Source organism: Puma concolor, chromosome A1 (assembly GCF_028749965.1).
Source record: "Puma concolor isolate L17-30 chromosome A1, mPumCon1.1.hap2, whole genome shotgun sequence".
Taxonomy (NCBI): domain Eukaryota; kingdom Metazoa; phylum Chordata; class Mammalia; order Carnivora; family Felidae; genus Puma; species Puma concolor.
The window spans coordinates 97154498-97442855 of record NC_141667.1 but is presented as its reverse complement, the minus strand read 5'-3'; the positions used below and the strand labels follow the sequence as shown (position 1 = coordinate 97442855).

General features: G+C 38.2%; 2 protein-coding genes and 1 long non-coding RNA gene across 5 annotated transcripts; 2 read left to right on the top strand and 1 right to left on the bottom strand.

The window, feature by feature from the left end:
- The first annotated feature begins 7191 nt into the window (after positions 1–7191).
- Positions 7192–8522, top strand: LOC147584318 (uncharacterized). The gene is made up of 2 exons (XR_015248376.1): positions 7192–7475; positions 8317–8522. It is a non-coding gene; the product is annotated as an uncharacterized LOC147584318 (long non-coding RNA).
- A 1532-nt stretch (positions 8523–10054) lies between these two features.
- Positions 10055–111366, top strand: JMY (junction mediating and regulatory protein, p53 cofactor). The gene is made up of 11 exons (XM_086698055.1): positions 10055–11657; positions 50248–50421; positions 64033–64183; positions 72281–72450; positions 87471–87636; positions 88357–88544; positions 91521–91607; positions 97278–97373; positions 98732–99329; positions 101229–101548; positions 105981–111366. Exons 1-10 carry the CDS (start codon positions 10629–10631, stop codon positions 101534–101536), a joined length of 2967 nt encoding a protein of 988 aa, XP_086554181.1. The 5' UTR covers positions 10055–10628; the 3' UTR covers positions 101537–101548; positions 105981–111366.
- Positions 111367–141351: 29985 nt separating this feature from the next.
- On the bottom strand, positions 141352–284953 carry HOMER1 (homer scaffold protein 1). 3 transcript variants are annotated; one of them, XM_086698046.1, is made up of 9 exons: positions 284856–284953; positions 230305–230461; positions 226182–226313; positions 222596–222688; positions 212208–212347; positions 164603–164759; positions 159946–160056; positions 159241–159321; positions 141352–144453 (listed from the first exon to the last, which is right to left on the bottom strand). In XM_086698046.1, exons 3-9 carry the CDS (start codon positions 226281–226283, stop codon positions 144265–144267), a joined length of 873 nt encoding a protein of 290 aa, XP_086554172.1. In that variant the 5' UTR covers positions 226284–226313; positions 230305–230461; positions 284856–284953; the 3' UTR covers positions 141352–144264. The 3 variants fall into 3 exon arrangements, with proteins under 3 accessions (XP_086554172.1, XP_025779634.2, XP_086554168.1); XM_025923849.2 differs by lacking the exon at positions 284856–284953 and adding an exon at positions 278576–278715; XM_086698042.1 differs by lacking the exons at positions 212208–212347; positions 284856–284953 and adding exons at positions 172951–173000; positions 278576–278715.
- Between the last annotated feature and the right edge of the window lie 3405 nt (positions 284954–288358).

Below are 288358 nucleotides of genomic sequence, written 5' to 3'. Positions count from 1 at the left end.
TGACAGACAGAGACAGAACATGAGGAGGGGAAGAGCAGAGAGAGAGGGAGACACAGAAACCGACAAACCCACAAACGCTCAAACCCACAAACTGTGAGATCATGACCTGAGCTGAAGTTGGATGCTTAACCGACTGAGCCACCCAGGTGCCCAGGGGTGGAGGTTTAGAGGGCACTTTCACTTGCTTCATTTTACTTTTTCCATAATGAGAGAGTATTACTCTTAATTTTTGTTTTTACTCTTAATTTTTAAAAAAAATTTTTTAATGTTTATTTTTGAGACAGAGAGAGACAGAGCATGAACAGGGGAGGGGCAGAGAGCGAGGGAGTCACAGAATGGGAAGCAGGCTCCAGGTTCTGAGCTCTCAGCACAGAGCCCGACATGGGGCTGGAACTCATCAACTGCAAGATCATGACCTGAGCTGGAGTCAGACTCTCAACCGAATGAGCCACCCCGTTGCCCTGAGAAAGTATTACTCTTAATAGGCCAAAAAAAATTTTTTTTAAAGCATCTGAAGGAATTTTTAATTAGGTGACTTTTAACAATCATTATATTGTTATAACTAAATTTTAAAAAATATATTAAAATGTATAAATCCAATATTGTTGGGCCTACAGTAAGTTGATATAATAATGGCATATGAACTCAGGGTTGTAAAACTATTCACACCCTTTGGCCTAACTCCACTTTAAAATTATACCTCAAGGAAATGGCCAGAAAGGAAAAAAAGTACAAAGATGGTCACAGAAACAATACTTATAAGACTGGGAAGTTGGAAAACTCTCAAAAATTCAACAATAGCGTTAAGGTTGAATAAATTGAAGTACATTATCAAGCTGGAAAACTACAGAAGACTGACTAGGTGAATGCACACAAATGTTAACTGAAATTAAATAAAAAGATAAAAAGACAACAACAAAATCCCTATGGAGGGATTGGTACCTATGCAAAACAGAGATCTGTGAATTAATAAAGATCAGAGAGTAAGTAATAGGAAGGGAAGTAAAGAGCTATGACTTAATATTCCTTTTCCATAAAATCTTTTAAAAATATGCATTTTTAGTGGGGTAGGGGGGCACAATCTATAGCAGAATTAACTACCACCATGTTTATTCTTTAATTTTCCGTGGCTGACTACTCCAGTGTTTCTCTCCCACTGAAGCAATGTGAGTTAGCACCCACAAAAATCACTGGGCATATAAGCATTGGGGAGTATTTTTAATTAGTGATGTCATGCCAGTGTTTTGAAAAATGGGTGCAGCAAAGGATATATTGGAGAAGAAATGGCAAGTATAGATTTATAAAAGACATTTTTTTACTTTCCTTTTCATACCAACCAAGCAATGGTATATTCTTATGTGGTCACTTTCATCAGAACCAAAGGAAAGGGGCGCCTGGGTGGCTTAGACGGGTAAGCATGTGACTTCGGCTCTTGATCTTCCAGTTTGTGAGTTTGAGCCCCATGTCAGGCTCTGTGCTGACAGCACAGAGACTGGAGCCTGCTTTGGATTCCGTGTCTCCCCCCTCTCTCTGCCCCTCCCATGCTCATGCTCTCTGACTCTCTCTGTCTCTCAATAATAAACAGACGTTAAAAAAAAAAAAAAAAAAAGAACCAAAGGAAAGACCCGTTGGAATGGAATGTTTACATTCTTTCAAAATATGAAGTATCTCAAACATATCAAGAAGTACCGAGTGTAATATAATAAACACCCATGTACTCCATACCCAGATTTAGCCAATGTGAATATCTGGAAATCCTCTTTGTATCCCTCCCCAATCTTATTCATCTCCTCTCTCCTCTAAGGAAAAACTATTTGAATCTTGGTGTGTGTCCTGCCCTTGCATTTTAAAATATTTTTACCACCTAACTATAGATCTGTAAATAATATAGAATGTCACTTTGCTTATTTAAAAAACTGAAATGGCATCAGGACATATAGAGCTGACTGCAATTTCTTTTTTTTCATTTAATGTTGCTTTTGAAATATATCCATGTTAATATGTGTAGCTGTAATTAATTTTGTTTTAATGACTGGTATTTTTTAATTATTAATTTTATTATGAATTATTTTTTTTTTATATTTTTTTTTTTTTTAAACGTTTATTTATTTTTGGGACAGAGAGAGACAGAGCATGAACGGGCGAGGGGCAGAGAGAGAGGGAGACACAGAATCGGAAACAGGCTCCAGGCTCTGAGCCATCAGCCCAGAGCCCGACGCGGGGCTCGAACTCACGGACCGCGAGATCGTGACCTGGCTGAAGTCGGACGCTTAACCGACTGCGCCACCCAGGCGCCCCATTATGAATTATTTTTAAAATACAGAAAAAATAAAGTAATATAGTAAACAGTCATGTACTTAAGACCCAATTTCATCATATATTAGCATTGTGCCAAAATGCCATACTAATCCAGACCTTTTTTTTTTTTTTTTTTTTCAACGTTTATTTATTTTTGGGACAGAGAGAGACAGAGCATGAAGGGGGGAGGGGCAGAGAGAGAGGGAGTCACAGAATCGGAAGCAGGCTCCAGGCTCTGAGCCATCAGCCCAGAGCCTGACGCGGGGCTCGAACTCACGGACTGCGAGATCGTGACCTGGCTGAAGTCGGACGCTTAACTGACTGCGCCACCCAGGCGCCCCTAATCCAGACCTTTTTTTTTTTTTAATTTTTTTTTTTCAACGTTTATTTATTTTTGGGACAGAGAGAGACAGAGCATGAACGGGGGAGGGGCAGAGAGAGAGGGAGACACAGAATCGGAAACAGGCTCCAGGCTCTGAGCCATCAGCCCAGAGCCCGAGGCGGGGCTCGAACTCACGGACCGCGAGATGTGACCTGGCTGAAGTCGGACGCTTAACCGACTGCGCCACCCAGGCGCCCCTAATCCAGACCTTTTTTAAAGGAAGAACATTTTTAGGTACAGTTGTATAGCTTCCTGGGTGAAGTGAGGAAGAACCCAAACCCCATTTAGTATTTAGCTTAGAACTTACTTTAGAATGTCAAATCATTTCAAACAAAATAATGAAGCCATACCCTGAAGATCTGCCTCAGGAGATTCTCAAAATATGTCTATTTCTATTCCTAATTTCTGAAAATTATTCATGATAGTCCACTCAAACTGAAGCCAATTGCTAGAATGTGAGCACTACATCATACACATATTTGTGCCCTAGATGTGTCATGAATCAGTGAATAAATAGTTCCAAGTTTTTTTAAAGCACAGATGGTGTTTGTGGCAGCCATAAGAATGCGTCTCTCGGATCTCCAAGCATAATACTGATGGCCTGGGCTGCTATGTTGTGAATCTACTACACTTCTCATAGGCTGCTCCCAGCTAAGGACTGAGTGAGGCAGGGAGAGAGGAAACTCCCCTGACCGATGACCTTGGCTTGAGGACTCCCCATTGGCCTTGTAAAAACTTTCTTCAACTACTTTGTACTCTAAGATGCTTTCTGTGGAGACTTCCTTTCTTCCCTCTCTCCATCATAATCTACCAGCTCTCCCCCTGGCTCTGGCTGCCTATCTATTTTCCCTCACAGGTGTTTCCCTCCAAAATCTTTCCCACATCTAATCTTGGAATCTGCTTGGAGGATCTTCAGTAACACAGTGGTTAAATGTATGGGTTTCAAAGGATTCTCTAGATAGGTCATTAAGAATAAAAAGAAATAATTATGTGCTCAAAGATTTAGGATACCAATATTTAGGATTAGGATTTAGCTCAAGGATGTAAGTGATGACAACTTAAAGGTTACATGAGGCCAGGAGAAGGATTATGTTTCCCAGGAAGGTCCAAAGGATTTGCCATTCATCAAGAGTGTTAGAAATGAGCTAGTACATGGTGCCCCAGCATCACTATGAAGTGTAGTGTGGCTCTCTTCTGAGGCCAGGGCTAATGGCAGGAGAAGCAGTTACAGAACTTAACTCACTGATAGCAGTGAGGATGAAAAGGCCCTGGAGTAAGAAAGGCTGGTGGTAGTATTTCACCACCAGAAGCCAGAGGGTCACAGTGTCCACAGTTATGGGAGGGTTAAGAGAACACAGCGTCTTGAAGGATAAAATAATTGCACAGCCAAAATGCACTGCTTCATATACATAGTCAAAACAGAGCAAGAGTGGATGAGTAGGAGGTTGAACGAAGTTACCCCAAAAGAGTCCTTTGCCCCGTCTCTGGACCCGAACCATTTTTCAGTTTTCAGACCTGGTGCCCAATGACTGAAGAGATGATTGGGTCTCAGGGGGAAGGACTCTGTAATACATAAAGATTTCCCCAGTGCTTCTCCAAAGGGATCTAGGCCACGTATGGCGTGAGTGTTCACTGCAGAAAGGGAAACTTTCAGACATTTCAAGTACTGTTGGACACAGGGTCCAAGTTGGTACTGATATTCAAAGACCCAAAACTTTGTCCCAGGCTCTGTATTATAGTGAGGACACACACACAAGGGCCAGGTGATAAATAGAGTCTTACCCAAAGTCTGGGTCCACTCGGTCTCTGAACTCACCTGGTACTCATTTCCCAAGCCCTCCAATATATAATTGGGATTGATATATGTGGTGATTGGAGTCACCCACACATTGGGCCTGTTGGTGAGAGCTCTGATAGTGGGGAAGGCCAAGCAGAACCCTCTGAGACTGCCTAACTCCCAGCAAGATAGTGTTACATCACAAACAGTGTAACCCTGGAGAGGGATGGCAGAGATTAGTGCCACCCTTAAAGATGCAGGCATGCTGGTCCCCCGCATATCTCTGTTTAATTTGCTGGTTTGGTCCTTGCAGAAACCAAATGTATCTTGCAGACTCCTGCTAGCTCAACCAAGAAAGAGCCCTGATCGCAGTCATCCAGCCAGATGTAGTTTCTTTGCGAGGACAGATAATATGGTATGCAGTATGCAGCCACTGGTTTGGTGAGTGTATATTCTTCTAAACCAGTCAGGAAAGATGATCAGAAATGGTTTGCTCCAGCGCTGTGTTAACTCTCCCACCATTTGTCATCGTGTAGCCTGAAGACATCTGGACCATCTGGACATATCACAGAACATCATATTGATTCATTACACTGATGACATGATGACAGTCTGGCAGATGAGTAAGTAAGAGGGTACTAGAGTGCTAGAGAATTGGTAAGACACATGTACTCCAGACGGAGAGAGACACACTCTACAAAAATTCAGGTACTTGGCAACTCAGTAAAGTTTCTGCACATCCCACAGTCAGGAACATGCCAAGACATTCCCTTCAAAGTAAAGGGAAATTGCTGCATCATGCATCCACTGTTACAAGAAGGAAATACAATGACTGTGAAGCCTTCTTGGACTTTAGAGGTAACGGTCCTAACTGTAGAGCAAGTAGCCCTGCTGTTTAGAACAATGATTTCAGCACACTCTATGGTATTTGAGATGTCAGTAGTACAAAAAGATACGACAAGAAGTTAATGACAAGTCCCAAAGGAACAACCACAACTCAGGCTCGTGGGGTTATGGAACAAGGTCACCCCATCTGCAGCAGAGAGTTATGCCCCTTTTGTAAAATAGCTCCTAGCATGCTAACGGGCCCTGATAGAGCTGAAATGCTGGACTTTGGGATGCCAAGCAACCACAGTCTGGAACTGCCCATTATCAGTTAGGAACAAGTCATAAAGTAAGCAATCCATCAAAAGATGGATATGGTACATTTGAGACTAAGTATGAGCAGGAAAAAATGACGCTGCCAGGGGCATGAACAGTGGATCCAGGACCTCATGGCATCCACTATGTAGGAGTGTCCTTTCTGAGTTCACACCAGTGGCCACATGGATCTCCTATTCAATCAACTGAAGAAGGAGGAGTCCCCCTCCCCCATTTGGTTTATGGATGGGTGATTCAGCATTAGGCAAACACCCAAAGTGGATGCTGCCTGCATTATATAACTTATTCAAGGTGGCTGTGAAAAATGGTGATGAGACTCTTTGTGAAAGAAACATCTTCCCAATGGGCAGAACTTCAGATGTACCTGGTCATCCACTTTGTGTGAAAGGGAAACTGGCCTAGAGTCAAAACATAGATGGGCTCTGGCCAATGGGGAACGGTCAGAAGCCTGGAAGGAGAAAAATACAAATATCAGAGATAAGGAGGTCTGAAAAAGAGACATGTAGACAGACATTTGAGAGTGGGAACAAGGTGTGAAGATTTTTATATTGTATTTTAATACCCATTAGAAAGCACCCACAGGGTCTGAGACCCAAATGACCAAGCAAAGTAACGTGACTAGCTGACATTCACTGGCATGATAGGCAAACAGATGACATGATCACAGTGAAAGAGATAGACGCTTTGCATGGGTCAAAAAACATGACTTCCACTTATGAAGGTCAATCTAGTGATTGTATGCTTTGAATCAATCTGCCAGCAACAGACACCAATGTGGAGACTAACTGGCCACTTGGTAGCAAATGGTCTACAGGGGACCATTTTCATCCTGGAAGAGGCAGTGGTTTTTCCCACAGGACTAGAAACTTAATCTGGGTACGGGTTTGCCTTTCCTGTGCACTATCAAGCCACTTATAGAATGCCTGATCTACAGACATGAAACAACATAAGATCCAATCAGGGAACTCATTTTACAGGTCCAGTGATCATGTCATATACTGTGTCATCTAGAAGCTACTGGCTAAATAGAGTATTGGTGTGGCATCTTGAAAGTACAGCTGTAGCATCAGCTCAGTGGCAACACCCCAAAAGGATGGGGGTACCATCCTCCAAGACATATATAAACATTGAATTACAGAACTTTATATAGCACTATGTCCCCAAGAGGAAGAATACATGGGTCCATGAACCAAAGGATGGAAGCAGGAGTGGCCTCCCCGTCACTTTGTGTGACCAACTGAAGGCCCCACAGCTCTGAATTCTGCAAGGTTAGAGATCCTGATGTTCAAAATACATATGCTCTTGTCACAAGATAGCCAAGACCTTATTGAACGATAAGCTACAGCTGCCACTTGAACACTTTGGGCTCTGTGTGGCCAGAAACTAGCAGGCAAGAATAGGAATCACCATCTTGTTAGGGGTAATTAACACAGCAGAAGGAGGCAGGGCTTGTGTTACTTGATGGGAGAGGGGAGGAACATGCATGGAACTCAGGTGGCGACTGGGTGCATCTTGGTACGTACTTGCCTAATTGTGACAAATGTAATGATGTGGTAATGGAGGTAAGGTCAGGTAAACGCAGGTAAGGTCACCAGGAGCTCAGACCCCTCAAGAATGAGCGTTTGGGAAACACCACCACGTAAACCACTGAAACCAACAGAGTGAGGGATTTTAGAGCAGGCAGTGGAGAAGGGACTTAATGAGTACCAGTTTTGGCTGTGAGACCAACCACAGCTGTGGAGGCTATAGTCTCTTTACTTCCTTCTTCTAACTTTCCCCTCAGGAAGAGGAGCCAACCAGAGCCCTGACGGGGCAGCTCCCCACATATGTTATGAAGTAGATCCACGGACACACAAGGTAAACTGGCAGATGTGGGGATGTGTCAATCAGATCGTCTTTTAAGAAAGGACTCACCCTGCAGCTGCAAGGAATGTGGTTAGCTGGCTGACAGTCTCTCCAGCTGTTTGTGTCTTCAATTTCTGGTTACCATCCTATGCTTTTCTCAGGGTTGTCCCCAGTTAATGACTGAGCAAGGCCTAATCATTTCTACTCAATGGGGGAAGTTTAAAGAATAACGTTTGTTCTGGAGCTCCCTGTTGGAGTAGCCTGCCCAGTCCTGCTTCTGCCCCTTTTCTTTTACAGGTGTTACTGCCCGCCCCCTCCCCAGCCCCCCATAAACTTTTGCATCTGCTTCTGAGAGAATCTAATAGAGACAGATGCATCCATTAGGCCTCTGAACTCAAGTCATTCCCTGTTTCCAGTCCTGGGATGTGTGACCCAAGTAATAGAACTGCTGTTTTCTCACATGTTAAACTAAAGACTTGTTCCTTTCAAAAGTACATTACATGATTGATGTGAGGATAAAATGAAAATGTGCAGGAAAATGCTATGTAATTTGAATATTGCTATGTAAATGATTACAGTCTTTATTAAAAGGCCTACAGAGTTAAATCATTTTGCAGATTACCTAACAGTCCTCAATAGTTAAAAAAAAATTCACACAGATAATTGTTTTCAAGGCCTTTCAAAGCTGGTAAGGTGATATAGTTTCCTATGGCGTTACTAACTCCTAGGGAGTAATTTATATACTCAAATATCTTGCTTGACTGACAATCAGATGCATACCTAAATAAAGAATTGTTGAGTAGTATACAGTAAGCTGCCATGGGAATTTTGGTTTCTTTCTTTTCATTTCTAGGATAACAATTACTTAGAGGAAATGAGAAACATCGAAACAACCCTTTTGATCAAACACAGTGACCAGAGTATTTGGGGAAAATGCTTAATACCTGTGTGACCACCAAACAATGTTCTCCTGCACTATTGTGATCAGACACAATTTAATATCTGTGGATAAATATTGCAATTTTAATAAACATAATAAAAATATTTCCTATGAACATATCCTTTTAATGCTCATTCTTGGTATTCATAGTTATCTGTAATGTACTATGACAGCTAGTGATCATGTCATCACTTTTTATCAGAAAAACTTTTAGTGGTACATTTTTAGCAGAAGACAGGAAAATAATGTTTGCTTACCTGGTGATACAGATTTGCGATGGGTTTTCTGTCTCTCTTTCTTCCTGCCTTTTGAAAGTTAGATCTCTGATTTATTTGCACTAGAGAGTTAGCACAAGTTCAGTTACAAGACTTGAAAATTTGTGGTTCCACATAAAGAATAGTAAAAAAAAGAGTTAAAAAATCTGTCCTTTCCCCTTTTTGCTCATCCTGCCCCAATTTTTTTTTTTTTTTTTCGGTACAAGTAGATCTACAGTTCTACAATGTCCTCCTGAGTGATAGGGTTAAAACTTTTGGCTGTTTATTCAGATGTCAGTATACTGAAGTAAACCTAGATAATGGTTTTAATCCAAATGGTTTTGCATAAATGGGGCGCCTGGGTGGCTTAGTCCGTTAAGCCTCCAACTCTTGGTTTGGGCTCAGTACAGGAGCTGGAGCTTGGAGTCGGGTTCTGAGCTGACAGCACAGAGCCTGTTTAGATCCTCTGTCTCCCTCTCTCTCTCAAAACAAATAAACTTAAAAAAATGAAATATGGACAAAAGTAAAAGAATAATTCCCATGGTACTTTACTGTGGATGCAGAATACCTGCACTATGAATGGAGTGCTAATGCGAAAGAGAATGCCAATAATATAAACTAGATAAGATCCACCAGGCAATTTTAAAAATGTGTTTCATCATCGTTCAGCATAAAGAGAATTCTTCAGATTTACATGATTTTTTTTTGTATGTGCATTCTGTGATCTCTGATAATTGAATTCAACTTCAAAAGGGTTTAAGCCAGTGACTTCAAAACGAGGTTCACAGAACAGTACACAATGATGAAATCAGAAGCAATAAAACACGGCTGAACTGGAACGTAAACATTCATACTATTAGAACAAGACTGAATTTTCATTTAATTTAATTTAGTTTTGGAGTTCTCTTGGGTTGTCTTCAGACAATTCTCTTTCATATCTTAAACGGTGTCTCAAGAGTGTTAGGGAGAATCCAACAATCTGGGGTATCCTAGTAAAGTTTAGCACATAGCTCCTGTGATGTTACCTAGTATTTTCTGAATATAGGAGTTATCGATACCGACTTCCACCAGAGCGAAAGCAAACACATTTACATTTCAAGGTGCCTTTGAATGACGGGGCTTCGAAAAATCTCAGTTCCTCCACCTTTGTTCCTTCCTTCTCGAGACTCAGAGGCACCTGTACCGCAAGGCACACCTGGCACTCCGACCGTCTCCAGAGCCAGCAGACTGACTGCTGCCAACTGCCGGCTCCAGTCTTGAGAGAAGGAGGCTGCGCGGAAAGATGGACAGAGTCCTGCGCGCGGCCGCTTGCAGGCGAGGGCTGGGGACGCCGAGGGGCGGAGCCGGCGCGCGCGCACGGGGTGTGCGCGCCGCCGCCGCGTCACCAGCGTGCGGCACGTGCCCGTGTTTACGTCCCTCGTGGAGCAGCCTACGTCAGCAGCCAAATGGCAACATTGTGGCGATTCTGAAGCTCAGAGTTTAGGAGACGCGTCTCTCCGTCAGGCCGGCTCCGGGCGGTCGGGAAGAAGAGAAGAAGGAGGAGGGGCGGGGAGATCCGCTTGGACGAGCGGCCGGTCTTGACCGCCTACCGGCCTGCCTGGCCCCGCGGAACCCGCGCCTCACCTTCAGAGAGCCGAAGACGCAGCACCGCGGCCTCGCGCTGGGGGCGGCCGGGTCGGACGCGAGGCGCCGCCGCAGCGCGGGGCTTGTAAACAGATCCAGCCGCACGTGACCATGTGAACTACCTGCTCCGGGGACGCGTATTGTCTTTCCCGCGAGCCCCGCCACAAAGAAGCGCGGCGGGTTCGAGTGCTGAGGGCCGGGCGAGCAAGCGGGGAGAGCCGGCTGGCGCGCTAAGATGGCCGAAGGCGCCCAGCGAGGGTGAGCAGGGGGCGCGGTGCAGCCAGCCGGTGAGTCTTCGGGCGGGCAGGGCCCTCGGCGCCTCCCCCGCGGCCTGGCTCCGGAGCCACCATGTCTTTCGCGCTGGAGGAGACGCTCGAGTCGGACTGGGTGGCCGTGCGGCCCCATGTGTTCGACGAGCGCGAGAAGCACAAGTTTGTCTTCATTGTGGCCTGGAACGAGATTGAGGGCAAGTTTGCCATAACCTGCCACAACCGGACGGCCCAGAGGCAGAGGAGCGGCTCCCGGGAGCAGGCGGGGGCGCGAGGGGGCGCGGAGCCCGGAGCATCCACGTCGGACGGGACCCGCGGGCCGGGCAGTCCAGCTGGCAAGGGCCGGCCCGAGGCCACGGCCTCTGCGATTCTGGGCAGGAGCCCGGGACCCCGGAGGAGTCCGGCCTGGGCGGAGGGCGGCTCTCCGCGGAGTGCGCGCAGCCTTCGAGGGGACCCGCTGCTGCGGAGTCCGGCCGGCAAAGGGGCGGAGAGCCCTCTCAGAAGCCCAGTGCGGGCCCAGACTAGCCCGGTTCGAAGGGGATCGGAAGGCAGAGATGTGGCGGGGGCCGCCTCTTCGGCGCCTCCGGAGGCCCCGGTGTCCTCGGTGCGAGTAGTGAGCGCCTGCGGGGCGGTCTCCGAGGAGATCGAGGTGCTGGAAATGGTGAGGGAGGACGAGGTGGCCCCGGGAGCCCTGGCGCTCTCGGACGCGGAGCAGCCGCCGCCTACCGCCGAGCTGGAGTCTCCGGCAGAGGAGTGTAGCTGGGCTGGGCTCTTCTCCTTCCAGGATCTGCGTGCTGTGCACCAGCAGCTGTGTTCTGTGAACTCGCAGCTGGAGCAGTGCCTACCCGTGTTCCCTGAGGAGCCCTCTGGCATGTGGACCGTGCTGTTTGGGGGGGCCCCAGAGATGACCGAGCAGGAGATCGACACTTTATGTTACCAGCTCCAGGTCTACCTGGGCCATGGCTTGGACACCTGCGGCTGGAAGATCCTGTCCCAGGTACTTTTCACTGAGACCGACGACCCTGAGGAGTATTACGAAAGCCTTAGCGAGCTGCGGCAGAAGGGCTACGAAGAAGTGCTTCAGCGGGCCAGGAAGCGCATCCAGGAGGTAAGAACCTAGTCTGGGCTGCAGCAGTCCTTGCTTTTGGTTGCTCACTGACGGGGGTTGAAACCTCAGTCTGGACTGTGCGCATTTGGGAAACTTGTTTTTCTGGACAAGAGAACAGGAAGAAGATGGGTTCCTTACCATTCTCCCCCTTAATTCCTTTCAGTGGTAGGAAAACCGTGCTTTACCTTTATTGGCCCTCTGAAGGAACTTTGATATAAGTCTTTAGATTTTTTTCTTCCATTTATCAAATAGGTTCTATATAATAAGAGTTCGGTTTACTCCTCCGTGCTGGAAATAAAATTAGAGCCACTGAGGCCAAAGGCGTCAGGTAAATGGACACCGTGTGTTCATTTCTCTCTTGCCTCTCTTTCCAGCAATAACTGCCCAGATGTTAACCCTACTTTTCTGGTCCTGTTCATTTACTCATAATAGTTTGTCTTTGGGAATACACTTGGTCTTTTTTTTTTTTATCTTCATATGTAGTTTGGCAACTTCGGCAAATTTTAAATTCGTTTTCCTCCAAGTGAGTGGCCTGTCTAAATGAAAAGGCACCACTCTCCATTGGATGCAAATGTATTTTTAAAGGTTTATAACTACTCTCAGAATCTCTCAAGTCTTGATAACTGGCTCATGTTTCATTCTTGTTTTAGGGAGGGAAAAGAAGGTCCTGGGCAGGAATGTTTATTATACTTTGTGTCCTTCTAAGAGTAAAAGTAGTACCAAACCTTTTCAAACTTTCTTAGGCTTAAAATTACATGAAATAATGGAAAAAGTCTGCATGGGTATGCATGCGGAGCTCTACAAGCAAGATAAGATATGCATAATTTGAGGTCCTGCCTACAGAACAGCTTCTGCTGAAGGAACTTTACTAAAAGAGTATTCCAAAATATATTTTAGTTTTCAGGTGGTCTGTATAGAGTGTGCAACTACTGATCTCCTGGTTGAGTTGGAGCCCCAAGTTGAGTGTAGAGATTACTTGAAAATAAAACATCTTGGGGAAAAAAAGATACACTTTAGTTTTTACCAATGGACACTAACAGATATTTCCTCAAAGCTACTATTTTTAGTATTACTATTAATTGAGGTTAGAGGTGGGGTGGGGAAATGCTCCTTTTTATGGTGTTTATATTCCTGACATTGTGTTGTCATCTGTTAACCATGCCTGTGTTTACGTAATACTTGAATCCTGCTATTAAGGCTAGGATGCTCATCTCCTGGTTTCTTCATAGAATAGTATGGTATTTTTCATTGCTAGACTTGGAGACTTAGGAAATAACTTTTTGTTTCCCTAATCCCACAGTGCTCTCTTAAAATTTACTGAATTCAGGTTTTCATTCCTTCCTGTTATTTAGTGCTAAGCGTCACCCACCTGGTAATGTGATCCTAGAGTCCCAGTGATCTGTTTTTATTTTCCACCTTATCTTCTGGCATCTGTGTTCTCCCTTAAATTCTTTTTGGAAGGAAGTGACAAATTTTAAATGGTCACATATATTTTCTTTAGAGTTTTGTTAAAACTGACCTGTATTTTTTTTTTTAAACTGGAAGGACAAATTAGTGCTTCTTTCTCTTATACTTTTTGTTACATTTTGCAATTCTTACATTTCTAAAGATGTAGGCAGGTTTAGTTTTAGTTTTGTTGATATTCAGAAAAAGTAATTTTGTCTGGTTTAATTCAAATAGGGTCAAAAATGAGGATTGCCAAAAAATTTAGTTAATTAATTACAGTTATCTGGAACTCTTCCATGGGGGTGGAGTGTTACATTTTTTTAAAAGAATATCTTTTCCTAATTAAGGTTATATTGACCATAATAAATTCTCCTTAACGGAGAGAGGTTTAAAGTTTTAAAGAGTATTTTGTGTTCTGGAAAACAACTCAGATGAAGTTTATTGTAAATTCGTTGGACATTAAATACGTACATACATTTTTGGTGCTTCATTTAGTTGGCTTGAACAGTATTTGAAAAATAACAATAACAACAAATTCACTTATAGTGCTCACCCTGATAGCTACTGGAACTTTATTTTGAAAGAAATGAGGCTTAGTGGGGAAAAAAGGGTGGTGTGATTTAATTAGTGACGTCTGCTCTGGGCTTGGTAATGGGAGTTTAAGAGCACACCAGCCTTGTTTTTGTTGTTGTTCCCTAACTGCTTAAGTTTTTTACTATTTTAATAGTTTGCAATAACTTTTTTAAAGTAAAATATTTATGAATATTTTGTCAGTTGAGTACTAATGATTCTGTTAAGTTTAGTTATTACCTCTCATTGAATGGTTTTTTGTTCCCAATTTTGAAGTTGACTTAATTTGTGGCAGTGGCTATAGGTGTTCAAGCCAGGTGTACCTGGTAAATTAAACACATTTTTAGATACATGTTACTAGAAAATTTAGTCTTTGGTTATGGTTTTCCCTCTTTTTAATTTCTCTGGGTCTATTCTGCTTTTTTTTCCTCCATAATATTCCTTTTCCTATCTATTTAAAGGCTTCAGCTTAAAAACCACACCTGTTTTTGTTCAAAATACTCAGTAAATTGTTGAAAGGAGTTGTTTTTTTTTGTTTTTTATTTTTTATTTTTTTTGTTTTTTGAGTAGAACAGACTGTACTGCTAGATTGTAAACTTTTCAAGGTCACTGGCCTTGACAGTATCTTGGAATTCTCTTTGCCATCCCTGGTTCAGGGCCACACATCTTGTGAACACTCAATATTTGTGGACCAAGAACATGAGAGGTGCTTGTTTTTTTTGCTTGTTTTTGTTTTTTTAGTATTATGAGAATTTAAAGGATTTGGAAGAATCTTTTTGATTTATAGTTGTAGGTAAATAAAATTTTAAAAAATGATAAATGTAAATTCCTTAAGGGACTGTACAATTTGAGAAGTAGGAGTAAAATGTTTTAAAACTGTAAAGAACTTTCTAAATAAGAGGTTGTTATCTGGCATTGATGAATTCCCTATAAATTGAGGGGAGCCATAGATGGACTTTAATGGGGTCCTTTAAGGTAGTGAGCCAAGTTTTATATGCACAGACATATTTGGATTTTTGGAGAGAAAGACTTTTATCAGATTCTTCAAGGTGTTCCTCAGAAAGGGCTTTAAATCTGTACTGGTAATTCATTTGCTTTGTAAACTTTGGGCATAACTCTTGGAGTTTAAGTATTGGAATACACTTATGATTTAATATGGGTTATAAGAAATACTCCTACAGCTTTGTTTTGTGAAATAGTGAAGAATGAAAATCTTAGGTTTTCTGCTAAAAGTTTTATTAGTGATTCACAAGTTGGGTCGACTAGAAATACTCTGAGGAGCTGCAGTTGACACAATATTAATGAAAAAATTTTAGATGACATAAGAATTGTAAGTAGAGCTTTAATCTTGAAATTTATTACAGGGTAGATTAGATTTGTCTTGGACTTTAGAAGGGTTTAGTGAAGTACTGCTATTTGTATAGCAGGCACTCAATCCCTGAACCCAGTGCCACCAGGGCCTCTTGGAATGGTTGCAGCAGTAGTGTTGGTTGTAGGTCAGAGCTGAGGATCATATTATAGTGTATGTGCTTGGGTGGCCCATACTATGGCTTACTTACCTGTGATGACCTGAATTTTGTAAATAATTTCTGTGTAAGGACAACTATTGTTGAAATGGTTGTGGTCCTTTAGATAGTAAACTTTATGATAGTAGGCTTGATTAAGATCTAATAATCATTGTTCTCTTTGAAATTTATTATGTTTATAAAATTGCTCAGGTAACTTCTTCCCAGTGATTTTATTTCCAGTAAGAAAACAAAACACTGAGAGCTGCATGTGTTTTCATAAGTAGCCATGTAAGGCATGCTGTAGACAGAGTCTACCTAGTGTTTGGAGTCACAAAGACATGGCTTCCAAATAGGACTCACCACTTCTCTGACCTGCTTAGTTATTTAACCTTTTTAAAACAGGGAAAAGGGGAAGATATTTAAAGGATATCTTGAGATTTAAGTAAGATACTATGAAAAAGTGCTTAACAGTGTGTCTGGCACGTATAAAGGAGGCTTCAGGAAATGTTCATTTTTGGGTTTATTTTGGTTTTTTTTGTTTGTTTGTTTGTTCTGTAATAAGGATTCTGCAGAGTTTTCACCTCAACATTTATTGCAGGGAATGTAACTAGTTTTTATTGGAACTACTTAGGTATTGGAGTTTCTTATTTACTATCTCTTCATCATCCCGAGCCTCTTTTTTGATAAGTGGTATTTTATACCCATTTTACTGGGGCTGAAGTTGAGACTTGAAGATGTTGGATTTGGCCAATCTTAAACAGCTAAGTTGTGATCAAACTCAAATTCAAATTTAGATTTGTCTTAATCCAAACGTATTTTTTCTGCAGTGCCTTGTTGAAGACAATAAAAGGGATGTCAGTCTCCTGAGAATGAGAGAATGGTACTATTTAAAAATATTAGTTCAATAATGTGTTTTAAATTAAATAACTCATTTGTTTAATTTCAGTTTCTTTTTGATAGGTATGTGTGGGTCAGAGTCTCCATGTTGTGTTACAGAAGAAAGAGGTTCCCTAGGGGTGTAAGGGTGGGTTTATGTTAGATAAGAGTGCCTAATTGCTGTTTTCCTTTCTATCTTAAAATGACTCAGCTATAGATGACTCCTGACTTGAGAGATTATTTAATGTAAAGGGCCAGGAGCTCTAGGAAGAATGCTTACCATCACTTCTCCCAATTAGGACTTAATTTTTGTGAAAAACTAAGATTACAAAACTCTAGAGCCACATTGAAATCTAAACTATATATAGAGTAGATAAGTCACAGTCTTTTTAGAGCCTTAGGGTACTGGCCTTTCATTGGGCCGGTGTGCCTTGACCCATGATTAGGTACAAATAATAGAAGCAGGCTCAGAAAGGATGTAATATAGTTGCAGTGGGGAGAGCTGTTGTGCTTGTATATTCCCATAAAAACAGTGTAAACACAGTTGAGGAATAATGAAGCCAAGTGAATTTTGTGTGATTCTTGAAAGTTGATGAAAGACTTGAACGGTAGAGGCTATGAAAACAATGACTTAGATACTAATCATTTTCTTCAATCATGTGCCGAAATAAACTTGGCCATTTTTCACATCACTGAAGAAAAAGTATAGAAAAGAGATGAATATATGCTTTTAGGTTAGTGTATCTGTAATGCAGAAACATGGAGGCTGGTGGCAGGATAGCAGCAGCCTTCATGATAACCGGTTCATGTTCACTTCATTTCTCTACTTGCTGTTAACATCACATGATGCCCAGTCCACCACATATTTCACAGGCATGAAATCAGGCATGTTTCCTCTTTGATAAAACAAGGCCAACTTTGACAAGCACTTGAGCAATGTGAGTTCAAGGGGTTTTTTGGGGGAGGGGGGCAGGGAGATAGAAGGGAGAAGGAAGGTGAGTGGGAGGTTTGGTTTGTTAAACACAATTGTTAGGTTTTTTTTTTTTAATTTTTTTTTTCAATGTTTATTTATTTTTGGGACAGAGAGAGACAGAGCATGAACGGGGGAAGGGCAGAGAGAGAGGGAGACACAGAATCGGAAACAGGCTCCAGGCTCTGAGCCATCAGCCCAGAGCCCGACGCGGGGCTCGAACTCACGGACCGCGAGATCGTGACCTGGCTGAAGTCGGACGCTTAACCGACTGCGCCACCCAGGCGCCCCTACAATTGTTAGGTTTGAATTAGCAATCTTCACTCCTGAAATCTTCACATGTAACTTTAATCAGTCTCAGTGTTCTCCATTGCTGCTTTATTTGAACTTTGTGGAATATTGTGAGAAGTGGGAATTGAAAGCAAAAGGTGGTCTTCCATTGATGCTTAAAAGTCTGTGTGCTTACTTTTTTTTGTAATGGAAAGTTTCTCATGGCTCTTTTCACTCTTTAATAGGCCAGGATCAGCTCCCTTTAAATCTGTCCAGTTCCCTCAGTGATTGATGGGAGAAAATTTAAGTTGCAAGGGTAAGAAAACACAATGAAGACTAAACTATAGTTCTTGATGCTGTTTAGTTTTTGGTAGAGGTGGTGAAGTACATTTGGCCTTTCAGGCTTCTTGTAGAGGACTGTTATTTCTCAGTAGCCTTAATGCAGTAAGTTGTTAAAGCTCCACAAGGGCAGAGAAGGATTCATCCAGCAAAAACCTAGAAAATTTCGTGAGTTTTCTTAAGTGTAGAAAATTGCCTTTGTACGTTTGTCCTTGAATGTTAAATTTTATATGCTTATAATTATATATGATAGACTCTTTTCACTCTGTGTTGAAGGTTTTATACTATAGGCTGTGAAATGAAAGTAGGCCTGATGGGCTAGAGGAGAATGGTCTTAAGGATAAATATACGAAGTTCCTTTATTTAAAAAAAATTGTTTTTAAATGTTTATTTGGAGACAGAGAAAGAAAGCGAGCAGAGGAGGTACCGGGGGGGGGGGGGGGGGGGGGATGGGGGAGAGAGAGAGAGAGAGAGGGAATCCCAAGTAGGCTTCACATGATCTCACGAACCATAAGGTCTCATGTAAAACCAAGAGCTGGACGGCTAACTGAGCCACCCAAGCGTCCCCAAAGTTACTTCATTAACATGGGGTTTTATTTGTAACTTCAGTGTTTGAAAGTGATGGCTAGAGGCTTAGTTTATATAATGAATATTAATGCATTTAGGTAACATAAACATAGGGAGAATACAGTGATAAAAATATGTCATTTTCTTCAGAAGAAATTTTGAATATGGTTCATCACCAGATTGGCCTGCTGCTAGGAATTAGTTGAGGCAGGTTTTTTTTTTTTTTTAATGTTTATCGATTTGGTTTTTAGAATGTTTGTTTATTTTTGGCGGGTGGGGAGACTGAGACATCCCAAGCAAGCTCAACACTGTAAGTGCAGAGCCTGATGTGGGGGCTTGAACTAATGAACTGTGAGATCATGATCTGAGCAGAAATCAAGAGTTGGATGCCCAACTGACTGAGCCACGCAGGCACCCCATTGTTTTTATTTTCATCTTATTTTTTACGGCAGGGTATTTTTTACAGAGGCTCTCACTACACTGCCTTTAATTAGTGTTTAGGGGAAAGAAAACTTAACATGGCTCAGGAAAATGTGTATTTTTCTCCTAATTCTGATACTAGTGGCTTGACCTTAGGGCTGTCACTTACCCTCCTTTGTCTTAATGTCTGAGGTGAGACTGAGGTTAGAGATAAAGGATCTGGGTGATTTACAGTCCCCGTGTAGCAAGTGTTGGGACCTGATCCATTTGTTTTATGTGCTTGTATCCAGGTGTAGGTCTCCCTGCTGTAAGGTAACTGTTTAACTCACAGCATTTTTCATTTTACTACATTTTTTTAGGCTCCGAAAAAAGCCCTGATTCATTTTTGGGTGCAGAGAGCGTTAGAAGAGGGCAGAAGTGTTTCTTCCTGTTCTTGGGTTTGTGTTCTTGGGCTCCCTTTGTTCATTACCTGTTGTTGAAGGTGCTTTGTTTTCTTTTGTTTTGTTTTCCTTTGGTGCATTTCCCTGTGGTTTCTAGTATTAAAACTGCTTTTCCCAGTTTTAGATAAGTTGAAGTTACATTTGTAAAATAAATGTCTAGGGGCGCCTGAGTGGCTCAGTCTGTTGGGCATCTGACCTCAGCTCAGGTCATGATATCACGGTCCGTGAGTTCGAGCCCTGCGTGGGGCTCTGTGCTGACAGCTCAGAGCCTGGAGCCTGCTTCAGATTCTATGTCTCCCTCTCTTTCTGCCGGTCGTCCCCCATTAACGCTCTGTCTCTCTCAAATAAATAAATGTTAAAAAAATGAAACAAATGTTTAGTTACTAAACATTTAATAACTAAAGTTATTTCTTTAAGCTTTTCTTCCTCTTCACCTTCCTATCTAGGTGAGTCTCTTTCCTCTTTACTGACACCAGTGGGGCCATGACTGGAGTGACCTGTGTGAAGTGATGTATGTGAGATTTTAATTTCAGTCATCAAAGTAACCTTTATTGAATGCTCCCTGCTTTCTGTTGCTCAAGCACTGTGCTGAAGTATTTAAATACATTATCTAAATTAGCATGTAGATAGGAGTTGAGAGGTAGGATTTGAGTTTTTTTGAGTCTTTGCTCTACTTAATAGCTTTGTGAATATAGGCCTTACTAATTCTTACTTCCTTGGTTGCTGCTTCTGTAAAGTCAGGGAGTACTGCTGTTGTAAACGGAATATGGCTCTCCTCATCTGTAAAGTGAGGAGAATACTGCTGCCTTTAAAAATAGATCTAATGTAGGGACACCTGGGTGACCCAGGTGGTTAAGCATCCCACCTAGGCTCAGTAAGCATCCGACTTTGGCTCAGGTCATGATTTCACAGTTAGTTCCGACCCTGCATTGGGGCTGTGCTGTTAGCACAGAACCTGTTTCTGATCCCCTGTCTGTCTCTGTCTCTCGCCCCCCGCACCCCCCCCCCCCCCCCCCCCCCGTGCCCTGCGCACACGCACGCTCTCTCTCTCAAAAATAAATGAACATAGGGGCGCCTGGGTGGCTCAGTCGGTTAAGCGTCTGACTTCAACTCAGGTCATGATCTTGGGGTTCGTGAGTTCAAGCCCCGCGTTGGGCTCTGTGCTGACAACTCAGAGCCTGGAGCCTGTTTTGGATTCTGTGTCTCCCTTTCTCTCTGACCCTCCCCCGTTCATGCTCTGTCTCTCTCTGTCTCAAAAATAAACATTAAAAAAATTTTTTTTTAAAAATGAACATAAAATAAGAAAAAGTGTACATTAAAAAAAATTATTCAAGTACTTAGAACAGTGCTGTATGCCCAGCAAAACACTTGGTAAATGTTAACCCTTAATATTAATCTTCATATCATACTAAGATGTAGGGATTTTACAGTAGAGGAAACAAATTCAAAGAGAGTAGATAAATTTGTCCAAGGTAACATCTGGCATGTAAGTGGACCAGATTCAAATTCAAGCCTGATTGATTCTATACTGCTTTCTTAACCATAGGCCCATCCTCTTTCCTGTAGAAACGGAGTGAGGCTAGCTGATAAACATTGTCAAATTGAAACACACGGTCAATGTCTCATCCCTGGGTGAAAACATTAACAGTGTTTGGCTACTGAGTGTTTTTGGAAAACTGATTATATAGGAGGCTAATTTAAGTTTGTGCCTGCATTTATGGTACATGAAGCTCATTTGTGAGATAGGATGCATATGTCCGTCTTAAAAGAATCATTTATAAAAATAATAATTTTGGGTGGAGCCTGGGTTGTTCATTCAGCTAAAATGTCTGACATACGCTCAGGTCATGATCTCAGGGTTCTATTTGTGGGTTCAAGCCCTGCATTGGACTCTGCTGTCAACACAGAGCTCACTTCAGATGCTCTCCTTCCCTCTCTCACTGCCCCCTCCCACTTGTGCTTTCTCTCAAAAATAAACATTAAATACAATTTTTTATAACCACAGGAAGAAAAAATGTACTGATATTTAAATATTCTGTTGTAAATTCTTCTGCGTATATAAGGTTGCTAAGGGTGAGTTGGTTTAGACAGTGTGATGATTTTCCTTTTCACAAGTGTATTTTACTTTAAAGATGATTTATTTTCTCTCCAAAATATTTTCTAATGCTTTTTTCTCCCCATGGTAGAGCTAGAGAATTTGATATAATCTGAGTTAAGACCTGAAATCTACCTACCTATTCTGCTGTTTATTCTCATTTAAAGAATTAGTCCATAACATTTAATAGTGAATATTTCACTCCCTTTCCTTTAATTACTTATTCCACTTAATTATCTTATTGGCTAATTTTTTTCTGGCTAGACAGGGGAAGAGGGCAGTTAAGTGTGTTAACTTCTCTTTATTTTTTTAATTGGAAATCCTACCCCTTTTTTCTCTTGTATTAGGTGATGTGAATTTTGGTAGTGGGGTTGCTAAATGAAAAGGTTATGAAAGGTAGGGTTAAAGAAATGAAGGATTAAGAGAGAAAGGGGTAAAGAATTAACTTCAGCAGTATTTAAACTTGAAAAATTAGTGGGAATGGATATCTTTATTTTAGGAAATTACATGCCAGCCCACAGTTTGAAGCCTTTGTGGGTGCTTGTTGGAGGGCCTTGAAGTTGGCTTTTTATTTTTATTTATTTTTTAACATTTATTTGTTATTGAGAGATAGAGGCAGAATGTGAGCAGGGGACGGGCAGAGAGAGAGACAGAGACACAGAATCCGAAGCAGCTCCAGGCCCTGAGCTGTCAGCACAGCGTCCGACACAGGGCCCGAACTCAAAAACCGCGAGATCAGGACCTGAGCTGAAGTTGGTCGCTTAACCGACTGAGCCACTCTGGCGCCCCTTGAAGTTGGCTTTTGAATTGGTTTTATATTACACATTGCACCTTTCAAATTTCAAATAAGACTATTTTATGTATCTTGGTGGAAATTATATAAATGAATGTCAAAATGGTAATAAAAGTGTGACAGTTTGTTTTTAACTCTTACTGTATCCCCAGTAGAAACTCCTAATCCCTGGTTCCCAAACTCCTTGTTGCTGGCTCATGTGAATATTAATATTTTGGTCGACTTTGCAGGATAGGATGGTCTTTTTAAAAGTCAGCCTTTTCTATAGCTCTTCCTTTTTTTTTTTTTTTTTTAATATTCTCCATCCCTTTTGTTTATAAGTATCCCAGACAACCCTGATCACAATTGATTTCTAGATACTCTAACTGAAATAATTATTTAAGAAAATAGTAAGGATTGGGGTGCCTGGGTGGCTAAGTTGGTAAAGCCTCCGACTTCAGCTCAGGTCGTGATCTTATGGTTCTTGAGCTGCAGTCCCACTTCAGGTAAGCTTGAGGCCTGCTTCCAGATCTGTGGTGACAGTACGGGGCCTGGGTGGGATTCTCTCTCCCCCCTTCTCTCTGCCCCTCTCTCATTCATGCTCTGTTTCTCAAAAATAAATAAGTAATATTTTTAAAAGAAGATAGTAAGGATTAACTTCTGGAAGTCCATACAGTCCTTAAATCTCCTCATTGGTCATCTATTTAGCATATCCTTTTGTGCCAGGTGCTAGGTGTGCCATAGAAAACAAAGACACAGCCCTTTTCTTTAAGCTTCACTACAATTTTTTTTTAAGTTTATTTATTTTGTGAGAAGAGAGAGAGTTGGTGACGAGCAGAGGGAGGAAGAGAATCCCAAGCAGCTCTGTGCTGTCATTGCAGAGCCCCACACAGGGCTTGATTGCACGAACCTAGAGATCATGACCTGAGCCAAATTCAAGAGTGGCCTCTTAACTGATTGAGCCACCCAGGCGCCCCCAAATACTGTCATTCTAATTGAACTTAATTTATGTTTTTGTTTGTTTTAGTCTTTATTTTTGAGAGAGAGACAACATGAGCAGGGGAGGAATGGAGAGAGAGGGAGACACAGAATCAGAAGCAGGTGTCAGGCTCTGAGTTGTCAGCACAGAGCCTGGCTGGGGCTTGAACCCATGAACTGCGAGATTATGACCAGAGAAGTTGGATGCTTAACCCACTGAGCCACCCAGGCGCCCCTATTTTTTATTTTTAAAAATGTTTATATATTTATTTTTGAGAGAGAGCACAGTTGGGGGTGGGAAAGAGAGATAGAAGGAGACAAAGAATCTGAATTAGGCTCCAAGCTCTGAGCTGTCAGTGCAGAGCCCAATGCAGGGTCTGAACCTACGAACTATGAGGTCATGACATGAGCTGAAGTTGGATGCTTAAGTGACTGTCCCACTCAGGTGCCCTGACTTTTTTTTTTTTTTTTTTTAAACAAGTCAAATTTGAGAATTGCCATATTTTTTTTTTGGTTGAAGAGGAGTGGATAATTAATGTGCTCTAGGACAATTGGGTATACCTCTGGTTTTTTTCCTTTACTATAAATAACATATTTTCTTCTACAGATAAAATAGCATTTGTAATTGTTATTACAGGGAAGGTAAAGCATTTGGGATACAGAATCTAGATGGTAATACAGATTTTGCTTCATCTCACCCTTGAATTTTGTATATGTAAGCTACCTAATTGTACCAGTCTCATAATGTTCACTTTTTGAAATGTGAAGCCATTGTAGAAAATAATGTGCCAAGCTTAACCCCAGTCATTACACTAGAACAGTACTATTAGTGCAATTTTTTTTTTTTTTTTTCTGGAAATAGTCCTAAACCTCTTTTCTAGCTTAATGACATGAAAAGTGCAGCAGGGCTGGTATACTGCAATAATACCTTTAGAATCAAGTAGCCATTTTGGAAAGTGTAATGGAATAAATTGGTAGAGGGAGGATTACAGCACATCACTTGTGCTACAGGTCAAGGTTTTTGGAGATAAAGTTTTTGAGTTTTCGTAATTTTTAAAATTTTGTCATTTTCTCATGTAGTGTGTGAATAGGTTGTTTTTAAAACTGGTGTTTGATGTCTATGTTTGCATGTGTGCTCCTGGAGTCTTAAGATAAGTTGAGTTTTATTCTCCTTCTACCCTGTGGTCATCTCTCATCCTAGAATAGTATGTATGTATGTATGTATGTATGTATGCATGCATGTATTTATTCTAGGGAGAGGGCAAGAGGGGGGTGTGAGGGGCAGAGGGAGAGAGAGACAGAGACAGAGAGAGAGAATGAATATCTTAAGCAGGCTCCATGCCCAGTGCAAAACCCAGTACAGGGCTTGATGCCATAACCCTGGGATCATGACCTAAGCTGAATTCAAGAGTCTGATGTTCAATTTATTCAACCACCCAGGTACCTCTCTCGTCCTAGAGTTCTAAGTCTAACATTTCCAACTTTCCCTTGATCTGGGTGCTCTATTGAGCTTCATTTCATTCCATTTATCCAGAGCACATCCTCCACCTGCCATCCCTGAGTTGGTCTGTGGATCTCTATGGAGCAGCACCTTTAATCTGAGTCTTTGCTATTTCTGTGGAAATGCCTTACTCCCCTCAATTCCCAGAACTATTACTCAGTTCTTCCAAATCTGGTGTTGGTTTTAAGAAGCTATCGATTATGACATATGTTTGATTTTATGACAGATTTTCTTCAGTGTGAGGAAAAAAAACACTTTTATGTACACATTGATTTGTAAATACATTTGATTCAGAAATAATGTGAATTTTAGTAGTAAAGAATAAAATACACAGGGGTGCCTGGGCGGCTCGGTTGAGCGTTGGACTCTGGATTCCTGCTCAGGTCATGATCTTGTCGTGGGATTGAGCCTCCTCTGTCTCTGCTGAGCATGGAGCCCATTTGAGATTCTCTCTCTCTCCCCTTGTTTCTCTGCCCCTCCCCTGCTCACGCTCTCTCTAAAAACAAAACCACACAGAGAACAAACTGCACTCTTCCCATTGCTTACCTCTGCCCTTGTAGACAGAGCCCAGATTCCTGACATTCTGAGACATCCATGTTTTGGTTAGCCTGTTACCCCTAATGTCTTCCTTTTTTGGTCTAAATTCTACCCTTCTTTCCAGGGCCAGATGAAGTGCCCCCTCATAGCAAGTCATTTCTGACCACTGTCAGGAATTTCTGTCAGAAATTCAGAGATCATAGAGGCCTTATGTTACATATGATAATTGCTGTCCTGTGTTTTTCTCTATTTGAGCCACTCCTGCCCTTTAAAGTGCATTATATGCCCCTAAGAGACAAAGATGAATTTTCTTGTTACTGTTTTCTAATGCCTCAAATTCCCCAATGTCTCTGTATACAGGAGGTACTCAGTTAATGTTCTTTAATCTTCAAAAAATTGGCTTCTCTACATGACATGTGTATGTAGCTAACATTTTGATTAAAGGTATGTGTTTCTCCAGGAGTAAAATCAAATTTACCGCTTCTGTGGAATAAAGAGGCTGTAAATCAATGTTTGAAATACCAGAATGAGTAATTACTGTCAGCAGCCCTTATACTTGATAAAACTGGGTTTCAGCTTTAATAGTTATTAATAGATAATCAGTGATTAACATACAAAATAACATAAAAATGATTCAGCAGTTTTACAGAACAAGAACAGAGTTGAGCAATGTGCTTTGTGAATGTGGAAAATGTTTGGCTTTAGTCCTTACTTTTCACTTGAAGAAACAGATTTAATAGACCTAAGGGGAGTTCCAAGGGCCACACATCAAGTTTCATTACTGGGTTAGGACTCTCCTATCTGAGGACCCTAGTGCTAGTCCAGAGTCCCTCCTTTTTACCAGCTGGTAATTATTTGCATGTCTTAGCAATAATTTAAAAGTGAAGATATTTGTAGATTTCATTATGTTGCTTCTTAAACATCTTTCTAATTAAAAAAATATAAGAAGGCACTCAGCCTTGGGGTTTGACACAGAGTAGGAAGCAAAGTTATGAAACTACACAGGAGAGTTTAGCTTCTAAATTTTATGTCTAGAACTTCAATAATTATTTCATGGTCTTCAAGGATAGTAGCAGTCCTCTAATCCTGAAGTTAGAGAAATAATGCTTGAATGAAGTCAGTTTGGGAAGGTACAGAATGGGGACTCCATACATAGTTAGACAAACAGGAGATGTCTTCTCCCTCTCTCCTCCTCTACTGGTATTGATCATTGGCAAAGAAACCAAGTTGAATAAGACTGGGGAGAGGAGTGGTGCACGGTTATTTGCAGTGATTATAGGGAGGCTCTAAGTTTTTTTTAACTGTTGTCACGGACTCCTTTAAGAACCTTTGCCCTAGAAAAATTTTGCGGAGAGCAGAAGAGTTTTATTTCAAATACTGGATAATTGAGACCTCATAGGTTAAGAGCCTAGTTCTTATCAGGATTAGATCAGAGGAGGCAAAAATAAAGTATCCATTAGGGAAACAAGAAAGAAGGGAAAGATAAAAATGTTCTTCGGAGGCTAATATGTTTGTTTAATTAATGCTTTATGCAATTGTGATTCATTTTTTTTAAGTGTATCAATAGAGCAAAGTAACTTTCTAGAATTGCATGAAATGTGCCAGGTCTTGAAACAGAAATTAACTCAAGTTGGTATTTCTGTGCCCCTGTTCCCTGCTGTTTCTTCTTTCCTCTGCATCCTACTACTATGAGCATCTGCGTATTGTGTTGGCTGCCCTTGGCCCATTCATTCTTGTGTCAGGCATGTTATGATTCTCATTCAGATCAGTCTACATGCTGACTCAGTTTGTGTCCATCAGTGAATATTTCCAAATTTAGCAAACCTGCATTTTCTGTATTTTAACTTCAGGCCTTTCCTATACATGGCAAACATCCTTAATCCTAAACAGTCCAACTCTAATCAATTTCTTTGTACTTTTTTTTTATTTATAGTATCTTGCACATTTCTCAGTTTGTAACCTGCTAATGTCTGCAGCACAGTTTATTTATTCCCAGGGTTTTGTGAGTTTTGGTTATCAAAATAAAAAAATAGTTATTATAATAGGTTAGTGATTATATTCTTTGATCAGTTAAATTTTTTTATCATAGGTTATAGGAAAGGTTTAGACTAAAGTCTAATGCTTACTAAATTGCATCTTTTGAAGTTCTTTAAAAAAATTTTTTTTTCCAATGTTTATATTTGAGACGGGGGAGACAGAGGGTGAGTGGGGGAGGGGCAGGGAGAGAGGGAGACACAGAATCTAAAACAGGCTCCAGGCTCCGAGCTGTCAGCACACAGCCGGTTGCGGGGCTCGAACCTACCAACTGTGAGATCATGACCTGAGCTGAAGTTGGATGCTTAACCGACTGAGCCACCAGGCACCTTGCATCTTTTGAAGTTCTAAAATGCATAGACTTTGAGTATTTTCTCTATTTTTTCTCTATATTTAATCTATTTAGATTAAAATAGATTACTAATTGGAGCTATAATTGGTTTTAAGGTAATCTAATGTGGAATAACATGAAACTTTATAGCAGAGAGAACAAATTAATAAATTAGCAGTGTTAGGTGAGATGCCTTGGGCTTCTCTGCAAGAGTATTAAGTTTAGTTGCTGCATAATAGCCTTCTAAAGTACTTTTCTGTTTCAGAATAAAACCATGTTGCAAATAATACGTAAATATATTAACATTTGGATGCAGTAACTGATTTTTGTCTTGTCAATTACACATCCACGTAGAGTGGTAATGTGATTTAATTAATAAGTGTATAGTGACTTAACGTTTTGTGTTGGCAGAAAATAGTGTCTGTTTAGTGTATTACATTTACTTTAGTGTCTCTGTAAGAAGAGCTCAAAGAAGCCTAGTGTCTGAGGATTGTCTTACTGTTAAATGGTAGCATTTGATCACTGGTAAATGACTCCAGAAACTTTATTATTGAGAGATGTTCTATAGTTTTGTTTTCTCGTTCTTTTAATAGTTTAACTTTCCTAAAACTTGGGTAGAAAATCATTATCTCAAAGAAAGTCATCCACTTTTAAGTGGAATAAAAGATAGAGGGTTGTGAATATACGTTTTCTGGCAAGAAGGAAATTACTACCTTTACTATAAAAGGATAGTTTCTAATTTATTGTAAAAATTCATTTTAATCCATTCTTTGGTTGCTATTACACATTCACTTTTACCCCTAGTTTTCTTACTCTTCCTTAATCTAGTTACATTTTTGATATGCCACAGCCTTGAGATGGTAAGCCATGGTGGAGGTGAGCACCTTTGCCACCAGTTAGAACTGATTTTCTGGGACTGTGCTGTGATTAGAAATTGATCAGATGCAGAGCGCCTGGGTGGCTCAGTCGGTTAAGCGACCGACTTTGAGTAAGGTCATGATCTCATGGTTTGTGGGTTCAAGCCCTGCATCAGGCTCTGCTGATAGCTTGGAGTCTGCTTCAGATTCTGTGTCTCCGTCTCTCTCTGCCCCTCCCCCCTCATACTCTGTCTCTCAAAAATAAACATTTACAAAATTAAAAAAAAAATTGATCAGCTGCTGTTACTTTCATAACTCTACTTTTTAATTGTAGCTAAAAATAGATGATTCAACACATGACTTAGCTACTTTTTGAATAGTGGGTGGGCACAGGAAGAGAAACGTATCATTTTCATATTTCTCATACCTCATCCTTTGGAAAAGTTTAGGTAGTTTTGGATGTTGTGGCAGAGGAGAAAATTTAATTTTCCTATTTTTGATGTGTAAGCCAGAATACCTTAGAGTTAGGGACATAGAGAAGGAATAGAGGGGGCGCCTGGGTGGCGCAGTCGGTTGAGCATCCGACTTCAGCCAGGTCACGATCTCGCGGTCCGTGAGTTCGAGCCCCGCGTCGGGCTCTGGGCTGACGGCTCAGAGCCTGGAGCCTGTTTCCGATTCTGTGTCTCCCTCTCTCTCTGCCCCTCCCCCGTTCATGCTCTGTCTCTCTCTGTCCCAAAAAGAAATAAACGTTGAAAAAAAAAAATTTTTTAAAAAAAGAGAAGGAATAGAGTACAAACACTTCCTTAAAAAAAAAAAAGTACAGGGGTCCCTGGGTGGCCCATTAAACATCTGGCTCTTGATTTTGGTTCGGGTCACAATCTCAGGGTTTATGGGTTCCTGCGGAGCCTGCTTGGAATTCTGTCTCTCTCTCTCTGTCCCTCCCTGACCGTGTGCGCGTGTGCTCGCTCTCTCTCAGTTTCTCTCAAAAAAACAAAACAACAACAAAAAACCTTTAAAAAAAAAAGTATGTATTTACTTGATCATGACTGAAAAAAGTATAAATGTAAATCTCCTCCCCAGTCACCTCCATTTCCCTGTCTGTGGTTCCCATTCTCAGAGGCAATCAAATTTCTAGTGTGTGTTTCAGATTTAGTCCTATATACAAAGATACATAGGACATACATAACTTCCCATCTTTTTAACATTCAAATGGTAGCATTCTACATACTGTTATATTTGTTTTGTTTTGTTTTGTGTTCTCTTAACAGGCTGCATTTTATTTTATTTGTTTAATTTTTTTTAATGTTTTTTATTTTTTAGACCGAGGGAGACAGAGCGTGAGTGGGGGAGGGACATAGAGAGAGGGAGACACAGAATCTGAAACAGGCTCTGGGCTCTGAGCTGTTAGCACCGAGCCCAATACGGGGCTCGAACCTACGAACCGTTAGATCATGACCTGAGTGGAAGTCAGACACTTAACCGACTGAGCCACCCAGCTGCCCCAGGCTGCATTTTTTTTTTTAATGGCTAAATAGTATTCTGCTGAATGTATATTTTTTTTGATAGGTTTTTTGGTTGTTTTTTTTTTTTTTTGCTGTTGCTGTTAAAATAGCGTATCTTTTCCCACATGTACTAGTATATCTGTGAGCTAAGGTAGATTTCTATAAGGGGAATTTCTGGGTCAAAGAATGCATTTTGATTAAAATTGTTTTCTGTAGAGGTACACCAGTTTACTCCCTCTCAAACAAAAGGAGGGTGCCTTTTGTTTCTACATCCTTTTCAACACTAAAGTGTATTTTCATTTTTTAAAAATATTTTTAAATGTTTATGAGAGAAAGCACGTGTGCACGTGCACTGAAGGTGGGGAGGTGGGGGGGTGGAGAGGTGGGAGGGTGAGGGGTGGGGGGGCGGGGGGAGAGGGAGACAGAATCCCAAGCAGGCTGAGCACTGTCAGCACAGAGCCCAATGTGGGGCTCAAACTCTTGAACTGTGAGATCATGACCTTAACCAAAAATAGAGTCAAATGCTTAACCTACTGAGCCACCCAGTCACACCAAGAGTATGTTTTCAAAAACTTTTTGGTCTTACTGGTGACAAGTTTTAGTTTGTAATTTATTTTGCAATTCTCTTATGAGTAAGTTTTCATTTGTTTGGGAGTCATTTCTTTGAATCCATTACATTCTTTACCTATATTTGTATTGTTTGTGGAAATTGTCTATGTGTTGAAAGTATTTTTCCTTTAATAATTTGCCTCTTGGGGTACCTGGGTGGCTGTCGGGTAAGCATCCAACTTTGGCTCAGGTTGTGATCTCCCCGTTTGTGAGTTCAAGCCCTGCATCAGACTCTGTGCTGACAGCTTGGAGCCTGGAGCCTGCTTTGGATTCTGTGTCTCCCTTTCTGCTCATGCTCTGTCTCACTCTCTCTCAAAAATAAATGTTAAAAAAATTTTAAAAAATAATTTGCCTCTTGATTTTATTTTGTATGCCTTTGTAGCCAGATGAAAATTTTTGCAGCAAAATTTATTAGTCTGTTTTGATAGTTTCTGGATTTTGAGTCATGCTTTAAAGCCTCTCATGATGAGATTATTTAAAGCAAGAACAAATAAAACCCTACATGTCTTCTCCTAGTTTTATGATTTTGTTATTTGCATTTACATTCTTGATCTAGCTGAGATTTATTTTGGTGTAGGGAATAAGATGCAGATCCATCTTACTGTATTTCCTGATAAATGAGAGTTACCACACAATTTCTTGAATGATCATATTTATTGTGCACTAAACTTTGATATAGCTGAACTTCATTGTATTTGTATTTGATGCTTTTATCAAATAATATCAATAGTAATAATACAAATAATAAGGCCATTGCCCCCTCCACAGTTATTCTTCATAATTAAAAAAAATTTTTTTTTCAATTTTTTTGAATGCTTATTTTTGAGAGAGAGACAGCATGTGAACGGGGAAGGGGCAGAGAGAGAGGGAGATTCAGAACTGAAAGCAGGCTCGAGGCTCTGAGCCGTCAGCACAGAGCCCAATGTAGGGCTTGAACTCAGCACCTGTGAGATCATGACCTGAGCCCAAGTTGGAAGCTCAACCGACTGAGCCATGCAGGTGCCCCAAATTTTTTTTTAACTTTAAAATTGGCCTCTTCTTATGCAATAAAAAAGTCAAGTTATTTTTTTACCATGTGAAATTTATAGATTAATTTAGTAAGAATTGATAGTTTTGTTATTAGTCTTAAATTTATATCATCTTTTGGTACCTTTAAACATTTTATGTGTTTATATAAACCTCTTAAGAGGTTTAAGTTTATTACTATTTTTCTGTTTTTGTTGCTGTTTTGTCGTAAATGGAATCCTTGCTAGCTGTTTTTACTATAATAGGGTTGTTGGTTTCTGCATACAAATTATAACTAAGCTTATTGAATGCTTTTTCTGTTCCAATTTTTCAGTTTATTCTAAATTGCATTCTTAAATTGCCAGTTTTTATTTTTTAATATTTTTAGAAGTTTATTGAGAAGAGAGAGTGGAGGAGGGGCAGAGAGCAAGAATACCACCAAGCAGGCCTCCTGCTGTCAGAACAGAGTGTGATGCAGGGCTCAAACTCTCAAACCATGAGATCATGACCTGAGCTGAAATCAAGAGTGGGTAGGTTGCTTAACTGATTGAGCCTGCCACGTGCCCCAGAACTAGAATATCTTTATGATCATTTTACTGTTTGTTTGTAGGAGTAAAAAGCTAATAATAATAAAAAAAGCAAGCATGTCATCAGAAGGAAGAGAGTCAATTTGATGATCTCAAATCAGTGGCCATTGCCTTTAAACTTCAACCTTCACTGAATACGTGAAGGCTTACGGACTGGAGGTAAGATCCTGGCCAGTGCTAAAGAAAAGACCAGACTTATTTGTCACCCTTTACCTGTCTTAATGATTTTTCTGTGATTAGCTTCAGTCATAACTTTTTTTTTTTTTAAGAATAGCTAAAAATGCCTTTTTATCCCCCCTCCCATGTAAAAATGCATCAGTAGAGAACTGAGCCATGAGAAATGGGAGTTGGGGCTAAATTTTAGTTTAAACCTGAGCATTCCTTACAGATACTGTGGTTTTGGTTCTAGACCACCACAATAAAACAAGTTAAATGAATATTTTGGTTGTCCAGTGCATATAAACATTTCCACTATACTGTAGTCTGTTGAGTGTTTGGTAGCATTACATTGAAAACAAAAACAATGTATGTACCTTAATTTGAAAATACTTCATTGCTGAAAAATGGTAATCATTTTCTGAGCTTTCAGAAGCGAGTTGTAGTCTTTTTGCTGATAGAGGGTCTTGCTTTAGTATATATTTTTTTAAGTTTATTTTGAAGGGGAGTGAGAGCACGTGAGTGTGCCCAGTTGGGTCGGAGAGAAAGGGAGAGGGAGAGACAGAATCTCAAGCAGGCTCCACACTATCCGTACTGAACCCAACATAGGTCTCGAACTCATGAACCGTGAGATCATGACCTAAACTGAAATCAAGAGTCAGATGCTTAATTGTCTGGGCCACCCAGGCACCTTGGGTCTTGCCTTAGTATTGTGATTGTTGACTGATGAGGGTGGTGGTTGCTGAAGGTTAGGGTGGCTGTGGCTATTTCTTAAAATGACACAAGGGAAGTATTCTGCATCAATTGACTCTTCCTTTTGTGAACAATTTCTCTTAGTTTCTGTTACTGACTGATAACATTTTACCCATATTAGAACTTCTTGCATAATTGGAGTCACTTCTCTCAAACACTGTTTTTGCTTCATTACCTAAGAGTAAGTAATATACTAAATCTTGTGTTGTCATTTCAGCAGTCATTATAGCATCTTCTGTCTCAAGGAACCACTTTCTTTACTAATCCATAAGAAGCAGCTCCTCATCTGTTTTATCACGAAATTGTAGCAATTCAATCACGTCTTTAGGCTGCACTTTTTTTTTTTAATTTTTAAAAAATGTTTATTTATTTTTGACAGACAGAGCATGAACAGGGGAGGGGCAGAGAGAGAGGGAGACACAGAATGGGAAGCAGGCTCCAGGCCCCGAGCTGTCCGCACAGAGCCTGAGTCGGGGCTCAAACTCACAGACCGGGAGATCATGACCTGAGCTGAAGTCGGACGTTCAACCCACTGAGCCACCCAGGTGCCCCAGGCTGCACTTGTAATTCTAGTTCTCTTACTGTTTCCATCACATCTGCGGTTACTTCCTCCACCAAAGTCTTGAACCTCTCAAAATTATTCATGAGATTGGAATCAACTTCTTCCAAACTCCTGTGCATGTTGATATTTTGACCTCTTTCCATGAATTGTGAATGTTCTTCACGCTGTCTGGAATGGTGAATCCTTTCCAGAGGTTTTCACTTGACTTTGCCTAGATCCATAGAGGAATCACTATCTTTTGCCACTATAGTCTTGTGAAACGTAGTTCTTAAAGAATAAGACTTGAAAGTCAAAATTACTCCTTAATTCATGGGCTGCAGAATGGATGTAGTGTTAGCAGGCATGAAAAGTATATTAATCTTACTGTTCATCTCCATGAGAACTCATAGGTGACAGGTGCATTGTCCATGTGCAATGTTGTGAAAGGAATTGTTTTTTCTGAGCAGAAGATATTTTAAGCAGTGAGGTTAAAGTACTCAGTAAACGATATTGTCAATAGATGTGTTGTCATCCAGGCTACACTTTGGCATTTGCACAGAGTAGATCTACCATAATTCTTAAGGGCCCTAGTATTTTGGGAATGGTAAGTGAAGTGAGCATTGGCTTCAACCAGCTGCATTAACTGTTAACAAGAAAGTCAGTCTGTCTATCCATTGAAACTTTGAAGCCAGGCACTAAGTTCTCTTCCCTAGCTATGAAAGTCCCAGAAGGCATCTTCTTCTAATGTAACAATCTAAGACTGTTTGTCTGTATTGGGACTCTTGTTTAATGTAGCCACCTTCATGATTTACTTTATTTAGCTGGATCTTCTGGACAACTTACTGTAACTTCTATGTGCATACTTTCTGCTTCACCTTGAACCTTTATATTATGAGGGAGACTGCTTCTCTTCTTAAACCTTATGAAAATCAACCTCTGCTAGCTTCAGACTGCTCTCCTGCAGCTTCCTTATGTCTCTCAGCCTTCAAAAAATTAAAAAGAGTTAGGGCTTTTTCTGGATTTAGGCTTTGGCTTAAGTGAATGTTGTGACTGGTTTGATCTACTCAGGCCACTAAAAGTTTTCTGTATATCAGTAAGGCTGTTTTGCTTATCATTGGTGTGTTCACTGGAATAGTGCTTTTAATTTCCTTTATTAAGTCTTTCTTTACATTCACAAGTTGGCTAACTGTGAGAGGTCACTCTTGGTGTTCAACATGCCTTCTTGATTAAGCTTAATCATTTCTTGCATTTGATTTAAAGTGCGAGACATGTGACTGTGTTCATTTGAACACCCTGAAGCCATTGTAGGGCTATTAATTAGGCTAATTTCTGTATTGATGTGTCTGAGAATAGGGAGGCCTGAGGAGAGGCAGAAAGTTGGGGGATTGGCCAGTTGGTAGAGCACTCAGAACATACAACATTTATCAGTTCAGTTCACCATCTTGTGTGGGTGTGGTTCATGGTGCCCCAAAACAATTACAGTAACAACATCCAAAAGTGCTGATCACAGATCACCTAACAAAGATAATAATAATGAAAAACCTTGAAATAATGTGATAATTACCAAAATATGACCGACATGAAGTACATGCTGTTGTAAAAATGGCACTGATAGACTTGAATGATACAGGAGTGCCACAAACCTTGAATTTGTTAAAAGCAAAAATACCTGAAGTATAGTGAAGGGAAGCACAATAAATAAAAGAGGTATGCCTATAGTGCTAATTGATCTAATAGTAAATGAGAGGGAAAATTTTTGATTAAAGAAAATTTAGGGGCGTGGGGGTGGCTCACTTGGTTGAGTGTCTGATTTCGGCTTTGGTCATGATACCCTGTTCGTGGGTTTGAGTCCCATGTCAGGCCATGTGGTGACAGCTCAGAGTCTGGAGCCTGCTTCAGATTCTGTGTCTCCTTCTCTCTCTGCCCCTCCCCTGCTCATGATCTGTCTCTCAAAAAATAAAATAAAACCTTAAAAAAAAAATAGATCTGCCATTGTCTGTATAACTACAGAGACTTTTAGCCTCATGTTATTGTTCATTTTTTCTTGTGTCTCGGTTTTAATGTTGTGTACGTGAACACAAGCAAGATGCTGCCTCTCTGTTTTCATGAATGGCACAATAGACGACAGATAACCAAGTTTACATTCCATCATCAAGTGTGATTCTCCCATTAGTTCATTATTTGTTTATTTATATTATTTTTTAAATTTTACATCCAAATTAGTTAGCATATAGTGCAACAATGATTTCAGGAGTAGATTCCTTAATGCCCCTTACCCATTTAGCCCATGCCCCCTCCCACACCCTCTCCAGTAACCCTGTGTTCTCCATATTTATGAGTCTCTTATACTTTGTCCCCCTCCCTGTTTTTATATTACTTTTGCTTCCCTTCCCTTAGGTTCATCTGTTTTGTCTCTTAAAGTCCTCATATGAGTGAAGTCCTATGTTATTTGTCTTTCTCTGACTAATTTCACTTAGCATAATGTCCTCCAGTTCCATCCACGTAGTTGCAAATGGCAAGATTTCATTCTTTTTGATTGCCGAGTACTACTCCATTGTATGTATGTGTGTGTGTGTGTGTATGTGTGTGTGTATGTATATATATATATATATATATATATATATATATATATATATATATATATATATATATACCACATCTTTTTTATCCATTCATCCATTGATGGACATTTGGGCTCTTTCCATACTTCGGCTATTGTTTTTTTTTTTTTTTTTTCAACGTTTTTATTTATTTTTGGGACAGAGAGAGACAGAGCATGAACGGGGGAGGGGCAGAGAGAGAGGGAGACACAGAATCGGAAACAGGCTCCAAGCTCTGAGCCATCAGCCCAGAGCCCGACGCGGGGCTCGAACTCATGGACCGCGAGATCGTGACCTGGCTGAAGTCGGACGCTTAACCGACTGCGCCACCCAGGCGCCCCAACTTTGGCTATTGTTGATAGTGCTGCTATAAACATGGGGGTGCATGTGTCCCTTCGAAACAGCACACCTGTATCCCTTGGATAAATGCCTAGTAGTGCAATTGCTGGGTCATAGGGTAGTTCTCTTTTTAGTTTTTTGAGGAACCTCCATACTGTTTTCCAGAGTGGCTGCACCAGCTTGCATTGCCACCAACAATGCAAAAGAGATCCTCTTTCTCCGCATCCTTGCCAACATCTGTTGTTGCCTGAGTTGTTAATGTTAGCCATTAGTTAGCTTTCTGATGGGTCATTAATATCTTCAAATCCAGTAGTCTCATCATTACCCCTCAAAATCGTCAGTGAAAGGTTTGATCTTAAATGGAAGAGGCTGAATCCACTATCCTGCCTTGAATTCCATTTGTAATTATGGTGGAGCAAATAGATCCCACATGTTTCTGAGTTTGGGAAATTCATTTTATCTTGGTTGAACTGGAGATTTTATTCTGGTAATTCAAGAGGATAACTGGGCAAAAGTTTGTTTTTCTCACAAGGAAGATCTTTTTGAAGAAGATCATGACTTTCTGAAGGTCCACTTGTGGAAAGTTGAGTTACTGGAATACTCTTTAGCTGAGATCTAAATTCCTCTGGCATTCACCTTCAACTTGCTCTGTGAACAGCCTCTCAGCCTTGTTACCATCAGCCAGCCCTGCCGCTCACTTATGCTTCTGCCTCATGTTGTTAATATGGGTATATTAAGGTGTTAAGGAAGCAGAGTTTCTCAAACTTTGGTGTGCATGCTCAACACATGACAATCTTAACTAAAATGTAGATTCTGATTCTGTGGATCTGGAGTAGCCCCTGGGGTTCTGTATTCCTAAAAAGTTTGCACATGATGCTGGTGTTGCTAGTCACAGAGCATATTTTGAGTACCAAGTTACTAAATGACCATCATTTAAATATGATTATTTAGCTAAGTTGAACTCTGCCAACTAAAAATTAAAGAGAGCGAATTGACCACAGACAACATTCTTTATTCCTATTCCATAGATGGTTTCACTGCTCATTGGAATGTGTTGCATTTACAGACTCAGTGTGATGCTCTTTTCCCTCATGTGTACTTTCTAGGTAGACTTCAGGGAACATAACCCTTGGTTACCTCATTCATCCTACCCAGAATTCTCATCTGAGATGCTTTTATTCACATGATTTCTCAAGTCTCGGCTGCTCTCCTTCACCTACCCAGCACTTCTCATCCTTCAAGACCCAGTTCAAATCCTAGCTTTAGAACACCTTTTCCAACTGCTCTAGCCTCCTCTATCTAATCCATCTTTTCTCTAAAATTTTACTGTCTTTAATAATCAGTATTTTACTTTTATATCTGTTGCTTTGCTTCCCTATTTAGATTTTAGACTTAAAATTTTTTTAATGTTTATTTTTGAGAGAGACAGCACGAGCAGGGGAGGGGCACAAAGAGGGACACAGAATCCTTGGCAGGCTTCAGGCTCTGAGCTGTCAGCACAGAGTCCAATGCCAGGCTTGAACCCATGAACTGTGAGATGATGACCTGAGCCAAAGTCGGACGCTCAACCGACTGAGCCATTCAGGCGCTCCTAGATTTTAGACCTCTTAAAGATAGTTTATCTTGGATGTTGTACATCCCCTATATGACCTTTCCTCTTGCATATCTAAAACAATTTGGATATAGTGTCTCTGAATCTGTTAATCATTGCCTCTAAAAACTTGTCTCTCTTCCTTTGTTTGTCTCAATTAGTGTCAGAAGCCTAGTAGTCTTTGCCCAAGTACTGTTGATTTTTATCTCCAAAGCATTTCTTGAATCTTGTTTTTCTCTACCCCAAAATGTAAGCTTCCACCAACTTTTCATGGACTCATCTAGGAGCCTGTGAACTGATCCCTCTGCATGCACACTGGTGCCCCCTTCCAATATTTTCTCACTGTCGTTGTATAACTCAAGGCAGGCCGGGTCTGTTAGTGTCTCCAGAATTCTTCCATTGTGTTCTCCCCTTCTATTCTCCAGTTTGTTAACCATGTTTTATGGTCTCCATGGACGTTCCTCTCTGTCTTTCTGACCCAGTCTTCCCTTCCCACTTTGTCTAGTTTGTCTTTTCATCATTCAGAGCGCAGATAAAGTTCTTTTACTTGGGAAAGTATTCCCTGATATTTTCTTGTAACCAGAGAGGTCTTGAGAGGGAAAAATAAAACAAAAAACCTTTAATGATAGCTCTTCGCTTTCAGCATAAAGCAAGATCCCACTTGGCCTGGCTTCTTTCCACATCTTTAAATCATTTATATATTATCAGTTTAATTTTTTAAATGTTTGTTTACTTTTGAGGTGGGGAGGGGCGGATAGAGAGGGAGATACAGAATCTGAAACAAGTTCCAGGCTTGCTGTCAGCACAAAGCCTGACGCTGGGCTCAAACTTGGGAACCACAGATTATGACCTGAGCCAAAATTGAATGCTTAAGTTACTCAGCCACCTAGGTGCCCCATATATGTTACCGGTTTAGTCACTGATATCTGAGTTGATTCTTTTTGTTCTAGTTGACTTATATTAAAACAAACTAACAAAACCAAACAAGTAAAAACTACTTGTTAACAAAGCAGAAAAAGACATTGATCTGATCACCTTATGAAATAATAGGACTTAGCAGAGATGAAAATCAGTGTTAATAGGTTATTATGAATTTATTTTTAAATCTTTTTTTTTTTTGTTGTTTTACCTTAAAAATAAGCACACATACGGTGAAATACAAAATTGTCTTTAGGGGGTATTTTCGTGGCTCAGTTGGTTGAGTATCCAACTTGATTTTGGCTTTCTGTCTCAAAAAAAAAAAGGTTTGTATCAGTTAAAAATTAATAGGCTTTGCTTTATATCAATTTTAGGTTTACTGAAAAATTGAGCAGAAAATAGCGTTCTCATTTATTCCCCTCCTGTCCACAGTCTCCCCTGTTATTAAAGTGCATAGTTTACATTAGAGTTCATTCTTTGTGTTATGCAATTCTGATAAGTGCAGAATGTCTGTATCTACCATTACAATATTATACAGAAAGAACAGTTTCGCTGCTCTGAAAATACCATGTTTCCCTTATTCATTCATTGGGGTGTGCCACATCTCCAACTCCTGGCAAGTAGTGATGATGATGATGATGATGATGATGATGATTATTATTGTTATTACTATTTTTTACTGTCTCCATGTTTTGCTTTTTCCAGAATGTCATGTAATTGGAATCAGACAATATGTAGCCTTTTCAGATTGACTTGTTGTCACTTACCAGTATGTATCTAAGGTTCCTCCCTGTCTTTGTAGTTTGACAGCTCATTTTTTTAAATTGTTGAATGAGTATTCCAGTATATGGATGTATCGCAGTTTGTTTATCCATTTACTTATTGGAAGATACCTCTTCCAAGTTTCCATTTATGAATAAAGCTCCTGTAATATTTATGTGCAGGTTTTGTTTGGATTTAGGTTTTCATCTCATTTTGGTAAATATCAAGGAGCAGGATTGCTGGATTATATGGTGAGAATATATTTAGTGTTCTAAGAAAGAAATACCATGCTACCACTTACCAAAGGAAAGCTAAAGTAGCTATATTAATGTGAAGTAGGTATATTAATTTGAGACAAAGCAGACTTTGGAGCAAGGAAAATTATGAAGGATCAAGAGAATTACATAATAATGAAAGGGTTAATTCTCTAAGAAGATCTAATAATCCTTGATGTGCACATGCCTAAAAACAGATGATAAGAATACATTACCACCAGCAGTGAGTGGGAATTCTGATTGCTCCACCTCCTTGCCAGTATTTGGTGTTGTCAGATCTGTAGTGGCATCTCACTGGTCTAATTTGTAGATCCCAAATGATAGTATGATATTGAACATCTCCTCTGCTTACCTGACATCTGTATATCTTATTTGATGAGATATCTTCAGATCTTTTTTTTTTTAAGATTTTTTTATTTTTTAATTTGGAAGTTCTTTTTTAGTTTATTTATTTTGAGAGAGACAGAGACAATGTGAGTAGGGCAGAGAGAGGGAGACAGAGAATCCCAAGCAGGCTCTGTAGCGTCAGCATAGAGCCCAAAATGGGTCTTGAACCCACAAACTGAGATCATGACCTGAGCTGAAACCAAGAGCCAGACACTTAACCACCTCAGCCACCCAGGTGCCCTGAGATGTTTTCAAATCTTTTGCTCATTTTTAAATTGGGTTGCCTTTTTTTTTTTTTTTTTTTTTTTAAGTTTGGGGTATGACCTTTATTGAGCTTATCCACTGGAGTGGAAATAATGTCTGTACGAAACCAAATGTTTGTTACTATAACTTCTGCATCACAATTAAAATCCAAACAGGTTTTTAAAAACAGTCAACTCAATCAAAACCCACTACTTCAGAATCAGTAGCTTCTTTGAAACCCCAGTGACACTTAAATATGGATGGTTAAGACTCGAATGCAGAAATTTGGTTGGTTGGAAAGCTAATTAAACTTCCAACTTGCTCAATACAAAAAGGCAAAATTGTGTTTTCACAGAGATACAGTCCACTGGAATCACCAACACTGGACAGCTATTAAGAGTATTTAGAGTCCTCAGATAAGAATATTTAGAATCCTGAGATAATAAGGAATCCAGGCATCCTTGAAACAGTCTTCTGTTGTCCTTTCTTCCCAATCAGAGATATGTGGATGTGTGGAATGACACCACCAACAGCAATTGTAGCTTTGATGAGAGAATTCCTCATCTCCACGAATAACAAATTGCAAGTGATGAGGGGTAATACGCTTTACCTTCAAGTCTTTTGATGCATTTCCTGCCAATTCAGGTACCACCTTTGTCTTGGCCTTTCTGGAATCCTTCCCAGCCTTACCATCTCAAATTCTGCTCAAGCTCAAACAAGGCAGAGAAAAGACTAGTCAGATAGCCGGGGAGATCCCACCTTCTACTTAATCGCACCACTATTCAAACTGCTGGGTTGCTTTCTTAATGTTGAGTTTGGGAGGTTTTTTTTGTATATTTTGCTTAACAGTGTTTTATCAGAAATGTATTCTGCAAGCATTTTCTCCCAGTCTGTAGCTTGTGTTTTCATTCTTTTGTATGTCTTTTGTAGAAGTTACTAGTTTTAGCAAAGTCTAGCTTAATAATTATTTTCTTCATGGATTATGCTTTTAGTGTTATGGCTAAAACATCGGTCAAACCCAAGGTCACCAAGATTTTCTCCTATTTTCTAGGAGTTTTATAGTTTTGCATGGTCCATTTTGCATTAATTTTTGTGCAAGGTATAAGGTCCCCCCCCCCCTTTTTGCATGTACATGCCCATTTGTTTCTGTACCATTTGTTGAAAAGACTCTTCTTCATTGAATTGCCTTTGCTCCTTTGTCAAAAGTTTACTGGACTGTGGGTTTGTTTTCGACTCTCCTCTGTTGATGTGTTTTCATTACCACACTGTCTTGATTACTGTAGCTTTTTAGTGACTAATGAAGTTGTATAGTGTCAATTCTCTGACTTTGTTTTTTAATATTGGGTTGGCTGTTCTGGGTCTTTTGCCTTTCTGTATAAACTATAGGATTGGCGTATTAATGTCCGCAAAATAACTTGATGATACTTTGATTGGCATTGCATTTAGTCTATAGATCAAGATGGAGAGAACTGACATCTTGACAACAGTAATCTTCCAATCCATATATGTGGAATATTTTTCCATTTGTCTTGATCTTTGATTTCCTGAATCAAAGTTGTGTAACTTTGCTCATACAGATCTTGTGCATTGATTGATATGTATTTCATTTTTTTTATTGCTAATGTAAATGATATGTGGAAGGTTTTGTGTTCTGTGGAATTTTTTGGTTTTGTTTTTGTTTAGTCTCGTCCTTTGGATTTTCTACACAGCAATGTCATCCACATAAAGACAGTTGTTTCTTCCTAATCTGTATGCCTTTTATTTCTTTCCTTAATTGCATTAGCTAGGACTGCCAGTACAATGTTAAATAGGAATGATGCGCGGGGACATCCTTGCCTTGTGCCTTATGGGAAAGCGTCTAGTTTGTCACAGTTAAAAAGGTTAGCTCTAGGTTTTTTGTTGTTCTTTATCAAATTAAGGAAGTTTCCCTATATTCCTAGTATGCTAGTGGTGTTTTTCATGAATGGTGTTGGGTTTTTTCCACTACTTTTCCTGCATCTATTGATGTCATATGATTTTTTTTTTCCTTTAGACTGTAATGTGATGGGTTACATTGATTTGTTTTTTTTAAATGTTGAACTTTGGGGCGCCTGGGTGGCTCAGTCAGTTAAGCGGCCGACTTCAGCTCAGGTCATGATCTCGCAGTCCGTGAGTTCGAGCCCCGCGTCGGGCTCTGTGCTGACAGCTCAGAGCCTGGAGCCTGTTTCGGATTCTGTGTCTCCCTCTCTCTGACCCTCCCCCATTCATGCTCTGTCTCTCTCTGTCTCAAAAATAAAATAAACGTTAAAAAAAAAATTAAAAAAAAAATGTTGAACCAGTCTTGCATACCTGTAATAAATCACATTTGGTTGTAATATATAATCTTCTTATAGAGTGTTGGATATACCTCCCTAATACTTTGTTGAGGATTTTTGCATCTACATTCATAAGCGGTGTTGATCTATAGTTTTCTCGTAATGTTTTGGTTGGGAGAATTTACCAGTGAACCTGTCTGGACTTGGTATTTTCTAATTTGGAAGGTTACTGATTATAAATTCAACTTCTAGTGTACGTAATAGGCCTATTCTGATTATCTGTTGTTGGGTGTGAGTTTTATTAGACTGTATCTTTTAAGGAATTCATCCATTTCACCTAGGTTGTTGAATTTGTGGGCATAGAGATCTTCTTAATATTCCTTTTAAAGTTCATGGCAGCAGTAGTTATGTCCCTTTTTCTACTGTTTTCTTTTTCTTTGCTAACCTTGATAAAGGTTTATCAACTTTATTGATGTTTTCAAAGAACCAGAGTTTTTTTGTTCATTGTTCTCTATTGATTTCCCCGTTTTAATTTCACTGATTTAAACTCTAAATTTTATTCTTTTGTACTCTTGAAATTATAATTTGCTTTTTTGGTTTTCTAGGGTGAAGGCTTAGATTATTGGATTTAGGCTTTTGTAATATATGCATTCGGTGCTATAAACTTTCCTCTAAGCATCTTTAATGCATCCCAGAATTTTTGATAAATTGTTTTCATTTAGTTAAAAATATTTTAAAATTTCTCTTGACTTTCTTTGATCCAGCTACTGTTTAAAATTATGTTCTTTAATTTACACGTATTTTAGGGATTTCCAGCAATATTTCTGTTAGTGATTTCTAGTTTAATTTCATTTTAGTCTGAGAGCATACTTCATGTGACTTCTTTCAAATTTGTTACGGTGTGTTTTAGGCCCAGAATGTGATCTGTCTTGATGAATGTTCCATGTGAGCTCAAGAAGAATATGTTGGATGAAGTAGTTAATAGATGTCAATTATGTCCAGTTGATTCATGGTGCTGTTGAGTTCACCTATATCCTTACTGATTTTCTGACTGTTGGCTCTGTCCATTATTGATAAAGGGGTCTTGAAGTCTCCAAGTATCATAGCCTGGTAGTTCTATCCGATCTCCTTTTTCTGATAATTTTCCTTGCTCCAAGGTCTGCTTTGTCGAAAGTAATATAACTACTGCAACTTTCTTTTGATTAGTGTTAGCATGGTATGTTTTTATCACCTTAACCTATCTGTGTGTGTATTTAAAGTGAGTTTCTTCTGGGGCGCCTGGGTGGCGCAGTCGGTTAAGCGTCCGACTTCAGCCAGGTCACGATCTCGCGGTCCGTGAGTTCGAGCCCCGCGTCAGGCTCCGGGCTGATGGCTCGGAGCCTGGAGCCTGTTTCCGATTCTGTGTCTCCCTCTCTCTCTGCCCCTCCCCCGTTCATGCTCTGTCTCTCTCTGTCCCAAAAATAAATAAAAAACGTTGAAAAAAAAATTTTAAAAAAAAGTGAGTTTCTTCTATACAATATATAGTTGGATCTTGTTTTTATAATCACCTGACAGTGTCTTTTAATTGGTGTATTTTAAACATCGATGTTTAAAATGATTATTGATACAGTTGGAGTAATATCTATCCTGTTACTATTTTCTGTTTATTGCCATGTTGTTTTTTTCTTTTATCCATCTTCCACTCTTTGAGCATTCTGGTATTAATTAAGCATTTTATATTCTGGTTTTTTATCAATTAGTATATCCTCAATTTAACATATCTGTGATACTTTTTTAAACTTTTTTTAGTGCTTGCATTCAATTTTGGGATATACATTTGCAATACTAACCAAGCTTTCTTTCAAATAGTGCTGTTGCACTTCATATTGTAGCACAGGTTCCTGGTAACAAGGTGTTCCCAGTTCTTCCCTCCTGTCCCTTTTAACATTTCTGTCAGTTTTTTTTTTTTTTATCTTATTAATGCATAAGATGTAATTGCTGGATATATTATGGCTACTATTTTGAGCAAACTATTATCTGTTAGTTGCCTGGAGCCTGCTTTGGATTCTGTGTGTGTGTCTCTCTCTGTCCTTCTGCTCACACTCTCTCTCTCAAAATAAATAAAAATTAAAAAAAAAAAGAGTTGGATGCTTAACCAACTGAGCTACCTAGGTACCACAAAGGTATTTTTTCATTTTATTTCCTTTTGATTCTTAGTATTTCCAACTCTCTGCTTACATTTCATATGTTCATTCTTGCATGTTGTCTGCCTTTCCATTAGTTCCCTTAGCATATAAGTTATAGTTTCAATTCCCAGTCTGATAGTTCCCATATTCCTGCTATACGTGCATATGGTCTTGATGCTTGCTTTATCTCTTCAAACTGTACTTCTAATATGCCCTGTAATTTTGTTTTTCTAAATTTTTTAAATGTTTGTTAATTTTTGAGAGAGAGAGAGTCAGGTGAGGAGCAGAGAGATGGGGAGAGACCATCTGAAGCAGGCTCCACATTCTGAGCTGTTTGCACAGAGCCCGACGCGGGGCTTGAACCCACAAACCGTGAGATTGTGATCTGAGCCAAAGTCAGACACTTAATTAGTTCTTAAATAAAAACCTAAGGTATGAAATTTTTTTGGTTTTATTCTCCTTTTACACGGGAGGTCTGCTGATGCAATGTTAAGGAATTAGGGGAAGTGCTAATCACAGACTTATGAATACTTTTTAACCTGTCTGTACCCTGGGACTATTACTTTCACAAGTGCTCCTCAGTATCCCACTTCTCAACCCCCACTCCTTAGTGAGACAGGAGTTGAGCATTTCTCTTCCCTAGGTCATTTAGGGTCTGGTGAAACCCTAGTACATAAGGCTATGGTAAAATAGTTTTTCTTGAGGACAGGCCTTGTTAAGATGGAATGATCCCTGAGCATATTGCAGAATGGCCACACTACTCATTCTCTGCCAGACACAAGGGTTTTGGCCAGTCTTCATTTAGAATCTGGTAGAACTCAGGGAGATAAAACAAAGAAAGTGTAGGGGCATCTGGGTGGTTCAGTCAGTTAAGTAACCAACTTCAGCTCAGGTCATGATCTCCCCATTCCCAAGTTAAGCCCCCTTCTCCCTGCCCCCCCCCCCCCCCATCTGAGTCTACTTCGGGTTCTGTGTCTTCGTCTGTCTGTGCCCCTCCCCTGCTCATGCTCAGTCTCTGTCTCTCTCAAAATTAAAATAAACATTTAAAAAAATTAAAGTTTATGTTTTTTTGTTTTTTTGTTTTTTTTTTTAAGTAATCTCTACACCTAACATGGGGCTCAAATCCATAACCCTGAGATCAGGAGTCACACGCTCCTCCAATGAGTCAGCCAGATGCCTCCAAACCTAACTTTAGTTCTTGTAGTAACTTTAGTTACTGTGCTAAGTGATGCCAAGAAGGCCCAGGCAGATAAAGGGAATGAAGAAGAGGAAGGGCAAAACAGGCACAATGGAGAATGAGAGAGGGCCTGTGCTAGTCCTGGAAATTGAAGTTAGGATTTTCTTCTGCTGTCCATTACCGGTGTAACTCTGCACAGTAGTCAGTCTTTGTGGAGTGAGTAGTCTAGAAAGCTGTGTAGCCTGAGGCTCTGCAGTTGTAAATGGGATCAGTTCCTTGATTGCTCTTTCTCCTTCATCATTGTTTAGATATACAACCAGTTTCTGTACACTGATTTTATATCCTGCGACTTTGCTGAATTCATGTATTGGTTCTCGCAGGTTTTGGGTGGACTCTTCTGGGTTTTCCACATAGAGTATCATGTCTTCTGCGAAGTGTGAAAGTTTGACTTCCTCCTTGATGATTTGGATGCCTTTTATTTCTTTGTGTTGCCTGATTGCTGAGACTAAGACTTCCAATACTATGTTGAATAACAGTGGCGAGTGTGGACATCCCTGTGGTGTAGCTGACCTTAGGGGAAAGTTCTGTTTTTCCCCCATTGAGTATGATACTAGTGGTGGGTCTTTTGTATATGGCTTTTATGATCTGGAGGTATGATCCTTCTCTCCCTACTTTATCAGCAGTTTTTGTCAGGAAAGCTTGCTGGGTTTTATCAAATGCTCACTCTCTATTGAGAGGATCATATGGTTCTTAACCTTTTTTAAAATTAATGTGGTGTATCACATTGATGTGCAGATACTGAACCAGCCCTGCATTCCAGGAATAGATCCCACTTGATTGTGGTGAATAATTCTTTTAGTGTATTATTGGATCCGTTTTGCTAGTATCTTGTTGAGAATTTTTGCATCCATGTTCATCAGGGAAGTTAGTCTGTATTTCCCCTTTTTAGTGAGGTCTTGGTCTGCATTTGAAATCAGGGTAATGCTGGCCTCGTAGAAAGGAGTTTGGAAGCTTTCCTTCCATTTCTGTTTTTTTTGGAACAGCTTCAAAAGAATAGGTGTTAATTCCTCTTTAAATTTTTGGTAGAATTCCCCTGGGAAGCCATCTGGCCCTGAACTCTTGTTTGGAGATTTACTGATTCAGTTTCTTTACTGGTTATGGGTCTGTTCAAATTTTGTTTCTTCCTGTTTCAGTTTTGGTAGTTCATATGTTTCTAGGAATTTGTCCATTTCTTCTAGATTGTCCAATTTTTTGGCATATAATTGCTCATGATATTCTCTTACTATCATTTGTATTTCTGCATTGTTGTTTGTGATCTCTCCTCTTTCATTCGTGATTTTATTTATTGAGGTCCTTTCCTTTTTCTGTTGGATCAAACTGGGTAGGGTTTTATCAATTTTGTTAATTCTTTCAAAGAATCAGCTCCTGGTTTCATTGATGTGTTCTACTGGTTTTTGTTTGTTTTTGTTTTTGATATTGTTGATTTCTGCTCTAATCTTTATTACTTCTCTTTCTCTGCTCGTTTTTTGGCTTTATTTGCTCTTCTTTTTCCATTTTTTTTTTTCTTTACGTGTAAGGTTAGTTTGTGTATTTGAGACCTTTATTTCTTCTTTAGGAAGGCCTGGATTGCTATATACTTCCCTCTTAATGCCCACCTTTGCTGCATCCAAGAGGTTTTGGGCTGTCATGTTTTCATTTTCATTGGCTTCCATGTACTTTTTAATTTGCACTTTAATTTATTGGGTAACCCATTCATTCTTTAGTAGGATGTTCTTTAATCTTCAAGTATTCGTGGTTTTCCCAAATTTTTTCTAGTGGTTAATTTCGAGTATCACAGCGTTGTGGTCTGAAAACATGTAAGGTATGATCTCGATTTTTTTGTACTTGTTGAGGCTGATTTGTGTACCAGTATGTGATCTATTCTGGAGAATGTTCCATGTGTACTCAAAAAATGTGTATTCTGCTTTAGGATGAGATGCTCTGAATATATCTCTTAAGTCCATCTGGTCTCATGTGTCATTCAAAGCCATTGTTTCTTTGTTGATTTTTTGCTTAGATGATATGTCCATTGTTGTAAGTGGAGTGTTGAAGTCCCCTATTGTTATTGTATTATTATCAATGAGTTTCTTTATTTTTATTTTATTAAAAAAAATTTTTTTTAATGTTTGTTATTGAGAGACAAAGAGACACAGAGCGTGAGCAGGGAAGGGGAGAGAGAGGGGGAGACACAGAATCTGTAGCAGGCTCCAGGTTCTCAGCTGTCAGCACAGAGCCCGACGCGGGGCTCGAACTCATGATCTGTAACATTATGACCCGAGCTGAAGTCAGTTGCCCAACGAACTGAGCCATCCAGGCGCCCCACAATGAGTTTCTTTATGTTTGTGATTAATTGATTTATATATTTGGGTGCTTCGGCGTTGGGGGCATAAATATTTACAATTATTAGATATTTTTGGTGGATAGGCCCCTTATGATATAATGCCCTTCTTAATCTCTTGTTACAGACTTTATTTAAAAATCTAGTTTGTCTGATGTAAATATGTCTATACCAGCTTTCTTTTGACAACCATTAGCATGATAGCTGGGTCTCTATGCACTTACTTTTAATCTACACGTCTAAAATGAGTCTCTTTTAAACAGCTTGTTTTGTTATCCATTTTGATACCCTGTGTCTCTTAAGTGGAGCATTTATTTAGTCCATTGACATTTAGGGTGAGTACTGAAAGATACGAATTTAGCACCATTGTGTTGCCTGTTGAGTTGGTGTTTCTGATGATGATCTCTGGTGCTTTCTAGTCTTTGTTGCTTTTGGTCTTTTTTGTTTTGTCTTTTTTCGACTCAAAGCGTCCCCCTTAAAATTTCTTCTAGAGCTGGTTTAGTGGTCACAAACTCCTTTAGTTTTCATTTGGGAAACTTTTGCTCTCTCTGTTTTGAATGACAGTCTTGCTGGATTAAGAATTCTTGGCTGCGTATTTTTCCGATTCAGCACGTTGAATACATCCTGCCACTCCTGTTTTTGTCCTGCCAAGTTTCTGTGGATAGGTCTGCTGTGAACCTGATTTGTCTTCTTTATAGTGTAAGGACTTTTTTTTCCCTTGCTGCTTTCAAAATTCTTTCTTTGTCTGTGTATTTTGAAAAGTTGACTATGATATGCCTTGTTGATTGTCATTTTTTGTTGAATCTAGTGGGAGTTCTATGTACTTCTTGGATTTTGACATCTGTGTCCTTCTCCAGATTAGGAAAGTTTTCCGGTATAATTTGCTCACATAAACCTTCTGCCCCTTTTTCTCTCTCTTCATCTTCTGGGACCCCTATGGTTCAGATGTTACTCCTTTTTAATGAGTCACTGAGTTCTCTAATTCTTACATTGTGCTATCAAAAGTTAATTTGGGAATGTTCCAAACTGGGAGGAGGAGCAGAGTGGCAAGGAGATTTGGGGAAATTAGTAAATAATATTGCCAGGGGTTGATAACTAACTACTGTGTATATTAACAATGAAAAACATTTTTTTAATTTATTTTTGAGCGAGAGAGAGCGAGCAAGTGGGAGATGGACAGAAAGAGCATGAGGCAGAAGATTCCAAGCAGGCTCTGTGCTGACCGCAGAGTGTGATTCAGGGCTCAAACTCACTAACTGCAAAATCAGGAAGGACCTGAGCCAAAATTGGACGCTTAACTGACTGAGCCATCCATGTGACTCCCCCAACTCCCATTTTTTTTTTTTTTTTTCATATAAAAACAGAGAAAGCTATGACATAGGTGGGGAAAAATTTTGTAAGGATATAAGCCTGGGTGGATAAATAGTATGGAGTCCCAGGAAATACAACAGGAATAATACTGAGAGCAGTATTGAAAAGCTGATTGAGGCCATGGTCTTGAGTAGTAACACATCTTGGGGCATGGAGATGAGTTATGAAAAGCTGAGAGCTTTTTTCAGAGAGTTTTTTTCAGTTATGAAAAACTGAGAGCAGTTTGAAAAGCTGATTGAGGCCATGGTCTTGAGTAGTAACACATCTTGGGGCATGGAGATGAGTTACGAAAAGCATTTAGTCCCTTTCGTTCCATCTGTGTTTCAATGATCCAGGGTTGTAAGATGATAAGAGAGGGAGTTAAAAGCAAATGTTTATAGGCTATTATAATCAGATTTCTTTATAATAAAACTTTCTTGTTCCACAGCTGTTGGATAAGCACAAGAATACAGAAAGCATGGTTGAGCTTCTGGACTTGTATCAAATGGAGGATGAAGCGTATAGCAGCCTTGCAGAAGCCACAACTGAACTATATCAGTATTTACTACAGCCGTTCCGAGACATGAGAGAACTTGCCATGCTACGGAGACAGCAGATAAAGGTATTTTTTTTTTTTTTTTTTTTTTTTTTTAACCTACACAGTAGCCTGCCTGTTTTTTGTTTTTTTTTTTTTTTTAAATTTTTTTTTTTCAACATTTATTTATTTTGGGGACAGAGAGAGACAGAGCATGAACGGGGGAGGGGCAGAGAGAGAGGGAGACACAGGATCAGAAACAAGCTCCAGGCTCCGAGCCATCAGCCCAGAGCCTGACGCGGGGCTCGAACTCACGGACCGCGAGATCGTGACCTGGCTGAAGTCGGACGCTTAACCGACTGCGCCACCCAGGCGCCCCAAGCCTGCCTGTTTTATAGTCTCAGCCTGGCTGGCTATCCATCTTAATTATAAGAGGAGCTTTTTAAAAGTGCTGATAGGTGGTCCTTTCTCCCCAGAGATTCTATTTTGCTAGATTGAGGTTCTATACAGCCTGAGCACCTCATTTTAAACAGTCTCCGAGGCAATTCTGTTAAGTACCCGGGGATGAGAAGAGTCTAGAAAGTAAAGTTGTAGATACATTGAGAAATCCCCATCTTCCCCATTTTCTTGTACTTTTCTTCTCCCTCTATTCCTCCTGTTTAATGCTTGGGGAACTGTGTAGCCTTAAGCTTCCTTACCAGAAGTTTTGGGAACAGTTTTTCTGGGAAGATGTTAGTTAGGTAGTTTAGTTAGTTACTTACTTACTTTTTACTTATTTTGAGAGAGAAGATGCTTGAACTCACGAGCCATGAGATCATGACCTGAGCCGAAGTCAGACGCTTAACCAACTGCACCACTTAGCGCCCCTAATTTCTTTAAAAAAAAAATTTTTTTTAAATATGTATTTATTTTGAGAGAGACAGAATGAGTGGGGGAGAGGGAGAGAGAGAATCCAAGCAGGCTCTGCACTGCCAGCATGGAGCCCGATGGTAGGGTTTGAACTCATGAACTGCGAGATCATTACCTGAGCCAAAACCAAGAATTGGATGCTTAACCCACTGAGCCACCTAGGGACCTCTGTTACCTGATTTCAAAGGTTAGTAAAAAGCTAGAGAATTCCAAATTTTAAAAAATTGTTTTTAAAAATTAAAAAGCTAGAGAATTCCAGACATTGTAGTATTGGCTTAGGATAGAAATGTAAATCAAATGAATAGACTAGAACCCAGAAATAGATGCATGGTTATATAGTAAGTTAGTTTTCCATCAGGTTAAGAAAGCAATTTGGGAGTAACCATTTCCAACAAATGGTTACTAGAAGAACTGTATACCCCTATATAGAAATCGATCTCAATCTTTATATCCTATACAAAAATTAATTTGAAAGCCATCTTAGACCTAAGCATAAAATCTCATGTTCTAAAACTTATATAAGAAAACAGAAGAAAGTTTTCACAATTTGGAGGAAGGAAAGGTAAAAGTTCATGTAGACGGGATGTAGAAACCTTGAACCATAAACTAAAAATTGATAGGTTGGAATTCACCAAAATTAAAGACTTCTAGTTTTTGAAAGATTGTTAAGAAAATGAAAAAACAAGCCACAGACTGGGAGAAATATTTAAAGAACACTTAAAGACAGCACCTGCATGGCTCAGTCAGTTAAGTGTCTGACTCTGATTTTGGCTCAGGGTCATGATCTCCCAGGTTCCTGAGTTCCATCTCCTCATCAGGCTCTCTACTGTAAGTGCAGAGCCTGCTTGGGAGTGTCTCTCTCCCCACCCTCCTATCCCTCCTCCACTTGTGCTGTGTTTCTCTCTCAAAATAAATAGACTTAAAGACTTGATTTACTTATCTAGTTACTTATTGAAAGCCATAATGAGATACACACCTATTAGAATAAATACAGTTAAAAATTCTGGGGTGTCTGGATGACTGAGTGATTTTGGCTCAGGTCATGGTCTCACAGTTCATGATATTGAGCCCCGTGTTGGGCTCTGCTGTCAGTACAGAGCCGGCTTGGAATTTTCTCTTGGCTCTATGTGCCCTACCCCCTGCAGGGGGCGGAGGGGGGCGCGCGCTTGCTCTCTCTCTCTCTCTCTCTCTCTCTCAATAAACATTTTATTTTATTTTATTTATTTTTTTTTTTCAACGTTTATTTATTTTTTGTGACAGAGAGAGACAGAGCATGAACGGGGGAGGGGCAGAGAGAGAGGGAGACAGAGAATCGGAAACAGGCTGCAGGCTCTGAGCCGTCAGCCCAGAGCCTGACGCGGGGCTTGAACTCCCGGACCGCGAGATCGTGACCTGGCTGAAGTCGGACGCTTCACCGACTGCGCCACCCAGGCGCCCCTCTCAATAAACATTTTAATAAGCTCTGGCACTTGAAAGGGCTGGTGAGAATGTAGAGTAACTGGAATTCTTAGATTGCTAGCACATTTTATATTGGTAAAATTACTTTGGAAAACAGTTTGGCTGTTTCTTCAAAAGTTAAATGTATACATACCTTACGACTCAGCTGTTCAAATCCTAGTTATTTATACAAGAGAAATGAAAACCTCTGTTCACAAAAAAGGCCTATACACTAATACTCATGCCACCTTCACAGCCTCTAAGGAACAAGTCCGGATAACCATCAACAGGTGAATGGATAAGCAAAATGTGGTATTTCCATATGAGAGAATAATACTCAGCAACGCAAAGGAATTAACTATCGATAGGCACAACAACATGGATAAACCTCACATCTTGCTAAGTCAAAGAAGCCAAATACAAAGGAGTATATACTTGTGTGAAGGGATGGATTGCAAAGGGGCGTGGGCAATCTTTTGGAGGTGATAGAAATGTTCTTTATCTCGATTGTGGTGGTTGTTTCTTGGGTGTACAGAGAATGCATAAAATAGTTGACAAAATGATAATGAACAAAAGACACAGTGTGAACTGTATGAATCTATTTACATGAAATTCTGGAGATGATAGTTCTGATCTACATCAACAGAAAGCTTAACATTTGTTGCCTGGGAGTGGAGCGGTGGAGATTGACTGAGAGGGAACAGGTATAACAGCATCCTTAGGGTGATTGATAGGTCTAAATTTTGATTGTAGTGTTTCCATGGATATTTAAACTTTTGAAAATTCATCAAAATTTATACTTGAAAATCGGGAACATTTTGTTATACGTAAATTATAACTTAAGGTGATTTTTTTCTTTTAAATAGAAAAATGAGCACCGTGTAAAAGTTGATGTAGAGGCACACAAACTGGAGTGATCAAAACTACCTGAAGATATAATGAAAGATTATATAGAGAACTTAACCCCTGAAGATTAAATAAGAATTCAGCAGGAAGGGGGTATATATATATATATATATATATATATATATATATATATATATATATATATATATATATATATATATATATATATGTATGCAGTGGAGATTGGAATAGAGATTATTCCAGATAAAGATAAAAACAGAAATGGTACAGTGAATTGGCATGTGTTTATGGTTTTAGTCGAAATGAATTATTGAGCAAATTACCAAGGCTTCACTACCACCTGGCATCATTGGTGGATGCCAGTAAATAGCGTGGCTGAGATTGAAACACGTGTGTTTGACTGCAAAGCTTGCTGTTTTAGTTACACCACAGGGTGTAAATTGTTTGCTATGTCGTGGGTCTAAGGGTTTGCAGGAAGTTAGAGGAAAGTTGGTCAGGAGCTAGAACACTAAAGGATCCTGTGGAGTTTGACCTTTGCTCTCTAGATTATTTATTAATATTTTTTAAATAAATATTTCTGAGAGCGTGCACAAACAGGAGAAGGGCAGAGAGAAGAGGACACAGGATCCAAATTGGCTCTGTGCTGACAGCAGAGATCTCGGTGTGAGACTTGAACTCACAAACCGTGAGATCACCACCTGAGCTGAAGTCACTTGCTTAACTTGACTGACCCACCCAGGTGCCCCCCTAGATTCTTTAGAAAGAAGGTAATTTCCACTGCTTTCATTGACTTACATATTAAAGTGTGATAGAAAAGTTAACTTGGCACCCTGAGTGTATAATGCGTTTATATGTTTTATGTTTAAAATTATAATAATGTATTAAATATACTGTAATATAGTTTTAGTTGTATTTACATAAATGGCAATTAATATAGATTTTTCAGTAATTCTCTTACGCCACAAAGCATCTAGAACATATTCATGAAGCATACTCTATAAATAGGATTTGGGGTGCCAGTGTGGCTCAGTTGGTTAAGCGTCCGACTTTGGTTCCGGTCATAATCTCACAGTTCAAGAGTGTGAGCCCCACATCGCGCTCTGTGCTGAAAGTGCAGTGCCTGCTTGGAATTCCCATTCTGTCTCTCTTCTCCTTTCTGCCCTTTCCTAGCTCTCTCCCTCTTTCTCTTTCAAAATGGATAAACTTAAAAACATTGGTTCTGAAAACTACAACCCCAGACTAGTTGCATCAGTATCACCTGGAACCTTGTTTACAAATACAGATTTCTGTCCTTAGGTCAGATCTCTACTGAAACTCCGCTGAGGGGCTCAGCAGTCTTTAACAAGCCTTCCAGGTGTTTATGATACGTACTGAAGTTTGAGAACCATAAGTTTAAAAGAACTTTAAACAGCTAAGGGAAGGAACACACTGAACTCAAAGTTAAAATCTCTCTGGGCCTTAGTTTTTCTGCATCTGCAGAGTGAGATTCAATCTAGATGATTCTATATAGATGTTTAAACCATGCATAATAATGAGTCAGGGTCAGTTACTGAGTTGGCCTATTGTCTTTGTGAGTTAGCTAAAAGCACTTCAAACACATTGGCCAACTTTTATTTTTATATAATTTTTAATGTTTATATTTGACAGCACCAGTGCACATGAGCAGGGGTGGGGGAGGGGCAGAGAGACACAGACTCTGAAGCAGGCTCCAGGCTCCTAGCTGTGAGCTGTCAGCACAGAGCCTGATGGCAGGGCTTGAACTCATGAGTAGTAAGATCATGACTTGAGCTAAAGTCAAATGCTCAACCAACTGAGCCACCCAGGTGCCCCTTGGCCAACTTACTTTTAATACTTGCTGAAAGTAAATAAACTAGGATCTTGAAGGCATCCTCCATGCTTCTCTCCCCTTTGTAGCCAGGCACTTTGTTTTGCCAGTTGTCTCCTATGTGTATCTTAAATGTGCTCTTCCTCCCTTTCCTTTCCCTCAGGACCAAGCAAATCTGTAGGTGTCTTCATGTAAAATAGATACACATTCCCCAGCCCATACTCTAGCAGACAAGTTAGAAGAGGGCCCTTTTCTGGGCATATGCAGCAGTATATGGCTTGGCAAAAAGATGCACTAAATTTGAGTCACCACTCTGTGCCCCCTTGACTGGGTGCTTTGCTCAGGGTTCAGTTTTTATACTATTGGACAGCTATATACTGTAAGCATGCCAGCTGTGAACTATATAGTGCCATCAATGTGCATTAGGGTACTTATCTCTTACCTGAGCTACTTTTTCTTTCTCTTCTTTGCTTTTAATTTTCTCACCTTAAAACTATCATTTCATAGGGGCGCCTGGGTGGCTCAGTCAGTTAAGCAGCCGACTTCGGCCCAGGTCATGATCTCGCGGTCTGTGAGTTCAAGCCCCGCGTCGGGCTCTGTGCTGACAGCTCAGAGCCTGGAGCCTGTTTCAGATTCTGTGTCTCCCTCTCTCTGACCCTCCCCCGTTCATGCTTTGTCTCTCTCTGTCTCAAAAATAAATAAACGCTAAAAAAAAAAAAAAAAAAAACTATCATTTCATGCTTGTCCCTGAGAATGTTACATTTAGTATTTACTTTGTATATAAAAATACGTGAGCAGATGCTTCCAAATCTAATCTCATTTAAAAAGTTTTTTTTTAATTAAAAAAAATTTTTTTTAGTGCTTTTTTATTTTTGAGAAAGAAAGAGAGGAAGAGCAGGGGAGGGGCAGAGAGAAATGGAACCATAGAATCTGAAGCAGGCTCCGAGCTGTCAGCTCGGAGCCTGATGTGGGGCTCGAGCCATGAACCATGAGATCATGCTCTGAGCTGAGGTCGGACCCTTAACCGACTGAGCCACCCAGGTTCCCCTCATTTTGTTAATCTTAGTCACATTCACATGATTCCTGGGCCTGGAAAATTTGTGTGAAAGGTACTACTGCATCAGTATTTATACAGGTTGATCTTGGCATCTGTTTCACCTGAGAATTGGAGATTTTGTTTTCTTTTCCCCCTCTTGTTGAGTCACTAATCCAGCAGTGGACAAGAATACCACTTAAGTTTCTCATATAAAACCCAGTATCCAAGGAAATGATGCCCTTCATAATAAGTAATTGATACCAAGAAATTTGTATTTATAAATTAGTCTCACTATAGCTACCTAAACTGACGCATACTTTTTTTCCATTTTAAAAACAGGCACTGTTTTCTTTCTAGCTCTGAAATTGAAAATAGAGAGGTCATTGTTTTTAGCACATGATTCAGCTGACCAATGCCGTACATTTTCAAACTTGCCAAGTTAGGAAAAGAACTTAGTATCCTGGCTTAATGTCTTCAGTACAATAAACTATAATAATACTTTTAAAAAGTCTGCAGCATTAACTACTGAGTTTCAGAAGTCCTTTAAACAGCATTAAAGAAGCATAGTGAACGTGTTTGTGTTGTGTATATTTGAATATACCTGTACAGTGAAGGTAAAGATAACAAAGTACAAGTTGTCTTCAAATAATTACCACCAGATTTTTAAATTTTTTTTCTCTTTAAAAAGCTGTAATGCAAATTTCCTCACTTCTGTATGGTATTTAGCAATGCAAGTGAAAAGGATTTCTGTTTAATCTGAGATTTTTAAAGTTTGAACACTGTTCTATTTATTAAATTTCTATCCCATAGCTGTGTCTTTAGGGGTTTGATTGTAAAAGTATGCCAGTTATTTCAGCAGAGGGAACTTAATATGAATAATTGTTAACTTGGTATAAAGTTGTTACCCAGATAGTTAAGAATATAACTCTAAAATATGAGAGCTAACAGTTGCAAAAACAGCCACTACTCGTGGCTTCGGCACACAGGAAAGAGATGGTAGTTTTAACTTTAGCACGGAGAATGGACTGTGTGGAGTTGAAGTCTGGGGTAGGCAGCATTGCTTGTCAAGTGCTCATGTGTCTGAGCTCAGTGGAGAGACCCATATTTCTAAGAATAGGGTAGGCTGGTGCTGGATGGCCTTAGGGGCCACAAAGTGAGGCTAGTTCTACTAAGGGTGAGAAACTATAAACTGGATTCTGTTAACTGCTTCAGGAAGTAATTGCAGATGCTGGAATGAAGATGTGAGTCAGTGGTGATACTCAGGGGAGTAGCAAACAAGAAAGTCAAGTGATACATGTAGGAAGAAGCATATGTCTTCTCCCTCCTTAAACCCTTTGTATTGACAAAGGCTTAAATGTGGGTTACAGAGCCCTAACCCCAGCATCAAAAGGCATAAGGATGAACTTGGGAACTGATAGACAAGAATTTACATTCATCTTCAAACTTTTAAGTTAGAAAAAAAAAAAAACCTAGTAACCTAGCAATGGCCTTAGGTACAATAAACCAAGTCCTTTAAAGGGCACAAAGTTTAATCATGTCTTTGAAAAGAATTTCTAGGGGAGCCTGGGTGGCTCAGTTGGTTAATCATCCAACTTCAGCTCAGGCCATGATCTCACAGGTTTGTGAGTTTGAGCCCCATGTCAGGCTCTGTGCTGACAGCTCAAATCCTGGAGCCTTTCGGATTCTGTGTTTCCCTCTCTCTCTACCCTCCCCTGATTGCGCTTGCTCTCTCTCCTTCAAAAATAAACATTAAAATAAACTAAAAAAAAAAAAAAAGAGAGAGAGAGAGAAAAGGACTTCCAACGTAATGTACTGAGTAAACATTAAAATTTGGCTGCAGTATTCAACATATTAAATCTCTATTCCAATCTTGTGAATGTAAATCTTAAGCCTTTTAATTTGAGTGTTTTAAAATCAGAGGTAATTGTAACAAAGCACAAACCTTGATGGTTTTGTTGGATATATAACAAGTCTTCTGGTTCCCCCCCTTAAGTTAATTATTTAAATTATTTTTGAGGGAGAGTGTGTGCCTCCATGCCAACGGGGGGGGGGGGGGCAGGGAGGGCAGAGAGAATCTCAAACAGACTCTGTGCTATCAGCTGTGAACCCAATGTAGGGCTTGATCCCATGAACTGTGAGATCATGACCTGAGCCAAAATCCAGAGTTGGGTGCTTAACCTACTGAGCTACCCAGGTGCCCCTTTTGGGGGCCTTTTATGTGAGCTAATGTCTAAATATACCACTTACTGCTAAGAATCCCACAGTGGTTTCCTTTAGCCTGTCAAACCACCTATAAACTCCTTTGCCTGACATTTAAATTTAAAGACCCCCTAATAGTGATCACAACTTCCTTCACTATTCTTATCTCCCATTATTTTTATCTATTTTACCTAAACTGCAACCATGCTGGACTGTCTGTGACCATACACTGAACTTAAACCGCCTCTAGGCTTCTGCTGAGATTAATTCTTGCCTCCATTAGGCCTTTTGGGTGGTTCTCTTTCTGTATATATATTCCATATGTATCTCTCAAAATCATACCCCTCTTTCAAAAAGCCCTCTGTAGTTTTGAACCTCAGTAAAGTATATCCTGATCTAAACAGCTAAATGAGTTCTCTCCCTCCAAACCTTTGATTTTTCTTAAAGGTCTTAAATACCTTTATTCTTTTTCAGAGACATCCTTCATCATTTTTAATACTTGGATAAAATTCTACTTATTTGTTAAGAATTTACTTATAATTCCCTTTAGAAATTTTGTTCCCAGACTCAGTACTGCACCCTGCACAGCTGGTGCTTGCCATGGTATCTTAGGTATACTTGATCATGATATTTTTTCATACTCTGTTGTAATTCTTTATTGCGGTTCCTCTGTCTTCAACTAGGCTGAATACATATTGCTGTCCCTAGTGTCTGGTACGATGCTGGCACTGGGAAAACAGCATGTCATCATTTTGAATGAATAATTGAATGTTAAGTGATTTTGTCTAAGGTCTCCCACTTAATAGCAGACCCAGGTCTGCTAATTTGAAGACAGATATCTACATCACAGATATCTTTGCTTACCCCACCCTCCAATTAGATTGTTCAGTTTCTTAGGAGGAGATTGTGTGCCTCACAGTATTTCCCCTGAAGCACCCAGTACAGTGGGTTCTTTATTCAAGTTAGATAATTGAATGAATCCAAATATTAGCCATAGTAAAGTCTAAAAAAAAAACAAAACAAAACAACCATATCCAGTAGTATCATATGTTTAACTTTAGCAGTATGTGATTGGAGATAGAGTAATTGTTTTCTGCCAGTTTAAAAAATCGAGTCCAGGTGAGTAGGGAATCCAGTATCAAGAATCTAAACTTTTGCTACTGAGTTAATTGTCTTTACTTGGCACTATTTTTGTAGTTCCAGAAATGGAGCTCACAAAATTCTGTTTTCCAACTATTAAGGAAGACATTTAGGTTCTGATCATATCTCCACTTCCCCTCCCTCCTACACACACTGGACAAAAGAGGTAAGTCTTAGAATTTTGCCTCTTGCTGGTCCTCATATATGAAAACAGGAGCTCATTGTTTGCTTGGCCAGAAGTAGGAAACCTCTGGGATACAAACCTTCAGCTTGTCTAGTTGGTATGGTTTTGAACCCAAGAAGAGATAAAGCATTTTTTTAGTTTATGATTGTAAAAGCAACACAGATACAATAAATATTTGGAAAGTAAAAATTCTAAACAGGAAGAAAAATAGTCACCCATAATCAGACAAAAGATATCAGTAATACATTCTACATATTTTCTCTTTTTTTTCTGGATTATTTTATGTAGTTGAAATTATGTCTGATTTGATTTGTCTTAATATTAAAACATTCATTTTCCTTTATTAAAAACTTCATAAGCATTTTTGTACATAATTGTGTTTTATAGGTGTATCATAAGTAACATTCTCTATTATTAGATATTTGGAACACATTTTTTATTTTGAACAGCACTGCAATTAACATTTTTGGTTATTATTCTTTGAAGACATTTTCTTAAATAGGTAAGAAAATGGTATTTTAAAAAATACTGTCCATGAGTATGGTATCATAAAACACTTCCCAGAAAAGTTTTTCATGAGCTTATAGTTCTACTAGCAGTATGTGAGTTTCTACCTGTTTCACCATGACCACACTAACCCTGGCTACTTTTTAAAAAATATTTACTTACTGAGTCTTTCTAAATCCTACTATCTAAAAGCAGCCAAGTTGTATCTTTTCTCCTCCCCTCTCCTGTACCAACCTATTTTCTGGATTCTTTCTTTACAGGGGAAAATTGAGGTGATCAAACAGGAATTCCTCCTCATCCTTCTACCAAATCCAAAACCCGCCTTCCTTTATGTCCATGGAGGAACTACCCCTACATTTACCAAGAGCAAATCACTACACCAGTACTTGGAATCCTGTCCTTTCCCATGTTCTATAATTAGCCCCATTTCCCCCCTGGTATCTTTGTTTTTCCTCTGCTGGATATTTCTTGTCACTACTCATCTGTGATCTCTCATTAGAGAAAACAAAAAGCAAAGGGTCTACCCTTAAGCTTTGTCTTCTTCTAGCACCACCCTTTTTTCTGTTTACTCAGACAAATCAGTCAAAGGAGTATTTATTTATACACACTTCTACATCTCTCTCCTCATCAAAAACAGGTGTAGAGTGAATTTTAATTTACTCATCCATTTGATTGCCTGGATTGTGCCTGGCATTGTGCTAGTGAAAAGCAAAAAAATAAAAAAAACCTAATCCCCCCCCCCCCCCCCCAAAATGTATTCTCTGCCCTCATGGAACTTTGAAAGGGGGAAGCAGTTAATATTTAAAGTTCACAGGAGGTGCCTGGGTGGCTCAGTCAGTCAAGCGCCCGACTTCGGCTCAGGTCATGATCTCGCAGATGTGAGTTCGAGCCTCGCCTTGGGCTCTGTGCTGACAGCTCAGAGGCTGGAGCTTTCTTTAGATTCTGTGTCTCCCTCTCTCTCCGACCCTCCCTGCCTTGTGCTGTGTCTCTCTTTCTCTCAAAGGTAAATAAACATTAAAAAAAATAATAAAAAACAATATTTAAAGCTCACGAAATCATATAAAGTATGATTATGGTAAATGCTATGAAAGAAAGAAAGTTAAATGTGTTGCACTGAAAAGGTTATAATGGGGGGAGTCAGGGAAGAGTTCATGAACTAGTAACTTTATGTCCAGAACTGAGATCTGAGGATGTGATGGGAGTTAATAGGCAAAGGATGTTTGTCTATACTTCAGAACCGATGTTGCTAAGTTCAGTGATCTTAATGTTGTTAGATCTGGGATACTAGTTGTCACCCTACTTGACCCCCAAGCGGTGCTGCACAAGGTTAATTTCTGTTATGTGAGTCCATACTTTTCCAGGTGTCCCCACTCCCTCTGGCTTGGTTTCTGTATGTTGTTCCCCAGTTTCACAATGTTGGAATTCCTTAGGGCTCCATCATGAGCCTTTTTTTTTCTGACATCATTAGATAACCTCATTCACTCTCATGGCTATAAATATCATCTGTCAAATTTATATTTCTAGCCATGACCTTTGCAAAATCAAACTTAACATATGTAAAATCAAATGCTTGATCTGCTCTCCTTTGAAACCAGCCAGTCCTCCATTGTTCACTTTTTGAGGAAGTGGCAGTTCCACATGAAAATTTTTTTCCCTAGTCATTCTTGATCCCTCCTTGTGGCTTGCCATTGTCCATTCATAACACTGCTAATACATTACTCAGTGTGTGCTGGGCTCTATATTATGTGCTCTTTCATATATTTCCGCCTCTATTCAAGAGTAAAACCAAATGTTAGCCTTCCTGTAGGTTAAATTTCCTGGTGATTAAAATTTTATTTTGGCTTTAGGCTATTCTTTTAATTTGTTTATTGCACCATTTAGAGAATATGGCTTGTATTATTCTACTTCTGAATTTTTTAAACAAATTTTTTGGTGGCTCATGATAGTTGATTAGTTTTTCAGAATTGTGCCAGGGGTGAGTTTATATCTTTGTCTGTTTTTTTCATCATCCTAGTAAGGTGTTGATTTTTCATTTAATTTTTTTAAGTTTATTTTGAAAGGGGGTGGTGCAGGGAGAGAAAGAGAGTCCCAAGCAGAATCCGCTCGGTCAGCACAGAGCCCACTGTGAGGCTGGAACCCACAAACTGTGAGATAGGACCTGAGCCAAAGTTGGACGCTTAACCAACGGAGCTACCGAGATGACCCTCACCGCCCCCCCCCCATTTAATTTTTTAAACTGTCTTTTTTCACTGTATGATAAAGCATGATGGAGAGCACTGTCACTTGTGTGATTTTACTTTAGTGCTCATCTGGTACCTCCCTGTCCATAATTCGATTTTCAACTCTTCTTTGTCTTTTTGTTTTAGTTGTAACTCTTGCAAGCAGTAGTGAATTTTTGTCTATTGCTTCTGACCAGAGATTGTTAGTAGATAGATGGACTGATTTTTTATTTATTATCAGTCTTAACAAGTTGAGTTTTGAATTATTTTATTTATTTATGTCAGTTATAAGTATTTTGGTGGCACAAATAATTCTTTAAAATTTTTTAGCATTTATTCACCTTTGAGAGAGAGAGAGAAAGAGAGAGAGACTATGAATGGGGCAGGGGCAGAGAGAGAGAGAGAGAGAGAGAGAGAGAGAGAGAGAGAGAGAGAGAGAGGCACCCACAGAATCCAAAGCAGGCTCCAGTCTCTGAGCTGTCATCACAGAGCCCGACACAGGGCTTGAACCCATGAACTGTGAGATCATGACCTGAGCTGAAGTTGGCCGCTTAACGGACTGAGCCACCCAGGCACCCCTAGAGGCACAAATAATTCTTAACCTGAAAATGCAACTATCATAAAGGAGGTAATACATTTCTTGTTATCTCAGCACCCAAAAATAACATCTTAACATTTGCTGTATGTCCTTTGCTTATATTTGGAGGAGGGGAAGGATGAAAAAGAAGATAAAGAGGAATGGGAAACAAATTTCTGTATTAAATATCTTTAGGGGCACCTGGGTGGGTCAGTCTGTTAAGCATCCGACTCTTGGTTTCAGCTCAGGTCATGATCTCGTGGTTTGTGGGTTCAAGCTCTGCACCAGGCTCTGTGGTGACAGTGCAGAGCCTGCTTGGGATTCTTTCTCTGCTCCTCCCCTGCTCTCACTCTCTCTCAAAATAAATAAACATTTAAAAAAATATGTCTTGGGGCGCCTGGGTGGCGCAGTCGGTTAAGCGTCCGACTTCAGCCAGGTCACGATCTCGCAGTCCGTGAGTTCGAGCCCCGCGTCAGGCTCTGGGCTGATGGCTCGGAGCCTGGAGCCTGTTTCCGATTCTGTGTCTCCCTCTCTCTCTGCCCCTCCCCCGTTCATGCTCTGTCTCTCTCTGTCCCAAAAATAAATAAAAACGTTGAAAAAAAAATAATTTAAAAAAATATGTCTTTAACATAATGGGTTAATTGTTTTGTAAATTAATAGCTTATACTCTAGAGCAAGAAAATACAAGCATTCTTTGTTTTGGCACCAGGCACAATGCCTGATGTCTAAATATTCAGTAAATGTTTAAGGAGTGAATAAAGAAATAGACTTCTTAATTTTTCTTTTTTTCCTCTAAAGATTTCTATGGAGAATGACTATCTGGGTCCCCGAAGAATTGAAAGTCTACAAAAAGAAGATGCTGATTGGCAGCGAAAAGCTCATATGGCTGTTTTGTCTATTCAGGATCTTACTGTCAAATATTTTGAAATAACAGCTAAAGCACAAAAAGGTGAGCTTCCTAGTAAAGTTATCCTTGTTAGATATTTTTGGAAAGGAGTGGTTTAAATATTTTATGTTTGCAGCAGGTTTGTAGAAAAGTGTATAAAGACCATTCATAGTCTTGCCATTGAAAAAGATTACTATCAAGAAATTAAGGTATATGTTTTCATTCTTTTTGGGGCATGTGTTTACATATACTCCACCTGAAAAAATAGTAATGGGGTATTATTATAGCATAATTCAATTTTGACTAACAAATTACAGACCCCACAGCTTAAAGGCAGAGTTCCCAACAAGACTGCCCCCATTGAAGATACAACTTGGAATTTTAGAGGATTCCCAGGTCATCTGCACTTCTCACCAATTGCTACAAATTTGGGGGTTCATACAGCCTTTTTAGGTTTGATAATTTGTTACAATGACTCACAGAACTCAGGAAAGCACAAACAATTACTATTTTAAAAGGATACAAATCAAGACAAGCCAAATGAAGAGATACATAGGGCAAGGTCTGTCAAGGTCCATTTCTTCCCGCTTCCTTCCACGGGACCACAGAAATCCTTCAATAGCTGTTTAAAACCCCTGCTATTTGCTGTTTTAATTTTTTACCTGACGTTAACACAGTTTAGCTTTTAGGTTATTCCTTCAGCAAATCCACACTTGCTTAAAAGGTTTATTTGAAGCAGTTTATTCCTTCAGAATGCCACTGTGCCAAAGGAGAATGCTTTCCTTGGTTTTTCAGAATCATTTGACATTGTCACTAACACACATACACAAAATAGTTTGCTAGGTGAAAAATAGTATTGTGTTTTTAAATTTTGCATTTCTTTGATTATTATTAAGTTGATCTTTTTTGTTTTCATGTAATAAATGGTATTTTCATATCCTTTATTTCCAATTAGTCATACATTTGCTTATTTAACTCTTTGTATACAAATTATATTTGTAAACACCACCAGCTTTTATTTTATTTATTTTATTTATAATTATTTTTAACATTCATTTATTTTTGAGAGACAGGGCATGAGTGGGGGATGGGCAGAAAGAGAGGGAGACACGTAATCTGAAGCAGGCTCTAGGCTCTGAACTGTCAGCACAGAGCCTGATGCGGGGCTGGAAACCACGAACTGTGAGATCATGACCTGAGCCAAAGTAGGATCTTTAACTGACTGAACCACCCAGGTGCCCCTATTTTATTTTTTTAATGTTTTTTAAATTTATTTTGAGAGAGAGATTGAGAGAGTACACATGAGTAGAGGAGAGTCAGAGAGAGAGGGAGAGAGAATTCCAAGCTGGCTCTGCGAAGGGCTCCATCTCACAAACCATGAGATCATGGCCTGAACCGAAATCAAGGCTTGGATGCTTAACTGACTGAGCCACCCAGGCACTCCAAAATCAATGTAATTCTATTAAGAACTGTAATATTGTAGAATTTGACAAGAGGATTTTAATATTAATGAGAAGAGTAAATGCTTTATTTTTATGTTAATATGATTGAAAGAAATCGTATAGTTTGTATATCTTGCCATTTTATTTACATCTTTTCTTCGGGAGAGTTTCATATATATTTTTTTTTAATTTAGATTCTACACAATTCTCAGTTCACTTCTGGGTGTTTTATTGAAAAATTTTTTTTAATGTTAATTTTTGAGAGAGCAAAAGGGAGAAGGGCAGAGAGAGAGAGAGAGAGAAGGGCACAGAATTTGAAGCAGACTCCAGGCTCTGAGTGAGACACAGGGCTCAAACTCAAAAACCGCAAGATCATGACCTGAGCCCAAGTCGGGTGTTCAACCAACTAAGCCACCCAGGCAGGTGCTCCTTGCCCAAAAAGATAATAAGGGAATATTGCCGACAACTCTGTGCATTCAAATCCAGCAAACCTGATTCAATGCAACAATTTCTTCTTCTTTTTTTTAATGTTCATTTATTTTTGAGAGACAGAGTGCCAGCAGGGGAGGGACAGAAAGAGAGGGAGACACAGAATCCGAAGCAGGCTCCAGACTCTGAGCTGTCAGCACAGAGCCCAACACAGGGCTTGAACCCACCAACTGTGAGATGCTTAACTGACTGAACCACACAGGACCCGCCCCCCACCGTCCAATGCAACAATTTTTTGTAGGAAGATAAAATTATCAATTCAAGATGAAATCAATAACCTGAATATCCCTATAACTATTAAAGAAATCGGATTTGTAATTAAAACTTTTAGAAAAAGAATTCTCTAGGCCTGAAGAGGTACACTGGCAAATTTTTACCACATTTGAATAGTAGGACCAGCTTCACACAATATCTTCCAAAAATACAGAAGAGGAAGGAATACTTCGAATTTATATGACTGAGATCAGCAATATCCTAAATCCTAAACTACATAAAGACAGTATTAAAAAACCCTACAGATCAGCATCCTGCACATATTGGCAAACTTAAAGTATTGTACAAATTTTTTAAGAAATTAACCTTTGTGACCAAGTAGGATTTTTCTTGATTCACTATTTGAACATCAATCAATGTAATCCACCAAATTGAAGGTTAAAGCTGTGGTTTTTAACTAGAGATAAATGTATCACAAAAGGACATTTAGCAGTCTCTGGAGACCTTTTTGGTTGTCATAGCTACACAGGGTGTTAACTAGTATCTAGCAGAGGCCATAGATTATGTTAAACATCCTATGTTATGCAGGATGGCCCAAAGAATTTTGTGGAACACAATGTCACAAGTGTTGAGGTTGAGAGGCTTTAGTCTTTTCAGAAAACTTGCATGGTCAGTCATATCAGTAGATGCCGAAAAAGCATTTGACAAAATAGAACATCCTGTATGTTGAAAACACTCAGCAAACTAGGAATAGAAAAGGAACTTCCATAACTCGATAAAAGGCATCTGCAAAAACCCTGTAGCCAACATCACATTTAATGAAGGGCCGAATTGTTTCCCCCATTTTAAAATAGGTACAAAGTCAAGGATGTTTACTCTTAACACCACCCCTGTTCAACATAATATAATATTAGTTGTAATATGGCAAGAAAAATAAAATTGTCCCCATTTTAGTTAATATTGTTTATGTCGAAAACTGTATGGAATCTATTTTTTAAAACTCTTTAAACAAGTGACTTTCTACCAAAACATGTACAGAATTTGAATGCTTACAATTACGTAACAGGTCTTTGATTTCTTTATCATAAGTAAATGGATAGACATGTTGTGTTCACATATTGGAATATCCAACATAGTAATGATCTCCGTTCTCCCCAAAGTGATGTATAGACACCTATAGTACCTATGGAAATACCAGCAGGACTTTTTCTTATAAACATAAACCAGCTAATTGTAATGTACATGAAAGGGCATAGAGGAACTAAAATACATAAAGCAGTTTAGGAAAAAAGAAAACCACAAGCAAAATCACATTACCTGACTTAACAAATTATAGAGCTACTGTGGTATGGTATTAATGGAAGAGATAGACATGTATATCAATGGAATAGAATGGAGAATAAGAAATAAATGCACAACACATGGACATTTACTCTTTGATAAAACAATTCAGTGGGAAACAATAAGTGGTATTGGAACACTTGGCCGTCCACTTGTAGAAACATGAACCTTGACCAAAACCTCACACCTTGTACAAAAATGAACTCAAAATAGATCTAAATGAAAACTGTGAAACTTCCAGAAGAAAACTAAGAGAAAAATCTTAGTAACCTAGAGAGTTAGGCAGAGTTTGTAGCAGTGGCACTACAAATACAAACTGTTAAAGTAATTGAGGAGTATGAACCATAAAAGAAAAAATTGATAAAATGGATTTCACCAAAGTTAGAAACTTTTACTCTGGCAGGTACTACCAAGAGAATGAAAAGATAGTGTTCGAGAGAAAATATTTGCAAATAACATTTGACAAAGGACTTGTATCCAGACTATATAAAGAACTCTTAAAACTAAACAATAAGAAAACAGTTCAGTTAATAACTGTGGAAAGGACTTGAACAGAGGATAAAGATGGCAAAGAAGCACTTAAAATATGTCCAAGACTATTAGTCATTAGTATAATGCAAATTAAAACCACAATGAGATACCAATACACACCTATTAGAATGTCTAAAATAAAAAATACAATACCAAAAGCAGAAAAGGATGCAGAGTAACAAGAACCCTTCCTTTATTGCTGGTGGTAATGCAAAATTGTACAGGCAATCTGCAAAGTGAATGCAGTTTCTTATATAAGTTAAAGATATGCTTACCATATAACCCAGCAGTCCCACTCCTGAGTATTTAACTTAGAGCATTAAGATAATTATAAAAACTAAAATTTTAATTTTACAAAATTAAGAGAACAATACATTAAAACGTTAATGGTAGTTCCTTTAAATGTTTAAAGATGTCATTTTCTACTGTAAACTATATGAAATAGTTGTATGTATACTATTTGGTTTAGAGTCTGCTTTCTAGATGCACTTTTTAATATTTAAAAAAAGTTTGCATTATGCTAAAAATATATAATCATTACAGAAAATTTAGAATATTAGAGGGGAACCCCCCCCCCCCACACACACATCTGTAATCCTACTACCTCTGCAGCCACTTTGTGTGCCTATCAGTTTTTTAATACATGGTTTGTTACATAATTGCAATGATTATATGTTCTCATATATGGCCTATAGTTTGTTGGTTCTGGTTCTTTACAGTTTTGATGATTGTTCTTTATACTGTGCTTCTCCAGTTTTAATCAGAACATTTTTTACATATGATTAACATCATTCTAGGATTTCAAATAATTCATCAGAGTCACTGTAGCCTTCTTTATACCTCAATTCTGGTGACTTTATCCTAGCAGGAAGCCCTTAAACCTAAACACATATTTGCTTGGACTTTTAATTTTCCTTTCATGTGTGTGTTTCCTTTCCCCTGTTAGAGAAACGAAGTGAAGATCTCTCTTCGGCTTTATGCTGCTGAGAGTAAAAGTCCTCCTTTGTTTCCAAAAAGAAAGTTAACTTTCTAATTTCTCTTTTTAGAGGAAGAGTAAAACAGCCCCTTCTTTTCTTTCTTATACAGAGCCACATGTAACCTAATTTTGATATATTCTTGCTTAGCTTTTTTTTAGTTTAGTTTTTTTTTTTACATTTGTTTATTTTTTTTTTATTTTTTATTTTTTTTAATTTTTTTTTCAACGTTTATTTATTTTTGGGACAGAGAGAGACAGAGCATGAACGGGCAAGGGGCAGAGAGAGAGGGAGACACAGAATCGGAAACAGGCTCCAGGCTCTGAGCCATCAGCCCAGAGCCCGACGCGGGGCTCGAACTCACGGACCGTGAGATCGTGACCTGGTTGAAGTCGGACGCTTAACCGACTGCGCCACCCAGGTGCCCCACATTTGTTTATTTTTGAGAGAGTGAGACAGTGCACGACTGGGGGAGGGGTAGAGAGAGAAGGAGACCGAATCCGAAGCAGGTTCCAGGCTCTGTGCTGTCATCACGGAGTCCGACGCAGGGCTCGAACCTGTGAACTGAGAGATCATGACCTGAGCTGAAGTCGGACGTTCAATTGACTGAGCCACCCAGGCGCCCCAAGCTTTTTGTTTAATGTTTATTTTTCTGAGAGACAGATAGTGCAGAAGTAGGGGAGGGGCAGAGGGAGAGGGAGACACAGAATCCGAAACAGGCTCCAGGCTCTGAGCTGTCTGCACAGAGCCTGATGGTGGGGCTTGAACTCATGAACGGTGAGATCATGACCTGAGCCAAAGTCGGATGCTTAACTGACTGAGCCACCCAGGCACCCCAATTTCTGCTCAGCTTTTAAAAACATCTTAAATTGGCTCATTTCTGACAAGTATACATGTTAGCACATTAAACTTTTTTTTCTTACAGATTTAACATGATACTTTGTGAATACCAGAACTTCATTGCCTTCAGAGCCTTTTTTTTTTTTTACATTGACTGATCTTCGTAGACCATTATAATAGAGTTGTTATTCTGATAATTTAAATGGTATCCTTAGCAAGAATCTTTATTCTTGCCATCATAGGGAGAGAAGAATCTGTTGTAGAGATATCCTATACTGTTCTAGGGGTATTGCAAACATCGTACACTCAACAATTTTCTTTATTACTGTCATATTTCTGAGCTGTTGGAGAATAATTCTAAATGAAGTGAGTTAACAGTGAGATGTAAGACTATGTTCTAGTCAAGGTATTAGAAGACTAAGTTATTGACTAGCTGTTGTGGTAGGTAAAACATGAGACTGAATTAGGACAGGGAGCTACCCCTCAGACTAAAGTAGAGAGGAAGTGATGGTGCCATGTGAAGTGGAAGAGACATTTAAGTAACTGTCATTCTCTCAATTCCCACAAAGGCTTTTAGACTTAGGTACGATATTTCCTTTTCTAACTCAATGGAATTGAACCCAAGAACAATTAAGTTTCTTGCCAAAAGTTATGTGTCAATTATAGGTAGAATTGGGAATTTAACTCAAAATTATTTCACTTCAAATCCTTTTTCCTCCCTACATTGTACTACTGTATTGATCTTATGGTTGCAGAAATTTAAAATTGCAGAATCATTTGTTCAGCCAACATGAATAGATTTTACTTGTTTGCCTAAAACTGAGATTCAGAGCAAAGTTATGCACTAAAAAATTAACCCTTTTGTGTTAGCACTCGAAGGCCACAGGAAAACAGAAATCAAAATAATTGATTTAACTATATTCAGAGGAGATTATAAGTCAGCAAAATTTCTTATCTAATAGGAATTCAAAAGATAGTTTTTAATTGTAAATTGATAAAGAGCAGTATTTTTTTTTTTTTATTGAAATAACCACCAGAAACAATTAAAAGCATTGGGCATTGAGACTAGGGGGTAGGGAAGAGCTGAGCCTGAGAAACTGCTCTTGTTAGTTATAACCCTGCCTGTACAGTTTTAAGTTTTACGTATGTACTTGTGTTACTGGAAAAAAATTTTTTTTAAGATTTCATAAAACTCTGAGGCAAAGATTACTGAGATACACTTCCTTGCACAAGATGGTTAGGACACAGTGGTAGTACAAAATTAATTATCATTTACCTCTGGGCATATAAAAGATACTACTAATCAGTGTGTACTGACTTAAAGATGATGTTCAGTACTAATCACATCTCCTACCTCTTTTATAACGAGTGTATCTCTGACCTGTTAAAGTGGGTGGGCATAAGGATGGTTTTATTGCGTAAGGACCCAGGATAAGCCACTACTGTACTATATTATTAGTGATAAACTTCTTTAACTAGAAGATACTAGCTGTTTGATGTCAAGAAGTATCTCTTGACATAGGGCTCTGTTGTTGTAAATAAAAAATTCTTTTTTCTTTTTGGGGGAGGTGGAAGATGAAACTAGATGTTTTCTTTGAGTCTTGATTGTGCCGTTCCAGCTCTAACCTCTGAGTAAGCTCCATGATAACATCTAGGATCTGTTTTTTGCTCCATCAGATCATTGTATTTTTGGAGGACTCAGAATGATCAAATTTAACACATGGATTTAAATAAATAATCTTAAATAGTTATGACTGATTTCAATTAGCATACCCAGGAAAAAGTATAAACCTTTGTAGAATAAAGTATAAAAACTTAGAATTTAATGACACTAAACATATGGAAGAATATTCTTAAAAGTTTGAAAATCATGGTCCCCGAGTGGCACATTGGGTTAAGCGTCTGACTCTTGATTTCCGCTCAGGTCATTATCTCAACAGTACATGGGATTGAGCCCCATACCCAGCTCCCTGCTGACAGTGCAGCACCTGCTTGGGATTAATATTCTCTCCTCTTCTCTCCCCCCCCACTTTCCCCTGCTTTTGTGTGCTTACTCTCTCTCAAAATACATATTTTTAAACAAAAGTCTTAAAATCTGACAAATCAGTTTTATCTTCAGAAATTTCTGAGGATGATTATTTAGATTTCTTAGTGATGATTGGAGAATCTAAGATACAGTTGAGTTGTGTTTTAGAGCCGCTATATAGGAAACCTAAGGGAGTAGGATTTGTATGTTTAAGTGTGTGGTTAGTGAAATCTGAAACTTTCAAATTGTGTAGTATCAAGTTGTCTTACGTCTTAATGTCTCTTTAAAAAATTATTATTAATAGCTGTGTACGATCGAATGCGAGCAGATCAGAAGAAATTTGGTAAAGCATCGTGGGCAGCAGCTGCAGAACGAATGGAAAAGCTCCAGTATGCTGTTTCTAAGGAGACTTTGCAGATGATGAGAGCAAAAGAGATCTGTTTGGAACAGAGGAAACATGCACTAAAAGAAGAGGTAACAAAAACCATCAGAAAAATGTATAATATTTGAAGATAAGATTTGCTATTTCATTTTTGTATTTGTACAGGACTGGCATTTTCTGACTCTCTAGGCAGTTAATTTTGCAGTGTTTCCATGAGATGATACTCAAGATGGGGGCCTCTGATTTGAGTTGGTCACTAGTAAGAGACATATAAGGTATTCTCATAAGCGTCGCGATGTGACTGTAGGCAGCAGTACACTATTTAAAAAAGTTGACATTAGAATTTCATTGTTGTCTTTTAAATGTTTTGTACTGTAAGGTTCAAAGGTCTGACAGTTATTTTTTAAAATCTTTTAAAAAGGTTTGTTTGTTTAGAGAGACAGAGACCTTGCAACTGGGGTAGGAGAGAGATGGAGACGATCCCAAGCAGGCTTGGTGCTGCCAACACACAGCCTGACATGGGGGGTTGAACTCGTGAAACCGTGAGATTGTGACCTGAGGTAAAACCAAGAGTCGGATGCTTAACCGCCACCAGACACCCCTTAAAGCTCTGACAATTATTTAAAAAGTTGCACTGCCCAGAGCAATAAAGAAAAATCCTAATTCAGAACCATTACCTTTTGGAGTTTCCCATTTTATTACTGAACACAAAACAGGTTCAACAGAGGTCCATTTTCTTGACTGTACTTAATTTAAGACCTCGTCATGAACCCTCCCCCCCCCCCAAAAAAGACTAGTTTTACAAATCCTTGAAAAGGTTGCTGATAGACATATTTAAAATTTATCTAAATGATCTTTTAAAATTTACTTTTTCATCATCGTCCTGTTCATCAGTGGTTTTAGTATCCTCATACTGTCCAGTGCAATGTGGAATAACCCCCCCCCGTCTTGCTTGACAATATTGAAACCATTAATTATACTATTTTTTATTACCTCTGAGGCCATTCTCTTTAAACACTGTTAAACACTTCATTATTAAATTTGACCAGAACAGATGGCCTTTTTAAAAATTTATTTTTTAATTTACATCCAAGTTAGCATATAGTGCAATAATGATTTCCAGAACAGATTCCTTAATGCCCCTTACCCATTTAGCCCATACCCCCTCCCACAATCCCCCCAACAACCTTCTGTTCTCCATATTTAAGAGTCTCTTATGTTTTGTCCCCCTCCCTGTTTTTATATTACTTTTGCTTCCCTTCCCTTATGTTCATCTGTTTTGTCTCTTAAAGTCCTCATATAAGTGTAGTCATATGATATTTGTCTTTCTCTGACTAATTTCACTTAGCATAATACCCTCCAGTTCCATCCACGTAGTTGCAAATGGCAAGATTTCATTCTTTATGATTGCCGAGTAATACTCCGTTGTATATGTATACCACATCTTCTTTATCCATTCATCCATCGATGGACATTTGGGCTCTTTCCATACTTTGGCTCTTGTCGATAGTGCTGCTATAAAACATTGGGGTGCATGTGTCCCTTCGAAACAGCATACCTGTATCCCTTGGATAAATACTTAGTGCAATTGCTGGGTTGTAGGGTAGTTCTATTTTTAGTCTTTTGGGGGAACCTGCATACTCTTTTTTTTTTTTTTTATTTTTTTTTTTTTCAACGTTTATTTTTGGGACAGAGAGAGACAGAGCATGAACGGGGGAGGGGCAGAGAGAGAGGGAGACACAGAATCGGAAACAGGCTCCAGGCTCTGAGCCATCAACCCAGAGCCCGACGCGGGGCTCGAACTCACGGACCGTGAGATCGTGACCTGGCTGAAGTCGGACGCTTAACCGACTGCGCCACCCAGGCGCCCCGGAACCTGCATACTCTTTTCCAGAGTGGCTGCACCAGCTTGCATTCCCACCAGCAGTGCAAAAAGAGATCCTTAATCCGCATCCTCACCAACATGTGTTGTTGCTTGAGTTGTTAATGTTAGCCAATCTGACAGGTGTGAGGAAGTATCTCATTGTGGTTTTGGTTTGTAATTACCTGATGATGAGTGATGTTGAGCGTTTTTTCATGTGTTGGTTGGCCATCTGGATGTCTTCTTTGGAGAAGTGTCTATTCATGTCTTTTGCTCATTTCCTCATGGATTATTTGTTTTTTGGGTGTTGAGTTTGGTAAGTTCTTTATAGGTTTTGGATGCTAACCCTTTATGTGATATGTCATTTGCAAATATCTTCTCCCATTCTGTCGGTTGCCTTTTAGTTTTGCTGTTTGTTTCCTTTGCTGTTGAGAATCTTTTTTATTTTGATGAGGTCCCAGTAGTTCATTTTTGCTTTCATTTCCCTTGCCTCTGGAGACATGTTGAGTAAGAAGTTGCTGCAGCCAAGGTCAGAGGTTTTTACCTGCTCTCTCCTCAAGGATTTTGATGGCTTCCTGTCTTACATTTAGGTTTTTCATCCATGTTGAGTTTATTTTTGTGTACAGTGTAAGAAAGTCCAGGTTCATTCTTCTAAATGTCGCTGTCCAGTTTTCCCAGGACCACTTGCTGAAGAGACTGTCTTTATTCCATTGGATGTTCTTTCCTGCTTGGTCAAAGATTAGTTGGCCATATGTTTGTGGGTCCATTTCTGGGTTCTCTATTCTGTTCCACTGATCTGAGCGTTTGTTCTTTGCCACTACCATACTGTCTTGATGATTACAGCTTTGTAGTATAGCTTGAAGTCAGAGATTGTGATGCCTCCTGCTTTGGTTTTCTTTTTCAAGATTGCTTTGGCTATTCGGGGTCTTTTCTGGTTCCTTACAAATTTTAGGATTATTTGTACAAATCTTAGGATTATTTGTTCTAGCTCTGTGAAGAATGCTGGTGTTATTTTGATAGGTACTGGCATTGAATATGTAGATTGCTTTGGGTAGTATTGACATTTTAACAGTGTTCTGGATAGGAGCATGGAATATTTTTGCATTTTTTTGTGTGTGTCTTCTTCAATTTCTTTCATAAGCTTTCTTTCATAAGTTTTCAGTGTAAAGATTTTTTACCTCTTTGCTTAGATTTATTCCTAGGTATTTTATGGGTTTTGGTACAATTTTAAATGGGATTAATGCCTTGATTTCTCTTTCTGTTGCTTCATTGTTGGTGTATAGGAATGCAGCCAATTTCTGTGCATTGATTTTATGTCCTGTCACTTTGCTAAATTCATGGATCAGTTCTAGCAGTTTTTTGGTGGAATATTTTGGGTTTTCCATATAGAGTATTAGGTCATCTGCGAAGAGTGAAGTGTGACCTCCTCCTGGCGGATTTGGATGCCTTTTATTTCTTTGTGTTGTCTGATTGCTGAGGCTAATACACTCAATACTATGTTGAATAACAGTGGTGAGAGTGAAGATCCATGTCTTGTTCCTGGTCTTAGGGGGAAAACTCAGTTTTTCCCCATTATAGATGATATTAGCGGTGGGTCTTATTATTCATACACGGTTTTTATGGTCTCGAGGTATGCTCCTTCTATCCCTTCTTTCTTGAGGGTTTTTATCAAGAAAGGATACTGTATTTTGTTAAATGGTTTCTCTGCATCTATTGAGAGGATCATGTGGTTCTTGCTCTTTCTTTTATTGATGTGAATTAATCACATTGATTGTTTTGCTGATACTAAACCAGCCCTGCTGCCCAGGTATAAATCCCACTTGGTTGCGGTTAATATTTTTTTTTTTTAGGGGCGCCTGGGTGGCGCAGTCGGTTAAGCGTCCGACTTCAGCCAGGTCACGATCTCGCGGTCCGTGAGTTCGAGCCCCGCGTCGGGCTCTGGGCTGATGGCTCAGAGCCTGGAGCCTGTTTCCGATTCTGTGTCTCCCTCTCTCTCTGCCCCTCCCCCGTTCATGCTCTGTCTCTCTCTGTCCCAAAAATAAATAAATGTTGAAAAAAAAAATTTAATATATTTTTTTTAATGTATTGTTGGATCTGGTTGGCTAATATCTTGTTGAGGATTTTTGCATCTGTGTTCATCAGGGACAGATGGCTTCTTATGAAAGGGTATTCAACATGGTCATTTGCTGATAGTTTTCCTATTAGAAGAAGCAAATCTCCTTGTTGTTCATGTGTCACCTGTAGTTTTAAAAATGAATGAAGATTAAAGCTTGTGTTAGGGATAAACCTAAGATGGTGTCCTATGTGGTATAGGCACAGCTGTTCAGTTGGTGCTCTTTTTCTTAATGTTTATTTTGAGAGAGAGCTCAAGCAGGGGAGGGGCAGAGAGAGGAGAGAGAGAGAATCCCACGTGGGCTCTGCACTGTCAGCAATGTATTGTATCATACATTATGTCATTAAGTCATTTTTGGAAAAACATGAAGTCAGTTTCTTTTCACCAGTAGGCCATATGTAAAATATATATATATATATACACACACACACACATATATGTGTATATATATATATATATATATATATATATATATGTTTTTTAACTTTTTTAATTTACTTTTGAGAGAAAGAGTACGTGAGTGGGTGAGCAGCAGAGAGAGAGGGGTGGGAGGGAACAGAAGATCCCAGGCGGGCTCTGCATTGATAGCAGAGAGCCCCCATGCAGGGCTCAAACTTACGAACTGTGAGATTGTGACCTGAATCGAAGTCCGACACTCAACTGATTGAGCCACTGCATTCATTCTTTAGTAATTCTTTAGTAGTATGTTCTTTAACTTCCACGTTATTTGTGGTCTTTCCAAATTTTTTCTTCTGGTTGACTTCAAGTTCATATCATTGTGGTCTGAAAATATGTGTGGTATTGTCTCAGTCTTTTTGTACTTGTTGAGGGCTTGTTACCCAGTAGGAGATCTTAAAGGATGTTCTTTGTGCCCTCAAAAAGAACATGTATTCTGCTGCTTTAGAATGAAATGTTCTGAATATATGTTAACTCCATCTGGTCCAGTGTGTTACTCAAAGCCATGGTTTCAGGGCCCCTGGGTGGCTCGCTCAGTTAAGCATCCAGCTTTGTCTCAGGTCATGATCTCTTGGTTTGTGAGTTTGAGCCCCCCATCGGTCTGTCTGCTGTCAGCACTGAGCCCATTTTGGATCCTCTTTCCTGTTTTCTCTGTCCCTCCCCCACTCATTCATATTCATTCATTCTCCCCCCTCTCTCCCTCCCTCCCTCCCTCTGCCCCCACCCCCCCCAAATAAATAAATAAATCAACTAAAAAAAAAAAGGCAATTACTTTCATGTTGATTTTCTGCTTAGGTGAACTATCCATTTTTGTACATGGTGTGTTAAAGTCCCATACTGCTTTTGTATTATTATCAATGAATTTCTTTGTTTATTATTAATTTATTTATGTATTTAGGTGCTTTCACATTGGGGGCATAAATAGTTACAATCGTTAGATCTTCTTCTTGGATAGACCCCTTAATTAGGATGTACTGCCTCTTTTTCATCTCTTTTAACAGGGTTTGGTTTAAAATCTAGTTTGTCTGATAATAAGTATGGCTACTCTGGCTTTTTATGTGCATTAGCATGCTAGATAGTTCTCTCTCCCTTCACTTTCAATCTTCTGGTGTCTTTAGGTCTAAAATGAGTCTCTTACAGGCAGCATATAGATGTGTCTTGTTTTTATTTATCCATTCTGATACCCTGTGTCTTTTGATTGAAGCATGTAGTCCATTTACATTTGGAGTGACTATTGATAGATACGAATTCAGAGTCTTTGTGTTATGTGTAAAGTTGGTGTTTCTGTTCCTTTCTAGTCTTTGTTGCCACTCTCCCCCAACACACCCACAGTCCCCTTTTAATATTTCTTCCAGGGTTGGCTTAGTGTGGTCAACAACTGCTTTAGTTTTTGTTTGGGAAACCATGCATGCTTAATTTAGTTTTTTGATAGAATGATCTTTATATGGTTAATACCACATTTTGTGCATTCATCAGTTGATAAACATTTGGACTCTTTCTGCTTTTGGAGCTATTATGAACCATGCTGCTGTGAACCCTGTCATGTATAGGGTTTTTATTTATCTTGGTATGTCCCTAGGAGAAAACTGTTTAACTTTTTGAGGAACTGTCAGACTGTTTTCCTAAGCAGCTGTTCCCAACAGCAGTGTACAACAGTTAGAATTTCTACACATCTTGTTCTACACAATCATTAGCACTTAAAATGTGTCTTTTTTATTATGGCATCTTGGTTGAGTGTGAAGTGGTATTTCATTGTGTTTTTATTTAAAAAAAAAATTTTTTTTTTAACATTTATTTATTTTTGAGACAGAGAGAGACAGAGCATGAACGGGGGAGGGTCAGAGAGAGAGGGAGACACAGAATCTGAAACAGGCTCCAGGCTCTGAGCAGTCAGCACAGAGCCCGACGCGGGGCTCGAACCCACGGACAGTGAGATCGTGACCTGAGCCGAAGTCGGACGCTTAACCGACTGAGCCACCCAGGTGCCCCTCATTGTGTTTTTAGATGCATTTCCCTCATGGTATTTATATTGAGTATCTCTTCATTTGCTTATTTCCTACTTATTTATCTTCTTTGGAGAAACATCTGTTCATACCTTTTACATTTTAAAATTGTGGTTTTCTTTATTACTAAGTTGAAAGACTTCTTTATATATTCTATATACAAGTTTTTTATAAGATACATAATTTGAAAATATTTGCTCCCATTCTATGGATTGACTGTATTGGTTGTTAGAACACTGGCTATATGTGGCAGTAGTATATTTTAGTCTCTAAGGAAAAACAAAATGTCTCCGCTTTTATTAGTACAGCTGTATGAAATTTTTTTGGCTTAGTTGGTCCCTATTGACATTTTAAAAGTGCATATGCTTATCTACTCTTGTTAAAAAGTAGTGAGATAGCTTATAATGTATAATGACTATGATCTAGAAAGAAATCTTTTTGTTAATGACTTTAAATTGTGATTTTTTTTTTCCCCTTATATTTTATTTACTACTAGTGTTAAAGGCAAAATTGTAACTTGTCTTGTCCTGGAACTTTTTCACCCTGTATTCAGAATCTCTTTGCAAGGATTTCAGTCCTACTCATGTTCTCCTGAAGCATTTCTATTGCAATCTCCTTTTCCTAGTAAGCTTTCTCATTTATGTCACAAGCTGTCTGAAATACTAAGTTCCAGAACTTTTAAAACGTAAAATCCTAGGTTTTGGTTTTTGGTTTTTGGTGTGTGTGTGTGTGTGTGTGTGTGTGTGTGTGTGTGTGTGTGTGTGTTTTAATCCTAGCATTTTATTGCCTGGGAAGTTGAGTACCATTCTTTGTCTTTATCACATGTGCTAGCTTTGTTGTTCTAACCAGGCTGACAGTGAATTATAGAGTGCCTAAAAGAACTGCTTAGGGTACGATTTCTGACTGTTTGCTATTGTAAGAACATTGTTCTTACTGGAGTTGGTCTAGGGTTGTAGAGGAAGGGCTGGGCTACAATGGGCCCCAGGAGTCTAGGATGATTACCTGTGGGGTCATTTTCCCTGGGGCCACCCCATTACCTTAATGGTCTCCTTCTTAATGTTCTGGATTGTGTTTAAATTCTTCAAAGGGTTTGGTTAACATACCAGTCATTCTTGCCAGGTTTATGCTTGAGTGTATATAATGTACATATTGTGTTTTTTATGTATATCTATGATGTACTACACCAGTTTTATTAGCATTAATTTAAGGTGACCACATTACTCATGAGAAACAGAGCAAATATGAATTAAGTCCATCCCAAACAGATGATTTTCCATTGAACACTTGATAATACAGTACTGCTCTGTTATTTAAATTATGGGGAGACTTTTGTTCTTTAAAAAAAAATACATTATATTGTGTCTGGTTTTTTTTGTTTTTGTTTTTAAAGAGAAAACTTCTTCCTGATGTGACAACATAAAATACTTTAAAAATTAAAATCAGAGGAGTGCCTGGGTGGCTCAGTCAGTTAAGTGTACGACTTTGGCTCAGGTCATGATCTCACAGTTCATGAGTTCGAGCCCTGCATCGGTTCGAGCCCCGCATCGGGCTCTGTGCTGACAGCTTAGAGCCTGGAGCCTGTTACAGATTCCGTGTCTCCCTCTCTCGCTGCCCCTCCCCCACTCACGCTCTGTCTCCCTCTGTCTCAAAAATAAACATTAAGAAAATTTTTTTTAGTTAAAATCAGAAATTTAAAAAAAATCAGAAATTAAAAAATATTTACTAATAATTGATATGAGTGTAGTGCTAAACTTGTAAATTCTTAAGTACTAAATTATACCTACATAAGCAAAACTATATTTGACATTTAAATTCTTTAACTCCTTTAAATATGCTTTAGGAGTACATACCATTTCTTTTAATCTGTCTCCTTTATAAATGTTTCTGGATCTTGATTGTAGTCATTCTTACCCTTTTGAGGTCCAGACTCCTGCACTATTAAGAATTTGAAAGCTGGCATGGTGTGTGTGGGGGTGGGTAGGGGTGGGGCGAGCATGCCCGGGTGGCTCAGTTGGTTGAGCATCTCACTGTTGACCTTGGCTCGGGTCATGATCACAGGGTAATGGGATCGAGCCCCTTGTTGGGCTCTGCTCTGAGCATGGAGCCCAGCTTGCAATTCTCTCTCTGTGTCCCTTTTCCCCACCCTCCCACTTGCATATGTCTGTGCTCTCTTGCTTGCTCGCTCTCTATAAAAAAGAATTTGAAACCTAGGAACTCTCTGCTGAGAGAAATATGCATATACTCACAGTTCTGCAGACAAATTTAACAGGTTTGCAAATCATCTGTACCTGAACCTTTGATCCCAGATTGCCACTGGTGTTCAAATTTTCCCATCAAAAACTCCTGAAAACATTGATGTCTCTTTGGCTCAATACCTTTGAAAGAACCCAGGGTTCTTAGGAATAGTATATGTGTAAAAAGTATTATTAAAATAAGGATTATTAATGAAATAAGGGGATTCTGTTTGTAGTTATTAATTGAAATAGGAGATGCCAAGATTGAGATGCTGGGATGAAACATCAGAAAATACAATCACATCTCATTTAGCATGTTCTCTGCTTAACAGAGAATTAACCAGAAAACTTTTTGGATGACAGTCCTTCCTTGTTGAACGTTCTAAGAAAGATACCAATGTGCTTTCTTTTCTCGGCAGAGAATGAAGCCATACATTTTTTAGAAACTTTGATTCCTTGAGTTCCTCTCTATGTACATATATCTACTGCTAGAATATTGAGCTAAATACATACCAATCCTGAGGCTACATCCTCACTATCCATAATTTTGTTATTCTTCTAAAATCATACAGCTAAAGTGTTTTTAAGGTTATATTCCCCCATGTCATTTCTCTTTAAATCATTAAGTATTTATGGAGCATTTACAGTATACCCTAGGGGACCTAAGCTTAGGGTCTAGACAGTGCTATTCAGTAGAACTTCCTACAACAATGGATGTGTTTTATATTTGCACTTTTCAGTAGTGTACCTACTACTCAGATATCTATTGAGCTCTTGAAAAGTGATTTATGTGACAGAGGAACAGAATTTTAATTTAATTTATATTTAAATAGCCACATGTAACTTTAGGCTACCATATTTGGACAGAATAATGTAGATCCTGATTCTGCAAACTTACTACTTACATAACCTTGGGTAAATTACTTAACCTCTCTATAAAATAAGATCAATAGATACCTTTTAGGAAAGTGATGATTTCATTGGTTAATGTATATAAAGTATTTAGCATAATGCCTGGCACATAGAGTAAGAACTCCATAAATCTTAGACACGATTACTCTAATCTGTGTTACATATTACGCAAGTATCAAGGAAGGGAATAGAAAGATGGGAAAAATACAATTCCCATGCTTCAGACAGTTGTATTTCAAATGGACCTTGCCAAGAAGTTTCAACAGCAGGGAGCTTTGGTGTGATGGACACAGTCTGAACAGAGGTAGGGCAGCTAGGGTGCTAGTCCAGGTAGTGACTCTCTTTTTTTGTTTTTAATTTATTAACAAACATGTAGATAGCCTGTTCTGTATCTATACATTAGAAATTTCAAAGTCTTTAAGTAGAAAAACCTAGGTAATACTGTAAAAGTTTTTATATTACTTACGAAATTCTCTTTTAGTCATCTTAATATATTTTGATATTGATTACAAAAAAATAAATAGAAAAGTATAAAAATGTTTCTGGCCCTATCTTTAGTGTTTTATGTATATTATCTCTTAAATCTAAAACATAACCCTTTATACTACAAGCCTATAAGCCATTGTTTCAAATCTCTGAGGCCAGATATGTTTTATTAGAGTTCTAAGTTTTCCAAATTTTAGACAGATTAGGACATATAACTTCAGACAAGTGTTGTTTTTCCATTAATGAAACATACTTTCATTAAATGGAATAAATAGGGATTCACATCATTTCTGGATAGCTTCCTACAAATGGATTACGAGATTAGGTTTTGACATCAAAGAAATTATGGCTGTTTTTAGTTTTCAAAGAGTTCTGAAATGTGGAATTCTAGATAATTCCTTGTGTTTATATGTATTCTCCATATTTGTGAAGCTGTTACTGGTAGAACCTCATATACTCAGGTTTGTTTGTACCAATCCTCATGTACTTTCCATCCTTGCCACATAGTAAAAGGGCTAGTCTTGACTGACAGCTTGCTTAGCTTGCCTTTAATGTTATGTCTCTTGTGCGGTACGTGGTTTTCATGATGACTGAACCCTCATTTCATTTATTGCTAACTGCTATACTTTCCATAACTCAGACAGCCAGCAGGTGCCCAGGGAGAATTTATTGAATGCATGACTCCACCCACAGATACTCTGAAAGTTCTAATTTTTGTAGCTCCTCACATGTCATGGAGTTTTTCGATCATAGTAGAGTGAAAGGCAAGATAGGGGCATCATTAGTTTGTATAAATTGCTTCATGTCTTGTTTCATGGTATAGTATAGTCAAAATAGGAAACAAGAACACCACTGTTATTGTGCATAGTGGGAATGATTATCAGTGGGGTTAGTAATGTACGATGTCCTTATGTGGATGTTGGATGTTGATTGGTACTTCATTTCCTTGCTAGATTTACTGTAAAAACATTTTTCTTTTTTTTCTTTTCCATATTTATTAGAATGGTGCTCCCTACTTATGTCTAGTGGAAAGGCCATTCTTCTAGGAATTGGGAGGATTGGGTCAGGTACAATGTTGCTGGTATTACCTGCATTACACTGGGAAGGCAGTTTGTTTTGGGGGTCTTGATATCCTGATACCAGAAGTTTGTTCAGAAGGTAAAAGTTGAGCTGAATAAAATTTCAAGATAGCAAAGTGTGAAAACTTGGCAATTTGATTGTCTCTTTTGAGCACTTACCTTACTTTCTAGGCTTCTTTATTGCCCAGGGAAGCAGTGACCCTAGGCATAACAAAGGTGCCCCAACTATGGCATCTACCTTCTCTGCATTGTTCCATTGTCCAGAATTAGTGTTGCTTGTACTCTTGATTCCCATTCCCTTAGTTCTGTGCCTGTCCCCTGAATTAGATACCAGGAGAAAAATCAGTTTGGAAATTAAGATATTTTAGGGAAGGGATTTGGAGCAGCATACACTTAATATAACTCTGCATGTCTTTCACTGCCTCCATGTCAAAGTTTAAATAAACCTTAGAGCACAATTTTACCCTCCCAAATTTCCCTTGTCTCTTATCTCTCTCTCCTTAGTTTATCCCATAAAAAAATCCTCTCTACTGCAGTCCCTACAACCCTTTTACTTGTCATGATGCCCACCCCTGCTTTATTGTTTGTTCTTTCAGAGGTTGGGATTCAATAGATCCTCTGCCTGCACTTCTGCGTCTGAGGTTTTTTCATTTTTGTACCTTGCGATAGCAGATCTACCTCTTGACTTCCTTGCTTTGAATGGAACTCAGTAAACCAGAAAGTTGGCGATGAGGTCACTTCTTGTAAGAATACACCCCTTCCTTTCTCAGTTTGATATTTGATATTGGCTGACATTGTAAAAGTATGCCAATAAGGGGCTTTCAGCTTTCTTTTCCTTAAGCAAAGTATTGGACAAGAGTCAAACTTATAGAGTATAGGGGAAGCCCTAGCACAGTGATATGAACACGGCAGACAAATGGTTGCTTTCAGCTTGAGAGAACTAGAGATAGTGAAGGTGGAACTAATAGTTCCAGACCTTGATCTGAACAGTGTCACTGTTCATGAAGGTTTTAGACTGATACACACTAAGGTTTTATCTTAACTGATTATAATTTTCCAGAGAATAAAGCCTTTAACATTATGTATTTTATTTTTTTTTTAAAGCTTAATCTTCTCACTAGTTTTTTTTTTTTTTAATTTATTTATTTTTCAGACTGAGTGTGTGAGCAGAGGAAGGACAGAGAAGAAGAGAGAGAATCCCAAGCAGGCTCCGCGCTGTCAGTGCATAGCCTGATGTGGGACTTGATCTCACAAACTGTGAGATCATGAGCTGAGTCAAAACCCAAGAGTTGGATGCTTAACCAACTGAGCCACCCAGGCACCCCAACATTATGTATTTCACATGTTTGTATGCTGTGCTCACAGAAAGTATGGGTGCTAATAACAGAGGAATATGCATTCTGGAGCTGTGGTCTCCAGAGCTAGATAAGAAGCCCAAGGTTGTATGCAAAGGGATGTTTGTAATTTATAGTGAGACTGAAAGTCTCAGACAAGAAATGACATGTTCATATTTTATGACTTAGGACCAAAACACCAGGATTTCATTTTGTCAGTATTCTCCTCCATGAGACACTGTAATGGAATCTTGTGGTTTGTTCCATATTTACTGTTTGTCACTCATAAAATATTTCCTAATGCAGCAGGATCATTGGCCTACAATTCATTAAATATTCAGTGTAAAAATTTTATAACATTTATGAAAGAGCACTGTACTTAATTAACCTGATTATTATTAAATGTATACCGTTAAGTGTATACCATTGCACATTTAGATTACAGGCTAAGTGTTGCTTTGCAGTTTACAAGGAACTTGAGGGACATCTGGGTACCTTAGTTGGTTAAGCATCCAACTCTTGATTTCAACTCTGGTCATGATCTTACAGTTCGTAGGATCGGTTTGTGGGATTGAGCCCTGTGCCAGGCTGTGCACTGACAACACGGAACCTGCTTGGGATTCCCTCCCTCTCCATCCCTCTCCATCCCTCTCCCTCCCTCTCCATCCCTCTCCCTCCCTCCCTCCCCCTCCTTCCCTCCCTCTCTCTCTCTTTCTCTCTCTCTCTCTCTTTCAAAATAAATGAACCTTAAAAAAAAAAAAGGACCTTGAAATTATATGCTAAAAAATATTCTAGTCTTCAGGTAAGACTGTGTTGGATATCTAGAATTTAAAGGAAAGGCTGGACTCTTGTTTAGTCTTTTTTTTTTTTTTTTAAGTTTATTATTTTGAGAGAGAGAGAGCGAGCAGGGGAGGGTCAGAGAGAGAGGGAACAGGGGCTCCACACTGACAGCAGAGAGCCCGACACAGGGCTCGAACTCATGAACCATGAGATCATGACCTTAGCCAAAGGCAGACACTTGACTGAGCCACCCAGGTGCCCCAGGCTGGACTCTTGTTTAAACATACTCTCATTATGTGCTAACACGATTCTCCAACCTCATCAGACAGAAGGGATCATTTTGCAGCCATAAGAATTCACTGTCTTTGCTGCCAAGCCTGTCCCGAGGGTACCAGCCAAGTATCTCCTTGGTATTCTGGGAGCCCCAGGTTACCCCTCAGAGGAGCTCACAAACATTTCCCTCCTTTTCCTCTGTTTATCCTCCACCCCGTTTGGTAGTCATCCCCTGGGATGCCACTTGAGGCCAGGGCCTCCTCACAAGTGTTGCTTGTTCTTCCAGGGCACACTGATACCTGTGACCGTGTCCTGCAGTTTCTAAGCATGAACATTTATTTATTTATTTATTTATTTATTTTTTAATATTTTTTTCAACGTTTATTTATTTTTGGGACAGAGAGAGACAGAGCATGAACGGGGGAGGGGCAGAGAGAGAGGGAGACACAGAATCGGAAACAGGCTCCAGGCTCTGAGCCATCAGCCCAGAGCCCGACGCGGGGCTCGAACTCACGGACCGCGAGATCGTGACCTGGCTGAAGTCGGACGCTTAACCGACTGCGCCACCCAGGCGCCCCTCTAAGCATGAACATTTAATATGCTAAAGTGGTAGTACTATATTCTTAGATGTTTTGAGAGGAATGCTTTACTCTCTCACATGCCTGTCCTTCAATGACTCCTGAAAAGCCATCCTGTCAGCTCCTCCATAGAGCCATCTTTCTTCACAGATCCAAGTAGGAATCCATGGAAATAGTGGGGCTGGGGACTAGTATCTGAAGCATACTTTGTTCATAGTAATTTCCTTCGGTTGCTTGGCAAAATCTCTTCTCCCTCTCCTTTCTGGACCAAAAACTAATCAACCGACCAACCAAGCAAACTTCATACGAGAACACCCACCACTTCATGAGACCTGTCTAGAAACCGTTCAGTCTCACCTTAGGTTGGATGTAGGATCCTAACTGCATTTATGTAAAGATACTAATAGTTATCATTGTTAGTAGATTGCAGGGGTTTTCCTACAGTCATTTCTGCCCTGCTATTCACCTTGCTCCCCCAGTGACCAGCTCCTAGAAGCTAATGAAGCTGTGACCATGGAGCAAAACACAGCTCACAGCTCTGGATGTGTAGGGTGACCAGACTTCTACCCCCTGGTTATAACTATCTGAGTATGGATGAATCTTATTTACATATCTTACTCATTCATACATAATTTCATTCATATATGGAAGGAATAACTGCATAGGTTAGTACATCCACTTTTGAGAGGAAAGAACACTATTAATATTTATGTCAGAATAATTAGAATAATATAGTATCCTAAATATGACCTGTGATATGAGTAAACTTAAAAACGTTATTTTTACCATGTATGTCTAGTTATTTCCAAAACTATATGTTTGGATTATTGCTGTTTTTCTGTCTTTTAAAAAAAATCTTTACTTCTTGTTTATAAGGTTCTTTCTTGGCACAGTTGCTTCATGGATTTATGCTGTATGATTAGTTTTCATTTCTAATCCCAACCTGATTTGTTTTCCTTGTCCCATCCAATTAGAAATGTTCTTATTTTTATTTTCAATGCAGATGCAGAGTTTGCAGGGTGGTACAGAGGCCATAGCCCGGCTGGATCAGTTAGAAGCTGATTATTATGACCTACAACTTCAGTTGTATGAAGTACAGTTTGAAATCCTGAAGTGTGAAGAGTTACTATTGACCGCACAACTGGAAAGCATCAAAAGACTTATATCAGGTATGGTGTGCATTCAACCACATAAATCCAGGAAAAAAATTAATACATATGGGAAATACACATAGTCGTCAGCTGGTTCTTCTGTTGAGACTAAGAATGTCTTAACATAAAGCCTTTTATTTTTTAATTTATTTTTTAATTTTTTTAATGTTTATTTTTGGGAGAGGGAGAAGAGGGAGGGGCCGGGGGGGGGGGGGGTAAGGCAGAGAGAGCGGGAGACACAGAATCTGAATCAGGCTCCAGGCTGTGAGCTGTCTGCACAGAGCCTGATGCAGGGCTGGAACTCAAGAGCTGTGCGATCATGACCTGAGCTGAAGTCAGACACTGAACCGACTGAGCCATCCAGGCGCTCCAACGTAAAACCTTTTAAAGGAGCTCTGAAACTCAAGTTATTTAGTAGACTCAGCAATGCAACTATGCTATTACCTTTGTAAAATACTCACTTTGTAAGGTTGTTTCAGCCAGAAAAATTTTGAATTTGAGGGATGATGATACTTAACATTTATCGAGCATTTAACTGTGCCACACACTGCTGAGCGTTTTGTATACACACTCACCCTAGCAGGTATATTTCCTAACAATTGCTATTTTACAAAGAAGCTCAAGAGGTAACGGCTTTGCCTGAGGTTACAGAGTTAATAAGTAGCTTGGAACTCTGTTCTTTCTGGCTCCATGAGCTCCTGCTCTTAACCACTACCCCTTGTTGCTGTTTTGTTACAGAAAAGAGAGATGAGGTAGTATATTACGACACTTACGAAAGCATGGAGGCCATGCTGGAGAAGGAAGAGATGGCAGTGTCTGTGCACTTACAGAGAGAAGAGCTACAGAAACTTCAGCAGAAAGCACGCCAGCTGGAAGCAAGGCGTGGACGAGTTTCAGCCAAGAAAGCCTACCTCAGAAATAAAAAGGTATAATAGCTTAGGTTATTTATCAAATATATAGCCTTAGTTTTAAGACTTTTTGTTAGTCATTACTTAATCCTTGACCCATATCTAATAATTGTAACCTGATTTGTCACTAGCAGTTACATGTTTTAAAACTAAGTGAGAGTTACCTCTTCTCAATACTCAAGCCATTATGTTAACATTATAGAGTTTTCTGAGAACTGCCTTGTTAAACACATTAGAACAGCCAGTGATGATGTGCTATTTACCTCCAACACCCCGTAAGTGGCTCTGGTAAAGGACAGGGTTGCAGGATGCCATGTAATGCAGTTCTCTGCTCCTGATTATTTAAGGAGGCCAGTCCTGTTGTATAATCATGTCTTGATTCTGATCTCAATCTTTAAGGAATTCTATATATAAAAAAATTAATCCATATTCTTTACTCTTAACTCTTATTAATCTAAATCTGAGGTAGGGAAGTTCACTCCTGGAGAATCTGCCCGTTTAGACTAGCAGCCTCAGACCTCCTGCAACCCATCATATCACACAGAGTCAGGGGCTCTAAATGGTCTTGCCCTCCGCCATGCCTACCCCCAGCCCTCACTTACCACCTGAGGTGGGAGAACTACAGGGGGTAAAAGGAGTGATAAAAGATGGCTGAGAAGACAGGAAACTAGAAACACTAAGTCCTAGAAAGAAAGATAATGAGAAGGTCACCTCTATGATACAAAAAATGAAAGTATGCCTTTCTGTGTAACATCGTCCTATATTCCTTGTCTACATGTCAACATGTTCACTGTCACAGGGTGTTTGGTCTATCCAGCATCCTTGGTAGGATTTCATACCCAGGGGAGTACTTGTGACTTTAAGTCATGCCCTGCCTTTCCTTTTGAAAAAATGATGGTCTCTGGCTATGCCATGACGACTTAAAGTCTGTACTTTGTGATTAGATTTTTCTTTTCTTTTTTTTTAAAAGAGAGAGTGAGCAGGGGAGTTGCAGAGGGAGAGAGAGATTCTTAAGAAGGCTCCATGCCCAGTGCAGAGCCAGACTCGGGGCTCAGTCTCAAAACTGTGAGATCATGACCTGAGCCAAATCAAGAGTTGGATGTTTAACTGACTGAGCCACCCAGGTGCCACTGTGAATACACTTGTAAAGATGAATATTCTTTATGCATTTTTATTTTCTTTAATGATATTGATAGTCAAATGAGATAATATTCTTTTGCCTAAAGTTGAGAAAGCTCCACAGATCAAAAACATTCTCATACTTGATGTGGTGACAAACCCAGAGCTGAGAGGAAGCTGTCCATTTGAGAGTCTCTCTTACTTTGACTATTCATATGTTTCACTGCAACACTGTTAGTTTTAGTCTTATAGGGTGCTACTTCAGATCTTGCTGGAGTTACTAGATACTATATATGTAACATACCATCTTTCTGAAGTCTGAAAATAAGGGATTATGGACCTATATCCTCATTTTATAATCAAGGGAATCAAGGCTACTGGTAGTTAAACAGATCACCCAAGGAAAAACAGCTAATATGGGGCAAAGGTAGAATTCTATCTTAGGTCTGAGTGACATAGAAGCCTGAGTCATTGTATCACTATATCCTGTTACTTATATACAATACTACCTTTGTTATCCCCTGGAGACTGTCCCAAACAGGTTAATTTCTTCATTCATACTGGTTAGGCCTTAGAGTCAACCCAATGTGGGTGAAAAATATGATACAAATGCTTTAAACTCTGGTTCACCAGCTTAAAAGATCATTTATCATATCACTTTCTCTGGTTAAAAGTTTGTGTAGTTTTGAGAGTGTTGTAAACTAATGGCCACCTTTTTACCTGGAATACTTCTCCAGGAAGACCCAGGGAAAATGAAGACTTAGCATGGTGCTACTGTAAAGTTTCCAGATAATACTGCATTATTTTGTAAAGAGGCACATAGTTCCTAGTTTATTATCATGTTTTTATTTATTTTGAGAGAGAGAGAGTGCTAACAGGGGAGGAATGGAGAGAGAAGGAGAGAGAATCCAAATATGTGAGGCTCAATCTCAAGAACCGTGAGAGATCATGTCCTGAGCCGAAATCAGGAGTCGGATGCTTAACTGACTGAACCACCAGGCTCCCCTCTTTCTTTTTTTCAAATCTTTATTTACTTTGAGAGAGAGCATGTGCAGGGGAGGCGTTGAGAGGGAGAGAGAATCCCAAGCAGGCTCTGTTCCATCAGCACAGAGCCTGATGCAGGGCTTGATCCCACCTACCATGAGATCATGACCTAAGCCAAAATGATGATTCAGATGCTTAACTGACTGAGCCGCCCAGGTGCCTCTGGACAGTCTCTTTTCCTTCTGAATGCTCTAACCATAAGATACAGATTTCATGTTATTATTTAAAGCCCTCCAGGCAACGTCATGTTTTTTAACCCATCAAAGTTTAAGAACACAGACTTTAAGCCAAAAGTTGTAAATCCTTTTGTTTTTTGCCCAGCATAGTTTAAAGACTACAATAAGGGGCCTCGCTGGCTCGGTGGGTAGAGCGTGTGACTCTTGATATTGGGGTTGTGAGTTTGAGCCCCACATTGGGTGTAGAGATTACCTAAAAAAGATAAAGACTACAATAAGACTTAGAATCTTTTGGCCACAGACTTCAGAACTAAAAGAGACCTGTGAGATTACCTAAGGACACCCTCTTCGACTCTGTCTTGTCCCATCCCTCCCCATCAAAGAGAGAGAGAAGTGAGTTCTAGAGAAGTTGAGATATATATATATATATATATATATATATTTTTTTTTTTTTTTTTTTTTTTTTTAAAGATCTTGATGATTTGGCTCATGCTGCTTCAGTACTCCAGTTGAGCAATCCAGGTGGCTTATTGTTTGGTGTTTTCCTGTAGGTACATGTTAAGATGAAAGTTAAACCCAATAAAATAGGCCCCGGTGTGGTGGTTTGAGTCTTTCAGGTTTCAGTTATATTAAAACACATTTTATGTATTTATAGGAAATTTGTATTGCAAAACACAATGAAAAGTTCCAACAACGCCTTCGGAGTGAAGATGAATACAGAGCCCATCACACAGTACAACTAGTAAGTTTGGACTCAGAGAATTAGAACAAAACTGGTTTTTTACCTGTCTCAAAGTGGATAAAATTTATAGAGAATAAGAAAATGTAAACAACTAGATATTAGCATTAATTCCATATATATGTATGTTTGCAGTTCAATACGTATGCATATACACACACATTAAGAGCAGTTTGAGACATACTGAGCAGAAGATAATAGACAGTTCCCATATACCTCCACACACTCACAGCTTCCCCTACCAAGCAAAGAGTAGTACATTTGTTACAGTCAGTGGACCAACACTGATACATCATTATCACCTAACGTCCATAGTTTACATTAGAGTTCATTCTTGGTGCTATTGTTGTTTTTGACCAACGTATAACGATATGAATCCACCATCATAATATCATACAAAATATTTTTTACTGCCCTCAAAATGTCCTGTGTTCCATCTATTCATCTCCCTTTCTCTTCAAACCCCTGGCAACCGCCGATCTTTTTTACTGTTTCCACAGTTTTGCCTTCTCCAGAATGTTTAATTGGAATCCTACAATATGTAGCCTTTTTAGATTTGTTTACCTTAGTACTGTGCTTTTAAGATTCCTCCATGCATTTTCATAGCTTGATAGCTCATTTCTTCTTAGCACCGAATAGTAACCCATTGTCTGGATAACCACACTTTATTTTTAAAATTTGTCTTATGTAGGCTCCACACTCAGTGTGGAGCTTGAACTCAAAACCTCGAGATGAAGAGGCGCAGGCTCTATTAACTGAACCAACCAGGTGCCCCGGTACCATAGTTTATCAATTGACCTACTGAGACATGTTGGTTGTTCCCAAGGTTTGGCAGTGATGAATAAAGTTGCTGTAAACATTGATACAGGTTTTTGTGTGCACATAAGTTTTCATCTCTTGGGTAAATCCTGAGGAGCAGTACTTGCTGGATCATAATGTAAGAGTTTATTTAATTTTGTGGGAAACTGCCGAACTGTCTTGCAGAGTGGCTGTACTGTTTTGCATTGCCACCAGCAGTGGACGAGAGGGTTCCTGTTGCTCCACATCCCTACCAGCATTTGGTGTTGTCAGTGTTTTGTATTTTAGCCCTTAATAGGCATGTGGTACGTGATGGTTATTTTAGTTTGCAATTTCCTAGTGGCATGTGATAATGAGTATCTTTTCATAATGCTTTTTTTGTCATCCATCTGCTTTGCTGAGGTTATGTCCAGATCTTTTGCTCAATTTTTAATTAGGTTGTTTTCTTATTACTGAGTTTTAAGAATTCTTTGTGTATTCTGGACTTTGCAAGTATTTTTTCCCCTATTTCTGGCTTGTGTTTTCATTCCCTTGAAAACATATCTTGCAGAATAGAACTTTTTAATTTTAACGTTAATGAAGTCCAACTTGTCAGTTATTTCTTTCATGAGTTGTACTTTTGGCGCTGTATCTAAAAACTCCTCACCAAAACCAAGGTCATTTATATTTTCTCCTGGGTTATGTTGCTGGAGCTTTATAGTTCTGCATTTTACATTCAGGTCTGTGATCTGTTTTGAGTTAATGTACATGAAGAGTGTAAGGTCTGTGGCTAATTTTTTTTTTTTTTTTTTGTGGATGTCTAGTAGTTCCAACACCATTTGTTTAAAAAGCTGTTACTTCTCTTCATTGGATTGCCTTTGCTCCTTTGTTAAAGATCAGTTGATTGAATGTGTTTGGATCTCTTGTGCTCTGTGTTCTCTCATCTAAGTCTTTTGCCTCTCCAAAGAAACCTTACAATCAGCTTGTCAGTCTCCACAAAATAAGCGACTGAGATTTTGATTAGGATTATGTCAGATCTGTAGGTCAAGTTTGGGAATAATTGACACCTTAACAATATTGAGTCTTCCTATGTGTAAACAAGGAATAGCTCCCCATTTATTATATTTTACTAGATTTATACCTAAACTATTAGATTTATGCCTAAATCTTTTTTTTATGGTAATACAAATAGTTTTTAATATCAAACTCTAGTAGATGTTCCTTGCTAGTATATTAGAAAGCAGCTGACTTTTATATGGCGGGGGGGGGGGGGGGTAGGAATCCCAAGCAGGCTCTGAACGACAGCGTAGAGCCCGATGTGGGTCTTGAACTCACGAACCATCAGATCATGACCTGAACCAAAGTTGGATGCTCAACCGACTGAGCCACCAAGGCGCCCCAGGGTATTTCTATTTTTAGTTTCTTGAGGAATCTCCTTATTATTTTCCATAGTGGCTCTACCATTTTACATTCCCACTAACAGTGTATGAGGGTTCCTTTTATCCACATCCTTGCCACCACTTGTTACTTCTTTTTGATTCTAGCCATTCTGACAGGTGTGAGGTGATATGTCATTTTGGTACTCATTTGTATTTCCTTGATGATTAGTGATAATTACTGACATTGAGCATGTTTTCATGTGTCTTTTGGCCGTTTGCATGTCCTCTGCCCATTTTTAAAGCAGATTATTATTTTCCTTGCTATTCTTTATATAGTTTGGACATTAACTCCTTATTGGACATATCATTTGCAAATATATTCTTCGATTCAATAGGATGCCTCTTTGTTCTGTTGATGGTTTTGCCAGAACTTTTTATATTGGTGTAGCCCCAATAGTTGATTTTTGCTTTTGTTTCCTTTGCCTTAGGAGACCTATCTAGAAAATGTTGCTAAGACCAATGTTTAAGAGATTACTGCTTGTGCTTTCTTCTAGGAACTATCCTCCTTTTCACCACCTCCTCCTCCAGTAGGGTCAGTTTCTTCCTTGGTGCTTGACAGCTAACCCTCTCTGCTTAACATGCCTGCCACTTACCTCACCACCACTTACTCATTCCTGCTTCTCTCCTAGGGCTTAATATAGGGCCTGGCTGACACGTAATTGGTAAGCATTTCATGGAAGAATGGCATTTCCTTATCTTAAGCAGCTTTTCCCCTACCATTTTACTCTCTTGGGTGGTATATTTTTAAATATTTATTTTGAGAGAGAGAGTGTAAGTAGGGGAGGGGCTGAGAGAGAGGGAGAGAGAATCCCAAGGAGGTTTGCACTGTCAACACAGAGCCCGGCCGGGTACAGGGCTTGATCCCACGAACCATGAGTTCATGGCCTGAGCCAAAATCAAGAGTTGTACACTTAACTGACGGAGGGACCCAGGTGCCCCTCTCTTAGATGGTATTTTACATGCTATCTTTTTTACTCTGTGAATTGATAAAGTTTTCTTGCTTTTTAGTTAATATTTTGTAATACTGTCCTATTATCTAAGCAAGGTGAATTTTTTCCTGAGTAATTATCTTGCTGTGTGTATGTGTGTATGTGTGTGTGTGTGTGTGTGTGTGTGTGTGTGTGTGTGTGTGTGTGTGTATATGTATGTGTATATATATATATATATATGTAAACATTCTAAATTTCTTGACTCTTTAAAAATCCTTCTATTATGAGTAGTTTTAATTACTGGCTTGCAAAAGTGCTTCTCTACCATTCCTATACGTTTTTAAAAAGAAACCTCATTGTGTTTATAAAGAGATATGCATCATCATTATAAAAGATTAAAGCAATACAGGAAAATGTGAAAAAAAATCAATACCAAAATAGATTATCACAACTTTTCTATTCCTGACTTTATTTTGATTTTTCTTGGAGTTAGTTAACGTTCATGAAGGTACTACTTCCGGAACGTTTCATGGTCCTCATACTGTGTTTTGGCATATTTTGGGAATGCTTGTCCATTTCCTTTCTAAGTCAGAAACAGTTTGTCTAGGTCACAGTGCCATATTTTCTGTCAAACTTCTGGAGACATTGAATGTTGTTGCTGTCGAGAGGCGTGAGGTCTCCCTTCCCTCAACCCATTTTCTGCCTGAATATTCAGTCTTTGTTTATTGTGAAAGTCCAGTGACTTTACCAGGTGATGAGTGTGCAACAGAGTTTTCTGAAACAGGATGTTCACTTTGTGCCTGAAGATTCAAGTCACCCTGTAGATTCCGATGTGGTCATCCACGACAAATGAAGCAGTAACTCTGACTAGAGGAGCTGGTGGGGAAGAAGAGAGGTAGTAATGTAAGGGAATAATGGAAGATTGAATTTGAACAGGATGAATGGAAGAGAGACAAGTTAATGACACACTGGAGACCACTGTCCTGTGCACACAACATTAACTGGTCTTGTAGGAGGTATCTCTAAGTTTTTAAAACAAAGTAGGAATGAAAGCCATAACCTATCTGCATAGCTCGATAGCCTTTTAATATTCTGCAAAATGAGATGTAATTAGATATCTTTTCATTGTTTGAACAGTATAGAGAATTTTTTTTTATTCCAGTATAGTTAATATACACCGTTCTATTTGTTTCCGGTGTACAGTATAGTGATTCACCAATTCTTTACGTTACTCACTGCTCGTCGTGATAAATGAAATGTACTCTTAATCCCCTTCACCTATTTCATCTGCTCCCCCCACCTGCTCTGATAACCATCTGTTTGTTCTCTGTAGTTAAGAGTCTGTTTCTTGATTTGTGTTTTTTCCTTTGCTCATTTTTTAAATTCCTTCAACTCCACAGATGAGTGAAATCATATGATACTTGTCTTTTTGTGATTTTTTTTCACTTTGTATTATACTCTGTAGCTTCATCCATGTTGCTGCAGATGGCAAATTTTCATTATTTTTGTGGCTGAGTAACATTCCATTCCATGTATATATACCACACCTTCTTTATCCATTAATGGACACTTGGGCTGCTTCCATAATGTGGCCATTGTAAATAATGGTGCAATAAATATAGGGGTGTGTATCTCTTTTTGAGTTAGTGTTTTTGTATTCTTTGGTTAAATACCCAGCAGTGGAATTACTTACTAGACAATACAGTAGTTCTATTTTTATTAATTTTTTTTTCTTTTTTTTTTTTTTTTTAGAAAGAGAAAATGCACAAGTGGTGTAGAGGAGCAGAGGGAGGGACACAGAATCTTAAGCAGGCTCCACTCTCAGTGTGGAACTCAATGCAGGGCTTGATCCCACAACTCTGGGATCATGATCTGAACTGAAACTGAGTCGGGTGGCTCCCTGGACTGAGCCACTCAGGAGTCTCTGCTTTTAATTTTTTGAGGTGCCTCCATACTGTTTTCCACAGTTGCTGCACTGGTTAGCATTAACATGGGAAAAAATTTTACATTTCTGTGCTGATAACTCCCAACTTTAAGGGGTGATATTGAGCCAAATGATTCATGTAAAATGCAAGAAATACTTTTTCTAGCTGCTGGTTATGTTGGTTGAACTAAGGTGCAGTGTCTAAATTACTGGCCAGGTGGTTGCTGATTTTGTTTTTAAGGTCAACTATTTAATTTAGCAGAATATAGCAGCTACAGGTATTTTACACTTAAGCTGTTGAAGCCACAACCCTACAGGAACATTTTTTAGTTCAGAGAAAATTTGACTTTATTTCAGCGCAAACATCTTTAATTGTGGGTAAATGCAAAAATGAAACAGTATTGTTTTTGTCAGCGTATCATTCTGGATTTTAAAATCATGATTTCTATTTAAAACTGGTAGTTTCATGCCATAAACACTGTTTAATGAATCATTCATTGGAGTTACCCATTTTACTTAACTGGGAGGGCTCTCTTTTTTTCCCTATTAATAATAAAAATGAATGGGACACATCATAATGGAATTACTATTAATTTTTTATCAGAAGAGAGAAAAATTACATGATGAAGAAGAAAGAAAAAGTGCCTGGGTTAGCCAAGAGAGACAAAGAACTTTGGACAGACTTCGAACTTTTAAACAGGTAATAAAAGTATGGCCCATCTGTTGTTTTTCATTGCTTTTTAAGCAGAGCTGCATACACACTCGTGTTACAAGATTATGATAAAAACTTGGTTTTCCCTTTTATTATTTAGAAAATAAAATTTTAAATTAACGTTTGATTACAGGGCTACCCTTCTTCCAGTTGTATCTGGAATTAATATTCTTGTGCTGTTGGCCTTCCACTTTAGTAGTGTAAGAGGAGTGGTCAGGGCCTCTGGCAAACCTGAATTCTTCTTGAGTTTTATAAAATTAACAGGCTCACAAGTGACTGTCCATTTTAGGCATGAACTTGTCACCAGAACACATTCAGTAACCTTACGGTGGTAATCTGTGGGAGGGACCAGTGGCAGAATTAGAGAATGGATCAGCTTACGTCAGAAATGGTTTGGCAGTTGTCATAAGTGCTCAGGAATCTACTTCCATTGTCTGTGCCGAGGGATCACCTTATAGGTGCAGGAAGCTTTTGATGAAATTCTCTTAGTATTATAGTGAAGAGAGTATATGGTGGTTGTGGACCACCCTGTGTTGAGTAAATGTTGTTCACCAAATCCATTAATGCTAGGTTTTATTATAATAAAAGAATGAGATTTATGTATGTCAGTACTTGAAAAATTTTATTCCCTCTCCTTCCATCATAAAATGTACATACTGTTTTGAGAGTTTTTTTAAATGCCAAGAAACTTTTTAAAAAGATTAATGTTTTAATCTGTAAGCATTTGAAAATACATGTAAGAAACTAATAGTTCCATAGCTTAGTATATACCAATGGCATGTATTAAAACCATTTTTTTAATGTTTAATGTTGAGTGAGAGTGCAGATGGGGGAGGGAAAGAGAGAGAGAGGGAGACACACAATCAAAGCAGACTTCAGGCCCTGAGCTGTCAGCACAGAGCCTGGCATGGGGCTGAAACTCACAGACCACGAGATCATGGCCTGAGCCAAAGTTGGACGCTTAACCAACTGGGCCACCCAGGCGCCCCAATAGCATTGATGTTTGATATTTTATATTGCTATTATTTTTCCACTTAAGCTAGTAATTTCAGTAATTAAAGATCTTTTTTAAATCCTGTGGTAATTTTGAATAGTTGACTTCTTAAGTGGATAAGAGGGAATAGGGCCTTGATAAAAGATTTGATAAGCAAATAGAGTTGGATGACGGCTGTTGAAAGGGATTATGCTTTGGTATTCTGGTCTTCCGTATAACTGTATCAAAGAATTTCCCCCTGAAATCACAACAGCTCCGAAACAACATCTCGGACCTGAAGGAGAAAATAGCCATCAGTTCATAGATTGTTGTAAACTAATTTGACCAGTTACAATCACTTCTACTTTTTTAGAGGTACCCTGGCCAAGTCATACTTAAATCAACCAGATTGCGACTGGCTCATGCAAGAAGAAGAAGCACAGCCAGTCCTGTGCCCTGTGAGGACCAGTGTGACTCTCTGCCAGGAGCACTACAGGTAGAAGAGAAAAGTGCAAAGGCAGAGGAAGGAATAGGCGAGCTTGGGTCATCACACAAAACAGAAGACCAAAGCCTCGCACACCTTGAAGATACTTCGCTAGCACAACTTGAAGCCGCTTCATTACCTCTCAGTGGTGTTACCTCTGAACTGCCGCCCACTGTTTCTCTTCCACTTTTGAATAATACTGACCTCGAACCAGGTTCCGTTACCATAGATCCACTCCCCCCACCTCTTCCTCCAACACCACCTCCCCCGCCACCGCCTCCTCCCCCTCCCCCACCACCACCTCTGCCTGTTGCTAAAGACACCTCCCCAGAGACACTGGAGAAAGGTCTGCCTAGAACAGAGGCGAACGAGAAGAGGATCCCCAAGTCTGCGAGTGCCCCCTCAGCACATCTCTTTGACAGTAGTCAGCTGGTCAGTGCCAGGAAGAAGCTCAAAAAGACTGCTGAAGGTTTGCAGAGGAGGAGAGGTAAGTTAGAAACACATTTTTAATCTGTTGAGTAAAGTGAGTCATAATCAAAGGCCCTTTTATTTCATAGGACCCAACAAAGCTTAAAACATTATTTTATTTTGGGCATTATTTGATTGCAAATAGGTTTCAAAGTCACAGCCTGGCAGAATTCTACCAACCCACATCAACAAATGAGCCTAGACACAAATGTGTACCTTCTTGAGCTCTTAGGGATGTTTTAAAAATTATATATTCTGAGGTAGTACTTAATCTAACTGGTAATAATAGTAAGTGGCTCCTTTTGTGTTAAGAAGAAAATCTGACTTCATTTTTATCATTTTTTAAATGTATTTTTGAGAGAGTGCACATGTGCACAAGCAGGGGAGGGGCAGAGAGAAAGGGAAAGAGAAAATCCCAAGTGGGCTCTTTGCTGTGAACATAGAGCCTAATGCAGGGCTCAGTGTCACCAACCATAAGATCATGACTTGAGTCAAAATCAAGACTTGGATGTTTTTTTTTTTTTTTTAATTTTTTTAATGCTTATTTATTTTTGAGAGAGAGATTGACAGAATATGAGCGGGGGAGGGGCAGAAAGAGAGGGAGACACAGAATCTGAAGCAGGCTCCAGGCTCTGAGCCATCAGCACAGAGCCTGACACGGGGCTCGAACTCACGAACCCCTGAGATCATGACCTGAAGTCGGACGCTCAACCGACTGAGCCACCCAGGCACCCCAAGAGTTGGATGCTTAACCAACTGAATCACCCAGGTGCCCCAAAAATCTGATTTTAAACCTAGGAAATACAAGCACAGTATTCACAGAAAAAGTAAGACAGTTGGGAAGGGCTGTCAACACTAAGATGGCTTTGGCAGGACCATGCAACATTTGGTTACATATTTATTGAGGGCCTTGATACACTCTTTGTATTAAAAAAAAAAAAAAACAAGGAAAGATAGGGAGTAATAATAGACAATTTATTGTGTGTCCGATATGCCTTAATAAAGCTCTTTTTGAAAAGAACAGAGAATAATCCCTGTCTGTAGCTTTCATTGGGAGAACATTATATAAAACAATTTGCATATTACATTTTAATCTGAGAGACCGTTTAGTAAAATATTTCTTACCATAACTGGAGAATTTCATATGTAAAACAACTAAATGGTAAAACAGAACAATCATCGTAGTAGGGGCACCTGGCTGGCTCCGTCAGTAGAGCATGTGACTCTTGATCTCAGTGTTGTGCATTTGAGCCCCACATCAGGGGTAGAGTTTACTTAAAAAACAGACAAACAAAAACAAAAAAAAAAAAACTCTTAAAAAAAAACAACATACTGGATCAAAACTTAGTTCTTTAAAATTACATTTGTAACTCAAATTGCTCTCTGAATTTAGATTGTGCTGGTGCCTTTGGGAGTCTCAGCTATGAAATTCCTAAAGACTACCTCCCAGCTCCCAGTCTGCTTAGGTGTCTTAAGGGGAAATTATGAAAATACTAATTTCGAAGTTGAGTCTGGCTTTTTTCCTTTAGGTTTTATTTTTGAGAGAGAGAAAGAGAGCGGGGGAGGGGCAGAGAGAGAGGAAGACACAGAATCCAAAGCAGGCTCCATGTTCTGAACTGTCAGCACAGAGCCTGACTTGGGACTCGGACTCAGGAACTGTGACATCATGACCTGAATTGAAGTTGGAGGCTTAACCGACTGAGCCATCCAGGAGTGCCCCTGCTTTTTTTTTTCTTTTTCTTTTTTTTTTTTTAAACAAGTACAATTGGTATTTCATGTGTTTTTGGCACACCTGTCCATGGTTCATGGTTCATTTTGTTTTCAGTGTCCTTGGCTATCACAGTCCTAAAGTCTAGAGGTTATCAGTTTGACTCTAATTGGGATCCTAACTGTAATTCTTCTCTTTCATTTTATAAAGTGAGCTCACCCATGGATGAGGTGCTAGCTTCCTTGAAGCGTGGTAGTTTTCATCTGAAAAAGGTTGAACAGCGAACTCTGCCTCCTTTTCCTGATGAAGATGATAGTAATAATATCTTGGCACAAATACGGAAAGGGGTGAAATTGAAGAAGGTACAGAAGGAAGTTTTGAGAGAATCCTTCACACTTCTGCCTGACACAGATCCTCTAACACGGAGCATCCATGAAGCTCTTAGAAGAATCAAAGAAGCGTCCCCTGAGTCAGAGGATGAAGAGGAGGCTTTACCCTGCACAGATTGGGAAAACTAACAAGTAAATGGTCTTAATTTCTTTAGTAGCATTCACTAATAGCGGATGATGAGGTCTGTTATATTTTATTGATGAGGTTTATTGTTATATAGCTCAGCTATAGAATCGACCATAGATCTGTAAACTTCAGGTTTTGTGTAGTTTCTAGAAACCTAACAAACAGTAAAGCACTTTTCAAAGATATTGTTATATAAATGCCAGGTTTATACCTGCTCATTAAAAATTTCTACAGTATAGCCCAAATAAAGAGGATAGACTGATTCCAGTAAGGTGGCAGTCTTATTCTTACTTTAAAACCCAAAAGCTCTTTCCTCACCAAAGTATTTCAGGTACAAACTGTTATATATATTGAATTTTGATTTTTTTTTTTTTTAATGTTCATTTTGAGAGAGGGAGGAAGAGGGAGGAAGAGGGAATGAGTGGGGGAGGGGCAGAGAGAGGAAGAGACACAGAATCTGAAGGAGGCTCTAGGCTCTGAGCTGTCATCAAGGAGCCCTATGTGGGGCTCAGACTCAGGAACCGTGAGATCATGATCTGAGTCGAAGTAGGACCCCAACCAACTGATCCACTCAGGTGCTTCCTCCCTTGAATTGTGATATCTGCTTAGCTGCCCAGAAAGGAATTGTCTGAGATCAATCCAGAAAAATTACTGCATTGTTTGGTTATTTAGCTTTCTAAGCCTTTAAAATTAAGGTTAAAATTATCATTTTAAGGTTTATCATAGTTACTGCATAATCCAGATAAAATTGCAGCTAAAATAACAAACATGTAATAAGTGTATGCATACCTTATTGGGTATGCCCATGGTATTGGTTACACATTGGACATTTTCCTAAAGTAATAGAGTTGTTACTCTACCACATTTTAGGAAGCTAATTACATAGTACTATGGCACAAATTCTGCTAAATATAGAGTCAGTAAAGATAACATGCTACATATAGTATATAGAGAACTGATACTAGTCATAACTGAAATTATATAATTTGTGCAAACTGTAATGCAACTATGCAGATATATTCTATTAAGCATCTTAATTGCTCTCTTGATGGACTGCTTCTGTGGGCTTCACAATATTCACCAAACTGGGGAAGACTCATAGTTCTGGAAGGGGAATAGATATAGGAATAATAAACTTACTTATTAGCCAGTGTTTTTTATGCATGCCTGATCGTAAGAATTCCCTGAGAAATTACTAAAAATGCAGATTCCTGGCTTTCACTCCCATGAATTCTGAGTAGATCTGAGGTATATGCGGGCGTACATGTGGATTTTGAAAACTCCATACAGAAAAGGTAAAGTATGTCATTAATTTTTTTATACTGATTACATGCTAAAAGATAGTTTTGGATATATCAAATAAAATACTACTAAAAGCAGTTTTTACTTGTTCCTTTTGGGCATGGGGCCATCAGGAAAATTTAGATGTTCCTGTATTATACTCTCATCTGTACCACTTCCCTTCAGCATCTGCTGTCAGTAGCTTTAACAAAATGGGGGTGAAAAATCTCAATAAGTGGTGATGCTCCAGACAACATTTGATAGCACCAGTGTTATGCCATGGGTATTGGGCTGTTGGTATCTTTTTTCCCCCTGTTATTTATAGAGGCCCTAATTATCATGCTGTATGATTCAGTGTTTTTGAATCCCAAAATAATTTCAGACCATTTGTGCTTAACATATGTACACTATGCTTTGTAGAAGATAGCAAATATATTATTGTGTATACTCAGTGCTAGAGACTTAGGGTGCCTGACTGGGAATCTTTTTCAATCTTGTAGATTGTCTCCCACTTTACAGTGCTTGTTACCTGTCGTCTTGTCTCCTGCTTGAAGCTTCTCAGTGAGCTGCTAAGCCTATGCCTAAAACTGCCATCTTAGCACAGATTGGGCCTTCATATAAGCGAGTGTTTAGTCCTTTTGATACAGCTGCCCACAGTAGCCCAGTTGGGGTATGTGACCCACCTGCTGTTGCTCAGGCCAGCCCATCATTTCTGTTTTCTGCCTTCTCACCGGATCCTGCCCAAGACATAGACATTGCAGCAGCATTTTGTATGTTCAAGTGCCTCCATGGTTATTTATAGCTTTGGGCTGCTAATTTACCCTTACAGCAGATGTTAAGAATATGCCCAGAATATGAATATCACTTTGAAAGTTGCCTAAAAACTCTTTTTTTGGCCGATTATTTATGACTGTTGTATGTGTTAGAATGTTGAAACAATGAAATGGTCCCAGAAAAATTGTATGAGCTCAGATATCTGCAAAGTCACTTAAAAACAAAACAAAACAAAAAACAATGCATCCTACACCAGAAACAAACCATAGACTAGTTGTGATCCCCACCAATTTGAGCAGGCAGTGATAAAGGAGCTATTCTCACTGCCTTGTCTTGTGGTCTTGGGAAATCATTAAAAAAAAAAAATTTTTTTTTTTTTTAATGTTTGTTTATTTTTGAGAGGGAGACAGAGGCCAAGCAAGAGAGGGGCAGAGAGAGGAGGAGACACCGAATCCGAAGCAGGCTCCAGGATCTGAGCTGTCAGCACAGAGCCCATTGTGGGGCTTGAACCCACGAACTGTGAGATCATGGCCTAAGCCGGAGTCAGACACTTAACCAACTGAGCCACTCAGGTGCCCCTTGGGAAATCATTTTTAAAGACTGAACTTTTAGATGGCTTCTCTACAGATGGCTAAACAGGCTATAATTTGTATTTCCTATAAGTCAGCTTTTTGTAGATTTTAAATATTTTTTTTGTTTCTTTTTCAGAGAGAGAGAGAGAGAGCAGGGGGGAGGGGCAGAGGGAGAGGGAGATTGAGAATCAATCCTGAGCAGGCTCCACACTGCCAACGCAGAGCCCAATGGCAGGGCTAGAACTCATGAACTGTAAGATTATGATCTGAGCTGAAATCAAGAGTTGCACACTTAACTGGTCAAGTCACCCAGGCACCCCTAGTTTAAGATTTTAAACCATTAGCTCTTCAAAGAAGATAATTTCTCGGGGTCCCTGGGTAGCTCAGTTGCTTGAGTGTCCCAACTTCAGCGCAGGTCATGATCTCACATACATGGGTTCAAGCCCCACGACGGACTCTGTGCTGACAGCTCGGAGCCTGGAGCCTGCTTCAGATTCTCTCTCTCTCTCTCTCTCTCTCTCTCTCTCTGCCTCTCCCCTGCTCACACCCTGTCTCTTGTTAAATAAATAAATAAATAAATAAATAAATAAATAAATAAATAAATAAATAAAATTTCTCAAAACTTCATGAAGTAGAAAGTGAAGATATCCTGTTTTGCTTTGTCTTTCTTGAAAACTCTTCTTGGGACAGCCATAGGTAATAGTGTCCTTGAAGGAAATTTCTAAACGGAATGAAATACATATATAAGCTTTTTATTTTCTATTTTGTTTTCTGTGGGTTCCTTCATAAAGTTATGAAGTAACTATGACAATACTGTCTGTTAGAAATACAGTTTGAGGGATGGATGGAATTTAAACAGTTCAAGTCACATTAAAAAGGTAAAAAGAAACATGTGAAATTGATTTCATTAATACTTATTTTATATGATGTATCCAAAATCGTATGTTTCAACATGTTATCGCTATAAAAAAATTCACGAGGTATTTCACATTTGTTTTGTACCTGGGTCTTCAAAATCCAGTGTGTATTTTAGCTAGTAGCACATCTCAGTGTTGATGCTAAGTATTCAGTGGTTAAATGTGAAATGTCTTAACCAAAACAATAAAATTATATTTAATGAACAAATATTTTATGCTGCTTCAGATTTCAATTTAAATCACATTAAAAATCCATTTTCTCAGACTAGCCACATTTCAAGTGCTCAAAAGCCACATGTAGCTATAGTATTAAATAACGCAGAACTAATAATGCATGTCTGTTTTTATCTGCCAAGTAGGTCTTTCAAAGAATTATTCCTATGCCATATGTAAGCCATGGATCTCAAACATAACTATTCTGAAACTTAAAAAGCCCTACCACAAGGATCCCTTTAAAGACCAGTACTAATCCTATCCTCTAAATAGCAATATAACAAAAACTCACAGTCTAGTGAATTTTTAAAATATCATTTAACAATTCTTACTACACTGGCAGTTTGACGCCAATATTTTAGACTGTTTTTTCCTTTTTACCGTATAGTTTTGACATAAAATGTTAGTAGAAGAAATAAAAGTGAATCTACCCTACAACCTTATGTGATCAAAATCCATATTCAGATTATTTTGTTTTCATTTTTACTGTTTTATGAATAGAAATGTATCCTTTTTTTAAAAAAGTGTCTCCTGTATGCTATGTCTACAAATGGGTATTTCTAAGCTATTGATCAGTGTTCATCTGGGTATTACAGAAGTTGTGTGGGAACATATATATACACACTGACCTTAATAAGCCATCATTTTGTAATACATTGTATTATTTTTTTCTAAACAGGTGACTCAACGGAAAGAAAAAAATACAGTTGAAGATCAGTTCTTACTGTTTTGGAAAACAAAATTTTAAACATGCGATTTCCCAATTGGATTCCATTAGATGCAAAGTGTATTGGCACAGTGGTGTGAAAAAACAGAGGCACAGTTGGCAAGTTATCGCTTTTCCAGTCATTCCAGTAGTTGGTGGTTAACAGGAGTTTTAGATGTGCAGTGCTCCTGATGCAGTGAAGAAAAGGCCTTCTGGACATGCCTGGTTTTTTTAAGCACCTTCCCCTCCTGTCCACCCAGTTACATCCTTGTAGTGGCCAGTAAAGCTAGGGGTTGCTCTGAGTTGGAAGAACACTGGGTTGACAGAGATCTACTGTGAGCTGTATTGAGTCTGCTTTGAAATCCATCTTTAAGTGCACTGAATAGTCCTCTGCTTGAAAAGACAGCACCTCTTCCATACCAGCTTATATAAATAGTGCAGCACTCTGAAAAAGAAGTGTATCATGATAGCTATAGGACAGGAATTGGAAAGAATCAGGTGGAAATGCACTGAAAATGTTCACATTTTAAAGATGTTCAACATCTGAAAAGATAACATAACCACAGAGATGCATTTAATGTGTTTACCACAACATGATAGATTTACCATGGCATATTTTTAAAAGACCACACACTCTTACACTTTGTAAGGTTTTGAAGTAAAAATTTCCATGCTTTTAAATAGCTCTTCATAATTGTGAATTTATAATAGTTTGAATTTCATGTGCAACTTTGTGTATGAAAAGCAATACTTTGTAACTTGATAATATTTCAAATTATTTTTAGTCTTTTTGTTTGAACGATTGCTTGATTAGTGTAATGCAACATGACTTTCCTATTGAGAATCAAAAAAGAGGATTCAATAATAGGGATGCTGATCTTAAATCTTTGTAACGGGCACATTTAAGTTTCCCTTTGTTATGCTCCGCAGTGAAATGTGCTCTACAAATAATGCAGAAACTAGACAGGCAGAAAAGCCTTCTGGGCTGGCATTTTACTATCCTCACATGTTTTGAGTGGGATTTTGGGAGAGAGCCTTTGTTACTGTCAGGAGACTTTTTAAAACATAGGTATAAAGTTCTAGGTGCTGATTTTGCTGTATTGGAGTCCTGAAAGATGCATTTATGTGAAAGGAGCCATTATGAATTCTCAGCAGGACTGCTGGGGGCTTGACCGAAGGTAGATCTGTTGGACCCAGTCTATAGTATTCTGTAGAGTGTAATTCTGTATAAGACACATGTTGGCCTTTATATGAAGGGAGTTAAGGACTGAGGAACCAAAAAGAACTTTTATTTTTTCTGAGGCATTTCTCTGGCCTAGACCCAGAAAAGCAGTCCTAGAGTAAAAGTCCTTGAATGTGTATAAAGTGGTTTTCATGGAGAGAAAAAAAAAATGCTCACAGATTTGTCCCTTTAAGATGTTACTTCCTTTAAAATAATTGAGAAAACTTCCTGCTTACTGATGAGTAGGAGCTTTTGCACAGCATTTTCACATGTTTCATATTTTATTCATGTTTTATTCCCACTTCTTATCTTGGAAGATTACATCTGTACACGAGATATATATTTTAATGTTCATCTCACAGCGGGGAGGTGTGTGTGGACCCTCCCCTCCCGTTTCCTTCAGTACAGAACTGAAGCATTCTTTTCAACCAAAGACTGATTGGTTTCATTTTTTTTTTTAAGCAAGTTTGCAAACCTTTAAAAAATCACGTATCAGTTTCAAACTTCTGGATGCTTATGGATCAGTTCGTTTTTTCATCCATTGACATTCTGAAAAATACAGGAGAACCTAATATTAAACGTACAGCAAAAGCACTGGGATTTTTCTATGCCAGGAATTGCTCCCCATTTAGTGTTAGAGCTGGGATTCCATCAAAAGACAGGTTCTCTTAGAAATGGGTCTTGTGACTTGTCCTTCACAGCCATGTTCTAGTAAGTCTCTGGCAAATACTGGAGGGGTACAGACCCCTGTGAATCCTTTGGAGGTGCATCCATACCTCTGAGCACATCCCACTGTGGCACTCCATGAAGGGCATCTCACTTGATGATGAGCAGGTTAAAGTGCGGTCTTGTTAGCAACCAGCTGTGCTTATTCTCTGCTGAGTAACTTTTCCAGTACACGTATCTTCTGTCCTTAAGATTCCGATTCCTCCTTCCACAGAAGTACAAGTTAGTGCAGATCACCATCCTTTGGAGCTCGTAAATACTAAAATTTCAAATAACTCCAGTCCATTTGTCCAAGATGACATTACCAGTTGAATCCTCGTGTAAATTTTATTTTCTCCCCCCAACCTGTTAATTTTAAAGAGGTTTTGGAACTCAACAAAATTATGTAAGCATGGTTAAATTCCCCTTTTCTCCACCTGCCCTTAAAAAAAAAAAAATGAGCATTTTTGTGCTTTACATTAAGGTTTTATATATTTAGTTAGGATGACATTTACAGGTGATCATGTTTCAAGTACTGGACTTGCCTGTACTATTTATATGGTTTAAAATATTTGATAGTTTTATCTCCGTGTATCATTTGTCATAAGAATACACAAACAGCTGCTTGCTTATGCCGAATCAGTTTAGGAGTTGATTTATCAGTCTAGACTCGACTGCAGTATATTTTAAGTGGGGAAACAAATAGATAACTTGGGGGTATTGTAAGGCTAATGTTACTGCCCACTTGAGTGCCACTTAATACTCAAACTGTTGTGTATATAACCAATGTGGCACACAGAAAACGTATTCCTACCCATCTCCAATATGGGGGGTACTGTGGGGTAGCAGTATGACAAAAGGCTTGGCTAAAGAGATTTTTAAAAGATGAGCAGTTGTCTTGTTTGCTGTATGTTTTATAGGTTTTGAGTTGGTGAGTAGTATTGAAAACAATCATTCCCTAGTTCTCATTGCAGAACTGAAAGATTTCTTAATGTGTATTTTTAAAACAACTAGGCACAGCTCTAAGAGTGGATCAGGTGTAGGATTTCCACAGCGGGAATGTGGGTTTTTTCTCATTATGTGAAACCATAGAAAATCTTCAGCACTTTCATTTACTCTGTATAATGGGGGGGGGGGGGGGTGGAAATCCTGGTTTCTACGAAGCTGAACTGTGTACCAATATTAGGTAACATGGCACGACCACTTTGCGATAAAAGTGTTAAATTGTAAAGCATACTTAGATCATAGCAGGCACCAAGAATTAAAACTCATATATCAGTGGAACAAAAATGAACGGGCAGCATCCTCTGTTTGGAATGGGACCAGGATACAATTAACACAATTTTATACATTCCCTAAGATGCCATTTTTTAATTGCATTCATTGAGTTTGTGTATAAATGTGAATCCGTGCTTTTAGCCTAAGGAAAGTTTTTCTTTCACTAAGTACAGGTTTAAAAAGAAAAACTTATACGTATCATGAGATAGCAATCTGTAAAGCACTAATGGGTCCATGACGGCCTTATCAGGGAGTTGAAATTTCATATGCTTTACCAGGTTTATTTTAAGAAATCTTCTTGAACAGCTGTAAAACATTTAAAAATCGTGGCAGATGCATTGTTAACATGCAACCATTTGATAAGGAGAACAGAAACCCTAATAAGTTGTCCCTAACTCTTGCACTGAATTTAAATGATAATGTAAAGTTAAATGTGCATTATAAACAGATTTTATTTCACCTTTATTGCTTAGAAGAGCTATGCTTAGTGCTAGAGGATGGGCCAGCACGATTGATTTCAGAGGGAAGAGGTAAAAAAAGAAGCACCTTACTTACTGTTGGAGCGTGTTGCATTGATTTAGTGCTGCTGAACAATTCAGTAGTTACTTCTGAACTTTGCTACAAAGTGCTCTTTAGTTAAAGCACATGAGGAGGAACCTCTGCTTAAATTGCTTTGTAAAATAAAGCAATGGTATTTTTTATCCTATAAATAATCTAATTTAAAAGCTTTTCTTAAAAAATGAGTTTATATTGCTGCCTAAACTATCATGTATGTAAACAGAGGTTTTTTTTTTTTTACGGTGAGAGGGAATTTGATGAGTGTGTGTGTGTGTGTGTGTGTGTGAGAGAGAGAGAGAGAGAGAGAGAGAGAGAGAGAGAGAGAGAGAGAGAAATGTCTGCCCATTGGGTTACTTTGAAGATGTGTTCATTCTAAAATGTTTTGCCCACAGTAAATGTACAGCTTGGTATTTGAGGAATTTGAGAATCTAAATTTCTAAATGTTTCTCCCCTTCCCTCTATAATTATGCCACTAAGGTGCATGTACAGAAAATACCTCTGAGGTTGACATGTTAAATATTGTATCAATGCTCTTTCACACTGAATCTCAAAGCAATCATTTGTTTTGAGAGGTAAGGGAAAGTTTTTCTGTTTTTTTGTTTTGTTTGTTTTTTTAAAGTCAGTTATAAGAGTGCCTCAATTTGGGGGAATTAAGGGTGGATAGGAAAGGCTGTGCAAAGTGATTTTTAGATGTATACAGAAAGGTATAGGTGTTGGTTGTAGAGCTGAATTTTAACAAGGGAAGTTTGGGTTTTTTTTGTTTTTTTTTTTTTAACTTGCATGTTCTATGGTTAACTATCAAAGAGTGTAACAAGTTATAGCTTTTCCCAATACTAATTACATTGGTTTTAAGAAGTCTTCATGATCACAAGATGGCATTTTCCCTTCAATTGTGAACCAAGAGGGGTAGACGATACAACCCAGACAGTGACTTCTGACTTCTTCGACTCGGACAGAATCAACACTGTCTCATTGAGTTTCTTACTGTACTGTATGTCTTGCCAAGTGTGAAACCATAATATATATATTGTTTGTGAAAATTCGAAGGCTACAGATCATTTTGCATGATGAAAGCCCATAAGGGCTAATGAAACTGACATGTTTTTTAGCCTTTCTGGTTCAATGAAAATTACAATGGCAGACCAATTCACTATTTACTAGCTTTGTGCAATATTATAATGGTAGAAGCAAAACACTAGCACATTGTGCTTGGCTTTTAAAGATGGCTTTAACACCGTACATTAGATGGAAGTATGCACAGTGTATTGTAAATGCCACTCTTGCAAATTTACAATACTTATATGCTCCATTAATAATATTTTAAAGTATTAAAAGTACAAAGAAAAAACTAAGCAGGCATTTATAGCAATACTCTGAAATCTCCAATAATTGTTTTGACTGTTGCCTTTTGCTCTTTAGTGCAACTTTTCTGCATTGTAATTACTGCTTTGTATTTCCTGTTTTTTACACTTACGACTTCAGAGTTAAGTACTTGTACAGCAAGTATTGCAGTCACCTTCTCTTGTACATGCAATGTAACAACATACAGTTTTGGTGCTTAACAATATTCCTCTTTTTCTTTAATAAAAGATATTTATTGAGTTAACTTCATTTTGTTTGTTTAAAACAACATTGGTGGGGTGCCTGGGTGGCTCTGTCAGTTGAGCGCCTGACTCTTGATTTTGGTGCAGGTCATGATCTTACCATCTGTGGGTTCGAGCCCTCCTCCCCAGTGCGGAGCCGACTTGGGATTCTCTCTCCCTCTCTCAAAATAAATAAACTTAAAAAGAAAAAAATGCATTGGTGGTGTGCTTTTGCTATAAGATGATAAACGGGCTTCAGAGATGGTGTACCCCTGTACCAGTGCCTCTTCCTATTTGTAATGAAGCGTTTTAACGGTAGCTGAATTTGTGGTAATAACAGCCTTATTTATGTGATCTAGAAAGCTGTCCACATCGTTGGGCAATGTTGGCTTTCAACGTTGGAAGGTCTTTAAATACCTTTCATTTTAGCAAGCAATTTTTGACCATTTAAATGGGATTATTGGTTTTACACTTAAACATGGGACTGACCTAAATGGAACCCAGCAGATACCCTTATCCAGTGCTGACCTGATGTGGCCCCTGACATACACAAGGCACACATTTCAGGGCAGGTGTCCTTAAAGGGACTTAGATCCCAGATGGTACCCTGGTCCCTGAATAAGGGCTCCAGTTCCATCTCTCCCTGTGCAGTTGAAATCAGTTTTGCCCCCTTAGAGGATTTTTGTTGCTGATTTTTTATTACTAGGGCTATCTATGTGAAAAGGTTCACAGGCTGGTATTAAGTGATTTATTTGTTCCTTCCCCAAACTACTATTTTTAAAATGACAGGCTGAACACAGTAGAACTTGGTACTTCTTCCAGCTTCGGAATTTTGTATTGAGAAATTTCTCTGAAGGAAGGGGCCTTAATTCCATGTGTTCTGTCTGCACATACATCAGAAACTAGCCCGAAGGGTTTGATTACTAGAGGATGTCTAGCCAAACTGACAAGTTATCACCTCTGCCTCTTGAATTAAACTCTTAACACTTCAGAAGAATCCTAGTATCTAGTTCATCCTTAGGAAAGTCATGGTGTGGTGGCTTAAGGGTAGCCTCAGTGGGTGACCCCTCTGTTGGACCAGCCACCTTTACTACGACAGGTAAAAAAACACAAAACGTGGAAATCTCGGCCCAATAGAATTCCTCAGTCCTTTGCAACTGTCCCACATCCTGACCTTGCTGAATTCCATAAGCCGGTTGAAAACCTTGTCAATTCTTTGCTCAAGTAAGCTGTTTGGGAGAGGTTTGAGATTCTTTGGTGCAAAAATAGCAACATTCCATCACATGCTAACAGTTACTGATGGATAATCAAGTTTGATCATATTTCCCAAGCTGTCTGTCCCTCTGTCACGTTACTACATGGATACCCTTTGCACAGAGACAAGATACCACAACTCTGTTGCTAACCAGAAAACATCCTCTTGCGTGAGCTCAGGCCCCACTCCAGGCTCTGCGCTCCCTCTCTCCCTCTCTCTCGGCCCCTCGCTTGGGCGCACACTCTCAAAAATCAGTGTGAGTTCACGTGGGTCTCTCCAAATCACAGCTACCTCTCTTCCTCTTGCCTCCTCCATCTGCTCTTGGCAGTTGCTATGAATGACTCCATATACTCAGGGCATTAAGCGTCTTTCTGATCTCACATTCATCCCTAATTCCAATGGCCAGGTTTGCAGGGCAGTCAGTACAGTCCTACACTTCCTGCCTCTGGCCAGTAAAACATGCGCCAATATACAAGGCTTTCAGTGGGCAGACTTTGGTCTCCTTTCCAAGCCTTTAGCCCTGTTTCCATTTTAGATGCTCATCTCCTGCCTTTCTACCTGTACGTGTCTGCCTAAAATGTTTCTCTTACATCGACACCATCTAAATTCCATCCATTGTTAATTCGGAAAGCATGTAGGCAACTATGACTATCCCTATGTGTCAACATTCTTAGAACATTGGAAGTAGGGGAATAAGAAAGTTAAGCTGTGGAGCACCTGGGTGGCTCAATCGGTTAAGCATGCAACTTTGGCTCAGGTCAGTCTCACAGTTGGTGTCTGAGCCCCTGCGCTCCTTGCTGTCAGTGTAGAATCACTTCATATTCTCTCTCTCTGCCCCTCCCCCGCTCACCTGTACACTCTCTTAAAATATATTTTTTAAAAAGGTGTAAGAGGAAGAATTAAAGAAGCCAATATAATCCTTACAATTCTACAAATGTTACTCCTCATTTGAAGCACAGAAAAGGAATAAAAAGGTTTAGATGTTCACAGTGACGGCTACTAAGTGGCAGCTTTGATTTAACCCCTCCATTATTCCCCACAGCAACTTCCAATTTCACTGTTAACCCTATAAGGCTCAACTAGTGTTCAGCTTTAGTTTTAGACTGTTGTGAAAAGAGCTCATTCTAAGCTAATACTAGACTTGAGTCTCCTGTTTTGAGATGTGCTAGAGAAAACCAATGAAAATTTTCAAGAGGCAGAAAAAAGTCAAAGGCATCAAAATGTGACTTCAAATAAAGTCAGTCACAGACTCTAATTATGGTTAGTCATAGGGCTAATAGTGTAGATGCAGGAAACTTGTTCCCCACAACACAGTTTCTACAAGGGGAGTCACAGGAGCATCTGTATCCCCACATACATATATGCCTACACAGTTCTCTGTCTCACTTCCATCCAGTTAGGTCTCTAAACTGCAGATGCTGACACTTTTAGTCTCGGCAATTTCTTTCTGTCCACATGATTCTAGAGCTACAACATCCCCACTGACTGGGGCCAACTTGAGCTCTTTCAACTCTCACTAAATTCCTCGCATATTCTCTCTCTCTCTGATCTGGAGACCCTTTATGTTGAAATAATCTTAATGCTTTAATCAAGTCATTGCAAGACTGTGGATATGATGGTTTTTGAAGAAAAGCCTTACATCAGTTAAACCTGCTAGTTGATTTCTGTTGGAATAGTTTACTACCACGAACAATTAGTTATTTATCCCTAAGGGCACTGAACTCCATCAACAGAGGTTTTCTGTAACCAATGATGATGAGAAATTGGAAAAGTGCAAGAAACCTTTATGTTGTTTGTGACCATTTTTTTTTAATGGAAAGAAAACGAAGTCTGGCAGGAATCAATCCTATATTCTTAAAACTTCTTATGAAAGATTTAGAATAAGCCCTACTCTGAATTTTTAAATTTTCGTGTATGTGGTACAGTGTGTAAATATATACTTAAGCTAGAAGAATAAATTAACACCATTAAGTGACTTGGGAGAAGAATAACAAGATGGGAAGAAACTCACCACACGTAGCCGTCAAGAGCATATCGTGACATCATCTTTTTCAAAATTACATTATGCGGGGCACCTGGTGGGTAAGTTAAGCTTCCAACTCTGGATTTCGGCTCAGGTCATGATCTCACGGTTCATGAAGCTGCCCCCCGCATCGGGCTCCGTGCTGACATAGAACTTGCTTGGGATTCTCTCTCCCCCTCACTCTGCTCCTCTCCCACGTGAGCATGCACACATGCATGCGTGTGCTGTCTCTCAAAGATAAACCTCACACACACACAAAATTCCATTGTGCAAAAGCCATACTATGGTTCTATGGTCGAAGTAGTCCCGTTGGCACCAACATCCCAGCCATGTTGTAGGCCAAAATGATCGTTTTCATGCTTAAAGAAAAACCAAAACCTGTGGGATCTTCTCTGAGTAAATGTTCAAGTGTTTCAGTGGTTCAGATCCACCTTTAAAAATTACTTTTCAAAATTACTTTTTAAAACTATCTCTGTGACCCACCTCTGGGCAGATATATGGGTCAGTTCCACACTATTTGAAATGTTAACTCTGTTGCCTGACAACCATCATAAAGTGCAACCGTAAGTCTACTGTGACCCAGCACTTGCTGGAAGGTTTTCTAATGTCAACTATAAATCTCTCTCGTGTTATCTCAGCTGTGGTATCACATTATGTTGAGTCCTCAGGAGGCGGGTTACTAGACCTATTACCTCACCAACCCCAGCATTAGGGGTTCAGTGAGTCACTGCATTAGATACAAGTACAATGACTTTATACCTTGACTTTCATGGATGGTTGATAAGAAGACAGACCTATTTCTAAATGTTCATAGATGTTCTTCATAACTGTTTTCCTAGTTAGCCGTGCTCTTTCCCATGGCTCTAAATGACATGTATCTTGATGATTCCCAGTTTTGTTTTTGTTTTTCTTTTTTCTGATCTATACCTCTTCTCAGAACACCAGATCTGTATGTATTCAGCTGCCTAACGGTCTGTTCATTTGGATGCCCCATGCATATCTCAAATATAACATGTCCAGAATGGTGCCCTTGACCCCCATCTCGTCGAAACTTGAGCCCAACCTTTCCCAGGTTGCCCATCTTCCACACTTCATCCAGTTCTGCAATTAGGAAACTGCAAATTCTCCTTGCTGTCTTTCTTACCCTCACCCTCCACATCCAATTCTCCAACAAGTCCTATGAAGCCTAGCTCCAAATTATATCTGACCTCCCTCCATTGCTTTCTCTGTCCCTTACCACCCTCATCTGTCATCACTCTCTGTCCAGACCACCTTCATCTCTCAACTAAACTACTCCACTGGCCTCCTAACTGATCCTTCCATTGCCACTCTTGTCACCTTCCAATATTCTCCACCCATAAAGTGGTTAGATCACATCTCTCTCCACAGAGACCTCCAATTACTTTCTACTGCACTTAGAATAAAATTGCAAGTCTTCCTATGGACTGCCAACGAGGCTGGCTGTGATTTGACCCTTCCTACCAGCCCCATGGCTTGCTGAGTTCTAGCCACATGAATAATCTGTTTCTTATCTTAGGCCCTAGGCAAACTGTCCTCTTCCTAGAATTGTTCCCTCTCTCTTTTAGTATGACCAAGTTATCTGTCTCCTCAGAGTACATATGTTGAAGGCCTAACCCTCAGAAGGTGGAGATAGGGTATTTACAGCAGCAGTCAAGTTAAAGTGGGCCCCAGTCCACTAGGGTATCTGTGTAAGTGGGGAAATTTATGAACATGCATAGGGGGACGATGATGTGGAGAGACATCACAGGAAAGATGGCCATGTACAAGGCGAGGAGAGAGGCCTGGACAGATCCTTCCCTCACAGTCCTCAGAATGAACTACCCCTGCTGACACCTTGATTTTGGACTTCTAACATCTAAAGACCACAGGTGAGACAATAAATTTCTCTTGGTTAAGACACCCTGTCTGTGGTACTTTAATACAGCAGTCCTAGGAAATGAAGACATCATCCTTCTGGTTTCCATGTACATATCATCTCATGAGGATGTCCCACCCATCCTTGAGTAGGTCCCCCCTTATCCTCTGTCACAGTTCTGCTAACCAGGTAATCTACAGGTTCTCCCTACATTTGCTAGCACCCGTGCAGTTAGGAGAGCTACATAACTGGTCCTACCTGTCCAATGAAATAAAGAAGCAGTAATAAGCATCACTTTCAGCCCGAAGCAGTGAAGAGTCCATAAACATTGCTCTAATATTTCTCTTTCCTAGTGACAAACAGGGCTCATGCACTACCAGACAATGGAGCCTCCTTTTCAGATTGGGAAGAAGACAAGGGTGGCCTCTGTCACTGCTTCCTTTCACCACCCTATCAGGGGAACTAACATTGCAGTCGGGCAAGAAAAAGAAAAGGTGAAGGATCAGAAAGAAAATGACAGTGTTGGGCACATTTATGGTTATGTATGTAGAAAATCAAAAAAATATCTGTTAAGAGTTTTAGTAAGAATTACTTGATAAGATTTAGTATTTGGGTATCAACAATTTCTATATACTGGTATCAGGTAAAAATTAAACTTGTAACAGCTATCACTGTTTAAAAACTGATAAGGAAAAGAAGACAATGTGGTAGAAACCTGGGCATGAAGCTTGAGTGGGCAGTGAATTCATAGAAGAGATTCAAAAGGTGAGCACACAAAAAAGGCTACGTCACAAGTAATAAGGAGAACACTAAGATACCATTACACCCTCAAGAATGGTTAAAATGCAAAAGACTGAATTTCAAGTGTTCTCAAGAATTTAGAAAACTTTCAGGGGGCACTTGGGTGGCTCAGTTGGTTAAGCGTTCGACTTCGGCTCAGGTCACGATCTCATAGCTTGTGAGTTCAAGCCCCACGTCGCTCTCTGTGCTGATAGCTCCGAGCCTGGAGCCTGCTTCGGATTCTTTGTCTCCCTCTCTCTCTCTGCCCCTAACCTACTCACATCCTGTCTCTGTCTCTCTCAAAAATAAATAAACATTAAATAAAATTAAAAAAAAAAAAGAATTTAGAAGACTTTCATACATTACTAGCAGTGGTTTAAATGGTACAACCATTTGGGAAGACTACTAGGCATCCTCTACAAAAACATCCTCTATGTTCGCCTTGTGACCCGGCTGATATATGCACACACTTCAGTCAGGAGATACACATGAGAGTGCTCACAGCAGCATTCTCCATAGTAGCCAACAACCCAAATAACCCAAATGTCCACCAGCTAATGAGTAGCCAAATTGTGGGAGAGTCCTAAATGTCGTCCAGCCAAGTACAGTCAAGTACCACAGTGCGATAAAAATGAACGTAGCTACACAGACCAGTTTGGATGAATCTCACGGACATAAAGTTGAACAACAGAAGCCAAAAAGAATGATGTGTGATTCTAATCATATCAAAATAAAAAAAAAAACAAACAGGCAAAAATACAGTGTGTGTGCTATTTAGGTAGTATAACTGTAAAAAAAAAAATAAGCAAAGAGATGATTGTCATAAAAATTATGATAATGGTCATGTTTGTGGGCAAGGAGAGCTTCTTTGGGGCCGTGAAGCTTCTATTTCTTGACCAGGGCGGGGGGAGGTGGTGTCTCTCTTTCCAGCAATTCAGTCAGCTGTACATTTATGTCAATGTATTTTTCTGAGTATTACGTTTCACAATAAAAAAGATTTTTAAAAACCTTAATATAGAATTCTTTTATTAGAATTCTAGAAATTGCTTCTAGAATTCAGTTGCCAAAAACTTTTCTCTGCAAAATAATTTGCATGCTTGCTCTACAAAACAATGAGAACCATATAATCTAACATTTCACTTTTGTTTTCATTAGTTGCCAGGAAATCAGAACACATTTTGTGCTCCAATGGGGGGAAAAAAAACTCATCTCAAACTTCTGGTCTACACAGTTCTCTGTTCCTTTTAATTCACGCTGTGTGTGTGTGTGTGTGTGTGTGTGTGTGTGTGTGTGTGTGTGGATGTGTGTGTGTGTGGAGAGAGAGAGGGAGAGACAGGAACTCCTCTGTGTTTTAATATCATGAGTTTCCTCTGAAGTAGGTGGACAGGTCTTTAACAAGTTCGTGACATACAAAGATGTTGCAATTGGCATATGGCACAGTGGTCAACAGCTGCAACTCAGGACACCTAGTTGAGCTGTGTGGATTTGGGCAGATTACTTCTCCATGCTTCAATCTGTTCATCTGTAAAATGGAGACTGTAATATCTACTTCATTCGGTGGCTACATGGATTAAATAGAAGAGTGCCTTGCACATACGTAAATGTTAGCTATATACTCCTGAAAATAGGATACCAAAATTTCCCACAAAGAACCTCAAAGATTTGAGGAATCTAGCAGCAAGAACATCTGAGATTAGAAGTAGATTGCTCCTGGACAATCTGAAAGGCAGCAATAATCCTGTATGTTTCCTTCTTTAAGGGAACGTAATTTCATTCACATGTCACAAAAGGAATATTACGCAAGAGGCAACATTTTATATTAACAGTAAAACAAAAACAAAAACAAAAACAAACCCTTACTTTCATGCTTTACTTTTTGTAGAGCGAATTGGGTGTCACTGAAAAATGCAGAATTTCTATTTTCTGATGTTCTGTGGGAATACAATCCTAAAGAATCAAAACATCCAAAAATATAAAGAATGACAAAGAACTTCTGGTTAAATATGATGGACTGAAACATGCTTTTACTGACACTCCTTCCTAAATCCCTACCATGACAGTGAAGCAATCAAGAAGAGCAAAAGAGAAAATTAGGGACAAGGAAGGTCAGTGTCTGCAAGAAGCAGGGTGAGTAATGACTCAGCCGGGGAGGGAGCTGCCGGAGAGTCTGCGGGGAGTACTGGCAAGTGTTCGGAGAGCTGAGGGGCCTGGCGTGTGGAGATACCGCCTCCCCTGCAAGGTGGGGATGAAGGAGGAGGCTGCAAAGGAGAGCCGCGAAACGTCTCAAACAGGCGCGACAGATTCCCCCCCCCACCGCCCCCCATTTCTCCCGCCCCCTGTCCAGCCAAGAACCTAGAGGTTCATTGTCTGGAATAAACAAGTCAGAGAGGGTCTGGAATCTAAGCGCAAGTACAAGAGGAGGGCAAGGGTGACGCCGAACGCTGGAGGATTAAGTTACAATCTACCTCCAGAACCAGGCGGCCCCTGGCTGCTTTCTCCTGCCTGGTTCGGAGATGGGCCTCAGCTGGCCATCTATAGCCCCCAGAGGCATCTGAAGATCCCTCTCTAGAGGAACTAAAAGGCTGCAGAGAAAAGACCACCCCATGTTGATATCTGTATGTGGGGATGGGAGGAGGGTCACCAGATGACAAAGCTGGCCTCCGACCGGTCAATGTCCCCCCAAAGCCACCAGCCAGCCTGCTCCACCCCACATCCCTCACCCCAGCGCCCCAGGGTTTCACTGTAGAATGTGAACACACTGCTTAGAATTGGAGACACAGTTTCAGAACATCTCCACACAATGGAGAGAGACCAAAACAAACTAAGGAAAGTAACTCTTGGAAAATAGACAATTCAGAGACTAGGGGGAAAAAGTTACTTCTATCGGGAAAAGGTGAAATACTACACCCATGAAATAAGAATGTGTTGCAATAAAAAGGAATATTCTGAGAACAACGAACGACACAAACAAAAACCGTGACAGGTGAGATGACAAATTCAATGCAAGGTTTAAAAGCTAGAGGCCAGGAACTCGTTGAGCCAAATAAACAGCTAAAGAGACGAACAACAGAAAACATAGTTAGGGTTAATTCAGCTAATCCGATATCTGACTGACGTTGGGGAGTAGAAAAAAGCAGAGAGGAGAAAATTATTTAAAAAACAGTACAAGAGGGGAGGCTGGGTGGCTCAGTTGGTTAAACATCCGACTCTCGATTTTAGCTCAGGTCATGATCTCACGGTACTTGAATTTGAGCTCCGCGTTGGGCTCTGCGCTGGCAGCTTGGAGCCTGGAGCCTGCTTGGGATTCTCTCTCTCCCTCTCTCTCTCTCTGCCTGTCTTCTGCTCATGCTTTCTCTCTGTCTCAAAATAAATAACCATGAAAAAAAAATAGTCTTTTAAAAATGAAAAATAGTACAAGAAACTTACTCTTCTCGCTATAATCGGTTGGATTTTCTTTCATGTACAAGAGAAGGATGCTTAGCTGGTCCCGTGAGGAGCGTGCCAGTAAGAAGAGGCAGAAATGCCCCCCGGTGTGGCAAGCTGGAGGTTCCTGGTTAGCTTGGAGAGAGCGATTTTGGTGGAGCAGGAAAGGCAGAAGCCACAAGGGAGGAATCTGAAGAGCAAGTGCAAAGTTAGGAAGTGGAGCTAATTCACGAAGACACCATTTTTTTCAGAGTTTTTCAGTGAAAAAGAAGAAATCAACTGATAGGTCTGAGGATTAAAGGTAAACTTTAAAGTAAGAGACACGACAGTGTACTTGTACGCTAATTAAAAAAAAAACAGTACGAGAGGGGCACATGGGTGGCTCATTCAGTTGAGCATCAGACTCGTGATTTCGGCTCGGGTCGTGATCTCACAGTTGGTAGGATCAAGCCCCACATCGGGCTCTGTGCTGACAACATGGAGCCTGCTTGGGATTCTCTCTCTGCCTCTCTGCCTCTCTCTCGCACTCAAAATTAATAAAGTTTAAAAAATAGTAAAAATTAAGATGATTTGAAATAGCTGTCCTATCCCTGGTTCTTAGGTAAGCAAAAGACCACATTTATAATTAATAAAGAGAAAATGGAGGAGAAAATAAATTAGCCAGTTCAGGTGCCCCAAATACCTGTGGCCCCAATGACGGTAATGATTTCAAATCACAGGATTAGAGGAGGTGAAGTGAAAAGTACCCACCTCAATTCTCCATGGTTGTTATCTAATGCACATGAAAAAAGCCAGAGATCTATTCTGGTCATTAATGGATTTTCTAGAAGAAGTTTCAGTTCTTCTCCCACAGCATCTTCCGTGATTTCTTGTATCACTAGTACACTTATCTGATTAGTCCACATTTAAGGTCAGAAACTTTCATCATCTGCTTGCTCAACATGTCACTTTGTCTGTCATTCAGCAAGATTTACTACACGCTGATGGTATGTCCTTGTGGGTATACAGGTATCCTCAACTTGAGGGGGTAGAGATAGGTTGCAAAGAAGACCAAGTCTCTGCCCTCACAGTGCTCAGTGGTGGGAGGTGTTGGGCACCAGTGTGACTTGTCCACGCTGCCCATCATGTCTGACACACAAAAGGTTTTCGCTGCAGCCACAACACAGCGTGACCACCAGGGCAAGACAAAGTGGCACAGAAAACAGTCTCTCTGGAAGTCACCACTGCCGACACCTCTAGGAGGTGCTATTGGGTGGCAATCTGGGAGTCCCCAGGTGGAAGCAGGGCGTGCGGATGCTTCTTCTTCAGCTTAGGGGGTGGGGGAGCTTCTCTCTAACAACCCGAAGTCTTCTTCCTGAAGTGTCCACCCTAATCATTCTGCCAAATTCTGCAACTTCTATTCTGGGGAATCTGCATGAAGAACAAAACATGTCACCAGTACAGCAAGCAATGCAAATGTCCAAGACCACTGGTAACTACACGGCTGTCATCTCTGCGCACCCCCCCCCCCCCCAAGCCAACACCAGCATTGAGGGTGCTGCTGGGATACCGCTGGGAAAGAGCAGCATGATCCCCAAGGAACCCTCAGCCGCCTGTACCCCAGCTCCTGCCCAGGCACCGATGGGCCAGATGCGAGAGGAGAGGGTTGAGGACACGGAGACCTGGGCCTGCCAAACTCTAGTTTAAAACCAGAGCCGTGTGGGACTGTTAGTGGAGCTTCCAGAAAGGTCTCATTTACTTTCTGGCAGTGGCTACTTCACTGGAAGAATCAGATTCAACTTCAAGAATCCGCCATGATGAATGTTCTCTCTGTTTAAAATATCTGCTATTTCAATAGCCATCAAGGAAAAATATATGAAGAGTGAAAAGAGCAATAATGACCAAGAGGCATTTCCCAATCACAAAGATTGTTCCTATCCCAGAAATACTTTTATTTTACTTTTATAAATGCAAATAAGAACGGAAATTTAACACGGTCGCTTCCACCATGGAACAGGCTTTTGTAATTGCTGCCAAGTTCTACGATAATCATAAATGCCTCTCATTCATTCCCAAGCTGAGGTCTGATCCTTATGTTTCCTCATAGGAGGTCAGAACTCTCTGCTGCCTTTCTTCCAGCTAGAATCCAACCATTTTGCAACTTTCATTCTTTTTTTTTTAAATTTTTTTTTAACGTTTATTTATTTTTGAGACAGAGAGAGACAGAGCATGAATGGGGGAGGGGCAGAGAGAGGGAGACACAGAATCTGAAGCAGGCTCCAGGCTCCGAGCTGTCAGCACAGAGCCCGACGCGGGACTCGAACACACGGACTGCGAGATGGTGACCTGAGCCAAAGTCGGCCGCTTAACCGACTGAGCCACCCAGGCACCCCAGCAACTTTCATTCTTAAAAAAAGTACCGCACGCTGAAGTCGATCTTGGGTTTTGGACCTAGTTTTTGACAGCCAGGGATCTTGGGCTGCAGTTTCTCAGCAGGTCAGAGCCAACATAAGGAAGCAGAGAGACCTGGGAAGACAGTAATTGATAGTCCTGCCCTGGCTGTGTGAGCCTATGCCAGTCACTAACCTTCTCTGGACTTCCGTTTCCTCCTTTGGGATGTTGGCCAGGACGATCTCTCAAGTTCTTTCTAACATCCTGTGATTTCTCACATCCTGTGATTCTGTAAGTGGAGCCAACTAAAATAGGTCGCTCCAGGTGGCCTGTAAAGGAAGAATGTGGCCTACAGCTTTCTAGTTTCAAAAAAGTGGAACGGAATCTCCCCAGGTGGACACATACCACCTCAGGCGGAGGGAAGGAAAATCAGTATTAAGAAGCCTGACATGCTAAAAAGACAGGAGACCTGGCCTTTGTTTGCTGAGCCAGCTGGCTCTCAGGAATCTGCACGAGGCTGGAGAAAGAGCAGGCTGGCTCATCCAGCCCAGGGCCCTGCTAAGTCCTCAAGGCAGTCCTTTGTCTGAGGCTTACCGGAAACCAGAAGGTAAAATTTTTGCACGACAAATTCATATGTGCTGCCCAGAAATTAAAGGGCTTTCCGGAATGTTTAAGATTATTAACCCTTTTGTGATGTCATAGCCCCACAAAACTTCTCCGTTGCCCAGTAAGTATTCTCTTCAAGCCTCAGATTGAACAGTCAAGAGCTTACAAAAATTTTTCCTCAGTACCCTCGAGAAATGGTTTACATATAAGTTCTGTCCGTTTAAAGTGTGCAATTTGATGAATGTTGGCAGTTGTGGATACCCATGAAACTACCATCCTAGTCACAGCACAGAACATTTCGTTCACCACCAAAAGAGCCCTTGTCTTCTGCAGGCCACAGGCAGCAAGTGAAATGCTTTTTGTCACTATAATAGTTTGCATTCTCTAGAATTTTACATAAATGGACTCATACAGCCTGTATCCTTGTGTCTGGCTTCTTTCATTCAGTAGAATGAGATTCATTCATGTTGCATGTATTAGTAGTTTGTTCCTTTTTATTGCGAAATAGTAGTATATTGTATGGATACACTACATTTTGTTTATTCATTCATCTGTTAATGGGCATTTAGGTTGTTTCCAGTTTGGGGCTATTGTGAGTAAATATTCATGCGTAAGTTCAGCGAAGGAAACCATCAACAAAATGAAAAGATAACATACTGAATGGGAGAAAATATTCGCAAATGACATATCTGATAAAGAATTAACATCCAAAATAATTAAAGAACTTACACAACTCAACACTAACCCCCCTGCCCCAAATAATTCAATTTAAAATGGGCAAAGGACCTGAATACACATTTTTCTAAAGAAGATATACAGATGGCCAACAGACACATGAAAAACATGTCCAACATCAGTACTTATCAAGGAAATACAAACGAAAACTCTAATACGTTATCACTTCACACTTTCAGAATGGCTAAAATCAAAAACACAAGAAACAAGTGTTGGCAAGAAAGAGGAGGAAAAGGAACCCCTGTGCACTGTTGGTGGGAATGTAAGTTGGTGCAGCCACTGTGGAAGACGGTATGGAGGTTCCTCCAGAAATTAAAAATGGAAATACCCATGATCCAGTAATTCCACTGAGGTATTTACCCAAAGACTACAATAACACTAATCTGAAAAGATATATGCACCCCATCATTGCAACATTTACTATATCCAAGACATGGAAGCAACCCAAGTGTCCACCAATAGATGAATGGGTAAAGATATAGCACACATACACACACACACACACACACACACACACACTCATTCACATACACGCAATAGAATATTATGCAACCATAACAAAGGATGAGATCTTGCCATTTGAGACAACATGGACGGACCTCAGGGGTATTATACTAAATGAAATAAATCAAAGAAAAATACCGTATGATTTCACTTATATATGGACTCTAAAACACAAATGAACAAAAAGCAGAAACAAACCCATAAAAACAGAGAATAAACTGAGTGGTAGCCAGAAGGTGAGGGTGAGGGATGAAGAAAATGGATGAAGGCAAGTGGGAGATACAGGCTTCCAGCTATGAAGTAAGTCACGAGAGCAAATGGCACAGCATAGGGAATATAGTCGATCATACTGTATTGGCGTGGTGACAGATGCTGGATACACTTGGGGTGAGCACAGCACTGACGTACAGACTTGTTGAATCACTGTTGTACAACTGAAAGTAATATAGTTGTGTTAACTGTACTTCAATAAAAAAGTGAATAGATAATATTAACATAAAGATTCATATGTAAGTCTTTGGATATGTTTTTATTTCTCTGGAGTCAATAGCTAGAAGAAAGGCTAGAACATAAGTGTATGTTTAAGGAAAGTTCACAAAATTTTGAGACAACAATAAGTGATTGCCAAGTGCCCCTTAGCCCTCAGATGAGAGAAACTTCCCAGTTTCTTTAAAGGCATTGGTTCTTAACTCAGTCCTTCTCTTAATGTATTGAATATTCTAGAGATGGAAGAAGAGGTTGGAACAGGTCATAGATCCTATCCCTCATTTGCAGAGGAGGACCTTGAGGCCTGAGGAGATAAAGGCACCCACCAAAAACAGAGCTGCAAGGTAGGGTAAAGATTCTGGCAAGTCACAAGTGTCAAGAACACTACAGGGCAAACACGAGAACACAGGGTTCTTCACGGAAGGAAATGTCGAGAAGAGCTGCACAGCTGGGAGCTGGCTCACAATGTTAGGCTTGTGGACTGTCAGTTAGAAATGATCTATGGGGTGCCTGGGTGGCTCAGTCGGTTTAAGTATCTGACTTTGGCTCAGATCATGACCTTACGGTTCGTGGGTTCGAGCCCTGTGACGGGCTCTGTGCCAACAGCTCGGAGCCTGGAGCCTGCTTCATATTCTGTGTCTCCCTCTCTCTGCTCCTCTACAACTCATGTTCTCTCTCTTTCAAAAATAAATATTTTTAAAAATTTTTCAGAAATGACCTAGTCGTCTACACTGGATGACATAGTTTCTCTACCTAGAATCTGGTGGGAAAAAATAGTGTTTAGCATAAGCTTCTGATAAAACCCCTCAAGTCCCTGGGACTTAACAGACATGTGCAGACACTCCCCCTGAGGCCAGCACTGCACATTTAAAGGGCTGGTCCTTCTGGAGGAGGAGCAAATCAGCACCTCTGTGGGTGCAATCTCACACCTTTACCAAATGCAAAGCTACTTGGCAGTTTTTCATTTTGATGAAACTTTGCTTGAATTCATTCAAGAAGAATCCAGTGTGGAAATACTTGTTCCCTTTCTCAGTCTTGTTTGCAATAAAACAATAGAATAGAATCATTAACTGACCACATCTCTTTCTTAATCCAAAACATACGCAAAACAAAATTCTAATTAAAATATCAATTCATGGGGGCACTTGGGGGGCTCAGTTCAGGGAGAATGCAACTCCCAATCTTGGGGTTATGAATTCAAGGTCCACACTGGATGTAGAGGTTACTTAAATCAATAAAATTTTAAAAAATCAATTCATGTTTGCTTTCCATTGTCAATATTATCATGCATGACTCTTTTTATCTATAGTACTCTTTTAAAAATTTTTAATTTTATGTTTTTAAATTTACATCCAAATTAGTTAGCATAAAGTGCAACAATGATTTCAGGAATAGATTCCTTAGTGCCCCTTACCCATTTAGCCCATCCCCCCCACAATCCCTCCCATAACCCTGTTTGTTCTCCATATTTATGAGTCTCTTCTGTTCTGTCCCCCTCCCTGTTTTTATATTATTTTTGTTTCCCTTCCCTTATGTTCAGCTGTTTTGTCTCTTAAAGTCCTCATATGAGTGAAGTCATATGATATTTGTCTTTCTCTAATTTCACTTAGCATAATACCCTCCAGTTCCATCCACGTAGTTGCAAATGGCAAGATTTCATTCTTTTTGATTGCCAAATAATACTCCATTATATATATATACACATTATATATATACATGTGTATATATATATAATGTGTATATATATACACATTTTATACACACACACACACACACACCACATTTTCTTTCTCCATTCATCCATCGATGGACATTTGGGTCTTTCCATACTTTGGCTATTGTTGATAGTGCTGCTATAAACATGGGGGTGCACGTGTCCCTTCGAAACAGTACACCTGTATGCCTTGGATAAATGCCTGGCAGTGCAATTGCTGGGTCATAGGGTAGTTCTAGTTTTAGTTTTTTTTGTTTTTTTTCTATTTTTAGTTTTTTGAGGAACCTCCATGTTTTCCAGAGTGGCTGCACCAGCTTGCATTCCCATATGCACGACTCTTAGAAGGATATTTATCAGATCTTCTTTAGCAGTAACAGCAAAGCTTATTTTAGATGGGACACTACTGACACTAAGTGTTGCAATCAACACTGCAATCAGGTAAGTCAAAAAGTGTACTTAAAGGAAAAATGTTATTAGAAGGAACTCAAATAACCCAACGGCAAATAAAATTATTTTTATTTCTCTCAGAAAAAAAACTTTGAGAAGAGAATTTGTTATACAAAAAGAATATACTGGTCAAGTGTTTCTTGGTGTGACCATTTTTCACAAAGTGAAAATAATTGGAATGGAATTTTAGGATCCTTTGTACCACATAATGAAGAGGAAGAAATAAAAGCTTATTGAAAATGTTATCTTTACCACATTTACAAATTTGTCAGTTTTCTCAAAGGAATCCCGGGCTACTCAGAGAAGACAAAAGCCCTCATCATTATTGCAGTGGGTTTTACAGCTTGAAGATTAAATTGAATTTCAGAAGTGGTTCTGTGGCTTCCCTATTTGTTCCATGCTGCTTGTCTTTAAGGAACCCAACATCTTGTGGCCCCAAAATCACATTGCCTGCTTTCGGTCTGCAACAAAAACTATCTCAGTATTGAGGTAGGGATGGAACCAAAATCTCCATTTTGAAATCTGTGGATTCTAGCAAGGCCGAGGTGGAAGGGAGTTCTTTGCTGGAGAATGTATATGGGGAAGGCTAAGAAGGTTCTGTAGGTAGAGGAATGGGGGTATGTCATCAGCTTCATCTTTACTGACTCCTTCTTTATTTGATCCAATTCCAACAAACCTTGGGTCTCTTTCCAGACAGACAGGCACAGGAGGACTCCATATGGGGAGCACCAAGCACTATCATTACTGTCAGCACTTTGAACTTCCTGAACCCCAGGTTTTGGTTTTCTAAACCTTATCCTCGAGGTTCTTGAGCGCACATGAATTAGCCTACCTTGGCACAATGGCAGATTGTACTTTGAATGTAGTTCGGTCATTGCACACAACTTTCTTGTAGGTGTTTTCCCCATTATGCATGAAGTAGGCATCTTGGGAATCAAGACATTAGATGGGAGCATTGCGTACGACAGAGATTCTTAGCCTTTTTTTTATTCACCCCCAAAATTATAGCACAGTCTCGGGACCAGGCAAAAATAAGCCAGGCAAAAATAAGCCAGGCAAAAGAAAGGAATGAATGAATCATGGTCAGCAATTCAGGAATTTTTCCAAGGACACTGCCCTACGACTCCAACAGGCCCCTGGCTCCAATCTTGTTACAGCCTCCTCAGGAAGCAGTCAACTCCGTGATTTCCATTATCTTTCTGTGTTTCAGTGCTGAGGTTGGCCCAGAAAAATATGCCTCTTGGAAAAAATTGGAGCCCACTGGAGTTCAAACTGGATTCCATCCTTTGTCAGTTATATGGTACCGGGTGACCCCTGGTTTCCTGGAGTCTCCGGGTGCTCATCCACTCATTTTTCTAGGGTTGTTGTAAGGACCCGCTCTGGATCTTGTACATGCTGTGCCCAATACATGCTCTGTGGTTAATAAAAGTTCCTGTTCTCCTCCTCTGTAGCGCTTGCTCTTTCAAGTAGAATGAACTCAACCTAGAAACCAATTAAGACTAGAATTATAGGTTTGAGACATTTTGGCTTGACGAAAAAATCATCAGACAAAAGGACAGTTTGGACCTTTTCTTTTTGTTGGAACCTGAGCTAGAATTTAGCAGACATTGGCTGAAGACCAAGGCTACATTAAGTCTTGCAATGAGTTTTATTTAAAGGACAGTTTCCTCCAACTTTCAAATCAGGTGGCTCAGGGCCATCTAAAGTGGGAGAATTAAAGCAATGGTGACTGGTAACTCCATTCTAACCTGGTAAACGTGGCTCTGTGATTAATTTTGACACCAGTTGAGGAAAAGAAAGATCACATGGTATGTGCTTCACTCTCTGAAGGAGGATGTATCTGGCCCAGGGGGCAAGCTCTGGCAGAGTCTTGGGGGAAATATTTGGTCTTAACCAAGTGCCATTCAACAGTTCACTCTTCACTTAGGAGGGATGTGTTGTATCTTCCTGGCTGGTGATGGTAAATGTAGATCCTGGCACCTTAAAAAGATCTGATAGTCCCAAAGATGTGGCAAGTGAAACCATGTCCAAGGTTATAAACCAAGCACAGTAGAGGGAAACACATTATTATTTATTTTTGAGTTCTTGCCCACGATACTTCAACAGAGCAAGAAGCTTGTTATCAGCTCTCACATGGGATTTGGAGAAGGCAAATTTTATACAAATGACTTTTAAGATGACTGGCCACATTTCTAAATAACACGGCCAAGATAGGTAAGCCGGGTTAAGAGATGAAAGAGGAAAGATGTCTGGTGTCACTTCACTGGGGTTACCTTGTTTCCTTAAATGACTTCTATCATCAAGCAATCAAATGTTTCATTTTTGCTACTGCCGTTGATAAACAGTTTGACTATGGGGTGTGCAGTGGGGGAAGTTTCTCTGAATTATTCATCAGAATGAATTTTGTAACTAAAATGAAGACCGTGGTTACTACCATAGACCAAAGGTCTCAAAGGTCAGCCTTAGAGATACAGGTTAAAAAAGAAACTGCAAAATTATGACATGTCCTTTATTTTTAAATTAGCTATTCTGTTTCTTGCAAACTCATAAAAGATTTGAGGTAGATTATAAAAATATAGGTACTACCAGATAGTACAAGACCAAACGACCGATCAAAAACTAGGAACAGGAAAAAATAAAGAAGGTCCAAAAAGAAGAAAAAAAAGCCCCAAATTCTAAGAGAACTCCTACCTGAGGAACACGACAGCAATTAAGCCTAAAACCTGGTTTTCAGCTTCCTGGTAGCCAGGGTGATACGGAAATGATGGATTTATGTAGTTTTCATTACCCAGAAATAAGAAACATAGGCTCCCCCCAAATTTGCTTCGTCTTATTCTCAGAAAACAAGTTGTGATGGAGATTTTTTCTTGAAAGGGGAACTGGGTTATACAGCCAAACATAAAAAAAAAAAAAAAAAAAAATCCCGGCAGCATATTGACGTAATGTACATGAACTTCAATCTCTCCTGCAGGAACACTAGGGAGGTAAGATTGCACTGTATCAACCCAAATTAGGCTCCAGTAGTCAGAATCCCAGAATCCTCAAGCAACCAGAACATGGTCTCAAGTTGGAAAATGAGGCAGATAATTTCCTGGTCAATAAGGAGAGATGTCACAAAGAATTTTAGTTTAGGGGCACTGGGGTGGCTCAGTCAGTTAAGTGTTCGACTTTAGCTCAGGTCATGATCTCGTGGTTCATGGATTCGAGCTCCATGTCAGGCTCTGTGCTGACAGCTTGGAGCCTGGAGCCTACTTTCAGGTGTCTCCCTCTCTCTCTCTGCCCCTCCCCCGCTCATGCTGTGTCTCTCTCTCAAAAATAAACGTTAAAAAAATTTTTTTTAGGGTCGCCTGGGTGGCTCAGTCGGTTAAGTGGCCGACTTTGGCTCAGGACATGATCTCGCAGCCTGTGAGTTCGAGCCCCGCGTCGGGCTCTGTGCTGACAGCTCGGAGCCTGGAGCCTGTTTCAGATTCTGTCTCCCTTTCTCTGACCCTCCCCAGTTCATGCTCTGTCTCTCTCTGTCTCAAAAAAAAAAATAAAGGTTAAAAAAAAAAATTTAAAAAAAAACTTTTTTTAAATAGTAGCCTTTACAAAAAAAGCAAACACATAAAATTTTAGTTTATAACCATGAACTCTTTTGGGGCTGGATCCCATTCACTATAAAATTAGATAGCTATCAATTTGATTACCTGGTGTCACCTGCTCGTTCTTCTCTAGGTTACTTGGACCTTTATTCACAGGGTTTTCCTAATTCCATTTTCTCTCCATGCCCCTGTAAATGACAGGGCTTCCTATGGCTCTGGGCCTTTTTTTTTTTTTTTTTTTAAGACAAGAGAGACAGAACCCAAGTAGGCTCCATGCTGCCAGCTCAGAGCCCTACGCGGGGCTTGCACTCACGAATCCTGAGATCATGACCTGAGCTGAAATCAAGAGTCAGATGTTCCACCTACTGAGCCACCCAGGCGCCCCTCTGGGCCTGTCTTTTTCACCATCTATTTGAGTTCATCTGCCTATGGCTTCATCATCAGCCTGTTTTCTGGTAACTTCAAAATTTATTTCTCTAGCCTCCATGCTGGAGAAGTACCTCCAACTCAACATGTCCAAAACAGAACTTATCTTTCTTCACACCAAATCTGGAAACCTAGAAATCCTCCCAACAGTTACCACGTCCTGCAAAATCTACTGGTAACGAGTACATGTTCACAGGCCATGAGCAGGATATGCAAATAATTTTGTTATCAATTTTATTCTAAATGGTATTCTGCCCAGCAGCAGAAACATTGCTTTTGTCAACTCAAGATAAAATCAGCCAGTTAAGGTTTCCCTTCCTACCACTTCCTTCCTAGGGATCCAAGTGAGTTCCATAAAGTGTCAAAGTACTCAAGGGGCTAGGAAAGTGGCAGGTTCTGGTTCTCGATCCACTTCTATCGATGCTGGCATTTGTTTTGAGAGCCTTCTGCACCAGAATCCACGGAGATGTCCATCTGATCTTTGGTGCCAGATCCACACAGGTGACCCTTTCTCCCAATTCACCGGCTTCTTCCTCAGTTGCTTCTTCACGTGCTGAAATTGGGGCAGGGAGGCTTTTCAGGCACTTTCTTTGAGCTCCAACAAACTTGTTGGGGACTCTCTTAGTGGACACACCACATCATTTCTCCTCAGCAGCTGCTCCATCATCCTGGCCCAGGGGAATTCTTCTGTAGGCAAACCTGGAAACTGAGGCATGGGTCTCCAATCCTCCATCCTGTTGGGGGGTCATTTTTTTACCCTCCAACCTCTGATCTAAGGCTGGTGTGTTGAAGGGAAGGAGCAGTGTCCAGGGCCCCTTCTTAGGGGTACTTGCTACCTTCTCATTATCTTGTTCCCTTCAATTCCACTTCCCTGTCCCATAAGAACCTCATGTGAGTGCAGAAATTCAAAAGAAGAGAAATGACTGTCATTGGGGCACCGCGGTGGCTCAGTTAAGTGTCCGACTTTGGCTCAGGTCATGATCTCGTGGTTCCTGAGTTTGAGCCCCGCGTTGGGCTCTGTGCTGACAGCTTGGAGCTCGGAACCTGGAGCCTGCTTCGGATTCTGTGTCTCCCTCTCTCTCTCTGCCCTCCCCTGCTTGTGCTCTGTCTCTCTCAAAAATAAATAAACATTAAAAAAAATTTTTTAAATAAGAAAGAAATGATTGTCATTACTGCAGTAACAACCCAATCCTGAGGGCCAGGGAATAGAAGGCATTTGTTTGCCTGAATTGGGGGGTGGGAGGAAGGGAAACGAAGCAATAAATGCCACAAAAACAGAAATTTAGAATTTCAAAATATCTTCCCATCAGATACCTCTTGAGTCTCTCTCATATTCAGTTCCTCTTCTGGCATCATTTCCAGTTTTTGTTTGCTCTTACCTGGATTGCCACAATTAAAAAAAAAAACAAGTCATCCTGAATTCTCAATCTGGTCTTGCAGAACCTTTAATCCATTTTCCCCAGCTTTATTGAAATATCTTTTACATATAACATTGTGTAAGTTTAAGGTGTGCAATGTGATGATTTGATATACGTATTTATTGTGAAGTGATTACCACAATAAAGTTAACACCTCCTTCATCTCACGTAGTCTTAAATTTATTCTTGATACTGTGGCCAGAGTGATTTACTTTCTCTAAAATGTGAATCTAGTCATCATGTTACTTTCCTCATCCAAGGTTTCAGTGCCATCCACTCCCTTTAGGAGAAGTCAGAACTGCTGAGAACCCAAGACAAGGTTGCGGTCTGGAATGTGCCCACCTCATCTGCTCTGGATTCCTAGTTAAGCCACTGATGGGTCCGCCAGGGTGTTAGGCTAAATTGGTGTGTGTGGCTCTTTGTGATGTGCCCTTTCCCCTAGGCTCCTCATACATCCAAAGATCCATCTGAATCTTTGTCAAAGTGGACATGTATTCATCTTTATCTCAGCTCAAATGCCACCGCCTCAGTGACAATGCCCAACTTCTCCTGTCTATTCACCAGAAGCTATGACTCCGTTCAGTCTTACTAGCTCATTGTACCTATCAATTAACACGTCTGCTTCCTCCGTCTTGAGGGTAAGGACTGTGAATTATCACCTTTCTGTTCCTTGTGCTTAGTACAGTGCCCTGTGGCACTGTAGGTACTCACAAAAAGTTTGAATCAACAGCCAACAGGCAGCATCTTCTGCAAAGCCACCATCAAGGTGACAAAAGGCTCTTGGCCTAAGGGGGAGGCATTGCCTGGAAATAACCAGTTTTGTTTTTTTTTTAATAATTTTTTTTTTAATGTTTACTTATTTTTGAGAGAGACAGAGACAGGATGCCAGTGGGTTGGGCAGACGAGAGGGAGGCACAGAATCTGAAGCAGGCTCCAGGCTCTTCTGAGCTGTCGGCACAGAGCCTGACATGGGGCTCGAACTCACGAGCTATGAGATCATGACCTGAGCCGAAGTCAGACGCTCAACCGACTGAGCCACCCAGGAGCCCCGTGGAAATACCAGTTTAAGTATCTCTGTATTTCTCCTTTCCTTTTTAGTCCTGTCCCCTTCTTCTCTACTTTGAGGACTACAGAGCACAGCAGCTTGCATTTTAAACTGCCCTATACACCCCTGATGGTCCTCCAGGCACCCCAGATGGGGACACTGTGTACAAGAGCTAGTGGACCAAGTCACTAAGCAAAGGTTAGTTTCTGTTAGGTGTCCCCTCTTTTCTAAGACAGTAAGTGTGTTTAGTCATTCCACACGCTTATCAAGTGACTGCTATGTTCTAAGCACGTTGCTAGGTGTTGCTTATAGTGTAATTTAGAAATAATTTTATCAAGACCAGTTAAGTCTTTTTTTTTTTTTTTTTTGAGTTTTCGTTTTTAGGAAAATTTATTCACTTGAAGTTCATTTTGACTGGTGCTATAGAAGGAATTATGGGACATTTGGTAACTGAGCACTAACCAATCTTTAATACCCCTAATACTGTGCTTAATAAAGTAGCCTCCAGGTCAAGAACAAGAGGGTAGCATGAAAAAGGAAAGAAAAAAAATGGAAATGCTTAAACTGTAATATATCCATAAAATGGAACACTCTGAAGAAGTTAAAAACCATATGTACTTGGATGGAGCTTCCAAAGAGATTAAAAAAACCCCAGCAAATTATAGAGCAAGATGCACTGTAATAGAATTTATGTGCCCCCTACCCCCCAATTAGATATTTCTATAAGCACATAAATATCATATATAAAGGCATATAAATATGCTAAAAGGACATAATTTCTAGGGAAGGAATTGACAGATCAAGGGTGATTTTTGTTTTACTCTTATTAAGAATGTTACATCCGTTCTTTTTCTTTTTCTACTGTACTATTAAAAATGTTTGCAAAACGAAAGCATATATGAACGAGTAGAATAATTAAAGTTTTTTTTCTACAAAAGGAGAAAGCAGAGACATAAATATTCAGAGACATTATACCATTGTTAAACAGAAAATGAACGATTTTTCTCATTAAGTGACAGGTTGTTAAATACCAGGAATTGATAAACTTTTGTACCTGTCGTTTTAAAAAAGGTCTGCAGTTCATAGTTTGGGCGTGATGGAGTGGGATGGGTACAGGGTTAGCAGGTACAGGGCCTGTATTCTACTCCTTGGTGGCCTCTGGACTTGGCCAATCACTTAATGTTGCGGAATCTCAGGCTCTGTAAAATCTACAAAGCGGGGAGAACAGTAACATTTAGGTCATGACATTGTTGTGAAAATTTGTCGTTGACTGTTGTGAGGTGGCCATGTGCCACAGATCATGAAGTTCTATGCTTTATACTTTGAAATATACCATGGGATTTCAATGCAGAGTATACTCTAAAATAAGCGTTCTGCTAAAGGGGACCAAGATTAATCAGTAAATAGAAAAATATGAACAAAAAATGGTTTAAAAGTTAGAATTTATTTCACAATGCACAAATGATTTGCAAATGTTATGGATCACTTGGAGCCGTATGTGAAAAACAGGAGCTCCTCTTTTCTTCCTGGAATGTCTAACATGCTCATTTGCTGCCCAGGTAGTGCAAGCTGTGTCTAGTCAAGGAATTCAAGCTAATTTTAACTTAAACTAGAAATAAAAGTCAAACACCATACCACAGTCTGAAACCAAATACACAGAGTGTTGTTGTTTTCATTGTTTAAGATCGTGTCTACCAGAAATAATTTGTATACAGTTACTTACGAATCAGTATGAAGAAAAAGAATAAAGGTCATTTAAGATAACATAAGTATTAACTCTCTAAACTTCCCAAAGCAATGTAAACACAAAATCACCTGTTCCTAGTAATGAGTTAAGCATCCAAATAATACGTTAAACAAGATGCAGGAAATACATTTCAGCCCCTAGAACTTGACTTTGAGGAGAGGCAAGGGAGTCACAGAAAAATAAGCCAAGTTCTAGTAGGAAAGTGTCTACTTCCTTTTATCTGTGGCCCTCTATCGCAACCACCTTTTGGAAACGACAGCTACATGGAAAACCAACACAATAACAGAAAAGGTGCTGCATGACATTTAATTTAATCAATAAGTCAGTAAGAAAAGTGAAATTATTTTCATAAACAACAAGCATTTGAGACTGGGTTTATGGAACAGTGACGTGAGCTTAGTAGACCCTATTTCTGTATTTGTTTCAGTTGCAAAGTATCAAAAAAGTCCTAATTCACACTAGGAAATGGAGTTATTTAATAACTCACCTTGAAATATAAAGATGCTCTTCAATGTATCGAGACGGCCTTACTGTGGCCTCTGCACAAAAACAGTTAACCTGGTACTGACGTCTGCTGGATTTCCATGTTTTAACATGTTATAAGCGACATATTTGAGTTGGTCGGTTTTTACTTTTTTTCAGTTAAAATATATTTAAAAGTTAAATGTTAACAAAGGGTTTCAACACAGTTTGAATATCAATGCCTTAAGACATGAGTTGCTTTGTTTTTGTGTGAAATCTGACTTTTTGAAACTCTCCTCTAGGCTTCCATGAGTCCCTACTCTTTGTGTATCCACTCACCCCTCCTGGCCATTGCTTGTCTCTTTCCCAAGCTTTTGTGCTGCACCTGCCCCGAAGTGACACTTCTATCTTGTGTTCTCATTTCTCACGCCCTCAGTTACCATTACGTATGCTGACAGCTCCCAAGCATCGATCTCCAGTTCATATATTTCTTCTAAGCTCCATCCAGACTCACATCTCCATCTGGCTAGTCCATTGGCACCTTAAACTCAAAACAAAATTAACTCATCATTCATCTTGCTTTGTCTTGCCTCCTTGCCTCCACCCAAACTAAACCCCTCCACATCTTGAATTTACTCTCAGTAAATGAGGCTGGTCAACTCAAGAGATCTAGCAATCATCCTGCATTCTTTGCTTTTCCTTGCCATCTACATTAGGCAAGAAGTCCTACTGATTCTACCTCCTAAATGCCCTCTGAATCCATTCCATCTTCTCCATTTCCATTGTCACTGCCATACTGCAGCCTTTCAAGAGAGAATGCTGGGATTTGCCTAACTGCCTAGACTTACAGAACATATATAAATGTTAAATATGTATATATATATGTATATATATACTTAATGTTTATTTATTTGAGAGAGAGAACACACACACGAGTGGGGGAAGGGATAGAGAGGGAGAGAGAATCTCAAGCAGTCCCCAAGCTCTCAGCAGAGAGCCTGATGTGAGGCTCGATCTCACCAACGGTGAGATCATGACCTGAGCCAAAATCAAGAGTTGGACGCTTAACTGAGTGAACCACCCAGGTACCCTCAGAACATTATTTTTTATTACATCACTTCGTTACAAAAAAATCCTTCACTATCTCTGTATTACTTTCAGAATAAAACCCGAATCTTCCATATGACTTACAAAGACTTTACTGATCTACCCTTTGTCGCCTCCTCTACCACCATCTTGCTATATCTCCTTCCCTAACATCCTGTATTTCAGTTCACTAACCCATTCTAATTTTCTCAATGTCTCAATGCTTTCATCTCTCTGGGCCTTTACACATGACATACTCTGAAATTCTCTGAAATTTTACCCCTTCTTCAACCAGCTAGCTCCTACTCCTTCTTCAAGATTCAGTCAGGAATCTTCAGTCTTTTGGGAAAGACTTCACAATTCCTCTTCTCTCTGGGCTCCCTCATAATAGCGCTCTCCTTTTTGTTTTGTTTTTTAATGTTTATTTATTCTTGAGAGAGACACAGAGCATGAGTGGGGGAGGGGTAGAGACAGAGACATAATCTGAAGCAGGCTCCAGGCTCTGAGCTGTCAGCACAGACCCCGATGCAGGGCTTGAACTCACAAGCCGTGAGATCATGACCTGAGCTGAAGTCAGATGCTCAACCAACTGAGCCACTCAGGCGCCCCAATAGTGCTCTCCTTTATGACAGCACTTGCATACTGTGAAGTAACTGTCTGTATCCTACACTGGATTAGGAGACTCTCTCTCTGGTCTCTATTCCAAAATGGGGCATAGGACATAGTCTGTACTCAATAATATTCTAGGTTAGAGAGTAAAAGGCCTAAGTGAGATATCGAGGGGTCACTTATAGGTCTGTTAACAAACATTGACCCCACAGCTTGATTTCCAGTGAGATGGCATTTTACTCTGAGTCTTTGAAATTAACGCAACTGAAACCCAATCCTACCTCAAAGAGTTAAACGTAAAATTACCATATTGTCCAGCAATTCCATTCCTATACATATACCCAAATAAATGAAAGCGGGGACCCAAACAATTTGTAAATGAAGGTTCACTGAAGAATCATTCACAACAGCCAAAAGGTAGAAATGACCCAAGAGTCTATCAACAGATGAATGGAAACAAAATGTGGTATATCCATACAATGGGGTGAAATTCTGATATATGCCACAATATGGGTAAACCTTGAAAAGTTTATGCTAAGTGAAATAAATAAGCCAGACACAAAAAAGACAAATATCATATGATTCCATCGGTATCACCTAAAATCTAGGCCATGAGATACTTCTGCAGCTGATCTAATGATGTGATCAACCTGGAGCGGCCTTGACTTCTGTGCAACCAGAATTGACCACAAAGTCACCTAACTAACACTGACTGCAAAACCCACATCCTGCTGAACTAGTGTTTACTCTTGGGGGATGAGTTTTACAGGTTTACATCTTATTTCACTAAGGAATTTAAGAGACAAATGGTCCTCCCAAGGTCTTTATAGTTATAAATAGTTCCTACTTAAATTTTATTGACTGGAACTCTGCATAACAAGTGCACTGTCCTTGGATTATCTGAAGTTTTTAAGTTAAAAAAAATTGGAACCAAAACACACTGCATAAATATGATCTGCAAACAAAGTACCATTTGCAACCAAGTGATAGCAAGCACTGTAAACACCAACGGAGGCTGAAGGACAAAGTTCAAAAGGAGGAAATATAAAATATACAGTTAAGAAGTACCCTAGCAGATATTCTAGAAACAAGGCAGTCAAGCTAGAGGGAAAAACTGTACCAGAAACATGAACAAGATCTCCACCTTCTGACTGGTGTACTGGACGACCAGACTGATGTCTGTAGCAACCCAGCAGGTGAAATCATCTGAGCCTCTTCCCTTTCTTTCCCTCATCCCCCTCGCAAAGGAACACCCCTGCAAGGGCCCCTATACATAGAAATGAAATGTCAAACAGTTAGTACAGTGTCCGTCACATGGCACAGATTCAACAAACACTCCTTTCTGTTCCACTTCACACTGAGGTTGTTGAGAAATCATTTACTTCAAGAGCACCTGCTTTCTGGCCATGTTTTATGAAACAGTCATTCCATTTAAGGTGTAACAATCAAATAAGTCCTACACACAAGTCATGTAGATAAGAACTTACTATATAGTTATAAAACACAGATAACAAGATAAAACCTTGACTTTTGGTGGAAAAAATACTCACAAAAGACATTTTCCTGTGGTACAGAAATGGGCTTAACTTTGCATCTATTAGGTACTCATTATCATCTTAATTTGGTGTTACTAGGAGAAAGCAGAGTACTATTTCTATCCCTGGGTAGATCTGATGTGAAAAGAATTAAAAAAAAATTTTTTTAATGTTTTATTTATTTTTAAGACAGAGAGAGACAAAGCATGAGTGGGGATGGGGCAGAGAGAGAGGGAGACACAGAATCTGAAGCAGGCTCCAGGCTCTGAGCTGTCAGCACAGAGCCCGACGCAGGGCTCGAACTCACGAACTGTGAGATCATGACCTGGGCCGAAGTCGGACACTCAACCGACTGAGCCACCCAGGCGCCCCTGATGTGAAAAGAATTGGCAAAAGTTGGTCAGAATTCACAGAATGGTGAGTTCTGAATGAGAGGTGTCTTCTGTTAGGTTATAAATGCTGACAATACAAATGACAGGATCTTCTGAAAGCCCTTAAAATTCATTAAGGCAACCCCAACTTGTTTAGTGAAAAACGACAATGTCTCTGGCTAGCCTGACCTGCCTTAGATAGATAAAGACTGAGGGCAGCGCGCTCCCACTCTTTGCTGGCCCTGCTTTCTCAAAAAATATCCTCTCCTCCTCCAGATAAGCTCCTGCCACCTGCTGGAATGTGTTCTTTCATCCAAAGGATAGAAGGGACCTTAATGAGATCAGAGAATTGACCAGAAATAAACTGGGAGCTTGTGGCCTTTTCCCTATTCTAGTACAGATGCAATTTCTCTACCTGGGTCACCTGTTTTGGGTAAAAATAACTTCAAATGTTTCTTTTCTATCTAGTGAAGCAGAAATCACTAGGCAGTGCAGTGCTGATTTGAGTTTTGAGGTTTTTTTCTTGGATAAAATTGTTAGCTATTTTACTAGGTAATATATGAACAACAAACCATTTCTTTAATTCAATAATGATGCTTACATTTCTGTGACATGTACATATCAATTTCCCATAAAGAAAAACTGTTGTCAAAATGTAAGGTCCAATTTTAGGTTGGAAAAAATGTATTTCACAATCTAAAGTAGGGTGAATGATTCACCTGCTTCCATTCTAAAATTATCCTTTTCTAGTAGTTTAAAAAATATTCTCTCATTTGAAAATTATCTTTTTAACCAATCCTTACTATAGTACAGCATCCTACTTGAGAAAAAAAAAATTTTTAAACATGTCATTCTGAACTACTTCTTACCTGAAAGCTTCCTCAAGATTTTATATAAATTAATTTACCTTATGAATGATAAGGAAACAGAGCTAAACATGAAGAAGACAAAAATTCAATGAAGACTATTCCAGGACTTCACGCACAGCTTATCGGGAAGGGTAAAATCATTTGATACCCAATAAACGACACAATTTCTTAAAAAACAAAACACTGCCACCAAACAAGTTTTGTCTCTGGCCAGTGTCCCTTCCAGAACAGACAGAAAACCAGGTCTGCAGGGAGAGAGCAGCTGAGATGCTCACTCCACAGTTAAACACAAACATGGAAGGCCAGAGCACACATGTGAGAGAATACATTTAATTTTAACAGGGCAGAAAAGGAGCTTTAAAAGGTGGTAGTTTAATTTCGAGTGTCCCTTTTATTTCCACTTGAAAAAAAACCTGCAAGCTTTTCCTCTAATTGCTTCCCAGCAGTTAAATGAGAGCAAAACATGAAATCCATGACAGGGCTGAAGCTCTTCTGTGAGGACAAGGACGGATGTAACTTCATGAACTTTTTTTAATCTGCAGAAAGAAAGGGAGAGAAGAGCGCGAGAGAAGGAGCGAGAGACAAAGAGGGAGAGAAGGAGAGAGAGGAGAAACAAAAACTAATTTTCCAGGCAGGGAGATACTCATAAAACCGTTTATGTCAAAGTTAGGATTTCACAACATAACACACTAAATGTGAAATCCAGTAGCACCTGTAGGAGTTGAGCAAATGCTGCCATCACTTAAATGCCTTTTAAAAAGTATCTGTAAAAGACTGAAGGAAAAAGAAGATAAAGTACATTCTCCAGAGAACAACAAATGTATTTCAAAATAAAAACTGTATTTTTGTTTTTCCTTTTTTTCAGTTGTTTTTTGTACAAGAATTCATAATTATCATATAGTAACTTATACACAATGGGATCGATCTCTGCTCTCCTTTTCTGTGTCACTTCAAGTCCATGTTCAGGCTACAGTCCCCAGCATCATTTTCTGATAAATATATTACCACAGTTTGATCTAAATATAGATACATCATATAATACTTGTCTCTGGGAAAAATCAAATTTTAATATGCAAACTTTTATTTCTATAATACAGAAATGGAGAAAACTACAGTAGGCACACAACCTAATTATGACTTGTAGATGACGATTTCTAGATACTCTCCTACTGTAAATGAATACTGAAAACAGTCTTACTAAGAAGATTTTATTTATATGTGCACTTGTGTCCACCTTATCCCATATACTGTACACGTCTAAAGACATTCTGGGAATTTAAAGGTGCAGCCCTCAAGTTGTTAAATCCCTAAAAAAAGAAAAAAAAAATTAGGCCTCATTGGACAAGGAAAAAACTCACAAAATTTCCAATTTTAAATTTCTTATCAGTAGGAAAATATTAAAAATAATTTTCTGTATATACATATGGGTATATGTATATATTGAATTACACACATGTCTCACATATCAGTACAATTCAAGTGGAGACATTTTGGTGAGTTATTTTCCCATTAAATGACAACTATGTCAAAATTTAAAAATATCTTATTACATCATTAAAATAATTCACTTACCATTTCAATAGCTTATACTGTTTTTTTTTTTAATTTTTAACTCTTCATAACTAAATTCCCTGATCCCTAGTGTTAAATCCCCTATTTAAATTAAAATCTGGTGCTCTTTATTACTCAGAAACTGATGGATAAAATCACATCTACTTCAAAATTCCATCAATCAAATAATTTTATTACCTGATTTATCAGAGAAATATCTCAGCTCTGAGCTTGTGTACCTAAATCATCCTCCCTATAATAAACAGGTGAGGAAAATATCCTAAAATAGATGGAGGTAACTTACATGATGTTATAGCACATATAATACATGATGATTAAGTGTCTGATATAAACTGTTCAGAGACACCTGAAAACTCACTTTAGAAACTAACTTTAGAAACAAACCATTTATTTTTCACTCTAATATAAATTAATATGTATGTATTTACATACATACACATACATATATAAAACAAAATTGTCTAGTGTTGCGTTGCTGCTTGTGAGTGAAAAAATGGTTACAAATCGATTAATTAGCTTAATTTTGTACTTAACAATTCAATTGTTTTGGGGTACAAACAAAGTCAGTGCATTCGTAGACTCCACAGAGTCAGATACTCAAGCATACACTTTAAAAAAGAACCCTCCTCAACATCACAGGCATTGTACAGCAAAGATATATGGACTCTGATGCATTCCTAATTCCATAAGCAGACTAGACAGCACTTGGCTCACTTTTAAAATAGCTTCTTCAAAGAAATATAGAAAGAAATGCATGTTTGCTAAAAGTCTTTTAAAATTACATCAAAACAACATTAAAACTTGTTCATTGAGAAGAGCCTGTTGAATTCTTGTTTTGAAATGCCTAGTTAACAGTTCAGAATATTGCCTTGTGAGGTTTGACTAGAGATGTGGTTGATGTGAAGACCCAGACAGAGTACACGGCTCCAACCCCCACAGTCCTCTGATTGGCTGTTTGATGGAAATGGATCCCCTTTAAAATTGCTATACACTTTAAATTATCTATAATAAACAGTTCCCCAGTAACCATTATTATTTGTAAATTGAAATGCATTGATCATTCAGAAAAGATTTCTTGCAAAATATATAAATAAATGTAACTGCATATTCTGTAAATATACTTAACATTGCTAGACCAGACCGTCAATGACGGGCTGCTGTATTTCAGTACTGTGTGTCAAATTTATTAGAAATTTAAAAAGAAAAATTTCTGAGGGACTCAGCTGCCTTCGTTAGTTGGCTTTAAAATGTGTAATAAAATGGGAGACAATATCTTCTCATAAATACATGGAATCAATGTGGAAAAGTAAACTATACAGCAGACAAGATTAAAGAACACCAGAGTGTACCAGAGTGGTCACCGAGTGAAATATCTTCCAGTATAAAAAAAGGGAAGAACTCTATACACCCAGTTCTAGTTAAGTATGTTTCAATTAAAGATACAGCTCTCTCTCACTCCTGGCAAGAATTAATTGGTAATGGCACTGCTTCTTAGCAGTGCAAAAATATCCTGAGAAATTATTCAGATTACAACAGAAGACAGGGCTTTCATCACTAAATTTTTGCACAAAACACAGCTTTAGATATCATAAATAAATTAATTTAAGAAGCAGATAACCTTCACTGTGTTGAACACAAAAAGGGGATGTGACCCAGACATTGTTAATTCTCCCATTGGCTAATATCAGAAAAAAAAGATTGCATTAAGTGTCTATTTATAACTTTCTAGTTAACTATGGCCAATAATATACATGGAGGTAATTTGTAGTTCAAGTTTTCATCTCTTTTTTTTTCCCCAACTAGCTACAAGCTGAATTCTAAAATTTACACTGAAATATACAATTCCAATTTTCAAAAGATCATCCTCCTGGAGGAGGAATGATATTCAATTTTTTTGTGCGATCTTGATGCAGAGCCCAAACAGTCCTATGAAGAGAGACAGTGTATTTTTTAATCAATTGGCACTGAAATTTAACTTTTCTTAGCTGCATTCTAGTAGCTTGGCCAAGTTATCTCGTAACTCTGTTAGTTCAAATATTTTTCCATCAAGAATTTCTAAGAGTGTCTTCAGGTTATTGCGAAAAGCTTCTTGTTCATTCTGACTTTTCTCCAGACGTTGCTCTAAGTCAGACAGCTGTCCCTCCAGGTCTTTGTTCCGAATTTCTACTTCCTTTAGAAACAAAAGTGTGATATATATACACAGGTCAGTTCATGACTTAGAAAGCAATATAACTTTTGTTATTACTAATATTCTGGCAGTTAATGCACGTGGACGAGTAGGAGGATGAGTTTCTGAATCTCAAGGTAGTACCATTTAAAGAGATTTTTAGAATTTTGCCATCTGAGAAATCCATGCGTTTTATGGACAGGCTTGTTCATGAATCCATCCAACCATCCACCCGACAAAAACTTGCTGATTGCTTACTTTGTGCTAGGCAACCCTTCAGGCACTTCAAATACTTAGATAGGATTAAAGACCCATTTTGTGGATTAGCTACATCTCATGTCAATTTCTGCCTGCCCATTCTTCTTATTGCACAATTGCGAACACACTCAGGTAAAAGCAAACAGAGAAAAAGACAAATTTTTTTCTCCTCATTGGCAATTCCTGAGAAAGATTGTGGGAAGACAACAACTTTCTAAAATGTGGTGTTAGGAACCTTTGAGCATGTTCATTATTCTTTGTTTTGCCTATCAAAATGGATCGAGGTGGCAGAGCAAACAGCTCAAGGGCTAAAAACTATAGTCAAGACGTGTAATAAGTATACATACGAGGGAATTAGAAAGCTGACATTCCAATATACTGCAAATCATGGAAAGAAGAGAAAACGACAAAAGGGAAGTAAAGGTACATGACAAAATTTTTTTTAAAAAACAGAATGAAGTCCAGCATACTTAAAAATTAGAAGTTATTACTGCTCTAAAAATGTTCCTAAGCATAACAAATATAATAAGTGACTCTAAAAAACAAAAGGATATAGTGAGCTAGAGACTTAAATTTGGTTAAAAATTCTAAATGAGAAAAACGGCAGAAAACAGACTATTACACTTTAAATAAGCTATTCAGATAAGCAATTCATAGAAAGTTATATATTCTTTCTGGAAAGCTCATTTTTTTTTTTTTTTTTTTAAAGTAGGTTCCACACTCAGCATGATGTCCAACACAGGGCTTCAATTCACAACCCAGAGATCAAGAGTTGGAAAGCTTAACTGACTAAGCCACCTAGGTACCCCAGGAAACCTTACTTTTTAAATTTTTCAAATGTAATTTATTTTTGAGAAAGAGAACACAAGCAGGGGAGAGAGAGAGAGAGAGAGAGAGAGAGAGAGAGAGAGAGAGAAAGGGGGGAGGGAGAGAAAGACACAGAATCCAAAGCAAGCTCCAGTCTGTGAGCTGTCAGCACAGAGCAGGGCTTGAATCCATGGACTGTGAGATCGTGACCTGAGCCAAAGTCGAACACTTAACCAAGTGAGCCACCCAGGCGCCCCTTAAATTTTTTAAAAGTTTATTTATTTTTGAGAGACAGAGACAGAGCATAAGCAGGAGAGGGAGAGAGAGAGAGGGAGATACAGAATCTGAAGCAAGCTCCAGGCTCTGAGCTTTCAGCACAGAGCCCAACACAGGGCTCGATTCCACAAACTATGGGATCACTACCTGAGCTGAAGTCTGACGCTTAACCAACTGAGCCACCCAGGCGCCCCCAGGAAAGCTCACTTTTACATCTGAGAGGAATTAAGTGATTGACACAAATTATATTTACATATATAAATTATATGGAACAAAGACAAAATTTTGGTGTTAATAATACAATATGAATCAGCCCGAGAAAACATTATGTTTCAAGTGTTAATGCATCATTTAAGTGTAAATCTCTAAAAAAATTACAGCAAGTCTAAAGGGTGGTAGAACACTTTTTTTTTTAATTCTTGAAAGAATCCGGTAAATGTTAAATGAAAAAAACAATACCAAGCAGCAGAGTGCAAATAGACAAAAATTGGTATGCATGAGGACAAGCACTGGAAATTACTGTACATAATAGGAAATGGTTGCAGTTGTTAGGATTATGGGTATTTTTACTTTTTATATTTACTTCTCTTAAAATACCTGTAAAAATTCAACTTTTGAGAAAAATAACTGGGAATTTGGCTTGAATACACAGAAGAAAGTAATCCTGATCTAGGATTCTGAACATAAATGTTCACTTGCTCTGACAGAAATAACTAAGAGAAAGGCCTAAGCAAGAATGTCACAGAGGAGCTGCAAGAACCTGGGAAAATATAATAAACTAATACGGCAGCTCAAATGAGTTATAAATGAAGAATTTAAGAAACCCCAATCTAATATTAAAGCATTTACTGATGAGCGGCACCTGGGTGGCTCAGTTGGTTAAGTGTCCGACTTTGGCTCAGGTCATGATCTCACGGTTTGTGGTTGGAGCCCGACGTTGGGCTCTGTGCCGACAGCTCAGAGCCTGAGTCTGCTTCAGATTCTGTGTCTCCCTGTCTCTCTGCCCCTCCCCTGCTCATGCTCTGTCTCTCTCTCAAAAATAAACAAACATTAAAAAAAAAAGTTAAAAAAAAAAAGCATTTACTGTTAGGTATTTCCCAGTATGTTTCTAATCTTTTTCCTTTGAATAATCCACAAAGAGAAGATAAGTAAACTGAGAGCAGGATCTGAAACCAATAAAATACTTATAAATTCATAGGCACATTCATGGAGGCTCCAAACTATGAGGGAGAAAAAAGAGCCTGGGATCAAATGTAAAAATTCCACTCATGATTGCACAGTATGCTCTCTTGCTTGCTTAAACAATAAGCTTAAGAGTAGAATGTTTCCAACTATAAAAATAGACCAAATGTCATTCACTAGAAAACACCCACTTCACCAGGCACCACCCATTATGCCCTCTAAAGCCTTCCTTAAAATGAAAGCCTTCTTTGTTCTCCTTGCCAATCAATGAAACATCCAAACATTTTCAATGGAAGCATGCAAAACACCAAATTTCCTCAGCTATTAAAATTGCATTGTTCTCTCTAGACAGAGTTTCATACTCTCAACCATTTCTCTGATTGGAGGAATTTTAGTAGGCAGGTAACAAAAGGGATCCAATACAGTGCTGACAGTGCTGGTCTATTCTGAAGCAGAGAATATAATCCTAGAGCAAGAATGGCCAACGCTGTGCACATGGGCCAACACAAGGCAACTGGAGCCCTGGTTTGTGGGCACTTCCCAGTAGTCCACCTTATGTCCATGTTTTCCAAGCCTCTTCTTGCCGTTTATTCTCACTCCTAACTTATTCTTCTACTTATAACCACTTGTGTGCTACTAATTTCCTCTTCTCCTTCCCTGACAGGTAACCATGTGCCAGGGGCATCCAGACCTGGTTCGGTCCTGATAAAGCCATGGAGGCCCTTCGAATGTTTTAAAGGGCAATAATTCAAAGTATAAAGGGGTGTCTGGGTGGCTCAGATGGTTAAGCATCCGGTCCTTGATTTCAGCTCAGGTTATGATCTCATGGTTGGTGAGTTTGAACCCCATGTTGGGTTCGGTGCTGACAGTGCTTGAGGTTCTCTCTCTCCCTCTTTCTCTCTCCCTTAGCAATAAATAAATATTAAAAAAAAAAAAGTATAAAATCTTAATGGGTAGAAGGTCACTCTCTGTGTTAGATATAGAGCCTAAACACTAGCGTGATTAAAAAAATTTTTTTACAGAGGCTCCTGGATGACACAGTCGGTTAGGCATCTGACTTGCATCTCAGGTCATGATCTCACAGCTCATGGGTTCAAGCCCCACGCTGGGCTCTGTGCTGACAGCTCAGAGCCTGGAGCCTGCTCCAGATTATGTGTCTCCCTCTCTCTCTCTGCCCCTCCCCTGCTCACACTCTTTCTCTCCCTCTCTCTCAAAAATAAATAAACATTAAAAAAAATTATACAATTATTACCATCATAAATGGGACCAGATCAGGTTCATTTTCTAACAGTTTAAATCCTGCATTTTTAATCTAAATAAAAGTTACAGGAAAATTGTCTTGGATATCTGATTCACATCTTAAGCTGATATAAGTAAGATATACTGCCCTATTAGATCATCAACCTTCATATGTAACAAGACATATATAAATCATCAAAACAAGAACTAGTATTTCAACAGAAAAAAAGGGGCAACAGACACACACACACACACAAATTTTGAAGAAGAGCTATTTAACAATTATTTACTAAGCATCTTCTATGTACTAGAAATAGAGATAAAGCAGAGAATAAACAAAGATGGTTCTTGTTTGAATGCAGCATGCAATCTAGATTGAGGATACTCGCAACAAAAAGCAAACAAAACAGACTTCCGGGAAGCTGAGGTAATGGTGACTGCATACAGTGAAATCTCCTAACCATCCTCCCTAACTAAATAAATCAATGACAAGAATAAAACCACACAAACTTCACAACTTCAAAGTTACTAGAAGAAATAGAACAATACAAACTTCAATTTCCAGCAAAGACATTTCCTAAGCTTCTCTCTTACCTGTCTCCCAAAAAGTGAGTGGTTTTTAACTAAGAATTTGTAAACTACCCAAAACTGCCACTCAGTCCACCAAATACAAAGATGTGACATATCTTCATCTACGGAAACTATAGTAAGATGAAAACAGAAAATGAAACTCTAGACACTTCACTGAATGAAAATACAAGTCCCCACAAAAAACCAACTATGAAGTACAAGAAAACAGAAGACTCCACTGGAAATTAAATATCATCAAACAGGGCACCTGGCTGGCTCAGTCAGAAGAACATGGGACTCTTGGGCACAAAGGTAGCTCAGTCAGTTAAGTGTCCAACTCTTGATTTCGGCTCAGGTCATGATCTCATGCTTTGTGAGTTTGAGGCCTAAGTTGGGCCCTGCGCCAACAGCGTTGAGCCTCTTTGGGATTCTCTCTCCCTCTCTCTGCCTCTTCCTGGCTTGTGCTTGTTCTCTTCCTCTCTCTCTCTCAAAATAAGTAAATAAACTTGAAAAAATATTTTTTTTAAAAGGGAAAGAGCATGGGATTCTTGATCTTAGGGTCATGAGTTTGAGCTTCATGTTGGGTGTAGACATTACACCCAAAATAAACTTTAAATACTGTCAAGCATTCAAAATAGAGCCTGAGTCAGATATTAAACATGAAAAACAGAAATGGGCCAAAAAAACAAAAAACAAAAAAAAATGAGGAGTGATTAAAGCTTGATAGAAACAGAAGAAAAAGGCAAAATCACATCAGAAATAAAGACTGAATTATAAAATAAAAAATACATCTGCAAAAAAAATAGTTTATTCAATTATTATTTTTCAACACTCAAGGGAATGTGGGGTGGCTGGGTGGCTCAAGTCAGTTAAGTGTCCGACTTCAGCTCAGGTCATGATCTCACAGTTCATGAGCTCAAGCTCCAAGATTGGGATTTCCACTGTCAGCTTGGAGCCTGGAGCCTGCTTCATATCCTCTCTCTCCCTCTCTCTCTGTCTGTCCCTTGCCCGTATTCTCTCTCTCTCTCTCAATTAAATAAACATTTATATAAAAAAAATCAGAGAGAAAGTGGTTGAAACAGAAGACAAAAAAATCCAATCCAGTTACGTATCACTGGAGCTCCTGAAGAAGAAAACACCCCAATAAGACAAAGTTAATATTTAAAACTTTTACACAAGAAAACTTCCTGGAAATAAAGGCAGACCTGAATCTACAAATTAAAAGGGCCCACCAAGTACCTGAGAAAACTGACCCTCAACAATCAATTCTCAGAATTATCTTAGTAAAACTATTAGATTTTAAATATAAAGGAAAAATCCTCAGGGCATACAAACAGAATGGGTTCTAAACTTCCAAGGCCAGGCATCTAGACTGGAATAGATTTCTCAAAAGAGACATAAAAACAAGGTAATAATGGAGCGGCATTTTCAAGAAACTCAAAGAAAGAAAATTACAAACCAAGGATTTTATATCTACCTGTCACCCAAGTACTAAGTCTTTTAAAAAAACAGCTTAAAACCATAAGCTCTTCGGGAACCATCCACTAAAGATAAGCTTCATCCAACCAACAGATTATTGTGGAAACTTCAAAGAAAGGACCATGTACTATATGTAATATATATCAAAGAATAAAACAAGGACAGATGATGGTTAAAAAATAATATAAAAAATAATAAAATAATATATATCAAAGAATAAAACAAGGATGGATGATGGTTACTAGGGGTGCCTGGGTGGCCCAGTTGGTTGGGTGTCCAACTCATGATTTAGGCTCAAGCCATGATCTTTCTTTTATTTATTTTTTATTTTTTTAAAGTTTATTTATTTATTTGGGGGGAGGGGAGGGGCAGAGAGAATCCCAAGCAGGCTCTACACAAAGCCCAACATGGGGTTCAAACTCATTAACTATGAGATCATGACCTGAGCTGAAATCAAGAGTTGGACACTTAACCGACAGAATTTATCCTGCCCTTTATTTTTTGTAATGTTTATTTATTCTGAGAGAGAGAGAGAGAAAGTGTGCACAACTGAGCACACAAGTGAGTGGTGGGCGGTGGGATGGGTGCGCAGAGAGAGGAGGGAGAGAATCCCAAGCAGGCTCTGCACTTTCAGAGCAGAGCCTAATGCAGGGCTCGAACTCAAAAACTGTGAGATCTTGATCTGAGCTGAAATCAAGAGTCAGACAGTCACCTGAAAGAACCACCCAGGCATCCCTTTATTTTTTGTAATGCTCATTTATTTATCCTGAGAGAGAGACAGAGAAAGCAAGCAAGCGAGCATGAGCTGGGGATAGGTACAGAGTGAGGAGGGAGAGAATCCCCAATCCCTGAAGTGGGGCTTGAACTCACAAACTGTGAGATCATGACCTGAGCCAAAATCAAGAGTCAGAATGCTTAACTAACTGAGTCACCCAGGCACCCCTAAAGCACCTTCTTTTAAACACCTCTTGCATGCAAGGTAAATAAAACCAAAATTACAGAATTTCAGGAAATAATGATAATGAAAATACTAAATACCAGAATCTATGGAATACACTTTAGAGCAACAGAGGAAAATCTATAGCCTTACACATGTATAAATAAAAGTGAAAGAATAAAAATAAAGGAATTAAATTCTCTTCTTAAAATGCTAGAAAAAGAATAAAAAAGTCAACCAAAATAAAGCATGAAGCAGGAATAGTAAAGCTAAAAGGAGAAATTCGTAAGGTAGAGGATAGAAAGCCAGTGACACTGATGAACCAAACCAAGTATTTTTAAAATAATTTAACAAAATAGGGGTGCCTGTTAGCTCAGTCAGTTAAGCATGTGACTTCAGCTCAGGTCATGATCTCACAGTTTGTGAGTTCAAGCCCCGCACTGGGCTCTGTGCTGACAGCTCAGAGCCTGGAGCCTGCTTTAGATTCTGTGTCTCCTCTTTCTGACCCTTCCTTACTAGCACTTTATCTCTCTCTCTCTCTCTCTCTCTCTCTCTCAAAAATAAACATTAAAAAACATTTTTTTTAGGGATGCCTGGGTGGCTCAGTTGGTTAAGCATCTGACTTCGGCTCAGGTCATGATCTCACAGTTTGTGAATTCGAGCCCCACGTCAGGCTCTGTGCTGACGGCTTAGAGTCTGGAGCCTGTTTCAGATTCTGTGTCTCCCTCTCTTTCTGCCGTTCCCCTGCTCATACTCTGTCTGTCTCTCTCAAAAGCAAATAAACGTTAAAAAAAATTTTTTTTTAATTTAACGAAATGGACATACCATTGCTTAACTTTAATCAAGAAGAAAAGGATAATGAACAACTATATAAAATAGGAGTTCTTGCTGAATATATGAAAGCTAGAAGGAAAACTTAAACAGTCCAATAGCTACAGAAGACAGAATAATCCAGGAACTACACAAAAAATGCACCAGGCCCCGATGGTGTCAAAGGAGAGCTTTATTAAATGCTCAAAGATCAGATAGCTGCAATATGACATCCATGACGCCATAGCACAGGAAATGAAGAAAGTATATGAAGTATAACTGAAGTATAACTTTAAAAAATTTTTCTTTAAAAATTTTTTTTAATGTTTTATTTATTTTTGAGAGAGGGAGAGACAGAGTGCAAGCTGGGGAGGGACAGAGAGAGAGAGGGTGACACAGAATCCGAAGCAGGTTCCAGGCTCCGAGCTGTCCTCAGAGAGCCCGATGCGGGGCTCAAACTCACGAACTGTGAGATTATGACCTGAGCTGAAGTCAGGACGCTCAAAAGACTGAGCCACCCAGGCATCCCCCCCAAAAAATTGTTTTTTAAGGGGCACCTGGGTGGCTCAGTCGGTTGAGCATCTGAACATGGGATTGTGACCTGAGCTGAAATCAAGAATCAGATGCTCAACCGAGCCACCCAGGCACTCCTGAAGTATAACTTTGTATGAAGTATAACCTTGATACCTAAATCTTATAAATACAGCTTCCCCACAAAGGAAGAAAATTACAGACCAATATTACAAATGAGTATCATGTAAAAATTATAAATAATAAAAGATGAAAATCTAAAACCACATTAAGAGAATAATATATCATAGATAACGGTACTTATTCCAGTAATGCAAGGGTGGTTTGGTATTAGAAAATCTATTAATAAAACAAAACATATTAATAGATCTAGGGAGGGAATTATGGCTATCTCCAAAGATACTTAAAAAAAGCCATTAACAAAATTTTTGGTGAAAACAGGAAAGACAGTCTCATAATATGATAAAATATATTTTAGTGTTAAATCCAGCATTTTAATTAATGGAAAAATAATAGAGGCATTTTCACTAAGATAAGGGACAAAATAAGCCCTTAACTCCACTACTGTTTAACACTATACCATTGTTTTGTTTTTAATGGTTATTTATTTATTTTGAGAGAGAGAGCACATGTGCAAGCATGTGAGTGGGGAAGGGGCAGAGAGAATCGTAACCAGGCTCTGTGCTGACAGCACAGACGTGGGGCTCAATCTCATGACCCTGAGATCATGACCCCAGCCCATATCAAGAGTTGGACACTCAATCGACTGAATCTCAGAGGTGCCCCTTTACTACTGTTTTTAAGGTGTAATTCGACAAGAAAAATCAAGAGAGGCATAAGAATTGGAGAAATAAATAAAATTACCTCTATTTGCAAATTATGTGTTACCGTACCAAAAAAATCTTACTGAATCAGTGCAATAAATGACAAAACAGCCTCAAGTAATAAAATAGTCAGGTAGCAGCATATAAAATAAGCATACAGAATTCAACATATACACACAATAATCAAATACAATGATAGAAAAAATCCCATTTGAAACAAAGACAAAATATGGATAAACAAGAAATATGCAAAAACACACAAAAACCTTGAAACACTCCTAAGTAAATTTTAAGCAATCCCAATAAAAGTTTTTTATAGAGCTACATTTTTAGTTGACACAAAAACTGGTATTGAAGTTAATACTGAAGTTCATATGATAAAATAAATATGTAAGAATATTTAGAAAAGCAATGAAGAAGAAACGCTGTGAAGATTAACTGGCCTTCCCAGACATTAAAGCTTCTACAATTAATGCAGTGTGGGACTGACACATGAATAGAGTGACCAATGGGGTGGAACAGGAAGTCCAGCAATAGATCAAAATACACATAGAAATCAAGTATCTCCAATCTCTGGAAAAAAGAATGATGTTTTAAATAAATGGTAATGAGATAACTGGACAGGCATTTAGAAAAAGATGGAATTGGATACCCATCTCATACCATACACAAAAAAATAAACCCCAAGTACTCGAAGATCTAAAAGTAAAAAACGAAACCTTGTAAGTGCTAGAGGGAAATATGGATAAATTCCTATATTATCTCAGTTTAGAAGAGTTAACTAACTCTATTATTCACAAGCCACAAGCAAGTAAAGAAAGGAATCAATCTGACTACTACATAAAGCAACACTATCTTGGAAAAAGTAAAAAAAACAACAAATTGGGAGAAAATATTTGTAACATGTAATCAGATATATAAAGAACTCCTGAATACAAAGAACTCTTGAAAAAGGACCAAAAAACCTATCGAGAAAAGGCAAAAGACATGAACACCCAATCCACACATATACAAAAAGATACTGAAAAGATCTTTAAGCTTATGAAAGAAGTTCATGTGACTCATAATAATACGAGATACACAAGAGATACCATTTTTCACCTATCACACAATTAAGAAGTATGACAACACATTTTGTTGGTGAGGCTATGGAGACACATGCACTCATGCTGGTGGTATGAGTGAGCACTGCCATAACTCATTATGGAGGGAAACTGGACAATATTTAACAAAACTACTTATATGTTTATCTTCTCACTAAGAAATCTTGCTTCTAAGAATCTTTCCTGCGGGTGGCTCAGTCAGAATACCATGAGATTCTTTTTTGTTTTTTTAGTGTTTACTTATTTTTGAGAGAGAGAGAGAGAGAGAGAGAGAGGGAGACAGAGAGAGAGAGAGAGAGAGAGTGCGTGTAGGGGAGGGGCAGAGAGAGAGAGAGAGAGAGAGAGAGAGAGAGAGAGAGACAGACAGACACAGGATCCAAAGCAGGCTCCAGGCTCTGAGCTGTCAGCACAGAGCCTGATGTGGGACTCGAGCTCACAAACCACAGGATCATGACCTGAGCTGAAGTTGGATACTTAACTGACTGAGCCACTCAGGTGCCCAACCATGAGACTCTTGATCTTGGGGTCAAAATGAGCTCAAGCCCCATGTTGAGTGTACAGATTACTAAAAAAAAAAAAAAAATCTATCCTGAATACACACCTCCAATGATAACAAAATACCTATGCACAATATTACTTGTAGTATTGTTGCAGAACACTGGAAATAGCCTAAATACCCATACAAAGGAGTGGCTAAATAAACTATCAACATAGAAATGAAGTACTATACAACTGTAACAAACATGAACAAGATCTGTATGAACTGACAGAGTGATCTCTACAATATGTTTCATGTTAAAGAAGCAAAGTGCAAAAGAATAATCTAGTGGATGTAATCATTTAAAAAAAGGGAGGAGAGGGTAAACAAATAGATCTGTTCATTTGTGTAAAAAGAAACAGAGAAAGGATCAACCAGAAACTAATGTGACTGGTTACCGACGGGTGGCAGATGGATACGGGGGGTGGGAAGAACGGGACAGAAACTAGGGTAGTCTGGACTGAAGGGGCTCATACTTCTCTAAAGACATCTTTCTGAATAGTTCTGATTTTTGGAACCACACTAATGTTTCATATACTCATTAAATGCATGCTATAAAATGAAGAAGAATGGAAAATAAAATACATTTAAAATGGAATATGACACAAATAAACATAAATGTGTTTCAAATGAAGAACCTAGCCAATTGCAGAGGAGTGGAAGAACTCACCCAATAAACTTTGGATACAGGCTAAGGACAAAAAGAATTATACTGATCTCTAGTTGGTAAGGGTTTGTTTGTATTTTCTTGCAGTGGTTTTATTTAGTAATTCAACAACTATTTTCTGTGCTTTCTGAGATTAAAAAAGTAAGTAAATATACTGTGGGTAATAAGAATCAGGTTTCTCAGTATTTTTTAAAATTAATTTATTTATTTTGAGAGACAGAGAGAGAGTGTGAGCAGGGGAGGGGCAGAAATAAAGGGAGAGAGAGAGAGAATCCCAAGCAGGCTCCACAATGTCAACGTGGAGTCCGACATGGGGCTCGAACTTAAGAACTGTGGGATCATGACCTAAGCCAAAATCAAGAGCCAGGTGCTTAACTGAGTGAGCCACCCAGGTGCCTCCAGGTTTCTTGGTGTTGGGTAAACAAGTTACAGATATGAATAAGGAAAAGGCTAAAATGAACTTCATAGTATTAGACTACAGTGGGAGGTATGGGTAAGAATTCAGTTTAAAAGACATATATACGTACCTGAAATGGACATAATGTGGTATGCGTGTACTTCTAGCTCTGTTTATTAAGATGGAAAAGAAACAATGCCAACTTAATAACAAGAAGCTTATCTAGTACTCAGGTTTTGGCTTCTAAATATCAATCTTTGCTAAAAGAAATTTCTCCTTGAAGAAATAGCTAATTCCAAGGCTAAAGTTGAAAAAATACAAGATGAGCCTGGATTATGTTGTACTAAAACATAAAGAAATTCTTTAAAGAATTAGAGTGTCATATCAAAAGGAACCAGAAGCTGGAAGGGGTTTCAACTGGCCAAATGCGGGACAATTCAAACATCAAAATAAATATACATGACAACTAAATGCAGTATGTGATTCTGGAATAAATCCTGGACCAGAAAAACAATTTTTAAATTTTGCTATAAAGGAGATTATTAAGACAATTATGGGAATTTGAGTAAGGTCTGTAGATAGATCATTTTTGATGGTTATAGAAGAAAATGTCCTTACTCTTATAAAATACACACTGAAGTGTTTAGAGGTAAAGAGATACTGTATCTTGGGGCGCCTGGGTGGCACAGTCGGTTCAGCATCCTACTTTGGCTCAGGTCATGATCCCACGGTCTGTGAGTTTGAGCCCCGCGTCGGGCTCTGTGCTGACAGTCGGAGCCTGGAGCCTGCTTTGGATTCTGTGTCTCCCTCTCTCTCTGCCCCTAACCCACTCACATTCTGTCTCTGTCTCTCTCAAAAATAAATAAAGCATTAAAAAAAAAAAAAAAAGAGAGATACTGTATCTTAAACGTATTTTCAAAGATTTCAGGAAAAAGATATATGTGTGTGTGTGTATATATATATATATATATATACACATAAAAGTGTATATATGTATGTATGTATACACACATATGTATGTATGTATGTGTGTACGTATATATATACATACACAGATAGAGTTCCAGAATGGTAAAACAAATACGGCAAAAAATGTTAACATTTGGGAAATGTGGGTGAAAGGTATATGAAAAACATTTTTGTATTATTCTTGCAAGTTTTTCTGATCTGAAATCATTCCAAAATAAATTTTGAAAATAAATAAAATCATTTCAGATACTGACAATGGCTACTAGGAAAATAAAACATGGTAATATTACAAAGAGTAACTGGGGTGGGGGGAGTAGGGGGCTGGGAGGACCTTGCAGAGCAGTGCTTAAATTGAGAAGTTGGAGAAATTAACACGTGAGCCAAGACTGAAAACAAATAGGGACCAGTGCATCTGAAGGTCTGAAAGCTTCCCTGCCCTGTTCCATGTAGGTTGTTTTGATAAGCATTTTTGATACTTGGTGAAAGAAAAGGTAAGCACTGATATTCACTATTCCAGGAGCCAGCTTTAAAATTCAATTACTGCTCAGTCAATGATGAAATACATTTAGAAGTCTGATATGAAAAATCACCTGTTGGTTTCTCTGGGACAATGTAAATGTGTATGTAACTGGAAAAATGTTTTTAAAGAACTGTCAGGAATGTCTTGGCCACTTGACTGCCTGGAGCAGTGTGGTGCTAATACAGAAAGAACAGAGACTTTGGAATCAAAACAAATTTAGGCCTTACTACTTTCTAGCTCAGTGTCTTGTAAACTTGTTAACACCTCCGAACTGCTGCCTTCTCTTTGAAAATGGGGTTACCACATTTGTTAGTGTGAGAATTAGTTGAGAATTAGAGCGATGGTATACAAGTGCTTAGCAAAATGCCTGAAGCATAGCAAGTACTCAGACAATGACAGCCCGAAACAAACGAACAAATGGCAAAGCCACACTGATTTCTTCCACCTCCTCTAGCCCTGATTACATGCGTCATCTTTTAGTTCTACACCAGGCTTTCTCAACCTTGACACTATTGACATTTTGGGCCAGATAATTGGATGTTTAGCAGCATCCTTGACTTCCACCTACTAGATGTCAATAGTACAGTCCTAGTTGTGAAAATCAAAACTGTCTCCATACATTGTTAAACGTCCCCTGCGGCACAAAACTGCCCCCAGTTGACAACCACTAATTTACACAGATCATTAAAATGTAGGAACAACATTTAATAGGGCTAACCAAAACAAACCACCTCCTTTTTCTCAGACTGCTGAAAGTCAAATGACGGGAGAGAGAGAGGGAAATAGTTGATGCTCTATAAAGAACCCATTTCCACTGTCAAAGAACTTTGCCTACTTAAAGAGAGATTGGACAAGTTAACCTATACAAGCCTCAGTTTCCTCCTATGACTGTTGCATGGAATAAATGCACAATATAAGTAAAGTGCTTAACACAGTGTCTGGTGCAAGTGAGCACTCAATTAATGCTGGACATTCTCATTATAATTATGGTACTCCTTTTAATACTGGGCTTTCAGGTCCTACTCATCATCACTCAGCCCAAATTCCTCACTCCATACATACATTTATTTCTACTCCCAACTCTAAAGTGGCCCTAACCTCTCTTTATAGAGGCAGCTAACCACTGGGGTGTAAAAGTAGCTGAGGTGCCAGGGCACTTTGATAACGAATTCTAAAATTCTTCCCTAACCACTGACACAGGATATACGTATGTAAATGAGAGCCAAGAAACATATTACTTATGCAAAAAAAGTGAGTAAAATTAATTCGTATAAAGGAAGAAAAACAGTACTAACTTGATTTCCATTAGGGCACAACTACTTTTGTAATTCATGCTAAGTAGTTCAGTGTTAAAAAAAAATGAGAACTCCTCAAGTGAATGAAATCCATTTGAGAAATTCTCTTTAAATTCAGGGTATTTTTTATGTTACAAAGTAGAAATTTCTAAAATAATTTACTGAAGACAATTTATAAATGACCATCTATGATGATCATATGCTACCTAGATAAAGGTATCAGGTAATTTTTGACAAATCAAAGATTAGGCCCGAATGAGAAGTCCTGGAAAAGAAAAAGGACTGAGAACCTACGAAATGAAATTTCAGAGAAAAAAGTCATTACTATGTGAAATAATGAGTGATGCCTTCCTGTGCAGAAATGAATCAAAACGTCATTACAGCTCACCTGGAGTTTCTGAGTCAAAGAGTCTCTCTGTTCTTGTAATTCTCTGGCATTATCAATTTCTTGTTTTAATCTTTCTATTTCCTAGAAAAAGTACAGCAAGGTCTTTAGCAACAATATTTAAACTAAATCAAGGAAAGAGAAAGTCTTATTTTTTCCTGAAATCATTGTTCCAGTCCCTGGAAAAAAATAATTAAAAAAACATTCCTTTATACTGACTAAATTTTAGAGGGGTGATTTGTCTTTATGGGTATGGTGTCTACTACATGATAATCTTAAACAACAAGTACACTTGCCGGCTTTGAGACAGCACTGCTTAGAAACAACCATCAGAATATGTTATGGTTGTGGATATAATTCTTTCCTGGGATGTTAAATCTTCTGACCAGAAACCAGAGAAAGCAACAGCGTATAAAATTCATTTAACCTCTCCTGGTTTTCTGTTGATTTTATGAATGCAACTCTCATACAGAAGGCAAGAGGCAGCATCTCAGTCTGACTGCCTCATCATTGTTCATAACAGCAGAAATAAGGAAGGAGAAAATATGAACAAGCTTAATATTAATCAAAAAAAAAACATTTCACACCCCTAAACAGCATCCCACAACCTTACTTTACTCCATAAAGTACCTGCAAATCTGACATAAGCTCAAATATTTTGTATACATATGTTAGCCAGATTACAGATGAGTAAAAAGTAGCAAATACCTCTTCCTTCACTTTCAGCGTCTCTTCTAGTTCTTGTATTGTCTGATTTAATTCTGTCTTATGGGTATGCACTGCATTTGCTTGGCTACTAACACATTCAAGCTCAGTCACCTAGAATGAAAGGAGAACACAGGTAAGTCATATGACTACTTCAAAGGATTTCTTGCTGAAAATATAGTAACTCCTGATAGTTAAAACATGAATTCTGAAGCGACATATGAAAATCAATTTTGAGAAATATTAAGACACTTATTGTAGAATGAATAGATTCTTTAAAGACACGAATCTAGGACAAGGAAAAAAGACTAGGGAAATAATTATTTATATGGCTTGGTCATGGGCAAAATCAGGAAAACTTAAAATTAAATGATTAATGATAGCAGAGAATCCCTATAATGAAGTTTTCTTTAAAAATTTCCTATGAAAACATATTCAAAATCAGATATAGCCATCTGCCTTCCATCTGTAGCTTTCAAATTAAACATGGCTTCTGAAAACTGGCCTTGCAGAAGTGAGAAATTTTTCAAATACATTTCCAAAATGTTAAGAGAATCTGGAAGAAAAGATATGCTTAAAAATACAACTTAAATCATTCTATTACTAGAATGACTTCATATCAATAGTGTCTCTGTGGCAAAAGATAACATTTTTTAGTCAATAACAATGTACTGAGGGCCCAAAGAGCTACCTAATTTTTAATAAGCACTGGATATTTTCTGAGACAACAGAGAAGGACAGAGTCCCTAAAAGTTATCCTGTCCAACAACACTGTTGGATTTGACAGTCAAAAGAGACAGAAGTCAACATAAAAACATGCATACACCTCCAATCACAGCTCTTTACATACATCGGGAGCTCATACATTTTGGGTGACTAGACTGCAGTGAATTCTAGACTGCTAAAGAAACATAGCAAATCCTTCTCTTTCACATTTTCCAAGTATCTAATTACACTCCACAAATGTCACTCTACCTTTCTTAACACTTTTGTCCTTTCTATTCATGTACTAATAGCCTTGTGCAGACCCTTATCATCCAGGCCTAAAGAACAGCAATGGCTTGCCAGAAGACTTAACTGTAATCTATTTTTACCTCTTCTGCAAACTAACATTCATCTGTGATCTTTAACTCCCTCATTCAAAGCCTTTCAAAGGCTCTTTTTTTTTTTTTTTTTACGTCAAATCTTAACCCTCAGGTCTTGCATATACCAGTCATAAACTACTTAACTATCCTCATCATCCAAGACACTCACAGTATGTGATATATCACTTTTCCAACTAAAAGCAGGCAAGTCTCCTTGTCCTAAGAACAAACCACTCTCAGGGTGCCTGGGTGGTTCAGTCGGTTAAGTATCCTACTCTTGATTTCAGCTCAGGTCATGGTCTCATGGTTCATGAGATCAAGCTCTGTGCCAGACTCTGTGCTAACAACAAGAAGCCTACTTGGGATTCCTTCTCTCTCCCTCTCTGCCCCTCCCTGGCTTGGGCATGCTCTCTCTCAAAATAAATAAATAAAACTTTAAGAAAGAATAAACAACTCTCGTACCCATCTTGCTGGATATGAATGTCCTCTCTTACCTCTGAGGCCATTCAGACTTCATCAAACCCTCTACTCTCAGCTCAGCAAGCACTTTCACCAGAAAGCCATTCCTATCTACTCAATCTGTCAAGGTCCACAAAATGAAATGTATTGAAAATCTTGGGAATTATTTCCTTATTCTTCAATGTTTATTAGTTTTCTTTGTTCAATTAGATAATAAATTCCTTACGGGGAATTCCAGTTCTCATAATGATGGAGTTGTTTTTATTAAAAAAACTTTCCCATAGATAACAATGGCACATCATGAACGAAATGTAAAATTCAACTGCTTGAATGCCCTGGTTAGTGACCAAATAGAGCAAAAGAGTAAAAGATAGCCTGAGGAGCCTGATGATTTGGGGACTCCTTAGAACAGCTGAAACAGCTAGAAATTGAGGGAACTGTATGAAAAAAGCCCCAAATAAGCATAGAGACTTTTTCCAAGTCTTTGGTCAACCCTTGAACTAAACATGCACAGGTAAGAATCCAAGGAGTCCAGCATGGTGGGGTATGGGGAGCTGGAAGGCTGAAAGAGCTAAGGTGGTAGTGCTCATGCTCACCATAGAGAAAACAGTTTGAAGTTTGAGTCCCACCAAATTAGAGGACATTGGTTATCACCTCAAGCTTTCCACTGAAGCATCCGAAGGGTTACGCCTTAGAAATAAAGATTTCTCAGGACTAGGGGATTCTCCAGAGGGTTAAGGGCAAAATTAAAATAAAACAACTCTAATAATGAAGCGTAAGTCCACACCTTCACAAATTCTAGGAAATCTGTAAGTCATTTAACTGCTTGCTCAAATAAAAAACATCATTCAGAATAAGATGAGAGCATCTATAGGCAGCATAGCATCTAATTTTTAATGTCTAACACACAACTCAAAATGAGTACACATGTGAAGAAATAGGAAAACGCAACCTGTAGTTAAGTCAAAAAGCTGTCCTGATACCTGGCCAAAATTGCAAAGTTAATTCAGGCCAATGGGAAAGGATACCTTGATGGAAATCAAATCTATAAAAAGGAAGGAAGAGCACTGAAAATTATAAACATGTGAACAGAAAGATTTCATTTCTTAAATCTTTAAAATTCAATTAATTATTTACAACAAAAATTCCTTAAGGGCAAGGATTACTCAATAAGGAGATATGATAGTTTTTCAATGAATATTTATTGGCTCATGAGTTAACTGTTGTGAGTTAATTTTTTTTATTGTGGTAAAGAACACATAATTAAATTTATCATCTTACCATTTTTAAGTGCACAAGTATACTCAGACCATTGTGAAAAATATCTCTAGAACTTTTTCATCTTGCTAAATGGAAATTCTATACTCATTAAACAACCTTCTTCTTCTTCCTCTTAAGTTAACCTTTATACATATAATAGGATGATATTTATTCAGGTTTCTTACTCTCCCTCCCTGTGTCTATTCCATTTCTATATTATTTCCCTTGTCATTCTGGTCCTATTACATTCCTTAAATTGTGCTCTGGTAGTAAGACAATTTCCTATTGTCTATGAAGTTCACTTGTTTGGCATCCTTTCTAAAAAAGGAAATTAGTGGCATCTGCTTCCTGTTGGGTAAATGTAAATGCTTTGAGCACAAAAAAAATTCTTCACAAGTAATTGTTTGGGCTTCTGATATTATTTATACTGGGGTTTCTGATTTTCTTTTCCTATATGAATTTCAAATGCAGGTGCTCCCCGAGAGCTTGCATTTATGCCACTTCACTTTTATGAAAGACCTAGATTAGTATGGTAATGGTGTTTTTTGGTAAAACTGAAAATCATCTTCAGATTTCTGTCAAGTAGCAAAAACAGATACTAATGTAGGTCTTTTGTAAAAGTGAAGTGATATGATGTGAACTTTAAAGTAGGGGATAGTCTTTGCTTTATGCCACTTGAGCTTAGGAAAGGTTTCACAGCAATGCTTTATTTTTGGATAGTGGGGGAAACCTGTGTAACTGACTACTTTTTCTTAAAATTTTTTTCATGTTTATTTTTGAGAGAGAGACAGATTGAGAGAAAGAGAGATCGAGTGAGCATGAGTGGGGGACAGGGGGACAGAGGATCTGAAGTGGGCTCTGTGCTGTCAGTAGACAACCTGATGCGGGGCTCGAACTCATGAACCATGAGAACATAATCTGAGCTAAAGTTGGCCTCTTAACCAAATGAGTCACCCAGGCACCTCCCAACTTTTATAAAGCGTTTCCTACCTGTATGTTTTAAGTTGCTCTTTAAAAAAAATCTTTTTTTAATGTTTTTATTTATTTTTGAGAGAGTGAGAGAGAGACAGAGCGTGAGTGGGGAAGGGGTAGAGAGAGAGGGAGGCACAAATCTGAATCAGGCTTCAGGCCTGTCAGCACAGAGCCCCACGCAGGGCTCAAACTCACAAACTGTGAGATCATGACCAGTGCTGAAGTTGGACGCTTAACCAACTGAGCCACCCAGGCACTCCTGTTCCTTTTTTAAAAAATAAAAATAGGGGCGCCTGGGTGGCGCAGTCGGTTAAGCGTCCGACTTCAACCAGGTCACGATCTCGCAGTCCGTGAGTTCGAGCCCCGCATCAGGCTCTGGGCTGATGGCTCAGAGCCTGGAGCCTGTTTCCAATTCTGTGTCTCCCTCTCTCTCTGCCTCTCCCCCGTTCATGCTCTGTCTCTCTCTGTCCCAAAAATAAATAAACGTTGAAAAAAAATTAAAAAAAATAAATAAATAAAAAATAAAAATAAAATAATAAAAGCATCTATCATTAACTCAGTGCAACTAAATGTCAGTTCACTTTCTCAATTAATTTTCACAGGAATTCTACACAGTATCAATTATTATTTCTATTTTACAGATGAGATTACTGAGCAGAAAGAAAGACATAACTTACCAAGATTTTCACAGATAATGACAGAATAGAAAATATTTTTCTTAACTAAATAAACCCACTTATACTACCATCTATCTATATGTTCTGACAACCAACGATTATCTCCAAAAGATGTCCTTGAACTGAGTCTACTACATGTAAGTCTCTGCTGAGCAGTGAAGTCTGTTAGCCATAAATCCCTATGGATGGCAGCAGCTCTGAACTTACTCGTTTGTGCAGACGTTCTGCTTCCTCTTGATACGCAGCTAGTTGCTGTTTCCATTGTTTCACATTGGCAGTGGACTCCAACAGGGCTGCAGTGAGTTTGGCATTATTTCCTTTGAGGGTAGCCAGTTCAGCCTCCCAATGTTTGCTGATTGCTGAACTAAAATAAAAGAAAATGCTATCAATTACATTGAATACTGTTACTTTGAAGGGACAGCAGGACTCAGTTCTATTAGTTTTATAGTTCACGGATGCTTCAAAGATAATCCAAAAAGTATAAAAACAACTATTTCAATGAAATGTTCCTAGTGAAGAAAACCTAGCAAGTGAAGAAAGCTTAATGTGAGCTAGTTCCCACTTTCATTATGACAGGTAACAGATATCTACAGGAGAGTTTCTACTCATTCTCTTTTGAGGAATAAACACTATATCTATCTATATAGGTATATATAGATATACCTATCAGCAAAACCTAATAATCTACTGTATATTTGAGGGAGATATCATTAAAAATTTTATTTCATAAAAACACAGTTTTGACATACAATATTAGTTTCTGGTGTATAACATAGTGATTTGATGATTATATATATCACAAAATATTCACCATGGTAAGTACAGTTACTGTGTGTCACTATACAAAGCTATTATTACATTATTTACTATATTTCCTAATCTGTACTTTTCATCCCTGTTATTTACTTTATAACTACAAGTTTGTACCTCTTAATCCCCTTGATCACCTACTTCCCCTCACTCCCCTTTTCTCTGGCAGCCACCAGTTTGTTGTCTGTACTTATGAGTCTATTTTTGTTTGTTTTTTGATTTCTTAAATTAAGTTTATTTATTTTGAGAGAGTGGGAGAGCATGAATGGGGTAGGGGTGGAAAGAGGGGAGAATGAATCCGAAGCTCTGCACTGACAGTGCAGAGTGGGGCTGGAACTCATGAAATGTGAGATCATGACCTGAGCAGAAACAAAGAGTCGGATGCTTAACTGAGCCACCCGGGCGTCCCAAGTTTGTTTTGTTTTTTAAATTCCACATATAAATTAAATTATATGGTATTCTTTCTCTGGCTTATTTTATAGCAAAATACTTTCTAGGTCCAAACATGTTGTGGCAAGTGGCAAGATTTCATTCTTTTTTATGGTAAGTAAGATTCCATTTTGTATATATATATATACACTATATTTTCTTCATCCATTATCCATTCATCTATTGGTGGACCTTGGGGTGTTCCATATCTAGGCTATTGTAAATAATGTGCAATAAACATAAGGGTGCATATATCTTTTAGAATTAGAATTTTCTTTGGGTAAAGACCCAGAAGGATCATATGGTATCTCCATTTTTAATTTTTAAGGAGCCTCCATACTGTCTTTTTAAAATACACTGTATTTTAAAATACACTGTATTTTTTTAAGTGCATCAAAGCCTGAAGCACAATTTCATTCCTTTCTGAAACATATGAGGATGATTCAATGTCAATAAGGTATGGGACATGTAATGTAGTATTTCCTCTGAAATTATTATTGATTTATTTCATGCTATTCATAATTTTGAAATGCCCAAAATACAAAAAATTTGTTGCAATAAATTTATTTCAGATATGATGATAGGCTACACCCCAGAAACTGGTCTTAATGACTTAATTTGATAGAATTCCAGTGTTACACATAGAACAAAAAAACCTAAAAGCAATCACCTATTTCCTCATTTATTGTTCTACTTGATAAGTTATCCAAAGTTAATTGCTTCAACCAAGACAATTTTTCTACTACAAAAACAATTCTATTACTCGGGAAGATTCTTCTTTTGATAATTCCTTTGTTAACTGTCCAATGAAGAAAGAATTGCCTCATTTGAAAGAAAAAGGTGTTTTTTTCTTATCATTGAACAATTTACTTTTTTTAGTGAAATTCTACAGACCTCATCCCATTAATTAACTAGTGATGATAACAGCTTTCCCTAATCTGCATTTTGGTTTTTGGTAAATTATCTGCATTACAAAGCAAATGCTTTGATGGACTGGTATTTTTAATAATAATTTAAAAAAATTTAAATGTCTTATTATTTATTTTTGAGAGTAAGAGAGACACAGCATGAGAGGGGAAGGGGCAGAGAGAGAGAGGGAGACAAGGAATCTGAAGCAGGCTCCAGGCTCTGAGCTGTCAGCACAGAGCCCAATGCGGGGCTTGAACTCACAAACTGCATGATCATGCAGTGAACTGAAAGTTGGATGCTTAACCAACTAAGCCACCCAGGCGCCCCCTTAATAATAATTTTAATATGTATTATATAAAAGAAATCATAGCATCTATCATCAAGAATTTCTAAAGCTCATCACCAGTAATAAAATGTATCAGCATCATGAACCCTCTCATATGATGCATAGGGAAAGATAAAAGATAATTTCTGTGGTATTCTTGTCAAAAATGCATAACCTTATTCTAATCATGAGCAAACATCATAAACCCAAACTGAGGGGCTGTCTACAAAATAACTGGTTGGTATTCTTCAAAAGTATCAAAAGACTGAGAAAAAGAATGGTGGAGATTAAGAAGAAATAATTAAATGCAAAGTGTGATCATGGATAGGTTCCTAGAACAGAAAAGGACAATTGTGAAAAGAGGTCTGCAGTTTAGTTGGTAGTACCGTGTCTATATTAATTTGGTAATTATTATGGTTGTGTAAGATGCTACCATTAAGAGAAGTTGGGTGAGGGGTACATGGAGATTCTCCACATAGTTTTTGTAAGTTTTCTGTAAGTCTAAAATTAGTTTCAAATAAAAAGTTTTTAAAATTTTCTAAAGTTTACTGAAATTTCCTCAAAACATGAATGAATAAAAATCAAACAATAAGCTAAGCTATTAATTTAACAGCCCACTTGTAGCCTTGAAAAGAAAACTCTTTTCTATTCGGTCTTTTGTGAAATGATGTTCCAAATTCAGGTTTTCTGAGTAAAGCATGCACCTGTTCTCACTTAATTACAGATTTTTTCAAAACCACCTACCATTTTTTCCCTATAAAGTTTTATTTAAACAGACCTTTTAATCTGCTAACTAAAATCTTACTGAACTAATTTAAACACTAGATATATGCAAATGTAAAACTCCTGGGGCATCTTTTGTTATATATGGTCTTTTGTCTGCAGCCCCAGAAATCACTTTAGAGCCATAAAAGTGAAATGGATGTCTTGTTATTCACAACAAGCCCCTTTCAACCACAATTAAGTTTATGTTAATGAGGTGACTTTTAGAAACCTCCTAAAGGTGTGAGGGCTGGTGGCAGGAAGAACCCACCTTGATTACAGGGTTAAAACTTTCACTCCCACCCTCTGACCTCCAGGGAGAGAGAGAGGGGCTGAAAGTGAAACAGTCACCAATGGCCAAAGAGTTTATCAATCATGTCTATGGAATGAAGCCTCCATAAAAACCCAGAAGAGCTGCCATGTTGGTGACCCAGAAAGCATTCAAGTGCTAGGCCCCAAACTCCACAGGGGAAAAAGCTCCAGTTGTTAGGATCTTGCTGTATGTATTATTTCATCTGGCTGTTCATTCACATCCTTTAATATCCTTTGTAATAAACTGGTAATCGAGTAAGCAAAGCCAGTTCCTTGAGTTCTGTGAACTACTCTAGCAAATTAACTGAACTAGGTAGGGGGTTGTAGCTATCTCTAATTTATAGCCAGTGAATCAAAAACACAGGTAACAACCTGGACTTGCAACCTGGCATCTGAAGAAGCAGTCTTATGGGACTGAGCCCTTGATATGTGGGATCTGATGCTCCCTCCAGGCAGTCTAAGAATTGAGTTAAAATTGTGGGACACTCAATCAGAGTTAATTGCTTGGTGGTACCAATCTATTTCCTGGATCGAAGCCATGGGTTATAGCTCCTGTTCTAGTCAGCTGGCTTTCCTGTGACAGTTTCTTCCTCCCAATTAGACTTTAATTTTCCTCTCTATGAATTTTTGCCCAAAACTTTCCATATTCAGCATCAATCTATAAGAATGCATTCTTCTCTTTCAGGGATTCAGGTCTTCTCCAACAAGTATTTTCTAGCTATACCACCGAACCTTCCAGTTTCCAGCACAGCTCGGGGCTTGTGTTTAGGTAAACACATTGACTATCTAAATGAAAAAGTAAAGGTATGAACTTATGAGCTAAGTACAAAACCCACCTAGGATTAAGTTGTTGAATATAATGAATAGTAAATGTTACAACAATTAAATCATAATTAAGTTTTCAATACTAAGAAAATTCTTAAATATAATTATTTTGAATCTCACATTAGGGACGGGATTTCACGCTAGCTTTAATTAGTAGAACCTACAGTTTCTTGATTTCTGTTTTAAATCAATTGATCAAGCATACAAAATATAGGAGATTTTACGTATAAAATTCAGATCTGGGACTTGGAGTATTTACAAAGGACCTGTTCAGGAAAAGGTTAGTATTCCTGACCAAATGCCTTGTTTTGTGTAATCTAGAAATTTTAAAAAAAATTTCATTTATTTTTGACAGAGAGAGAGAGAGAATGGGCCCATGTGCAAGTGCACGGGGGAGGGGCACAAAGAGGGAGACACAGAATCCAAAGAAGGCTCCAGGGTCTGAGCTGTTAGCACAGAGCCCACCGTGGGGCCCGAACCCACCAACTGTGAGATCATGACCTGAGCTGAAGTTGGTCGCTCAACTGACTGAGCCACCCAGGCACCCCTGTGCTGGCCAAGCTGAACACAGAGAGAAAAAAATAAACAAAAAAACCCACCAGAGTATCTAAGACATGGGGACAATATCAAACTTTCTAACAAATGTGTAACTGGCATCCCAGAAAGAAAAGAGAAGAAAGCAGAAAAAATATGTGAAGAGACAAAGGCTGACAATTTTCAAAAAACTATAAAGGGCATTTAACTACAAACCCAAAAAACTCAAAAACATATATACAGAACAAAGGTAACAATTATAGTAGTTTCTCATCACAAACTAAGCAGTTCATAAGAGAACAGTGTGATAGTGCCAAAAGAAAACAATTGTCAACCCAGAATTCTACACACAGGGATGATACTTTTCTAAATGAAGGTGAAATAACAAAAGCTAAAGGAATTCCTTACCAGCAGATAACACTACAGGAAAAATGAAGGAAGTTTTTTAGACAGGAACTTGGATCCTCACAAAAAAATGAAAATATCTGGACATGATTAAAATGAAGATTATTATAGAGGCATCTGGTGGCTTAGTCAGTTAAGCATCTGACTTCGGCTCAGGTCATGATCTCACAGTTCCTGAGTTCAAGCCGTACATCAGGCTCTGTGCTGACAGCTTGGAGCCTGGAGCCTGCTTTGGATTCTATGTCTTTCTCTGGCCCCCGCCCCCTCTCTCTCTCTCTCTCTTCCCCTCCGCTTGCTCACGTTTGGTCTCTCTCTCAAAAATAAATATTAAAAAATATTAAAAAATTAAACGAAGATTATATAAAAAATCCCAAGGCAATTCAAAGGAGAATCAATAGCCTTTTAAACAAATAGTGCCAAAACAGCTAGATAACCACACACACACACACACACACACACACACACACACACACACAGAAGAAAATCTTGAGTCCTATCTCCTATCCTATATAAAAATGAACTGAAAATATAAAATTGTTATAAAATATAAACCTTCAAGAAGAGACCACAAAAGAAGAAATCCTTGTCAACATGGGTTAGGCAAAAGTTTCTTAGATAGAGCACCAAAAGTGTGATCCATTAAAAATTGATAAAAGGTATTTCATAACAATTACAAACTTCTCTTTGAAAGACCCAATTTAAAAAAAAAAAATGAAGAGACTCTGGGATGCAAGGAAAGTTTAACATACAAAAATCAATGTAATATACCACATTAATAGAATAAAAAAAACACATGATCATCTCAAATGATGTAGAAAAACCATTTGACAAAATTCAATACCCTTTTATTATAAAAATAGCCAATAAATGAGGAATAGAAGGAAACTACCCAATATAATAAAAGCCATGTAGGAAAATCACACAGCTAACATCAGAGTCAAAAGTGAAAGCTGAAACCTTTTCCTCTGAGATCAGAAACCAGACAAGGATGCTCACTTTCACCACTCTAAATTCAACATGGTACTGGAAGTCCTAGCTAGCCCAAGGAGGCACAAAAATGAATGACATGTGTCTAAACTGGAAAGAAAGAAGTAGAATTATCTGTTTGCGGGAGACATAATTTCTATGTTGAAAACCCTAAAGATTTCACAAACAGGCTGTTAATAAATGAGTTCAGCAAAGTTGCATCGATACACAAAACCAGAAGTAATTCTAATACACAACAAATAATCAGAAAAGGAAATTAATAAAACAATTCCATTTATAATAGCATCCAATAGAATAAAATGCTTATAAAATACTTAGTAATGAACTTGAACAAGGGGATAAAAAACTTGTACACTTAAAACTATAAAAAGTCACTGGAAGTGGGGCGCCTGGGTGGTTCAGTTGGTTAAGTGTCCGACTTTGGCTCAGGTCACAACCTTGCGGTCCGAGAGTTCAAGCCCCGTGTCGGGCTCTGTGGTGACAGCTCAGAGCCTGGAGCCTGCTTCAGATTCTGTGTCTCCCTCTCTTTGCCCCTACCTCACTTGTACTCTGTGTGTGTGTCTCTCTCCCTCTAAAATAAATAAATATTAAAAAACAATTTTTTTTTTAAAAAGGTCACTGAAAGAAATCAAAGAAGACACAAATGAACAGGAAAACATTCCATGTACATAGACTGGAAGACTTAATACTGTGAAGATGTCCATACTACCCCAAGTGATCTACAGATTCAACGTAATCCCATCAAAATCCCAACAATGTAATTTGAGAAACAGAAAAATTCATCCTAAAATTCATATGGCATTTCAGAGGACTCCAAATTGCAAAACAATCTTAAAAAAAAAAAAAAAAAAAAAAGAACACAGTTGGAGCTCACATTTCCTGATTTCAAAACTTATACAAAACTACAATAATCAAAACAGTGTGTACTTACGTAAAGACAGACATATAAACCAATGGAATAGAACATAGAGGCCAGAAATAAAGCCTCACATATATGGTCAATTGGGTTTCACATATATGATTGCCATGATCATTCAATGTGGAAAGGATGGTCTTTCCAACAAATGATACTGGGAAAACTGAATACCCACATGCAAAAGCAGCTAGGTCTCTGTCTTATGCCGTATACGAAACTTAACTAAAAATGGATGAGTGACCTAAGTGTAAGAGTTAAACTATAAATCTCTTAAAAAGAAAACATAGGGGAAAAGCTCCAGGACAAAGGACTTGCAATGATTTCTTGGATATAACATAAAAAGCACAGGCAATTAAAAAAAGATAAATTTGGACCATGGCAAAATTTAAAACTTTTGTGCATCAGGAACACCTGGGTGGCTCAGTTGGTTGGGGGTTCGACTTCGGCTCAGATCATGATCTCATGATTCGTGAATTCGAATCCCACATTGGGTTCTCTGCTGTCAGCACAGAGCCAGCTTCAGATCCCCTGTCCCCCCCTCTCTCTCTGCTCCTCCCCCACTTTCTCCCTCTCTCTCTCTCAAAAATAAACATTAAAAAAACAAACGAAAAAAACCTTTTGGGCATCAAGATACAATTAGCAGAATGAAAAGACAACCTACATAATAGGAAAAAATATTTCCAAATCACAGAGTTAATATGTAGAATATATAAAGAACTTGTACAATTCAACAACAAAACCCAAATAATCTGATTAGAAAATGGGCAAAGGACTTGAAGAGATGTTTCTCCAAAGATATCCAAGTGGCCAATAAGAGCTTGAAAAGATGCTCAACATCACTAGTCATTAGAGAAACGCACATCAAAACCATGATGAGACATCATTTCATATCCATTAGGATGACTACTCTCAAAAAAACAAAAAAAACAAAAAAACAAACGGTGAGGATTCAGAGAAATTGGAACCCTTGTACACTGTTGGTGAGAATATAAAATGGTGCAGCTGCTGTGAAAAACAGTATGGCAGGTCCTCAAAAAATTAGGGATGAAATTACCATGTGATCTAGTAATTCTACTTCTCAGCATATATTTAAAAGATATTTGCAAAACAATGCTCACAGTAGCATTATTCACAACAGTCAAAGATAGAAGCAACCCAAGTGTCCAGTGGCAGATGGATAAACAAAATGTGATATACATGCAATGGAGTATTATTAAGCCTTAAAACAGAAAAACATTGTGGCACATGCTACAACATGGATGAACCTTGAGGATATTATGCTAAGTGAACTAAGCCAGTCACAAAAAGACAAATATTATACACTTCCACTTAAAAAGTTACCTAGAGTAGTCAAATTCAGAGACAGAAAGTAGAAGGGTGGTTGCCAGGTGCTGGAGGGAAGAAAGGAATGGATAGTTGCTGTTTAATTGGTACAGAGCTTTAGTTTTGCAAGATGAAAAAAAAAATCTATAGATTGATTCTGCAACAATGTGAATATACTTTACACTATTGAACTGTACACATAAAAATGGTTATGACGATAAATTTTATGCTATATATATTTTACCATAATTTTTTAAAAGGGAAAAAAAGGCAACATATTGTATGATTTCCATTTATATGACATTAGGGAAAAGACACTATAGGGACAGAAAAGAGATCCTTGGTTGCCAGTGGCTGGGGGGCACGGATAGAAGTTGACTATACCAAAGAGGAGGAGAGAAATCTGGGGGTTATAGAACTTGACTTTGTGTTGGTGCCTACACAACTATACAAATGTGTCAGAAGTGATTAAAATTGCAGAGCAGAAAGGGTAAATTTTACTATATATAAATTATACTTCCATTAAAAAATTATCACATTACCAAAAGAAAAGTAAAAAGCTTTCTAAGCACTCTTAAATACACTTTCTGTGACTGTAGGATTACAAACAGTAAGAGCTGGAAGGGTCTGAAACTGGTAGAATGTTCTCTAAGCAGCTCCAATCATGTCTGTATTTGTTGGCATGGGAAGAGACTGGGTGGGCAGGAAACACATAATAAAAGAATCAAAAATAAAAAGGAAGGAGGTGAGTGGGCATCTGTAGATGGTGATAAGAAGTAGATAGGAGAAGCAGGATTATAGAGGCAGGGATATACATAGGAAAGGAATAGGACATAGATGAGGCATAATAAACACTGGTGTTGGGCAGTAAGACACTGAAACAAAGCCTTTGGATCAGGATAGAAAAAGGTGAAGGTACTAAGTTTCAATATGCTATAAAACTTTTCTACTTCATTTCCCTAAATATGTCTTGTGCCTCTAGTATATTAAGTAGTGAGATCTGGCCACAGATAAGCTGTCCAATGGACTCCCATTTACCTTTTTCTTCTTTGCAGAGCCCCAAAGTTCTGCTGATTTTGTTTAAATAACAAGGTAAATGTTGAAGAAAATGGTCATACCAAATACATTGAAGCATATTGCACGAGAATACATTAAACCATCACAATATGAGACCTAATAATCTTTGAGTGACTACTAGAGGAGAGAGCAGTTCAATATACTTTCTGCATTGTCTTACACTTGGTTCCAAAGTAAGTATGTGTTTTTAAGTCTATTTTGCAATATCAACCAAAATTTTAACTTTGTTGGTAAATCTGAATCTTTCCAAACATTCTTGCTTTTGCTTCCTCCATTTTATGAGCCACTTCTTCAGTAATCTATCTTTCTAGAGCACAGTGTGAAACACAATTTAGGAAATATGTTTTTCATTTTCGTCCATCTGCCCTGTTTTCTCTTTATAGCTTTTTCATATATTCCCTTCACCATCTAGTATATTAGAACACCCTATACAATTTCAACTTGTGTAATAAATTCTAAAAAGCATCCTGAAAGAAGTCCTACATATGAGCTATCTCAGTTACCTCAGAAGTGCTCAGCCCTCATGTATAATTTTAAATACTTCGCATATTTTCAAATTTTGAAAAAATAACGTTTATTTTCTTAGAACTTTAAGCCAGCCCATTCCTCCCCTATTAGATGGATTTAGTAGTAACCCATTAGACAGATTTAGCAGTAATGAATACCTTGGGATTAATGCTGATAGCAAAACTTTAAGCTTAGCATCTTACATTTTAGGAATACTTATTTAAAAAAATGTTAGGGCTCTAGCTTTGGCTGCTAATTTGGTCCTTTTTTACAGGTACAGTTTTGATAGTTCCACATTAAGTAAATTGTTCACAAAGAAACCACTAAATTGTTTAGCTGGAGACACCAGTGAGTCAGAAGAGATATTGAAATACCACTATGATCTCATGTCTGTTTGCTGGAATAAGGGCAAAATAATTCTTTATTCCTGTGACTGGTAAGAATTCCCTTCAAAAAGGACCAGCCGGTTTCCTGTTGGCTTCAGATCTACAAGTCAGATGAAGGAGTTCAAAACATACCCAAGACATCATTTAAATAGCTCTTTAAACTATAATTTTACAAGTTTCCTTGAACTAAAGTCAAATTCTACAAAAAGTGGCAAACTTCATTAAAATTAGTTATGTAAAGGGGCGCCTGGGTGGCGCAGTCGGTAAAGCGTCCGACTTCAGCTAGGTCACGATCTCACGGTCCGTGAGTTCGAGCCCCGCATCAGGCTCTGGGCTGATGGCTCAGGGCCTGGAGCCTGTTTCCGATTCTGTGTCTCCCTCTCTCTCTGCCCCTCCCCCGTTCATGCTCTGTCTCTCTCTGTCCGAAAAATAAATAAAAAACGTTGAAAAAAAAAAAAATTAGTTATGTAAAGTCTAGAAGAAAAAGTACTATCTAATAGACTATTTAACAAATGAGAGTCTAATGCATGAGCAATGCACTTATTTAATCTATGAAGTAAATCCTGTATGTAAATGGTCAGTTATAGAATTTAAGAAAGATGCTTCTCCCCCATGCCTCCAGGGCCCAGATTCACCATCAGTCTCTAGAATGGTAGCCCTATGCATATACTTAAGCATGCTAATTATGTAGAAATATAAATAATATCCAGATAAGCTTTTTTTTTTAATGTGTACTTATTTATTTTGAGAGACAGAGAGCTGGGGAGGGGGAGAGGGACAGAGAGAGAGAGAGATAAAGAGAGAGAGAGAGAGAGAGAGAGAGAGAGAGAGAGAGAGAATCCCAAGCAGGCTCCAGGCTGTCAGCCCTAAGCCCAACACAGGGCTTAATCTCATGAACCATGAGATTATGACTTGAGCTGAAATCAAGAGTCAGATGCTTAAGTGACTGAGCCACCAGGTCGCCCCCAGATAAATTTTTAGAATGGGATTTAAAAATAGGTTGCAATAGGCAAATCTGGACACAATTGTCAGTAACGATATTGAGGTTACTCCCTCACTATGAAAGTAACAGAGTGACTCAAGCACCCCCAATACTGCCCTAAGGACAGCCTGTTGGTTTGTCTCCTTACTCTTCCTGCACACCCGTGTGCTCAGAAACAAACAACCTGGACTTCAATGTACATGTGTGCCACTTTCATGAACTAGGTGCTCTCATGCTGGCCTATTGCCCCAAGCAAGTTCCACTTAGAAACTAATGCTTTAGGGCTGCTTGGGTGGCTCAGTAGGTTAAGCATCTGACTTCGACTCAGATCATGATCTCACCGCACGTGGGTTTGATCCCCCCATCAGCTCTGTGCTGACAGCTCGGAAGCCTGGAGCCTGCTTCAGGTTCTGTGTCTCCCTCTCTCTCTGCCCTTCCCCGGCTCATGCTCTTTTTCTCTTTCAAAAATAAGTAAACATAAAAAAAAAAAATTAAAAAAAAAAGAAACTAATGCTTTCTTCAACAGTTTGGGGTCTAAATTTGTGTTTCTTAATACAATTTAAGTTACCCTGTTACAGAAAGAAAGTATCCCTTTGAAGAAAAGAGAGTAACTCTGCATTGTTTACAAACATTATTTATTATGAAAAAGACTTCTATGAGTAAGGATTTCAGATTCTGCCAGGCAAATAATCTAGTAAATTAAAGTATTATTCTACTAGATATACCTGCAAACCTCAAAGTGCCTGAATGCTTACCAAGGTGTCTCTCAAAGCTTACTGTAATTGGTTTCCTTGTCCTTGGGGTCCTCTTATCAGATGTTCCCATTGTTCTGTTCCTTATCCATCTATTGGCACCTGCTTCTAAACGGGGCCTCTTCTGACCCTTGTTGTCAATGTAATGCCTTGATAAACCCCCAAATCTTACTTTCTAGCTCAGATTCCTTCCTAACTTACAATCCATCATCTTTTTTAAAAAAATTTTTAATGTTCTATTTATTTTTGAGAGAGAGAGTGCAAGCAGGGAAGGGGCAGAGAGAAAGGGGGACAGAGGATCTGAAGCGAGCCCTGCCATCAGCAGCTAGCCTGATGTGGGGCTCAAACCCACAAACCACGAGATCATGACTTGAGCTGAAGTTGGATGCTCAACCAACTGAGCCCTCCAAGTGCCCCACAATCCATTACCTTTGCACATACCCTACCACATCTGGATAACATACAAAATAGAAACTGATGGCTACTGGTAGAGATGAAGATATGTTTGCTGATAAAATTTTATAAACAGTCTCAGTGGCTCTGTCGCTTGGCATCTGACTCTTGATATCAGCTCAGGTTATGGTCTCACAGTTCATGAGTTCAAGCCTCATGTTGGGCTCTGCATTGACAGCACGGAGCCCGCTTGGAGTTCTCTCCCTCCCCCACTCTTTCTCTCTCAAGATAAATAAACATTTAAAAAATAAATAAATAAACTCCTAAAAAGAGTCCCTGTACTGAAATGGAAATCACATTCCAGAAAACATAGTGTTTAGAACTGAAATGGATTATGTATTAGAGTTTTTAATGAATAGTGGATTAGAAGAAACTCTCAGAGATTACAGTGACATAATTTTTAAAGAAACACTCTATCTCCAACATTCCTGATAGCCCAAAAGGGGTTGAAAAATGTGGACATGTAGTCAGAAAGTGAACCAGAAGAGCTGGACTTTGAGTATGATGAAAGCGTAGGAACATCTTAAGGCATTTATTCTACATATTAATTACCTAAGTACAAAAATGTTATAGATGTGGTGACATCTGTGTCTAAACAGATGTCTGAAAGAACTGTTATATTCAGTTTAATCTACAATGTGTTTTCTTGGTAGTATATAAAATAATGATGTGTCTTATCATCAAAGGCATCTGAAACTAGGTAAAATACAGAAGTTTACTTAGCTCTGGTAAAGAAAATGAAACATCATGGACTTTTCTGAGCAAGTTATAAAATTAATCTGAAACAAATTACTTTAAAATATATAACCCATGCCTTCATCAGTCTTTAAATAGAAATAGAGAATTTTGTTAAATGTATACATTAAACAAGAACCAGTGTGATAGAGTGGTTAAAAATACAGGCTCGGGTGCACCTAAAACTAATAAAATGTTATACGTCAATTTTATCTCAAAAAAAAAAAAAAAAAAAAACGGGAAAGGAAAAAAAGCACCAGCTGAGGAGTTGACTTCGTTGAAACTGTGGCTCCAGCTACTTGCTAGTTATGGGACTTTTGGTACATTATCTAACTTCATTAGGCCTTGGGTTCCTCATCTGTAAATTTATGGTTAATACTAACTATGCTTACTGGGTGATTTTGAGAACAAACAGCCCACATAAAAGTACCCTTGAAGAAAGCACATAAAAGACATTCATATATTAGTACCTTCTGTATATGCACATGCAATAAGGAATCTTGAAAGAATCTTCAGTAAGCTATGAAAAAGCTAAAAGATTTAATATTAAATATTTTAAGGGAAATGTTTTTGTCTAGTGATGTAAATAACTTAAATAGGTGTCATTTAAATCAAAACCATTTCAAGCATATACTCAGTGAGTTTTGTCATCATCCTTGGGTATTACAGATGCATTATTCATAGTAAGCCTAAACCTCTGGCGTAGACCTCTGAATATATTTTGCAAGATAATGGAGGAATGAGAAAACAAACAGCAAAGGTTCTCATAAAGTGGCACAGTTAATTGTGTGAGGAGAGAATGGAAGATGAAATCTGAATCTGAACTACGTCAGGTTTACCTAGTAAAACATCCTACAGAGTTTCCCACTTGATTTTGGCAGGCATGAAAAGTCTAGCTCTACCCCATTTGTATTCACCAAAATGAAGGAACCCATAAACCCACTAAAAAGAGGCCTCTAGAAATCTCCTGGCTCCCCTAATTGTGCTCGTAGCAGTAACAGAAGCATATCTACATGCTAGAATTGCAGTCATTAAGAAGGCTCTGTAACATTTATGGCACTGCCTGCCTAACATAGTGACTTCTGTGGTTTCTGCCGTGCCTTAAGGAACCTGTGGCCAAGGAATGAAGATATAAGGTGAAGGGATCACGGGAGGCCCAATATTATGACCACTTTTTACTCCTGCTGCAAGTTCCTACCCACAATGTTCTAAAACCTCTGAAGAGATTCCCTTTGAAAATTTAAAGCAGCCCATTCTCATTGTGGTAGGAGATGTGGACACTACTTGCTCGCTCAAAGATATTTGTGGAAGGTTTAAACTACATTACAGGCATTTTAAATATTCTAATGTAAATAATACTTTCTCTACATGTGTGAATTTGGAGGGTTGGGTGCTGGATATAAGGGTAGGAAGAAAAAAGCTACTTAATGAGCCTACTGTTAGTTTGTGAGAAAAGAATTTACTCAAGGAGATACTGTGAATTATGTATCTGATACTTTCATACAAGTTAATATTTGTGCGGGTTTCCCTTTTATATAAACTGATCAGTCACTAAAAACTTTCTTTAAAATTTATTCAGAGCACGAGGTTAGACTATCCTATTGGGGAGATAACTTCAGGGAAACAGCCTTACATACTAAGTTAAGAATTATGTTTCTCTCATCTCTTATGAATACACATCTATCTTTTGCATTCTGCAAAGGGTACAACTATTTTTAAGCCTGTCCTTTTATTTACAGGGTAACAGAATTATAATCATTATACTGTATTCAAGACAGAAATAAGTATTTTTATCTGTCCATCCATAATTTGATTTCTAAGATGTCTGTTTCCTTGCAAAGCACGTCATGTATGGAAAATCCATCCCCAAAATTGTTTAGCACAATATTAGTATTGTTGGGGGGAAATATTATAAATAAAATAATAGAAATCACTTTCAGTATTGGAAGAATGAAAAAGATGCTATTAACATATTTTGCCAAAGCTAAAATTGGGTAGAAATATATGAATAATTTTACAGTTAAAATCTCTATTTTCTAATTTCCTGGCATAAAAACTTCATTCTTTAAAAAAAACAGTTGTGATCAATAATCTAATTGACCACTCACTATATGATATTCAGAATCAGAGAACTTTTGGATTTCAGTTTAATTTTTTTTTAAAAGAGAAGGCCAGGATCATAAGATAAAACTTCAAATTACTCAAATGTTTGACTAACAGCATGAACACAATTTTAATTGCAACTATTATTGTGTTAGGTGAAGCAGTTCATCATACCAAACTTCATTTATTTAAGCATATATGTACTATATAAATAATTTGTACAAGGATCCTGATCAAAAGCATTATGCAAATGAACTTTAAGGAGGGCTAGATATAAGTATATACGAATATAGCTCAGAATTAATAACATGTTAATCCACTACCATTCTCAATAAAGGCTTCCCCCCCACCCCCCCCCCCCCCCCGCCCCAAAGTCTGCTTGATTAGCCTGCATGGAAGCAAAAGTCTATTATAACTCTGGGAACCAACTCTACTGGCCACAGTAATGAAGACTGGCTTTACTTCAGCTCCAAATTATGTCGGCAAGCCATCACGTTAGCTTTAAGATGATGACACAACTGACATCTTGGTCAGCAGGATATTTCCTTCGTGTTGTTTTCCTACTAACAGTGACAGACTTGAGCATATCCACCCCAATTTAGGTCTCCTTGATCGAATATCCTCTTTTGTAATCTGCGACTTTAAAAGTTCTTCTTGGTGTGAAGCTATCATATATGATTCAAGACCACTGACTTGGGCTTCATTTATATCAAGCTTAAGCAATGAATTAATTAACCCAAATTAAATAACCCAGAGAGGGGCGCCTGGGTGGCTCAGTCAGTTAAGCGTCCGACTTCGGCTCAGGTCATGATCTCACAGTTTGTGAGTTCGAGCCCCACATCGGGTTCTGTGCTGACAGCTTAGAGCCTGGAGCCTGCTTCGAATTCTGTGTCTCCCTCTCTCTCTCTCTGCTCCTCCCCCGCTCATGCTCTCTCTCTCTCTCTCTCTCTCTCGCTCTTGCTCTCGCTCTCCTTCAAAAATAAATAAAAACATTTAAAAAAAAATTTTTAAATAACCTAGATAACAATCCAAAATGGTTTAACAGATGGAAACTTTCTGTCTTCCATATAACAACAATAAAGCTAGGACCTGAATTACGATTCCTGCCTTAAGGGTTTTCCAACTAAGGGCTCCTGGGTGGCTCAGTTGTTTAAGCATCACACTCTTGATTTAGGCTCAGATCACAATCACATGGTTTGTGAGACTGAGTCCCACGTCAGGCTCTGCATTGACAGCATGGAGCCTGCTAGGGATTCTCTCTCTCCCTTCTCTCTGCCTCTCCCCCCATGCCCTCTCTCTCTCAAAATAAATAAACATTAAAAAAAAGATTTTTCCAACTACACAGTCGTTTCTTACATGTGCTATTCCTCCGCTCTATTACTTTAGAAATAATCTGCAACTGACTATACACAGTCATATATAAAGGTGTTGACAATGCTATGCAAGGATCACTGAAAAATAATTGATCACTTTTCATTAGTTTAGAATATGAATAGAAGTCAGTGATAATCAGATTAAATTGATCAGAAATGAAAATGTCACTCCGACAGTCTTATGAAGTATAGAATTGAACAGATTTAAGTTGTTGCTTGAAAGGCCTTCAACATTATAGCAAAATGTGCACAACATATTTCAGAGTGGAGAATGGTTACAAATAAGGATGTCTCTCTGTAGATGCCTAGGTGACTCAGTCAGTTAAACGTCTGACTTCAGCTCAGGTCATGATCTCACAGTCCGTTAGTTCGAACCCTATGTTGGGCTCTGTGCTGACAGCTCAGAGCCTGAAGCCTGCTTCAGATTCTTTGTCTCCCTCTCTCTCTGCTCCTCCCCCACTTGTGCTTTATTTCTCTCTCAAAAAAAAAAACCTTCAAAAACAAAATAAAGTGGGATCTTTGCATTTCTTTTCGAGGATATGAAAATACTAGATATACACATCACTAGTCAAAACCAAAAACTTTATAATACAGAGATGGATGACCTCATGTTTTGCTTACATTTACATGAAAAGTAAATAATTTTATAACACATAAATGTGAATATCTGTGGAACTACTTCACACCCTTCTATTAATACCTACTAAGCTGTTTTATACAAATGAATGCACATGCCACTAAAACTAGGCTCTTAGTACTAGAATATGCTTCTAAGGTTTACTGGATTTACTAACAGCTTTCAGAAAACTACCTCAATCTCATATGCCAAGTTTGAGAGTTTTTATCAGATACATTAAGTTCACCCATATCAGTGAACTCCTTATATAGCTGTCCTTTTTGATGAGCTTGTAATGACTGGTGATTTTTTTTCCCACCATTCAACTAGTTAAATTGTATGTGTGGTTGTCACTGACTTATACAAAAGAAATTAAGTACTTAGTACATGTCCAATACAGGATTATTCACAAAAGCCAGCATATGGAAAAAACCTAAGTGTCTATCAGTGGATGAATGGATAAAGACAATGTACACACACACACACACACACACAAAATGGAATACTATTCAGCTACGAGAAAGAAATCCTGCCTGCAACAACATGGATGGGCCCTGAGGGCATTTTGATAAATGGATTAAGTCAGAGACAGAAATGTAAATGCTGTATGATACCACTTATATGTGGAATTAAAAAAAAAAAAAAAAAAAGCATAGAAATAGACTAGTGGTTAACTAGGGACGGGGGGGGGGGGGGGGGGGGGGGGGAAGGGATTGAGATGTCAGTTAAAGAGTACAACCTTCCAGGGGCGCCTGGGTGGCGCAGTCGGTTAAGCGTCCGACTTTAGCCAGGTCACGATCTCGCGGTCCGGGAGTTCGAGCCCCGCGTCAGGCTCTGGGCTGATGGCTCAGAGCCTGGGGCCTGTTTCCGATTCTGTGTCTCCCTCTCTCTCTGCCCCTCCCCCATTCATGCTCTGTCTCTCTCTGTCCCAAAAAAAAAAATAAATAAAAGTTGGAAAAAAAAAAATTAAAAAAAAAAAAAAAGAGTACAACCTTCCAGCTATTCAATGAATAAATTCTGTGGATCTAATATATAGCATAGTAATTATAGTTGATAATATTGTATTCTATACTTAAAAGTTGTTAACAGAGTATTATGTTAAATGTTCTCACCACAAAAAAGGAAATGGTAAATATGTGACAAAACACAGGTTAATTTAGCTAATGCTATGGTGGTAATCATGTCTCAATATGTAAGTATATCAAGTCAACACATTGTATACCTTACACTTATACAATGCTGTTTTCAAACATCTCTCAAAACTACAAAAAAAAAAAACAAAAAAAACTTTGGAGAGACTCTGTAAATACAGATCTGGAAAGCTAGCTTCTATGCTAAGTTTTTTCAAGAATTATATTACAGTGACATGACTTGTGGCAACTACATATGCAACTTAAAAATGGTGATCTTTTCAGGGGTTCCTGGGAGGCTCAGGTGGTTGGGCAACCGACTTCGGCTCAGGCCATGATCTCACAGCTTGTGAGTTTGAGCCTCGCATCAGGCTCTGTGCTGACAGCTCAGAGCTTGGAGCTTGATTTGGATTCTGTGTCTTCCTGTCTCTCTTTGCTCCTCCCCCACTCACGCTCTGTCTCTCTCAAAAATAAAGATTTAAAAAAAATTTTTTTTAAATGGTGATATTTTCAGAGTATAGTTAACTCTTTCAGATGCCTTTTTGTAAAAGTGAATAGATTCAAGAAGGAAAAAAAATATTTTAGATTATTTTCAACTCTATTTACGGATACCATTTAGCACTATACTCATAGAAGATCTTAGCAGACAGTGCTAAATGATATTCTGGATTTATAACAATCAGAAGTATTTCTTCCTTAAAATTTTTAGCAACTGAGAACCATATAACAATTTTTATAAAATTTGGGCATTTATATATTCTGGCTCTTGGGTTCTATTTGAAGAAAAAAGATAAAATAATCAAAGACGTGTTAGTCTATTTTCTATCAATACATTAAGATTTTCATTTCTAATTTATTTAGTCATGTGATGCTAGCATTTTAATGGTTATTGGATAACTAAAGAGGCTATCAGTTTGTACAATTTTTGAATTTATTTCAAGCAATCAGTGCTAAGTCAACAGCATTTATTGCTTTTATGGGTCTAATATTTTTGAGATATGTATAAATGTATATGACATTTTCTTTTTTCCAAATGCGTACTTATTTTGACAGAGTGTATGTGCAAGCAGGGGAGGGGCAGAGAAAGAGGGAGAAACAGAGAATCCCAAGCAGGCTCCAAGCTCAACACAGAGCCTGATGTGGGACTTGATCCCACGACCCTGGGATCATGACCTGAGCAGAAATCACGAGTTGGATGCTTAATTGACTGAGCCACCCAGACACCCCTATATGACATTTTTCTTATCCTCAAAGGAATTTCTACCTTAACTGTCAAAAAAAAGAAAAAGAAAAAAGAAACCAAATATATAAGGAACAATTAACCAGTCACCTGATTCATCAAATATTCATTGCACATCTATGTATCAAGCACTCTACCAGACAACGTCAAGGGTGAATAAGCATGGTTCTTATTCTCAAAAGGCTTACAAGCTAGTGGACTAGAAACATCTTGCTTTCTTTCTATCCCTTTGCTCTCAAAGCTACAAAGCAAAACTTTTCTCCTTACTTTCTTCCAGGCCAGTCTTTCTCTAGTTTTGTTTTGTTTTTTTTCCTTTAAGTTTCTTTATTTTGAGAGAGAGGGCGGGAGAAGGACAGAGAGGGACAGATAGAGAAACCTAAGCAGGCTCTGTGTTGTCAGCAGAGAGCCCAACGTGGGGCTCGAATCCACGAACTGTGAGATCATGACCTAAGCTGAAATCAAGAGTCAGATGCTCAACTGACTGAGCCACCCAGGCTCCCCCTTCTCTAGCATGTCTTTCCTTTGTCATTACCATGACCTCTGATGAAATCACTAAACACCTAGGAGCTTTAAGGCCCAAGCAGATGCCCCTCCCTCTGCCTGGATGCTCCTCCTTCTCTCCTAGGCCAACTTGTATTCTCTGGAAGGAGGAGTGATGTGTGGTCCTCAAGGAGGCCTACTTTACTGAACCAGCCATACCACTACCTGCCCTCTCCTTTTCCCTTTGATCTCTTCTTTCATGATACTCTTCATAACAGTAATTATGCTGTTATTTAAGTAGTTATTTTTCTTACTCCCCTACTACTTAAGTTTAAATACCATGAGAAGTAAAACGCTCTCCTGTTCAATGATGCATCCACAGTGCCTGGCACTCAAATAGGTCAAAAGAAAGTGAAGTGTGAGATCTGAGATTAGAGAGAGTTTTTAGTAGCAATGGAGAGAGATGGGGCTCTTCGTGGCTTACAGAGCACCCCAGGGATCATTACCATAACTGCTTATATTTCTGCCTCACAAAACTCTTCAAGGGCAATCTTACTCACTTTGTCCTCGCTCACAGACATGCTCAATAAATTCTTGATTTTGAACAAGTGAGTATTAAAATGAACCTATATGTGGATAACTGACAGAAACAGCTGGTCATGCTTAGCTTGACCACACATTGTTTTTGTGTGTGGCTCTTGTGATTTTACACATATAATTTTTAGTTTAATGATTTCTAATCCAGGTGATAATACATGTATATATACATACATATAAACACTTCACAAAGGTCACTGTGCCTTCCAGGTGCTCTGAGCCTCTGGCTGTGTTTTTAGAATCACAGGTTTATAGTAGAGCTACTTTTAACCTCTTCACCTTCAAATAAAATTCAGAATCTACTTTTTAACTATTCAGAGACTATGATCATATTTTGCAAATTATCTTTGCAGCTGTTTACAAGTTTCATCTAGATGTTCTCAAGAAATGACTATTGTTAAGGGGCACTCTCTAGATGCTAAGTTGTCAGGACCATTCCATGCAGGTCTGAGAACTCATAGGACAAGGGTTTCAAATGTTTCTTCATGCCATGATGGTTCTGGAAACATAAAGCTTAGCTCTAAGGAGAATTAACACGTTAGCCAGCTACTTGGTCAACACTCAGACTGTATTCTTTACTACATTACTAGATCAATAGACTTAAGAACAAAGAAAGCATATAATGTATAAGTACACAGTAAACATACAATACAAATTCCTGTACAAATTGCAAATACAAATTATTCAAATCTGATTACCTAAATATTTTCCCTTCCTGCAGGCTCTACAAGCAAGAATTCTATGACTACACACACAAACTTACACACCAAACCTTGTTAAGATGGTTGTCAATGTAAGTAACTTTAATATCAACATGACCATATCGACTTAACCTCAATACATAACATGTCCTCAAATAAATGAAATGCCTACAGAGCTACTACTTATTGGTGAATTTCAACCACACATTTAAAGATTCATAAGCTATTTTTGTGGCAAATAATGACTGAATTTTGTCAATTACCCTCTCTTCCAAGTTTCGTTTCCATATGAAGACTAAAATGTCTTCAAGATAGATTAGGGGAAGACTGGGGGAGAAAAGCCAAAGGTTAGAGTCAAATTCTAATTCTGGTGTCTGCAGGTTTTAGAAAAATTCTCTAACCTCCTTACACCTCAAGTTTGTTTTCTGAAAACAACAAAATTATATCTGTTCATCTTCTCATGAGACAAGTGTAAAAGAAAATAGATTAAAAAATTAAAAATTATAAAAACATAGTTTTAAGTATAAAGCCACCTAGGCCCTTTAATGAAGAGATTTCCATATATACTATATCACCTAATCTTTAGAAGTACTAATAGTGCACGCAGCCTGGCATTCAGAGTTCTGAACTGAAATAAACAGACTATCACAAGATGATCTCTTCAGGAAGAAAAATGAATACAAAAGAACAAAGATGATCTTTCTCTCTCAATTGGTATCACTGAACTTCAGTGAGTTAAAAGCAAGGAGTAGTCTTCTCTGGCTTTTTGGAGTATAATGTTTTCTTTCTATAAATTAGTTTAGAACTTATATTAGACTGTGAGGTATGACTCACAGGTAGGACATCCAACAACAAGATTTGAGGTGCTCAATGCCTGCGCTATTATTTCCAGGTACAGCAACAGCAATATATCACTTATTAAATTCTTACATTTTACTTTCCCAAGAGAGCATATCAGACTACACCATTTTCCTGGGGTTGAAACCTGAAGGTTTCAAAGTGAGGGACTACATATAGCAAGTTTCTTTCAGTTTGGTGTTTATGATTTAATACTGCTAAATTCCATTCCCAAGTATAAAAGGTTTAATTATCATTATGGGTTTCAATCTAAGTCCAGCTATTAGATGGCATTATAGTTCAAAAATGTATCCCATTACAATAATCCATTCTATGACAGTAGTCTCCTATGCTAGTGCTCTAATTTTAAATGAATCTACTGTTGAAAAGTAATAACTGATGGACTGATCACATATTTTGAATCTATAATGCCATCTGGAAGGAAGTTAGATAATGTCAGTTATGTGTGCACATAACACAAAAGCATAGGATACTATACTGCTTTTTCCTAATGTTCTACTTAAGACAGAGATAGCTAATTTGATGTGTAGAATAGATTCTTTTATGTAGCAGAGTAACATTATCAATGTTTTTAATGATGCCCAGCCACAGGAGATCACAAGAGGACACCTTTCTTATTTCCTGGACTAAGGCAAGATCATTTAAGATAATCAAGAGAAAGAGCCTTAGAAATCATTATTTACTCCTCTCTTTTACTTTACAGATGACGAAACCAGCTTAGAGAGTTGATGTAATTTGCCTAAAATGAATACTGCTGGTAGGACAGCCAGGAAAATCCAAGTTCACCCCTTTATTTCTGAGAGGGATAGGATGATAAGAATGTATTTTATTTTTAGAAATCAATACAATGATCTCAAAACCATTATGTTATTCATAGTTCCTCCCACGAAATTATTCTCTATCGAATTACATCAAGCTCAGCATGCATTCATTCTACAAACTGTTTTCATAGTAAAATGGCACTGATACAACATAGCCCTTCTAAATTTTAAAGATCAGATAAGTAATAATATTGTTAAGATAATGACTAATACTGTTGTATTTCTCCATTATTTCTGTGGCACATGGTCACCAACTTTTAATATGTACTTCCTATGACAGATTGGCTAGAAGAGTAGACATATTAAATGCTATCATATCAGTATTAGATTCCATTTTTGGTGTCAAAAAATATGTAGGGGCAATGAAAGTCAGGTTCAGAATTGTAATTATTTTTTAATTTTAGTTTTCTTGTTTTTTTGTTTAATTTATTTATTTTGAGAGAGAGAGAGAGAGAATGGGACAGGGGCAGAGACAGAAGAAGAGAGAATCCCAAGAAGGTTCCAGACTTTCAGTGCAGAGCCCAATGAGGGGCTCGAAGCCACGAACCAAGAGATCATGATCTGAGCTGAAGTTGGGATGCTTAACTGACTGAGACACTCAGGCGCTCCCAGAATTATTTTGAAAGGGGCTCTATTTTTATAAGTGCTTATTATCCATAAAATGTTATCAATAATTTCATTATTACCCTCAAACTAGCTCACTGTTCACATCGAATTTTTCTCATTACTCTGAGGTTAGAATTTTCAAAGTATTATTCTTGCTGCAGTAATCAAACAAACATATGAGCATTAAACTAGACAAAAAATGATACACTTTATACCATTGCTCACTAATACACAATGAACCAATTTATACCATTCCTATCAGATATGAATGCATATCTACTACATAAATCTTAAATGAGAGCAAACTATGAAACTATTAAAAGAGGGAAGAATTACAGGGACAAACTGAATTAGCTAAAGAAAAGTTCTGGGGTGCCTGGGTGGCTTGGTTGGGCATCCAACTTCGGCTCAGGTCATGATCTCACTCTTTATGGGTTCGAGCTCTGCATTGGGCTCTGTACTAACAGCTCAGAGCCTAGAGCCTGCTTCAGATTCTGTGTCTCCGTCTCCCTCTGTCCGTCCCCCACTCACCCTTTGTCTGTCTTTCTCTTTCTCTCAAAAATAAACAACAACAAAAAGTCCCTTGTATAGTTCCCACCCCTACAGAAGTTAAATAAATTACACAACATAAGTGAATTCTGTGGTACATATGACACTAGGAGCAGACTGGCAGAGACAAGTGTGAAAGGCTCATCTAAAGCCATTACATGTTTTAAAAGTGAGGCATACAAAAATACAACACTGTGATGTCAAGTGCTTTCTTAATCCCAGCATTTTTAACCTAGGACTATATATCCATTCTCCTTTTTAAAGCATATAGAATAAATTATAAAACAAGCATTTAAATAATATGGTAATTTAGAAAATATTTCCTAAGTTATTTGTTTACAAATAAAGATTATAAACTTGAATCCCTAAATTCACTTTGAATTAACTTGTCTTTTGATTCCATGATAGTAAGAACAAAGCAGAAGTAGACATTTGATAATGATTTTAAACCTTCATTCTGGGAGCCATTAACTAACTGATAATTCATGTGCTGTAACTAAGCTTTGGCTTGCAAAACTCGGGTTGATTTATGTGAAAGAGAAAACATTATATAATTACTTCCCAAAATATGTCACGAAAATAGAATTGTACAGATGAAACCAAATTCTGCAGGCTATCAAGAATTTTCTATGCATGAATTTTAACTCATTTTCCTTAATGCAAATTTTCTTTCTGACTCTTTTGCTGTCATATGAACCAAGTGCTTATCAAATTTCTTTTTTTTTATGTTTATTTATTTTTGAGAGACAGAGACAGACTGTGAGCGGGGGAGGGGCACACACACACACACACACACACACACACACACACACACACAAAGAATCCGAAGCAGGCTCCAGGCTCTGAGCTCTCAGCACAGAACCCGGGTAGGGGCTTGAACTCACGAACTATGAGATCATGACCTGAGCCAAAGTTGGACGCCTAACCAACTGAGCCACCCAGGCGCCCCTCAAATTTCTATTATCATAGTAATCTTATTTTTAATCAAAGTGTTAGTAAAATTTCACCTCTATCTAATAACACAGAGCTTACTCAGCTTTTAACAAAGCTAATTCTAGGCATCTTTAAGCTTCAACTTTGTTTCAAGATTTTCACTTTTTTTTTAAACTTGTATCTATTTCATTGTAGTTTTCATTTTCTTTTCATTAGAATTTAATGAATTGGGTTACCTTTTTTCTAAGAGGTATGAATAACTAGATCTCAAATAAAAGGGGAAACGAGACACTTACTTTAGCTTTTCTTTAATTAAAATGTTATAAAAGCTCTTTTAAAAATAAAATCAGTGCAACATTTCATTTAAATTATACAAGGATGCTCATTGATAAATCAATTACAATTTCATTATCTTCCATTTTAATATACCTACTATCCATTTATAACTATAAAAAACACTTGTAAATTGAAAAATAAACAAAATTTTATAATTATAGAAACTACCAACAAAGAAACAGTCAAGAGTTATAATTCTACACTTTTCTTAGGAACATTTAAAATTTGCCTCACAACATCCCTGTGAGGTGGGGAGTAAAGTTTTCATATATGACAACAAAAGAAATGGACCAAGATAGGAGTAACAGATTACACGTAGGAAAATGGCTATGTTAAGTCTTAAGGAAATGACATCTATAAACAGTTCTATTTCACAAGTTAGGTTACTTCTTTTCCATTCTTTTGTACCAGGAATAGTGGCTATTGGGATTCTCAAGAAACAGGAATTTTTCCTCATGAAGGGCTCTTAAGTCTTCCAAAAATTAAGTGGAGCAAAGGACAGGCATACCTTGGAGATACTGAGGATTCAGTTTCAGACCACCACAATAAAGTGACTATCACAATAAAGTGAGTCAAATGAGTTTTTGTGTGTGTGTCTCAGGGCATATAAAAGTTATGTTTACACTATACTGTAGTCTGTTAAGTGCACCATAGCAGTATGTCTAAAAAATTGTACATATCTCAATTAAGAAATACTTTATTGCTAAAAAATGCTAACTATCATCTGAGCTTTCCAGAAAATTGCAATCTTTTTTGCTAGTAGAGGGTCTTGCCTCAATGTTGATGGCTGCTGACTGATCAGGGTGGTGGGTGCTGAAGGTTGCGGTGGCTGTGGCAATTTCTTAAAATGAGACAACAAAGTCGGCTGTAGTAACTGACTCTTCCTTTCACCAACAAATTCTCTGTAGCTTGTGATATTGTTTGATAGCATTGAAGCATAGAACTTCTTTCAAAATTGGAGTCAGTCCTCTCAAACCCTGCTGTTGCTTTATCACTTAGTTTATGTCATACTCTAAATCCTTTGGTGTCACTTGAATAATCTTCACAGCATCTTCTCCAGGAGTAGATTCCATCTCAAGAAACCACTTTCTTTACTCATCCATAAGAAGCAACTCCTCAACCGTTAAAATTTGATTGTGAGATTGCAGAAGTTCAAATAATAATGATGAAAAGTTTGAAATATTGAGAGAATTACCAAAATATTACAAAGACGCATGACGTAAGCAAATGCTGTTGAAAAAACAGTGCCAAATGGACTTGTTCAATTAGGGTTGCCACAGACCTTCAATTTGTAAAAAAAAAAAAAAAAAAAAAGGGTTATCTAGTAAGTGCAATAAAGCAAACTCCAATAAAACAAGGTATGCCCATATAATAGGATTTTGCCAAAGGAAAAAAACATTTCTTTCTTCTGCTACATGGAAATATCTTAAATGCTATCTAAGAATAAAAAGGAATTCTAACAGTCAAGTTATCTTCTTTAAAGGTTCCACTTCTTTGGACTCTTCAAAGTTGAAACTGTGAAGATTAGGTATCTTAAAACTGTCAAGTTTCTTCCATGTTAGTTACGCTCTCTCAGTCAGGGGCTCTTTGCGTGGTTTCTATTGGATAAACTGCAGAACTTCTTCCACAGGAAATGGTGACTCCACTAAGCTCCAAAACTAAAGATGGCCACAGAAATCATCAGTCAGCCAAGGAAAATTGGCTTTCTTCTCAGAAGAAAAAATCCAACTTGGAGAACTGATCTTTTCTGACTTTATAAAAAAAACTATCCAGCAGGCATATTATATAATCCCAGTGTTCCTTGGACTCAGATAATACCCAGTGATATCGTTCTTCACATAATTTAATAAATATCAGTATTCATTTTCTATATATCCAAAGAAAAAAATCTATTATTTCGTAGAGCCAGAGAGGCCTTAGGTGGTCTCTTTAATAGTACCTTAGTTTGTGAGTAAAGCATACCCTAGAATGATCTAATCACAAGAAACTATTAAGCCAAAGGATTAAATATACTTTCTAAAGACTCTTTTATTAAATGCTTTTTGATTAATTTCATGTTATAGACTCCAAGGCTACTAGGAAGAAAATTTCTTTCTATGCTTACATTTAAGGTTTCTTATTAATTATCATGAAGAATTTCTACTGGTGAAAATCAAAAATTGAAGCAAAACATAAAGACCCTCTTTGGTGCCCAAGGTAACAAAGACTGAAAAAATTTGGTTTAATTTAGCTTGTGACTTAATTTTCTAATTTATATGCATAGGCAGCCTTTAAAGTGTCCCATAATATGATTATAACATCCCTATGTTGCTTAAAGGTTAATGCACAAATAAGCCCAAAACTCACTTAGACTACACGCATCCACAAATACCTGCACTATGTTATAAACCAGGAAGAACACTACTGACACAAAAAAAGTATTGATAACATAACAGATGATTTAAGATAATCATAAACTAACATTTCTATGATGCAATAAGGAAATATATCTGATGACTCTTATGGAGTAATAATCACACTAGAAATCAGAGTTATGTGAAATGAATAATTTTTAATGTCTATTTCTATTTACAGAAAGAACATGCTTTATATTCACTAAAATAATGTTGTGATTTATCCAGTATCTCTTTTTAGGTTTTTTTAATGTTTTAAATTTATTTTTGAGAGAGAAAGAGAGAGAGAGAGATAGAGTGCACAAGTGGGAGAGGGGCAGAGAGAGGGAGACATAGAATCTGAAGCAGGCTCCAGGCTCTAAGCTGTCAGCACCACAGCCCAACAGGGGGCTCAAACTCACAAACTTTGAGCTCATGACCTGAAACAAAGTTGGACGCTTAACTGACTGGGCCACCCAAGCGCCCCTACCTACTATCTTTTTGAAAATCCTTAATCTTTTATAAAAAAGGAAGGGTTTAGATGGTGGAAGAGTAAGACAACCCTTAGCTCACCTCTTCCCTAGAACATAGCAACATAAATATCAAATCATTCTAAACACCCAAGAAATTGATCTGAGGACTCAGAGAACAAAGCTGCAAATCTACAAGCAGAAAAAATGACTACCTTGTGGAAGATAACAACTGTGGAGTTGATTTGAGGGAGAAAAGAGGCACAGGAGTTGCAGAGGGGAGGGAGCAAGAGAGGAGCGAGAGAGAAAGAGAAAAATTATGAAAACACGTGCAGGGGATTACACACAAAAAAATTCTTCCCTAAAACTACTGACTGGGAAACAGGAGAGGGTTTAAATATTTCAAGTTTTTTTTATCATAGCAGAATGCAGAGTCTGAAGTTTGGGAGGTCCATGCTACTGCCAGGGTTAGGCCTGGCAATGCTCTGGTGGGGAAGGAGGGCAGGTAGCAGGCAGTGTGGTTTAAGGATCCCCTGGGTCACATGGAGGAAGAGTTCCTCTGCTTGAAAGTGCATTTGGCAGAGGTGATATGGTTTCCTCAGGGGCAAAAGACCTAGCAGGCACCATTGAGATGCCCTGCTCACCAGCATAGGAACAAAGACACCAGCTGAGGGCAGCAAACCTAGGTGCTGACTTTGTGCTGTGATTTACCATAAATTCTGAACCACTGTGCCACCGTTTTCTAGGACAGACTGGCACCGGCCACAGTGTGGGGGAGACCCTCCCCCTGGGGATAAGCACAGGGTTAGACTGTGGGGTCTCTAAAGTTCAGAAGTTTGAAACACAGCCACATCTGAGATAAAACACAGGAGGGCTATGCAGCCTACCAGGCAGACAGCTTGGATACAGGGTGAAGGTGGGGATCTGACAGAATCCAGGGACACAGGAGGGGTGACTGCTCTTCTGTGAGGGCTTCCTGAGGAGTGGTGGGCACGAGCTCCCCACTCTGGAGGCAAGAGAGCATGGCAAAGTCATTTTCACCCCCTGCCCACCAGCACTGACCCACCTCTGTGAGCTAAACAGAGCCACCAAGTGGAGACTGGAGCCGTTACAACAAGCCCTGCCCGGACACGCCCTGCAGACAGCATCTCCACTAGGGCAAGAACACCTGAGAAACAGCACAAGAGCCCTTCTTCCAGAAGACCAGCAAAAATCACTGGCAGATACCAAGTCTACTGATTATAGGGTGCTACAAGGCTTTAGCTCTAAGGAAATAGGATCCAGCTTCCTTTTTATTTTTTATTATTTATTTTTACTATTTAAAGTATAAACTATATATTTTTTCCTGTTATTTTCTGGATCTAGCTTCTTTTACCAAGCAGACCAAAACACACTTAGGAGCTAGTTGCTTTTGTCTTTGTTTTTGTTTTACCCCTGGACAAAATGACAACATGGAGGAATTCACCCCAAAAGAAAGAACAGAAAGTAGAGGGGTACCTGGGTGGCTCAGTTGGTTATGTGTCTGATTCTTGATTTCACCTCAGGTCATGATCTCATGGTTTGTGAGTTCAAGTCCCATATTGGGCTCTGTGCTGACACTGCAGAGCCTGCTTGGGATTCTCTCCTTCCCTCTGACCCTCCCCTGCTTGCTCTCCAGCACACGCTCTCTCGCTCTCTCTTTCTCTCTCAAAAACAAAGAATAAACTTTAAAAAAAAGAAAAAAAGAACAGAAAGTAGAAATTACGGCCAGGGATTTAATCAATATAGGTGTAAGTAAGATGTCTGAACTAGAATTAAAGCTGGGCTTGAAAAAAACACAGAAGCCACCAAAGAATCACTTCAGGCAGAGGTAAAAGAATGAAAATCTAGTCAGGCTGAAATTAAAAATGTGAAAACTGAGATGCAAACCCTCATAACAATGAGGATGGATAAAGCAGAGGAACAAATCAGTGATAGAGAAGAAAAAATTACGAAAATAATGAAGCTGAAAAGAAGAGGGAAACAAAGGTATTAGACCACAAAGGTAGACTTAGGGAATTCAGCAACTTCTTAAAACATAATATTCATATCACAGGAGTCCCAAAAGATGAAGAGGAAAAGGAGCAGAAGGCTTATTTGAGCAAATTGTGGCTAAAAACTTCCCTATTCCGGGAAAGGACACATACACTGAAATCCAAGGAGTAGAGAGAACTTCTATTTAATTAAAAACAAAAAACTGGCCATCACCTAAACATATAGTCAAATTCACAAAATACAGAGAAAAAGGAAAGAATCCTAAAAGCAACCAGGAAAAAAAGTCTTTAACCTACAAGGGAAGAGAGATCAGATTTGAAGCAGATTTGTCCACAGAAACTTGGCAGGCCAGAAGGGAAGAGCAGGATATATTCAATGTGCTGAATGGGAAAAAATGCAGCCAAGAATACTTTATTCAGCAAGGCTGTCATTCAGAATAGAGGAAGAGATAGAGTTTTCCAGACAAAAACTAAATGAGTTTGTTACCACTAAACCAGCCCTGCAAGAAATACTAAAGGGGACTGAGTGGGGGGAAAAAAGACCAAAACCAACAAAGACTAGAGAGGAACAGAGAACATCACCAGAAATGCCAGCTTTACAGGTAACACAAAGGCACTAAATTCATATCTATCAACAATCACTCTGAATATAAATGGATTAAAAGCGCCAATCAAAAGACATAGGGTATCAGAATGGATAAAAAAAAAAAAAAAAAAAAAAAAAAACCAAGATCCATCTACATGCTGCCTATAACTCATTTTAGACCTAAAGACACCATCAGAAAGTGAAGGGATGGAGAACCATCTAGCATGCTAATGCATGTCAAAAAAAAGCTGGAGTAGCTATAGACAAACTAGATTTGAAAACAAAGACTGTAATAAGAGATGTCAAAGGGCATTACATCATAATTAAGGGGTCTATCCATGCAGAAGACCTAACAATTGTAAATATTTATGTCCCCAATGTGGCAGCACCCAAATATTTAAATCAATTAATCACAAACATAAAGAAACTCATTGATAATACAATAGTAGCAGGGGACTTTAATTCCCCACTTACAACAATGAACACATCAGTGAAGCAGAAAATCAACAAGGAAACAATGGCTTTGAATGACACATGGGGTGGGACGGACTTCACAGCATATTCAGAACATTTCATCCTAAAGCAGCAGAATACACATTCTTTTTGAATGCACTTGAAACATTTTCCAGAACAGATCACATACTGGGTCACAAATCAGCCCTCGACAAGTACAAAAAGACTGAGACCATACCACACATTATTTTCAAACCACAACCCTATAAAACTTGAAAAGGAACAGGAAATAAAGCCTAAAACCATCAGAAGAAGGGAAATAATAAATACACCACCTAACCTCACACCTAAAGGAGCGAGAAGAGGAACAGCAATAAAACAGCCTAAAGCCAGTGAAAGAATGGAAATAATAAAGACTAGAACAAAAATAAGTGATATAGAAATAAATGAATAAACAAAAAACAGTAGAACACATCAATGAAACTAAGAGCTGGTTCTTAGAAACAATTAATAATTAATAAACCTCTAGCCAGACTTATCAAAAAGAAAAGAGAAAGGACCCAAACAGATAAAATCATGAATGAAAGAGGAGAGATCACAATCAATATCACAGAAATACAATTTTAAGAGAATATTATGAAAAATTATATGTCAACAAAGTGGGAAATCTTGAAGAAATGGACAAATTCCTAAAAACATACAAACTACCAAACTGAAACAGAGGAAATAGATTTCAACAAACCCATAACCAGCTAAAAAACTGAATCAGTAATCAAAAATCTCCCAACAAACAAAAGTCCAGGGCCACATGGCTTTGCAGGGGAATTTTATCACACATTTAAAGAAGAGTTAATACCTATTCTTTTCAAATTGTTTCAAAAAAATGGAAATGAAAGGAAAAATTCTAAACCTCTTCTACAAGGCCAACATTACCTTGATTCCAAAACCAAAGAACCCACTAAAAAGAATTACAGGACAATATCCCCAATGAACATGGATACAAAAATTCTGAAGAAGATACTAGCAAACTGAATCCAATGGTACATTAAAAGAATTATTCACCATGATCAAATGGGATTTATTCTTGGGTTGGAGGGCTGGTTCAATATTCACAAATCAATCAACGTGATACACCACATTAATAATAGAAGGATAAGAACCATATGATCCTCTCAGAAGATGCAGAAAAAGCATTTGACAAAACACAGCATCCATTCTTAATAAAAACCCTCAACAAAGTAGGGATAGAAGGAACATACCCCAACATCATGAAGGCCATATACAAAAAACTCACAGCTAATAGCATCCTCAATGGAGGAAAACAGAAAGCTTTTCCCCTACAGACAGTGATGTCCTCTCTCATCATTACTATTTAATACAGTAGTGGAAGTCTTAGCCTCAGTAATCAAATAACAAAAAGAAATAAAATAAAATCTGCAAGGAGGAAGTCAAACTTTCACTATTTGCAGACAACAAGATACTCTATGTAGAAAACCTGAGGGGCGCCTGGGTGGCGCAGTTGGTTAAGCATCCGACTTCAGCCAGGTCACGATCTTGCAGTCCGTGAGTTCGAGCCCCGCGTCGGGCTCTGGGCTGATGGCTCAGAGCCTGGAGCCTGTTTCCGATTCTGTGTCTCCCTCTCTCTCTGCCCCTCGCCCGTTCATGCTCTGTCTCTCTCTGTCCCAAAAATAAATAAATGTTGAAAAAAAAAGAAAACCTGAAAGACTCCACCAAAGAATTGCTAGAACTAATTAATACATGAATTCAGCAAAATCACAGGAAATAAAATCAATGTACAGAAGTCTGCTGCATTTCTAAACACCAACAATGAAGTAGCAGAGAAAGAATCAAGGAATTGATCCATTTACAATTGCACCAAAAGCCATTCGATACCTAGGAATAAACCTAACCAAAGAGGTAAAAGATCTCAACTCTGAAAACTAAAGAACATTTATGAAAGAAACTGAAGAGGACACAAAGAAAGGGAAAAACATTCCATGCTCATGGATTGGAAGAATAAGCATTGTTAAAATATCTATGCTACCCAAAGCAATTGACACATTTAAGGCAATCCTTATTAAAATACCACTAGCATTTTGCACAGAGCTCGAATAAACAATCCTAAAATTTGTATGGAACCACAAAAAATCCCGAATGTCCAAAATAATCCTGAAAAAGAAAAGCAAATCTGGAGGCATCATGATTGTGGACTTCAAGGTATATTACAACGCTTTAATCATCAAGACAGTATGGTACTGCCACAAAAACAGACACACAGATCAATGGAACAGAAAAGAAAACCCATAAATGGACTCACAACTATATGGTCAACTCATCTTTGACAAAGCAGGAAAGAATATTCAATGGAAAAAAGGCAGTCTCTTCAACAAATGGTGTTGGGAAAACTGGACAACATGCAGGAGAATGAAACTGGGCCACTTTCTTACACCATACACAAAAATATGTTCAAAGTGGGTAAAGACCTAAATGTGAGACAGGAAACCATCAAAATCCTAGAGGAGAACACAGGTAGAAACCTCTTTGACCTTAGCCGGAGCAACTTCTTATCAGACACCTCGCCATAGAAAAGGGAAACAAAAGCCAAGATGAATTATTGAGACTTCATCAAGATAAAAATCTTCTGCATGGCGAAGGAAACAATCAACAAAACTGAAAGGCAGCATGCAGAATGGGAGAAGGTATCTGCAAATGACATATCTGATAAAGGGTTAATAACCAAACTCTATAAAGAACTTATCAAACTCAACACCCAAAAAACAAATCAGCCAGTTAAAAAAAAATGAGAAGACATGAACAGACATTTTTCTTCTTCTTCCAGTTTTTTTTTAATGTTTATTTATTTTTGAGAGAGAGAGACACAGCATGAGTGGGAGAAGGGCAGAAAGAGAGGGAGACAGAGAATCTGAAGCAGGCTCCAGGCTCTGAGCTGTCAGCACAGAGCCTGATGTGGGGCTCAAACTCGCGAACCATAAGATCATGACCTGAGCTGAAGTTGAATGCTCAACCAACTGAGTCACCCAGGTGCTCCAACACTTTTCTTTTGTAAAATTTTTTTTAATGTTTATTTTTGAGAGACAGAGTGTGAGTGGGGGAGGAGGAGAGAGAGAGGGAGACACAGAATCTGAAGCAGGCTCCAGGCTCTGAGCTGTCAGCACAGAGCCTGATGCAGGGCTCGAACCCATGAACCGTGAGGTCATGACCTGAACTGAAGTTGGACGCTTACCGACTGAGCCACCCAGGCACCCCTGACACTTTTCTTTAAAGATAATGTTTATTTATTTATTTTGAGAAACAGAACGTGCACACAAGTGCGGGAGGGACAGAGAGAAAGGGAGAGAGGAAGACAGAGGATCCCAAGCAGGCTCCAGGCTGTCAGCACAAAGCCCGATGCAAGGCTCAATCTCATGAACCATGAGATCATGACCTGAGGTGAAATCGAGAGTCAGTCGCTTAATCAACCGAGCCACCCAAGTGCCCCAATAGATATTTTTCCAAAGATGTCCAGATGGCTAAAAGAAAAGATGCTCAACATACCTAATCATCAGTGAAATGCAAATCAAAACCATAATGAGATACCACTTCACACCAGACAGAATGGTTAAAATTAACAACACAAGAAATAACAAGTGTTGGCGAGGATGTGGAGACAGGGGAACATTCTTGCACTGTTGGTGGGAATGCAAACTGGTACAGTCACTCTGGAAAACAGTATGGAGGTTCCTCAAAAAGTTAAAAATAGAACTACTAGATATTTACCCAAAGGATACAAAGTACAGAATCTAAACGGGTACATGCACCCTGATGTTTATAGAAGCATTATCAACAATAGCCAAACTATGGAGAGAGCCCAAATGTCCATTGATTGATGAATGGATACAGAAGATATGGTATACATGTACAATGGACTATTACTCAGCCATCAAAGAGAATGGTATCTTGCCATTTGCAACAATGTGGATGGAGACAGAGTATATAATGCTAAACGAAGTAAGTCTGTCAGAGAATGACAAATACCAAATTATTTCATTCATTCATGTGGAATTTAAGAAACAAAACGGATGAACATATGGGAAGGGAAAAAAAAGAAAAAAGAGAGTGGAAAACAAACCATAAGAGAATCTTAAAGATAGAGAACTGAGGGTTGACGGAGGGAGGAGTGTGGGGCATGGGCTAGATGGGTGATAGATATTAAGGAGGGCACTTGGTATGATGAGCACTGGGTGTTGTATGTAAGTGATGAATCAGTGAATTCTACTCCTGAAACCAATATTGCACTGTATGTTAACTAACTGGAATTTAAATAAAAATTTGAAAAGAAAAATAAAAGAATCAATGAAACAAAAATAAATGAATAGGGCATATTTTTACTAATTATTTTATTTATTTTTATTATTTTTTTAACGTTTATTTATTTTTGAGACAGAGAGAGACAGACCATGAACGGGGGAGGGGCAGAGAGAGAGGGAGACACAGAATCTGAAACAGGCTCCAGGCTCTGAGCCATCAGCCCAGAGCCCGATGTGGGGCTCGAACTCACGGACCGTGAGATCATGACCTGAGTTGAAGTCGGACACTTAACCAACTGAGCCACCCAGGTTCCCCTTTACTAATTATTTTAATATAAAAAATCAATGAAGAAAAAAGTCACTCAAAAATCAGATAAGGAAGTAAATGTACCCCTACTACCACCATTCATAAAAGCTGCTCCACATACTTTGGAAAGATAAAAAGCTAGAAAACTGGAAGGTTTCATAATTTTAGATAGAAAAACTAAAGCCTAGTGATGTGCTTTTAAAAAATATCGATAGGGGAAACTGGGTGGCTCAGTCAGTTAAGCTCTTGATTTCAGCTCAGCTTATGATCTCGAGGCTCGCGAGTTTCAGCCTCACATTGGGGTCCAGCGGCACTGGCAGTGTGGGGCTGCTTGGGATTCTCTCTCTCTCCATCTCTCTCTCTGCCCCTCCCCAACTCAGGCACGCACTCTCTCTTTCACTCTCAATCTCAAAATAAAGAAACTTAAAAAAATAAAATAAAAAATATTAACATTTTTATAAAGGAATTCTTTCTCTCCATTAAGTTCTTTTTATCAGTTAAAGAAACTATCAATTACCGTTTAAGAGATAAACACAAGGAAAGCATATTGCTGTATTTGTCAAAGCACAGATTTCTAAAGCTACCAACTAAGGGGAGGAAATCACTAACCAACTAGAGTATCAATGGAAAAAAACGTCAAAAAACTAGGAATATAAAGAGCATCTATGAAAAATCTGTAGATACTGTCATACTTAATGATAAAAAACTTAAAGCTTCCCCCCCTAAGATAATGAACAAGACAAGGATGTCCACTCTTGTCCCTTCTATTCAGCATATACTGGAGGTTCTAGACAGGGCAATTGGTCAAGAAAATGAAATAAAATCTAGATAGGAAAGGAAGAAATGTTATTATCTCTATTTGCAGATGACATGATTTTGTATATAAACATCCTAAGGAAGTAACTAGAAACTATTAAAATTATGTGTTTTGCAAGTTTATGGGACACAAGATCACTGTATAAAAACCATCTTATTTCTATATACTAGGAATGAACAATTAGAAAGTGAAATTAAGAAAATAATTTCAATAACAGCATCAAAAAAACAATATTTAGGAATACATCTAACAAAAGAAACGTAAAAATTACATTCTGAAAACTAAACAACACTATTGAAAGAAATTGCAGAGGTAAATAAATAGGAAAACATCCCAGGTTCACTGACTGATAGACTTCACATTAAGATGACCCATGAAATTGTTCTACAGATTCAAGGCAATTCCTATCAAAATTCCAATGGGCTTCTTTACAGAAACTCACAGGCTGATCCGAAAACTTATGCAGAAATTCTAGGGTCTCAGAATAGTTGAAGCAGTCTTGAAAAGGAAGAATAAAGTTGGAGGACCTAAATTCCGAATTTCAAAACATACTACAAACTTATAATCGTGAGGACAGTGTGGTACTGGCATAGTAAAGATAGATCAGTGTGTTAGAATTCAGAGTTCAAAAATAAACCCTCAAATGTACAGTCAACTGATTTTTGACAAGGATGCCAAGACAATTCAGTAAGACAAGAATGATCTGTTCAACAAATAGTGCCAGGACAAGTGGATATCCACAGGCAAAAGAATGAAGTGGAGCCTCTATCTCACAATGTACAGAAAAAAATAACTCAAAAATCAGCCTAAATGTAAGAATTCAGACTGTAAAACGCTCAGAAAAAAACACGTGTAAACCTTCATTACCTTGAATTACAACACGGTTTCTTAGATGTGACACGAAAGTGTAAGAAATGGAACGAAGTAGGTAAATTAGACTTAATTAAAATGTAAAGCTTTTGTGTTGCAAAGGACACAATCAAGAAGGGGAAAAGACAGGGGCACCTGGGTGGCTCAGTTGCTTAAACATCCGACTTCGGCTCAAGTCATGATCTCATAGTTTGTAGGTCTGAGCCCCACAGCAGGCTTTGTGCTGACAGCTCAGAGCCTGGAGCCTGCTTCAGATTCTCCGTCTCCCTCTCTTTCTGCCCCTCCCTTTCATGCTCTTTCAAAAATAAATAAATTAAAAAAAAAAAAAAAAAAAAAAGAAGGGGAAAAGGCAACCTACAGAATTGGAGGGAATATCTGCAAATCATTATCTGATCAGGGGTTTCTATATCCGGAATATATAAAGAATTACAACCCAACAACAAAGATAGACCAAACAAACCAACTGAAAATGGACAAAGGATCTGAGTAGCCATTTCTCCAAAGAAGATATACAAGTGGCCAACAAGCACATGAAAAGATACCCAATAATATTAGCTATCAGGGAAATATGTACAATTCGAAACCATAATGAGATAGCGTTTAACACCTACTACGATAGCTATAATCAAAAAGACATCTAATACCAAGTGTTTCTGATAATGTAAAGAAACTGGAACCCTTATACACTGCTGCTGTAAATGGCGCAGCTGCTTTTGCAAAAACAGTTTGGCAGCTCCTCTAAAGGTTAAACATCAAATTAACATATGACCCAACAATTCTAGTTGTACAATATATGTGGAGAACTGAAAACATATAGCCACACAAAAACCTGTACACAAATATTCACAGCAGCAGCATTATTCATAACAATGGTGTAACGTTCAAAAAATGAAAACAGGGGCGCCTGGGTGGCGCAGTTGGTTAAGTGTCCGACTTCAGGCAGGTCACGATCTCGCGGTCCGTGAGTTCGAGCCCCGCGTCGGGCTCTGGGCTGATGGCTCAGAGCCTGGAGCCTGTTTCTGATTCTGTGTCTCCCTCTCTCTCTGCCCCTCCCCCGTTCATGCTCTGTCTCTCTCTGTCCCAAAAATAAATAAACGTTGAAAAAAAAAAATCAAAAAGTGAAAACAACACAAATGTCTACCAACTAATGAGTGGATTAATAAAGTCTAGTATATCCGCACAATGGAGTATCATCCAGCAATACAAGGAAATGAAGTATTGATACACTCTACAACGCGGATGAACCTTGAAAAACTCATTCTCAGTAAAGAATTCAGTCACAAAAGACCAGATATATAATTCTATTGATACAGACTATCTAGAATGGGCAAATCTACAGAGACAGAAAATCAGTGATTGCCTTGGGTTGGGGGAAGGAGGGACAGTGCGTGAAAGGGAAAAAGAAAGTAACTGCTAATGGGTACAGGGCTTTGGGGGAGATGATGAAAATGTTTTAAAATTGACTGTGGTATTGGCTGCACAACTCTACAAAATATACTAAATACCTCCTGAATTGTACACTTTATACAGGTAAATGGCTAAGTGTGTGAATTACACCTCAATAAAGTAGTTACTAAAATTACTGATGGTAATATTAATAGCTAAGTGGATCCTGTTAGAATTGAAAAGGTTAAACTAATTATTCTTTATATTATCTTTGTCGGCCCTGTCTAGTATATGGTGTATTTTTCTTGGTAATGATCAAGATGTACCAACTTCTCTGTCATCTCAGTAATGGTAAAAACACACATTTATTTGCTCAACAAATTCACTAATTTATCTATTACATATCTAAATGGCTTGAAACTATATGAGACACCAAGAAATGCAAGCCAGTAAGACTTACTCCACAAGCTAAGAATCTAGTAGATGAATTTAACAAGTAATGGTAAATATGGGTTGAACAATGACAAATATCCAGATGAAAAGTATCTTGAAATGTGACACAGAAAACAAACCCTCTTGGAGTTTAGCAGCAGGAGTGCTGCCTCAACCAGGATGGACCCTAATGATCAATGTCTTTGGAGACCTCTCTGTTCTAATCTAGCCATTAGCAAACACTGATGCTGCATACCCCTTCCCTGGACTCGCTTCCACTTCTGTAAAATGACGTGGGTAGACTATGTAATATAAAGTTCCTTCTATCTCCAAAGTTCTATTTGTTTGTTTATTTTTGAGAGAGAGCGCAAGGAGGAGAGGGGCAGAGAGAGAAGGAGACACAGAATCCGAAACAGGCTCCAGGCTCTGAGCTGTCAGCACAGAGCCTGACGTGGGGCTCAAACTTACAAACCGCGAGATCATGACCTGAGCCAAAGCTGGACGCTTGACCGACTGAGCCACCCAGCGCCCCTATCTCCAAAGTTCTAATATCGACGTTTAGACTTCAGTTTAGTCCAGTCATAAAAATTAACTCTTTTGTTTCCACTGGATACACGGCCAAGTTAAATTGTCAGAGGAAAATGGCAAAATGATGGAAAATTAATACAAGTAAAATGTACATTTATTTAACTGGTTAGTCATATTTACATTTTATATACCCTATAAGGAAGGTTTAGTCCCTAGGGCATGACTACCTTCAATACTTTTCAGTGTACTGTGAGCTTATTGCCATATGAAATGTGTTCTCTCAATCTTTACTTCTGTGAAATGTACATAGTACAATTCTTAATTAAAAAAAAAATCAGTAGTCCTGAAATTCACTTCTTTGAGTCAAATAATAAGTGCTTGTGTTGACCTTGGTAAGAGATGAAATTTTTAAAAAACACATTTTGGTCACAACTGGTTTTAAAAACAAAGAATATAAGTATTGCCTAATTTTACAAAAAAAAAATACATCACTGAAACATTCTGCAGTGCTTTTTAGATAAAAAGAAAAATTATTATCAAAAGGATAAAAAATTATTCTGTTACAATAAAGCATTTTAGCATCTTTCACGTTATTCAGGTACTTAAGAACATTGTTTATTAACACACTATTTTTAAAATTTCTTTATACAAACTAGGAAATTTCGAAGAAAATTAGACTAAGTCAGTTAAACTCAAGACTTAAATTTGTTAAGAGTGACTGAATTTCAAAGAATATAGCTAGTTTTACATTTTAGTTTCAAAGTTTTATGAACCTGTAGGTGTAACTTCAGTTGACTGAAGCCCTACCAAGGGTATTCAGTGCATGTACTCAATTTTTGTAAGGGAAACTGTTGCATTCATATTTACTGACTGTCTACCATGCTAAACACCAGGAATACAAATGGATAAAACACAATCCCTGCCGCAGGAGAAACTGATAATTTCATGTTAACCTGCACATATTAAGTTAGGAGGTAATAGAGATTTAATAGAGGAGGACATGTAACTCAACATGAGGGCACCAGAGTAAGGTTTACTGGAGGCAGTGGTGCTGAAGCTTGAAGGATATGTAGGGGTCAAACAGTCGGTGGCTGAATTAAAGGCAGAGGTGGGTGGTAGGCAGTATGGGGTGTGGGTACAAGGCCATTGCAAAGAGAAGGAAGGACATTCCCAAAACAAGGAAGCAAAGACTTGCAGATGAGAAACAGCATGGTTGCTGCTATATGGAGAACTACAAGCAATTTGGGGCAACAGCAACAGAAGCACAGGATGATGAGGCTGAGGAAGCCTCATCTGATGACCATGGAGTGGTCTATATATATACCATGCCACTGAAACTGTGTGATTTTTGTTTGTGAACGAACACCTGTCAGAGTAATATGTCACCAAAGAGGACATACCCAGGATTCATCTGCAAATATATCCTCCCAAATACCTCCACCAAGAGTTTATAAGTTATTACAACAACAAATATTACTAGCTAGAAATTGCTTAAAATTCTTCCCATGAGTTAAACCATACGTGAATCAAAGTTTCCTCTGGAAAGTGTAGACCAGAAACCGGATGGGTCATCTAGTCCCCACCCCTCTGTGTGACCTTATTTTTTAAAAACTTTATTACCTTCAGATGAACCTTGCACACTTCACTTTACTACAGACCTCACCATTTCTTCCACACCACAAGTGTCACACATTTACATAGCCTGTTTGACCTCTGCCTCTGTACACATCTTGATCTTGTCCCTTACTTCTCTAATAAGAGGGAAAATGGGAAGCCAAATTCAAAGAACATTTTCCTCTAAGTCCTAGAACAGAACTATCCATATCACATACCTCCCTTCCAACATAATCTCCACTATGGTCTTTTAAAAACAGAAATGAAACAATAAAAGGAAATTTAAAAGCCCTCTACAGGGAAGAGATCATAGTTAATCTAGGATCAATCTGTACCATTGTGAATAACCACACCTCTAACTCCAGCTAGTAATTTTGAAAATAGAAGCTCACAATCACTGGAATGGACTGGTAAACATTCTTTCCTATTAATGACACTGGTAGGGGGAAGAAGGAGAAGGGACTAATCCCTGATGGAGGTGAATTAGTAATGTCTTTGTCTCATATGAATAGTATTTTTCTTCTTACAAATAACCTGTATTAAGTGTTAACACCTGAAAAAATGCTTCAGCAAATTTCCACATTTTCTTCAAAATATTTTGGAAGACGTTAGAAGAGAATAAGGATTAGTTCTTGAAAAATGCAAAGTAAAAATTCAAGTATACTTATTTAGAAAGCTAATAAAGTAAACACTTCGGGTCACTAAACTCTATTTTTTTATTGCCTGTTATTCAAAAATACATACATTGTTTCTCACTTCCCAGAGAATGTAAATTGTATCTATTACTGAATTACTATAGCACCTCTTATAAAATGATACCTGTTCACAATGAAGGTAAAGGAAATTCTGACATTTCTAAATTGTTAAGTTACAATCTTTCATAATCTTAGTTAATTTTTAAAAAGCCTACTCTAAATTTTGAGGTTCCATGGTGGAAAAATAACAATAATTATGTCATTTTTAACTGTTACTATAAGGGAAATCCTACAACTTAAATTTTTATCTATAATTATATTCATGATAAAGCACTTCTTGTGAACTCAAGTCCCAGTTTTACACACAAAATCTTAAAAAAAAATTTTTTTTAATATTTTTATTTATTTTTGAGACAGAGACAGAGCATGAGCAGGGGAAGGGCAGAGAGAGTGGGAGACAGAATCTGAAGCAGGCTCCAGGCTCTGAGCTGCCAGCACAGAGCCCGACGCGGGGCTCGAACTCATGGAACTGCGAGATCATGACCTGAGCTGAAGTCAGATAGATACTTAACCGACTGAACCACCCAGGCGCCCCATACACACAAAATCTTATCCAAACAAGAGTCAGTCACAGAAATTATATCTATTTTAGTTCCCAACTAAAATCTTGTAAATTTTGCCTACTATCCATAAAAGGGGGAGACAGAAGGCACAGCTGTGGAGAGTATAGAACCCCAGAACTCAAAACTTTTTTCTTGTTTCTATCATCTTTCAAGTCAGTACAAACTGTATTTGATTCAAGATAAAGCACTTCTTAACAATTCTAACATATAAGTAAAACTGTGTGTAACATTTCCAATGAAATTTAGTTTTTGAAACTGTACAAAAATCCCTCATCAGTTTTAAAATAGTAGCTTTCTGAAACTCTGATAATGGATGAATTAATCTATTAAATAGGAATGAAATGAACCCACCCAGATTCCATAAATTTGAGTAAAATTATAGTTATGCTGATTTAAAGCAAAATCAATGTACTAAAGAGTGATATTTCTGCATACATCCTTTAATGAGTATCTGTTGGAAACACACAAAGTGGCAGAAAAATCTCTTTAACAGAAGATACATGCAGTACCCCCAAAATGTAGAAGTTCTAGCAGCACCATAAGAATATATTATTGAAACATTAAAAGAATGTAAATATAATCAGTGCTTAAAAGAACCTTTTTTCCATTAAGATAACCAAAACGTTATTAAAATTCGTCACTACAAAAATAGTTTCACGAACTACTAATGCATGTGTATGTCTGTTCTGGACTCTCAGAAATATGGTAACAGCACTTATTTATCAACATATTCCTGTATATTTGGGAGCATAAATTTACAATGAACAAAATAAAAAGTTTTAGTTTTCAGTATTACGTTGTAACACCAGGACACTAATAAAATTAACTATTTCCAAGAGAATTTTAAACAGCTTTAAATCTTAAAAAAACAAATCCTATATTTTCTTCTTCTTAAGTGCTAACAAGTAATTTCAGAATTCTATACAGTCAATGTTATGAAGAAACAGTAACTCCCTGGGAGGAGAAAACAAAACCTTCACCCAACTGTATATGCTGGTCTATTAGCATATAGCTCTTCATTTAGTATATAGCTAATCCAAGACTAAGGTCTCAAAGGATGCCCTGAACACTTCAGTTGGTCAGTGTATACCTGCTCAGTCCCAAAATGATTTTTATCATTTAGGTTAAAAAATATTTTAAGAAAATATAGCAAGTTAGATAAAATGTAATGCTATTTCCTCAAAGAAATTAGTGAATATTTTCATCCTCACAAACTCCCTTGTTTACACACCCTAAACTTTAAAAAAGCATTTAAATAAATACATTATAAATGTATTAATTTATTGAAACTTAGAATGTTTTTGCATAGCTGACGGCAAGGGCATAAAACAGTACTTTAGCACTTGACTACGGAGTATTTAACAGCCCATACATTTCAAAATTTAGTTCAGCAGTATAATTACAAATCAAAGAGTAAATAATTCAAGGTAACCTGATAATGCCACTGAATTAGAGAATATAAAAAACTGTACTACCCTCGTAAATAAGTTTTTAAAAAGCTAAAAAGTAGTTTAAAAAGTATTTGCGGATGAAATTATGTCTGAGATTTGTTTTAAAAATAATACAAAAGTGGAAGAGTGTGCAGGGATAGAAATGAATTGAGATTAGCCATTTCTTCATAATTCTTGAAGCTGGGTGATGCACTAATGGGAGTTCATTACAGTATTCTTTCATAAACATATGAAAAATTGTATAAGTTTAAAGAGGAACAAAAAAAATCTTGCTTGTATCTTTAAAGCTAGTACTTTTTAAAAAGTACATAAAACTTACAGAGAGTAAAGAGCCAACTGTAGCAACATTACTAAAATTTTCAGGACCAAATGAAAATCAGGGCTTTCTTTTGGTATGTTAATTAATTCATGAGATTTAGGCATACAGTTTGAATTTTAAGAGCACAAATTGTCTTGCTACGTGCTATTACACCATCAACTCTTAATTAACTTGAATAACTAGATCACTGTTCCCCATATCCTTCCTTTACAAAGGACAACACATAGACATAGACATTCGAGTGTTTTGCTCCTTATGTAGCAATAAGATGGCAGAACAGAGAAATGCTGGCAAAATATTTTTTGTTCATTCTTTTCTCTTGAAATAAGGAAAAAAAGGCAAAATAGCCTAAATAAGCTTTAAAAACATTAATTGTCTTCCTTTGCCAGGGGAAAAAAAAAAGTGTTTCAAGTGTAAACACAAGTTTCAGATTTAAGTGAAGATTACTTTAATATTCTTTGTGTTTCTAATTCATGAAACACTGATCCTATGTCTACAGAGTTCTCCTAGGACAGGAAGTTATTAACTTCCTGACAACAATGTGCATGTTATGGGAATGGAGCTAAAATACACTATTAACCACCGGCTGTACCTACTGGGGTCAAAAGGTGATCTGTACTACTACTAAAGTTTTTACTACTGAACAATGTGACCTAGCACAACTCACCTAACCTCTGTGATTTAGTCTCCTCATGTGTCAAAGGTACACATTTTCAAACTTGGACGTTTTACACCATGATCCAGAACACACACATAAATCTGTATAGGACTAAAATAAAGTTTCTACTTTTAACGTGATTTTACTCTGATGTTTCCTATTTTATTATGTTTCATTTCTCAGAATGCCATGAATAACCTAAATTGATTTCAAACTACCAGTTTGGAAGATCTTGGTTTATACCATCTTTAAGGTCTCTTCTGTTATTTTGGGATTCTAACATTGGCTATAAAACATTCAGTCTTCTATTTCAGGTGGAAATCAAACCACTTCAGAAAATAATCTTCAAAAATCTTATAAACTAAAGAGTATTTAAAATACTCTAACAGGAGAACTATAAAATTGTGTTAATACCTTTAACATAATTAAAAGCTTAAAATGACCTGTTAAATTCTTTTCAGAACTCAAAATATCTCCATGGCTAATCTATAGATTCTACCAAAGAAGCTGTATCTTCAAATCAAAGTAAGTCCTATTAGACTCCCAGGAACAGAGAAAATCAATAGATGACTAATTCTAGTTAGTAAATTCAAGTACAAAGGATTAGTAAAACAAACATTCTGAGAATTTGGGGTGTATAAAGTAAAGCAGAAACAGTTTTTACAAATGTTAAATATAAAAGTTATTTCCAAAGCTACAGTATTCAATGCACATGGCTCATTTAAGTGTTAGCCAAAGAAATCAAGTTTGTAATTATATGCAGTGCATTTAAGTCTTTGAAATGGGTCTGCTAAATTTAATAGGAATAAAATTTTTCCTTCCCTTGGCATTTTTTTAAATCTACATACTAATCACATTGCTCTTTAATTCTAATTGTATATTCAAAAAAAGTGTGTACTTTATAAATCAATGTGAAAATGCAGTCTTCAGGGAACTCAAAAATTTTCATGTGTTCAGTAATGTTTGTAACAACAGAAAAGAGAATATGCTTACACTGCAATAGTTAAAGCATGATCTCCATGATAATTCTAAGATATGTCTACTGTTTTATGCAAAATTACTGCATTTTTAGGAACAAAATTAGAATACCTCAAAATCAAATAGTTTTCCTCACACATTCTTAAAAAAACCCTGTAACTAATTTCTTCTTCCTCAATCTGACCATGAGGTCTCTCAATGTTTGTCTCTGATATGTATAAATCTATGCTGCCTCTAACAGTTAACAAATTCAATCGAAATTAGAATTCTCATGGAAGAGTTTGGATGATATCACTTCACAATTTTTCTGAATATGCTAAAGAATTTGATTTTTTAAGAAGTGGTCTTGAAAAGAAAGTAGTTTTCCTATGTTGTGCATCTCTTAACTTTATTTAAAATTACCTAGTCAAAAGTTTCCAAAGGATGAAAATTAATTTTAAGACAGTGACTAATAGGTTTTTGTTTACATTTACAAGGGTACAGTTCCACATACCTCCCTACATCCTAAAAATACCACAGAATAGCAAATAATTAATGTAACTGGTTTAGAACACATTTAAGATACATTGTATCTTTTTCAAGTACCAAATTCTTTTAAAATTCAGAAGTATGTGAAGATTTATCTTCTGTTAGTTGATATGCAAAATCTAAATCTGACATTAACACTAATAGAAGTGACAATAACTTGTTTCCTTCTGTGAAATCCTATGGTGACATCACCTCTAAGAGTACGGTAAAGCTTAATTTCAGAGTAGGAAGCCTGTTTTTTTAAAAAAATGTATAACCCTCAAGAACACAGATGAAAGTGGAAACCAGGTTAACAAAGAGGCCTTTTACGGCTGTGTTAAAAAAAAAAAGAGAGAAGAGATTTATAATAAGATATTGTTTCACTGAAAAGTGATTTGTGCTGCAATTAACTAGGTAGCCCTTTTTCTACATAAAGGAAATGTTCATTCCAGTCCATCTAGCCATCCATAAACTATAAATTATAAAAACCTTTCTGAGGTTAACAGAAAAAGTAAAAAAAAAAAAAAAAAAAAAAAAAAAAGACTGACCTGGAATTTTCACTCAGGGTAGTAACTTTGCAAGATTTATCTAAAACCAAGTAAGTTTCCATATTTACACATTTTACTTAATCATGATGGTTGAATTGAATCTGTACCTATGTGAAAATGGCAATGCATTCTGAGTTGGTTCAGCCCTTGGTTCTGAGTTCTGTGTCACGTCAGGTGCTCTTTCATCATCTGTTCCATTGATACTTTCTGGTGTTAAAGGAGACTGAAGATCCCCGCCTGCTGATTCCTTTAAAAAAAGGGAGGTAGGGGATAAAAGTGTTACGCTTTTGTTAAAATACACAAGATTATCTTCAAGTTAAGAGTGACTCTGATGTATGTTTACTTACAAACCATATTTCCATTGAAATATGAGTCAAAGATTTAAAAAAGGAAATTTAAAGGAGAAATAATTTCTTAAAGCAAAGCAACTCATAAAATTATCTGAAACAATACAATTTAGAAATGTAAAGATAACACAATTTAGAAAGGTAGTTTCAAAGAATTGAAAAGCTTTTGGGTTTATATAAGCAATTAATTGGTTAGAAGAAAAGATATTCAAAGAATTACTGAAGAAAAAGAAGATAGCACAAAAATGGAAGAAAATGTGATTTTACTTGGGGAAGTAGGAAGGCAAAGGGAAGAAAGAAATCAAGTTTTAATTTTTTTATCTGCCCTACTTTTCAGTTCCGGAGTTATCTACAAAAGCAGCCAGAAATCTCTCTGTAACATATACAAAGTGAGTTTATTTCAGCTTTTCTTGCCTGTTACTCATAATGGAATTATTTTTCTTCACAAAATTTTCTGTCTTATTTCTACTTTTAATTAAGATTTGTCTATCAAGGCAAACTTAATTTATTCTTCTGGAAAACAAGTGGGCTTTAAAATGCAGCTCAAACTGACACTTATTATTGTCACTGCATCATAAGATTATCTAAATTTGGTATTAGTAGAGATCAGAACAAGGGCTCATTGGACAAACCTGTTAACCAGGGGCAATCTTAGCATGGGATCATTAAAGTGCAACTCTGGGGACCCCTTGGGATCTCTGGGCACTGAAAGTTTACAACTGAAATATTAGGCTATGCTAGTGAAGAAAATGAAAACATCAGTGTCCAAGAGGAGAGTGGGTAGGTATGGTCACCATCTGCCAACTTGAAAGAATACAGGTTTTCTTCAAATAAAAACAAGACAGGCACCTGAGCTGGTTTAGTTCCTAGAGCATATGACTCCTGATCTCTACTGGACTGGAATCTCTACTCTAGAGTTTACTTTAAAAACAAAAACAAAAACAAAACAAAAAAAAAAAACAAAAAAAAACCAACCATCAAGAAAAATATGTGTAATACAGGAAAATGCTTAGAATTAGAAAAATATGTAAATATAAGGAAATATCTAGATTATGATAGTTTATATACTTTACCTAAAAATATTGTACATGGAGAAATGTTAGGAATATAGAAAATATTACTGTGGTGAGGGTAACTTTCTTTTGTGGGTTTCTGGTTTTAAGTTGCATGTATTTTATTTCATATGTAAATATTTTAACTCATTATACCATAATGCTATTAATTATACAAGCTTATTAAAGGTCAAAAGGCTACTTTCTTGATTCCACCTTATCACTTCACTATTTTTCAATTATTAATGGAATTTCCATATTGACCTTTAATTTCATTCTCCTAAATCCTCTTTGTTTCTAGTAATTGATGGTCAGTCCAAGAATAAGGTTTACAGTATAATGTTACAACATAAAACCATATCCAAGGTGGTTACTTCTAGGTCAGTTATGGATCACGTGAATCAGCCGGAAAAAGTTTAAGCAGCAAGAAGAAATTAATCAGAGCTATTTCTCTCCAAGAAAGACCAAACCAAACTAAAATAATCAAGGTGGACTGTCCAATCAGCTAAACAGTTAAGTTGATTCGGTGGAAATGAGAACAAAATAAGTTACGTTGTTAACCTGAAAGGGCATAACCAGCATTAGCAACTAAGGATTCACCTAGAGATTTGCTAGAATTGACTGATATGAGTGTGAGGAACAAAAGTAGATCAGGATTAAAAGAGAGAGAAGAAAGAGGGACAGTTGTTTCATTTCTGGTTCTCACTGCCTTCGGGGGAAAATGAGTGTTTGGGTGCATGGGTCTTGGGGGGATTAGGAAAGCTGATGTTACTGAAGTAGAAAAACCATTTCAGAGGCAGGAGAAAAAGGAAGAAGGAAGGAGAGGAAGAAAGCGATCGAGGCTGCGACAATTCCAGTATCGCAATTCAACAAGCTTTTCATTAGAAAACTTGAATATTAGCTATATTTAATGAAAGGTAGATTTAGTTACCCTAGACATTATATCTAAAGTGAAAACAAAAAGCCCAGAGCATGTTTTTTTTTTTTTTTAAAGCAGGTTAAAAATTCATAAAATCCTAAGAAAGAGTTCCAACAGTGCATTGGAGCATAAAAGGAAAATGAGATTCCTTTGACTTTTAACTGCCCCACAGGTAGTGAAAAGTATTCTGTGAAACTTTCCAGGAATTTCATATATGCTGAAAATAGCACAGCTGTTTTATTTAACATATTCCAAACATCTAGTTCTTTTTTAATCTAAATTTTGTGTAATTTTTAAAAATGTTTATTTATTTTGAGAGAAAAAGAGAGAGAGAGAGAGAGAAATCAGGCAAGGGGCAGAGAGAGAGAGAAAGGAAGAGAATTCCAAGCAGGCTCCATGCTGTCAGTGCAGAGCCCAATGCAGGCTCAATCTCACGCCTGTGAGATCTCGACCTGAGCCAAAATCAATAGTCAGGTGCTCAACCCACTGGGCCACTCAGGTGTCCCTAAAGGTGTACCTTCCATAAAGTCAACATTTTCTATCTTTAATTCAAATATTAAAATAAAAAACTTGGAGATGTATTTATTTGACTAGAAACTTTTCAAAGAAAAAAAGGGTAATTTGTCTTTAAAAAGACATTCCATTTTTTGTTTCTACAGTGCTGTTAATTCTTTTTCTTTTTTTTAGTTTATTTATTTTGAGAGAGAGAGAGAGAGTGAGCGAAGTGGGGAGGGGGCAGAGAGAGAGAGGCAAAGAGAGAATCCCAAGCAAGCTCTGCACTGTCAGCACAGAGCCTAATGTGGGGCTTGAATCCACGAAGTGAGATCATGACCTGAGCTGAAGTCAGATGCTTAAAACTGACTGAGACACCCAGGTGCCCCTAGAAAGACATTCTTAAGCTAATATGGCCATTTTAAGGAAAAAATTATCACACAATACCTTCTTTGATATATGTATGTATGTATATACATACACCAAAGGTGATAAGAGAAATGAAAAATGTAAAACATAAAATACGAAAACGTAAAACATGAAAAACAAATGACTTGGGCCCTCTCTCCAGGCCTTAGGGTAGTATCACCAACATCCTCTCTGGTATCTGTGCTGTAGTAGGAGAGTGGGCTGGAAGGATGTGATGGCACTGCCCTTCCCCACTAGACTAAATACCACTAACATCTTCCCTTTAATTCCAATAAAGACTAAATGAAAATTCCTGTTACAGTTTCACCCTTTCTGACTTCAGTAAAACAGAGCCTCTTCTCTTAATCATTTAACAAATATTCAAAGAAGACTTATTCTATTTCCTGTCGCTTGTATTTAAATGAAGATGAGAATACTCTTTTCTGGGCAGAGGCTCAGACAGGAAAAACTGAGGGACAACCTTAGGATTTTGAGTTCCCATGGCTGTGGATACGGAAAAAAATGCTAGGGAAGAGACACAGAAGGGCAAAAAGATATATAAAGGAAGATAAGGTTAAGATAAATGTCTACTATCACAAAGCATTCCCTTTACCTGGTCACCATCTCTGAAATCCCACTTTCTGACAACCACAGAGTCTCTTTGTACACTGACTCTAGATTAACTCATGTTCTTCCTTCCCTATGTAAAGTGTACGGACTGATGCACAGTGCTACTGGGTTAATCTCTATTCTGCATATTCTCGTACCTACCAGCTGCATTAAATGATAACCAAGAATCAGCTGTATCTGTCCCAAACATGTTTATGCCAATTGTATTCATATCATTATATAGTTCAATTACATATTATACAAATTGATAAAATCTGAATGCAAACCTAGAGTGGTTATTTTGATGAAAATCAAACTACATCCTTTGAAATGACTAAAAGGTAAATGACTAGAAAATAAAATCCACTATTGAAGTCGCTGTATATAATAAACGATTACATAACATACATTATATGCTACCCATATAGTATCAGAAAAATGACATAAAAATCTACTATCATACTCAGATTTCTTTGCAAGTGACAAGAGTCAGCTCTACTTAAAGGAAAACAGGAAATTGCTGACAATTAATGAACATGGTTTGTGTCAGAAAGAACATGGAATTCCAATCAAGATTCATATTCAAAGAGAACACTTGACCTTTAAATAAAAATATTGGCGAATACATAAAACACAGTATTACTGAATTTTATTTTACAAATTTTTAAAGATTTTTTAAAAACTTCATCATCGAAACTGACTTTTTTCACTAACTTATCAACTACTAATGTTGATTCCAACAGGTAATAGGTGCTGTACAACCTCCTATCCTCTCAACCTAACCTGCTCTTTAACCTGGTATCTTTTGGCCCTCTGCAATTATCCTACTTTGTGAGGTGCAATCTCTCTACACTCAGCCTAAACCAGAATGCCAATCACCTTAATGATATTCTCACTAGCATCATCCCAATTTGGGGGATTCCTTTACCTTCCACAATAACTATCTTGCCAATTTCCAATTCTCATCAACTGAACCATCATTCTCTATTCTTACGTGCCCAAGCTATCAAGTTTTGAGAGAAAATACTGTTAGGTATGCTGATTAGTGTCATGAAAATAATCCTGAGCTCTGACTTCAATTATGCTCTTGAAATACTGAATAAGCTTTAATTTTACTTACTACTCCCACTGGACTCTTCTTTTTTACTTTACCTAACAGCTGTTCCAAATCTGTGTTCAAGCCTCCTCTCTCTTCAAGCTGTCCTTCCTCTCAGTGAATGACCCAACTCTTCCATCCAGAGAAAATAGAAATAAACTGGCATGGGTTTCCTCGGCCTTCCTCCTACCTGTATCTGAATTCATTTTTATCCTTCCCTCCTGTCTCAGATGAAGAAGTGGCTCATTTGTCTCTAACTCCTCGCTTACATTACCTTCCCCTGCACAATGCTCCATCAATGATCCATTCTTTCTATTCTTCTCTTTGTCCTTTACTGACTCCTTCCTTACATTTAAAAACATATTCAAATCACTCCCACACATACATAAAAGAAATATTCTTAGCTTCACATCCTCCAGAGATTATCATGTTGACTCTAATTCTCCTCATAGAAAAGAAACAAGTATTTGTGACCTTATTCTCACTATCAAACATTTCCATCTCAAGAATACCTTAAAATCACCAATTCTACTTCCTTTAATTCTAGAAACTACTTCGCATTGTCCTTTCTTCACTAACAGTCCACCTGTAATTACCAATGAACTCCAGTTAGGTTTAAAGTACTCTTAAGTTTCATCCTACTAGAACCCCCCTCTGACACTGCCAAATCATCGCCTCCAACTGAAAATGCTCTTCTCTTGACTTCTGTGCTAACATTTCCTGCTGGCTCATTTCCTACCACGTTTCAGTGTCTTTCCCTGTATCTTCTTCAATTTAAGTGACAATCTTCAAATGACAATTTTTGACCCTGTCTTCCCCTATCTTTGCATTCTACTTTCTTTCTGGATGATGTCATTCTCTCCTATAGCTTTAACTATACTCACTTGTTGATGACTCTTGAGACTTCGCTCCAATTCAAAATATCTAACTACATACAGGACACATACCCTGATGCTCAATTAGGATACAAATTCAGTATGTGAAGTGGAAATCTTCTGAAGTTCATGCTACAAAACAACAATAGAAGTTTCAAAAACATACAGCTCCTGTTTTATCAGCCTCCCTCACCATTCCTTCAACTGCTGTATTTTCTCCAAGTTGGGTCAATTTCACCATTGTCATATCTATTTCCTCCTCTCTATTCTCACTGCAAAGACCTAGGAGGTAAACCCAATAGAGAAATGGATAAATACTCCACTGAGGCAAGTAACAGGATTAGAGACTCTTAAGTCCACTGTCCTTACTTTGGACAGCAAACCATAATATCCAGAGAATTCTAGTGAACCTTTCCTGAGATTGTTTTGAGCTATTTGGCTCAGTAAAACCACTTTTGTTATGTGATAGTAAGAAATTATCACATTAATTTATAGGCATTTGCTAATTCCAATGGTATATTTGTACGCTAGATATGTAACTAATACAGTTCATACTAGTAACACTTGGCTAATACAGACCACCTTTCAAAAAAAATCCATGTTATAGCAAGTAACATCCTTTTTTAAGAAAATCTGAAGTATATGAGATTTATTATACTTGAAGTGTCCGAAGAGATCATATAATTCAAACCTCTGACCTTACAGATTTAAGAACTACTACCCAGGCAGGTCAAGTGACTTGTAGAAAATCAAATAGCTAGTCACAGAGATACTAACAATCAGTTACAAAAAAACAGTGCCTCATTTGAGTAAATACAATTTACCATTAAAATGAACATTAAAAAATTATGGTATTTATAACAAAGCTAAAGAAACTTTGTTCCTTCTTTAAATATACACATACAGACATATTCTACTTTTTCTATAAAGTGAATTTTTAAAAATCTGAGGAAAAAAGCTAGTCTAAATATAGATTAAGAGGCTACAACATATCTAATACTATACAACCTGACAATTTATATGGGGAGGGGGGAACCTAACTTTTGTTTGACTACAAACAACTAATGCATTAATATTTCACTCCATTTAAAAGTCTTAGTGAACTGTCAGCTAAAACTTATTTTTTTCTAAACTCCAGTGAAGAAAAAATTGCATTATTTTGATTATGTAGCCCCTTTTAAAGCCAATCATCCCTCTTGATTTTATGTCAAGATTATTAAAAGATTCCCATGGAAACACAAGAAGAGAAGATCTCCAAAAGAGGAGAAGTTCTAAATTAATGTCTGTTATTTAAAGAAGGACATGAAACAGACTAACAACAAATACATGATTCAACTTATTCCTGGAGTTGTTTTTTCCTGATAAAGACAACATAAAGACTATCTGACATGACCACACATTCTATCAAGTGTACAAACTTAGCCCAAGAATTTAAGAATGGGGAAGCAGCTAACTCGGTTCTAAATGCCCGACTCTCTTCATTACATGCCCTTAGGGATGAGGAATAGTTTGTCTACAGCACTGCTTCTCAAAGTGTGGTCCCAGATCACATCTCCTGGAATGCTGTCATCAGAAATGTAAATTCTCAGGCCCCATCTCAGCCATACTAAATCAGACATGCCAGGAGTAGGACTCAGCATTTTGTGTTCTGATAAGTTTTCCAGGGTACTCTGATGCAGGCCACATCACCAATGACAGCTGTTAGCACTTAAGCACTTACTATATAATAAGCACTTTGTAATCCTCATTTAATTCTCACAACAACCCTCCAAGGAGATACTGTTTCTTTTTTTCCCATCAAGTTTTTAATTTTAATTCCAGTATAATTAACATACAGTATTATATTAGTTTTAGGAGATACTGTTATTCTCATTTTATATATTAAAAAAAATAACTTGCCTAAATTAAAAAAAAAAAAAAGACAAACAAACAAACAAACAAAAAAAAAAACAAACTAGTAAGGGCTGGAGCCCAGATTAAAAAAAAACAGGCTATAAAACCTACATTAGTGCCATTATCGTTTGACATTGCCATTAAATCATATTTATCCTCTCCAACAATCCTGTAGTGTAAGTATGTAATTCCCATGTTACACATGTATGAACAGACCTAGGTGAAGCCATTTTCCCAATATCACATAGTGACAAAAAAAAAAAAAATTATGTACAAGTTTGTCTCACTTGAAAACCCATACTTTTCAAAAGCTATGACCAACTGAGTGACTACCACTATCAATTATTCCATTTAACTTCTTGATCCCCTTAATTCCTGAGTAGTAGTCTATTCTTCAGGCAGAGTGTTAATTTAGCAGGTTAGGTTAAATCAGGGAGAATCAAACTCTACTCTCCAGATGAGTATAATCAGAGTGGCCAGCAGTCATATATTTCAAAGTAAAACAGAGATATTAATGACATATGTAAGAGAATGTCACAAAAAGGAGGGGGAGGAAATGGAAATGAAAATAAGTATATATTTTTAAAAATATTACTCTGCTTTGTACATCAAATTAGCAACCAGACTTCAAATGTTTTGAAAAGACAACTTAAGGTCAGTGTATTTTGGCTCTCAAATACTGATGAACTTAAGATCTTTTTTAGTCCTTCTATTTCATAGTATTTTCCATATATAAACATCTTGGATATACTCTTTTGATGAAAGTGAAGGCTTAAAGACATTCCTACCATCAAAGAGGGGCAGATATCTTACCAGCAACTTGCTCATGGCCAATTAAATAAAGACATGTTATGATCAGAGAAACAAGAACTAAGTACAACGGCCAAGTGTAATCAATTATAATTTTATTGCAGTCCTTTGCTTATTCTCTAACTGCATGTGCTGTAATATCCTCTTACAATGCTAGAATCATTCACCTGAGGACCTGGAGTTCCCAACATGTATTGGTACTAAACTTTAAATAGGTTTTTATGAAAAGTATACTCTAACTCCTGTAGCACTTAGGGAAGAGAGATTCAACGCAAGTTTCAAAATGATCATTCATGTTATTCCAGGTCAATGCAAATGTTGAGGAGGTACAATGGAGCCTTGGCACACCTTTAATCTATGAGGAAATATGTACTTTAAGCATAGTTAACAGAGCTCTCTTTTTCTGTAAAAACAAAACAAAACAAAACAAAAACAAAAAAACCCACCCAACTCTTTATACCAGTAGGGTTTATCAAAACCCAGTGGGGTGCCAGGTGTGAGGTGGAAGGTGAAGAGCAAAAAAATTTCAAAAATGGCTAGTCACTAAATTCCCAGGCAACTCCGATTTACTTCCTCAAGTTTTATGTAAATCTGCTACTACTGACAATATTCCAGAGAAACATTTATAACATCTGATTTTTCCTTTTCATGTAAACTCCTGAGTATGCTTCAAAAACAACTGCTATAGACAAGAACCCAGCCCAAACCTGAACTCTACACTTAGGGCACAAATTTAAATAAAAATTTATTTTATTTTATTTATTTTTGAGGTGGGGGGAGGGACAGAGAGAGAGGGAGAGTGAATCCCAAGCAGGCTCCATGCTTTCAGCACAGAGCTGGACATGGGTCTGGCACTCACGAACTGTGAGATCAAAACCTGATCTAAAATCAAGAGGTGGACATTAACTGGTTGAACCACCTAGGCATCCCTGAAAATGAATTTTAGAAAAGCCTATTAAAAAAGTTGAATCATACCATGTACATTAAAACCTCTGTAAAAGTACTGAAATAGGAGTATTTAAGGAACTTAACTCAGAGATCTAATTAATTTCCAAATGAAGGAAGATTATGATGGGCAAGTCACAGTATTAAATCAATTGTTAAAGGAAAATTGTTTGGGTCTCAGTACTAAGTATAAAGATGTCCCAACTGTCAGATTTAATTACACTTAAAATCAAGGAAAACAGACTAAAATCAAATAAAACAGATTTTTTTTTTAAATTTTCTATGTATTTGACATTTTGACATCTTAAAAAAAAAAAAAACCTTTCTGGCTAGCCAATTCTTAGAGCAAGGAGGTAAGATGGGGGCATGCCTTTGATATGCAAACTAACCAACGCAGAGCTATACCTCCTTCATCTGGCCCACACACCCAGGATGCAAAATTCCTCTGCCTTAATCATCCCAGAGCCAGATACCAGGCAACAAGGGAATACCCTATAAGTTTAGAGCCTACAGAAATTATTCAACAAGCCAAATAAACTGTCTACCCTGCCCTGCCATTCCCAAGGAAACTCCCAATATAGCTCTAGCCTCAGCTTTTCCCATGCTCCTGCTTTCTGCCTCCTGACCACCCTGAGGCTTCCCTATGTGCCCCTCAGATGTATGCTATGCTGCCTTTTTCTAAGACCTGTGAGTACAATAAACTCATTTTCCTGAGCCTCTCCTGTGTCTCCTCTTGTGATTGACCATCACAGAACATAAAACATTAGGCCAATCTATGCTTTTTACACATGATTGTTTTAAAGTTATATGCACATCAAAAAATCTGAGTTATAATTATTAAACTCATTTCCTCCCCAGATTCTTGCAGACATTGGCATACAGCAAAAAACCACCTTTCTCCACTATTACAGATTAAGTGAAGGGCATATTCTATGTCCATATTCTATGTCCTTAAATTTGCCATTGTTTTCCCAAATGTAACCCTGGCATAAAGGATACCATCGGAAATGAGTGAGGCTCAAAAATAGGAATAGAAATTAAATACCCACCTGTGAAGGTGTACTGGTAAGTTCCATCTTTTCTTGTGATTTCTCCTTTGCTAGTCGAGCAGCTTCTTTAAATTCCTGAAACTTTTCTGCGAACTGAATGTATAAAGACTATATACATTAACCAAATAAAATAAAAACAGGTCTCACTGCCCACTTTTACCTTGGTTTTCTTTCAATTGCTGAATAACTGACTCTTAACATAAGCGACGTAGCCATTAAATCAATTATAGGTGTAATACGAAAATGAAGGAAAAAGAAATCTAATACCAAACACTTATCTGTACACTACAAACTCCTTGGACAAACTGCAGTCAAAGACATCATGATAACTAACTTAGAACTTGAGGTCAGCTAGTTTATCTACGTCTCTTCCTCAGTGTTCAGATACACTTTACTAAGACCAAGGTGCAGAGTATAGGATGGGAGTGGAATCAGTAAAGATTAGCATACTTTGTTTATCACAGGGAAAAAAATGAATCTTTTAGGTATTTACTCATAAACATCTCGGTATTTGGAGTGTGCTTTTAAATTTTACTGGAACATAAACTCTCATATTATGTGAGGCTTTTTATTTTCAACAACATAAATGGCAACATTTTCTATTATCGCTAAATGGCATTACTAAAACTTCATTTCCAAAGATTCTTAAACAGCTAATGTACAACAGCAGAGAGGAATAACATGAACTCCACAAAGGTCTTTAAAATTGGTAACAACAACAACAAACTATGGTACATAAAATGCTAATTCCTACAAATCCATAGTAATCTAGAAATGTCAGAGCCACAAAGATTATCTATTACTGCTTTGGAAGTGGAAACTAGTTTACGTTATTCTCAGAGTAAGTTAAGGCTACACAATAATCAAATTAAAAAGTCAAAAATCTCTATGCAACTTAAAACACCAGCTAGAGCTAGTAATTAAAATATGAAATTATGGTTCCCTACTCAAACCCCATAAGCCAACCCTGATTTCATTTTGATATTGAGAAGGAAAACTTGGGAAGGAAAGGTCATTGTACTCTAACCTGCCTTGGACATTTGGAAGAAGGCTAAAATTTAAGTTTTCATTACAACTTTCCTTCTTACATTAAAGTTGTCACCTGTAACTTGTAGATCAGGGAACTGAATGTATATTACTACTCCTTTTTCAAGTAAGGAGGTATTCTGTTCAAGTAATCTGAACACAAAGCTAAAAAGGTCTCATTCACACTTGTGTAAATGGAATAAAAAGGAAACCATAATTAATTTCTCTCAATGTAATTTGAAGTAGAACACAGTTTTTCTTACACTCATCTAGCATTCCAACATAGTTAATGTTTAAAACTCTTTCAACTTCATAAAGGCTCACACTACTGTTAATTTTTATAGGTTTGCGTTTCCATGGTAACAAAATACAACTTAGTAAGCACTCTAACAATCCAAGCACAGTTGCAATTTTCCTCATACATCAACCCTACGGACCAAACATTTCTCTCAATACTGCTACTCTCTCTTATTTTGAGAGATCCTTGTCTAGAATTGCCTTAAGACTTTCTAAAACCCTTATAATGCTTTGATTCACTTACGGTTTTTAATGATAAAATAAGCCAGAATAATTACATGCTTGCTTCATTTATGTAAAAGATTATAAACTCCTTGGGATCCCCTATAGTCTATAAAGCAGCAACATGGTCTTTAAGGTAGCATGGAAAAGAAATCATGATTTTGTCATCTCTGGACAAAAACATTATGAAGAGACTGATCACCAACTCTTGGAGCCAAGTCCAGTGAATAATTCCTGGAGCCAAGTCTAGTTTATTTAATGTAGATTCTCCCTCAAAATACTAGGAATCACTATCAGTAAGGTTGGTCAAAAGTATATGTTAACTTGAAAGAGGAAAAATTCTTGAAATATAAAAGCCATTCTCAGAAAAAAAAGATCAAATGAAAGGATACAGTATAACTGACAGAATTTAATAAGCTATTACTTTGCCACATTAGCTAGCTGCCCAGTAACCTCAAAGATGTGACAAAAACTTAATTTGCAGTCAAAATTACTTATGCCCAAAAATCATTTCATACAAGTTTATTTGAGAAATTAATCCACAATTTAGTTCCTGTCAAGAAATTTAGCAAGGGTAATATATCAACTTTTTTTGCTCTAGACTTTAATAGACAATTCCAAAAGGAAGTTCCAAAAAGGTTCCATCTGAGTAATGGCAAAATTATTAGAACAAATGTGTAATTTCCTAAGGGGATTATTTCCAGAGGGGCAATGCTCAGCTGGATACCTGTGTCCCTGCTATGTTGAAATACTTTGAATCTAGAATTCATACCTTTACCACAGTCCAAGAAATGTATTTAGAGAGTAAGATGGGTGTAACAGAAAACAAATCAGTAACACTTTTTCATTTTCATCATCCTACAGAGAATGGACTTATAATCATGAAGGCGAAAGTTAAAATAGCCTTAAAATTGGTCCCTAAACTGTAATTTATATTAAAGGTAATAAAAATATTTGAAAACAACCATGTTAAGTAATGTCTACAACCAAAAAAAATGGAAGCAAAGATTACTTCAATTATTGATCTAACTATACCCACGAGTCAATATTCACAAAAACGTAAGATTATTTTTAAAAAGAACTTATTTTTAAGCATCAGAATGATTTGTGTAATGAATAGCTTACAGTGTAAACATAAACAGTGTATACCTACAAGAGTCTGATGACCCTGAAGCTGAACATTTGTAACTCCCAAAAGGCATCAAATTATTGTGAAAGGTAGGGTTATCCTTTTAATTGAACATTTCAAATAGAGAAGTTCAAAGAATAAACCTTTGGGTCTGGTGAGCATAAAATCTGACGAGCCAAGTGAGTACTCCTCATCTCCTTGATCAGTATCTTATCCTGAGACAGTTTCCTTTGCCTTAGTCTTTGTGGATGACACCCACAAGGCACTGCTGGTATAAACACTGCAAGCTGCTGCTGGTACGCGGGACAACTCTTTTATTTCCAGTAATTAGCCTGGTGATGTTCTGTATTTTGTTGGCCTTTCTGGCCACAGTCATTCACTTGGTCAGTATCTTGCAGGAACTCTTCATGTGTTTGTTAGATCTCACCACTCTGTACTATATTACAGAGTTTGAAGTAATTCTCAGAGAAAGCACCATTTTCCCTAAACAAAGTAATTCTTAAGTGCCTGCTGTCATGTCAAAAAGCTGAAATCTGTATCACTATCAGCTTATGTTTTCACAATTCAGAAGAGCTTGCTGTTTACCTTCTTGCAGACCATCTCCACTAAGGGTGCTAATCCCTGGGCAAAGTCCATTCAGAAGTGATAATCCCCAACTGTTATGTGAACTACCATACAGAGAGTTAACCACCCAAATACTTCTCTATCAATGGTGACCGTTTTTAATGTGTATAAATTATTTCCCAATTGACAGTGAAATCCAATGATCTCTCACTTCTTGCTTTAAAATCACTATAATTGTTCTAGAGTATTAAATTTCTCCTATATTTTACACTTTTCATTTGCTATTATATATTTAAGACCTATGATTTGAAGACGAAGATTTCCACGTAATCTAATGAGTTGACTTACTTTTGAAAGATGATGCTCAGAGGAGAATCCCAGCCCGTAAACAGTGTTTGCCCGGCTATCGGCCCACTGGCCAAACTTCTGAGATGTTTTAGTAAATGTCATGTTTGGGGTGATGGTGCTATTAATTATTGCCTAAAAAATAAAATAAATATGAGTTACAAGCCAAAAGTTAGCAAACAGGCATTTAAACACAGGACTATTTACTTCTGTAAAAAAACAAAGGATTTCTAATGAGTTTACTCAAGGGAAAAACAACCCCTAAATATATACTTTACTTCTTTTCCCACAAAGTGGTATAAATTCATGATACTGAGATTCACTATCATTTCTATTTAACACACAGTTTCTTACAAAATTAGTATTTTGGTGTTATTAAATATTGATTTTGGTGAACACCATAATAAATTCCAACTATTACTGTGTATCATATTAAGAGAAGTACCTTCTCACTGCCAGTACTATAAAAGTATATAATCAGTTAAGTTAGTGAGTTAATGCCCTCCAAAATTCAGATTACAAAGTGATTCCAGTAATAATAGAAATAAACATGTTACCAAATTCATAAGCAGTTTTTTGGTGAACTACCAAATGTAGAATGAAAATCAAGCATTTTCAGAACAAAGCAAAATCTATTGAACACGTGAACAGTACAAATATAAATACTTATGAGTATGCATGTATTGATGAAGTTATAATAAATGTATGACACCTGTCCTACTAAAGAAGATAGTAAGAGTAGCTGGCCCCTTGCTTTCTGTCGCAAAAACAGATGTGTTATCTGTAGTTCTATGAGAGCCCTTACCCTTGATTAAGCATTTTTACCTGTGACAAAATTTAAATACTCATACTCAAACCTCCTTACCCTTCAGTTCAAAAGCTGCTTTTCCTAGCGTGTCATTTTAGATTCTGTAAAATGTGGCTAACAAAGTACTCTAAATTGCAGGTAGTCATGAAATGAAAAGACTCAACGGAAAAGGATATATTAACAAATGGTTAATAACAAAATATAACAAAAGGTAAGGAATCTGGTTATGGAATCATTTGGTTATGCAACTTTTTTTTGCTGAGTACCTATTAAATGCCAAGCACAATTCTAGAGGGTTGAAATGCAACACTGAACGGTAATGTAACTGTGGATTACATTCTAAACCAAGAACAGTCAGTCAATTAACATATACGTAAGTAACTGACTAATGTAATTTCAGAGTGTTATGTGCTGCGAAGCCTGTAAGACCAGCATCTGATAGAGAGAGGGAGTCTAGAAGGCAAGGACTGGCAGGTACTAGGTTAGATTTGGCGGTCCTTGAGTGTTCCCGGAGGAGGATGCTTGTGAGCTCAGATCTAAGTGTTTTCAAGGAGAGAAGGGCATTTTACATGGGATCTCAGTAACTCTCAAAAAGTGAGGTAGCAATAGGTTTTATAAGAAAACCTGTAAGAAAACATGTAAGAAAAATGACCCATTTGCTGTAGGTCACAGACCTTCACTTTCAGCTCTTTCAAATGAACTTCTTGATGCTTTTAAGGTTAAGAGTCCCATTTTAATCCCCATTTTGAACCTTTCCTTGCCTCCACTTGTCTTGGGGATTACTTGCTTAGGGATTCTTTAATCACTGAAGAAAAACTTTAAAATGAAAGACGATCCCACACTTAAAAAACATTATTCATAGGATGCTTGGGTGGGTCAGTCAGTTAGGTGTCCAAATCTGTTTTGGCTCAGGTCATGATCTCATGGTTCATGGGTTTGAGCCCTACATCAGGCTCTGTGCTGACAGCAGGGAGCCTCCTTGGGATTTTCTCCCTCCCCCCACTCTCTCTCTCTGCTCCATCCTGTCCCCCAAAAAAACTTAAAAAAATTATTCATTAGAATTCTTTGAATAGAATGGTTTGAATTTTTTGAAGATGAATCCACTTAAAAGGAAAATCTTAATTCTTTAAAATAAATTTTCTCTCAATCCCAGAGTTCCCATCCTTTCAAGGAAAACAGGTAGAAATGCTGTGTCATTACAGATCATGTAGTGCTCTTATCTTGGCCCTCGGCCATGCTGATGTCTCTGCAGCATGATTAGAAAGCCTTTAAGCAAACTTTACATGCACAGTAAGGGCATTAAATGAGAACAAATGGACATTTTCTAATCAGGGGCACCTAAGGGCTTTCCAACTCATCACGCAGTGCAGAAATAGAAGTGGGGCAGGGAGGAGAAAACACTCAGCCACAAGTAAGCCACTCTGCTTACACTATTGCTTACCAAAAACAACTCTGCCTGCAGGGAACTGCAGTAGTTACCAGCATCAGTTTTAAAAAAGTTAACTAGAAAATGGAACATGTGATAGAAATCAAAACTGCTACAGAGGGTAGATTTTGTTAAAATAAATAAAAACTTGTTCACAAGAGCTATTTAAGAGTGTAATGTTTACAAGCTGCAAAGTATACTCAAGAATGGAGGCCAGAAGCAATAGTTCCTATCGCCTCAGAAGGAAGGACACATAAGAGTTACTTAATCACACGGGACATGGGAATACTTCAGTTGAACTTTATTCTATTTAAGTCTCCCATCTGATAAAACTCCATCTTATCTGTGGTTTGGGCCAAGAGGGAAATACAGATTATAGAGAACTGAAAGTTCCAGTCAGGGAAAAGAAAGAAATTAATATTCTAGTGGCTGAGATCACAACAATTAATACCTGTTGATGTCACTAAATAGTTACAAAATATGACAAACTTATTCTTCATTAAAGAAGTTTTATAGAAATTAACTATTATTATTTCTCAAGTCCTTTAAATCCTCCAAGTAAAAATGAAAGAGAATCAATTATTCTAATAAATACGTACTAGTCACTTAAGTAGAAGATAAGGGGCAAATAGCCCCTGGGGTTCTGTAATCTAGTTAAGGAGATAAGCAGTGAGCACAAGAGAAAATGAACTGAAAGTTGAGCATTAAATTATCTTTTGTTTCCCCAAACCACTAGGCAATACCTAATAGCCTAAAAATATTAATAACGATAACAAGAGCAGTGTTTGTATAGTGGTTACTATACACCCTTTACGTGTTTTTGCATAAATTAATTAATCTTCACATGAATCCCATGGTGTAATGATGTAGGTGTTTTTATTAGTTCCTTTTTACAGGTGAGAAAATTAAGGTGTGAAGACATGAACTATCTTGCTCAATCTAGGTCACATGGCTAGGAAGCAGTAGAGCAAAAATTCAAACCAGGGAGTCTAGGTCTAGAGTGTGTGCTTAGACCCTGGGCTGACCTGCTAAAATTTCTGCAAGTTCAAAGGCCTCATGGCTTTAAAAAAAACGTGAAGGAGAAGAATGAAACCCTTGTCCTTCTATACACATTTTATCCAGAATCTGATGTTTGGTATTTCTTATTCAAAATTCATTGATAAAAAATGGAATTTCCCCCCCTTTGAAAGGCATACTATCTATAAGACAATGATCAAAGTGCTATGCAGATATTAACTCACTTAATCCTTACTAAGAATAATGAGGCTCAGAGAAGTAATTTGCTAGAAGTCAAAAACTTAGTAGATGGCAGAGCTAAGATATGAACCCAGGCAGTCCATGCTCTTAAATATTATACTATTTGCCTCTCCTAAAAATAAAAACTTAGGTCTTGTCCACATGCTTCCCTTCAGAGTAAGGGATGTCAGCTTTAATGCTGACACTGACCAGACTTCATACCATTTAGGGATTTAGAATTACTGAATAATCTACAAAAGTGTATCTGAAAAGAATTCTAGCTCCTCACTAGACTGTAAGCTCCAACAGTGTAGAAACTGTCCATTCTGTTTACCACTATATTCCTAGCAACTAGCATAGTGCCTGACATGTAATAGATATGCAATGAATATATAATATATCGAATAAACTAACCTAAAATTTGTAGAATATTTTGGAATGTAACTCAATATAAATAAGGTGGTCAATCCAAGTAATTTAGAAGATAAAAAGACAAAAAGTGTTGCTAAAAATGATCAATTTTGGCTTTTTGAAGTTTTTAAAACTCAAAAGGAAATATTGTATCTTAATAAAGATGAAAATTCCCCAAATAAAACAGAAGATGCTCTACTATAAAAAGCAAAAGAGCAAGATCATTTAAAGAGAATATAACTTACCTTTGAGCCATCTAAACTGATTATCCTATACACATTTCTTGTGCTGTCATAGAAATAAGACACAGTAACTGCATGCTTGCTGGTGGGTACCCAGTTCTTCTTTGTGTTTGGGTCAATCTGGAAGACGTGAGCTCGAGTGCTGAAGATGGGTTGTTCCCTATCAGGCAGAAAATAAAATGACAGATTGAAAGCAGTCATTTTATTGCACTGGACAACAGAACATGAAATCTGTGAGGATGACTCCACTTACCCCAAAACTCCCACATCCCCCAAGACGATAGAAACATTGTTCCATATTTGAATACTGTAAGTATTCAATCATAAGCTTCTTTAAAACAATTATAGTCCATTCTCATTATGTGACGAATCTGTCTACTCACTAAAATGTATTTGTAACTCCAAAATCAGTACTTGAGGTACCTTCTTAGTCTTTTGTAGTGGAAAGATGCAATCGCCTGACATGCATGCTTCCATCTGAGGTTGATCAAGGCAACACTCTGCCTTATTTCAGCTCCCATACTATAAACAAGTGTCCTTTTTGTGATCTATTTGGCACCATGCATTTCATAATACTGTGCTTTTTGTTGGTGTTTTCACTGTGTAAAACAGCTCCCAAGCATAGGGCTGAAGCACGGTCTATTCTTGGATGCAAGAAGGCTGTGATGTGTCTTACGGAGAGAACGTTATAAGCTATGCTCAGGCATGAATTATAGTGCTGTTGGCCATGAGTTCAATGGTAATGAATCAATTGTCTATAGTAAATGAGGGGTCTTTAAATACAAACACACATAAAACAAGCTTATGTACTGACTGGTTGATGAAAATGTGATCGGAGGCTTGTAGGAACCTAACTCTCTGTATCCCCTAGAAGCAATCTTTGAGTATTTGATAATTCAGTGTTCGTGATGCCTGTATAGAACACAACTACTCTAAATAATGAGAACCGACTATATTCTATTAAAATACAAGAACTTTATATAACCACTAGGTTAAAAATGTTCACCTATTTAAAACTAGATTAATCCAGTAACAGGTAATAAACTTACTGAGAAAAGTTGACCTCTACTATATTAAAAAGTATACAGAAAACAAGGTAGCTCACAACCATAGTATCTTTTACTGAGTAGGGCCTTAAACAGATTTTAAAAATAATTTCAAGACCCCAAACTATTAAAAAATGTGTATCCGAAATATCATTAGCTTATTTTACAGTCTGGAAAACAAGCATGTGATGATATATATGCAACAGAAGCATGAGAATGCAAAATTTTCCAAGTTCTGAGTAGAAGTTCTTCTGGAAACAGCCTTTACCAGGCTTTTTTGCTTTGAGCCCAAATAAAGTTCATTTCTTTCAATTACACAACATCTTCCTTTCCTAAAGCTACATAAGGTCCTAAAGAGAATTTTAACCAGTAAAGAAAGGAGAGTATGGAAGAGAAGAAGTTAGAAAACAGGCAAGCCAAGTCTGGCCCATGGCAAGACGACTCTTCAGGTAACAGTAATAGGCTGGGTGATACATATGTCTATGATCTTCTTCAGCCCTTGGAGAGCAGGTATGAAAGGGAGGCCCCTTCCCTGTAGGTAACCTGGCTCCACCCAGCTTTATTTCTGGAAACCTCCATAACAACTTTTCTTATTCTAAGAATCTGTTGTGAAGCAACTGATACATTTTATGCCACTCCCTAAAAACTGAAGCAGAGAGTCATCACTTCTGGCTTAACTCATATTATATATAGATTCATTCAACAAATAATTATTCACAACCTCCCAAGGCATTGTGCCTGGATGAAGAACTCTTCTGAATTTGAGAAAGGTCTAGTTCATTCCCTCTTTCCCTATCTTTAATCCTTCAATTTTTCAGTGAGGCTACACTTGGGTTATCTTCCAAAAAGCCCTACAAACCTTGAGGCTTTTTTTTCTCTTCACCTTTTAATTAAAGTTCTAGGTGTAGTGCAGTTGGTCAGCCTGACTGTAACTAACTAGTTCCAATCCACAGGAAAACCGAAACACACAAATGTATTTATTTAGGGCATGGAGGGAAGGGAAGTAGGAACTCTAGGGTTATCTAACAACTTCTCCCCCATTTGACAAGCAGTAAATTTCTAAATAGTGCAGGGTGTTGCAATATATGTATTTTATAAGAAACAAAAATAGTTAAGACAATGATATTGCCTTTACACATCTTATATGGCCAATCAACAAATCCCTATCAGCGGAAATCTAGTGTTTTGAGTCTCATAAATATTTTCCACATTTTAATTCACATAATTATATTAATCTGCACAATTAATCCATAAATTCAATTCCCTTGTGAATAAAAATCTTTAAACTAGCTGTTTTACAAGTGTGCCTTATGAATTTGAGTATCAACCAAGTACACTGCTTTTCTTCAATTCTCTTCTGAATAGGAGACTTCTTAAAATTACAGTTCAAGATTTCTGGTCAAAATCTTGTCAAACTCTAGATTAAAAATATTAGGAAAATAATTTCACTGCTGACACAGGGAACAGAGTTCCTAGAAGTAACAAGGAAGTTACTACATCTATCAAGGCATACTAATAAACAGTTCACACCTTTACTGAATATCTACAAGCCAAAAACAGATAAAGATGGTCCCTGCCCCTGAAAATGATGAGGGAGGACAGATGTCAAAAAAATAAAATGCTCTTCACCATGACAGATTCTTTGGAAATAAGTGACCGAGAGCTACCATGGAGAATGTGATGTCTTAGTAGAATTTGAAACAAAGTATGGTAACAGTGGGAAGAGGCAATAGTACACAGGTAGGTGTATCAAGAACCTTAGTGAGTGTGAGTGCCTTTGAAGACTGAGGCTAAAGAGAGAAGCCAATTCATGTGGGTCCCCTCTGGAAACTACTCAGAGATTGTAAATAGAGAACAGCTCTACATTTTAGAAAGACACATTTGGCAGTACTGAAGGGGTGGATGGGAAGGAAACAAGACTGAACACAAGAAGGCTAGTCAGACTCTTACGAGAAAAACTCAAGTATTAGAAATAAAGACGAATGGGGTGCGTGGGTGGCTTAGTCGGTTGAGCATCCGACTTCAGCTCAGGTCATGAAGTCATGGTTCGTGGGTTCAAACCCCGTTTGAACAGGCTCTGCGCTGACAGCTTGGAGCCTGGAGCCTGCTTCAGATTCTGTGTCTCCCTCACTCTCTTTGCCCCTCCCCTGTTTGTGCTCTCTTTCTCTCAAAAACAAATAAATAAAACCTGGAAGGAAGGAAGGAAGGAAGGAAGGAAGGAAGGAAGGAAGGAAGGAAGGAAGGAAGGAAGGAAGGAAGGGGAATGGAAGTTAGGGAATGGAATGAAGATTGAGGAGGGATTAAAGGTAAATTTAGAAAACAGAATCAGTAAAATTAAGCAACAGATTGGTTGCAGAGCAGTGTTTCTCAAACAGGGGTGATTTGTCCCATTGGGACCTTTCACAATTTCTGGAGACATTTTTGGTTGTCACAACTGAGGAAGACTGCTATTGGCACCTAGGTGGTAGAAGCCAGGGGCATCGGTAATCATCTACAATGCACTGAACAGCCCCCTACAAGAAAGAACCAGACTAAAATGTCAATAGTGCCACTAGCCATGTTGGGAAACAGAAACTGAAGTCTGGGTTTGAGGAACAATGATATGGGAGAGGATGAGTGAAGTTTTGACCATGTTCACATGTGTATAAGGGTTTGCATATAAAACTGTCAGAATGGAAACTTAAAAATATTAGTTTGGAGCACAGTAGAGAAAACCACGGAGGAGAAAAAAGTTGGGGGAGTCATCAAGAGATCGTATCACACTAGTCTGTTTAAGATCCATTTCAATAACACTAAGCATGTGGATGAATTTCATTCTAGAGAAAAGCTTAGAAGCAGCTGAGAAAAGCCATACCTGAAATCTTAAAGCTCTTAATTTTTAAAAGGATCCGTAAAGCATTTGAAACTAACTGGCCCAAGTGTCCAAGTGTTAAAGTTAATACTTTTTTAAGTAAACTGGATGGCATTCATCAATAAAGGTTAGACACACTACTTCCTTTAGAGCAATTCACAAAAATACTAACTGCATCAGATACAAATAGTTCCCAAAATACGTTCTATGGAACAACAGTCTTAGAAATGAGTGTTCCGTGTTTAAATAAATTCTGTAAACACTGTTCTGTCCCATTCTGAAATACTTATAATGTACATTAGTGTATTAAAGGTTCTAAAACATCCTGCAGTAAAGAAACCCATTTAGGCCTGAGTAACCCAGCATGTGGCAAAATTATCTGGCCCCAAAATTCTTTTCCATGTTACACGTTAACATGTCATAGGACTTATATTTATAACCAAAATATGAAAATCAAAAGATAAATTTTGAGGTAAAAGTATCTCACTGTAAGCTGCTCTGGATATTCTGCCATTTTTACTGACATTACTGTCAGTAGAAAACATATATAAAAAATACAATACAAAATGGAAGCTTTATTTAGTAACGACTAGAGTATTATTTCTTAAATGACATTGAAAGGAACTCTTCTAAGGAATTAATCTATCAATTTTAAAGCAAATAGAATTTGGCATGAAATGCTTTAAACTGCCTTAGAGAAATGCAATTGAACCAGATACACACACCACACCCATACACACTTTAAAACTAGAAAATCATCTACTTTGGCATTTCTTCCATCAATTATCAGGACAACGAGTAGTTCAAATGACCTATTATAAGAAAAGCTTACTGGAATATTTTCCAGTTGGTTCATAAAATAATTCTATGAAGCTGGTACAAGAACAATTCTGAAGTTCTTCATCTTGGGCTAAAATGCAGTAAAAGTACTACATGCAGTGATCAACTCCAAAACTTAATATGGATGTGAAAAACTGGAAGAATGGAAGTACAAGATGACCTGAGAAAAATGTGGTAAAATCAGAGTTTTGTTTTAAAAACAAGGTTTACTTAAACACATTAGAATTGACATAAAGAATGAGTATATTTAACTCTTATCTCTGTAATAAGAAAAAAAACAACAATGAAAACTGAAGCAAAAAAAAAAGACTACTTGCCAAGAAATATATAAACTCTAGATCTAGAAAAAAAAGGAAAAAGTTAACTTTCATCATCTGGATAGCTTTGATTTAGAAAAGTTCAATGATAATGCTTTTTAAAAATTACTGAAATCTGTATTTTTGCAAACATTATGTGATTATGCAATAAACTTATGTTTCAAGGAAGTGCAAAGGTATGGGTCCAATACTAACAACCAAGCTCAAGGGAAGAAAAAGAAATTATACACTCCCTAGTCTTCTTTTAAAATTTTAGTTTTAATGTTTATTTGTTATTGAGAGAGAGACAGAGCATGAGCAGGGGAGGGCAGAGAGAGAGAGGGAGACACAATCTGAAGCAGGCTCCAGGCTCCAAGCTATCAGCACAGAGCCTAATACGGGGCTGGAACTCACAGACCATGAGATCATGACCTGAGCCAAAGTCAGATGCTTAATCCACTGAGCCACCCAGGCACCCCTCCCTAGTCTTCTTTTAAGGTTTGGTTTACAAATACTCTTTTTCATATATGTAAATATAATTAAATATTGTAGCAAAGGGGATATAAAGAAGGTTATGGTTTCAAATAATTCCCCGACTTTCTAATTAAGTTTTCAGAAGAAAGCAGCCTAGTAGAAGTTTAAGAAACCCCAAGGTTAATCATAGTTTCCACTGAGAGTTTGACACTGTTATAAAGACGGTTTGCTGGCTATCCACCAACTATTCTTCAGCACTCCCTCCTAACATCTCCCTGCATTTTGTTCTGGTGCTCCAACCTTCCTTCACATGACTGTGAGCTTCACTAGAATAATCAAGGCAATTCCAGTCTTCTTACCAGAAGTCCATTTAGGAATGGACCTCTGAAGCAATTCAGGTCAATGAGATAAGCAAGGAATGTTTGCTGGAAGCTTCTGGGTACAGTCACAAAGAGATTCACACATAACAAGAGGTGTTCTCTTAAATAACACTGTGTATGCAGTGACATCGGACCTAAAGGAGTCATTTTAATGCTATGAGGCCACTAACCTGAGAACAAAGCCAACATTGTTTGCTAAGAATAGCAGATGGAAAGACAAAGAATCTGCTTCCTTGAGTTGTCACTGAATCAGTGAATTAGCCTCCAGGCTTATGTGGTAAAATAAGTTTCCTAATTGTTTCAAGCAAGTTATTTTCACTTTAAAAATCACACAAATGAGGGGCGCCTGGGTGGCTTAGTTGGTTAAGCATCCAACTTTGGCTCAGGTCATGATCTCATGGTTCATGGGATCAAGCCCCATGTCCAGGGAGCCTGGTTCGGATTCTCTGTCTTCTTCTAACTCTCCCTCTTCACAACTTGTGCTCTTTCTCTGTGTCTCAAAAATAAATAAATGTTAAAAAAAAAAAAATTACATAAATGATAATTGAAGAGGTTTACATGAAATAAACCCTACAATGAAGTGCCCCTCAATAAAATGTAACTGATGGTCTTCCAGAACTCCTGGCTAGCTATACACTGGTCATTCATCAACTTTATAACACAACCCCACAGCATATCCAATTAGATTTGGGTGGGGGGTGGGGGGGGGGTCATTTAAAATTCTAGAGGTAATCAATAAAAAAATTCCTAAGACTAACTGCACTCAGACAGGCGGGAGGAAGAAATGTGACAATGGCAAAAGTTCACTATCAACTGACTTTCTACTTTAAGAATTTAATACCCTAAGCTTTTAAGAAATAGCAGTATAACACATATTAGAGATAGGGAGAAAACCACCAAGAGAAGTAACAACTGGAGGTTTTAAAAGCAGTTGACTCTAGTGATGCAGCTAGATGAAGGGGAAACTAGTGATTGTCTTTACAAAACTCCAAGTGTTACTTAATTTTTTAACTCTGTATAGGTACCAAAAAGACTTTTTTAAAGCGGCATTGTGGAGGAATCTAGATACACATCAAAATTAACACCAAGAAAAGAATGTTTTAGGGACCACTTATGAAGACTGCCAGAGAACCAAAGAATAAGTGACAAATTTTAATAGCTTGGAACTCAATGGACTCAACAGTACATGCTATGAAGGTATTTCTATTATTCATTAAGAGGAATAGAGAGAAAGTGGGAGAGAAGCAGAAATCCAAACATGCCTAAATCCAAGACTGAAGGTATGTCTACTTCTTGGTGAGGTGAAAATACTCTCCTCCGTTAGAAGTAAAAACACACTAAGATAAAAACATTCTATGTCAGCTCAGTTTTTGGAATTTGAGAAGCTGGATAATACTTGTTAAGGCCAAAACGACATGAGCAAGGATCAGACAGGGAGTGAACAGACACCAATGATCACTGAATTTAGATGTAATACCTGAAGAACTTAGCTTCAGTGCCACTTGGGGGTGGCACAGAATGTCTTCAGACAAGTCAGAGCTCAAGCACCTGGATTTCCTCCAAAGTATTATCTTGCACAAGTAATAATATAAATTGTAATCCCACTGGGATTATTGGGGAACTGGTTTAACTCCGTCTCCCCATACATCCACACGAGAAAAATCTTGACTACAATACCTGTCTTGATGCTGCTCAAATATTGTAACTGCATATTGCCAATTATGTACTTCTATTGCCATGTTATGTGTTTAACAGCTGACTGCATATACATTTAGAATGTTATCCTTTGAAAAATACAAGCTTCTTTTGAGGGAAGCAGAGATTATTCTAATGGCTACCCAACACATAGTTGTACTACAAGAACTCCATCTAGTGATGGACCAAAAACATAGCAGGCATATGTTTTTTAAAACTTCCAAGTTACTATTTAGCCAACACAAAACTGTAAAGTGACATTGTTATACCACAAGTATGCAGATTCAAAATGTGACGCCAACAACTACAAAACATTTTTTCTGGAAGAATTTCTTAGAACTGTTTGATGTTTAAAAATAGAGTTCCTTGGTCTTGTAATTGGTTAAATGACCCTTTGAATGAAAGATTTTTTTAGAAAATCATCGTTTGCATCACAATTGAGCGTCAGAAACTTTCATGACATCAAATAAATTAAAATTTTCCATTTGGAATTTAAGATTATTAAATTACAAAATTATAGTTAGTAAAAATACTATTTCTTTATATACCATCCCTCATTTTAAAAGCGGTTTTCATCAATCTTAGTCCTATCATTAGGCCACTGCACTAGTTATTAAAAGAGATTATAGTACTTATTTACCTTGGGCACTTCAATCATTAGCCACTTTTAAAACATCAAGAGGTATAACAAAATTCATAGTAAAGAAAAGCAATCCCACTCAGTATATACTTTTTAGCAAATGATAATTATCAATTGATTCAATGCTCAAAGAACCTGACTTGCTAATTATTTTTATTTTTAAAAAATTTTAAGTAATTTTTTAAAGTTTATTTTTGAGAGAGAGCGAGCAAGTGAGCAGAGGAAGGTCAGAGAGAGAGGGAGAGAGCGAGGATCCCAAGCTGATGTCTGTCAGCACGGAGCCCGATGTCGGGCTAGAACTCACGAACCATGAGATCATGAACAGAGCCGGAATCCAGAGTCAGATGCTTAACCAACTGAGCCACCCAGGTGCCCCTTGACATGCTATTTATTAAATAACCACCAAGTGACATCATCCCTGCCCCTCTTCTCCATTTTATTATTTTTTATTAAAAAAAAATTTTTTTTCTTAACATTTATTAATTACTGACAGAGAGAGAGCATGAGCATGGGAGGGGCAGAGGGAGGAGGAGACACAGAATCTGAAGCAGGCTCCAGGTTCTGAGCTGTCAGCACAGAGCCCGATGTGGGGCTCGAACTCACAAACCACGAGATAATGACCAGAGCCAAAGTTGGATGCTCAACCAACTGAGCCACCCATGCGCTCCCCTCTTCTCCATTTTTTTTTTCAACGTTTTTTATTTATTTTTGGGACAGAGAGAGACAGAGCATGAACGGGGTAGGGGCAGAGAGAGAGGGAGACACAGAATCGGAAGCAGGCTCCACGCTCTGAGCCATCAGCCCAGAGCCCGACGCGGGGCTCGAACTCACGGACCGCGAGATCGTGACCTGGCTGAAGTCGACGCTTAATCGACTGCGCCACCCAGGCGCCCCTACCTCTTCTCCATTTTAAACCATATCCATTTCAGATAAAATCCTGGATGTATAAAAATAAAGAGGTATTCCTGATAACTCATTATATTTAAAATTAGTATTGTCTCTCTCTCAAAAATAAAGAAATGAAAAAAATTTTAATCTCTGTCTCTCAAAAATAAATAAATGAAAAAAAAAAAATTTTTTTAAAGGCGGGGTGCCTGGGTCGCTCAGTTGGTTAAGCATCCAAATTCGGCTCAGGTCATGATCTCACAGTTTGTGAGATCGAGCCCTGGGTCGGGCCCTGTGCTGACAGCTCAGAGCCTGGAGCCTCCTTTGGATTCTGTCTCCTTCTCTCTCTGCCCCTCCCCACTTGCACTCTCTCAAAAATAAATAAAATTTTAAATTAGTATTGTTATTTCCAACTCTATTAGACTTTAAATATCCTTTACCCAGATGATTTCCACTAAATAAAGCTACATAGTGAAAACTAAAAATATACAAAAGGGAAATCGAAGGAAAAAAGCCTCTTATTAATGAAAATTCAATTCGTGTTAAAATAGGTGGTGCATTCCAAAAAATCTAAAAAATTTTTCTAGTAGACATCCAATTCCTAAAACCTTTAAGAGTAAAATGTAAAAATATTATTTAAAAAAAATTTTTAATGTTTATTTTTGAGAGAGAGACACAGCACAAGCGGGGGAGGGACAGAGAGAAGAGGGGACAGAATTTGAAGCAGGCTCCAGGCTCTGAGCTGTCAGCACAGAGCCTAAAGCAGGGCTCAAACCCATGACTGCAAGATCATGTCCTGAAGTTAGATGCTTAACTGACTGAGCCACCCAGGCGCCCAGAAGATTATATAAGTTCTAATACCAATAATATTTGAAGGAACAACAATACTCTTAGGTACTTTTCCTGTACACCTACTACAAACTAACCAAGTGGATACTCAATCCATATAGTATCTGAAGAAGTAACTATTCTAAGAAATAAATCCAGGACTGAAGAGAAAGAATTGAAGGTACTGTGGCAAAATGTTAATGTTTGCTACATTTGAATAGCAGTTGCATGAATGTTACATTATTCCCTGTATTATTCTGAATATTTTATAAATTTTTTTTTTTTTTTTTCAACGTTCATTCATTTTTGGGACAGAGAGAGACAGAGCATGAACGGGGGAGGGGCAGAGAGAGAGGGAGACACAGAATCGGAAACAGGCTCCAGGCTCTGAGCCATCAGCCCAGCGCCTGACGCGGGGCTCGAACTCACGGACCGTGAGATCGTGACCTGGCTGAAGTCGGACGCTTAACCGACTGCGCCACCCAGGCGCCCCTATTCTGAATATTTTAAATAGCTCACAACCAACAATAAAACTTCACACCACTTCTCTTAGAATTTTTATTGACACTGTGAAATCTGAATAATCAGCTATGTTTTATAGATATGTAGATCATTTAACTGTGACGCAAAAGTCTATGGTCTAATTAGAGCTTCACTGTCCAATACAGTACTACTAGCCACATGACTACTGAATATTTGAAATACGGCTTATGCAATTGATAAAGTGAATTCATTTAGATTTTGATACCCAAGTCACTTAAACACATTTAAGCATATACAGGACAACCTGGGTATGTGAATCTACTATTTCAACTGTACATTTGATGAAATTTAAATTGAGTTCAAGTATTTCTGATTTTACCCTCCAAAATGAGAGGTGCTCTAAGTACAAAATACCTAAGGGATTGCAAAAACTTAGTAAGTAAAAGTATGTAAAATATTCCAATGATTCTTATATTAATCACATATTAAAAAGATATTATTTTGGATATATTGTGCCAAAATGTGTTAAAACCAATTTTACCTTTTTAAAACATTAACAATAAATTTAAAATTATACAAGATGCTCACACTGTATTTCAAGTAGAAAATACTGGACTATTTTATGTAGCCATTTCCTTACTGACAGACACAGAAGTTCCATTTTTTACACTATTACAAACAATGCCCCTGTATGTTTACTTGTGCACACATGCAAGAAGATATACTAGAAAAATTCCTGATCATAAGGTATGCACCAAAGCATATTTCCAATTTGCTCTTCACAGCACATGTACCAATTTATATTCTTTTATAAAAAAAGGTTTATTATTTATTTTGAGACACAAGAGAGAGAGAATCAAGCAGGCGAGGTGGGGGGGTGGGAGAGAGATGAGAGAGAGAGAGAGAGAGAGAGAGAGAGAGAGGAAGGGAGAGGGAGGGGATCCCAAGCAGGCTCCATGCTGTCCGTGCAGAGCCTGACGCGGGCTTGATCTCATGAACAATGAGATCAGGACCTGAGCTGAAATCCAGAGTCAGATGCTTAACCGACTGAGCCACCCAGACGCCCCTGAGTTTATATTCTTAATAGTCTTAGATAATTTCCTCCCAACACTTGGTAATGTCCAAGTAGCATCTTTAATTTGTGCCAACTTGATGGGCATGAAATGGTATTTCAATGTTGCTTTAATCTGCATAACACTGATTACTAGTGAGGCTTAGGAGATCTTCGTATACTTCTGACCCATTTGAGTCCAGTAGATTTCTATACTTATTCCTGAGCTTGTTTAAAACCTTATTTTAGCTTCAGAGAGTGAAAGAGACCAGAATCCAAAATTCAGCACTCAAACCATATGCAGGGCAACATTTCATAATTCTAACATGTATAAACCTAATTGAGGTCAACACCCACTAAAGTACAGAAAAACCAAGTTGCTTTTTTCCCCTAAATCTAAGGACATCTAATGTTTGAAAATCAATACAGTATAGATATAGCACATAAATTGTGCTCTTTTCCAAAGGCAAATTATAGTTTTAGTTTTTATATACCAAATTGTTCCTGACATTCTTCAAAATTTTTCCTTTGTGGAGGGGTGACTACAGGAGTAATAAATGTGTACTAGTCAAACTTTTAGAGTTTTTTAAAGTTTTCCTGGCTTCTTATCAAAACAAACAAACAAACAAACAAACAAACAAACAAATCCAGGAGCTCCTGAGTAATTCAGTTAAGCATCTGGCCCTTGATTCTGGCTTAAGTCATCATATCACAGTTCTCACAGTGCATGAATTCAAGCCCCGAATAGAGCTCTGTGCCGTCAGAGGCTGGTAGGGATTCGCTCTCTCTCCCTCTCTCTCTGCCCCCCATCTCAAAAAAGAAAGAAATAAACTTTAAAAAAAATTTTAAACCTAACCTTTAATGCTAAACTATAAGTCAAAAGTCATAGTGTGATTTTACTGTCAAAAAGGTTAAACTCATGGGTGTTTTTCGAATATTAAACACTATCACCACTTCTACACAATTTCCATTCCAACTTTCCTTAGACTTGAAAGAATCACTTCTATCTAATGGAGTTTTCTCATTCACAGGTAATAACTACATCTGGCTAACTCCTTTCTGAGTGGTCTTCAAGTATGTTAGCTATATGTAAGTCTACCAACGAACACCATCTGGTATTTTATGTACGGTAGCCACACATTCTCAGTTTCTCAGATTATCCAACTTTAATATACTTATTTTTTCTATTGAAAAAGGGCTGCATTAACTATAATTAAATGTGATTTATGATGCCCACTGTTGTCAGCTTCTCAGGAAACAAAGATTATAGACAAAAATTTTTGTCAGATGCTGTGCCCCAATTTGGGGTTTTGCAAATACAATCTCTATAATGACACAGGGTTTTTGCTCAAATGCATTATATCTATTTCAAAACAGTGGTGTTAAAATAATTCAGTCATTACAGCATTATGGAGTCCCAAATGCTGACTGTGAATCCCAAACTTTCTGATTGTGAATTTATTTATTTATTTATTTATTTATTTATTTTTTATTTTTTTTAAGTCTCCCATGGCACTTTTTTTTTTTTATTTTTTTTTCAACGTTTATTTATTTTTGGGACAGAGAGAGACAGAGCATGAACGGGGGAGGGGCAGAGAGAGAGGGAGACACACAGAATCGGAAACAGGCTCCAGGCTCTGAGCCATCAGCCCAGAGCCTGACGCGGGGCTCGAACTCACGGACCGCGAGATCGTGACCTGGCTGAAGTCAGACGCTTAACCGACTGCGCCACCCAGGCGCCCCTGTGAATGTATTTATTATTTTTCACTGATGATAAATTTAATATATGTATACAATAAGCTACGTTGTGGGGGTGTCTTTGGCCTTTTTAGCCTTTCTGAAAGTGAATTTTAGCAGAGAGGTACATGAGGTAATCACTACTGATAAAAAGGGCACCAGATACAGTACTCTACAGCTTATAGCACTGTTTTTTTTACACACTGTGGCAACCCAGAGGGTCATGGTCAACTTAATGGTTAACAATGGCATTATAAAAAGTGAATGACAATGTAAAATATCAGAGGACATCTTACTTGTTAGCAGTGTACATATTTATTATCCATGAAACTTTGGGCTACATATTTATTTATGCTTGCTGCAATGTAAGCTACTTTTTTTTTTTCTTACTGTGAATCATAGTCAAAAAGTTTAAAAATCTAGGCATTACAAAATGCTTTCATTTAATGTTCATGAAAACCATGTGAAGCAGGCACACAATACCCACTTCATGGTACAGAAGCATAGGTCCTAGGTGACGCACCCAAAGTCACACAGCTAGCAAATGATATGAATAAGCATTTTTAAAATGCAAATGAAAATAAAATTCAGTCTCACTAGAAATTTAAGAACTGAAAATTAGAACCACAAGTTATTTTTTCACCTGTCAAAACAGGAAACCTTTTTTTCAATGAAAAAACTCAATGTTAGTGAGAGTTTAAGGAAACCTGACACTTTCAAAAGCAGCAGGTGGGAGTACAAATCAGTTAAAGTCTTTTTGAAAAACACTTTGACAACGTATATCAAAAGCCTTTAAATTTTTGTGCGTATCCTTTGACACATCGATTCCATTCTAGGAATTTACCTTAAGGAAATAATCAGGGGAATATGCAGAGATTTAGCTGTGTTGTATCACCACATAATCTACAATATGTATTTAGCTGGTTGTATCACTACATAATCTACAATAACCAAAAGATGTAAATTCAAATGTTCAGTAATGTAAGACCAAACAAATTACAGTAAAGCCATATAGTGGAATCCTATGTCGCTATTAAAAACAAAGTAGTAGAATATTCAATGACATAAGATGTCCAAAACAGTCAATGAAAACAGTTTATAAAATAGTGAATACAGTATGTTTTGTTTAAAATATACCTATATGCATAGAAAAAATATATGGAGGACATTTAGTACTTATAGTCAGTCTTTGTCCTGCCTCTCCTTCTCTCAACACAGAAACCAGAGTTGTCCTTCTAAAAACCCAAGCTAGCATTAAAAAACTATGGGGAAGAAAAAGGGTGGAAGGGTGAGGATAAAGCAAGAAAGGCAAAATGTGGAAGGCTACTCAAGTGGGTGTGATGATGGTGGTTCAGGAGAGTTAACACCTAAATTAGGTGGGTCATTCCTCAAAACCCTCCAGTGGTTTACCAACTTAGTCACAGTAAAACTAAAGTCCTTACAACAGTCTAAAGGCCTTCTACCAGTGTTTCTCAACCATGGTTGTGTTAGAAACCCTCAGCCTGAAAGGCGATTGTCCTGTGTAGCCAGGAGGAAGAACCACCAGGATACCCACCCTCCAACCTCATCTGCCATGTGGTATCTTTGACTCCAGCCACACTGGCTCTCCTGGTGTTTCTCAAACATGCCAAGCACTGCCTACCACAGGGCCTTTGCATGAAGTACTCTTTGACCTCAGATCTGTCTAGCATTTTCCTTTGCTTCCTCCAGCTGTTAGCTCAAATGTTACCTTCTCAGTGAGGCTGGTCCTGATTGCTCTCTGTAAAAACTGCAACTCCTTCCTCTTCTTTCCCGGGATTCCCCAATCCCCTTGTTTTAACTTCTCCCCCTGGTGTTTATTGGCATGTGACATACAATGTATTTTCTTATTTACTGTCCCTCTCCTAAAATGTTATCTCCTCAAGGGCAAGAATTAAGTCTTTTAAAATTATTGCTAATGACCCCAAGCAACTCAAATACCTGGCACACATTAGTCACATTATGAATGAATGAATGAATGAATGAATGAATATATATTAAGAAATATAGAGTTCTAGGTGGTAGAATTTATAAGTGACTGGTTTTTTAACTCAGTTTTTCAGGGGGTAAACATATGCTATATTTGTAATACAATTTTAAACAAACAACCATCATGCAATATATTTGCTTTAAAAAACACAACTAGTAAAAAAATTAAATTTAATTTAAAAAATAAAAAATAAAAAACAATTAGAAAGTTACCTTGGTGATTACACAGATAAATATATGTGTAAGAATTCAATGAATTGTAGATTTACGCACCTGACAGAATATATGTCTTAAATTTAAAAAAAAAGGTAAATGACAATTAAAAATATTATAGTCCTATTGATAATGGATTCATCTCTTGCCCATAGACAACCACTATAAATCAGACACAAATCCCCATTGATCCAAGTTTTTCCATCAATGAGGTCCACTTAAAGTTCTATTATGATGTTTAAAAATACCTATAATTATCCTGCACAGCAAGTAAAAAATATAACTGTATCACTGTGTGAATCAGGAAGCTTGTCCTACAAACTCTCACAATACATCAACTCTAAGAAAGCCAATCATCTCAATCGGAAAAGTTCCCTAACTGGTTCTTCCAGCTAACACAGCATAGAAGATCATGACAGTTTAACTAACAAAATACAAATATTAGCTGAACCAAGTGATAAATACAAAAAGTACCAATTCTACTAAAGCCTTCGTGTTTGGCAGACATTCCACAATATTTAAATGGGTAATATCAGGAATCTAATTAAGGTTGCCTAACACAACTTTTTGGTGACCACTGAGATCAGTTCTCTTCAGTTCTTCTATAAAAGGCATATTCTGATGTACTGACAAAGCACTAATACCTACTTTTAAAATCTCTTCCACTCAAAAACAGCCTCTCACCATGTGAGAAAAAGCTTAGGAGACGCAAACTCTCTTTTGAGACATTTCAGAAAAACAAGTTAGCCTTGCTTATCAAGAAAAAAAGAGAGCAGTGGAATTAACAAGGAGAGTACTACTAACAGCAGCTTGAGCACAGCATGTCTCCTACAACAATCTGTATCATGGTAATGAAAATCGTATCAGAAATAAATACGGCGAGACTAAGGAAAAGAATGAAAAGTTTATATGAATTTATAAGCTAAGCCATAACACAAAATAGACACCTTCCTATCCTTAGTATCCTAAATCATTCACTCTCATATATTATTATGGTACTTTGGCAGATATCTAGTATTTGCTTAAGGAACCGGTTAACTATTCTAAACTAAGAATAAACCGCTCCCACCTCCCCACTAGTAATACATTCAGAAGGCAAATTTCTGCTTATCTTAATTCCTTTGAAGAAAGCCTTCATTGAATTAAGATATCAGGCTCCCCGTTGAATTTTTTAATAGATTGATAAAAGAAACTTCCATTGAATCCCCATGTTATTCAGTATCCCATGTGACAGTGCTAGGGAAAAACTCGTCTGCTTGCTGTTATATCCAAATAAGACTATAACCTAATACACCTCTCACTCATTTGCCAAGAAACTCAGCTATGCTATTTTTCCCTCAGTAATGTAATCTCGGGTGTCTGCTGTATCTACTCACCTGCTTTTCAACAACTGTTTTCAACTGTACTGCTTTACTTTGTTCTTGATCTTACAAATTATTGGAAATTCTATGTAGAAACCGAAAGCTTACACATCTAACATAATAAAAACTGAATAGCTTAAACAGTAGCTTTTGAATTTGAAAAAAACACAGTACCAAAAAAAAGTTGACAGTTTTTAACCTTTTGCCCTTGGAATGTGATACCTCGACCATTTCCCTTTTATAAATTAATGAGCACACAAATGAACAACTTCACTCATTTATGCTAATGGAGGAAAGCCATAGATTGGATAATTCAAACTGAGAAATTCAAATATGCCAGTCCTAGGCCTGAAAACAAAAACCTCAACTTATAAATTGGTGCGTGGTAAATTCTTTGGTTATAATTAACATTTGTGAAGACTTACCCTATGGTCAGACACTGTTGAAAGCACTGCCCCTGTGTTACTTAATCCTCTCAGCCTTTATGAGGTAGCTACTATTACCCCTCTTTTGAAGGTGAGGATCCTAAGGCACAGAGAGGGTACATACATAATTTGCTCATAAGATGACACGCAGTAGAGACGGCAAGCAAACATAACCTGGCTCTAGAGCGCACAACTTCATCCTAGGCTGTGTCTATGGATGGGAAAAAAATTCTTTAGTCATGTAGACCAGACTTTATGCTATAACCAAACATTTGCCTAGCTCTCTCCTGTAATTTTGCTGACTGAAGTGGGATAGTATGCTACACAACTATGGTTACTATGCGTGGTAAGCACCGTTAGGAGTACTTCAGTGTTTTCAGCGGATGTATATATATGCACTGAAAGCAATTTGTAATCTAACACTTTATTGGAAGGATAGTATGGTTTGGGAGAATCCAAAAACTTATTTTTAGTCATGCCAATTGTCATAGTTCTTGAGCTGTTCTTCTGCAAGGAAGACCAAACTCTCTGATTTGTATTTTGATACAATGATTCCACCTCTTTAACAGAATTCCATAAGAATACTGGTGAGGATGTTAGCCTGTGTGAAGTGAAAGCATTGGTCTTTGAGACTAGATGTTATTAATTTCAAATTACTTCACATCTGCTTCACACACTGGCTAGATTTAATCATACATGGCATTTCTGAAAAGTATCACAAGATAGGAAGAATATGTATATTCTGTTAACATACCTGCACATGTGCAAATATACTTTCTACTTTCTCTTTTTCCCAATCTTGATTTAGTTTCTTTTTAGTAAAAGCATCTAAGAATTTAATACTTCCAGTATTTATTTCATTGAATACTTCACCTCTGATAAAAGAGTTTTTCCAGGAAAATGTTTCCTTTCGGTTTTTTAAATGTAACTCGCTAGGGGTGTGTGGGTAGCTCAGTCAGTTAAACATCCAACTTCGACTCAGGTCATGACCTCCCAGTCTGTGAGTTGGGAGCCCTGCATTGGGCTTTGTGCTGACAGCTCAGAGCCTGAAGCCTGCTTCAGATTCTGAGTCTCCCTCTCCCTCTGCCCCTCCCCCCACTCTCTCTCTCTCAAAAATAAAAATAAACATTAAAAAATTTTTTTTAAATATAACTCCCTAGCTAGTTGTACTCGTGGGGAAGTTGTGTATATGTTCTATAAAAGCTATCTGAACCATGAGAGAATTTACACACAATCAGAAAGGCTAAATTTCATAAAAACAAGTTTTGTAAAATGGGTTCCATGAACTACTTTTGAAAGTACTTATTAATTCTCTGAAAATAATGGGACTCTTAAGACCGTGTTTTTCTTATAAATCATCACAACTAAATATTTGTGGAGATAGGTGGAAAAACATACTTTACCATGTGAAATTGTAAACAGTCTACAGAAAAGGGGAAGTTAACAGGAGATCTCAGTAAACTGGCAGACTTTTAAATATAAGACTGCATAAAAACACTCTAACATACAAAAAGTAAGATTTATTGACATCTCCTTTAAATGACTGTGGAAGGACGAATGCCCCCGATGATACATAGGTCCTAAAACCTAAACATGCAAATGTTACCTTATTTGGCAAAGGTACTTTGAGGCTATGATTAAGTTAAAGCTCCTCAGATGGGAGAGACTGTTCTGGATTAGATGGGTATACCCTAAACGTAATCTCAAGTCCTTATAAGAAAGTGGCAGAGGGAGATTTAGCTACAAAAGAAGGTTATGTCACAAAGGGAAAAGAGGGAGAGGTTGGAAGATGTGTACAGTGCTGGCTTTGGAGATGGAAGAGGCCATCAACCGCGAATGCAAGGAATATAACTCTAGAAGCTGGAAAAGGCAAGGAAGCCATTCTCTCCAGAGGCTCCTGAAGGACTGCAGCCCTGCTCACATCTTGATTTCACCTCCAGTGAAACTGATTTTGGATTTCTGACATCTAGAACTTTAAGGGAATAAATATGTGTTGTTTTAAGCCAAGAACTTTTTTTGGTACAGCAAACATAAGAAACTAATACAACAGTAGATGACATAGTAGTCCCCACCTTATGTGCAAGACGTGTTTCAAGACCTGCAGTGGATGCCTGAAACCACAGGTAGTACCAAACCCTACCTATTCTGTGTTTTTCCCTATACATTTATACTTATGATAGAGTTAAACTTATAAATTGGGCACAGTAAAAATAACAGTAACTAATAGAATATACTGTAATAAAAGCTATGTGGTCTCTCGATCTGAAAATATTTTTGTTTATTTAAAAAATTTTTAAATGTTTATTTATTTTTGAGAGAGAAAAACACAGAGACAGAATGCGAGGGGGAGAAGGGCAGAGAGACAGAGAGACAAAATCGGAAGCAGGCTCCAGGCTTTGAGCTGCCAGCACAGAGCCCAATGTGGGGCCTGAACCCACGAACTGTAAGATAATAACCTGAGCCGAAGTTGGATGCTTAACCAACTGAGCCACCCAGGCACCCCTCAAAATATCTTATTAGACTGTACTCACCCTTTCTGTGATGACGTGGGATGATAAAATGCCTATGTAATGCCAAGTGAGAAGAATGATGCAGGTACTGTGACGCAGTGGTAGGCTACTATTGACCTTCTGACAAGAGATCAGAAGGAAGATCATCTGCTTCAGAACTGCAGGTGACTAAAACCATTGAAAGTGAAACCATGGATAAGGGAGGGGACTATGGCACAAATCCTCATCCAGTTAAAATCTACTAATTTTCTACCATTTATAGGATTAGTTTATTCTAAATTCTATTAAAAGTAAGTTTCTAATCATATTTCTCAAGTAATATGTTTACTCAGTAGGGGAAGAATTCCTGAAAACAGCATAAAATCTTAATAGAAGCAATTCTGAATATCTTAAAGCACTTTTAGGCAATTTGTTTACCAACTGGGTATCCTCAACTGCAGTGTAATTTGATAAAAATTAAAGCTCAGGAATAAAAAATGATTGCTATGGGAAAAGTTACAGTAATTGTTCAAGAATAATAAGTGTAGTTGAGTAGTGACTCTATTTTTCTCCCCATTTCACTAAACATCAAATCAACACGTGATTCGGAAGTAGCACTGTTGCATAAATGAAACAGTTGAAGGATGGGGAAAGGTGAAGAAACCAACATTTTGTTAAATTTCTACTACATGTAAATGCCTTATATATATGCATATATATATATATATATTCTCATTTCCTTATCAAAATAACATTAAGAGATAAAAGGAATTAAAAAAAAAACTTACTAAAGGAGGAGGGATTTAACTAATTGGCCACAGGTCACAACTAGTATCAATGTTTTTTCTTTTGATGTTTATTTTATTTTTGAGAGAGAGAGAAGGGGGGGGCATGAAAAGGAGGGAGCAGAGAGGGAGAAAAGGACATAGGATGCAAAATGGAATGGGCTCCACGCTGACAGCAGCGAGCCTGAAGTGGGGCTCAAGCTTACAACTTTGAGATCACATCCAGAGCTGAAGTCTGACACTCAACTGACTGAGCAATCCAGGCACCCCAGTATTTCTGACATTGAATAGCATGACTAAATCCAAAGCCCATGACTTTCACTATTCCCAAACAAGAGAATAGTGTCTGTCAATGAAAACTAGACTTAAATTTCCTTTTTCTTTACTTCTGAGTAACTCAGTAACCAACTCAAAATTTCCTAGCTTACAAATTTTTATGTCAGGCTAACAAAATACATTCTATTTCCTCACTTCCTTAAGACAAGCATTGTAACTATACAAGTTATTATCTACACATAAATATTAGAAAATAGCCTACCTCTTTCATTAGATCATTTTACAAGAATATCTTATTTTTAATTTTTTTTAAGTTTATTTATTTGAGAGAGAGAGAGATAGCACAAGTTGGGAGGGGCAGAGAGAGAGGGAGAGAAAGAATTCCAAGCAGGCTCTGCACTGCCAGCGCAGAGCATGACATAGGGCTTGGGCCCACAAACCATGAGATCATGACCTGAACCGAAGTCGGATGCTTAACGAATGAGCCACTCAGGCGCCCCTACAAGAGTTTTTTAAAACACAAAAATATTCAGCAAACTACAAATCTAAATATATAACATTTAAAGAAGTAAAATACAATCAGCACAAAGAAATCAACAGAAACAGACCCATAAATGACACTGATAGGATAAGTAGACAAGGACATTAAAACATTTATTGTAACTACAGTCCACAGGTTCAAGAAGGCAGAGGAAAGCACAACCATGTTAAGGAGAGTCTTGAAGATATATAAAAGCTTCAAATCAATTTTCTAGTGATGACTAATATGCTGGTTGTAATTAACATCCAACTAGACTTTGCAGGAGGAAAAAAAAAAAAACAAGTTAATGTGAAGATATAGAAATAGAAACTATCCAAAATAAAGCACAGAGGGAAAAAAAAAATCACTAAAAAAAATTAACTATTCATGTGATTATTGAAAACAATTCCGGGGCGCCTGGGTGGCTCAGTAGGTTGAGCCTCCAACTTCAGCTCAGGTCATGATCTCATGGCTCGTGAGTTCGAACCCTACATCAGCCTCTGTGCTGACAGCTCAGAGCCTGGAGCCTGTTTCAGATTCTTTGTCTCCATCTGTCTCCAGCAGCCCCTTCCCTGCTCATGCTCTGTCTCTGTCTCTTTCAGAAATAAACAAACATTAAAAAATTAAAAAAACAAAAAACAAAAAACAATTTGAAGAGGCCTAATACACATCTAACTGAAGTCCTCAAAGATGGGAGAGACGAAAAAAATACATGAAGAAATATGGTTGAAAAATTTCCAAATTTGATATCATAAAGCCACAGACCCAAAAAACTCAATAAATCAGAAGCACAAAGAGAAACGTGAAGACAATTATACCAAGGTATACCACAATTAAATTGCCTAAAACCGACAATGGAGAAAAAGTCTTAAGCAGTCTTAGGGTGGTGGGGCACATTACATAAACAGGAACAACGATAAGAATGACAGCAGACTTCTCATCAGAAGCAACTCAAGCCAGGAGACAGCAGAACATTTTACAAGTACAGAAAGGAAAGAACTCATCAAACATTCTCTACCCAGAAAAAATTCTTTCAAAAATGAAATTGAATTTAATAAAAGTGAAAGAAATGAAAATGTCTTGGAACTAGACAAATATGATGTTTACCTAACATGTGAATGCAATGAATGCTATATACTTTTAAATGGTTAGTGGTTACTTTCAATGGTTAGTGGTTACTTTCACATTTTATCTCAAAAAAATTCTTTTTAAATGAGGGTGAAATGATTTTCTCAAACACACAGAAATTGAGAGACTTCATCATCAGTTGATCGGAAACCTAAAAGGATATTAAAAAGAAGCTTCAGGTAGAAGAAACTGATACCATATAGCTATCTGGATCTACTCAAAGTAATGAGGAACATAAAAATGGTAAATACAACATTTTTAATTTTTAAAATATCTTTAAAAATAAATGACTGTTTTAGCAAAAAGTAATCACAATGTACTATAGGGTTTATATTAGAAGTAAAATGTAAGTGGGGCACCTGCATGGCTGAGTCAGTTGAGCATTCACCTCTTGATTTCAGTTCAGGTCATGCTCCTAGGGTCATGGTATCGAGCCCTGTATCAGGCTCTATGGTGAATGTGGAGCCTGCTTAAGTTATTTCTTTCTCTCTCCCTCTCTCTCTCTCTCTCTCTGCCCTGCCCCTCTACCCAACTTGCACATGCTTTCTCTAAAATAAAATAAGATAAAATGTGTAACAGTAGCACAAAGGTAGAAGATAACATGATACTACTGTAAGGTTCTTATTATATGTGAAGTGATATAATATCACCTGAAGGTAGTCTGTGATAAGTTATAGAATTGACCCTTGAACAATACAGAGGTTAAGGGTGCTGAACCCCTGTGTGGTCAAAAACCCATATATAAATTTCACTTCTCCCAAAGTTAACAGCTTACTGTTTGACCAGAAGCCTTACCAATAATATAAACAGTTGATTAACAAGTAGTTTTTATTACATTATATTATACACTGTACCCTTACAATAAAACTAGAGAAAAGAAATGTTACTAAAACCCTAAGAAAAAATACATTTAGAGTACTGTATTGGGGGGTGCCTGGGTGGCTCAGTCCGATGAGCATCTGACTTTGGCTCAGGTCATGATCTTGTGTTCATGGGTTTAAGCCACGCATCAGGCTCTGTGCTGACAGCTCAGAGCCTGGAGCCTGCTTCAGACTCTGTGTCTCCTTTTCCCTCTGCCCCTCCCCTGCTCACATTCTGTCTCTTAAAAAAAAAAAAAAAAAAAAAAAAAGTACTATATTGTGGTACCTTCGTGGCTGAGTCAGTTGGGCTTCTGACTCTTGATTTCAGGTCAGGTCAGGATCTCACAGACATGAGATCGAGCCTGAGTCAAGCTCCGCACGAGGCATGGAGCCTGCTTGAGATTCTCTCTCCTTCTGACCCTCCCCCACATGCATGCTCCCAAAACAAACAAACAAACAAAAAAGTACTGTATTGATTGAAAAAAATCCACATATAACTGATAAGTGGATCTGTGCAGTTCAAACTGGTGTTGTTCAATGGTCAGCTGTATACTATAAACTCTATAAAGAATCATTTAAAAAAGGAACTAGAGGTAGTTAATAAACCAATAAAATAAATAAAAGGAACCATAAAAGATACTCAAGTAAGTTTGCCAAAATAAGTCAAAAGAGAGACAGGGAGGAGAACAACAACAACAAAAACAGACGGACAAACAGAAAGCAAGTAAAATAGTAGACAAACCTGATCATATCAGTAATCATATTAAATAGACACAATCTAAACATCCCAACTAAAAGCCAGAGGTTTTAAGATTGGATATAAAGTAATACTCAACTATAAGATGCTTATTAAAATTTTTAAATCATTAAAAAAATAAAATCATTTAAAACACAAACACACATACAGATTAAAAGTAAGAGGATGAGGGGCGCCTGGGTGGCGCAGTCGGTTAAGCGTCCGACTTCAGCCAGGTCACGATCTCCCGGTCCGTGAGTTCGAGCCCCGCGTCAGGCTCTGGGCTGATGGCTCGGAGCCTGGAGCCTGTTTCCGATTCTGTGTCTCCCTCTCTCTCTGTCCCTCCCCCGTTCATGCCCTGTCTCTCTCTGTCCCAAAAATAAATAAGCGTTGAAAAAAAAAAAAAATTAAAAAAAAAAAAGAAAAAAAAAAAAAAAAAGTAAGAGGATGAAAAAATATATACCTTGCAAACATGAGTATACTCCCATCCCCAGACTTTAAGTTCCATGGGGGCAAGGGCCATGTAAATTCTATCTGCTCTTATGTCTCCAACACCCAACAAAGTGGTATGCAGTATTTATTAAGCAAATGAAAGCCTTTAGAATTTGTGGAAATTTCTATCCCACATTACTATTCCCAGGCTTACAACATCCAAGGTATTAGCAGCTGTTCTATTAGCTGTACCCCACTGTCTATTCTCTTTGTCCTACCCAATCACAAGGAGGCTGAGAAACCCAGTAAGTAAATTTGTTAGATCTATGCCAAAAGTGAAAGGGTAGTGGTTCTGAGTGAGGGTCTGGTTAGGTTTCCTTGAGTAAAGGACATCTATCTGGCTGCTCTGAGAGCACAGTACTGAATATTTCTTAGACTACCATTCTTTGTGAGACCAGCTAGAAGCCTTTTGCCATGAAATGGATACTAGAGAAATAGAGAAAGAGAAAATGTATTTGTGAATTTGATTTTTAAAAGTATAGAGAGATTAAGCAGGGATTCAGCTCTTCCAACTTACACTACCCACCCCCTTTCCCCCACAAAATTTATACATACATGTTTCTCCTCTCCACCCTATCCTCACCCCAAGCTAGGCAGTAGAACGTGAACTATCAGGAGTTAAAGGACTGACTCCAGGTATTGCTGTATCTGTTCCCTTCCTTCTACAAAGTTTAGAATATGCTATTCTTAGTGGGAATTAATACGTGGTGTTAAGATGTGTAAGCTTCATATAATACATTTTAACATTTCAACAGGATTTATGCATGGTGCTAGGTATATAACACGCTCTAGCCTTCATGGACTTCAGGAGAAAATTACCAACTGTGACTGTGATTGATCGGTGGTTGCCAAGGAAAATAAAGAGCTATGAGAAAGAAAGTACACAATGGGAATGGAAGAAAAGGGAACTAATTTAGACTGGATACTTAGCTAAAGAGTGAGAATCAGAGTGTTAACAGCATTTCAGACTCAAATGCACGTGTGGCGAAATGTGTTTTCCAAAGATGGCTGCAACAGTATCTCTGTCCTTCTTCAAGAACCCTCCCATCCCCTTATCAGGAGGTAGAGTCTATGTCCATTCCCCTTAAACTTGAATGGCCCTGTAAGACTGGACCAAAATTATAAGGCAAAAGTGACCCTGTGACTTTAGATGCCAGGCTGTAATAGGCCACTCAGCATCAGCCTGGTTCTCTCAGGACACTCACTTTTATTTTATTTATTTTTTATATAAAGTTTATTGTCATATTGGTTTCCATACAACACCCAGAACTCATCCCAACAGGTGCCCTCCTCGATGCCCATCACCCACTTTCCCCTCCCCCCACAAGGACACTCACTTTTACAACCTGGCCACCATGCTGTGAGTAAAGCCAATCAGCCTATGGAGAGGAACCAAGGCCCATAGCCTTGGCCGAGTTCTCAGTCAAAAGCAAACATGATCTTGCCAGCTATATGAATGACTCGTTTAAAAGTAGATACTGCAGCCCCCAGTTAAGCCACCCCAGCTAATGCCACATACCGCAGAGATGAGCCATCCCCACCAAGCCCTGTCCCAAGTTCCAAATTCATGAGCTAATTAAATGATTGTTGTTATTATAAGACACTAAATTTTGGGTGGTTTGTTATATAGCAAGAGGTAATCAAGACAATGTGCAAAGATCCTGAGGCTCGCAAGAACTTGGCAGTTCCAGAAACTGAAAAGTACAGTGAGGCTTAAAGGCAGATACAGAAAATGATAGCACCAATATCAGCAGCAACTGACAGCTAACACTTGGTATTTGTGTTATACAGGCATTGTTCTAAGTGACTCATGTATTCTTTAATCATTACAATTCTGTTGGTAGGTACTCTTAAAACACTGATTTTATATGTGGGAAAATCAAGGCACAAAATAGTTGAATGACTTGCCAAAGTCCACACACTCAGGCAATCTAGTGCAAAAGCCTATCCTATGCAAAATTCTATACTGCTTCTCAAAGGACAGAATGGCATAAAATGAGGTGGAGACAGGTAGATTAAGACCAGGCTATGCAGACTTTTTAGACCATGGTAGAAAGTATAGGTATTAATCGTTGAATAATGCGATATGACTTAAGCAGAGTGGTCTATGATCCAATTTATATGTAAAAGATCATCCTGGCTGCATGAGAAGAACAGATTAGAAGAAAGGCAATGTTTCACAACAAGGTACTGTTTGAGAATAAAATTAGGAAGAACTAAAATATCATGGTTTTGTAATATAATGGATGGATCAAATTGATTAACATGGAGTCCCATGATCAACTTTAACATACAAAAAAAGAAATGCCAAGAAATTTTAATGTGCCTTCTAGAGTAATAAAATAGACTGGAAGTATACCACACTACCTATAACATATTCTTGTGGGGGGGAAAAAATTCAAAACTGAGTCCAGTTAAACCTAGATTTAATTGTAAGTTTACCAGTAATAAGAGAACAGAGGAACATGTTAAATGACACTGTGAGAACATAGCCTGCCAAATCCAGAATGTGGAAGATTTCCAGATGACATATTTGATAAACAGCCAGCAGGAAAGGTGGCTATTATAGATTCAAAGACTCAAGAAATTTATCAACCAAATGTAATTTTACAGGTAAAACCATATGATGTCTAGACTTGCTTTAAAATAATACTAAGAGGATCAGGCAGTATAGATGAAACAATATATGCCATATGTATATTAACTGTTGAACCACAGTGAAAGATGACAGGGGGTTATTATACAATTCTCTTAATGTTTTTATATACTTAAAACTTCCCATAATACAGACTTTAAATTTAAAAAATTTAGGAGTCTATCTAAGCTTCTCAAATCCAACCAAGATAAGGCTGTAAACTCAGGCAGGAATGATCACGCTAATGACTAAGCACAAAATCTCCCCAAGTGCTTCGCCTTTGTCTTCAAGAAGATACAAGAGAAAAGTAGAGAACTACGTAAGTTAGAAACAAGGATTTCTGAGAGGTGGTCAGGCAGTGCCTCTAGCACTCTCTGGGCGAGAGGCGGCCTGATGTATCTGAGTGGTAAATGGAGATCAATGCATGGGGTGTAGCAGTGGATATCCAATAAAATACCCTTTCTTATCAAGAAAACTTCTGATTACAATCTGGCTTCCACTGTGGCATTTTTTCTATGGCAGATGATGTATTTTTAATGACTTACAATAATTAACTAATAAGTTGCCATCTTAGTTTTTGTATCAGTCTCTTTTGAATTTTCATAGGGGATAATCACTCCACAGTGCCCAAAAATCACACATCCTAAGTAGTGAACTAAAAAGACCAGAATTTACCATCTGATGACACCAAAATATTGCAAACTTTTCAACATGAGCCTTTCTCTACATTGTTATACATCTTTCACAAACAGATCATGTGTTATTTTTGATGGTTTTTCTACTTAACATTTCATATATTAAATTTTAATCTGAGTAACTTAACAATATCTGATTTTAAGAATCCCATAATTGGTGAACAATGTTTAATAAAAAAGACCAAATCAGATATTTAAATACTTCTCTGTAGACTTAATAAGATGATCAGTAAGATGGCCTAATTATAGTTATCATAAAAACAGCATTATTTAAATTTGACTTTTTTAATTTTATAAGATTTATTACAGTGGAGTGATTTCTATCATATACAATATTCAAACTTCCTTACTGAGAAGTAGTATTTTCATGATTCCATCAAGATCCCCAAAATCAGAATATTTCAAGACAATCAATGAAATTAGAACATTAAACAGATAGGGCTGTCTGGGTGGCTCAGTCAGGTAAGCCGCTGACTCTTGATTTCAGCTCAGATCATGATCTCAGTTTGTGAGTTGGAGCCCCACATTGAGCTCTGCGCTGACAGTGCAGAGCCTGCTTGGGATTCTCTCTCTCTCCCTTTCTCTCTGTTCCTCCCCAACTTGTACCCTCTCTGTCTCGAAATAAATAAACTTAAAAAAAAAAAAAAAAAAAGAACATTAAACAGATAAGTTCTTTGGACATAAAATAGAAAGGGAGGGATGATTTTAATGGGTATTTGATAAGAAGATGGATAAATCCCATAAACTTATTTTTCACCTTTAGTAGTACCAAAGCTTAATTTTTTTTCATGTTGCCTATTTAGAAGTTAAAAAAATTCAGCTGAGTACCAGAAATGTAACTGTATAAAAGCCACAATAACAATAACCACGATGTAGTGAGTAGTTAAGTGTTCCACCGTTTCAACAAACTTGCTTGTATTTTGTCCTCTAATGTTCACAATTCTATCCCCATTTTATAGATGAGGAAATGGAGACCTACAAAACTTAAGTAACTTGTCCAAGATCACAGAGCTAAAGAAGATCAATAATTTAAATTAGGCCACTAGCTGGCTCAAGAGACCTTGATGTGACTACTAAGCCACCCTGTACTGTGCCATACTGTGCCAGGCTAGGCTTTGCCACAGCTACAGCGTCTGTGGCCTAAATCTCCTAAGGTTTTTAAAGAAAAAAACAAACAAACAAACAAAAAAACACTTTAAAAAATGCTACCAGTGCCATCAGAGTTTGATGATGAAATTACATCTTACACAACAAAGGATAAAGTAAAAATGTATTTCATTTTCAAGCCTCTCTTAACTGCCTCTTAATTCTATAAAAAAAGAAAAATACTGCTCAATTCACTAGTTGAAACAAATCCCTTCAACAGGAAATTCCCTTTAAAAAAAATTCTACCAAAACTGTCACAATAAGATTAAAATCAGCAAAGGGGTACAGGTACTTTGAGAGACTAGAAAGAGAACAAAAGCCCACCCTACCCAAAAAAAACTAAAAATATTTATATTTATCACAGGAGATAGAAAAGACATCTACTGTTAAGAAACTGGTGGTGCTCTGGCAAACTTAATACTAGGTTGGTTTCCTAAAAAAATGGAATGTTCTCTAAAGAAAAGGGCAGCTGAGGGGGGAAAAGGTAGCATATTAAAGTAACTCTGAATTTAACACTACAAAAATTGAACATACCTCTTTCATGCTTTATTTTTAGCAGAATGGAGACCAGGAAAACCCTTCTAACACACAGCTTTCTGTTTCTCAGGTAAAGCAACAAACTAGATTTTGACTCCTTCAACAACTCATGGCTTTACCCCAGTTTGGGCCCTCCAAGCTCCTGGCTATTGATGGTTGGTAATCTCTCCCATTCTTCACCTCTTTTCCCAAGGCTCTGACCAGCCCTCACTCTCTACATTTTCAGCAGATGGCCTTGTCTTTCACCATTTTCTAGAATTTACCATGAGGGCAGGGCTCTTTGTTCATAGATGTATCTCATACACATAGAACAGTGCCAGACACAGAGCAAGTACTTAATAAATATTTGTTTGTTAAATGAATCAATTGATGAATTGTGGAAATGAAGTCCCCCAGCTAAGGAACTCTTTCCCAGCCTCCTGCCCTTTAACCTACAAACTTAATCTAGTCATTTCCTTCCTTACAGCCTCCCCTCCAGTCCATGTGGAAGATAAGCCTACTGAGGTTGACTATTCTACCTGTGCTTCAGATCACAATCTCGCCCATCTCTTTCCTCAGTAAGTATCCCTCTCTACTCTAATTTTCAAATACTCCCAGCTATGAACTCCTTTCCCAGGGCCTCAAAGAATGCTTAATCCTATTTTGAAACAAAACCAAAAAAATTTCCTAACCCTGCAGCTTGCTGAAGTTACACTATTTCAAAGAAGCTTGCTCTTAAAGAAGTCTACACTTCTGGTCTCTGCTTCCTTATCCATTCCATTAGCATCATCACCGTGTGGCACTTTGGCTTCCATCTCAGGCTTCTCAAACCTCTCATGGTAAGGTCATTAAAGGACCACTGCCTACCCCATCTAAGAGCTACTGTTGCTTCGTTTGGTGTTTCTGCTACATTTGATCCTGGCTATTCATTTCTTAAAACTCCCTTTTCTTGGCTTTTTGGCACTATTCTCTCACTGTTTTAGCCTGACAGTTTTCTCCACTCCTTTGCCTGTCCCTTAAATGACTATTCCCTCAGAAAGGCTTCATCTGCTCTTTTCTATAAATATCCTGAATGAGCTCATCCACATTCATACTTTCAACCATTACTTACGTATTGTACTGACTCCCAAAACTCTATCCTCAGCCCAGTCCTTTTTACCTGAGCTCCAGACCTGGATATCCAACTGGAAGACATTTCCATGTGGATGACCATAAATATATCAGCTTTTACCTAATTTGTCATTTCACCTCACTGAAAATTTCTCCTCGTTTCCTACCTCAACTAATTGCTGACGAAGCCAATCTCCTTATCCCTCTATACCTATACAGTTCATCGTTAACTCCTATAAATACTACTAGGTAAACCTCTTTTAAATTCAGCCCCAGTTCTACTCTATCTTAATGCCAGCCATTATTGTTGACTAAACTGCTATAATTAACCTATTACACAATTAAACTTGAGGGTCTACAAGACCCCCAACCATTTTTCACACACACTTCCCTCCCCCAAGCCCCCAAATCCAAAACTTGCAATATGAGTAGTTAATATAAAACACAAGCATAGTAATAACTCTACTGGCTTAAAACTGTTCCTTTGCTCACCATTACTTAAAGCGATGGGCTCTAAAGTGGGGTACAAAAAGTTTTCTCCTTTCATTTCTGTTTTTATGTTTTAGAATATATCTATATGAATATATATATATAGACAGTAGAACATGTAACAGAATTAGATACATAAGAAGGAATATACTTCAAATATTTTATTGATATGGGTACTTCATGGCACATAGTTATCATATGACCCTGGACTAATTTTTAATCAAATCTACTTTTATACTGTATATGAATTATGCCAAACTACCTTAATTTTCTTTTTTTAAGTTTATTATTTTGAGTGAGCCATAGACATCGCAAGTGGGGGAGGGGCAGAGAGAGGGAGACAGAGAATCCTAACCAGGCTCTGCACTGTAAGCGCAGAGCTTGAACCCACAAAACTGTGAGATCATGACCTGAGCTCAAACCAAGAGTCAGACGCTTGAGGGACTGAGCCACCCAGGTGTACCTACCGTAACTTTCTAACTAGCATGTGTCACCTGTGAGGCTCTACGTATGCCACCCCTCTGCCTGAAATGTCCTAATATCCACTCACATATGTTCTGACTTCCCATTGACCACCCTCCCCATCAACTCATCTCTCAAAACAAACCTAACTTGCTATATGAAGCTTTTTTTTGACCTTCCCAGGTAGAGGTGGGCACTTCCTTCTCGGTCTGTCAGAGACACGTGCATTACATTACAGCAGTAATGTAATTTCTTGTTTACATGGCTGTCTAGTCACCTTTGTACTGACAGTGCCTAGCATGATTCATGACACAAATTAAGTGTGTTATGTTTGTTACAAGTGCTCAAGAGGCACAGTAGTACGAAAAAAACCACAGCAACACCTTAGTTACCTGAAACAGTTGAAAGAGTAAGTGCTTTGTTTTGCTGAGGTTTGGGCTGATGATCAATTTTAACCTTTCCTGTTTTGAGATGTGTTTGCATCATGCACTGAGTTTTCAGGTGTTGGTAACAGTGAGAGATTTTTAGAAAGCCAACACTTTATCATTTACCAAGTTCTAATCAATTAACCACCAACAGTGTCAACACATTCTAAAAAACGACTTATATAAATTAAAATGCTAAGGCTCAGTGATTCTGGTCAAACATAGCAAATTAATTGCATACATTTATCTTCCTTTTCTGAAATCCCACTAAAATATAAGTGGAGGGAAAAGAAGGTATAAACCCATAATACCAAAGAACAGAAGTGACACCAGTGCACAAGTAATTCGAATACGGTTTGAAAGATGTAATTTTAAAAGAAGGAATAGTACTTGACTTGGCAAAGGCAAGGAAACTAAATTGCCTGCAAAGAGGGAACTAGTAAATGAACTTGTGGGATTTACAGGCAATGGGATGCAGAACAGAATGTAAAGCATAGGATGAAAATTGGGAATTGATTGAAAATTTAAATAACGAAGCAATAAGAGTCCCCACTCCCTCCACAGTCCAGCAACAACCTTGCCCAAGAGCAGGAGACAAAGATGGGGCCTAAAACAGGAGTGTCTTAACACTTTCTCTTAAGAAAGCCGGAAAACTAAACCATGGCCCTCCAAAAACTCTCCCCTATGTGGTATTCAGATTATACAGGTACATACAGTATATAGGTACATAGAGAAGAAAATACTTACCTTGCTCTAGGAATGCCAAGAGTTATATATAGTGGAAGATCATTCTCTAGATAAAGTGAACAATCTCAGACAACAATCTCAGAATTTTTAAAGAGAAAATCTCCCAAATTTAGGGAAACTAACCGGATTGAAAGGGCCCAACAGAGACTATTTACTGACACTTGGGGACCACCCAAGAAGACCACCACCTAAATGCTTAACATGAAGTTCACTAATGACATGACTCACTAAGTCACAAAGAGCTTTGAATCAGCTTTTCAATATCTCTAATACATAGATGAGGATCACCAGGTATTTCAGGAAACTTTCCAACATGATAGGAACTAAACAAAACACAACAAAAAAGAACAGAAAAAAAAGGAATTTAGGAAACAGAAAACAAAACTATAAAACACTATAAAATTCCTCAAATAAGATACTGAAAAAGATGGTTTGCAAATTAAAATGTATATGGAAATTAAAAATCCAGGTCATGATTTCAGCTCAGGTCATGATCTCAGGGTTCATGAGTTCAAGCACTGGGTACAGCTCTGTACTGACGGTGTGGAGCCTGCTTGGAATTCTCTCCCTCTCCCTCTGCCCCTCTCTAGCTTGCTCTCTAGGTCTTTCTCAAAATAAATAAAAATAAACTTAAAAAAAAAGAAGTGTTAGAATCTGGAAGTCAAGGAAACTTCCTCAGAAGGCAGATTAAAAGGGGAAAAAAATGGTAGAAAAGACAAAAAGGAAGTCCACCATCCAACCAATGGACAATTCATAAAGAGAAGACAAAATGTACAGGTAAATTTTTTTAACAGAAGAAAATCTCCCAAATTTAGGGAAACTAACCGGATTGAAACAGCCCAACAGAGACTTAAACAGCAAAATGGTAAAAAAAAAAAAAAAGAAAAAAAAAAAAAGAAAACATACAAACAAAAAAAGGCAGATTAAAAGGGGAAAAAAATGGTAGAAAAGACAAAAAGGAAGTCCACCATCCAACCAATGGACAATTCATAAAGAGAAGACAAAATGTACAGGTAAATTTTTTTAACAGAAGAAAATCTCCCAAATTTAGGGAAACTAACCAGATTGAAACGGCCCAACAGAGACTTAAACAGCAAAATGGTAAAAAAAAAAAAAAGAAAAAAAAAAAAAAAGAAAACATACAAACAAAAAAAGGCAGATTAAAAGGGGAAAAAAATGGTAGAAAAGACAAAAAGGAAGTCCACCATCCAACCAATGGACAATTCATAAAGAGAAGACAAAATGTACAGGTAAATTTTTTTAACAGAAGAAAATCTCCCAAATTTAGGGAAACTAGCTGGATTGAAACGGCCCAACAGAGACTTAAACAGCAAAATGGTAAAAAAAAAAAAAAAAAAAAAAAAGAAAACATACAAACAAAAAAAGCCCTCACACTGTATCTAGAGATATAGACTCAATTATAAAAGGAGGAGGCAGAGGAGACACTTTCACATATACTATGGCTCAAAATTCATCTCCCACTGAGCCATTTTCAGGTACTACAGGAAAACGAGCTTCAGTAAAACCAAGAAAGAAAACAGTGTCCAGGAGATACAGTGCAAATAATAAATGGGCATAAAGAGAGAGGAAGGTTTAGGATGAGAACTACATAGTATGCCTAAAGAGTACCTAGTCCATATTGCATCAGGAGTACAGAGGGCTATAGATTTTTTTTTTTTAGTTTAAAAAAAAAAACTTGGAAACAGGGCCCCTGGGTGGCTCAGTCAGTTAAGCCTCCGACTTCGGCTCAGGTCATGATCTCATGGTTCATGGGTTCGAGCCCATGTCAGGCTCTGAACTGACAGCTCAGAGCCTAGAGCGTGCTTGTCTCCCTCTCTCTCTGTCCCTCCCTCCATTCACACTCTTTCTCCCTAAAAAATTAACATTTAAAAATTTTTAAAAATAAAAAATAAAAAAAACTTGGAATGGACATAGAGGCATTTGACCATTTGGTTAACATCCATCCATACATGATATGGTTGTGGCTGGAGGAACTCTAAGATGGCCCCAAGATTATTGCCCCCTGGCGGATGCTTTCTGCCTAAAACTTTCACCTTGAGCGTGGTAAAAGGGTTGAATAGGATGGGGTATCACAGAGGTGATAGGGTCATTCATCAGTTGACTTTCAGTTAATCAAAAGGGAGGTTATCTTAGGACCCTCACTTATTTGGGTGAGTCCTTTAAAAGAAGTTGAAGGACTGGAAAGGGGTTCTTCCTTCTGGCCTTAAAGACACAGCTTCTGATTCTGAGTTCTACATCTGCAAGGCAACAAATTCACTCAAAAACCACATGAGCTTTAAAGATAATGTAGATCCATAATGTGTCTAGTTCCTGCCACCTTGACTGCTGTCTCGTGACACCCTGAGAAGATCCGATTACTCCTGACTCACAGAAACCGTGAGACAAATGTACATTGTTTTAAGCCACTAAAATTGTGGTAATTTGTCACACAGCAATAGAAATGTAAAACTATGGCATGTGGACAAACTTAAGGGTATCTAAGCAGAATACACAACTTCAAAGGAAATCATACTCCAAATGCAAAAACTTCAGGAGTCAAAGCAGGCTCAAGTAATTTTAGAAATAATACATTTAGTAATACCAGAAAGCAGGATTAACTCTGAATAAGAAAGATACGTAACTGGTCAGTACTGCTGAAAGTAAGCAGGTTTAAAGAGATAGCAGTTTCAAGTTGTCCTGGATCTTTTAGCTTATAAAAAAAATAGAGGAGAGGCTCGATCAAGGATTTCCCCTCAGTTCAGAATTTTAATTTTTGCAAACTGCAAAGAAAAAAACCCAAAAGCTTCAAGAATTGAGTTTTCATATGGCTACAAAGTTTCTCACGTGTCAGCTTCATTTAGCAAATACAACGACTCTCAAAGCAAAGTCCTAGGACCAGCAGCATCAGCATCACCTGGGAGTTTGTTAGAACAGCAAATTTGTGAAACTCACTCCCAGACTCACTGAATCAAAAACTGGGGGTGAAGCCCAGCAATCTCAGTTTTTAACAAGCCCTCTGGGTGATCCTGATACAGGTTCAAAATTCAGAACCACTCATCTAATGTCAATTTTTGCCAGTGCCCTACTACGTTCTGGTCTTCCTTCTTTGGTCAAGAGATAAAGCATTTCCAAAGTTACCATATCTAACCTAGATTAGTCACTAGCACCTGGCAGCTTAAAAAAATGTTTGCTAAATAACTAATGTATTAGGCTTCAGATGTGTTTCTCTCACCAGAGGGTTTTTAGAAGAAATTGGATATGAACGACTTTAGGCAGGATGTGTTCTATTCACTTTCCCACAATCTTCATCAATCCCTACTGCCTTCTACCTCATACGTTCACATATTTTTCTGCCCAGCCAATGACAGCATTTGAATTTGACATCTAGAAAAAATAATTTATAATGAATAATTTAAAATCTGGATACAATATGGTCCACTCTTCTCTTACAAATTCCAGGCAAGTGAGTAACTTATAGCTATCTCATGATGATTCAAACATGTACAATATGTTACCCAACCATTTACAGGTTTCCTGGTCCAGCATGAAGCCCTAGGAAAGGTGTTTCAACATACCATCCGAAGATTTCTGTTCCTGGTCTGAAATCTTCAGAAAAGTAGACCCTGACTAAGTATTTCAAAGGTTCATCTGCCCAGTAACTACAGAGGTGGCTAACAGGGCTTTGACTGATGGAATTTATAATTTAATGTGAACTTTGGAAACTTTATATAAACCATGGACATGTAATAACATCAAATCATTTCTGAGAAACACTTCAATGAATTCAAAATTTAATGCATGAGCAGAGATTTAATTACACTAAAATTAGAATGCAGTTTCTTTCCATACCATCTACAAGGAAAACAAGATACATTTAATGAACTCATCACTAAGATACCAAGCTTCCACTAAATTAGAATGCTTCTTTTAACTATGAGGGGTTAGAAACCTCTCTCTAAATGAGTCACGACGTAGGTGAGCATCGATTTAGGATGCTCCGAAATAATGATAGGAGCCTGAGGAGCTGGAGGATCTGGAGGAGCTGGGGCACACTCTGCCATTTCATGGCGGCATTACCTCCTGTAAGTCACAACTCCCTTTGAGCTCTCTCTCCTTACCCACACAAGGTGTAGATGAGTACTAACACTCCGAAAACTCTTTACACTGAAAAACAAGAAACAATTGTTGCTATTAGCGTAACTAGTTCCTTAATCAATTGTTTAAAGACAAATGAAATAAGGGTAAGCTAAAACTGGGTCAAACACCTAAGTATATGTAAGAACAGTGACTGATTCTGATAATTTGTACTGTAGATATTATCATTTTTTAAACAGCCCTCACCCTAATAACCCAAGAGAAGTTCTAAAAACGTAATATATTCAGGGGGCTTGGGTAGCTCAGTTGGCTAAGCGTCCAACTCTTGATTTTGGCTCGGGTCATGATCTCACATTTTGTGGAATTAAGACCCACAACTGCTGTGAGCACAGAGCCTGCTTGGGACTCTTTTTCTCTCTGTCTCTCAAAATAAACAAATGAACACTTAAAAAAATACAAAAACAGATTCTTCACAGAGAAAGCTAAAAGATTCAGAAAAACTAAAAAAAAAAATTAAAAAATTCACAATCATACCTCCCCAAAATAAACATGGTAGCACTTTAAGGAATTTTCTTCAAGTATTTTTATGTATATACAGAACATATTTTATATAGACGAGGCCACAGAGAATATACAATTTGGCATCTTGGTTTCTAACTGAAACCAGGTGACCACTGCACCATCTTTGACAACATTCTTCAGGCTGGCTTCCTACCATACAAATAGCCTACAGTTTAACTACCAATTATATACTAATGACTCAGAATATACTAATATGTCACCAAAGAAAACCAAATAGTAATATTCTCATTAATGCCTTTTTCTTTTCCCCACACTAATATAAGTATCAATTCAGCATTCATAGAGTATTCAATGAAAGCAACAATGAAAATTAGACAACTAAAATTCTATATATTATCAGTTGAGTAAGGCAGCCTGCGAGATCTAGAATAGTTTGTTTTAAATCAACAGAAAGATGGGTTTAAGGATGGCTTGGGAGTATTCCCATTCAGCTGAATGTATACAGATCCCTGGCAGTACTGAGTAAACAAGAGTAGGTAGAATCCTCATTCTGTAAACATCTTGGGAGCTGGCAGGGTGATTACGCAAAGCACATGAATTTTAATGTTAAAATCCACGTGACAGAGGTTCCTAACAACCCAGGAGAGAAAATGGCAGTTTTGCAAAAGGGAAGCATATAAAGATAAAGGGATAGGCTAAGCACACTCAAATATTTTGAGAGGTTCAAAGTAATTGTCCTATATGTTTAGTAATGTACAGACTTAACTTCTGTGAAGACTGACAGAAATTTTCTAACATGAGCACTTGGAGTTCTTTTATAGTCAAATCCACTTAAGATAATTTCTTAGAGACTTATTAAGAGCCTAATGGGGGAAACTTAAAATAACTAGAGCAGAAAACTGTAACTCACAAAAAAAGCCTTATTCAGAATAGCTCTCCTGAACTTCTTATAAATGCTTAAATGAAAACAGAAAGACAATGAAGTAAGATTGAGGCATGCTTAAATGTAAAAGTAAAAAGAACCAACAATTTACCTAGAAAAATGATCAGAAAAATAACTGGTACATCCAACTGTATACCTACTTGCTATTAGGAATCCGGATTTTCTGTATATGGAAAAAGGATTCTAATTTTCCCCAGATCCTTTCAACTTACATTGCACTTGCATGCTATACTATGAACTAGACGGTTAGCAAACCCAATATATAGCACTCACAAGACATATGTACCAGAGCTGTGGCTCTCAGCACATTTCTAGTAAGGCTCTCCTATAAAACACAGGGACATGGGGTGCCTGGGTAGCTCAGCTGGTTAAATGTCTGACTCTGATTTCAGCTCAAGTCATGATCTCATGGGTCGGGAAATGGAGCCCGCCGGTTGACTGACTTAAGATTCTTTCTCTGTCCCTCCCCTGAGCAAGTGTGCATGCTCTCTTTCAAAACAAAAACAAAAATATACACGAACAAATTTCTTCCCTTCTATGGGTTAAGGGGAGGGAGGAAGTCATGGACTCTTGTCTGCAGCCCTCTGGACTCTGACACACGGATCCAGATGTGCCAATACACATGACATGATAAACATGACTTAAAAAGGAAGTAATGAAAGCTGCTTTGGTATCTGTGGTCCCTTGGCAGTTGTTTGTGTTTAATTTCTGTCTAACTCCTATTTGGTAATTTTATACAAAGTTCTCAATTCTTACATCTGCTCTCTGCCTTGAGGAACTAGCGCCAAACCCTCAAAGATAACATGAAAATGTTTCATGTTTTATGGAAGAACATTAAAAGAAAATATCTATAAAGCAAACCTTTTGTTTTTTAAAGCTAATAGTAGCTATTAAGAGATTAAGGTGATTTTTTGAAAGCTAGCATAAGTATAAAGGTAAATTTTATTATGAAGGGAAAAGATTGACTCAATTGGTAAATTTTTGTATTTTATAAATAATTTTATTTTCTCATACAAGAAAGAAAAGAGGTGGGGCGCCTGGGTGGCGCAGTCGGTTAAGCGTCCGACTTCAGCCAGGTCACGATCTCGCGGTCCGTGAGTTCGAGCCCCGCGTCGGGCTCTGGGCTGATGGCTCAGAGCCTGGAGCCTGTTTCCGATTCTGTGTCTCCCTCTCTCTCTGCCCCTCCCCTGTTCATGCTCTGTCTCTCTCTGTCCCAAAAATAAATAAACGTTGAAAAAAAAAAATTAAAAAAAAAAAAAAAAGAAAGAAAAGAGGAACTTTTTGCCTTCCTCCAGTGGCCTACCTTAAAAGAGACAAGACAGTTATATATAAGTGAAATTCAGTGCTTAACTAAGTCAAATGTTAATTCTACCCATTTAAAATTCTTTTAGCTACACAAAAGCCATTTTGGGTTCACAATCCATTAGTGAAGGGGGAACCTCATGAGAAAGAATATTTGTTTTTGTTTTTTTCCTTTGCAAGGTCACTAGAAAGATGTCCCTGTAAAATTAATTCTAAACTGTACTTAACAGTGAAGTGAGATTTTTAAAAACTTTTTTTTTTTTATTTTTTTAATGTTTATTTATTTTTGAGACAGAGAGAGAGCATGAGCAGGGAAGGGGCAGAGAGAGAGGGAGACACAGAATGTGAAGCAGGCTCCAAGCTCCGAGCTGTCAGCACAGAGCCCGACTCGGGGCTTGAACTCGCGAACCTCAAGATCGTGACCCGAGCCGAAGTCAGACGCTTAACCGACTGAGCCACCCAGGCGCCCCTTTAAAAACTTTTTAAAACAAGATGGGAAAATAAATGAAATACAGTTAGTTGACTCTTGACAGTGTGGGTTAGGAGCGCCGATTCCCTCAACGGTGAAAAATTCACTTATAACTTCTGACTCCCCTAACACGTTACTAATAACCTACTGTTGACTGGAAGCCTTACTGATAACATCAACAGTCAATTAACACACTTTGTATATTATATACTATTTCTTTCAGTGAAGAGAGGGAAAAGAAAACGTTATTAAGAAAATCATAAGGAAGGGGCAGCTGGGTGGTTCAGTCGGTTAAGCATCCAACTCTTGATTTCAGCTCAGATTATCCTCTCACAGTGCACGAGTTTGAGCCCCACGTCGGGCTCCCACGCTGACAGTGTGAAGCCTGCCTGGGATTCTCATTCTGTCCCTCTCTCTCTGACCTCCCCACTCCCGGCTCGCGCTCTCTCTCAAAATAAAAGAAATGAACCTAAAAAAAAAGAAAATCTTAAGAGAAAATACATGTATAATACTGCACTGTATTTACATAAAAAAATCTGTCTGTAAGTGGACTCACGCAGCTCAAAACCAAGTTGTTGAGAGATCTACTGATACAAGTGGATGAAAAAGACAGTATACATACCCATGTCTGTAATTTCAACTTCTCCTCTGAAAAATATTGCTTAATACAAGCAGCATTGATTGTAATCGATCTCATCTCTTTTACTCAGATATTAGAGAGCACAGAAATGACCAAAGGTGTACTATTTATGATGGATGGGAAAAGGAGAATCAGGCTACAATTAAGAGCAGAAGTTCACTGATAAATCTGCTTCTTTTAACAGAGAGTGATAGTGAAATGTCCTAATTTTATGGAATATGGAGGTATGCTATAAAAACTAAGATTTTAACTATATGCTTTTATTTACAGGTTGAAGACCACTGAATGATCAGCTTTTAAAAAGTTTACCTACTCCTGCAATGCCTGGTCAGTATGATTTGGAAATTTTATCTCAATTCTTTGTAGACAGGCTAAAATCTATATAAACACTGCTTATTACATGGAGATTCTTTTGAAATGAAGATACTTAATGAGTCCGAAATCTTACAATGCCCCAAAAGCACTCAATTTTTCAATACTTAACAGAGGAAAATCTCTAGGAAAATCTCACTTATTACAAGAACATAATGAATCTTATAAAACAGGGTCAATTTACTGTGTAAGCCACAGATCACAAGGCATTACAAAGATGCAACACAAACAAAAAATTGCACATTTCCTTAAACTAAAGATAATCTTTACTAATTGAGATATAAATCTATTTAAAACATCTTATATACAGGGGCACCTGGGTAGCTCAGTCGGTTGAACTTCTGACTCTTGATTTTTGGATCAGGTCATGACCTCACAGTCATGGGACTGAGCCCTGTTGTCAGGCTCCAGCAGTGAGAGTGGAGCCTGCTTGGGATTCTGTCACTCTCTCTCTCAATCTGCCTCTTCCCCACCCACGTCCATTCTCTCTCTCTCTCTCTCAAAATAAACATTACAAATACACACACACACACACACACACACACACACACACACGTTTCAAAAAAGTCTTAAGTCACTTAAAATTTGTATCAGGAAAAATTAAATATTTGTAACTCATTTCCCTTACTCTTTTGTCCAGTGAGTTGAATTCTAAATAACATAACAATCCAGTAAGTAAAAATAAGTATTTCAACTAAACACCAGAGGTCTGAACAAAATAAAAATCATATGGCAGCAAGGAGGTTAGACCTTTTGAGATTCAATCATCTTTTCACTGAGACATTTGATCACTTAAAACTAAACTAAGTTTACAAATTATTTATAAAGACAGTTTCTTTGTTCAATCCTTTAATTGCATGAATAATGTTTCAGGTAATTAGCCTAAACCAACTTTCAGAATCCTTTAATCCCAAAAAAGAAAAGTCACACTAGTCTGATGTACATTGTGACTTCATTTCAAAATTATTAAATTAATACACTTTGCTGAACCAAAGTTAAGAGCTCCCCTAAACACTTCCTTTATGTATATATATTTTGAAAAGGATTGTTTTTGTGTACACTTGTTTGCTCATGACAGATGTGTAAGTCTGTGGTCAAAGTTTAGTAATTCTGTTCTAGAGACAGGAAATCAAAAAAAAAGAAAAAGAAAAGAAAGTTACAAGTGAACTAAATAAAAATAAGATTAATAAGGATGTTTTTAAAAAGGATTAACGTCTACATAATATAACTAATCAAAATGACAACACATCTTGTTTTTGAGAATTACATAATCACATCTTAACATGCTACTCATAATCACTACTTTAATTTTTTTTTAATGTTTATTTATTTTTGAGAAAGAGAGATAGCACACAAGGGGGAGAGGGGCAGAGAGAAAGAGGGAGGGAGACACAGAATCCAAAGCAGGCTCCAGGCTCTGAGCTGTCAGCACAGAGACAGACTCAGGGCTCAAACCCACCAACTGTGAGGTCATGACTTGAGTTGATGTTGGACGTTTAACCTACTGAGCCACCCAGACATCCCTCATAATCACTACTTTAGTTCTTATAAAAACCTCAGGTCAGAGCCAAGAACATCATATCCTACATCCATTCTGTTTCCCAAATAATCCCACCTCTAGTATTTGCTCCTCCCTAAATTTAATTTATGCAGATTAAACTTAAAGTAACCAACCCTCACTAGTTTATACATTCCCACTAATTGCTTTGTCTAAATACTCAAGTACCATAATCTTGATTCTCCTCTTCTCAATTTCTGCCGTGCTAAATACATAACCATTCAAAAAGGTCTTTTTTTTGTTTTTAAAACTGTAGAATAGAATCTAATTTTTTAAAAAGACATTATAAAATATCTTATTTGTAAATCTAAAAAATAATATTCATTTTGGCATGCTAACACACACTGTTATCCCACATAGAGATGTTGCTACTTTTCAGTCCAGAGTGGATGGCCTTCCCATCCCATTACCACCAAATCCGGAAAAGCAAAGTCCTCCTCCTCCAATTTTTTTTGGTTGCGGGGGTGAGGGGCGTTGGGGAGGGTGGGCACTCAGATGAGCACTGCCAATCGGACACTGAAGCAAACTGAAGCTGGGAAGTAGGGGGGAAACTGCAGGAGTAGTTTAGGGAGATGGGAGTAGGAATGGCCTTAACTTTTTCCAGCACTTTCAAGAGGGTAAATGCACTGGGGCCAGGGGAGAGACCCTGAGAGTCCTTGTGATTATACCTGCCCCTTGGACAAGAGAAAAAGGAATGAAGTCACAAGGATAAAACGAAATCAGAACAAAAAAGAATCAGTTAAAAGTCTTGACTATAAGGAACAATAGGTTTAGATGGAGGGAAAAAGACATCTGAAAGAGCCAGGGTCATCTTGTCTATGTATATGTTACCTTGAAAAATACCTAACAAAAAAATGAGTTCTTTCAAATTTTAATGGGGGGGGGGGGGGGGATTATGCCATTAATATATTAAAAAATAAACCTATTCTGATGATATCTCTCATCAGAAATCTGTAAGTATATAAGACGAAGGATGTTAACTTAAACTTACTATGGTAATCATTGCACAGTATACATGTGTATATGTGTTGAATCATTACATTGTGGGCCTTAAAGTAATACAATGCTATATGTCAATTATGTTTTAATAAACTGGAGGGGGAGGAAACATCTATTTGCTTATAAGGCAAATATCACTGACAATTCCAAATATTCTTTAATTACTTGCTTGGGGGAACATGTTCTCACTCTTCCATGCAATTTGTATGTTAGCTAGAAAGTCCTTTTTAAACTTCTACACTCAAGATTTCAAGGCCCATCTGAATGAGCAGCTCAGCAAAGAACAAACACATCATGCCATTTCCTATATTTTTACCCCTGCATACGAAATGCCCTAATCCTGAAAAAGTCCCACTGAGACAACTGCATACAACTCATCATCATTCCTCCTCTCCCCTCACCCTGGAATTTTCTAGGCCCTGTTCAGCCATCCATTTCCCCTACTAGCTAGGGTTCATTGCTCCAGCTTAGTGTTTCCACAGGACCTAACAAACAAAACCAAAATTTCAATGGTTTTTAAAACTAATTTTTCATCCTACTTACCCAACCCTTCATGTAACTACTCTGCTTTAAATCCTTTAGTGCTTCCCATAGCCAAGAGCAGTGTTTTTCCAATTACCAGTTATCATCACTGGGTTGTTATATCAACTTACTGGATCTCAAATGTCATTCTTTCTTAAAACTAGAAAATATGACAGTGCATCACACAAAGGGCATTATTTTGTGACATTTTTTGTTTGGCCTACAAGGCCTTCTAACCTGGCCCCTGCATAAGACTCTGGGCCTATCTCTTACCACACTCCACAGAGCTGAGTTTGTGAAGCCAAACTTTTTTGCGGTTCCTGGTCTCAGTACTGTCAATCACACTGTTCCGTCTGCCTTGAATGCCTTCTCAATTGTCTATAAGGCACACCTGTTCTCTTTCACTATTTAATAGCTATTTACACCTCTACAATAGCTTTTTTATCCTTCCCTCAGCAGCTAATGCTACACGCACACATATTTTGTGTCCCTAAGATGCCCTACATCAGGGCCCCTTAGACATTTCACTGTACTTTCTAATTTGACTGTCTTCCTAACTTCTAAACTATAAACTCACTGAGGGAAGGAGCACATTTTATTAGTTTCTGTATCACCAACACTGGGCTGCCGAACATGCCACATGTTAGGGATTCACAATTAGTAAGATGAACCAATATACAATTAAGGACGTGCATCTAACTTCTCAGATGTTAGTAATGATTGAGCGATTGCCTTTCCAACCAAGCCCATTCATGTTGCACTGCTGGATCAAAATTTCCACGTTTTTGCCTCAGCACCCAGAGAGCAGCACCCAGTAGCCTGAGGGAGAAAGAGGGGATAGCTTCCTCTCTAAGCCATGAAAGGACTCTTTGGGCTGCAATCAGCAGCACCCACTTTCATGCTTCCAGGAAGTTATCTGGGGAAAGGCAGAGAAGATGGTTTCCAGAAGTTCCCAGAAGCAGGTGAGACAAATCAGAATAGCACTATCGGACCTTATTAGCACGGAGAATCACATTTTTATAAATAACTTTAAATGGGGCGGCGGGGAGGTTCTCTATTCCCTTGTTGATGGCACTAAGTTGTCAATATGAGCTAAGCAAAACAAAAGGTGGCATGAAATAACTTGTTGAAGTTCCTTAATTTCTATTGCTTCCTCTAATGGTTCTGAAATAGCTACTGACTCACTGCTCTCATTAGGAGATACTACTTGGAGGATGACTTGGGGGCTGGACCTAACAGGCGCTCCTCACTGGAGCTTTGAAGCTTTTTCCAGACTTTATCTTACACACATGAATGCTCTACTTTTTAAGGGTCTGATGCACCTATTTCACAAACCAATTCTTCAACTGCCTTCACTGTAATTAAAAACAGTTCGGGCAGCATCCAAGATATTTTGACAGACTCTGGCAACTGTCATTTTCAGCTGTTCTTTTTCCATTTCCACAGTGGTTCACAAACTACTATTATAGGAGCCAAGTTTGTTTTCTGCCTAATCACCCATTTTGTTTAAAACTAAAAATAATTCAGGAGCGCCTGGGTGGCTCAGTCAGTTGAGCATCCAACTTCAGCTCAGGTCAGGATCTCACGGTTTGTGGGTTCGAGCCCCGCATCGGGCTCTGTACTGACAGCTCAGAGCCTGGAACCTGCTTCTGACTCTGTGTCTCCCTTTCTCTCTGTCCCTCCCCCACTCATGCTCTGTCTCTCTCTGTCTCAGAAATAAACATTAAAAAAAATTAAAAAAAAAAAACTAAAAATAATCCTTTCTGCTTAAACTTTGCCCCTAGACTTGCAATTATAGCCATAATTGAGGCAAAGAAAAATTCTTACTAAAAACTAACATTCAAAAATATGTTCATACGATGGTGAAACTCTTCACCACAGTATTAAATTTTATATACTTGTCAAAGTAAGGTAATTTAGGACTACCCCAGAGAAAACTTTAAAGGCCATTTAAAACACCATTTCCTTTTGGTTTAAATAGATACAGGAGACTATACCTATTCCACAAACACTTAACGGATATTGACACCTACCAAGTGTGGAAACTTCCACAAATGCCTCTTCTATGCTCTTCTCTTCTACCTGTCCATCCTCTCTTGACAACTCAGATGGAACAGATCACTATCCATGGGAAATAATCATAGCCCTACACAGATTTTCAGAAAACTAATGCCAGAAACACTCCTTTTCCTCTCCAGTCTACTTCTAAAACTTTATTGGGAAAAGGACAAATAAATCAGTTTATAAGCAAATGTAATTACACTGAATTATCAAAAATGTGTGTCATGTTGGGAGGGGGGGGGGCTTATTTTAATAGTTTAAATACCAGCCCGTTTGGTAGGAAGTTCATCCCAAACTTCTCTTGGTAAAAAGGTAAGTATTCATGCAGCTTAAAGATTGTGGAAAACCCGATTTTCTTCCATGATGCTACCACTCTACAGTCTAGAGAACGCAGCCTTCCTTCAACATGAAAAATTGTCACTTGATTTTTTTTTTTTTTTGCTCTGACATGTTTTAGACACAAGAGCTGCAGATTCTCAAGGAAGCCATATTTCAAAGGTTTTAAATAGCAGTATTTTTCTGCATTTTCTCTTATTAAAATTGGTGCATTTCATCCCAGTTTTAAATGCCATTATTTTCTAGCTGATATTTAAAACCTGCTTAGAGAGAATAATGTCTCCATCTGAAAGATCTACTTCAAGAAACCAGCTAGTAATTAAAATACACAGGAGAAAATGAAAATAATTCATTTTTACAGACTGGAAAAAAACGTTAAAACTTATCATCTAAGTCCTTCATTTTACAGATAATAAGAGTCCACAGAGGTTAAGTAATTTGCCTCAGATTACCAAGTTACGAATAGCAGTACTAAAATAGAATAAGGTATTTTAATTGCTTAGCTCTACCTCAAATCATCCAAGTTATATATATTCTCATCACTTGTCACTCAAGTTTTAAAAACAATTATCACTCTCATTAATTCCTGATGAAGAAAGAACTCCCTACAACACATGTTCTACATTTTCAAACTTGTTCAAGTTAATAAACTTCAAATTCTAACTCCCAACAACAACAAAAAGTAGTACTATCTAAGAACTTTCCTCTCAAAGTTTCAAAAAATAAAGTTTAGGTGTACATACCCCTCAACTGTCACAATAAATTTTGGTCTATTCTTTCAATTCCTGTCTCTTAACTACACTTGAGCTGGGTTTGTTCAACTACAGAGAGAAGGAAAATTCTCGAAGTTCCTCTTTGACAAAAAGCATGGACAATCTGTCAATGACATGACTTCATCATTACTCCATTAATATATTTCTGACTTACATTACAAAGAGTCATGTTATCAAGTTACTGTGTGAAGAGTTAGTGAAAGGCTGGAAAACACACTGTTGGTTGACATTGGTACTGAAAGAAGGTGTGGATCTGACACTGTTAACATCAACTGAAAACCTGAGCTTTAGAGCAAAAAAACAGAAAAAGCGAACAAGTTCTTTCAACAAAAAGATTTTTCCTTTGAAGCTCTGATCTACTAAGTGCACCGGCACTGTGGAGACCACATGGGTAAGAATTTCAGATTTTCATTTTAATGCCCCAATAAATCAATTCTACATGTTAGCTTTGGATATTCAAGGGCAAAACAGAGGGCACAGTGGAGGCAATCATTTACACTGGATCATTTTCAAGGACTAAAGTCCAACCACTCATTACTTTACAATTGTTCCTTTGTGCAACTGATTGTTCTCAAAGTACTGAGAGAACGCAGTACTTTTCTCTCAAAGACCCTGGCAACAAAACCTAAGACAGTATGATTTTAATTACAAACGGATGCAGCAGGCTGACCAGTAAAAGGGCAGAAGATGCTGTCTTCTTAAATATTACTAATCGAACTCTCTTCTGGTTACAAATTATCAAAAATTTAAAAAAATTATGTATATATGTTCCCTCGTTATGGCCTCCGGGGTCACTCTATAAAAATATCTTATTAACAGGTTAACAAACCCGTATTTTTAATGTACGACCAGCTTAGCAAGGTGGCAAATTTGTTTGAAAACATAAAACACAATCACCACCATCGCTCAACAACACACATAAACAGATTCAAAGCTATGTTAGGCACAGAAGTCCTTACCCCATTTTGCCCAATGAGAACTTGCTCTGAAGTTTCTGCTCTTCTGCTACAGAATAACTTCCAAAGGAATTTCTCCGTCTGCTATTTCGCAGTTGCTTTTCCACCCCCCGAGATCCTTTTCTGGAGGTATTTCAGTGGTGCTTGACAATTCAATTAGTTCCCTTAGGTAAAAGGATTTCTCTCTCGTAAATACCAAAACGTTCAAGCAGAGGTGGCATTTGCTTATTAGAGTTAAAATGCTGCGCGGAGGAGACAGCGGTCAACTCTATTCCACAAAATGAGTCTACGTGTCTGTCGGAAACGCAGAATCCAGCTTCACCGAGTCCTATAAAAAATGAGTTCGGTGGTCATTTCGCTCATGTCCTCCTAGACACTCGGGGAGAGCCAGGTAACTCGGCCTTTTGGTGCTACTAAGGCTGCGGGTTCAAATTTCTCCACCACACCAGTTCCCTTGGGGGTGGAGCATGTAACCCAATGCGACGTGCACTTTACAGAGATCCCTACGAGAAAATAAAAATCCTAAAAGCAGTCATGCCACTGCTTCCCTGCGCTCACGTTAGAAAAAGCTAGATAGAAAAATCTCCTCGAAGTGCAAACCCAACAGCTCGCGATGTGCACGGCACTCCACATTGGAATCTGTCTTTTAAATGTTTCCCCTCCTAAGACTCGGAGCAGAGAGGAGGTGGGGAGGAGGAAGAGAAGACTGGGCAGGATCGATTCATTCTCCCGAGGAGAATAAACGGAGCCATTTCCAGGCTGGCAGCAGGCTGGGGGCGCAGCGCACGCCGGGGAGCAGGGGGAGGGGGCCCGATCCCACCTCCCTCAGCCCCTTCCCGCCTCGCGCCGCCGAGCACAATGGAGCCCTGCTGGCGCCCGGCCCTTCATTCGCGGCTGCCCGTCTTCCCTCCTCTCTTCGGAGCACCGCAGGTCTGAGGCTGCCGGCGGCGGCGAATGAATGAATCAGAGCGCCAAGCCCCACGCTGCCCCCGGCACCCGCTCCCAGCGCGAGGGCGGGCCGAGCAGCGGCGTTGGACTGAGCTGAAGGGTCGACGGGCGGGCGGCTAATCCCGCGTCGCGGGCAGGGGAGCGGGGCTCGAAGCCGCGGGAGAGCCGCTGCTCCAGCGCCCCCACCCGCGCTCCTCGCCTCTCACGCTCCGCGCCGCCGCCACACGCCGCCTCACAGTCCCCGGGCCCGCCACCGCCTCCTCACGCTTCCATCACCGCCCACCTCCGCCGGCCTCGAGCTCCCGCTCGGCAGAGCAGCGCCGGCCCGGGCGGCCTGAAGCCCGCCGCTGCCTCCGCCTCCACCGGCCGCTCGCGGAGCTGAAGGCGCTGCTTCCCGGGTCAGCGCCGCCCGCGTGAGCAGAGCGCGGCGGCGGAGCGGGCTGCGGAGGGCGGGGGAGGAGGCGGGGAGAACCGGGGGCGAGAGCGGTCCCTCCCCCCGTTCGTGGGAGGGAGCGGGAGGCGGCCACCGCCTCTGAGCCGCGGGAAGGCGTCGGGGGCCGGGGCGCTGACCCGTCCCTAGGGCCCGGCAGGGCCCTACGGGCGGCGGGAGAGGAAGCAGCAGCCGCGAAGGCGGCGGGAAGGCTGGTGGTCAGGGGCCGAGACGGCCCTCGTGGGGAGCTAGTCCGGCCTGCAGGTCCGTCAGTCCGTCCTTCCTTCCTTTCCCCCCCTCCCCTAGTGGCGGGCGGCGGGCGGACCGTGCGCTCTGCTCCTCCGCTGTCTCCTGGCCCCGCTCCCGGCCGCCACAGCCTCCTCCGCGCCCCACACCAGGTGCTCGCGCTGTGTCTCCATCCTCCCAGCAGGAGGACCTTTAAATAGCAACGTCAGCGCGCTCCTCTCCGCACACACGTCACCCGCCGCTCTCGTCACCCGGGTGCGGGGGATGATGTCACGCGGCCGGAAGTACTGCTAAATTAGGGAAGGAGCAGGGGGAGGAGGACTCGGTGAGCAGCTCTGTGCCCACCTGCTCTCGCTTCTCCTTAAAGGCCAAAGCACAGGAGACAGCCCGAGAGGAGCTCCGAGAAGGAAGCGGCGGGAGGAGATTTCCTTGCAACAAATGTGCCAAACACAAGTGAATCATTCGTAGCAATAGTGCCGAAGTGTCAAGCGGGTGATATCCTATCTCCCACTCCCACCTTTCGCAGCATCCCCAAGCTTCTCAAGTTTCAACTAGCACGGAAATGTGGGAGGAGAGCCTGATCACTGGTGGTAGATGTATTTCCAACAAGACTTGGGAAAAAGCATCTTAATTTTTGAAAGAGTTATTAAATGCCATTGTGAACATAGTAGACTTTAAAACTTTTCCCCCCCCACTTAGTGGTTACCCACATCACGAAAGAATAAAGAGCAGAACTATGAACAAGCGGTACAGTGTTATAAAAGATGGTAATTAAGGTTGGAGGAGGGAAGGCAGTCAAATGATCTAAATGTTTTCATTTGCAGAACAGCAACATTTTGGCACAGAGTAGTGAGACAATCTTTAAAAGCTCACTCGTAATTATTGTCATATCTGTAGCAAATGCCAGTATACCCTCCCATCTCCAGTTTATCAAGAATATGAATTCCAGTCTATGGACTTTAAAAATAAGAAAGACTACCAAATTCTTTTTAATATTAACAAAGGTTCATTCAGATTATTTTTGTATTCTTTAGTTTTGGCCATGGAGTATATAATTACAATATCACTTAAGTATGTTGTTTTTCATTTCCTATATGACAAGGGTGAGTAGCCATTTATAGATTTACTGATTATGTATGTTTGTGTCTACAATAAATCATATTATGAATGCTTTTCAAATTGCAAATTACTACAAAGTTTTTAAATGTCCTTACTTTTATTATTCGAGTATTGGGTAAACTCGAATAATGAAGTTTGATATGGTTTAATTTGATAATCATGACCCGGATATGGAATTACTGCATAATGCCAAAGGCCATTGCTATTTCAGAGCTGGTCTATAAATTCAGTGACCATGTTTTCCAAACTAAAATCCATACACATCATTTGACAACAGACAAAATATTTGAAATCTGAAGTGACCTGGAAAATCCAGAACATAAGATTACCAACCTACAGTGATTATTGGGAGAGCTATAAATGGATATCCATGCATTTGTTTTAAATAAAAGGAGATAAAACTTTACACAATTTCTATCATGTATGTTTTAAACATGTTTTAATGTTAAACTACTCACATGATTCCTAGTTAAGGAAATTGGTTTTCCAGGGTTTTGCTTTTACATTTTCTTGATCAAGTTAGAAGCTTGATATTAAAGAACACCAGCCAAAAAAGTTAGGACCAATTTGCAACAAAATCAGGCTTTCTGTTTATCTTCACATTATAAAATCATGATCTTATAATTTGAAATATTGAAAGTAGTTTTGTTAAGGTTATAACAAAGGTTAATCAAGAACAACCCCCTCCTTGCCAATTTGTCTAATATATATTATCACATTAATGGAAACTGGTACTGACTTATATTTCAGATAAATGGTAGCTTCTTATGTGTAAAATGTTAAAACAATAAAACTGTCATTCTTCAAATAATGTCGTCCCTTGGCACTTGCAAATTAAAATACAAATTAAGTTATTATTCTATAAAATCTCTCCACAAACTATTTACTATCTGTACTAAATCACTTTTCTCTCTTTCCTGCTCTTTCCATTAGTCCATGTAGATTAGAGCTCTCACTTTACCATTTTCAAACACTTCATTCTACCCTTTTAGCAGAACTTCCTCCGGTTTCCTATCTTATTCCCCCTCATCTTTACCCAACTGTCAAAACAGCATGTCAGCTGCTTTCCTGCTTTTAGAGTGCTGACCCTTCACTAAAGATTCTACTTTTCAAAGCTACCATTGGTCTCTTTCTTCTTTTGTCGACTTGAAATTCAGAGCAACTTTTTTTTCTATATAAATCTGTGCATCGTGATGTAATTACTCAGATTCTATGTGATTATTTAATGTTGGCCTCTGTCTTCAACCTAAAAAAAATCTACCAATGGTTGGTCAATTTTTATTTCTAGCTGGTATGGGGTTAGTATATTGAGGAATACATATGTCTGTGTATTTAAAGGAATAAGTAAAACATTTTATGTATCAGAAAAAGTATCTGATCAGAAAAAAATAAAAGTACTTGGGAATGCAAGCTGGTGCAGCCACTCTGGAAGACAGTATGGAGGTTCCTCAAAAAACTAAAAATAGAACTACCCTACGACCCAGCAATTGCACTACTAGGCATTTATCCAAGGGATACAGGTGTGCTGTTTCGAAGGGACACAGGCACCCCCATGTTTATAGCAGTACTATCAACAATAGCCAAAGTATGGAAAGAGCCCAAATGTCCATCGATGGATGAATGGATAAGGAAGATGTGGTATATATATATACAATGGAGTAGTACTCGGCAATCAAAAAGAATGAAATCTTGCCATTTGCAACTAACGTGGATGGAAATGGAGGGTATTATGCTAAGTGAAATTAGTCAGAGAAAGACAAATATCATATGACTTCACCCATATGAGGACTTGAAGAGACAAAACAGATGAACATAAGGGAAGGGAAACAAAAATAATATAAAAACAGGGAGGGGGACAAAGTATAAGAGACTTATAAATATGGAGAACAGATAGTTACTGGAGGGGATGTGGGTAAGGGGCATTAAGGAATCTACTCCTGAAATCATTGTTGCACTATATGCTCACTAATTTAGATGTAAATTTAAAAAATAAAATTTAAAAAAATAATTAAAAATAGGTAAATAAAAGTACTTTTCTGCTCCCTTGAAACAATTTCAACACAATTTTGAGAAGAGTCAGAGAACCATTCTATGGCTTTCCATGTAAAATAAATCATCTGGCATGCCTCAGTCAGTTAAGCATCTGAGTTCAGCTCAGGTCATGCTATGGCAGCTCGTGGGTTCAAGGCCTGAGTTGGGTACTGAGCTGACAGCCTGGAGCATGCTTCAAATTCTGTGTCTACCTCTCTCTCTCTGCCCCTCCCCCATTTGTTCTCTCTTTCTCTCTCTCTCTCTCTCTCTCTCTCTCTCCCTCTCTCTCTCTCTTTCAAAAATGTATAAACATTAAAAAAAAATTTTAAATAGATATCATCTAAAACCAAGCTGATGTAACCCAAATGCTAACAGTGAATTTCCAACCCGGATTGCTTTGTATGTTTTTTAAAGTAGCGAGCTTCCTAGAAAGTAATATATTTTCTTTTCCCGGAAGAGGTAAAAAGTACTTTAGTAGAGTTTCAAATTTCTAACAGTTCCTGTTTCCCACTACACTCTGAAATTTTGTGGAGAGGTTTATGAATACCCTCTGATTTTAGAACCTGTAGGCGAAGGCATCTGTTTTAGTTACAGAATTTACTTCCATGCCCTTAATAGGAGATGGCAATATTCAATGGGGTGTTCATAGATTGGGTGTGAGATACGTCTTTTTCAATGAAAAGACACCTAGGTGATAGACTTTGTAAGAAAGATGGTTAAAGCCAGATTTTATTTTTAATTGCCTAACATTAGGTAATAGCAACTCCCTTTTAAGTTCTCTCTTTTTAATTACCAAAATACCAGTATTACTTTGAATAAAATCATAGTAGAAATAATAAATGAAAAGCTAGTTCAGCAAACAAAAGAAGTCTCAAGATTCATGGTTTATGCCACATAGTTATGAAGAAACCAAATAACTAGCAAAGACTAGAAGTAATAGTAAGTAATAATAAAAAAGAATGACAGAGTTGTAGGGAAACAGAACTTATCCAGTTCATCGTCCAAAGTCATCCCACGTCCTCCACAATATAACAGACATTGGGTGGCAGTAAAATGTGTTTGGCCTATTCAAAACCCTATTTTATTATTAACTATGTTCTGAACCAAACTAGGGTAGTTAATGGTTCAAGGATATAATGGTTTGGCATCTCCAGGATATAATGGTGGGTTAAGGAAAATTTTTATTCTTAGGAGTTTGTGCATTTTTTTTATCAGAGGGCTTGGGAGTGGTGGAGGGAGAGAAGTTAGAATTAGTTTCAGGAAAGATATGATTTAGAACACATGGGAGATAATCTCATAAAACTATCTTTTGCTCTGATTTTTTACTGTAAATTCATTAATTTTTTTTTCTAAAAATGGTTAAAGAGATGTAAATATAATCCCAGACTTATTAAAGAACACACCAGAAAGTTTTTGTTTGGTGCTATGAGAAAATTATTGCACAACTATATGTGTGAATTTTTAAAATATTTAGAATAGATGGGGATATGGTGCCTTTGAGAAAATTACCTGGCTTAATTTCAGGTTGATTGTTCTAAACAGCAGTTACCGAAAACAGGCTGGAAAAAATATGCAGATCTGCAGAGAGCTACAGTAAAGAATGTTGAGTAAAAGCTTGTGCTATACCTGTGCGTTTACTTGGAATGGAATGCTGTGGAAGCTGATTGCCATGGTAACCAATAATCTTTTTCCTGAATGGGAGAACAGGACAACCATGAGGAAAATGCTTTAAATGAGCTACCTTATTCTGTGATGCTTCTGGTGCTAGCTAAGAGAAAAACAACACCCAAAGTATTTAGGATAGCCATGCTTATAAAAGGAAGTCGCTTTCTTTCCAAAGAGACAAGGCTGAGGCAAAAATTGGGGACTTTCAAAGGGAGATAAGGGCTTAAGATGGCAACTGGAAACTCTCTGAAGCAGAACATAATTGGTAAAGACTCTGACATGACTAAAAAGGGCAGAAGCAATACCTAGAAACTGTATTAAGGCTCTCCCAAGCATAAGAGGTCAGACATGAGTGAAGATTCTTAACCTTTGAGATTTTCAGCCAAGATATTTCATGAGGAATTTATAAGACCTTTTATTTCTTTTAATCTGGTTCTAAATAGTAATTTCTCTAAAAATTAAAAAGGAAATGGCAAATATATTTTTATTCAATGTACCTTTTCTATTATTTTAAGAACAAATTATATTTCATCTACACATAATAAATATGTATATAGATACAAATACATGTATAAATATAGATAGATCTCTATCATATGCCTGCATTGACTTGGTCATCTGCTAAAATGTCTTATCCTTAAAATAAAATCCAAACTCCATGCCTTGGCCTAAGACATATTGCATGAGGGGCCCCTGTCCATCTTTCTTACCTTGGTTACCATACCCCCCTATACCTCCATTGCTAGTGTGTGGGTTAGTATATTAATTGCAAGAAACAAAAGCCCCACCCGATGGTGACCTAAGCTACAAAAGTGTTCAAATTACTTAAGAATTCCGGGGGCGGCTCAGTTGGTTAAGCGTCTGACTTCAGCTTGGGTCATGAGCTCGTGAATTCAAGCCCCACATTGGGCTCTCTGCTGTCAGTGTGGAGACCCCTTAGGATCCTTTGCCCCCCCCCCCCACTTTGCCCCTCCTCTGCTCTCTCTCTCTCTCTCTTTCAAAAATAAATAAACATTAAAATGAAGAAGAAGAAGAAGAAGAAGAAGAAGAAGAAGAAGAAGAAGAAGAAGAAGAGAAGAAGAAGAAGTCTGAAGGTAGGTGGTCCTTTGGTGGTTTGGAAAGTCCAAAGTGTCGTTATGGTCCAGGCTCTTCCCAGCCTTTCACTTTGACATCTTAATCTGTTGTCTTTTAAACCTGGTTTGTTATCTCATGGTTGTTAGATTATTACATTTCTAGGTATTACAGTCTCACAAAGAGCATTTCAAAACAAAAAGAGAAAGGAAGAGACTTAGGAATTTTTTTCCTTTATGCCTATGTCTTATGAGAGAGAAAAACTCTCAAGAGGCCCCCAGAAATTTTCCTCTCACGTCTCCTTGGCCGGAACTGAGTTATATTCCTATGTCTAAATCAATCACTGACAGTTTGGAACAGAATTTCCATGATTTTCTTAGACCAATGGTGGTTTATCCCTTGAGCCTGCATATTGCATCTGAACCAAATTAGAGCTCTCCCATCAAGGAAGAAAAGGCAGTGGGCATTAGGCAAGCAGACCACATATGCAACACACGACCCAAAGCCACTCTGGTATTCCTGCTAGTCTTCAAATATGAACAGACTGTTTCAAATGCATTGCCTTTGCCACCTGGAACACATATGCCCAAGATTATCACACTCCTCATCATTCAGTTCTAATTTCAAATCACATCTCTTGAGAGACACCTCCTGAGCATTCTTTATAAAATACCAGAATATACATAGTCACTCACCTTCCCCTTGATTTACTTTATTTTCTTCACAGTGTATTCAGCTCTATCTAAAATATATTATGGATTTATTAATTTTCTTATACACTTATACACCCCACGAAGAGCAACTTTATCTGTCATCTTGTCTACTTTCCATCTGCAATAGCAAGACAATGTCCAGCACATAGGTGGTACTCAGTAAACATTTATTGAATGAATGAATTGCTAGATTTTCAGTTATACTTAGGTAGAAATTACCTAGTTAACCAGGGTTCTTAACTAGTTAGCTGGAGTGAACCACAGAACCCGCTCTAACTGGAACAGAGATTTACCTAGAATGGTATATGCAACTAACAGAACCACTGGGAGGGCTGGGAATCTCTCTAGACTGAGCTCCCAGGAATAAGAACTGGCCGGAAACAGAACATTTAAATGAGTTACTTTGAGGAGTGCTTAATAATGATACTACTCTTTACAAAGGTGGGGCAAGAGAAAATTATGTGGACAGGAGCTGTGTCCTTTGCTGAAGGGTCACAGCCAACCCACAGACACTTCACAAGAAGGGAGCCCAAATAAATAAATAAATAAATATCTCCGCTTCACTTTCCTCTCTACCCAATCGTCCATTTCCTGTTGGCACTCTTCCTAATCTTAACGTATAGAAAGCTAGAGAAGGCACAGGAGTCCAGTGATGTAGTCCATACAGATTGTCTTCCTGGGGGGGAGGGGAAATCAGGGAAAAAGAAGGGTGCAGGGGCATCTGAAGGGGCAAAAGAAAATATGCAGCCTGAATCATATTCCATTTATCAGCTGTTAGATTAGCAATGATTTTAAAGTTTGGCATATGGAAAAACAAACACTACCACACACTCTTAACCATGTCAATTGGTATACCCTTGAGGACATACATTTTGACACAGCAGTTCTACTTTAAGGAATTTATTTTACAGATGGGCTTTCTCAAATATTAAAAAAAAAAACAACACAAAGTTTTTTCTGTATTGCTATGAAGTTTAAAAAAAAAAGATGAGGGGCGCCTGGGTGGCGCAGTCGGTTAAGCGTCCGACTTCAGCCAGGTCACGATCTCGCGGTCCGTGAGTTCGAGCCCCGCGTCAGGCTCTGGGCTGATGGCTCGGAGCCTGGAGCCTGTTTCCGATTCTGTGTCTCCCTCTCTCTCTGCCCCTCCCCCGTTCATGCTCTGTCTCTCTCTGTCCCAAAAATAAATAAACATTGAAAAAAAAATTTTTTTTTTTTTAAAAAATTAAAAAAAAAAAAAAGATGAGACAACCTCTATATCGATCAATAGGGGAATGGTAGATAACTGACCATTTTATTACACGGTGTGACCATATAATAAAATATTATGCAGTGATTACAAAGAATGAGGTAGATCTATAGTGCTGATATGGAAAGATGCCTAATGTAGAAAAAGAATTCTGCATGGACATAGTAAATTAAATTGCAGTTGCCTTTAAGGAGTAGGATTGTAAATTTGACAGAGATGGGGATTTTTTTTTGCCATTTGGATTATTTGCATTTTTAACCATAAACGTATATTATTTTCATAATACAAAAGCAAATCAAATTATTTTAAAATATTAT

Excerpts from the sequence above, each read along its gene's own strand:
- HOMER1 (XM_025923849.2), bottom strand. Across the intron at positions 222,689-226,181 it reads CTGAGCATCATCTTTCAAAA|TTCGCAGAAAAGTTTCAGGA; the intron begins GTAAGTCAACTC and ends TTATACATTCAG. Across the intron at positions 144,454-159,240 it reads CTTTGACTCAGAAACTCCAG|GAAGTAGAAATTCGGAACAA; the intron begins GTGAGCTGTAAT and ends TTGTTTCTAAAG.
- JMY (XM_086698055.1), top strand. The coding sequence starts at position 10,629 with ATGTCTTTCGCGCTGGAGGAGACGCTCGAGTCGGACTGGGTGGCCGTG. Across the intron at positions 72,451-87,470 it reads AACATGCACTAAAAGAAGAG|ATGCAGAGTTTGCAGGGTGG; the intron begins GTAACAAAAACC and ends TTTTCAATGCAG. Across the intron at positions 88,545-91,520 it reads CCTACCTCAGAAATAAAAAG|GAAATTTGTATTGCAAAACA; the intron begins GTATAATAGCTT and ends ATGTATTTATAG.